We start from the raw sequence: 265,213 nt of genomic DNA on the forward strand, positions 1-265,213 counted from the left end.
GATCTTTGATCCTAACCCATGGATTCAGCAGTAGTGGAATGTTCCTAAACCAAAGAAAAGGGCTATGATCAGATATTTGTCATTATTTACTTAGTGGTACTGCATTTAAAGTATATGATCTGCAATAATATGTGCAATTCAACTTTTAAAGGTTTTAGACCATAATCAGTTAATTTGTATATGTAGTTGTGTGATTTCTATTTTTAAACCTTGTCATATTCTCTATTTGGAGTATTGCAAGCCTATCTATACTGTTTTAAAATACACTGATCAGTCATAAATTTATGACCATCCACCATAAACTTTCGAGGCATGGTCTCCATTAGACCTCTGAAGGTATACTGTGGTATCTGGCACCAAGCCATCAGCAGCAGATCTTTTTAAGTCCTGCAATTTATGAGGTGGGGCCTCCATAGTGCATAATTCTGGTGCCATTCTTTTCCCCATAAGGCTGCATTCACACCTCCGCGACAAGATACGCCGCGTAAGCGGCGTATTTTTCCCGCGAGTGTGTAACTTTTTTTTTTTTTTTTTTTCCCACAAAGCCTTTCCATTGCTTTGTATGGCCGAACGCCAATGCCGCCTGAAAAAAAGGGTCCGGGACTTTTTTTTTTCAGGCGTACAGCTGCACGAGCGTCGGGCGTTTTGTCGCGGAGGTGTGAATGGGCTCTAAGCAACACACGCACGTAGCCATTCACATGATGTGCAAGAAAAATTGATTCATCAGATCAGGTTACTTTCTTCCATTGCTCCTTGGTCCCGTTTTTAATTCTTACGTGCCCATTTTTCTGGGACATCCCACAGATGCTTGATATGGATTGAGATCTGGAGAATTTGTCAACGCCTAAAACTTCTTCTGTTTTCAAACCATTCTTGAATTCATCAGACCAGGCCTTCTTGCATTGTTCCTGTGGTCCATTTCTGATGGTGCTCATTGTAGGTTCTAATGCAAGGCTTTCTCCCTGGTGTGGAGTGTCGTGCTCGCCCCCTCCCTTGGACTACAGGAGAGTCAGGGCGCTCTCTACGTTACAGATAGAGAAATGAGCTGTGTGTTAGTGGGGGTCCTGACTCTCCTGTAGTCCAAGGGAGGGGGTGAGCACGACACTCCACACCAGGGAGAAAGCCTCGCATTACTGTGTGGAGATACAGACAGAAGAACAGGAAGTGAGGATTTCTCAGAAGAAATAAGGACATTTTAAAAGCAAAATGGAAGGATGAGATAAGTGAAGGAGGACTGCACTAAGGTAAAGGAAGCTATTTAGGATTTTTTTTATTTTTTTTTTTTTAACCTTTTACTATCCCTTTAAGTCAAACATTTTTACTAGTGATTTAAATCAAATCCACCCTGATGCAAACGGATTCTCTTTAGTAACCCAAGAAAATGCACTCTTCATACAAAGTGAATAAGCAATTCATATGACCACTGACAAGCTTGATGTGACCTAAGCAATGAGGAAGAAAATATTTCTGAAAATGAAGGCGTAGTTGTGTCGACTGTTAAACTATTTGGCCGTTCATCAGTAGTTCCTTACTGCTCCGGATTTCATAGAATAGGGCAGCTAGAAAAATGCTCTCTGTCTTTTAATGTTTCCAGCATTACATCCCCCTATTTTAACAAACGTTTGTTTTCTGCTGCAATTTGTTAGGCTTGATGCACATGGACATAAACTGGCAGCAAGAACCTGTATAAAACGTGGTCCATGGTGCATCTCGACTCATATGGAAAATGCATGCACTTATGTGTGTATGAGTTGAGATGCACAGTATGTACAAAGTAATTATTCAGAATGCCTGAAGGCATGATCATTCTGCACATGTGCCACTGCATTTTTGATGTTTACATCTGCCACTTGGTCCTGAATGAATCCTTCCCTTGAAGCAGTGACGGCAGTGCAGAATAACTTCATCTATGAATCCTGAATGAATGAATGAAGGCCAAGGTTTTTCTGTGCCACTGCTACCTAGTGTGGATGAGCCCATAGCATACAATACTTCTGCATTCAGATCAGTAAAAAAAAACTACAGCTTATGCTGTTAAAATCTGACTTTTTTTAATGCCTATGTGCATGTCTTACAAATGCAATAGTCTGTTTTGTTGTCATTGTTCTTAACAGCCTAAATATTCAGAGGAAAAATGTCACTTAACCTATATTAAATCCATTTCATTAACTTGTGAATGTGATACAGGTTTAATCCCAATCAAGAGTTTATATGTTTATGTTTTTAGAAGATTATTAGAATATCATTTTAATTAAGTTGGTATCGTGGATGGCGATCTTTGCTGCACACCACCAGCTGTATTTTTATGGCCTTTTCCTTCAGAGGTAGCTCAATGATAGCAATAGGTTATATAAATGTCAAATATCTCAGTTTCTGTACAGCTGTCAGTTATTTAGCATACTTTATTCTGATGGTTTTATTAGTAGATCTTTCACATAATGTTTAAAATCTAACTTTTGTTTTAGATATAGTGGTCCTTAACGCCTATATACTTTGATATAGCTGTATACCAGCATTTCCTTTTTGCTCTGTCATCACTATTTTAATGTACACCATTTTCCCATGTGCACTTTTTTTCTCCATCGCATGGTATGTGCTTCAAGCAAGCATGAATGTCCTACAGATTGCAGGGATGGGGCATCTTGAAAAGTCAAACACTGAAGTGAACAAGCACGTGATCCTTGAGTCTGTGTATTTATAGAAGCAACTGTTGGCTTCAATCCATGCTCTGCATATCTGTGGACGTTGCAAATGTACTCTTTAAAGCCTGCTTAGCAATGTGTTTGCTATGTGACTGCCCATGATTGCACTCAAAATCTATTATGTACTTTCAATGTAAAGTTCCTATCGAATGCAGATTTGAAGTGTGCACTTCATTTAGAATTTAATCTATATTTTCTTTATTTTTTAATGCATCACAAAGCAAATCTAGTTATTGTATAAACATTTCTGGTGGCCACAAAGAAATATCTTTTTATTTTTTGCATGATCACAGCCAATGCCTGTTGGTAACGTTTTAAAGAAATTGACTGTGTTGTTTTTTTCTTATTGAGAAGCAATGGTTTTATTTTTTTAATTAAAAGTATGGTATAGTAGCAATCATCTGTGAAGATGTTTTAATCTTTGGCTAATTTTTTTGAGACCATTTACTTAAAGCAGAGCTTGCACTAAAATGCATAGTCCACTTATTACATCAGGCCACCACCCCTATTCCTTACCGCATTATACATGTTGGAAGGAAAAGTTAAAAAATAAAATATACTTGCCTTACACTCGGCTGCCACACTGGAGAGGCTGACTTCACAATTGTTGCAGTAAAATTCTGTGAGCTCAGAGTATCCTGCTCTAGGCTCAAGTTCACGCCTGCGCAGGACCGCACCCGCAACCACCCACGAGCATAAATTCACTGAAGTTTAGCAAATGTGTGGGGTGCCATTAATCTTACTGGTACCCCCACGCACTGACTATTGCAGCACAGTTAAAGCGGTGGTTCCCCTAAAAATAAAATTTTAACATTGCTTTTCCCAAATAAATTACGATTAGAATCGGCCGGTTTTATTAAAAAAAAAAGGTCCGTACATACCGTTTGTTATATTCGTTCCCACCGCCACTTCCGGGTAAGATGCTGGCGGTGGGCGTTCTTAATTGATGGACAGGCATCCGACCGACGCATACATCGCGTCACGAGATGCCTAAAGAAGCCGAACGTCGGCGCGCATACGCCGTATAGAGCCGCACCGACGTTCGGCTTCTTTCGGCATCTCGTGACGCGATGTATGCGTCTGTCGGATGCCTGTCCATCAATTAGGAACGCCCACCGCCAGCATCGTACCCGGAAGTGGCGGTGGGAACGAATATAACAAACAGTATGTACGGACCTTTTTTTTAAATAAAACTGGCCGATTCTAATCGTAATTTATTTGGGAAAAGCAATGTTAAAATTTTATTTTTAGGGGAACCACCGCTTTAACCAGCACTGGGAACCGCACTGTACTTGTGGTTTCCGTGCAGGCTACATTTTCTGAAAAGGTGCACAAACCTTTTACCCCGCATGTTTCAGGAGTGTATTCTGACAGTGGAAAAATTCCCCCCACTGTCAGAATACACACTGATCATTGCTGCAGGGCTGATTGATAGACAGATTGCCTTCTCACAAACAGGATCGGCCATACATGGATCCAAATGTGTCTGGCTGGACCAACCAAATTTCAATCCATGTATGGCCAGCTTAATGCATCCCAAAACCGAGATGTTTTGTGCAGCCTTGCTCTGTAGGAGGCATTATGTTGCAGAAAAATCAGGTATAGTGGGAGCGTGTCCTACTGTCTCCATCAGGCTGCCTCCGAGGGGCAACAGTGGGGACGCGTTCCTACGGTGCTGGGTTATAGTTAACTTGGACGGTTTGGTTTTCAAAGAAATACTCTAAAATGCATCATGTATGCCTCTTGTATTGGAGAACAGAGGAAAATGTCTATAGGTACTATTTTCTCTAATGGAATACAAAGATCTTATGAAGGCTTCCAAAATGGAAACGGCAAGTTTTTAAGCGTCTGAGAATTTTACATGGGCGCTACTGTTTGTTTACTGATTGGGTCCGCCTGTCAGTTTTTTAGGCAAACCCTATTTGACCATCCATTGCCCTTTATGGAGCTGCAGGCGTCAATGGACATGTGTCTGTCAACACCTGCCAACATCCGACAGGCAAGTCTGTTTAAATCTAACCAGAAAAGGGGTGATTATACTGCGCTGCTTAAAACACACTAATTAATAAGACCAGCTGCTCACACTGCTAACAAAGACACATTAGCTGGAACAAACAGAAACAAAATTGTGTAGCGCTATGGCAAATTAATATCTATAGTGGTAGTTCCTCATGGGAACAAAGGGAACATAAATAAAGTAACAAATGCAATAAAGAAGTTCTCGTGAAAGATAAAGTCCAATGGTTGTAAACACAAAGTCCATATATCTGTAGACACCACGTGCAAAATGAGGGAACTTGATTAGAATCCCATCGAGACAAATAGTGTAGTGAGTGATCACCGCCACCAGTGGTAGTAAATGGAGGCTTACCGAAGATGGTGGACCTGAAATGACGTGCGTCAATCAAGTCATAACAAGCTTCAAGTACCAGACAGGGTACACAAAGTAGCAATCACCAAGAAACTTGCTAGAAGTAATCAATCAGTGTATGATCATAAATGGATAACCTTGGATCTTTGCAGCTCAGCAAGGGGTTAAATAGTTGAAAGAAAATGGAAAGAAAAGGGCCACATAGTGTAAACCGGTATAAAACTGGGTATTTATTGTAAAAAGATAGCAAGTGCACTCACATGTATCTGGATAAAAACTCGCATATTCTATAGTATGAGGCGGCAGTGGAGGCGACCCGACGGCGTTTCGTGTTATTCACACATCATCTGGGGTGTGTTGCATTTGTTACTTTATTTATGTTCCCTTTGTTCCCATGAGGAACTACCACTATATATATTAATTTGCCATAGCGCTACACAATTTTGTTTCTGTTTAAATCTAACCGCCCATAGATGGAAGCGGGCTGTGTCTGTCCTCTCTGCATCAGCAGAGCAGACACAGACCTGTTCAGCAGGGCTCAGTGGAGAGATTCCCTGCTGGGCAAGCGGATCTGCTGGTAGACTCTGCCAGTGTGAAAGAGGCCTAAGAGCAGATCCTCAGACAGAGGAGCGGCCTTCACAGAAGCCGCGGCCTCAATTACCGGCTGGCGCGTGCCGGCCGGTTATTGAGGCCGCGGTTTTGCGGCCTTCACAGAAGAAAGCTGAGGCCTGCAGAAGGAATCTAGGAGTGGCCATCTTGTGGTGGCCACTGGCATTACATGTTATATTACAAGTAGCAAAAAACAGCAGTTCTAATGTGTTTTTTTCACTGCCATCTCCTTCCCTCTAATTAGAACCTCCAAACATAGAATATATATATATATATATATATATATATATATATATATATATATATAATCTCCTAGAGAATAAAATGGCGGTCGTTGCAATACTTTCTGTCACACCGTATTTGCGCAGCGGTCTTGCAAGCGCACTTTTTTTGGGAAAAAACACACTCGTGCAATGGTAGCACTTTTACCCTTTAAAATCTCCATAGGCGACGTTTTAAAAAATCTACAGGTTGCATGTTTTGAGTTGCAGAGAAGGTCTAGGGCTAGAATTATTATTCTCGCTTTACCAATCGCGGCGATGCCTCACATGTGTGGTTTGAATACCCTTTACATATGCGGGCGCTAATCACGTATGCGTTCGCTTCTGCAAGCTTGGCGGGACGGGGTGCGTTTTTTTGGCTCCTAAATTTTTTTAGCTGGCTCCTAGATTCCAAGCAAATTTGTCAAACCCTCTTTTAAAGTGAAGCTTACATACATGTGAATTGATTGTAGACCCGTCAATAATGTTTTACTCACACATCCCTGTCTGAAAATATCTTTGTATTAAAAAAATTATATATTTTTGTGCACAGTGATGTTTCGAAGTAGCCAAGGTGAGTTAAATAATTAAAATGTCCAGTAGTCCTAGTAGAAAGAGAAAAAAATCCAATATTGGGAAAACCACTTCACTTCAAATAGAAAGTTTCCAACTCCACTTTTTTTTGTTCCTGCAAGATCGGCTTTCTTCTTTCTTTTTTTTCCCTGTTAGATCTCGGAGAGCATACTTGTTTGGAGCTGAAATTCATACTAGTTCTATCCATAGGCGGAGGGATTTTCTTTCCTACGACCACAGGTTGTGGGAAAGCAAACCGCTCGATTTCCCTATCAATATAAGTGAGTGCTGATGGGGGTAGCCATTGTATTTCCCTGGTGGGGGCCGTCCCTACCAGGAGAACACCGTGATTATTTTTGCTGGTTGTTATAACAATCTCTAGTCAACATTGCGTGTAAAATTCAATAGGCTGTTTGTACCCAAGTTGATTGTTTTTATAACCTTTGGTTCATTCAGCTTGCCCATACATGGTCTATGGCCAACTTAAGCTGCAGAAGGACTGTAATGTTGGATTCTCCATTAACCTGCTCTTAAGTCCTGGCTGCTGTAGGATACCAAGCGATGTTGACTAGGGTAGTGCACTTCTTTTTTTTTTTTTTTTTTTTTTTTTTTTTTACTGTTGGTGGTGCTTTGGTTTCCTGATGGCATCTGAATGTTGTTCTAGTTAAAAGTATTTATGCTATGCAGACTTACAGCTGATCACTGATTATTTACTTGTTAATACAATTATTTTGTCTTATGAAAGATCATCAAATTATGTAGTTAATGTCTTTTTTGAGTTCCCTTTTGTACACGGCCTAAGCCGCCCACCCCCAGTGCCTGAAATCTTGCTAGGTTGATAGTCTTTTACAATACAATATAACCTCATTGATTTTCCATATTTAACTTTCCACCCTATTTCCAGTGCATAGGACTGTGGGAAGACAATATAAAAGCACATTTCATGCAAGTGTGCTAGCTTGCTTTTTTTTTTTTTTTTTTTTTTTAACAGTTTTTGATGGCAGATATGATTCAATTAAAGGGTAATTTTGTGTATTTGCCTGGAGGTCAGCTTTATATAAAGCCCACTAAATGTTTACAGTTCATTTGTACAATATTGATTAGTAGAAGGTTTTTAACAGCTGATCTTTAAAACTTCTTTAGGTTTAAAAATCTTTTCATTTAAAAGTTTTTTATTGTGTACATGCCACACTAACCCTGCTTTACTAATACCATGAATGAGCTTTGTTTTTATGAAAGCTGTACTAATCCACATGCCTGTTTGAATGTTTGCTACAGGAAGCGAGCCGCTGCAAAGCATCTAATAGAACGCTACTACCACCAGTTAACTGAGGGTTGTGGAAATGATTCCTGCACGAATGAGTTTTGTGCTTCCTGTCCTACTTTTCTCCGTATGGATAACAATGCAGCAGCCATTAAGGCCCTCGACTTATATAAGGTTAATGCAAAACTCTGTGATCCTCATCCCTCTAAGAAAGGAACCAGCTCGTCTTATCTAGAGAACAACTCCAAAAGTGCCCATAACAACTCGTGCACGGAGAGAAAGATGAACAAGAAGGAAATGCAACCCAGGGAAGACTTTAAAGGTAATATTATAATCGTTTATCCTAATGCTTGACTTATAGATTCTCATATATTCATTCCTCCTCACTACCATTATGGCCTGCCACATCTGTAGCAACTTTTATACAGTGCAGGGGTGCCCAACCTTTTGAAGAGCGAGGGCCATTTAAGCGACTTGGTAACTAGTCGTGGGCCAAAATGAGCGGAGCGTGCAGATGACAGATCTGTGTCCACTCTGCATATTCATAAAGTTTTCAGCCCCCTTCACTTGTGTTCAATTTTGTTGCAGCCTGATACAGTTGTTTAAATTCATTTTTTTTTTTTTTCATTAATCTACACTCGGTACCCCATAATGACAGAGTGAAAACGGTATTTTCGAAATTTTTGCAAATGTATTAAAAAAGAAAAAACAAAATATCACATTGGCATAAGTATTCAGACTCTTTTCTGCAAAACTTGAAATTTAACAAGTGTGCCTCCCATGTGTCTTGATCATTGCTAAGATGTTTCTACACCATCCTTGGAGTCCATCTGTAGTAAATTACACTTGATTTGGAAAGGCACATACCTACCTGTTAAATGCCTCACAGCCGAAAATGCTTACTGTACCAGAGCAAAAGCCATGCGGTCAAAGGAACTGACTGCAGAGCCCAGACACAGGTTTATGGCAAGGCACAGATCTGGGGAAGGCTACAAAAAAAATTGGCTCCACTGAAGGTTCCCAAGAGCACAGTGGCCTCCATAATTCTTAAATGATAGTATTTTGGCACAATCAGGACTCTTCCAAGATCTGTTCGTCCCCGCAAAACAGCAATTTGGGGAGAATGGCCTTGGTAAGAGAGGTGACTGAGACTCAGATGATCTCTATCACTAGGCTCTAGAGATCCTGTGTGGAGATGGGACAACGTTTCAGGACAACCATCACTGCAGCCCTCCACCGATCTGGGCTTTATGACAGAGTGGCACAATGGAATCCTTTCCTCCAATGCAAAACACTTGGAAGCCTGCTTGGTGTTTACAAAAAAAACACCTGAAGGACACTAACTGTGAGGAACAAGATTTTCTGGTCTGGGGAAACCAATATTAAACCGTTTGGCCTCGATTCAAAACGTTCTGTCTGGAGGAAACCAGGCACTGCTCTTCATCTGCCCAATACCATCCCAAAAGTGAAACATGGTGGTGGCAGGATGCTGTGGGGAGTTTTTCATCAGCAGGGACTGGGAGACTGGTCAGGGTTGAGGGAAAGCTGAATGGAGCAAAATACAGAGATATCCTCAATGAAAACCTGTTCCACAGTGCACAAGACCTCAGACTGGGCCAAGGTTCACCTTCCAACATGACAATAATCCTAAGCACACAGCCAAGACAACACATGAGTGGCTTGGGGTCAACTCTTAATGTGCTAGAGCAGGGATATGCAATTAGCGGACCTCCAGCTGTTGCAAAACTACAAATCCCATCATGCCTCTGCCTCTGGGTGTCATGCTTGTAGCTGTCAGTCTTGCTATGCCTCATGGGACTTGTAGTTGTGCAACAGCTGGAGGTCCGCTAATTGCATATCCCTGTGCTAGAGTGACCCAGCCCTGACTTGAACGCTATTGAACATTTCTGGACAATTGTCATCCAACCTGACTGGGCTTGTGAAGTTTTGCCAAGAAGAATGGCAGAAAATCCCCCAATCCAGGTGTTCAAAGCTTGTCGTGTCATACCTAAAAAGACTTGGGTCTGTAAATGCTGCCAAAGGTGCTTCAACAAAGTACTGAGTAAAGGGTCTGAATACATAAGTACATGTGATATTTCAGTTTATTCTTTTTAATCAATGCACAGCCATTTCTAAATATTTCTTTAATTAAAGGACAAGTTTAACTTTTTGACAAAAAATAATAAACACTTTTTTTTTAAAGGTTAAAATGTGCATTTATTATTTTTTGTTCCAGGAGCCTGTAAAGCATTTCATCAGTCTCCTGCAGACCGGTCAGTGTGTCTGTTTGCTTTTGCCTCGTACGAAGAAGCTGATACATTGACAGGAAGAAATAATGAACTATCACAGCTCACATCGCTGTGGCAGTTAATTGAGGACTACAAGCCAACAGCCGCCGGGAAAATAATCCTCCGCTAGCTGTCGGAACGGAGGCCGGTCCTTTCATAACATGCTGCATATGGGTGTAACATGTTATGAAAGGTCAACTTATCCTTTAATCTTCGGACTTGCCAGACAGTGCTGTGCTATATGGCACAGCTATGTAAATCTCAAGACTGAAAGAACAGAAATGCAAATATGCATTTAATCTGTGTGTTTAGTGGTTTTCCTACAATTCAGGTTAAAGAACGCCTAGATGATCTGGAAGTCAAATATTGCCATAGGAAAAAAGTAGTTTTTATTGTGTATAGAGTACTTTAGAGTTCCAAATATTACCAATGACAGTTATTCGATTAGTAGATGAATCGTATACAGGGAATAGGCAGAATTATGTAGCTACCGGTATCTCAGGCTCGATTCTTGTGTAAACTACACTGCAAAAAAATGAAATGTTTTTTTTTTTTTGTTTCTCTTCTATGTCTATGCTCACCAGTGTATTAACACTTTGTGTTCATTAGCAGTTCATGCAAGCTGTCCTTAAAGTGGGTGACCTGTCAGACCTCCAATGAGCATGGATCATTGATGCCTGTTTAGCTGGAGCATCTATGACCATAAGAGCCAAATTGTTTGGGGTCTCAAGGGCAACATTCTCCACAGATAAGATTGCTTAACCATGTCATGGCCTTAGGGTTATACCTGTATGTCCTCCAGGTTGTAGTGATTATACCTGGATTTTCAGACAGTGATGGGCTTTCCTGTAGAAGTTATAAGTAGCTCTAAAGCTGTCCAGTTACTTCTAAAATGTGTGGCCGTTCCCTGGGCATGCGCAAATTTAAAGCTTGACATGTTTGGTATCTATTTACTTGGCGTGACATCTTTTATATTTTACAAAAAAAGGGGTAGTCTATTATATTTGTGTGAACTAAAATTCAAGTGTGTGTGTGTGTGTGTGTGTGTGTGTGTGTGTGTGTGTGTGTGTGTGTGTTTTTTTCCTGAAAATTTGCCTTCAAAAATGGTTCCATAACTATCGTGTGACATATACAAATTGCAGAAACCGCCATTTTATTCTTCAGAGTCTCTGGTTTGAAAAAATATATATTTAGGGGTTCTAAGTAGATTTTTTAGCAAAAAAAAAATGCCGATTTTTCACTCGTAAGTATGAAATGTCAGAATTGGACCTGTTTTTGAAGTGGTTACGCATGGTAAGACTTCAGTAGAAAACACAACTAGTAGTAAAAAAAAATACAAAATACAATTTTAGCATTTGCTTCACCTCCTCCATGGATGTTGGCTTTGTGAACCCTTTCTGTGAAAATCGGGTCTTCAAGGTAAATGTCGAGTTCTGCTACCACTTGTAATAGTTCTGTGTTGTTGAACCACAATCCTTAATGGTGTTTGATGGTCCCTGTCATTCAGGTTAGTCTTTAGGCCTTTATTCTTCATCGATTTTTAAGTCTTTCCATGATTTGTGTATACAATTATAACTCTAGAGGCTGTTTCTCTTGAAACCACAAATGATTTGGCTGTTATGGTTACAGGCACTCCAAATGGGCACTCAATGTTTTGGAAATCTAACTCATTTTACCAACTACTTGTACTAACCATTGCTTAAAGATGAACTAAACCAAGCAGTAGTTACGAGAAAAGGGGAAAACTGGGGGCAAGTTTTTTTATGGACTTTTCAGGTACAGTATGCTAGTAAGAATACAAAGAGGAATTCTCTAAAATTAAATTTAATTGAACATGGGAGTACAGTTCATATGTTAAGCAGTAGTTACATCTGTTCCACCGATTCAGTGTCTTTGCGCTCCCTCACCGGTGCCAGCATCTTTACCTGGGCTTTTTCTGGGTTCCGGTGTCTTCGGCCATCATAATGGAACACCTTTGCATGAGAGGCAATTCATCTTGGCTCCAAGGTATGCTGAGATTCTCCACTGAGCTGTGCACGAACGGTTCTAATCAAATGTGCCAGAAGGCGGGTAAGAAGCATTTATTGCAGAAGAGACTTGGGGGTTGATTTACTAAAGAGAAATAGACTGTGCCCTATGGAAAGTACAGTGGCAGCTGCTCCAGAGTTTAGTAAATGAGGTAACTCTTCACTTTGCAATAAAAATACCCAATCGCATGCAAGGAAATAAAAAAAATAAAAAAAATGCATTTTTGATTGGATGGTAGAAGTCAGCAGAGTTTCTGCTCGTTTACTAAGCTCTGAAGCAACTGCAAAGTGCAGAATCTTTTCCTCTTTTAGTAAATTAACCCCATAGTTTCACTCTTTGGCAATAAGAAGCCTCACTGCTACTACACTAAGGCTGCATTCACACATGATCGCGGGCAGAATCGCTGCGATTTCAAATGACTGCTAAAAAACGCGGGGCATTATTTTTGATGGCACCCCAATCGTGTTTCAATTTTGCCACCTTTTGTCGTGCGTTAAATCACGCTGCAATCACAACTTGCAAAAAGAAACATTGGCTTCTTTTGGAGCGACCACGTTGCGCGCTGTGATTTGCTGCTATTGCAGCACGATTATCCGTGCGCTGATCGTGTCACGATTGGGGTGCCATTAGAAGTAATGGCATCGCAAACGCATTTACTTTTTGCAGCCATTTGAAATTGCAGGGCGAAATGGTGGCAATTCCGCCCGTGATCTCGTGTGACTGCAGCCTAAGGCAAAGTGTAATTCAACTGAGCGAGCATAGATAAAAAAGACAGTTTGCTATTTAAAGTGTAGCCAATGCATATAAAACGTAACCCTTTTAATGCCAGTGATCACATGTGGGGGGATAGATTTACTAAAACTGGAGCACTCAGAATCTTGTGCAGCTATGCATGGTAGCCAATCGGCTTCTAACTTCAGGTTGTTCACTTACGCTTTGACAATAAAACCTGGAAGCTGATTGTTTCTATGCATAGCTGCACCAGGTTTTGCTCACTCCAGTTTTAGTAAATCTCCCCCACTATCCTACCCCTGTAGACCTGTTGTGCATCAACTGAAAGCTCCAACCTTTATTTTAAAGCATCATTTTGAATGCCCTTTTTCAGCTGTCGAATATGGAATGACATTATTGGGGGTGTTGATAAAATACTTATTTCTTTGTTCTCATTTTTAGATGTGAGTTTCTTGTCTGAAGAGAAGGTATATGAAATTCTTGAGTTATGTCGAGAAAGAGAAGATTACTCGCCTCTGATCCGAGTGATTGGCAGAGTGTTTTCCAGCGCCGAAGCCTTGGTTCAGAGTTTCCGAAAAGCAAAACAACATACTAAGGAGGAGCTTAAATCCTTGCAGGAAAAGGATGAAGACAAAGATGAGGATGAAAAGGAGAAAGCTTCTTCATCTGCTGCTATGGAAGATGACTCTGCAGCTTCTTCCTCCAGGTTAAGCGACAGTGCCCAGGGAGATAACAACATACCGAAATTAGGCCCAGAAGAAGTTTCTCTAGACATCGAAGCAGTAAGACGGGTCTATCACAGGTTACTTTCTAATGAGAAAATAGAATCTGCCTTTCTTAATGCACTTGTCTACTTGTCTCCCAATGTGGAATGTGACTTAACTTATCATAATGTATATTCTCGGGACCCAAATTATCTCAATTTGTTCATAATAGTAATGGAGAATTGTAATCTCCATAGCCCGGAATACCTGGAAATGGCTCTACCATTGTTCTGCAAAGCAATGAGCAAATTGCCTTTGGCAGCACAAGCAAAACTTATCCGACTTTGGTCAAAATACAGTGCTGAACAGATTCGCCGCATGATGGAAACGTTTCAGCAGCTCATAACGTACAAAGTTATAAGTAACGAGTTCAACAGCCGAAATTTAGTGAATGATGACGATGCCATTGTGGCTGCCACAAAATGCCTGAAAATGGTTTACTATGCAAATGTAGTAGGGGGTGAGATTGAGACAGATCACAATGAAGACGAAGATGAAGAGCCCATCCCAGAATCCAGTGAGTTGACCCTCCAAGAGCTACTTGGTGAGGAGCGAAGAAATAAGAAAGGGCCCCGGATAGACCCCATTGAAACAGAACTTGGTGTAAAAACGATCGATTGCAGAAAACCTCTCATCCCTTTTGAAGAATTTGTTAATGAACCACTAAATGATGTTCTTGAAATGGACAAAGACTATACTTTCTTTAAAGTAGAAACTGAAAATAAATTCTCATTTATGACATGTCCTTTTATCCTGAATGCTGTAACAAAGAATCTGGGCCTCTATTATGACAACAGAATCCGCATGTATAGTGAGCGACGAATCACAGTGCTTTACAGTCTAGTACAAGGACAGCAGCTCAATCCATACTTGAGACTCAAAGTCAGACGAGATCACATCATTGATGATGCTCTAGTTAGGGTATGTATGGAAAATTCCTTTTGCACTTCTACAAATTCTCTTTGCATTTGTTTTGTTTAAACATATTTGACATTTTGGTGCAGATAAAAGTGGGTTAAAGTGGTTGTAAACCTCTGACTTGAAATGTGAACAAAGCATATTCTTCTATAGCCTCAATACAGATCAGAGTGATTGTTTCTCTGCTGCCTTGTTCCTCCATCAGCATAAGGTACTTTTGACAAGTTTTCATAACACCATAGATGAAAAGGTGAGGGGAAGGAGCTCCAGCCCACAGCCTGTGATTGACAGCTTCAACTCTCTTCCTTTGTGAAGGAGGAGGGGATGTCTCTTTGCTCTTCTCACTGAGCATTGCAGAGTGTAACTTTAGCTCTTGCCTACTGCTTTCTGGAAGCTGAGGCTAGCCGCATAAATTGAGGACTTTGAACAGCTATAGAGAAGAGAGGGCTGCAGTTAAACAGGTACAATTTATGTAGGAGGATTTTCTTTCATCTCTGCATCACCTGAGGCCAGTGACTTCACTGGGTATATGTAAAGATTTACAGCCATTTTAGGTCACATGCTGGCTTCCTATATCCCTCAAATATTAATTTGATGTGATTTTTTCACCCTTGGGAGCCATTTTAAAGCCAAGTGAGGGGTCTTTTTTCCCCTACTGTAATTTTTGTACTGTCAGTGTAGCTGGACAAATCCTACCATATAGTCATGTAAGCAGAACACCCCAAAAATACTGTTTTGGTATCTTACATTTGTAGCCTTTTTTTTTTGTTGGTGTAAATGGAAACCATTATTTTTGCCTTCATTTGTCCACCTCTTGTTGATGGGTTTAGAAAGCTACTCCAGGCATGACATTAAGGCATAATGACTGTAAGACCCTCCCCCGCATTTATGTATTTATGCATCCACATGAGAATAACGGAACACGTCTTACCTTGTCTTAAAATGTCCTATACTACAATAGACTTCCCTGCTTAGGAATATATGAAGCCACCATTCGGCCCAATGGATGTTATTGGGGTTCTCAAGACCACATTTATAGGATGACAGACGGCAGATTAATGCAGTGTTAAACCCAAAAGCAAATAATTTATTATTTGCTGCTTACCAATACTTGGATGTGAATGCTGCATTTGTTAGGCTTTCTTCTATTTTCAGATAGTGATCCAACCAGTAAATTGCTGTTTTTCAAAAGAACAAGCTCTCTTCCAGAGACGAACCATTTGCCACGACAGAGTGGTTTACAATGATCAGCTTTTTATCATGTAAAATCTTTATCATAAAAATTTTAATGTAATGGGTTAAGTGTGAGCTGCAGTGTGGATTCTGTTTGTTAGTGTATCTAAATCTGCTAGTACAGTTAACACTCCTCACTCCTAGATTGACAGTGCTGCTGTCTGCTGTGTCCCCTGTGCTCATTTATCTAGAGTGGGGGCACTCTCTAATACAGGAGGTGTGTTAAAAAATGCAGCCACCACATCTAATGATTGGTAAGCTTCAATATATTACATATTTGGTTTTTGGGTGTAATACCAGCTTAACTCAATGAAGCTGTGCAAAGAGCTACACCTTTTGACATCTAATCAGAATTGTCTTGTACTGATCTGGCTTCAAAATATCGTACGTACGTTCTCTCGCAAAAGTGAGCAAACCCCACACATTTTTGTATATATTTTATTATATCTTTTCATGTGACAACACTGAAGAAATGACACTTTGCTACAATGTATAGTAGTGAGTGTACAGCTTGTCTAACAATGTAAATTTGCTGTCTCCTCAAAATAACTCAACACACAGCCATTAATGTCTAAACCACTGGCAACAAAAGTACACCGCTAAGATAAAATGTAAAAATTTAGCCCAATTAGCCATTTTCCCTCCCCAGAGTAATGTGGCTCGTTAGTGTTTTCAAGGTTGTGGGTGTGTTAAATTTGGTTTTATCACTGTCATACTGGTTACTGGAAGCTCAACATGGCACCTCATGGCAAAGAACTCTGAGGATCTGAAAAAAATAATTGTTGCTCTAAATCAATGGTTCTCAACTCCAGTCATCAGGACCCACTAATGGGCCAGAATTTTTAGTATTACCTTGGGGAGATGCAGACTAGAATACTGCAATCGCTGAGCAGCAAATTATATCATCTGTGATCCATTTGTTATCTTGCAAACCTGGCCTGTTAGTGGGTCCAGAGGACAGGAGTTGAGAATAACTGCTCTAAATAAAGATGGCCTAGGCCATAAGAGATTGCCAAGACCCAGAAACTGAGCTGCAGCACGGTGGCCAAGACCATACAGCAGTTTAACAGGAGAGGTTCCACTCAGGACAGGTCTCGCCATGGTGAACCAAAGAAGTTGAGTGCACGTGCTCAGTATCATGTCCAGAGGTTGTCTTTGGGAACTGGACGTATGAGTGCTGGCAGCATTGCTGCAGAGGTTGAAGGGTGGAGGGTCAGCCTGTCTGTGCTCAGACCATACGCCGCATGCTGCATCAAATTTGTCTGCATGGCTGTTGTCCCAGAAGGAAGCCTCTTCTAAAGATGATGCACAAGAAAGCCCGCAAACAGTTTGCTGAAGAAAAGCAGATTAAGGACACGGATCACTGGAACCATTTCCTGTGGTCTGATGAGACCCAAGATACACTGATTTGGTTCAGATGGTGCGGGAACCAGGTGAAGAGTAAAAGGACAAGTGTGTCTTGCCTACAGTCAAGCATGGTGGTGAGAGTGTCATGGTCCGGGGCTGCATAAGTGTTGCCGTCACCGGGGTACTACAGTTCATTGAGAGAACCATGAAAATCTGTGACATACTGAAGCAGAGCGCGATCTCCTCCCTTCAGAGACTGGGCTGCAGGGCAGTATTCCAACACACCAAGACGACCACTGCCTTGCTAAAGAAGCTGAGGGTAAAGGTGATGGTCTGCCAAGCATGTCTCCAGACCTAAACTCCATTGAGCACCTGTGGGGCATCTTCAAACGGAAGGTGGAGGAACGCAAGGTCTCTAACATCCACCAGCTCTGTGATGTCATCATGGAGGAGTGGAAGAGAACTCCAGTGGCAACCTGTGAAGCTCTGGTGAACTCCATGTCCAAGAGGGTTAAGGCAGTGCTGGAAAATGGTGGCCACACAAAATATTGACACTTTGGGCCCAATTTGGACTTTTTCACTTAGGGGTGTACTAACTTTTGTTGCCACCTGTTTAGACATTAATGGCTGTGTTTTGAGGGGACCGCAAATTTACACTGTTATACAAGCTGTACACTCACTACTTTACATTGTAGCAAAGTGTCATTTCTTCAGTGTTGTCACATGAAAAGTTATAATATATTTACAAAAGTGTGTGTGTGTGTGGAGAGAGATAGAGATCTGACTACTTTCACACTGAGATGTTCAGGCGCTAAAGGGCTAAAAAAAATTGCGCCTGAAAAACACCTCCCCGAGTGCTTTCACACTGGAACGAAGGAAAAACAGTCCTGCAAGCAGCATCTTGTGCCTCGTTTTCACTGAGCGGATCGCTTCGGGTTGGTTCGGTAAGGTGCGCTATTTTGAGTTTTCCATTATGAAAGCGGCCCATACAACGGAACCATACCCCCCCACCATTCTGGGTCCTGCTTCAGATGTGGGGCCATAGAAAATGGTACGGTTCGGTTGGGGCGGAGCTACAATACGTTCCACTGATTGTTGGACACGCTAGGCATTTTTTTTCTAAACCCCATATGGCCCCTGACGGTCTGACTTGCAGTGGAAATGCTCACCTGAATAGGCCAGACCATTCTAACCCTTCCAAACTGTACCGACCCAAACCGTTATGCTTAGTGAAAATCAGGCATTTGGGGCGTTGCGGGAGCGGTGTATACTAAAGATAGCGGCGCTTTACCGCCGACACCCCCCCAGCCCCAGTGTGAAAGTACTCTAATGTATATTTATGGTAGAGGCTAATGTCAGTTGAGATCCTGTTGCTGGCAACAACTTCGCAGCAACAAGATGACGATATGGGACAGGGCAGGACAGAGGAATAATCAACTATTTGCACAGGTCTCTCCCTTGCCACCTGGATTAATAAAGAACTTGGCTAGTGTTGATCTGTAGTCTAGTGACTCTACTGCCACATCCCGAATGACTTATTTACCAAGAAAAAAGGAACCCCCTATGGGACTTAAAGGACAATAGATGGAGCGTAAGAAAAAAGAGCCCCGCGCCATGGTTAAATTCTACTACTAATAGTAACTAATATATATAAGCTGAGCGTAACCAAAGTATATAAAAAGTATATGTTTTATTACAACTGATTAAAACAATTTTTAGTCCATCAATTCATAAGTATTGAATAAAAACAATGAACCATCATATAACAATCAATGTACAATAGTCTACAATACTCTGGAATAGAAGGTGGTTGGCGCCAGGGAGTAAGAGTTGTTTGGTGAACCCCTACGTATGGCTAAGTACATATTATTTATATAAGACTAACCTGGGGCCAACCAGCTTCTATTCCAGAGTATTGTATACTATCGTATATAGATTTATGATGATTCACTGTTTTTATTCAATACTTCTGAATTGATGGACAATTTTTTTTTTAATCATTTGCAATAAAATGTATACTTGGAGCGTAGCCAATCTACTGCCCTTGAAGTCCCATGGGGGGGTCCTCCTTCGTTGCCACCTGGATGAACAAGGCTGCTGCTCTCTTGTTGGCAAATCCTATTCTGCATCGTTTCCTTCAGCGATGAATCAATGCCTTGCTTGTCCAGACAGCAGCTAAGCAACCTGTGGAAGCAGGTAAAATGTTCACCATTTTTAACAATCTTGTTACACTCAATTTGTTGCAAGTGTGACATCCGCCTAAGGCAGGCTATAGACAATGTGAATTTATTTTCTGGAACCACGGGTTCCACCATCCACACACAGTGCTGACAGGGGATTCCCTTCTGCCATTACATTGTCTTCTCCTGGTAGGCAGGGGTAGCTGTCCTCACTGGGAGAAGACCGTGATTATTGCCAGCGGCTATAGCATTTCAAAAGTGGCAAATCAAGCACGAATGGATGACCTGAAACTGGAAGTGTCAAAATGCTTGTCCTCCGGCTTCATCGCAAGCAAATTCCCAGCAATCTGGTTGTACCCAAGTTGATTGATCAACTTGGTACATTCAGCCTGCCTATACATGGTTAGATTCGAGCCATCTATGGCCAATCTTTTAAAAGTAGCAGCATGAAGCAAAGTTTTATGGGCAGGGTAACATTAGTAAACTTTTGTACCTCAGTTATACGAAGAATGCTAGGTGCTGTATAGAGGATATTGGAGAAGAAAATCGGTTAATCCATTTCAAATTGTGTAGCCTTATTATTTCTAAGATATAATTTTGCACATTATGCTTTCCTTGACATAAGTTTTTCTTTTAACATCTCTCTAGCTGTCTGCCCAAATAAGGCTGGGTTCACACTACGATTTTCCCGTCAGTCAGCCGCATACGATTTCAGTATTGAAAACGTACGGGCCCGGACGGGATAACGTATAGATAGACGATGCATTGCAAATCGTATGCACTCAGATGCATCCGGGTGCGTACGATTTGCTGGCAAAACGTTTTTTAAACGTACGCAAAACCGTGTTCAACCACGGTTTTGCGGCCGTTTTTAAAACAGTATGGCAAACGCATACGTTTTTCTTTAACATTCACGTCAATGGAAAACGCACATATGTGCGGTTCCATACGTTCCCGTCCGTTTCAGCCGCATACGGTTTTTCATATAAATCGTATGCGGCTGACGGACGGGAAAATCGTAGTGTGAACCCAGCCTAACAGCTTAATTACCCTGTTTGATATGTGTAAAATTTTGCTCGGTGTTTTGTTTTGTTTTTTCTACAAAAATTGTGAAATGTTCCATGCCTCGCTTATTTTTATCAAACAAGATACAGTGAAAAGAGGAATTCAACCTAAAATGGCATCAGAGGATAGATAAGGCAAAATATATTTCACCAACAATAGAAGCCATTCAGCTGTAAAGAAAGTGGGCTAGAAATGCATGAAGACACAATGGTTGATCATTTAAAAAAGAAGCTGCAGCGTTGACTTTTTAAAATTCTTTTTTCCTCCTTTAGCTAGAAATGATTGCCATGGAAAACCCAGCAGACCTGAAAAAGCAGCTGTATGTGGAGTTTGAGGGGGAGCAGGGGGTAGATGAAGGAGGAGTATCCAAAGAGTTTTTCCAACTAGTTGTGGAAGAAATATTTAACCCTGATATAGGTAAGTGATTTAATGCATTTTCTTTTTTACTTGGGATTTGGGTACACCGAATACCAATCAAATAACCTTCAAATCAATTGATTGTGCACAAATACTGTATATACACACTATATTGCCAAAAGTATTGGGATTGTATTTATATGCACATGAACTTTAATGGCATCCCAGTCTTAGTCCGTTGGGTTTAATATTGAGTTGACCCAGCCTTTGCAGCTATAAACTCTTCAATTCTTCTGGGAATGCCGTCCACAAGGTTTAAGAGTGTCTATGGGAATGTTTGAACTTTGTTGATAAGACCGTGGCCCTTTATTCTCTACCGACTGCCAGATTCTGAGTAAATGGACTACCGAGACCACTTTACAATTCTAAATGAGTCAAGGCTGGCCTGTCCTCTATCACCCTATTTATTCCTTATGGAACATTTAGGGCAGGGTGCCCAACCTTTTGAAGAGCGAGGACCACTTAAGCGACTTGGTAACCGGTTGCAGGCCGTAATGAGCAGAGCGGGTGGATGGCAGACCACTCGGCTCTATAGAGCCCACTCTACGTTCAGCACACCAAACTTGCAGGTAAGAGAAGTCTATGGCTCAGTGCAGGTAACCCACAGGTGCACTTCTCTGCACTTGTGAATCAGTTTGCAAGAAGCACAGTAACCACTGCAGAACAGATATGCCCATATATACACAGATTATAGTAATAAACTTACCTTTTAATAACGGTATTCCATTTTATTCCATCCCAGAGCAGGAGGTCGCGGGCCACATCAGAGGGCTCCGCAGGCCACTGGTTGGGCACCCCTCATTTAGGGAATGCCAACTGTCGGAACTGTTCCTTCGAAAGTAGGGTTGCACCGATACTGGTATCTGTGCCAATACTAGGCATTTTACACAAGTATTGGTGCATTTTCACGAGTACTGAAACCTAAAACTAATACCTTCTGGCTCAGTTGTCAGCGTGATTCTCCTGCTGACAACTGAAATGTATGCAAAAGAATGCAGCAATTATAATTTAAGGAGCGGGGCCACCATGTCCTTGGATGAAGGAGTCATCCATTATCAGTGGGGTTCCTGCTTACAGATGGATGTGAACAGAACCGGGGGCAGCTGCTGCTAGCCATCAGTATCTGTGGAGGAGCAGACACGTCAACAGTTCTTTTTCTGTACTTTTTTGTAGTGTGCTTAAAGGGATAAAGCACAGAATCACTAGGGTCGAATCTTGACCTTTTGATGGTACACAATGCTAAATATTAATCCAGACCGCACTGGAGAAAAAATAGGATTCTTCCCACAGAAAATCTTCTTGCCTTGCGCCATAAGAAATATGCTTTCCAAGTACAATGATAGACTTTTCAAGAGTTTAGGTATGATGTGGGTAGACCCTGGTCCTCAAAGACCTGGACTTCAGCAGTCGGGTCTTTAAGCCAGAAACCAGGAAGCAGAGTGGTAAACCAGTAGGTGGAACCGAAGAAACCAGACAATCTTGAAGGGTCCACAGAGAGTCTGCCAGGAGTCTGACAAGGTCCACATTGGTCAGTACGGACCAATGAGAAACACAGTAGTGCCCTGAACCTGCACAGCAGACTAGGAATGCGTTTTCAGAGGCAGAATAGGTGTGGGTCAAGTTTAACTAATCCCATGGAGTCACCAAACCATCCGCTGTGAAGACTAGATTTTTTTTCCTGGACATGGAGACAAACTTGCTCAGCTTGTTGAACCTGTAAGCCAGTGGGCTTGTCCAGAGTTATGCTCCTGAGACGGAGGTCTTGAAACCACCCTGGGTGAAGAAGCCATGCTTCTGAGTTTAGATGTTGACTATGGAGACTGTCCACCTGCCTATTCCCAACATCTGGTATATGCACAGCGGAATGAAGATCCAACCAAGCTGGAATCTGATTGGCTTATCCTTGGAATGCAAGACTTCAGGTTGCTCCCTGATGGTTAATGTAAGCCACTGCTCTGGCGTTGTCTGACTAAATCCTGGTCAGATGACCTTGCAGTTAAGAGGTTTAGTGTTGAAGCAATAACTGAATCACTCTGAGTTCTAGAATGTTAATGGGGAGACCAGCTTCCTTTGGGCACCCAATTCCAGGACTTCCCTCCAGCCAACAGGCTGGAATATGTTGTGAGCACCTTCCGGGCCTATTGGAGGGATCCATATGCCCAACTTCAGGGCTGGACTTGTGAGCCACCAGGCCAAAGCGAGCCTGGTTTTGGGGGTCAGGTGCATTCAGTGGTCCGAAGCCTAACCTCAAATAAGTGCAGCGCTTCAATGAAAATAATTAACCACTTCAGCTATAAAATGCACTGATTACTGTGTAAATGTCACTGGCAGGGAAAAGAGGTTAACACTAGGGGGCAGTCAAGGGGTTAACTGTGTTCCCTAGTGTGTGTTCTAACTGTGGGGGGGGGGAGGACTGACTATAGGAGATGACGGGTCGTGATTCCTAGATCGTAGGAAGGAGCCGATGTACAGCTATGACGGCTTGCGGGACCATGCTGACCTGCCGCAGTATGACGGCAGATGGTCGGCAAGTGGGGCTAAAAGACGGTTTGTTTTTTGGCATGATCAGTCATAATTTCACAATTTCTGCCAGGGTATGCAAACCTTTGAGCTCAACTGTACAAAGGGTAAGTACTCAAGCCACCTCAGATGTAACAAGGGCTCAAAGAAACAAGAAAAACGTAATTTACCATATTGACAACATTGGAGGAGTGTACTTAAGAGTTGAGTCTGTATGATGAGAACTTGGTTGTGAAATGCACCATTAACCCGCAGTGCACTTGCAACATGGAGCAGCCATTGTTACTGGGCAAAGCTGTGCAGCAATTTATCACTGTTACTGTAGACCAGCTGAAATGACCCCTAGTCTGGCTGCACACTGCAGCCGAGTGCCATTCATAGAGCCTAAACACAGGAAGTAGGCTGAGGCACTAGATTGAGACAGCTTACATTGTCTGATGGTTATGGCCCCTAGAGTGAGGAGCTGCTCCAGAGCAGTGTAAAGTTATGCTAGTCCTTGTGGGGATGTTGGCAAATTATTTAACAACATAAGGTGGGGTGGAGGCAGAGTTTAAAGTTCTGGCTTTTAGCCTATGAATACCACATTCTGCACCCAAAAATCTGAAATGTCTTGGGACTAGGTGGCCTCACAGATGTTCCTCCATTTTGAGAATTGAAGGCACCTTATTGTGAGGAGGATTTGCTTGTGGATTTGGAGAATTTGGGAGTTCAGGATTTACTGTGGAAATGGAGAGTTCCAGGCTTACCTTAGTTGGACCTTGAGAGAAACTATTATTATTTTGAAGTTTAGAGTTCTCGAGGCTTAGCCTTTTCTTTTACTTGGGCAAACCATGTTCTCTTCTACCTCTTCTTAGCCTTTTATCCACAAGCTCTTTAAACGTGAGATGCCCGCTACAGGAATTGTCAATCTTGTCAACACATGATTTACAACACAGGATCCCCAAACCTCAATAGCATTGATGGGCAAGAGTTAAAGATTTTTTTATGGATCAGGCCAGTCACTGTATAAAACCAGGTTGCAGTAGTGCGTATAATGGAAAGTTTATACAGGCTGTGGACTTTTAAGATGAGGATCAAAATGGTGTCCTTGTATTTTTGAATTAAGTCTGGAGACGGGGACTCGTGTGTAAACCCAAAAGGGGTACGCCACAGAAGCAGGAAGGGTAATGCTGGCTGTGAACTTGCTGTAGGGCAGCAGGGAACACAAGTCAACATCCTGGAGGATTGTGGTGTGAGTGCGGCTTAGGGGATGATGGGAAGGCTGAGAAGGCCTGAGCATGCTCTGGAAAATAGCATGCACATGTGTAGTAAGACAACCCAAAGGGAGGCAGGACAGACTCCGTAGGGGTGCACAGGTAGTAATAGATACTGGGTGCAGCCTCCAAGGCTATGCCGAGGTTCAACCGATTTACAGAGCTGCAAAATGAGCCCCTATTTGCTCTGCAGAAACTGAAAAAGCTTTCTAGAAGAAAAAACAATGCTGAGAAAAAGTAAGAGTGTTTGCTTCCCCCTGCAGGAAAAAAAAAGATGTTCGTTCTTTTAGGACAATAGTGAAATACTGGCACGTGGGGTGGTTTTGGTTTATAATAGGCTATACAGCTTTGATTGCCGGTGTCCAATTTTCCAAATGCATCTGAATAACTTATCCCAGGGCTCGACAAATCCCGGGCGCCAGGTCGCCATGGCGACTAGAAATAGTGTCCTGGCGACTTGGCTTAAAAGGTGGGCAAAAAAAATCGTTGCTTTCTGTCACGCCGTATTTGCGCAGCGGTCTTACAAGCACACTTTTTTGGGAAAAAATTACACTTTTTTTAATTAAAAAATAAGACAACAGTAAAGGTATCCCCATTTTTTTTTATATTATGAAAGATAATGTTACGCCGAGTAAATTCATACCCAACATGTCACGCTTCAAAATTGCGTCCGCTCGTGGAATGCCGACAAACTTTTACCCTTTAACCACTTAAGCCCCGGACCAATATGCAGCCTAAAGACCCAAGGTGTTTTTACAGTTCGGGACTGCGTCGCTTTAACAGACAATTGCGCGGTCGTGCGACGTGGCTCCCAAACAAAATTGGCGTCCTTTTTTCCCCACAAATAGAGCTTTCTTTTGGTGGTATTTGATCACATCTGCGGTTTTTAGTTTTTGCGCTATAAACAAAAATAGAGCGACAATTTTGAAAAAAAAGCAATATTTTTTACTTTTTGCTGTAATAAATATCCCCCAAAAACATATATAAAAACATTTTTTTTCCTCAGTTTAGGCCGATACGTATTCTTCTACCTATTTTTAGTAAAAAAAAATCGCAATAAGCGTTTATCGATTGGTTTGCGCAAAATTTATAGTGTTTACAAAATAGGGGATAGTTTTATTGCATTTTTATTTTTTATTTTTTTTTTACTACTAATGGCGGCGATCAGCAATTTTTTTCGTGACTGCGACATTATGGCGGACACTTCGGACAATTTTGACACATTTTTGGGACCATTGTCATTTTCACAGCAAAAAATGCATTTAAATTGCATTCTTTATTGTGAAAATGACAGTTGCAGTTTGGGAGTTAACCACAGGTGGCGCTGTAGGAGTTAGGGTGCACCTAGTATGTGTTTACAACTGTTTGGGGGTGTGGCTGTAGGAATGACGTCATCGATCGTGTCTTCCCTATAAAGGGAATGACGCGATCGATGCGCCGCCATAGTGAAGGACGGGGAAGCCGTGTTTACACACGGCTCTCCTCGTTCTTCAGCTCCGGGGAGCGATCGCGACGGAGCGGCTATAAACAAATAGCCGCGCCGTGGTCCCGGATCGCTCCCCGAGCGGACCCGACCTCCGCATGTAGCGGGGGGGGTCCCGATCGGACCCCCCACCCGCTAATAGGGGAGGACGTACCTATACGCCCATGTGCCTGTACGTGCCATATTGTGGACGTATATGTACATGGGCTGGTCCTTAAGTGGTTAAAATCTTCATAGGCGACGTTTAAAAAAAAATCTACAGGTTGCATGTTTTGAGTTAGAGGAGGGCTCTACCAATCGCGGCGATACCTCACATGTGTGGTTTGAACACTGTTTACATATGTGTTCGCTTCTGCGCGCAAGCTCATCAGGACGGGGTGCGTTTTCTGGCTCCTAACCCTTTTAGCTGGCTCCTAGATTCCAAGCAAATTTGTCAACCCCTGACTTATCCTATGTATTTTAATGTATGATAAAGAAATGTATGCATTTTCATTTTGCCTTGACATACTTTAAAGGAATCCTGTAGAGAGGCTCTTATTCATGATCACTTGAAAATGCTACTTGCCTGGCTGTTGCAGGAATCTAATGGCTTTATTGGTTTGACGCTGACCTGCAAAAGGCATACGGATGGACCTATCCTTGTTGGGATTTAGTAGTTTAGCAGTTTACCTACCCTGGCCATGTATTTGTTTTCATGAACCAAAGGATTATTCTTAATTTTTTCAGATACTTATCCACTGGTATGCAAGGCAGATTTATTGGCATTGTCAGTAATATTGTCATGGGAGAACTGTAGGGACTGCCATTGCTGTTGTGTTGACTTGCTGGCTTTGGTACTTTTATAAATTACTAAACTAGAATAAGTATGCAGATCAGGGAGTTGGATAACCTTCCCTGCATACTTGTTCTGGTCTGATTCCACAATATTACGAGCTTAAACGTATAAATGTGTATTTTTAATTCCAATAATAAATGCCCTGTATTCTATGGTTTTCCTTCCTGCAGGCATGTTTACATATGATGAGTCCACAAAATTCTTTTGGTTCAACCCATCTTCGTATGAGACTGAAGGACAATTTACCCTCATTGGAATTGTTCTGGGCTTGGCAATATACAACAATTGCATCCTAGATGTGCATTTTCCAATGGTTGTTTATCGCAAATTGATGGGAAAAAAAGGAACATTTCGTGATCTGACAGACTCTCACCCTGTAAGTGTAATCTAAAAGCATTTTCACAACACTCCAATGAAATAACAATTTTAGAAATTGGGGCGGCCAATGACAGATTATATGATGCCAATTTTTGTGGCCGATATTTTAGGCCGATTAAAAAAAAAAATAAAAAGCATCAGCCACTTCTCCCTGCTTTCTCCTGTCACTCTATCACACACTTGATGTCCTCAGTACAGATGGCACTGGTTACATGTAGTGGCCCGCCCAGATCCAATCCCATTGGCTGGTGTTTGATAGCTGCTGGGTCCTGCCCACCTCCAACATCAAGCTCAATTTTGACCGCTCCTCTCTCTGAATTCAGTTACGCATCAGTTTCACACCCTCAGCGACTCGGCAAGCATCAAGCGCCCAGCTGAGTGTGGAGGAGGAACACTTGTGGGTGCGGTCAGTGTTAAATATCGGCCTAATTTGGATAATAATCGGCCGCTGCTGATTTATCAAAAATGGCCAAATAAGTTACCTGTAAGCCTGTGTGCCACCGTTTTAAGGACCTTTCTCACCAGTTGTACATGCTCTCATTTGATAAACCTTACTGAATGACGTAACTTTTTACAGGTCCTGTACCAAAGTTTAAAAGAACTGTTGGAGTATGAGGGCAGTGTTGAGGACGACATGATGATAACTTTTCAGATATCACAAAATGATCTTTTTGGAAATCCTTTAATGCATGACTTAAAGGAGAATGGAGATACAATTCCCATTACAAATGAAAACAGAAAGGTATGATTTTTTGGATTACTTTGCTATCTTAACAGGTCACTTAAAATGCGCACTGTCCTGATTTGTTGTATTAACTTTATTAAAGGAGTTGTAAAGGCAGAAGTTTTTTAAATGCAGCCCCTCGGTCGGCCGGCTAGGACTCTCCTGATTGGCTGAGACAAAGCAGCAGTGCCATTGGCTCCCACGGTTGTCAATCACAGTTAACCAATCAGGAGAGAGAGGGTGGTGGGGCCAAACGGCAGCTCCGTGTCTGTATGGGGACACGGAGCTGTAGCTCGACTTGAATGTCCCCACAGCAAGCAGCTTGCTGTGAGGGCACTTGACAGGAGGAAGGGGCCAGGAGTACAGAAGAGGGACTCGAAAGGGAGGATCCAGGCTGCCCTGTGCAAAACCATTACATAGGGCAGGTAAGTATAACATTTTTTTGTTTATTCTTTTTTTAAAACAAAACTTTACAATCACTTTAATGGATGTGAAAAATCTTGTTGCAGATTGTTCTCTGTATGTTTTCTTGTCGTTATATTCAGAAATGTTGGTGCTCTTAGTCTAGCTTCATAACTTGTGCATTATTTTAAAATTTAATTTCATGTTACTGTTAATGTTCAATCAGCTGCTGTGCCATTCATTTTCAAGCCTGTTTTGGCACAGTACAATGCTAAGAAGCAAACCATCTGTGTGTTATGGTATGGTGTGTTTAAAAAAAAGTGTCCTGTTGTGTCCACCAGGGCTTGGCAGCCCATTCAGAATAAATGGGTGACTTAACGCAACACATGATGTACCACATGCTTACATGAGTGCAGTAACATCCCAGACAGGCGTGAAAAGAGGGCTATGCTGTAAAGCCGCCGCACACTTGGAAATCCTTGCCAGAAGTTGGGCTGCCAGATCTTTATCGGGTATCTTCATACGTGTGTATTTCCAAATGTCAAAGATATGGCTCCTGAGCATATTGTGCAGGGGAGGGATCAACAAAGACAAACATAAAAACCGCACCACGCAGTGTCATATGGTGACCTTTTCCAACGTTGCTATTCAGTATGCAGTTGCTGCCTGTCAGACATGTTTACTTTTTCAATAGCCGATCTAGATTGGATTTCAGATTTACCCATATTGTTTCTGATTATACAGTTCACAAATATTACACAAGTATTTGGGTTTTTATTTTAAGTATTTTCATTTATTTTTTATTTATTTTTTTAGGAGTTCGTTAGTCTCTATACAGATCATATTTTGAATAAGTCTGTGGATAAACAGTTTAAAGCCTTCAGAAGGGGGTTTCACATGGTTACCAATGAGTCCCCATTAAAGTATTTGTTTAGACCGGAGGAAATAGAACTTCTAATCTGTGGAAGTAGGGTAAGGGATTTACTTTTTTTCCAGTGCCTTGTTTCCTATTGCTCCATTTTCTGGCCTGGGAAGTTTATTATTAACTGCATGTTTTCTTCACAGAACTTGGATTTTCAGGCGCTTAAAGAGACAACAGAGTATGATGGGGGCTACACAAGAGACTCTCAAATTATTCGGTGAGTGTATATGTATTTACCTGTGAGGCAGAATAAGGAAAGCTGTAGAAAAAGCAATCGGAGTGCTTGCATATGAATATAAACTTTGTTGTTGTGGATAGTATAGCCACACCTTGGCTCCCAGACTTGTGAAGTCTATGGGCTGGGGAAGGTTGTAGTTAAAGTATTTTTATTTTATTTTTTTGTGGGTAAATATCAAATATTGCAGATGAATATTTCATATTTACCCGTTTCTGACTGCTACCTGTATGTTGACAAGAATCATCTGAAAATAACCTGCTTTTATGTTCAAGTTACCCTAGATAAAGCAGAGGAGTGACTCTTCCTCCTTTCTTCTCCTATCTCCTTTATACGGCTCTAAATAGACTTTCCATTACAGACCGCAACTGAAAACTTTTTTAGTATTTGATAGATTAACCCCTTGGCGCCGGCTGCCGCCGGCTCTTTGAGGGATTTGCTAATTTGGGAGGCAGGACCGGGTTTATGGCCATGTGACTGCCGTGTTTAAAAGTCACGGAAAACTGAAGTTTTTAGCAGGGCTGTGGAGTCGGAGTCGGGGGAAATTTTGGGTACCTGGAATCTGAGTCGGCAAACAATGCTCCGACTCCGACTCCTACTAAATTTAGATTGGAATTAAAAAAAAAAAAAGCAAGTTTAAATGTCCCAATTCACAAAAAGTTATAATTAATAACTTCTCTACTGTAAGAATAAAGACCAATGCATGCAGTGCCTCACGTAACCGCAAAACGAACACGTTAAGTGACCGTGAAGAAGCATGCTTTTCATGTGCTTCACTATATGGCACGCAAAGCACAATTAGGAGCTGCAATACTTATACTTTCCATAGTGTTGTGTTCTGCTTTTACAGGGAACGCATGTTGGAGAACCAGTAAGGCCGGGTACACACGAGAGGATTTATCCGCGGAAACGGTCCGGGGGACCGTTTCCGCGGATAAATCCTCTGGCGGATTTTGATCTCATGGTTGTACTAACCATGAGATCAAAATCCCAGCGGAATTCTGTCCACGGTGACGTGTCGCGCCGTCGCCGCGATGATGACGCGGCGACGTGCGCGACGCTGTCATAAGGAATTCCACGCATGCGGCGAATCATTACGACGGGGGATGGATTCGGACGGATTGATCTGGTGAGTCTGTACAGACCAGCGGATCAATCCGTTGGAATGGATTCCAGCGGATCGATTTCTTGGCATGTCAAGAAATTTTGATCCGCTGGAAATCAATCCCCGGGGACAAAAATCAGCGGAAACAGATCCGCTGGATCGTACAGACCAGGGGATCTATCCGCTGGAGCCGGTCCGCAGATCAATTCCAGCGGATCGATCCTCTCGTGTGTACGGGGCCTAAGTGTCCAAATACAAAAATTCCAACAGGAGTTTTATAAAGCACTAAAAGAAGTTTGAAAGGTATGATCGCTCATCAAAACTTACTGTTGAAGAAGCCATCCTTGTTTATCCAGAGATCGTTGGTGATGTGGCCAGAATAGTTACTGCAATGCCACCCACCCAAGTCAGTGTCGAAAGATTATTTTCAGCCCTAAAAATAATAAAGTCTGACTTAAGAGCTTCTATGAAAGAGGATCTGGCAGAGGCAATTCTCTTCCTTAGAACTCTACATTGAATTGATTTGCATTTGCTAAGCCTATAACTACATTTCAAGATTAATATAAACCATTTCTAGGTTTTACAGATTTTGTTTTTGATTCATTATAGATAAGCTTTGTTTTTGTTCTAAAACAACCAAATAATGTGGTTTGTATTTTTTGAACTGGTAAAAATCCTGTTCCTGATGTTTATGCCTGCTGCTACTATCCAGCCACTTGATTGTGTTTACTGTATTGCACAGTTTAAGCAAAAGACAGACTGTTGGCTTCCCAGCCAGTAGTCCTGTGGTAGGTTGCGTTTCTTTCCCTCAAGGAATGTATAAAACACATTTGCATATTAATACGTCGGAGTCGGAAGTACATAAAACTGAGGAGTCGGAACATTTATCTACCGACTCCACAGCCCTGGTTTCTAGTGAGCCTCCGGGAGCACGCAAGGCGCGCGTTCTTGGCACAGAACTGTTGCCGCTATTGCAGGCAAATATAGGGCTGCTCTCTGTCTCATATGTGTGACAACAGTTCTACTTTAATGTCAAGGTTTATCCCTTATTTTGAAATTATGAGCCGCAGAAGGCCATATGCTATGGCAAATCTGTTCCTAGAAGGTGACATTGTGCAGATGCTAGAAGGGTCAATTGTTGGGTTGAACTGAATTTTAGCAAAGTTGATGCCCACAGCTGCCGAAGTAGGGTATTTGTCATAGCTTCAGGCTAAAAATGAAGCACAATCCCCCCCCCCCCCCCCCCCAACAGTTCATCTGAAAGACGGAAACGGTAACATTTTGGTAAATACTGCTTTTTATTTCCTTTCCTTTCTTTCCCCATATGATACGGTTTCATTTACAGAACCTGGGAGGAAATTATGTTTTCATCTTCTACTTTTTTTTTTTTTTCCTTCCTGTCCTTTAAGGGAATTCTGGGACATTGTATATTCCTTTACCGAAGAGCAGAAAAGATTGTTTTTGCAGTTTACAACTGGCACAGACAGAGCTCCTGTGGGAGGACTAGGTAAACTAAAGATGATCATAGCCAAAAATGGCCCAGACACTGACAGGTAAGCGAAATGAGAATAATTAAGAGTTTTTTTTTGTTTGTTTGTTTTTATGTTTTCTGTAACCAAGTTTGGGTATAATTGTTAAATTTTTTTTATTTATTTTTTGTCCTGGTGACCATTGTCACTGGGACAGAAAGGGAAATCCATTACAAGAGACGAGGATAAATGTTCAGTGACAATTGTCTTAAGGAGGTATAGGAAGTGACAGATCTCCCCAGTAGGACACAAAAACAGCAAAAAAATAAAAACAAGGTTTGATGTATGTGCGCTTTAACCACTTACGGGGACCGCCCACCATCAAAATCCCTTTGAAGAGGGATATCGTTCTTGTAGCAGCAGCTAGCTGTATCCCCTTCTTCATCTGGCAGTCTGCTTTCAGATAAAAGTGGACTCTGTGGCGCATTCACCGCAAGATCACGTTTATCGGTGGCGGGAGAGCGATCCTCTTCTGTGTTGACTATGGAACTGAGCGATGGGAAGATGGCCTCCATAACACTGCAGGGCGAAAGTGAGGTCAAAACGTCACTTGTGCCCATAGCTCTTAAAGAGACCTTCTCTTCTTTTTTTATTGCATTTAAGTGTAAATAGGAGGTCTTGTCATGCTTTTTTTTTTCTTTTTCTATTACATGGGATGTTTACATTCCTTGTACTGTAATAGGAATAAAAGTGACACATTCCCACTAAGCTCCCGTGCAGAAACAAACGTATACGTGAGTAGCGTCTACATATGAAAACGCAAGTATATTGCGACGGGTCAGCTCTCAAACTGACATACCTGTACAGCGAACCCATTTGCAGATTGTAAAAAAAAAAAGTCCCTAAATCTATGCCGTAGTTTGTAATTTTGTGCAAACCAAAAAATGAGCCGAATATATATCTGCCTAAACTGATAACTAAATTTCTTGTTTGTGTGTGTGTTTTTTTTTTTTATGTATAATTTTTTTGGGCTATGTATTATATCAGAAGGTAAAAATTGTGTGTGTGTGTGTGTGTGTGTTTGTTTTTTTTTTTTTTTTCCCCTAAAAATTTCCGGTCTTTTTTGTTAGCGGAGAATATAAAAATCACATAGGTGATCAAATGCCTCCAAAATGTTGCATGACGGCGCAATTGTCAGTTAAAGCGACGCAGTGCTGTATCACAAAAAATGCTCTGGTCATTAAGGGGGAAAATCCTTCTGGGCTGAATTGGAAAGTTGCTTTGCGCAGCCGCGCCATTCTGCTGACGTATATTGGCGTTAGCCGGTCGGCAAGTGGTTAAAGCACCCTTCATCTCTTGTTTGGACATGTTCTACACAGATGTTAATGGGAGTGCTGGTTGACACTGCAAAGAAGCTGCTAGCAAGCTTTTGCACTACACTACAATGTTGAAAGCCTGCTAGTTTCTTGTTCAAAGTGGCAATCGGCACTCCCATTGGGTCTCTTTTCAACATCTACAAAGTGGAGCTGAATGGTGCTTTAAAAGCTTCAACAAAGTTTGCCGAAAGTTCTGCAAATGCTTTGTAAAAGCTTGCTGTTCACACTGCTCTAACACAAGGTGAAACCTGTGCAAAACAGGCCTAATTGTGTCTTTAGAGAAAACTCTGAGGCAGTACGGCTCTGGACCTGGAAAGCACTTCACAGCCAACCTTTACCAGAACTGAGTCACTGGAAAATAATCATTGCAGAACCCAGTGCCAAAGATCCCTTCCAAGTTTTCCCCCACAACACCAGTCCATCGGTGTCTGGACGTGGTACTCAAAGCCAGACTGAGGATAACCATGCCAAGGAGTTGCAATGGAAGAGACAAAGCTCCAGTAGAGAAGAGTGCTGGTTAAAGGGGGGGAAAAATGTGATGGCAAAAAATTTAAGTTCATCTTTAACACAGAAGAGCTGCAGAATAATGCCCATCCTTCTAGGACACTTACAAATCTGAGGCATGCTGGCAGTGGGAGGGTTTATCCTGAGCTGGTCTACAGTTGTTGTTTTTTTTTTTTTTTGCCAGTGTCCATTAAGTACCTACTGTATAATACTTTTCTTGGAGTCCATTGAGGGACATAGGACCATCCCTCTGTGTTTATGGTCATGTTGCCAGTATGGCTTTGCTACAAAACTGAGGCATGCTGGTAGTAGGCTTTATCATGGACTGGCCTTCATGCATTGCTGATGCATGAAACATGGTAAAGGGTCCTACAAAAGATTTTTATTTGATTTTTTTTCCCATTTGAATGTACTGTATGTAAAGAGCTGCAAGTAGATTTATATCTTGCATGTGTGACAAAATAGTCTCTTATCCTGTATTTGATATGACATAGAACATGCTGCTATGGTTTGTAATGATTTTTATTTGAATGTCCTCTACAGGTTACCAACATCTCATACATGCTTTAATGTCCTATTACTTCCGGAGTACTTAAGCAAAGAAAAGCTGAAAGAGCGATTACTAAAGGCTATCACTTATGCCAAAGGATTTGGCATGCTGTAAAATGAAAAGGCAAAGAAAGCTTATTAAAAGGGATAACAGTTGATATGTTTTCCCTGTCCACAAAGGCCATAAGATAGTGAGCTACGTGTAGTCAACTGTATGTGTACCTTCCTTCTCTGCTGGGACAATGGGCTGGAACAGCAGATCTCTGCTGCTTATACGAACAAAGTTTTTCTTTTCCCTGCTCCTAGAGTGAAAGTGTTGTACAATCTTTCACAATTATGTACAGAGAGGTTTTCCTGAATATTTATTTTAAGGGTTAAATCACTTTTGCTCGTGTTTAATACTGCTAGAATTTGAGCCTATTTTGAGTCATTGACGACCGATACTCTTCATGATATATGCTATCATTTTGCAGACTAACTTTCAATTAAATGCTTCAGTTCATGTCCCTGCATCTACTCAAATCAGGAATTGTATTTTTCTTTCCTTTTTCTTTTTTTTTTTTTTTTTTTTCTTCTTTTACTTTTTTTTTTTTTTTTTTTTTTTAATACAGTTTGCTTTATAAAACTTGAATTCTTGGAAAACGGTGTGATGCGATTGCTGCTGTTCTAGCCCCTCGCAGTGTCTGTGACAATGTAGTCAATAAAGATGGAAGGGAGTACTTGGAATGTTATACTACAGCCTTGCAAACTCTTTCCTTTAGCCACAGCACAAAAAAAGTATACAAATTAAAGATAAAAAAGAAAAAAAAAAAAATTTCACAATTTTGTTGTCTTCACGTCTTGTAAGGTATACTGTGTTTCATTAGAATATCTTATATCTGGGTCTGTGAAAAGAGGGGGGGGTAGAATCTAGCTCTGTTTTAAACTTTTTATTTCAACATGTGTTTACTGAGAAGTGCATTTTTCAGCCAAACTGTTTGTGGTAGATGGTGGGTTGTCAGAAAAACTAGATCATTTGTTGTACCCTAAAGAAAATATAAGCTTGTGGAAGTGCACTTAAAATAAGAATAATAATTGCATATGAAGTAAACATTTTAAATAGACAATCCAAAGTCTTCCCTACGCATTTGTCAATACTCTTGTTTTATTTGAGTTCCTATACTCAAGGCACATGGGCAGAAGTGATACTGAAATAGCAGGGAGTGAACATTTCCCTGATCACAGAACACATAGTTTTATTCAGGCTGATCTCATAAGTATACAATTTACTGCTCAGTTTTTTTTTTTAATGAGAGAAATTTTAAGTCTACCATAAGACTTCCCTTGTTCTGCATCATTTTACATGTAGGGGAGAGTCACACCAGGCAGACTATACCCGAATGTATTTGTTTACCTTTCCTGAATTTCTGAGTGTGTATTGTTAATACTTCTCATGTTGCAATATGAAATAAAGGGATTATCCATTTTTAATCTATTACATACATGGTTAATTTTGTAGACAGTTGGGATTCCACATGGGCTAAACTCAGCGTGTGCCTTAAGAATTGCAGAACACTAGAGGGCCCTGTCGCTGCTGTTCTCTGAGAATTTGTAGACAAAATTAACTTTTTTTTTTTTTTTTTTTTTAACCTAAATTGCACACATTTACTGACCCACAAAAGTGACAAGGTTCTATTATGCATTAAATTAACTAGTTGTGTATATATATAAAAAAAAAAAAAAAAAGCTCATCTTCCGTTGAAGATTGTTACAGAAATTGGGAAGGGCTATTTTCCCTTTGAATCTGCCTGTATATTTGCTCTGTTTGGGTGGGTGGGAGTGGTGTTGGGCTATTATCTCTCCAGGGCAAATGTTGTTCATTTGCACGGAGGGAATGATGGCCTCCTAGGTTGAGCTGATTGATGATCCTAGTGAATACGTATTTCTTATGGTCACCCACTCCCATCTAGTGGCCACAGTGCAGCCTTTTTCTGATTCACTCTGTTCTGTATAATTTTCCTGTGATTAGAGAAAACCAATCACCACCAGAATTATTTTTTTCCTCCATGGTTTACCTTCTTTTATCTGGTTTTCTAGATATTTTCTCTGGTTTGAAGTGGTTCTTGGCAATGTGGAATGGACTGTGGCATACTAGTAGAGGGGTCCCTAATATAAACTGAGGGTGTATGGTATTTTCTGCCATTTACACACAGGCTAAATGTTGTATTAGTCATGCTTGCCTTTCACTTTAGCTCTATGGAAGACCAAAAGGGACCTAAACATAATATAGCATTATCCAATACCATATTACTGCTAATAACCTTTCTTAGTGCCGGTTTGGGCTGGCCACGTCTCACCCCACCCCCAGGTGCTTTGACTGGCCACAGTGTCTTGAGAGAATAAATTTGGCAGAACACAGTCACTCTTCCATTGGCTTAAAGAGTCCTGAAGGGCCCACTGATCACATCACTAGAGCGAAGGCGATTTCTCAGATTTTTGAAGGAGAGGTGTTGGGATATTGGGAAAATAGTCTGTGCCTTAACATGGACTTGGACTTAAACTATCTCTGTTCGAAACAGGGATGTTTAATAGGAAATTCGGATGTAAACCCGATTCATGAAATTTGAGCTGGGCACATATATCTGTGGTGTTTTATCTCTTCAAAGCACTAAGCCCCATAGCGGTCTCCTGCTTCATTCTTCTGTTATCTGCCTGATAACTCCTGGCAAGTTCTCCATCACATATGATGAAAGCCGCTGGAGTTTTTGTGTTGGGATGGGTGCTATAAATTAGCACTGAGCTGAACTATTCAACAAACAGAGCTGGAAGTCTCTACCTCTGAGGATGGGGGGGGTGTGCCTTTCCTCCGATCAGCTGTCTTGGCTGTATGCCCAGGTTTCACTGCAGTGGTAACCAGGAAGAAAAAAAAATCTAACACAATGTGCTCTTTCTTGACAGTATATAAAGTTTAAGACACCAGATATACATGTAAAACTTATGTAGGGAGATTTGTTTCCTCTGTATCATCTGAGGCTGTTCACTGGGTATACATCCACTTTAAGGCTGGGTTCACACTATTGCGGATATCTTGCATCCAATTTGCTTGACAGGAATGTGTGCCTGACTCTCAATGGAGCTGGTTCACACAGCTCTGTGGCGGCTGCAGAGCGGATTGCACAGGGATCCTGTGCATCTTTGGCTGGGTTTCAGGTCTGAATTCAGGCCTGATACGTCTCTGAAACGGAGGACAGGGATGCACTGGACCCATGCTGTGAGCTGCATCCAATTTAGGTGTGACGGAAAATGATGTACCATCCTGCAATGAGGGAAGCTTTTTTTTTTTGCAATTGTTTTTTGTTAGGGGTTAGTAAACTAAAAAAGAGGAAATATCAAATATATAATATATATTTGATGTCTCACTTTGCTACTTTACATTGTAGCAACGTGTAATTTCTTCAGTGTTGTCACATGAAAATATATATATAATAAAATATTTACAAAAATGTGAGGGGGTGTACTCACTTTTGTGAGATACTGTATATTATCCAACTGCACCCCCCCCCCCCCGTGGAATGCGGTGACTCCTGCAGGCACATCCATCTTCACCTGTTCTTCATTCACACACAGTTGTTTGAGTTGCCAGGCTGTGTTGATGTCTCACTTGTACATGCACACTGGAGTTGCCATAGTGGCACAGCACTTTGTGTTCTGCGCAGGCAGAGAGTACTGCTCATGTGCCAATTATGTTATTGGCTTGAGTCGATGCCAGTATTTATTAAATGATGCAAGTTTGAGATGTCTCAAAGGCACCTGCAGGTAAGACTTTTTATTTTTTTTCGCTTTATATATAGCTTTACTTTTAGGCTAAAGTCACATTTTTGACTTCACTAATACTATAAGAAAAAAAAAAATCAACCAGGAGTAATCCACACCAGCAAAATATTTGTTTTGACTGCTCTGTATGTTGATGGGTTATTGCATATCATTGGTGTTGATTTTTGTCATTCACACGGCCATTAAAAAAAAAAAGTACATACAAGAATTTTTAAATTACAGATATGATGAATGCAGCTACAGTGTTTTCATTGGAGCCATTAACACTGTTTTTGTAAGCGCATGCATGAAGCCCTAAAGAAACAGGAAAAACATAATGTAAGCATACACGTCTTTATGCGTTTAAACCCATATTTTACTGGGGCGGAAGGTGATATAGCTATGGCTATGTCATCAAGTAAAGAAAGTGTGAAAATAAATAAATTGTTTATCCTACAAAGATATTCAGAAATGGCTTCAACAGATTTCTTGCTACCCCTAGAAATGATTATAAGTAATTGGTCTGAAATTTCATTATACTCCATGAGTTTTCTGTAATTGGTAGACCAAGTTTGGTATCATGTGTATTGCACCAAGCATGAACCAGGGACAACAAAGAGAAAGAGTTGTTATGGGAGGTAAAAGAAAATGATATACTAGCATATACTAGCATGTCAAAAGTAGAGGCTAAAGACCTCAAAGCAGCTTGATATTTGTGCGATTACAGATGTAAATATTAATACATTTAAGGTCCATGGGAGTGTAGTGAACCTCCCTGGCTTTGGCCAGAAGAAATTTGCCCCCCCCCCCCCCTTTTCCCTTACCCAATTGAACAGAACAATATTTCAGATGGTAGACAAGGAATTTTTCAATACATGGTAATTCCCATGGTCAAGGTACAAGTGTCGTATTGCGCTAACCATCACTTTTTCAGGATCGGTGTGCTCAAAGGAAGGAGGACTCCAATGCTGAAAGAAAAACCTGAAACAAAATAGGCTAAAATTTGCTAAATCGCTTATTGACAAGTCACAATGTATCAAGCGAAAACTTGAGCTTTGTTGGCAAGACCTCTTATGTTCCCAGATGAAAAAAAATAAGCTTTCAAACTAAAGAACAGCATGCCTACTTTGAAACATAAAGGAGGTTCTGTTATGTTTTGTCTGACATGGGGTGCCTTGAAATGAAATCTTTCTGGAGCAAAACATGCTGTCCAGTGTCAGAAAGTTCTCTCTACCCCATAGTTCATGGGTCCTTCAACAGGATAATTGCCCAAATCACACAGCTACAGCACCTAAGAACAAAAGACTGGACTATTTTGAAATTGGCCTTCCATGAGCTCTAATAATAATTCTATTGAACATCTTGTAACAAAAGGTGACATGCAGTCTTCAAACCTGAGGCAGCTGTAACATTTTGCTCAGGTATAAGGTAAAGTTTGATCAGAAACCGTGGAAAACTGTCATATGACAACCGGCTTCTTGCCCAATCAGCTGTGGCATCCTCCCCACCAACAAGCTACACCTAAAGGGGGGATGCTGGTGATATTGACCTAACAGACAATGCATATGGCCATGTAGGCATATTATAATGTCATCAGCGTCACTGCCCCTTTCGTAAGAGCAGCTGTGGGGTGAGGATTTTCACAGCCACAGCTGATTGGGCTGGCAGCCTGCTATTATGTTAAAGTTTGCGTTGAACGCACAACATCTCTTCTTAAGAAAAGTGGACCAAACTACCCGTTGGCTGATGTCCATGACATTTTCATTTATTTAAAATATTTAGTTGAAAAGCAAAGTCTGAACTTTATCAGCGTGAAATAAGCAATGATGGATACAAATTTCAGTTTCAAACTATTTTAGAGAAAATTGAGGGTTCTTTTTTCGTGGAAGGATACCAACAAATCTGTCTCTGACTGCATGCAGCAGAGCGAACCTTTGTTCTCTATACCTGTTCCGCTCTGCATGACAAAAACCTCTCCCGTTTCCTGTCAATGTCTACTGTGACCAATGTCCTGTTCAGGGCTGGATTTCCCTCATTGGAATATGTACCTTGGTGCCCAAAACAAAACCCCTTGGCTAGAATTACTACTTACACAGATCACTTTCTTGATTTTACTGCTCCCAACCTGACTTAATATAACAATGTGTAAATACATTTTTATAAGAAATTACTTCCTTCCTACTGCTGGTAAAAAAAGCCTAAAGCCGCGTACACACAGTCAGAATTTCCAGCAGAAAAAGTCAGATGGGATCTGTGACGGTATTAGAATGATATCCCCGTCAACGTTCCCTTCTTCCCATAACGAAAATCACCCCAATATTCCACGAGGAGGGATATCCCTGGAATCGCCCAGAAAGCCACACATGAGACAAGCTTACTGCTAGAACAAGACACTTTATTGACACAAAAACTCAGCTTATATGTGGTTACAGCCTGTTAGGAACGCCCCCCTCACACAGTGGGGTTTCCCATACAGATTATAGGAGACAAGTCAGAGCCGACCATGCAGACACGTTTCTTTAGATAAAGACATCAGTGGAGTTAATTACTAGGTGTAACAGCCTGACCACAATGAAGCAATCAGAATAATTAACATGAGCCACTTCTAATCATTGTAAACAGTAAGGCCGGTCTCCTTCCCACACACAATAAATCAATTACCATTTGAACTAGGGAGCTGGCTGAGGAAGGGTCATTAACATGTCAATAGCTTGTAACACATGAATCCATCTAACCCACAATTTAACCAAGCAGGGAGATTTACACTGACATATCCTTCACAATGGCCCCCCTTTTTCTCCCTGCTCCGGCAAACCCGGTTGGACCTTCGCTGGTCCAGTAGGGTTGACGGGTTCAGAGCTTTTAGTCCGAGGTTAACTCCGTTTGGCATGACTGACCTCCATTGGTAACTGCTTCCGACTCGGGTATGCCACCGGGTCGTCAGATCACACGCCGGTCAGTCCCCAAGTCTTTGTGCGATCTGCAAAGTCACCAGAAGTCAGTGTGAAGACGGCGAATGGGTCTGTGCGCCGCCATCTAGGTGTCCCGCTATGGGAGGGGGCAGGTTATGGCTCTGAAGTGACAATCACAGGAGATTCATATAAAGAAAAAGTTATATTTGTTGAAATGCTGTAGCACTGGTGCTCAGAGTCCGGGGGGGGGAAGGGGACTCAGAGCCCCATAAGGTCAGCCACCCCCTGCTCCCTCCGCAGCCGCCGGTTCTCCTCTTGGAGCTTCTCCATCTCCAGTTCATGGAGCCTGGGGGGGTCAGCCTGCTGTGACCTCAGGTGGTTGTTCTCCTCCTCCATGCGGCTTATGTACTCCTCCAGCTCTATGTACTCACGGATCAGCTCCTGCTTGCTCATGTCCTGCAGGCTCTCCACGTGGTCCTTCATCATCAGGAACTGGGTGGTGGTGTAAGGGGCCACCGGTGGGCCCTTGGCGAACATCTCGGCCCGCATCTGGGACGCCCGCTGCGATTCCATCTCTTCCAGTCGCTTCTTCTCCTCCCAGGTCCGCTGGTTAAATGACTTCCAGGACCTCTTCTTCTTGGAGGGTAGCTGGCGGTGCCTCTTTCTGCCCAGCTCCCTCCAAGGCCCCTCCGGCTCAGGGCTGTCGCCCATGACCAGCTGACAATGGTGTTCCCTGTTGTCCGTAATAACAGATTGTACCATGAGGGCTTCGTAAGGGGTGCCCAATGGTTCTTCCTGACCCAGCTCCTGGGGATCCCAAGCCGAGTCTACACAATGGGCTGCTGCTGGTGGGCGGTACCCAGGTTGAGACCAATTTGACCTGGTGTTGTCATTCATGGGGCAATTCTGCTTGAAGTGACCCAACTGTTTGCACCGGAAGCAGCGTTGTTCGTTGTCCTCCTGGCGTGGGTAGCGAGGGTTATATGTCATCGGTCTGTTAGGCGGTTGGTATCTAGCGGCTGGTGGGTGTGAGGGCGCCGTTGGTTGTGGGGGTTGTACCCGTGGTGTGACCTGGTTTGTCTTGCGAGTATCCGCATATTCATCCGCCAACTTCGCGGCCTCTGGTAGAGTCATGGGCCTGCGATCTCTCACCCAATCCTTGACGTCCGTCTGGATGTGATTGTAAAATTGCTCCAGGAGCATTAGTTGCAAAATGTCCTCTGCGGTGGTGGCCTGGCTGCTGTTAACCCAGTTAGAGGCCGACAGGGACAGCTGGCATGCCCATTCTGCGTAAGAGTCTTTCGTGGTTTTGCGTGAGTCCCTGAACTTCTGTCGGTGGGACTCTGGGGTTACTGCATAACGAGCCAGGAGCGCTTCTTTAACCCGGGCGTAGCTATGGATATCCTGATCTGGCACGGTCCGGAAAGCATCAGAAGCTTTGCCTGACAGTTTGCCTGACAATATTGAAACCCACTCTCCTCTAGCTATTCGGTGCAGGTTACATTGTCGCTCAAAATCTGCCAGGTAGTTATCAATCTCAGTCCTTTTCATCAAAAGCTTTAAAAGCGCTAAACGGAATCTTCCTTGCGTCTGCTGTGCTGTACTCACTGTTCGTAGAAGGTGCGGCTGCTTGTTGGACTGCTGCCAGTTTTAACTGTAGCTCTGTGTCCCTTATTTGTTTATCCTTCTGTAGCTCTGCGTCTCTTATTTCTTTATCCTTCTGTAGCTCTGCGTTTACTAACATGTCCATCACTTTCAGCACCACATCCGGCGTTGGGTTCGGGCCGAACCACGCTAGCTTCTCTCTCATTAGCTTGTTGGCTGGCGATTCCTCCTCCTGAATCACTGGTGTCTCCATCTCTTGTACTGCTGGCGTTGCTGAAATCCCGTCCTCCTGGTCTCGCTCCATTGATTCTGCTATGATGACCCGCTTGGTTTTGTTGCTAGCAATCCTTCCACGAACTTCCAGTAGTTCTTCCAGTGTCTGCTTGGAATCCGGGTGTAAAGGGGAATAGAAGGGAAGATCCCGCTGCTACCAACCAATTGTGACGGTATTAGAATGATATCCCCGTCAACGTTCCCTTCTTCCCATAACGAAAATCACCCCAATATTCCACGAGGAGGGATATCCCTGGAATCGCCCAGAAAGCCACACATGAGACAAGCTTACTGCTAGAACAAGACACTTTATTGACACAAAAACTCAGCTTATATGTGGTTACAGCCTGTTAGGAACGCCCCCCTCACACAGTGGGGTTTCCCATACAGATTATAGGAGACAAGTCGGAGCCGACCATGCAGACACGTTTCTTTAGATAAAGACATCAGTGGAGTTAATTACTAGGTGTAACAGCCTGACCACAATGAAGCAATCAGAATAATTAACATGAGCCACTTCTAATCATTGTAAACAGTAAGGCCGGTCTCCTTCCCACACACAATAAATCAATTACCATTTGAACTAGGGAGCTGGCTGAGGAAGGGTCATTAACATGTCAATAGCTTGTAACACATGAATCCATCTAACCCACAATTTAACCAAGCAGGGAGATTTACACTGACATATCCTTCACAGGATCTTTTCATCAGATATTCTGTCCGTGTGTATGCCCCATTGGACTTTTTCTGCCGGAATTTCCATCGGACTTGGATAAAGAGCAGGTTCTCTATTTTTCCATCGGAAATTCCGTTTTTCCCCGTTGGAAAGTCCGGCCATGTGTGCACGACATCAGAGGTACTCGAAGGTATTAATTACTTCTCAAAGAAGTCACAGTACTATCCCTGCCAATGCTTTAATTTTCCTATCTCTCCAGAAAGTCAGATCCTTTTTTTGTTCAAGCACTATCCAGCATCATTCTATTTTTTGGCCCAGATATGATCATGTAAATCCTGTTGCCTGTGCGTTATCATTTTCGTTTTTTGGCTATATGTATACAGGGAGTGCAGAATTATTAGGCAAGTTGTATTTTTGAGGATTAATTTTATTATTGAACAACAACCATGTTCTCAATGAACCCAAAAAACTCATTAATATCAAAGCTGAATATTTTTGGAAGTAGTTTTTAGTTTGTTTTTAGTTTTAGCTATTTTAGGGGGATATCTGTGTGTGCAGGTGACTATTACTGTGCATAATTATTAGGCAACTTAACAAAAAACAAATATATACCCATTTCAATTTATTTATTTTTACCAGTGAAACCAATATAACATCTCAACATTCACAAATATACATTTCTGACATTCAAAAACAAAACAAAAACAAATCAGTGACCAATATAGCCACCTTTCTTTGCAAGGACACTCAAAAGCCTGCCATCCATGGATTCTGTCAGTGTTTTGATCTGTTCACCATCAACATTTCGTGCAGCAGCAACCACAGCCTCCCAGACACTGTTCAGAGAGGTGTACTGTTTTCCCTCCTTGTAAATCTCACATTTGATGATGGACCACAGGTTCTCAATGGGGTTCAGATCAGGTGAACAAGGAGGCCATGTCATTAGTTTTTCTTCTTTTATACCCTTTCTTGCCAGCCACGCTGTGGAGTACTTGGACGCGTGTGATGGAGCATTGTCCTGCATGAAAATCATGTTTTTCTTGAAGGATGCAGACTTCTTCCTGTACCACTGCTTGAAGAAGGTGTCTTCCAGAAACTGGCAGTAGGACTGGGAGTTGAGCTTGACTCCATCCTCAACCCGAAAAGGCCCCACAAGCTCATCTTTGATGATACCAGCCCAAACCAGTACTCCACCTCCACCTTGCTGGCCTCTGAGTCGGACTGGAGCTCTCTGCCCTTTACCAATCCAGCCACGGGCCCATCCATCTGGCCCATCAAACTCACTCTCATTTCATCAGTCCATAAAACCTTAGAAAAATCAGTCTTGAGATATTTCTTGGCCCAGTCTTGACGTTTCAGCTTGTGTGTCTTGTTCAGTGGTGGTCGTCTTTCAGCCTTTCTTACCTTGGCCATGTCTCTGAGTATTGCACACCTTGTGCTTTTGGGCACCCCAGTGATGTTGCAGCTCTGAAATATGGCCAAACTGGTGGCAAGTGGCATCTTGGCAGCTGCACGCTTGACTTTTCTCAGTTCATGGGCAGTTATTTTGCGCCTTGGTTTTTCCACACGCTTCTTGCGACCCTGTTGACTATTTTGAATGAAACGCTTGATTGTTCGATGATCACGCTTCAGAAGCTTTGCAATTTTAAGAGTGCTGCATCCCTCTGCAATATATCTCACTATTTTTGACTTTTCTGAGCCTGTCAAGTCCTTCTTTTGACCCATTTTGCCAAAGGAAAGGAAGTTTCCTAATAATTATGCACACCTGATATAGGGTGTTGATGTCATTAGACCACACCACTTCTCATTACAGAGATGCATATCACCTAATATGCTTAATTGGTAGTAGGCTTTCGAGCCTATACAGCTTGGAGTAAGACAACATGCATAAAGCGGATGATGTGGTCAAAATACTCATTTGCCTAATAATTCTGCACTCCCTGTATGTCACACAACTTGGCTGCTGCCTCACCAGGTGTGTATTAAAAAAAAAAACAACATGCATATGGCTCAGTGCCTTTCATTCTGAGACGAGTTGTATAAAGAATATCAGTTACAGTTTCATGTAGATTAGTGTCTGCTTACTGAAGGTGCTGGAGAAACACTTCCGACTGTCTGTAGCAGCTGATATTTTCCCCCAAAAAAACATCTAATGCTGATCTTTGAGAGCGGTGCCATAACTGTAAAAATAAAACTATACAGTACAGGATAAAAGACTGGTATTAATAAACCATGGGTAATATGCTGTTGCTTTCAAGTAAGTGGACACTGGCAACATCTTTTGCTAGGGACTCTTCTAGAGCTTACCCATATAACCCCCCCCCCCCCATCCATTTTTTTAGCTAGTGTCCTTAGTGACTACTTATTCTCTGGAGAAGTATTTTTTTAGGACTGTTACTGATTAAAAATGTTGTGTTCGATTAATCGTTTTTTTTTTTTAAATCGATTAATTGACTAATTTCGATTAATTATAACGCACATACAGATCCAACTACTTTTAGCTGATCTCCTTGCAGGCTGATTCCCAGTGCAGCTACCAACCACTGGAAAAATGGATAGCAGGATACAAAAAACACACAAAGGCAGCGCTCGATGGGAATAGCATTAAAACTTTTATAGTCTTCAAGTAGGTAACAAAATAAATATTGCACTGGAGATAAAATCGATGTAGCTACATAAACTGTAAAAATGGTGTGAGTAATACCAAACGGTAGCAAAAGCAGATATTAAAACATGTAGCTAAGCATGATACTGGTATAAAAATAGGTACAATGATGCCACTGCTGAATCCAGATGGGAAGGTGTTAACATCAGTCCGTCAGCATGTAGATGTCCCGGGAAGGGAACTATCACAACTCCCAGTGGATGGTTGTAGAATCCCAGGTTGACAGAGGGAAGTGATAAAGGGAAGCGTAACAGCCCTTGCGTGTGGCAGATAGTAAGGTCCCGTCAGCATGCAGATATGAAGGCAGAGGAAAGGAGCCCTTCAGATGGACATGGCAAGCCCTGCCGGTGTCCGTGACGTCAACGGAACTCCCTCAAGACCCGGGAGAGGTGAGTAAAAAATTTTGATAGATCAAAAAAATTAAAGATTAATCAATGAATTAATAGTTAATTTCCACAGTGATAATTTTATCTCTTTTAAAACAATTGAAGTTCTTTTATCTGAATCTTCTATCAACATCAGACTATTTTTGCCTTGTGCATTGTAGCCTTTTCCGGATTAGTTACCTTCAGTGTGTACCTCAGGGACTGTGCCTGGACCCAATGACATTGGGGCTGGCCTATAATGTTTGCTTTGGGCACTCAATCCTGTGTTAGGTGCTCATCTTGACACAAAGTGTGACATGTGAAGTTAGCTTCAGGGTGCTGTACAACTCCAAGGCTGTAGTTTCCAGACCCTGAAGACCCCTTAATGGATTTTCCCACAGTGACAGGCGAAGCCTGGGCCTTAATAGGCCCCAGTGCTGTGGATGAGATAAAACGGGGTTTCCCTGTACATGGAAGCTGATTCCTGGCTTTAAACAGCACTATCTGCATGGCACACTATGCAGTTTAGTGGACAGAGGATTTTGGTGTTGACTTTATCTGCCATTTTGTCTCTTAACACTTTTAGCAAGCAATTTTAAAATGGTGTTATTCCCTCCAGCCTAAAGTTAGTCTTAGAAGAATAGGGTAACCGTGTCACACCTCCCCAGATGACTTGTTTCCATTCTCCTCTTCTCCAAAGAACACATGCAGTGCGTTGTTGCATTTCTATGGCCATCTTCTCCAGAGAGACAGGCACAGGATCTCAGAACCTGGGTTATAGTGGCTCCTACGGTAAAGGCTAAAACCCATCCATTCCACACTCCTAAACCATGAGTACCCCCACTGGGAATCCCCTCACTAGCAATGGCAGATCATAGGCACAAGGGCCTGATAGTAGTAATTTTGCATACAGCTTGTAGGAAACACAGAACATCGCTTTGGGCGATAGCCATTCAGAACTTCAGTCAAGCGAAGATCTCCCTGCCAGGGATGCTTTCATCCTACAAGATAGTCTTGTCCTGGATGCCCGCATATGTAAACGGTGTTCAAACCACACATGTGAGGTATCGCCGCGATTGGTAGACCGAGAGCAATAATTCTAGCCCTAGACCTCCTCTGTAACTCAAAACATGCAACCTGTAGAATTTTTTAAACAACGCCTATGGAGATTTTAAAGGGTAAAAGTTTGTCGCCATTCCACGAGCGGACGTAATTTTGAAGCGTGACATGTTGGGTATCAATTTACTCGGCGTAACATTATCTTTCATAATATTAAAAAAAATGGGGATAACTTTACTGTTGTCTTATTTTTTAATTAAAAAAAGTGTAATTTTTTCCCAAAAAAAGTGCGCTTGTAAGACCGCTGCGCAAATACGGCGTGACAGAAAGTATTGCAACGATCGCCATTTTATTCTCTAGGGTGTTAGTATAAAATATATATATATATATATATATATATATATATATATATATATATATATATATATATATAATGTTTGGGGGTTCTAATTAGAGGGAAGAAGATGGCAGTGAAAATAGTGAAAAATTACATTAGAATTGCTGTTTAACTTGTAATGCTTAACTTGTAATACCAACGGCCACCACCAGATGGCGCCAGCTTACACATCTGGTGGTAATAACTTGTAATACCAATTGCTCACCACCAGATGGCGCCCCCAGATTGCCCCCCCTTCCAAGCCAAGTCGCCAGGACCCTATTTCTAGTCGCCATGGAGACCGGGATTTGTCGAGCCCTGCAAGAAGCTATATATATTAGAATATGGCCTGTTTTTACTGTAGAAGGGCAATATTATATGTCTTGCAATTCACATAATTGCTTGTTAACCACTTCAGCCCGGAAGGATTTACCCCCCTCCTGACCAGAGCACGGCACTGCGTTGCTTTAACTGACAATTGCACGGTCGTGTGACATTGTATACAAACGATATTTACATCCTTTTTTCCCACAAATAGAGCTTTCTTTTGGTGGTATTTGATCACCTCTGTGTTTTTTTGTTTGCGACAATGTAAAAAAAAGCAAATTTGTTTTACTTTTTGCTATTATTATCCTCCCCCCCAAAAAAAAAATATAAACATTTTTTTCCCTCAGTTTAGGCTGATAGGTATCTTCCACTGCGGAAAATTACACGAGGAAAGGATTTATTTAGAAATGCTATGCTGCGACACCCATTTTGGTACACCCTGCACTTGGTTGCAGTAAGCAGCAGCAGACATCTTGTTACACCCAGCCTGAACTATGGGCTGGGTGTAACAAGATGTCCGCTGCTGGCTTACTGCAGCAGGGAGCACCAAGATGGACGTAGGGATGTTCAGCCACTGATAGCGACTGAATGTGACAGCTTCGGTCACCGATCTGATGCGGCTGCGCCCTACACCCCTGCCAGCTTACCTAATAATACTGCAGGTGAGGACTCACTCTCCGCTGACTCCACCCGCCCTCTCCGTCCACCCACCTGTAGTGATATAAATGTCCAATAGTGGAGTCCGATTAGATAATTGATATCTTAGGTATTAGTATGATGACTATAAATTAGGTTGTTCCGCAGCAACACAGGCTCTCCAGAGAACGCATTTTAATTAACTTCCAATAACGAACAAAGTCCAAATTCCACAGATGATACAAAATCCAACAGAGTAATTCAAAGTCTGATCTTAGACCTGTGCCATATTTCTCAGAGAATATATATTCTGATCACTTCCAGACCAACATATATTCATACAGAGAATACATAGGGAGTATATTCTCTGAGTGACAAGGCTCACCTCCACCTCCAAGTTTATATTCTCTATCCACTGAATAGCTAAGCAATTTGATTGGCCGTCTTTGATCTACATCCTGTCTTTCAGAGTGGCAGGTAATGACCCCAGCCGGAGTCACTAATTAGTATTAGGGAGCTAATTAGTATACATCCTTGCATACCAATAAGCTCCCTCTAATAAATAATTAGATTACATGTGGCCTGAGTAATGGTTTGATGTGTAAAACAGATTCATCCTGTCTCTTTGCCTATTGACAATCAACAAGCGTCTTTTGATGTGTAACATGTAATTCCAGGTTTGATGTGTAAAATAGATTCATCCTGGACTGAAATCTGGCCTGGTAAATTTTGGATTTATAACACAATAATACGACATTATATATATATATATATATATCAGGGCTCAAAATTTCAAGCCCTGAGCTACTAGCCAGGCCTCAAGAGTTACTCGCCACCTAATTCATACACTGCTCCACGCCTAATTGCGCCCCTAAACACGCCCTCGTAGATTATCTCATGGAATGACACTGTTAATTGTTTTATGCAGAATCAAGTTACACAATTAAATATTACCAAAAACAACTTTAACAAAATGGGACAGGGCACTGGGGACAGACCAGAGGGACAGGGCACTGGGGGCAGACCAGAGGGACAGGGCACTAGAACTGGATCTCTTCCCCATTCTCTTGCTGTCTCCTCTGCAACTCCCATCCATCCTCTCTCTCTCTCCCATTCATCTCATCATCAGGAGCCTGTGTGTGCGGCTCCACGCTTGCATGTCCCCACTTCCCCCTTTTATTCAGGCTGGCAGTGAGGAGAGGAGCTGCAACACAGCGGGAGGGAGTACAATCCAGGTCCGAGATCCACACAACTGCACAGCCGTTGACACCATAGCACAGCGCACATTGAGACCAGTCTGCTCACAGTGCTCAGGCTGAACTGCTGGACGCCTACATAGAGCACAAGGAGAAGAAAACTGCACAAACTGGAAGGCTGCCACTCTCATGTCAGGAAAACGTTCAGTGAGCGCTGCATTGCCTACCTGGGACACCCCGAGTGGTAATTTTCGCAATCCTCCACCTGACTCATTACTTCCTGCATCCTGCTCTCTGCTCTCCAGCTACATTGGGAGGGGGGGAGGGGGCAGGCTCAGAGAGGTCATACTGTTAGGTCCCATGGCTTAATGAGAATTGTAAGGAGAGCACCTGTGTACTGCTCTGCCTGTGCGCAGCTCACCAGACTACTTTTCCAGAGCATGCACCTTTCCTCTTCGGCCGCCAATCGCATTGGGGCTCTAAGTGTAGGCACAGATTGAAGGGACATTGGTCATGCAGCCCTGTCATCACTCGCCCCCAGCTTAAATCCACTCGCCAAATGCTAGCAGGCGAGTGGAAATTTTGGGGGCTGTATATATATTCCACATAAATCCACATATATTACAACACCGCCTACTGACTGATCGCCGACCAGGTATCGGGTAAGGCATCGGGGCATTTGTGCAAGCACTCGCGCAAATGCTTGGTATCGGTCTCGATACTAGTATAAGTATTGGGACAACCCTAGTTTGCGCAAAAGTTATAGCGTCTACAAAATAGGGGATAGATTTATGGCATTTTTATTATAAATTTTCTTTATTAGTAATGGCGGCGATCTGCAATTTTTTTATCATGACTGCGACATTGCAGTGGACACGTTTGATACTATTTTGGGACCATTGTCATTCATACAGCGATCAATGCTATATAAATGCACTGATTACTGTGTAAATTACACTGGCAGAGAAGGGGTTAAACACTAGAGGGCAATCAAGGGGTTAAGTGTGTCCTAGGGAGTGATTCTAACTGTAGGGGGATGACCAGGAGTAGAAGATCCCTGTTATGTTGCTAGGCAGAACAGGGAAAGTCCTTGTTTACATAGACATCTCTCCATGCCATGATTGCGGGACATGGTGGACATCAAGTTCGCGGGCACGGTCACGCAGTATGCCACTAGCCTGTAAATTAATACGGACATGCAGGTATGCCCATTTGTCCACCACTGCCATTATGTCGACGTATATTGGCGGTCAGCAAGTGGTTAAACAAGTAGAAGAATAAAGAGTCTGACTAAGCATTACCCTTTAATTTTTCATCAACGCTCCTAAACATGATGCCCCCACCTAACAACATACACACCTGCACAAATGCAGTAGCATGTGACTCATGAAATTTATTGGTAAGATTGAATGTGTACAGAATTGATCACTCAAAGGGAAATGTTTTTTTTTTTTTCTCAAAAAAAGTGGTTATTTAAAATAGGTAAATATAATCTTCTACTCTACAGGGTAGTTAGTAAAGACTTTAGAAGTGGGGTGGGAGGTTTTAGGCATAGTTTTTTTTTTTTTATTAAAAAAAAATGGCATAGTTAGTAATAGCCTGGAATGCCATTTTATGTTCTATTGGCTGTGAAAAGTGAATGGATGCTAGAGGTATGCATACAAAAACTAATTAGATAGTGATCACAAACAAGCAATTTATCAATTATAATATTGGATGATGCAACATATACAGTATTGTTAAGCACTGGAATTGACTGAAAATGCAATACGTAAAAAACTATCATTTAAAGTCCAACATTCTGCAACTTCATTTTTAGGTCTTTCAACTCTTGCGTAATTTCAGCCTTCTCTGCTTTTATTTAGAAAGTGCATCATGAGTCACACTTTCAGCTCCCCTACTGTGACCTCACTCAACCCTAAAGAAAAAAAAAGTGCCCTGCGTGGGGTTTTAATTGATTAAAATTACGATCTATTCCCTGACACAGTTGCACATATTTACATAGTCAGGTTGAAAAAAGACACAAGTCCATCTAGTTCAACCAAAAAAAAATACAATCCCATATACACAATCCTGCACCTACAGTTGATACAGAGGGAGGCAAAAAAAAAACCCTCAGCAAAGCATGATCCAATTTGCTACAGCAGGGGAAAAAAAAATTCCTTCCTTATCCCCCGAGAGGCAATCGTATTCTCCTTGGATAAACTTTACCTATAAAATGTTAGTACTCAGTTATATTCTGTCCAGGTGTTTGCTTTAAAAAAAAAAAAAAAAATCTACTGAACTGGCCAGAACCACCTCTGGAGGGAGTCTAGTCCACATTTTCACAGCTCTTACTGTGAAGAAGCCTTTCCGTATTAGGAGATGAAATATTTTTTCCTCTAGATGTAAAGAGTGCCCCTTTTGTCCTCTGTGATGACCTTAAAGTGAATAACTCCACACCAAGTTCACTATATGGACCCCTTATATATTTGTACATGTTGATCATATCCCCCCTTATTCTCCTCTTCTCAAGAGTGAATAAATTCAGTTCCTCTAATCTTTCCTCATAGCTGAGCTCCTCCATGCCTCTTATCAGTTTGGTTGCCCTTCTCTGCACTTTCTCCAGTTCCCCCGATATCCTTTTTGAGAAAAACTGAACTGCATATTCCAGATGAGGTCTTACTAATGATTTGTACAGGGCAAAATGATATCTCTGTCTCTGGAGTCCATACCTCTCTTAATACAAGAAAGGACTTTGCTTGCTTTGGAAACCGCAGCTTGGCATTGCATGCCATTATTGAGATTATGATCTACCAAAACCCCCAGATCCTTCTCCACTACAGATCCCCCCAGTTGTACTCCCCCTAGTATGTATGATGCATGAATATTCTTAGCCCCCAAGTGCATAACTTTACATTTATCAACATTAAACCTCATCTGCCACATAGTCGCCCAATTAGACAGAGCATTGAGGTCGGCTTGTAAATTGGAGACATCCTGCAAGGACGTTATTCCACTGCATAGCTTGGTGTCATCTGCAAAGACAGAAATGTTACTTTTAATCTCAGACCCAATATCATTTATAAAGATATTAAAAAGTAAGGGTCCCAGCACTGAACCTTGGGGTACACCACTGATAACCTTAGACCATTCAGAGTAAGAATCATTAACCACGACTCTCTGAATTCTGTCTTTCAGACAGTTTTCTATCCATTTACAAACTGATATTTCCAATCCTGTAGACTTTACCTTACACATGAGCCGTGTGTGCAGAACTGTTTAGAACGCTTTTTCAAAAATCCAGGTATACCACATCCACTGCCACGCCTCTGTCCAAGGTTATACTTACCTCTTCATAAAAATAAATCAGGTTTGTCTGACAACTTCTGTCTTTCATGAATCCATGCTGTCTGTTGATTAAATAGTTTTTATTAAGCAAGAACTTATCTATGTGGTCTTTTATTTTATTTTTAAAGTTGTTTTTATTGTAATTTTCAAGGTGTAAAAAAAAAACAATACAATACAAAGCCTATTGGGCATACCCAGGCTCGGTCACACACAAACTAAAATAATAATAAACAACTAAACTACTGTACGCTCAACCACCTGCACAGATTATCTAGAGCATTCTTCTATTTCCAGATACTCCACATAGCTTATTGTAATTATTTACGAAATTAAATGAAGTACACGTTACATATACACATTCACATTCCCCCCTCTCCCCATAACTATTGGCCAAGCAACCCAAGGAAGCCTACAAGTTCAGAGATGCCACTTGAGCCACTACAGGTAATTAATATAGCATTACTAATCGTCCATCGAGTCTGCATTAGTAGACAGGGATTCCATCCAGATATCCCATATTTTATGGAATTTCTTATTACAGCCACGTGACAGGTAAGTAGCCTTGTATAGTGGCAGAGCCGAGTTCACTAACCTCTTCCAAAAATTTGTTGAGGGTGCGAACGAAGCCTTCCATCGGAGTACTACAGACTTACGAGCATAATAAAGTAATAATCCTAGTAGGGTTCTGCTTGCCCGGCGAGGGGCCAGCTTTTCTACAAGTCCCAACAGACATACCTCCACTGACAATTGCACAGGAATGGTGGTGACAGTCAAAATAAAAGTGGTGACCTCAGCCCAGAAGACCTTAATCTGAGGACAGTTCCAAAAAATATGAATGAAATCCGCTGAGATTGAGTCGCATCTCCAGCAAGAAGCTGGGATGGATGGATATATTTTGTGTAGGTGCATGGGCGTGTAATACACTTGATGTAGTATTTTGAATTGCACTAATCTATCTCTAGCCGATATTAGCTGTGAAAAGGGATACTCCCACATTTCCTCCATTTTTTATATATGGTGGATAAAGGTTTAGGTAGAGCTTCATCCCTGAGCAAAGTCTCTAGGTTTGAGGTGTAAAAGGCCACCTGTGCATTATCAAACTGAGTGTTAAAGACGTGTCTAAGCTGCAAAAACCTAAACAAATGTGAATTAGGTAGTTTATATTGTTGTTTCAAGCTATCAAATGTCTGTCGGCCCTCAGGACAGATCTGACTCACATATTTGATGCCTTTGCATGCCCACACACTGGGATCGGTTATGGACCCAAATTTTGACAGTTGCGGGTTAAACCAAAGAGGGTTATATGGAGAGATGTGTCCAGAAGACATGGGGCGCATAAAATTTGCCACGACCATGCCCTCAGGACCGCTCTTCATTGCCGTTGTAAGGGGGAAGGTAGCTCTAAGACCCCGATAAAGTAGGTTCCGTAGCGCCTCATAAGACCCCAGATTTGCTGCTTCCAGGACCACCGCTGCGTTGGAGTCATCTGAGACCACAGCTAGTTGTGGGCATGGGATAACAGGGCAGCAACAAAATAGAAATGGAGGTCAGGACAAGCCAGACCTCCCTCTCCCCAAGGTCTCTGTAGCACTGTCAGCCTAAATCTCAGGTGACCGGTGCATGTGGTCTTTTATTAAACGTGCCAGTATCTTCCCAACCGTAGAAGTTAAACTAACAGGTCTATAGTTACTTGGTAAAGACTTTGTTCCCTTTTTAAATATGGGCACCACATTGGCCCTGTGCCAATCCAGTGGTACTATTCCTGTCATTAACGAGTCCCTAAATATTAGAAACAATGGTCTTGAAATGACATCACTAAATTATTTTAGGATCCGTGGGTGTATGCCATCTCGTCCAGGTGATTTATCCACCTTTATTCTGTCTAAATATTTCTAGACCATATCACTTTTGAGCCATTGTGGATCATTTGGGGCTGTGTCACTACAACTCCCATTATGGACATGAGCGCTGACCTTTTTACTATTAATATATAGTACAGTAAAACCTTGGTTTGCGAGCATAGTTAGTTCCAGAAACATGCTTGTAATCCAAAGCACTTGTATATCAAAGCATTTTTTTTGCAGGGTATAAAAGAGAAGAGAGGCACCTCCAAGTGTGGCAATATGTTGCTAAATGTTGTACCTTCATTAAATGTAACCATATTGCTACACTTAGAGGCTCCTCTCTTCTTTTTTATACTCAGTTGTGACATGACGCTACTCTTTTATCAAGGCATCGCTTGTATATCAAGGCAAAATGTATTAAAACATTTTGCTTGTCTTGCAAAATGCTCTCAAACCAAGTTACTCTCAAACCAAGGTTTTACTGTATAAGATTTGATCAATTAGAAATGATAGACAAAATTCAGCTGCAGCCAATCAACTTGTCAGAGTTGAAATAAATTGAGAGTTTACTAAAGCAATTAAATGGAGTGTCATTAATTTACAAATTTTGATCCGTTCAGTTGCATTGAATGACCGTTTGTATTATCATTAACCCCTTGACGACCACTGCACGACTATATACGTCTGCAAAATGGCACACAGCTGGGCAGATCGACGTATATATACACACACGTCGCCTTTAAGGCCTGGGGTTGTGGGGGGCGGCGCGCCGCAAAGCTCAGTGAGTCTGATGTCCGCCAGGAGTCCCGCAATTGTCTAACGGAGAGGGAGAACGGGGAAATGATGATGTAAACAAGCATTTCCTCATTCTGCCTAGTGACAGGACACTGATCATAGCTCCCTGTAATCAGGAGCAGTAATCAGTGTCATGTCACATGTAGCCCACCCCCCCTACAGTTAGAACACATCCCTAGGCCACAATTAACCCCTTCCCTGCCTCCTACTGGTTAACCCCTTCACTGCCAGTCACATTTACACAGTAATCAGTGCATTTTTATAGCCCTCTTTTTGGTATTAATAAGACATTGAGTTATAATATATGTAGATCTAAATATTATCCGCCCTGTGTCCCTGTGTCCCTCTCCCTGCATCTCCCTCGCACCTATGAGTGTCTAATATTTACATGTGACCTCTTGCAGACAAAACGTTGACTCTCCTGTCTTTGTTTCCTGGCCGGCTGTTCTTCATGGAGAATTCAACCACTATGTTTTTAATTTATACTCTGGTCTAAAAAATATATGGTGTCCCACATAAGGTGTGATCTCATTTATTTGCTTTCAACTTTCATAGACAGATATTTATGAAATACAAATGGAATAAAATAATGAAAAATGTTAATGATATTTTGAATATACTATAGATATCTACATAATACCCCCTGAGGAAGATCATTACACTAATAAAGATTGAAACGCTTTGGAAATCCGTATGTGGCAGCCTATTGTGGTTAACTATATATGGTTATTGTGTTTTGACATATATGTGAATACCATACAAATGAATCTTGTACACCAGAGCTTTTATTGTTGTCCTTCATATGTATTGGATCCATTCCTGTAATTTCCCCCATTTTTATACTATCTTATGAATTTGTAAACTTGATACCTGTGTAATAAAATTTAATCAATACTTTATTCATAAGTTAATACAATTTTTTGAAGCTGCACATAAGCCCCTGGGAGTCCAATCCTGTTTTTTCTTATCATATATATTGGGCTAGCAGTTATAGTCTAGACACTAGGAGGTGGATACCTCTTTATTGATGCTGTATAAATGTGAATGGTCCCAAAAGTGTCAGACGCGATAAAAATTGCTGATCACTGCCATTACTAGTAAAAAAAAAAAATGCCGTTAAACTATCCCCTATTTTGTATAGCCTTTGCGCAAACCAATCAATAAACGCTTATTTAACAAAAATATGTAGAAGAATATGTATCCGACTAAACGGAGGGGAAAAAAAATTATATATTTTTTGGGGATATTATAGCAAAGAGTAAAAAATATTGATTTTTTTTCAAAATTGTCACTCTATTTTTGTTTGTAGTGCAAAAAATAAAAACCGCAGAGGTGATCAAATACCACCAAAATAAAGCTCTATTTGTGGGGGGGGGAAAGACATACATTTTGTTTGGTAGCCACGTCGCACGACCGCGCAAATGTCAGTTAAAGCGATGCAGTGCCGAATCGCAAAAAGTGCTCTGGTCTTTGGCCAGCCAAATGGTCCGGGACTGAAGTGGGTAATATGTGGGGGGAAAAAAAAGAAAGAAAAAAACAACATTTTGGCTTTGGATACAATTTAACAAACGTTGAGCATCATTTTTAAGGTTATGCTCATACAAGCAGAAACACAAACCCAACTCCAGGAATTTTCTTTTAAAAAGCCACCATTGCAGAGGGGCCTGCGCTGCATTGGTTAATTGTGCATAATGCAGAAGTAGCTGTTATTGGATTCATCACTTTGGCCGGCTCCAGTACTCTTCTTTTTTGCCCAAAGCACCAGTCTGTGGGTAGACCCTCAATGTCATTGTTTACCATGCATGGACATTAACCATGTGTTGTACAGTATTGTGCAGCTTACAGGGAACCTGCTGTAGTGAGGAATAAAGTACTTTAATCCACTGGCCTGAACAATTAATACTAGTAGCGGGTGGGTTGGAGGGGGACAATGCAACAGTTGAATTTGTACATTTTCCATGAGTTGGGCTTTAAAGCCCCACTCCAGGCTGCTGCTAAATGTACTACTACCCCCCCCCCCCCCCCCAGACTGTACCAACCAGTGTTCAGTATTTAAAGCGGAGGTTCACCCTCAAAATGAACTTTCCAGCATCCTTAAAGCGGAAGTAAACCCATCAATTTAACAGTTTGAAAAAGCAGTAACTTTCACATTGGTTGTGCTCTCAATCAAACTGTCAAACCATCCAATGGCTGGTGTCATAACTGATCACATGTGCAGCATCATGGCAGTTGAAGATTAAACAGAGGCCAAGACGCGCCTTAGCAGCCTTCAATCAACTCCTCTTCGCTTAGAAACGCCCATTCCCCGCAGGATTCCCCGCTCGGAGCCGAAAACACAAGGGCTCATATAACGATAAGTACAAGTAAAAAAAACAAAAAAAACAGCATACTGCAGATGTTAGCAGTATGCTACAGCTAATGTCAAAAAGTGGATTTTTGGGTGAACCTCCGCTTTAATGTCAATACTGGTGATCACTCACTAACCTTTTGTTCAATATTCTGACTTTTAGCAATACTGCAATTACTTTCTAATGAACCCAATTCTGTATAAGACACCTGCTTGACTGCTGCACTAAAGAACTTGCCAGAAAAAAATAAAACGGTCACGTGTCAAAGCTTTTTTAAATAGTTATATTTCCTACCTTTAGCAAATAAAGGAAATATAGGTGCGCACAGCACTGATTATTTAGAAGAATATGGGTTATTATTGAGCCAGTTCCTAACAAGATAATTTTCTTTGGTAAGGACTGCATTATACTGTTCCATGAAAAGCATATCCAAAGGCACATCCCTTTTGGTAAAGTTGGTGTCCAGTTTCTTTATGGTCACACTACGGTGTCGTGGCTCTTCACCCACTGGTAACCAGTGGTGCTGTTCTTCCTCATCTATGCTTCTTAGGGCAAACATTTCTCTTTTTCCTGGTCCATCCATCAATCTCTGAGAATAATAATCCCTTAAAGTAGAGTCAAGTTGCTGCATAGATTTAACTTTCTCAAGAAACACTTTGACTTTACTGTCGAAATGATCCTCTGAATAATCGGTCACTTTTTTTGGTGTTACTAAGGAGCCTGTAAGTTGGGTGTCAACTTTGTCCATTAAGAAGCTTGTAGATTTTGGTCTTTTTTTCATTAAATTTGTGTTACTTTCCGGCCATCCGTGTTCATTAGTATTGCTAGTTTCAGTTCTTGGGAAATGCTTGAATACTCTCTCCTGCTTCTGTGCCAGTGAACCTGGGTACGTAGATAAAGAAAGATTGCCGTTTTGTTTGTCTAAGAATTGCACTTGACGCCTTGCTGGTGCCGAATAAAACCTCTTTGGGGCACTGTACCCTCTTTTTTTAGTTGGAAAGTCCATTTCTTTAGACTGTTGCATGCTGCTCCTAAACATGGCATTGCTTTTGTGACTCCTCGCTCTATCAGACATACGAGAAGTAGGCCTACATGGTGCAGATGCTGCTCTTGGAAGTTTTCCACTTTGCACTATAGTTCGTACTGCTTCTTCAGCCCCATCGTTGAGTGTTGTGTTGAGATTGGAGAACATTGCACGAGTCAGGTGTTTAATTATTTCTGTATTGCCAATAAGCCTTGCATAGGACAGCTCAGATCTTCTAAGCTTCAGTGTAAACTGATTATATAGGATTTTCTGATCAAGTGTCAGGGAGTCAGCTGCCTGTCTCTGCATTGCATCCAAAGAGAGAATTTTCTTCTTTAGAAGACTTTCTTCTTTTGCATTGAATGATATAGTCAGTGGAGACTTCTCTGCTTCTCTCAGCTTTTTCTCTGTCATTTTCACAGGACAGCGTGTTGATTTCTCTTGTAGTTGCTGAGAACTTATGTGAGAGTTTGTTGTTTGAAGTGTGGTTGCATTCTATTAATTGTTGTCAGGGAAGGTAGCTGCTCTTTAACATGACGATTGGCTTGGAGCGAAACTCCTGTCAAGGCTTCCTTATAGACAGTGAAGTATGGTTGCTATTCACTTACTATTTTAGTAACAATGAAGAACAATGTTGAACTTGTGCTGCAAATACAAATATGTTGTGTTGTTGGCAACCAGACAACAGTGGCATTGTAAAAAGAAAAAAAACAGGTTACCACAAAATGTTAGGGAAATCAATAAAATGCATTAGGCCTTCTGGAGTGTTTACTTTAACAAATAATAAACTAAGTTGATTGAAAAAAGGAACAAACCTCGTACCATTAACTCATAGTAAAGTTTGAATTTGAAGGACATGCAATTAACAAGAAAAAGCCTTTGTTTTTGCATTAATGTGTGTGTGTGGAAGCATTGCTCACATTGATGCTACCTAATTTTCTCCTGTACACCCCATCTGTACGGGATATTTAAAATATATATAAATATGGTTTGCATTAATACCATTTTGAAAAAAGGTGTTTATTTTAATTATGCACGAGAACCAATGACAACAATGCTGGCTCAGGGTCCTGACCCATAGAACTCAGAGAAATCAGGACCATTCAGAAACCAATTTAGGACAATAAATGAAAACGCACACCATTCAACCTGCTGTCTCAGTAAAATATAGAACACAAAAATAACCCCTCAAAGAAAATTGTCTAGTACTATGGAAATATATTAAAGGGCAGCACATTAAGAGCCCTATGCTTCAGGGGAGTCCAACTGCAATTTACAGATCCCCTGAAATTTGTTGAGGCAAGTTCTGTTAGTTTAAATTATTTTGCAATTTTAAGACGTCTGCATAAAATTTTCAGGATACCTGTGATAGTGTCAGAAGATGCGAAGCCTCTTCCACAAACCCCATGTGATATGCCTCTAGGTGATACTACACCACAAATCTTGCACCTCTTACCAGAACTCTACAAGTTCTGGATGGACCGTCTGCGAACTGCTATACACCCTTTCCAGCAAACTATGCAATGAAAAACAGGGACGTTTAGTTCACACGTATTTCAATACATGTTTAAGCTTGCCAACTGCATAAAATTAATCCCTTTTAAGGCCAGTCTTACACTGCTCTGCCACTGCAAATGCTACCATGGACACAATGCCAACATGGGGTTTAAAGACACAGACCTGAACCTAGAAGCTTTCCCCCACGTTGTGTCCTTATACCCCATGTTGGCATGGTTTCCACCGTAGGATTTGCAGTGGCAGAGCAGTGTAGGACTGGTCATAAGTGAGATTAAAGGGGTTGTAAAGGTTCGTCTTTTATTTTTTAAATTGGTTCCTTTAAGCTAGTGCATTGTTGGTTCACTTACCTTTTCCTTCAATTTCCCTTCTAAATTTTTTTTTTTCTGTGTTAGAATTTCTCACTTCCTGTTTCTCCTCAGTAAGCTTGCCACCATCATCCGAGCGGTGGAAAGTCATTTAGAACGGCTTACTAAACACCTTACTGAGGAGGAACAGGAAGTGAGAAATTCAGACAAAGAAAACAAAGAAAAAAAACATTTAGAAGGGAAATCGAAGGAAAGGGTAAGTGAACCAACAATGCACTAGCTTAACACCCGGACCATATTGCTGGACAAAGACCAGAGCACTTTTTGTGATTCGGCACTGCGTCGATTTAACTGACAATTGCGCGGTCGTGCGACGTGGCTCCCAAACAAAATTGGCGTCGTTTTTTTCCCACAAATAAAGCTTTCTTTTGGTGGTATTTGATCACCTCTGCGGTTTTTAATTTTTGTGCTATAAACAAAAATAGAGCGACAATTTTGAAAAAAAAATATATTTACCATAATAAATATCCCCCAAAAATATATAAAAAAAAAAGTTTTCCTCAGTTTAGGCCGATACGTATTCTTCTACATATTTTTCGCAATAAGCGTTCATTGATTGGTTTGCGCAAAAGTTATAGCGTTTACAAAATAGGGGGTAGTTTTATGGCATTTTTATTAATATTTTTTTATTTTACTAGTAATGGCGGCGATCAGCGATTTTTATCGGTACTGCGACCTTATGGCGGACACTTCTGACACATTTTTGGGACCATTGGCATTTTTATAGCGATCAGTGCTATAAAAATGCATTGATTACTATAAAAATGCCATTGGCAGGGAAGGGGTTAACACTAGGGGGCGGAGAAGGGGTTAAGTATGTTCCCTTGGTGTGTTATAACTGTAGGGGTGGGTGGACTCACTAGGGGAAATGATTGATCACTGTTCATACATTGTATTAACAGACGGTCAGGCATTTCTCCCCTGACAGGCCCGGGAACTGTGCGTTTACACACACAGCTCCCGGTTCTCGCTCTGTAACGAGCAATCGCAGGTGCCAGGTGCCAGATGGTGATCGCGGGCCCCTATTGGCTGCTGTGTCTTATGTTTCTATACATGGGATCCACCAACCATTAAAGCGGTTGTAAACCGCATAAACTTTTTTTTTTTTTTTCCCCAAACCTGCAATGCAAAAGGCATAATAGGCTAGTATGCACCGCATACTAGCCTATTATGAAATACTTACCTCGGAACGAGGTGTGTACCACTTACCTGGTCCACGCCGAGCAGGATGTCATCTTGCTCCGGCGTGTCTTCCGGGTATCGCCGCTCCAGCGCTGTGATTCGCTGGAGCGGCGATGACGTCACTCCCGCGCGTGAGATTTAAAATCGGCAGGGTCCGGCAGATGCCGGTCCTTCAGCCGTGGATTCCCCCCTGCGCATGCGCCGCCCGCATTGCGGGGAGAATATCTCCTAAACCGTGCAGGTTTAGGAGATATTCTCCTTACCTACAGGTAAGCCTTATTATAGGCTTACCTGTAGGTAAAAGTCCAAATAGTGGGTTTACAACCACTTTAAGTATACTGCAGCAGCAGGAAGGAGACTACTACATCCTACCAGCATATATATCTGTGGCCCATCTATGCTGTTGGTCTAACAGCAGTGAGGTAAGCTGCTTATAGACACAGAGGTGGGCTCACTGAAGATTGTCACAGAAAGTTACTTTGGTTCTATTTGGTGGTGGGATTCGCAGCACATGAGACTCTTCTTTTTTATGACTTTCATCTCAGACTTTTTGGCTCTAGTGGACTCACTGTTTTAATTTTCACATTTGGTGCTATTTGTGCACTTGCTTTTTATTGTTTTTGTTTGTGGTTTGTTAGATCACGGTTCACTTTATCTTCACCTAGACTGTATATCACATTGTGTATGGTAGATTGTTATTTGCTGACTTTATTAGATCACGCTACAGCCATCACATTTTAGTATTTTTCTCACAGGACGAACACTTTCTTTACCAGTTATTGGTCAGTTCTCTTCACATACATTATCCAGGGGAGGGACCCCAGCTCTGTTTTTCCTCACTATTTTAGTCCCTTTGTGTCCCCTTCCACAGTGCAGTCACTATTATTTTTCACATTTTGACCCCGTCTTCTAGGATTAGACTTTCAAGTGTCTGCAGCAGTGCTCCTCAGATTAGTTAGTCCCTTAGATTAGGTCCACAGACAGCGCAGGAGTTCTCTCTATATTCATCTTTCCTCTTCAAAGTACCAACGTATATCGGAGTGAACCGGTCCGAAAGTGGTTAAAAATGTATTTTATTTATAAAACATCAATCTGGGTACTCACATCTTTCAGATGCTGAAGTGCACCACTCTATAGCAGATAAAAGAAAGAAAACGATGATAGCTTGTCCATTCGCAGCATTCAAACCTGCTGCCTACTGCACCATCCTGTCCCCTCCCCTACGCTTGTTCGACACAGGGATTAGTCACGCGTCTTCCTCAATGGTATGTAGTTTGCCAGTACCGAATGCTAAAAAAAGCGGTGCTCTTTGACCTCCAAACATGGGTGTATTAGGTCATTTAAACAGTTTAATTTTGGTTTCATATGGCCAGACTATATTCCCCCACCATTTCACAGGCTTGTCTAAATGTTGTGCAGCAAACTTAAAATGAGCTTTAACATGCTTTTTCATTAGCAATGGAGCCTTGCATGGTGAGCGTGCATACAGACGATGGCGGTTGAGTGCATTACTTATTGTTTTCTTTGAAACAATTGTACCTGCTAATTTCAGGTCTTTCTGAAGCTATCCACAAATGGTCCTTAGCTCTTGGACAACTCTTCTGATTTCTTTTCATAATTCTTTATTTTCTGTATATTTCCTTACATCACATGTATACAAAACATCCACCGGGGACAGAATACATAACATCTATAAATACAAACAAGACAGATACAAAAACGAAGAGAAAAACAAAAAAAAACAAAAAAGGGAAAGGGAGGGAGCAGTGCTTCTCCCCTCCTCCTCCCCCCTCCCTCCCCACATAGATTATAGCAAAATTACTCCTCATTAGGGTATTCCCCCTTTTATATTCTTGTGCAACTCTTCTGATAATTATTTTCACTCCTCTGTCAGAAATCTTGCGAGGAGCACCTGGCTGTGGCCGGTTTATAGTGAAATTATGTTCTTTCCACTTCCGGATTTTGGCCCCAACAGTGCTCACTGGAAAATGTAGACGTTTAGAAATCCTTCTGTAACTAATGCCATTAGAAGGTTTTGCAACAATATGGTTGAAAATGTCTTGCGAGAGCTCTTTGCTTTTACTCATCATGAGATGTTTCTTGCGTGACACGTTGCTAAAGAGATACCTTTTTATAGGCCATCAGTTGAGACCGGCTGATATTAATTTGCACTGACAAGGGGCAGTATTGCTTTCTAATTACCGATAGATTTCAGCTGGTGTCTTGGCTTTCCATGCCTATACTTTTTCCCCATGTCATTCCATTTTATAACACATAACTTAATTTCTAAATGCATCTGTTTTGGTTTCTTTGTATGTATGGATTGCATGGGTTGTTACTGACATGTGGTGAAAATGTCACGTCGATATATTAACTTAGAAAAATGGTGATGTGTTTAATACTTATTTTACCCACTGTGTATATATATATATATATATATATATATATATATATATATATATATTTGAAAGCATACTTTCTGTGGCCTTGGTTAGTTGAACATGGTCTCTGTTCTACGTATGTGTAAGGTTTCTGGTGCAGAGGCTTCACACTGCTAAACAAGTCACATATAAATAATTTGGCGAAGCCAGTAATTTCAACTCCGAGTGTGAATAAAACAAACAATATACTTTTTCATAAAAACCAAGAACTCTAAAACCAATAAAGGACATGTGACAGCCGTTTATTTCAATATTAGCACATTTACAGCAATTACACAGAGCAGAGATAAAATATTACTATGGTAACCATATACATAATACTGGCAAAATTAAATACATTAAAAAGTGAATAGTGCTTTGCAAGTATAAAAGCCTAAAAAAAAAATGAAAACGGTATCATACAATATCTTTACAAGTTTACAAAACATGACCAAGTTAACATTCCCACCTCTACAAGACCCTGTAGACCTTGGAATTTCTCCTGCTTTTCAGAGGGGCAAAGGATGGGAGGCTCCATGATCACTCCTGGACCTCAAACATTATCAGACTTTAAAGCAGGGACCTACAAGCAATTATTGTATTACCCCCCCCCCCCCTTTTCACTTTAAATGTGAACACTGACATCCCAGACTGTATGTAGGTGGTCTTACAGTAATAATTAAGATAAATTACAGCTGCCAAGCTGGTGCATACCTTGTACAAACCAGAGTCATTTTGGAGCAAAGGAGTTTGTACATCACAGATATACAGCCTGAATCCCAAACCTATTATAGAGATTGTCAGCCACCAATAAGCATCACATGATACTTCATTTATGTCAGAACCTCTTAACTGCCCCACTACCAAGCGCATCGGGTGACATTTAACAGATGTACTCATCACAAAACACACACCTATGTGTGATAACACGTGAGAAAAGTTTGGGATAATTGTACAAATTAGTAGACACCGACTACTGACAGAAGATAAGGACAATCCTAAATGGCTACCAATAGACTGGCTAGCTATATGGTTACCAAGTCCCTTTTTTTCATATAAGTCAGTAACAAACAAGGCGGTTTCATAAATTACTTGTCTGCACAATATAAACTGCTATAACAAAGAGACCCATGTATTCTGGCATTTCCAAAGTAAAAAATAAATACAAATTAAGGAAAACTAAATGTTGTCTGTGTGGTATTATGACTAGGCTATATTTAATGCACATTGGTTGTTTATATGAAAATAAGACATTTATTTTGCATTGGCATTTATAGAATGTACGAAGAAAGTTAGCTGCATAAATGTTCTTAGGAAAGAGAAATTGGTATATCTATACCACATTTAGAATCTAGACTATGACGGATATAGGAGGTGTCCAGTGGAGCTTGGCTCCAAAGATATTTAAGGATGCTTTCTAAAGAAACCCTGTGTTACGTATGACTTCACCTTTTCATTTTCCAACACTAATGGACAAAATGAAGGGGAAAAATTTGATTTGTGGTCACAGTTTTCCTTTCAGGTAGTTTGAAAGAGACCCGCAATTTCTTAGACTGGTGACTAGAAACAAATAATGCATGTTTTCAGTTATTGTATTTATTCCAATTTAATTTGTGATCATTTGTATATTTCCACTAAATTTGCACCTGGAAGTGTGGAAAACACGTACTATTATTAGTCCTTGGAGACTTTTTTTTAAGATAACTTTATATTATGTATACATATTTTATTAGTCTGTAGTTCTGGAATTTATGTTTTTGTCACGGTGAATTTAGTCTTTCCCAATGTTTTATCAAACGATATTTAAAGCCTATTTCAGGCCAATACTAACCCCTGTCCCTCAGTCATCAGACTCAAAAGAGGAGAATCATGAGGATTCTAAAGCATTGGCCACAGGTATATTTTTACTTACATATACATACACGGTTCCATATGACAATAAATAGATTTTTTCCCTCCAAAAGGCCTACTTTCCATAAATATAATCTTATTCAATATAGATTCCTTTCATTATTTGGTGGACATCATTTACAGATTTTATATAATTTTATGTTTCAAAAAAATACTCTACAAAAAACTTAATGGGAGTTTGCTAGCTATTGATGAATGACTTGAATGACACACACACACACACACACACACAACTGAACATGCGGTGTATGACTGTGAAAGGTCAATAGCCTTGTCTACATTCGAAAGACAGAAAAACACAGCAGTGCTATCAATTCTTCCACTTTGGGGTCTCCAACTGCTACAATATGCATATCCGAAATGAATACCCTAATAATACTCGATGACAAATTCCAAATTATATACATTTTGAATTGTTGCAAAATAAATATGCATGCTTTTAGCCTAATGTTTTTTTTTTATACTTAAAATGAAGTTCAAAAAACATAAACGGACAAAAATTGCTCTGTTAAGCCCAATATAGAAATGAGCATCATATACAATATTTTCCTAGAACTATTTTTTTTATGTTAAAACATTATGGGGGATATTTACTAAAACTGGTGCACACATAATCTGTTACTAACTAATCAGCTTCTACCATTAGCTTGTTCAATGAAGCTTTGCCAAAAAGATCTGGGAGCCGATTGGTTACTATGCACAGCTGCACCAGATTCCGCATGCGCCTGTTTTAGTAAACCCCCCCCCCCCCACCCTTGTTCCTCTGGTATGCATTCAAGTCTTATCTTAAAAATCCTAAACCTCTTATTTGTTTCATTATTATACTGCCATGTTCGGACACTACGTCCTATAAACCTGTTGGTAGCAGGCAAGAAAATCAGCCTAATTTCAAGGTTTTTGCTCTTGCACTTGGCTACTGAGAAGTGTCACAATTTCAAAATCCTTAGGGAATCTCTAAAGCACATTGTCTCATTTTATACTCATACCTTTTCTGGCAGCATTACTTGCTATTGTTTACAGAACATAAACTCGGACATGTTTTGGGCAGTATTAATATGGCAAACATTTTATATAGGCAATACAATAATCAGCTTGGAGAGACAAAATGCAATATTACCAAGATATAAAAAAAATAAAAAATTATGGGTGGGCATACACGGAAAGATTTTTCCTTATCTTAAACCCACTACAGTCTTATTTATGTCCTGATCAACAATAATTAGTGCTTCTAGTTGATAGAAATATTCCTCAAATCATAATCTGCATATATTTTGCTTTCCCTGTTTTTTCCAACCTCTCCATATCCAAGTCTATCAAGTTAATGATAATAAAGAAAACCTTCTATTTTATTGCATACCTTCTATTTCAGAGCCTGTGGTATCATCACCATGTCCATTTGCTTCTCTATACAATGCAAGATCAGCAGGGAGGTCTACATAACTTCCTGAAAACAGTAAGCTGTGGTAATGGCCAAATGTGATGCTGATCCTCTAGGATTGGAATAACCGAAACTCAATGAATGAAAAGGGTGGGCCTGGGACAGTCAGGGTGGGAGGGAAAGAGCTGGATCTCTTCCAGACAGGAAATTAAGTAGACTAACAGACTTGCTGCAATTTAGAACACACACCTATTAATTTACTATTCTAAAAAATACATTTTTCATGGCTACAATACATTTTACTACCTGAACAGATTTAAAATTCATACCTTTAAAGTTGTTAGACTTCATCATCATGACATTGAAGTATACCAACATATTTTTTAAATTTAGAATTTGAATTATCTAACAAATGTTATGTCAGCAATTTCACATTTATATAGTTTTATTAATGGCCAACAGCACAACATTTTACTGCTCCTATGTCTGTTATTTGTGGTTAAATATATTAAAAGAAAATGCATATTTTCTCTCTAAAAAAAATATGCTGTACTACATCTCATCTGTATTTTACTTATTTATATTCTCTTTTTTTAATTTATTTGCGGTTATTTTTTAAAGAGTTCTAACTTTATTTAGCTCCACCTGATTCAGCATACATTGGGTCCAAACGCTTAACTATTAGAGAACAATCCCCTCCATATGTCATCACCCTTCCTCTCCCATTAGTTCAATCCAGATCTAGGAAAATAGCACTGAGAATTCACTTCTCCGAATTGAATGTTTATGTTGGGTTGCTAACCAGAAGCACCATTTATGAAATGCAAAAAAAAGTGGGAACTGACATTGAATCAACATGGCAATTTCTTCCTCTTCGCCACAATTGACATCATCATACGTATCAGTGCCGTGTGGCTGGGGGGGGGGGGGGCATACTAACACACTAGCAAACAGTTCATCTGCTTGTTGCAAGACAATTTGGAGGGATCATGGGGGGCGTTTTCTACTTTATAATGAAGAGCCCCTTAAAGAATAGTCAGATTTTCAGTGTTATAAATTGCATTGCAATTGTGACTATCTGGCACCATTTCATTTGTAAAATTTTAAAGCTGAACTCCAGGTAGATACAATAAAGAAGCATTAATGCAGCTGTGTATTCATTAATAAATCATTAAAGCTTTTTTTAAATGCAACTACTATTAAATATATGAATTGGACTTTTTGCAATCTCCTATAGCGCACCATTCAGATTGGGAAAGGAAAGGCCTGCAAGCCTGTCAAGTTGTGCTGCATGCAAATATACAATAGCAATGAACATGCTGACAGGAGAGGAAAGCATACTGAACAAAAGGATAACCCAACTATAATAGAGAATATAGTGTCATCTGACTGTGCTGTATAGCAGGGCTGTTTGAATCTTAGAATTGGATGGACAGAAATACAAATTATAAGACAGGCGAAACAGATCTTTTATATGTGTTTCACGTGTGTATTTATCCATTTGCCTAGAGTTCAGCTTTAGGAAATCAACAATGCCACATGACTGTTGAAGGTGAGGCGTTAGAGCAGTAGTAATCTAGATTTAGATATGCTAGATATGCCATAATTACCAGTCTACCGTTTTTACTCACACACCCATTATTAGGCAATCATGTATATACGGAAATTTCACTTTACAGGCCAATCCAAAACCAAGGAAAAGGGGGGGTAATAGGATTATTTGCTAAATTTTAGTGCACAAAAAGGAAGTGCCCCCTAATGTCTGTATAGTTTACATAGATGACACTTGTGATAAGTATTTCATTCATAGTATTTATGAGTTATTCCATCCATCTTTTAAGTGGGAGCTTTAGAACACAGAAGTTAATGAGCTATAACTACTATTGAGCATGAATTAAAATGAACTACCTTTCAAAAAATTGTTTGTGTGAAACACAAGAAAAAACTTGTGTGGAAAAACTGAAGAAATCAATGTCTTCTTAATTACAGTATGTTTAATATAACCTTAAATAAGAACTACATTTCATCCAAGTTACTTAAAATACATAAAAACTATGGGCCTCATGTACAAAAAACAACCTTACTTTTCTTAGTCCGCTAAAAGCAAGTTCTATTACATACACACTTTCATACATGAGGCCATTTTAGTTTGATCCACTGTATTATACTGCTGCAGTCCAAACATGCTATGTGTTACGTGTCCCTTAACTGCAGGCATCTTCAATGGGGAGTTACTAAAACCATGTGCAAAGGCAGCCAATAGATTTCTCTCACTCCTTCAAACTCTTTAGGAAAGTCGGTAACAAGCTTGTATTCAAGTGTTCAAATCCTAAGCAGCCTTGGTGAGAAGTCACACTAATGTTGATCCTTTAGGGCATGCTCAGTGTATGCAGGCATCGTCTCCAAGAACATAAAAAGAAAATAAGTCATATATATGCATGAATTCATTCATATTTACAGAGAGGTTGTATGGAAAACCCCAGGAAACATTTGGGAGACCCTAAGTTTCCACTTTTCCATACGTTCCTTCAGGAGGCCTGTAATGCTTTGGGAAAGCCTTCAGCTGCAGACTGCTAAATGCATATTTGCGACATCCCACGTTCTTCATGGTGTTTTCTCGGCGACAGCCCTCACTGGGGAGAAAACAGGCAGAAAAAAATAAACTAAAACCTGGACAAACAGTAAAAACATGGGCAAAAGCAGACACTTAAAGCACACTATGGATGCTAAAGGATGCAGATGCATGTTAATAGTGCGGTATGTGCAGACCAGCTTTACAAGCAGGATTGTTTTTTTTGTGGAATAAAAAGCTTTACGTATTGCATTTTATGTTCACAAATAAAGCATGATAAGAGCAAGGTAAACTAGCTTTGCTATACTGTACCTGAGAAGTAAAGAATAAAAATGCTGACCCAAAAACAACCAATAAAGAGAGAGACAGGATGTGTCACATGGGCCATGGAAAAAACACATACTCTGACCCAGGCTTTTGTACTCTTTGGTATACCATTGGTGACCAAGTTGATAACTTATTAAGAACCATGGAATAGGTATACAAACAGAGTAGGACTTATTAAGGATAAATATATGGCCTCCTAACAGTACTTTCTTAGTAAACTCTAAACAATCATATTTAAAAGGAAAATAATACAGTTATTGCAATATAACTAACCTCTAAGATGCTTCCTGGCAGTGAAGAGCTGGCTGCATGTGGCCTGGAGCACACAGCTGTATGGCCCATGACACTGTGCTTAACGTAATGGGATTATGAGAAATAATACAGAAGTGGTAAACTATTGCCAATCACTGTTTGCCAAAAAAGTCTTATTGCAGTGGAAGCAACCTCAAAATTATTGCTCAGGAGGCGGTGGAAACAGCACTGACAGAAGGATTTGGTGCATGATGATGGGGCTTAATGTGCATGATACAATCAGTAGAATGTTTGTAGAAGTAGCAGACTCCAATATATGTAGCATGTTATATAGAACCAAGTTGCAGGCTTGGTTGGTATGCTAACATAATATTTAAATTTTATCTAAAACCAGGCGATTGCCAAAATATTACTAATGCTATTTAAGGAACAGTGGTATGACTAGATCGTTAAAAAATACTTACCACTGCTTCTGACCTTAGAATATTTCTAAAATATGGAAGCATATACAGTAAGAAACCAGTCATAATACATACAGTGAGACGAACCTGTGGGTGTCTTGCCCACAGTTAGGGGTTACAAGTTGTCTGGTATAGATTTCAGAGTAAGGGCAGTTAGTGGGATACACAGTACTAGTTAATTAAATTTAGAAACCACATTAATAAAGTGTGGATTCAGTTTTTCCTGTACCTTTTTATGTGCACAAGACCAGTTTGCAAAAGCAAAATACTACTGCCAAACAATTACTTTCCTGACTAGGGGTGTAACGGATCAAAAAACTCACGGATCGGATCGATCCTCGGATCAGGAGTCACGGATCGGATCATTTTCGGATCAGTGCAAAAAAAAAAAAAAATGTGTGTGTAATATATACATATATGTATGTATGTATGTATGTATGTATGTATGTATGTATGTATGTATATATATATATATATATATATACACACACACACACACACATACATTTCACGGGTGGATTAAAGAGGAAGCAGGTGAGGCTGTTTGGGACTTGTTAAAAGTACAATCTTGATGTTTTTACAGCTATATATATATATATATATATATATATATATATATATATATATATATATATATATATATATATATATATATATATTTATATATATAGAGCTGTAAAAACATCAAGATTGTACTTTTAACAAGTCCCAAACAGCCTCACCTGCTTCCTCTTTAATCCACCTGTGAAATGTGCTCTCCCCCCCCCCCTCCTCCTCTCACACTAGTGCTTCTCTGCTACTATTCCCTCTCCATGTCGGCTTGCCAGAGCCCAGTGCACAGCGTGACACGCCTCCCCGGGGAGGCGGGGAGGCGTGTCACGCTGGGCTCTGGCAAGCAGACTGGGTGGAGCAAGATCGCTCCGGAGCTAGGCCGAAGCCGGGGACTTTCCTAGGCCTAGGCTCCGGAGCGCTCCGCGGATCGCGGGGTGTGCCGATCCGAACGGGGTGGCCCGTTCGGATCACGGATCGGTGACGATCCGTTACACCCCTATTCCTGACAAATGGAGTTCCCTCCACTTTTCTTCCATCCAAGCCCTAGTTCATATTAATATGTTCAGTTTCCTCTGTCTACAGATGCAGAACTACAGCGCATAAAATTCTATGGTCTCTACAAGAACTGGCCAAGGAGGGAACTTCGATTCCACACCCAATTTTAAGGATTCAGCCTACTTGTGTGCTTTATTCATATACAATTACGTATCCATTGATTAGAACAAGCAAGCAGCAGGATGGCCACTTCTCCATTCTTCATGGATTAGAAAAAGCAGGCAACATGATGGCTATGTGGTTTGCACTCTCGTATAGTAACTTTAGTGTGATAGGTTTAATTATTTTTAGGGACATTAACTGCATGCAGTTTGCATTGGATTCCTCCTGTGCTCCGATTTCCACCCCAAAACTTACTGGCCTTTAATCAAGTTGGTCCTTGTGTTTATGTAGCTGATTGTACTGAGGACTGTAGTCAGTTATGCCTAGTACACACGTACGAGATTCCCGGTGGTAAAAAGTCCGCCGGGAATCCCGAGGGGAAAACAGAGAACCTGCCCGGTAAGTTTTTCACACCTACACACGAGAGGTTTTCACTACAGGAAAACTGCGATGGAGCTTTGATCAGGAATAGGCCGTGTGTATGCTCCATCGCAGTTTTCCCGACAGGAAAACTGCCGGAAAAAAAAGAGAACCAGCTCTCTGTTTTTCCCGCCAGTCTTTTTCCCCGGCAGTTTTCCTATGTGAAAAACTGCGATGGAGCATACACACGGCCGGTCTTCCTGGCCAAAAGCTGTCATGGCAGTTTTCCCGATGGGAAAACCAGTCGTGTGTACGAGGCTTAACTTCTCAGATTCTCCTTTTTAACAGGGAAAAATGTTAAATAATTTAGTAGGAAGCTACAAACAACTGATCATCCTTCGGAGAGTTTTAGGCATGAAACGTAGAGTTGCACAATAATACATTTACATTAAATTTCAGAGTTTTCAATAATAGATAACCCTTACCCTATGCATCTTTTAAGACATCATAAAAAACTCCTCTGACCAGCATATGTTCATGCTGTTTAGCACATGACAATTTAATTAACAGCAGACTTCAATATTTTAACGTGGGGGGTATGACGATTTCATCATATGGTGGCTGCAGTGATGGTATTTTATCACAACTTATCTATTGTTACATTTACTAGGGAGATATTAAAATACACGACTATTCTGCTGGATGGCAACAATACGTGTGATACACAAGGGGGTTTATTTACTAACGGCAAATCCACTTTGCACTACAAGTGCCCTACAAGGGCACTTTGAAGTGCAGTCACTGTAGATCTGAGGGTGACATGCAAAGAAGATAAAAAATTGCATTTTTGGCTTGCATGTGATTGGATGATAGAAATCAGCAGAGCTTCCCCCCATTTCAATCTTTGTCTCAGATCTACAGCGACTGCACTTCCAAGTGCACTAGTAGTGCAAAGTGTATTTGCCTTTGGTAAATCAACCCCATGGTTTACTATATTACAGACGTCAGTGAATATCATGCACATAAAACTCCAGTACAGCAAACTTTATTATTGGAGCTTTCAAAAGCTCAATTTAGTACAAAGCATCGGCTGCATACTGTACATATATAAACCCACCACAGCAGGGCTGGACTGGGACAGAAATTTGGCCCTGGACTTTATCCAGACTGGCCCACTTTGACAGGTCTCTCCTGTCAGACAACTCCCCCCCCCCCCCCCTGCCACCCAAGCCCCCTCTCCCCCTTCACTAGCCTCTAGCCGTTCTACTTTATTAGAGTAGAACGGCTGGTACTGGTACTCTTATAGGCAGTACCAGTGGGGAAGCTGGACATTATTTCACCCGGGGCAAAGAATCAGTTTGGTGCCCCCCTTATGGGACAAGATTAGGCAGAAGTGAGAAACTCCCAGGCCATAGCTGTTGAGTCAGCTGTCCCCTCCCCCCATGCTCCTCTGTCGTCCCCCCTGCCTCTTTGTTCCCCCCCAGGTGAGCACTGCGGGGAGGGAGAGACAGAGGAGCGGAGGGGGGCGGCAGTCCGCAGTCACTGAAGCCGGCCCACTGAGCCATCGGCCCACCGGGAAACTCCCTGTAGTCCCAATGGCCAGTCCATCCCTGCACCACAGCCACCAATCCCATAAAAGGTAAACTCGTGACAGATTTGTTATATTTTTGCCCCATTTATTGTACATAGAGTTGAAATAACGTATTTGAAATGTCTGAAAACATGACTAACTTTGGCATATTAAAGGACAACGGAAGCATAATACAACACAGGCTGTAATAATCATTCAGTTCTGTGCAGAAGGCACTTTTTTGGACCATACCACTGCCCCATCATCCATGTCAACACCAAAAGGTTTCACAATGGATTCCTCGTGAGGCTGTACTAAAACCTCAAAATAGCAAAGATGCCCCACGGCATGGTGCAATTCCAATGGTGTGCAGACTCTACTGCAAGACTAGTCTAGCAACTATCGTTGGAAAAAGAGTTGGGAAGATCAGTTTGACTTTTTGCTTTAAAAAACATTACATAAAAATACTTATTAAACAGCATGCATCTGAGGGAGATTCAATCACTGTAGAGTTCAGTTGATTTAAATGTATTCTAAAAGCAATTACACAGCCATTGAAGGCCCTAAAAAAATCGATAAGCTTCTTTGCTTTGGAAAGCAGACATGAGTCACTGTATTCCCCATGTCACATAAAATGTGCAATAGCAACAGCAGGTGCAATTCAAAACCCAACAGAATACTGTTATCTGTTGGTACGTAAGCTACATAGTGATAGTTGCATGTATTGCATTTGCATGATTTAAATACAGAGCAGCATCAAGACGTGAGGTATGTAGTCATGAGGAAGCTATATATACAAAAACGATGCTTCATTCCACTGAGCTGTTCCAGACTCCAAATGTGAAATAGTAAGGCATAGATATAGGACACAGCTCAATCATTTCTCTTGGGTGTCCCTTTCCCCCGTCCCCAGGAAGGTCACATTTCCAGGTATACACATCTCAGCCCAGTCTTCATTTGCAACGAAATCTGGCCACCAAGTATGCTACGCTGAGGAAGAGCCACACTATAAGTAAGTTAGGGCTGAGCGCTAGCAAAGGGACAGAGTAAAGGAGGCTGGGATCCAGCCTGAAATCTCGGATCGGAACCAAGCCACTCAAGTTCTTCTGGGTGACTATTTCTCGCGTTCCAATGCTGTAAAGAGGATAACGTTCGGGGGGGCAGCAAAATAAAAAGGATGATGGGAATTAAATTAAAATCAGAAACATACAGTGGAGAAAATAAAGAAGCAGGAGGGAGGACGCAACATAAAGAGAACAAGTTAGAAATGGACAGTATATTTGTAGGACACAGATAAAAGGTGAAGTAAAATAAGATTAGCAGATTAAAAAAGGAGAGAAAGGAGAGAACAGAAAGAGAAAAAAAAAAAAACATAAGAAAAAAGCATTGTAAACGAGTGAAGAGTAAAAGAAACAGACTTCTGGTAGGCTTTTATGTTTGATCTAGTTGTGACAGCCACTAGTCCATGCTACCATGCATCAACATGCTGCAAAGCAGTGGCAATCTGAAATGCAAGCGGACCACGAAAAACCTTTACAGGATTTGACCCTTTCAGCTTTGAAGATTACATTTTATACTACCATGTTAGTAATCAAGATCCAACTAAAAAAAATGGGAATACACACTAATCACCAATGACTAAATGACTCACTCCCTCACTTTTCTTGGCTGGATGTTTAATTTAGGCAGGGCTACACAATATTACAGGAGACTTGGTGAATTATGCTTAAAGGGGTTGTAAAGGTTTGTCTTTTATTTTCTAAATAGGTTCCTTTAAGCTAGTGCATTGTTGGTTCACTTACCTTTTCCTTCGATTTCCCTTATAAATGTTGTATTTCTTTGTTTGAATTTCTCACTTCCTGTTTGTCCTCAGTAAGCTTTCCACTATCATCCAAGCGGTGGAAAGTCAGTCATTCAGAACAGCTTACTGAACACCTTACTGAGGAGGAACAGGTAGTGAGAAATTCAGACAAAGAAAAAAAAACATTTAGAAGGGAAATGGAAGGAAAAGGTAAGTGAACCAACAATGCACTAGCTTAAAGGAACCTATTTAGAAAATAGAAAATGAACCTTTACAACCCCTTTAAACCAGAATTTCAGGCTCTTACTAAGCCCCCCCCCCTTATAACCACTATTCTAACTAACCTGTAGAAGGAAGATGCTTATATACCTATTCTCAGGGTGCTCCAGTCTGGTCACATGATCAGCTCCCAGCGGTGGCTTCAGAGAAGATGAGGGACAGCCGACAACAGATGCCCCATAGTAAGCCTATGGGTAATGGCATCCATTGCCAGCGCTCTCTGCCCTGAAGCCGGACGCTGGTGAGATCGTGTGACGGGACCAGAGTGCTCTGAGAGTAGCCAAGAATAAGCATTTCAATTTTACGGTGTAAAAAACAAAAAAGTAGCGCTAAGTGATATAGTAAGAAGACACTAATGGTCTATATGAAACACCAAGTGAACAGTGCAAATAATAAAAGTCCCAACGTGGTATTATGGTGAAACTTGATAGGTCAATGGAACTGGACGTAAACAAAGTTCTCAACCGAAATGGATACCCAATGGACTTATCGTGAATTGACACAAAACCCGCCACCATGATGGGAGGCTTACCAGAGGTATTGAACCCTAATGAGCCTACGCTAGTACACCCCTCCAAAACCTGGCGACAATACTCCTCATCCTCCTCTGCCAGCAGAGAAAAGATATAGTTTGATCATCTGTGAGTCATCTCCAAGCCATTGGAATCTTCCCTCGAGTGGCGGCTTCATTGCACCTACTGGTCGCATATCCTTATCCTTGCCATTTTACTTTCCATGTATATACACAGCTATATTGACCCCTTGAGCGTAGGCTCATTAGGGTTCAATACCTCTGGTAAGCCTCCCATCTTGGTGGCGGGTTTTGTGTCAATTCACGATAAGTCCATTGGGTATCCATTTCGGTTGAGAATTTTGTTTACGTCCAGTTCCATTGACCTATCAAGTTTCACCATAATACCACATTGGGACTTTTATTATTTGCACTGTTCACTTGGTGTTTCATATAGACCATCAGTGTCTTCTTACTATATCACTTAGCTCTACTTTTTTGTTTTTTATGTTTTATTGATTTTCCTTTGTTCACTGGATTGTTTGTAGCTGCTCACTGTTTAGATAGCGCAGATTTATTTTGTTTTTGCAATTTTACGGTGTAGTTAGTTTAGGAGTCAGAAAGGGGTGGGAGTAATTTTGAGCTTAGTATTAGCCTGGAATTCCTGGAAACTTTAAGCTGGATCTGACGTAAAGATCAAACACTTTCCTATCAGTTTTCAGTACTCTTGGCAAATGGGATGCTTTTAGGGTACACATATGTATACACTGGTTATACTATACAAGACAACAATAACCATTCTAAAACACACCTGCCTCTGGTGACTACATGCACAGGGTCTCATGTAAGTTATCTCTGCCAGTTCTGAATTGCACCTCACCAATAATTTCTAGGAGACTTACTGCCGCCTCAGTATCAGGCTTTCTGAATGTGAGGTACTGCAAGGAGCCTGCTATGGCTTGGTATGGGAATTCTTTTCTCGCATTGGAAGCAGGAGTTCTCATTTTATCTGAAAATAATTTAGATGGACTAGAGCACTACATCAAGGACTGGAAAAAAAAAAACATATGAAAAACCAAAGCAAGGAGCATGTAGGCAGTGTTCTTGTATGCATCTCAAAGTTCTATTTTCAGTTAGGGCAGGAGTCTACCTTTAATTAGGGATACGGCACAAGGCCAAATAACACAATGACCAACATATAGGGGGCATATTTAAAAAAAGCAGTTAATGCGACATTAAGTAAACACCGATTGCTGGTGAATCAATTACTGTATATAAAAATACATGTGCCGGTAAAATGTGAATATTTAAGGCACATTCACCGCTTTATAAATATGCTCTTTAGAATAATATAGTAAAACTACAATGCATGTGTGAGGCACACTGCTTGATATGCAAGTTGTAAAAGTGTGTACTCAAAATCTCTAATTTAATGGCCCCATGATGCCTGGTAGCATTAGAAATGTGAGTGTGTACCCTTCCCACCCCCAGATAACCGTTGTTGATGTCAGACTATCTCTGGCAATACCATTCATTTTTGGTGGGGTTGCCAACCCATCAGACACTTCTGGGACTGATCATTAGTCTATAGTAGTATCAAGAACACATTGTAAATTCCCCATGGTCCTCACAATGCTTCCACAATCACTTTCAGTGGCATAGAAATACATTCTAAGATTTTTCTTTGCGCTACTTACCAAGCAATGCCTTGATCAGGAGTGCCCAACCTTTTGAAGAGTGAGGGCCACTTAAGCAACTTGGTAACCAGTCGGGGGCCACAATGAGCGTAGCGGGTGGATGACAGGTCACGGCTACTCTATATGCCCTCCGATCCACCCAGATGAAAGGGGACAAACTCCCTTCTGTTCTTCGGATTGGAGGTAGGTGGGCGTAAATGGACATCTGTCGCTCTATAGAGGTGAATTGAGGGCCCCATTTGGTCAGGCTGATCGTGTGAAAAGGGCCTAAGACTGCTTGCACACTGATGTTCTGTGTTTTTTTCCCATACCCCGGGTGCAGCGTAGTGCACCTGTGTCTATCCTGCGGGTTAGCTGAACTTTGCCATAGATTCCGCCTGTGCAAAAGCCAGCGCTGTAGAGGAAGCATCGGCTTATGGGGCTCTGCTCTGCAGCCGCTTTCTTCCTCTACAACCAGATTCATTCACAACACTGATGCTGTGGTATGGCGGGTCGGTAACCTGTGATCTGGGCTTGCCAACCCACCATTCCAGAGCAGGGGGTCATGGGCCACATCAGAGGGCTCCGCGGGCCACATGTGGCCCCCGGGCCACTGGTTGGTCACCCCTGGCCTAGATACTGGAAATAGTCTTGAGTTCTTAAGTTACCTGAATGGTTAAATTATATAATGCATACGGAAAGGCTAGTGGCCGATGACCAAGTTACCAATGAAAAATGTTGTTTGATCAGCCTGGATGGTGTACAAAGGCTCAAAAAAACTGTACTTTCTTACTAACTAAAATGCAAAACAGACCAGCTCTGACATGGAGTACCTCTTTTCTTTGATGACACAAATGAAATTTTTTGTTTTTTGACCACACATAAGCTTTTGAAAGCTCAATTGTCTATACTAGATATATTCACATACTGCTACAGAGAGAGACTCCTTCCTACTATCTTCCTCTCTTATTTTAGTAACCTACTCTAACCTGTTTCCTTTATTCCTCGTCCCTCTCATTTCGGATTTCTCTCAACCCTCCCTGCTCTCTTTTTATCGATATAGAGCACTTTGTCTTAGCAATATACAATTCACTACGTCTTTTTCCTCTCAATTCAATTGTGACGGCCTTTTTTCATTGACTAAAATGGCCACCTCTGTTAAGCATATATTACCTTGTTGCCAATGTTGGATATTTATGACCTCAAAATCCAAGCTACCAATGCCAAAGATGCAACTTATCTGTGTTCCCTAAATTAAATTAAATTTGAAGTAAATGTGTGTACTAAAACTAGGAAAGGGTCAAATAAAAGAACGAAAATTAAAGGGTAAGATGAAACTGAAAATGAGGATGAAAACAGACACATAAAGACAAAGCAGAGGAGAACAAGCTAGGGGGGAGAGGGCATCTTTAAATTACAAAGGGGGGAAAGGCTGCAGACTGGTATCATATCCTTATATGTGGAAAGTATAGTGCAGGGTTAAATGCCAATGCTATGTTTACGCGAGCACATTAAAAAATAAATAAAATGCTACTTTTTTTAAATTTGATATTTTTATTCCACAGCTGCTTCTGCACATAGAACATTGATGCAGGAACATCATATCAACAAAGTGAGATGGTAGGGGAGGCAAAGTTGTGACAAACATTCAAACATTATAAGCGCTCTGACAAGGAGCTGGGATGTTTAGAAGCAGAAGTAGGCAAACTATGGCTCCTGAATTGTTTGACGACCTCTCCCAGCAACCTTGGCTGGCTGTCCGTCCCACACCACCTAGAAACAATAGGTTGCCTACCTATTCTCCAATATATAGCTGCAAGTGAACTAGCATAATCTGCAGATGCGTTCCCAATCATAATAATGGCTGCAGTCTTTGTAGGACATAAGGTATTGCATTTCATCAGTGCAGCCAGACTGTTCACAAGTGCATTTTGAAACTCACCTAGGGATCAGGATTTCTAAAAATGTTATCTAAAAAAAAGATCCAGATCAAAATGGCATTTTTATTACTTCTCTATGAGAATGTAAATAAGAGTTTTGCAGAAAAATGCCCTTGCCATCTAAAAATATTCATAAAAACCTAGTACACAATCTTTATTTTCTGGGAGTATTGCTTTCATTTTTTTTGTTGGGAAGCCCACATCTGTAGCTCATCCAGTTCTTGTACTTAAGCAATAAACAACAAGCACTTCTTACCTTCTCATACACTCCAAAGCTTGTGTAAAGACCTGCGGGGCCATCCCATGTTCATGTTGTAAAATTAGGCATTGCTCCAGTGTCACCGACATAGCAGTACGATCCTTGGCACTTTTACAGCTTGTAAACCGAACTCCATTGAGTCGTCGACATATCTGGTTAAGAATAATGAATATACAATTCAAAATACATAACAAATGGAACAAATGGAACACTAGTAAACTGAGAAAACAAGGGAGGGCCTCCAATTTTTACTATACTGTTTAAACCGAGTGTATCAAACATGTGGCCCTTTGCTGATAGTTGTGCAGCACTGGCAATTGGTGTCGGGAGCAATAATTGGTAAAGGGACTCTAATGGTATTGATCTCTTGCTGTCCCATGTAACACATCCCCAGCTTTTCTCTCCTGTAACACATCTCCAATATACCATCACATCTCCTATACTGAATATTATATATGTGTACCATTGATGATGTCAGGGGCTGCCATTGAGGCCCCAAATTCTAACGAAAAAAGAAATAGCCCAGTAGCATTTTAAATTGATCTGGTTTGACTGGAAACTAATGAAACGGACAACCCTTGATGTAAATAAAGGGTCTGACCATCTCAAATTACAACATGCAGTTGAAATTTTATTACATAGAAGGGAACTGGGGACCCCTGCTAGATTATGTCATTATGTGTTATGCAGCACCACAAACATTGTTGTATGATAGTGTGTATGGTAGTTACTAGGGGTGCACCGATACCACTTTTTTAAGACCGAGTACAAGCACTGATACTTTTTTTTAGAGGTCATATGACAGTGGCACCAATATGCAGCACTGACTTTATTTATTTATTTTAGTCCTGAAGGGGGGGGGGGGGGTTGGTGAGATATCAGGGGTATGAAAATCTCCCCTTTGAGACAGGGAAAATGACTAAGGACACAGATTCCTCTGTCCATTTTTCAGCAGCCTCAGCTGCACTAGACATGAATGGAGAGGAGATGGAGGCTCCTCTCCATTCATAAACTGAAGCATCGTAAACACAATTTACAATGATCAGTTATGAATGGCGTCAGTGACCACTGACAGATCGAGGACAAAAAGGGGAGCGCAGAGGGGTACCGGAGTGGAGCATGGAGGGGGAACAGAGCAGCACAGGAGGAGGACACAGAGGGGGACCAGAGGAGAATACAGGGACAGTCGGGGGTGATCGGTGCAGTGGTGGGGGGAGTTACAAGCACCGATCTCCCATATAGATTTCAATAAAGCAGCTGAAAGCTGTGGGAGGGAGAGGAGGGGAAATGGCTGTCAGCTGCTTTATTGAAATCTATACAGGGAGATTGGTGCTCGTTACTCCCCCACCGATCGCCCCTGACTGCCCAGGTATCAGATCAAGCATCGGAGCATTTGCCCGAGTACACGCACTGAGGCTTTGGGGATGTGCTTATGGCCTACTAGTAAGTTATTTAACAAAGCCAAATATTTCAAAGCTGCATAGTATTTTTTTTTTTTTTTAACATACTGGGGTCCCTTGAATAAACAGTGTATTTTATTGAAAAGGGAAACGTAGCTAGCCTTTAAAACTCAAAATCCAGGCAGACATAAAATTTCACTATTTAATTAACCACTTCAGCCACAGAAGGATTTAACCCCTTAATGACCAGACCATTAAAGTGACCCTGTGCGGATAGTAAAAATACTGAAAATGTTTAAAAACTTGTGCTCGCCTCTCCGGTGGCCTGTATCCCCTACCTCTGCTTCATTCTAGTCTGCAGCCTCCATCAGTGTCTTTGACATTCAACACTTCTGGGAGTGTCAGATGCCATGTCCCTCCACTCTGCACCATGGTTCCACCCTACTACTGCTGGGCCCTGTAGTGATGTAGGGGATTGTAAGATGGTACCACAGTGCATAGGAGGAAACACCAGCATCAAACCCCATAAGTGTTGAATGCAAAGGCACTGATAGAGGCTGAAGTGCATAGTGCTACTAGCAAGCATGCCCAGCTACAAAAAATGGCAGAACAAAATGGTTTACCAGACAGTTCACATACATATGTTTCAACTGTGAATCTGACTGCCCAGAAACCTAGAGTTCAGCTTTTAATAATTTCTGTAAAATTATTCACATACATCACTGTAGGCCACATTTGTAGATAATTAACTCATGTATGGGTACAGGAGACTCCAGCTTAATATGCTTTCTACAAATTTATTGAGATGTAAAAGTATATTGTTATGATCACAACTACGTTTTTTTTTTATATATATACCAACCCCTACACTTAGGCAGTGCTTTAAGTGGGCCAAAAGAGGTGCCGGTACTCTATTAGGCGCCGGTGCTCCCCCCCAGGCCCCCACTCCCCGTTCCAAGCAATCCGATGCCGCTCGGCTCCTTACCTGCGCAGGGCCACGGTCGGTCGGTGCAATGCTGGTAGGTCTGCTGGCGAGGTGAGGTGACTCTGGACCGGCGGTGGATGGTGGAGCGGAGCCCCTCCAGGGGCCGGGGAGATGTCGGCGGCTGTCGGCTGAGGTGAGGAGGTGAGCCAGACTGAGACTCACTCCCTCCTCGTGACACACATTGCTGCAGCCTCAGGGCGGGCGGGACTCGGAGACTCCAGGTCGCCGCACTGATCGCTCCTCACAGGCGCGCGGAAAGGAGTTGACGTCACCTAAACGTGAGGTCAACTCCCTGCCTGCACCTGCCTGAGCCGTACTCTGCACGCGACCCGCCCCCCTCCACTAGCTGCCCAGCCAATGACATTAGGGAGGAGAGACGGCCAGCTCTCCGCTGCGCTCCGGTACCGGAAACCCACGTACTGGGCGCACAGAGAGGTGCTGGTACTCTCCAGGGCAATTTTCGGAAGTGGCGGTACTGAGTACCGCCGCGTTCCGGCCCACTTAAAGCACTGCACTTAGGGAAATATTTACTAAAGCTGGTGCACACTGAATCTGGTGCAGCTGTGCATAATAACCAATCAGCTTCTACATGTTGACACATCAAATTGCATGTCAAATCGGCGCCTATTGCCGGCAAGGGCACCATCCGCAAAGTCGGCATCGCACCAATTCCCAAAAGTAGTTCCAGCACTACTTTTGGCAACTTAGGGGGCAATTTTAATAGACATCTGTGCAGGAACCCGCAGAGACGTCTCTGAAATTGCTCACTTAGTTGAACTGACATGCAGGTTTGAAATCGTGCGAGTTCAGCTGAACTTGCGCAATTTCAAACCCACATCAGTGTTAATCTAGGCTTATTGTCAAAGTTTATTGAAGCAATTGAAGAAGCTGAAGTTAGAGGCCGATTGGTTACTATGCACAGCCGCAGTAGATTTATTAACCCCCCCCCCCCCCCCGTCTATATACCAAACCTATAGACCTAAAATATAGCCAAAGCTCAAGCATTCTAGGCCCGGATGGCTTAATCTAAATGGGTTGAAAAGACGCAGTCACAGGTGATAAAACGCATACATACATATATATATGGTATACTGTATTTCTTGGAAACAAAATCTAATGGTCATCCACAGTACTCCTATGAATTGTAAAATGTTGTTCATTACCTCAGCAGCTTGCCAAAGGATGTCAACATTTTTGTTTTTTCGTGCATGAACATTCTGTCCTAGGAATCTGAGCAGCTCGGGAAGACATGTTTGACTCCGAGACCGAGGGAGACCTAAAAAGAATAGATGGGAAGAAGCCAAATTTAAAAATAGGACCAAATTTGGGAATCGTTAGATACAAAACATCAAAAATATATGTGAACAATGACTTGCAGTAACCAACAGAAACCAAATCTTATCTTTCATCAGTATAGAGTAGTCCAGACAATGAAAGTCAACTTCTGATTTGTTCCTATTGTCAACTGCAATTTGCATACAGCGACATGTAATCAATATCCCACAATTAAGGGTTGAAGCAAGTTAGTAGAACATTTACACAATTGAGATGTAAAACTTACAATCTTCTGGCAAGACTTCTTTGAACTGCTCATAATATGAATTAAGTCGCACCAAACTCTCATTGTTTATGACTTCCTGCAGGGATGTATCGCCGAACCTGCAAGCATCATAGAAAATATAGGTTCAGATGAGTGAAATGCAAGTGTACCACTTAGCCAAACTGATGTAAGCAACTTTTACTTAAGTGTACAGGGAAAATGGTTATGGCTCATAAACTGGAGCTCCAGGTGCAGAGAATGCCATAAGCACTCCCTTTCAAGGTTAGACCTTCTAGGTGTGGTAATGACAGCTAGGGCTACAACTTTACGTAAAACAACAATGCAATAGGCAGGTGGATTTGTAGGTTCAATGCCAACAAATTGCACCACAGTTTATTTTCAATGTAGCAAAACAAAATTCCTCTCTTGCAGTGAGGCTGCCCCACCACTGAAAGGTTTTAATGCTCATTTAGGTCTAGGGGATGAGAAAAGCAATTTTACTTACCCGGCCCCTCCACTCCCCCTGCTGCTGGCTCCAAGACCACCTGCACTGCCTCCTCAAACTTCCGGGTTGTATAGGAGGGTAATAAGGGTAGGGGAGCAACATGCTCTGTGAATCTGCTGTGGGGAGGGTGCAAGGAGCATGGCTTGCCAGATGCTATGTGTTTCAATGGATACACATAGCTTGGCTCATATAACTTACAGTTACATTTAATGAAAGAAGTGCACATCACTAACAGTTCAAATTATTACTACAATGTTCCAATAAAAAAATGAAATTAAAGGTGACAGAATGAACATTTCCTAATGTTTCAGCGGTTTATTATCCTGGGCTATCAAACTGTATTCTAAGGACTCTGGGCCATATTCTCAAACAAGTTACGCCGGTGTATCTACTGATTCACCGGCGTAAATCGAATTTCCCGCCGGCGTATCATTGTTTTGTATTCACAAAACAAGATACACCGGATTTAGGCTAGGATCCGACTAGTGTAAGTCACTTACACTGTCGGATCCTAAATGTAATTCGCCGCCGGCCGCTAGGTGGCGTTTACGTTCAGGTCTCATTTGTTTATGCAAATGAGCCCGATACGTCGATTCCCGAACGAAATCGTGTCGCGTAACCGTCGTTTGCGTAAGGTTAACCCTGCTATATGATGGGTAACCTTACGCCAGTCCCACGTATGCCATGTTAAGTATGGCGTCGGGTCCGCGTCGTCTTTTCCCGTCGGGTACGTCGTTTTACCAAGTCGTTCTTGAATACGACTTTACGTCAATGACGCACACGTCGGCATCATTGACGTTTTCCGTCGAGAACTGGAGCATGCGCACTGGGCTATTTTAAGCCCGGCGCATGCGCAGTTCGAACGGCACACAGGGGCGCGCTTAATTTAAATACAAGCCGCCCCCTTGGAATTACGTGGGGATACGCCGGGCCAATTACACTACGCCGCCCCAAACTACGGAGCAAGTGTTTGGGGAATACAGCACTTGCTCCTGTAAGTTGGGGCGGCGTAGTGTAAATGGCTTCCACTAAGCCGCCGCAGAAACTACAAGAATCTGGCCCGCTTTCATTTTCATTTTTTATAATAAAGTCTGTTTGAAGAATATCTGCTGTACACTCATTGCTTTGGTATATATCCTTACTTTTCTGCCAGTGTCTGCTGTTCATTAATCCCCACATTAAACAGGACTGGCTGAACCCTGAGCAGCATCCCACTCTGAATTTCACGAGGGAGAACATCAAACAAAGAGCCTGGTAGAGGAATCCGCACATTAAATCCATCCCTGCAGGAAAATAAATGAGATTAAGTCAGATTTTAAAATGTCTTGGGTTACTACAAAACCATCTTTTGGAAACAATGGAAGGGATTTTAAGTGCTCAGCCAATACTCATGAGAAAGAGTAACCAAACAGAGCTGCATCGGAGAACTACTTTTAGCTTCTCCCATACACAATTGTTACACAGGTATGTAAAAGGAAAGCAGATTACCGGTACTGCGTATTACAGCTGCATAGATTTTTATACACTTATCTTTTCAAATCTCCATGAAACCATTATTCCTTTGTATACACACACACACACACACACACACACAAGAGCTGACGTGAAGATAAATAGTCTGTATATTTGTAGAAGTGTTCACCATCATTCCTATATTTAGTAGTGCACCACAAAATTTTAAAGTAGGCTTAAAAGGAACAAACGTGTTATACTTACCTCCACTGTGCAGCTCGTTTTGCACAGAGTGGCCCCAAACCTGGTCTTCTGGGGTCCCTCGGCGGCTGTCTCCGCTCCTTCCCCGCAAGAATTCACCACCTTCATACGAACGAGCTCGCATGGTGGTGAGTTCTTGCGGGCACGCTCCAGTGATACAGCCGGTGGCTATAGCTGCTCACTGTATCACTCAGCCCCTCGGCATGCCGCGTCATTGGATGTAATTTACAGCAGAGCAAGCCAATGGCTGCGCTGCTTTCAATCAACCAATGAATGAGCTGAGAAGCCTGCGCGTTCACGGTGTGGGACTTTCGAATGGTCAGGTAAATAAACGGGGGGCTCGAGGGGCCGTTAATCCACAGATGTTTTTTCACCTTAATGCATAGAATGCATTAAGGTGACTAAACTTTTACCTTTACAACTTCTTTAAGGCCAAATTGAACTTTCAGTTTAAAACATCTAAATACATTTGAGGTGCATTAAATCAAAAGGCTTTCAAAGTCTTTTATTTTGTTTAATTTCTACAGCAGTTACAGCCTGAGTAGATAAAGCCTGTACCCTGCAAGAAACTTCACGGTACAGGATTTTGGAAGCAGTGGTCTCTCTCCAGGGGTCAGACACACCTACTACAGGGTTAGACCTATAAGCTATGCAATCAGCAAAGCTCATGCTCTGCGCGGATTGGTAAAACTCAAGTTCTGACTCAGCTGCGGGTATGCTGGACCTCTGAAGAGTAACCCATGCTTCCCTAAAGAGAGTAAGGCTCGTTCTCTACAGCATGCTGGCAATAGACAGCTTTTCTTCTCAGGCTGTTGCTTCTTTTTAGGCTGCATTCACACCTGAGAGTTTTCAGCTCATAAAACGCTCATAAAACACCCAAAACAAGCCCAACAAGCAAAATCCCATTCATTTCAATGGCACCTGTTCACATCTGAGCGTTTTGTCACCTAAAGCAAAACGCCTGAAAAATGCTTTAAAGGGGTTGTGTTTTTTTCACCTTAATGCATCCCATGCAGTAAGGTGAAAAAAACACCTGGCAGTGACCGGCCCCCTAGCCCCCCATTTTACTTAACTGAGCCTCTTATTTCCCTCGGCAGGGTCGCGCTGTCCCTCTCTCCACGGTGTCCTGGCTCTGCAACCACTGGCTCCCGCTGCCGTCAATCAAATGAAATGATGCGGGCGCCAGGCCGAGTCCGGCATTCGTGTCTATGGACGCAAATCCTGGACTCGAGAGCGTGCCCGCAATGTAACCCCCCTGGGAGAGCGCTTCTCCCAGGATGTTATCTGATGCGTGGGAGGAGCCGCCGGGGGACCCCAGAAGTCGAGGATCAGGGCCACTCTGTGCAAAACAAGCTGCACCGTGGAGGCAAGAATGATATGTTTGTCATTAAAAAAAAAAAAAAAAAGCCTTTACAACACCCTTTAAGCTGAAAAAAAGAACATGAGCTTCTTTGGGGCAGATTACAGGCAGTCAAAATAGCGCGACTTTGAAACGCTCAGGCACGAATGCAGTCTTAAAGAAAATCAACAGTAAGACTTTGTGCACATCTTGTTTTGATGCACATGGAGGTTATTTAGCCAATTTCAAGGCTAAGTTTACCTCTAAAAAAAAAATATATATATTTTTGCAGGTAAACACATGTGCATTTAATGCTTTTATATTAGGAGCCTGTAAAACATTGCACCTGCAAATATTGTCCCCTCAAGGCTAGACCTTGGCCCCTAATTATTCAACACAATATTCTTTACTGACTGCGACTGAGACTCTGCAATTGGATTGTAAAATAATGAGGGAGAAGTATTTACAAGTATAAAGAAAGGAGTGATGCCATATATAAAGGTCTAAACTGATCCCCAACAGACCTGAGCCTACAAGTTTTATTCATTGAACCAATGGAGAACCAACATAAAAAAATATAATAAAAGAGAAGAATTGTAAATCGGCTCACCGGTTTCCTGTTATTACTGGCAGCATATCACTTGATGCGTTCGATATGGCCTGAGTGACTTTGAACGTTACATTCCTCAAGTCCATAATACCCAAACTCATATCTTCCAACATGGCCAGCTCTTCTCCTAACAAACAGGCAGACAAATGTTGAATTAGAATATGGAGGTTAATAACGCATTAAAGAAGAGAGAAAGAGAATAAAGACCGGCCATACAACTGAGCACAAAGATTTGGGCACCCATGGTCAAATTAGAGGTTTAACTAGGTCTTATGTGTCTTTTACTATACTTACCTTTTAATTTATTTGTTAGTTTTTTTCTGACTGATAATAAATATACTGAAAGGGTCCTTTCACACAGGCGGTCCGTCCGGCGGACTGTGCATTGCTCAGCAGGGTATCGATCCACTGAGCAGGCGGATGGCGGGCCCGTCGATGCTCACTATGCAGGTATGGACCGGTCAGAGCCCCGCTATCCTCTATGGGGAGATCATATGAAAACGCACCGCCTGTCCAATTTCAGCCGATCAACCAGATGGATGAAAAATAGGATTTGGTGGACAGGATTGGATCGGATAGCAGCGGGCGTCAGCGGACATGTCACCGCTGACATCCGCCGCTCCATAGGGGTGAATGGAGGGTCCGATCGGGTCCGCCTAAAAAACTGTCAGGCAGACCTGATGGAAAGGCCGTGTGAAAGGGGCCAAAGAATGCTTGTTTAATGCCCAATTGGACTCCAAGTTTAAATCAGCTAAATGCATTCCAGGTGCATCAAACCAAATAGCGTATTTTTACCACCGACGCTATGGGCGGATTTGCTGCGCATTTCGGCCGCTAGCAGACGGTTTTACCCCCAGCTAGCGGCCGAGAAAGGGTTAAAACCGCCCGCAGTGCCAGCGGTATAGCTGCGCTGTCCCATCGATTTCAATGGGCAGGAGCGGTGGAGGATCGGTAAACACACCGCTCCAAAGATGCGGCTAGCAGGACCTTTTTTACCATCCTGCTAGGGCAACGCTCCAGTGTGAAAGCACTCTGGCTTTCACACTGGAATGAATGGTGCAGCTATTTAAGGGCGTTTTTCAGGCGTTATTTTTAACGCTATAGCGCCTGCCAAATGCTCCAGTGTGAAAGGGGTCTTACAGTTTGTTTTCTTTCTAGAGAATCTATTGCCCGAGTAGAAAAGGCTGTGTCCTGACAGCATGCTTCAGAAATTTTTGGTCTTTGTGGGGAAGCAGTGATTTCTCTGACCCCTGTGTAAAGTGGTTCTAAAGCCTTAGGTTTTTTTTTTCCTTAATGCATTCTATGAGGTGAAAAACCCCCTGTGCTACAGCTCCCCCCCTTTTCTTAGCTACTGAGCCTGGTCTGATGCGGCAATGTGCACAAGCGCAGTGGTTCCAGACACTGTTTCTCTCCTCATTGGGTTGAAGCAGTAGGGTTTAGGGGCAAGCATGCACGGGTGGGCCCCATGGAAAATCAGGTTTCTGTGGGGGCATCAGATGAAGAGAAGGGGTCTAGAGCACCGGCAGGGGACCCCAGGAGAAGAGGATTGGGGTTTCTCTGTGCAAAAGCATTGCACAGAGCAGGCAAGTATGACGTTTGTTACTTTAATACAAAATATTTTTTTTTTATTTAGAAAAATTTATTCTGAGCTAGACTCTCCAATCAGCAGGGAGTATGAGCTTTGCTGATTGCAGGGCTATAGGTCTGACCCAGTAAGAGGCATGTCAGACCTCTGCAGACAGACTACTGCTTTCCGATAGAAAACAGTCCCACTCTGGGGTTGGCAGGGGACAGGCTTTTCTAGTCAGGCTATAAGAAAGGAATTTAACTGTATCGAAGCACCATTTGTTTTGATGAAACCAGGAGGTTATTTAACCGATTTAAAGAGTTCAATTAGGCTTTAAGCATACAATCCATAGCAGGGTTATCTTGTAATTAAGGTTTGGCAAAGAAAAGGGTCTGCCTTTTTAACTGGAAGAAATAGCAGTAATGGTATGCTTAGTATTTATTACTACTAGTAAAGGCATCAGCCATTGTTGCTGAAGTCGCATTCAGTTGAATTCATGTTTAGCCATTTATGGAAGTATAAGCTAATATTTTTGACAAAAGGCTGTGCAATTTAGGAAATTATACCTTCCTGAATCGGGGACAGCTGAGAATAAGATGGAGCTGGGTCAAAACAAAGTAACTGCTCCAGGCGTGGATAGCTGAACTGCTGATAAATGAACACACATCAGATGGGGTCCACGCCCTGTCACTGCTGCAGACCAATGGATACACAAAAACAGGATGGCAGCACTCCCATATTAGATGCAAAAAATAAATACGTTTATTGAGGAGGTAAAATCATGAGACAAAAAAGCAATGATATGGTAATGGCAGGGGTAAAAAGTGATGCGTTTCACACGGCTGAGGTGCTTTGTCTAAAAAAAAAAATCAGAATGCAATTACCAACATAATAATATACAAAAGGGTAGGAAAAACAGACACGTCATCGCACGACATGACGCACGTTGTGAGATGAATTATGTGTATGTTTCTTTTCTCCTACAAAGGAGGTTGCTGTATCTATTTTTATTTGTTTTTCAGTTTTGTTATGATATTTGTATATTGCTTTTGATATGATGTTTTGTATTGTGGTAATTGTTTATCATTAATGTTTTTTCTACAACGGATATTTTAATAGCATTACCCAAGCCACGCATTTGGAAAAATGTTTTCCGTTTTGGGAGCAAAGAACAGAGGGATCCAATCGCTGAAAGAATTACATCTGTTTTTAATTTCTTTTGACTCAATTATTTTAAGTGATCATGTGATATGTCTTTTTGTATATTAATATGTTGGTGATTGCATTCTGAATGGTTTAGATGAAGTACGCCAGCCGTGTGAAACGCATCACCTTTTGCCCCTGCGATTGCCTATGTCATTTCTTTTTGTCTCATGATTTTATCTCCTCAATACACTTTTCTATTTTTGCATCCAATATGGGAGTGCTGCCATCCTATTTTTGTGTATCCACGGAGCCGGGTCAATTGGCCTGCTGCTGTACCAAAAACGCAGTTATACTTTATTCTAAAATTGAAACATAAGCTATGTGAAAAGAGGCAAACAACTGTAATACAGGCAGCTCAGGGCTACACTGCACAATGGTCATCTTTGGCTGGAAACACAGGAGGCTGCCACTTTGTATTTATTAAAGTACTTTAAGCCTGTTGAGATTTGACTGAAATAATGATTTGTTCTGGTCACTATTCAATTGGAAGGCTCTGCTGCAGCTGGGTGTCAGCTTTTCCATTTCTCTATATTCCACAAATCAGGATATGCCATGCATAAAAGCTAAACTAAAGGGGCTTATTTGTACTAGCCATGAAATCCTATTTTCTGGTTGTTCATTAGGAAAACCTGCAGTACAGTATAAGATTGGACACAAAGAAAAGCTGCTCCTGTTTAAATAGCTAATGAACAAGACAATGTGTAAATGTGATATAAAATAAAACATGCTGACTAGCCTAAAGCTGGATATACACATATAGTTACATACACAAGTTCATCCAGTTCAACCATTAAAAAAAAAATATATATATATATATATATATATATATATATATATACATACACACATATACATATATATATATATATATATAAACCACCTTCGATGAAAGTGAAGTTGGCACTATAATGCTGATGTTTGAATCAGGAACCAAAGCATACACGAGATGAAGTCTAATCAGTAGTACTGCGGAGGCTTGCACACACAATGTCAAAAAGCCACTTTTACAGGTTGTTTTTTTCCTTTTTTTAGCATCAGCCCTGCCTAAATAATAAAGCTATGAAGCAACAGAAACATTGGAGCAGTGGTTCTGCATTACCAGATTACAGCTTTCCTGTTCCCTACTTGTGTCAAATGCAAGTGCCACAAGCTAGAAATTATAGGACTGTAACTCAGTATACGAAACAAGAACGAGAAAGAACAAGAGAGAGATTGCTCGCCTTCAAAAATGTTTGAAAAGAATGTGTTTATTTTCTGTAAGCAAACAGAGAACGCTGCTGTCTGAAAAACCATGTCAAAGACTAAAAAATAAATAAATACTTGGAAGAACATCCAAGATGTAGGCAAGCCATATATACAGTGAGAATATAAGCAGAAGCAGGTTAATTAAATATGTCAACTAAAAAAAGAAAAAGTCTCTAATAAGTTCTTTTGGCAGCCCAAGAATCTATCTATACCCTCTCTCCTTCTTCAGACTACTTGACTTCGAAAAAGCTCTGCGATACTCAGGCCCTGTACACTCAGGCCCCCGTTTCCAGCGGACATTTCTGCTCCGGATTTTGATCTGATGGGCTGTACACACCATCAGATCAAAATCCCCGCGGAAAAAATTAGCGGTGACGTGGCTGTGCCGTCGCCGCAACGATGACACGGCGACGTGCGCGACCCTGGAAGGTAAATACTTCCACGCATGCGTCGAATCACTTCGACGCATGCGAGGGATGGGGATCGGTCGGACTTATCCGGTGAGTCTGTACAGACGACCAGATAAGTCCGACGGACAGGTTTCCAGCGGATAGATTTCTTAGCATGCTAAGAAATTTTTATCCCCTTGAAAACCGGTCGGCTGGACAAATGTCCGCCGAAAAATGTCCGCTAGGCCGTACACACGACCGGATTTGTCTGTTGGAACTGATCCGCGGATAAATCCCAACGGACAGATCCGGTCGTGTGTACGGGGCCTCAAGGAAAACTCATAGTTACCTTAATACCCACCTACCAATCTACCCACCCCATCTGTGTCTGCCCCCTTCATATCAAGGGAAATCGAAGAATACAAAGAGTAACTGGAGATGTGATGCTTGCAATCTTTGTAATAATTCATATAGCCTAGGTCAGGATGTATACAAAACTTGGGTCACCTTTGTTAGAAACCAGAAGTCCAAAAAAGATGTCTAACTGGTGATACAAATTGAGGATTTGTTTAGTCAACAGGCAACATATTAAGTAAGAATTGTCACATGAGATCTACAACAAGAACAAGCAATAGAAAGTAAGGGTAAGGGTACGGGTCTTGTTGGTATCCAACCTTTTAGGAGCAGGGCATACAACAACGCACCAGAAAATACCATATTGTCTAGATAGAATTGTGGTTTATTCTGCAAACAACTCACCATAGGTGCTGAGGAGGCTTTCAAACTGAGCAAGCAGGCCAATTGTGTACAGCTGTCGGAGAAAACCATCATCATGGAGGCAGTTTCTCAGTTTGATGATAAAGCCACAGATCAGAGCTGTTAACTGAAACACAGAAAATGCATATTACCTAGAATTATTTCTTTGCTTCACTGAAAGTGCAATATTGGAAAACATACTTATGGGCAAAGGCCCCCCAATGAGGTTCCAGAGCGTGATTTATTTCTCTAAGTTTTGTTAAACCACAAAAAAACTAAGTTGTTTTTTTAATCACAGCCCTTGCCTTTTTTCTACAAACATAACTATAGAAAAACCTGTAAGAAAAAAAGGAAAATCCTAAATCTTAATTTAGTCATTTAACAGGTTTTAAGCTTTTACATTGAGGCACTTTACAGGCGCTAAAGCACTAAAAATAGCACCTGTAAAGCGCATCTCCTGTCACTCCAATGTGGAAGCGCTTTTAACCCTTTTTTGTCTGCTAGCAGAGGTTAAAAGCATCCCGCTAGTGGCCGAAAATGCAGCTAAAACGAAGATAAAGCTCTGCTAAAAAATAGTGGCACTTTACCGCTGATGCCTCATTGTGAAAGTGCCCTTACAGTGGAACCCAATATTGATTGGCATACAGCTAGCTACATGTATGGCAGATTTAAAGCGTTTGTTAACCCAAAAAAATAATAATTATTATTCTGGTCCCTTAAAGCAGATTACACAGCACAGCGCTTGTGCTATGCAATCTGCCCCCCTCTAAACTGTAAAAAACGAACAAAAAAAAAACGAAACCTACCACTTCCTGTATCTCCTCTCTAAACAGACCACGATAACCAGGGCTGCTCCGCCCTAATCACCTTGGTAAAAGTGCCTCCCTCCGTGATAGGCTGCTTGCTCTCCTCCCCCCCCCCCCCTCAGGGCCCTCTGTCTGTCTCTGGCCCGGCGCACTACCCCCCCCCCCACCACTGTTATTGTAATATTCAAATATTAGATTTGTCACCGCCAGCCTCTCTATTAGAGGCTGGCATAGTAGACTGTGTAAGTTGTAATTAAAAATGAGCTCTGTAAATACTGAATTTCAGCAGTCTTTAGGCCGGTCACGTGACTCACGCCCACTTTCCAGGTCCGGTGGATGGCTTCTGCGGAGGAGACAAGCAGCCATGTGATTTTCCTCTGACGTCAGAGGGAGATCACGGCCCCTCCTTCAGAAGACATTCATCGGAGCTGGAAAGCGTACGCAAGTGATATGACAGAGCTGAAATTCAGTATTTACAGCATTCGTTTTTTTAACTACAACTTACACAGTGTGCTATGCCAGCCTCTAAAAGAGGGTCTGGCATATACTTATTTTATTGCCTTAGCAAACACTTTATAAAGAATCCTGGATTGAGAGGGCGGTCATTGCTGACCTCCTTTTAAAAGTGTTAAGCCTTGGCGGTTTAGTTCAAATACTTTATTAAAAAGAACATAATGAGGAGCAGAGAGTAAGAAAACCAATCTGTGCCATTTTGAATATTTGAAGTAATTACTGACATCTGTATAACAGAGCTGCTAAAAAATAAAGAACCATGTACGGCCCAGGAAGAAAAGGGAACCCTCAACTACAGATTACAGTTCATCTGAAAGCACCCAATTTAGAGCTGCCAACATTTTTAAAAGATGATGATCTGCAACTCCATACGTGCCCTTAAGAGACAAAAAAGGTACAGAAGATGTTAACAGGTTTCAGCCATGACGGCCTTCACGAATTACAGATCATCTTCTACTAATCATGTTGGCAGCTGTGCCACCTCTTATCCTGCAACCAACAGCTCTGGAGGATTTTTGGATAATTTGGGCTAGTAGCACATTCTTTTTTCGTATACCCCATTAATGACAGTATTCTGTGCTTGATCTCCTGCTTTTATGCTGTACTTAAAATAAGAGACACTGTAAAAGAAAACACTTGTGACATACTGTTTGACAGAAGACAACATCTCGGCGGTACTGGAGACTTAAGCACAGGGCAATGGTGGGAGCACTGTCCTGCATTAGGAGGAACACCATGGCTTTCTTTGCTTTATCACTCATCATAGCTACACAGTCTGTTAGTGTGCTCAGTAAAGGGTAAAGTGCCTCACTCCATTCTCCTGGTAGAAAAAATAAAAATAAAATATCAGAATAATGATCATGCAAGCCCAACTTACCTGTACCACAAGAGTCTAACCCTGGCAAGGCCCCAAGAATCAACACTAAACTATACTTCCAGTGATGGTTTTAGAAAATGGTAAATTGGTAAATTTATTCTATTGTAAGATTCAGCAAAACAAATAGGCTTTTTACTCTTCAAAATTTGAGGGAATTAAAAGCAGATTGATTTACATACTTTTTTTTTTGTAAATTCTTTATTTATAATGGGTTTGTTTTGCAATATAGAGTTATAGGCTCTGAGAAAGTGTGGGGACAGGAAATGACTAGATCTTGTAGTAGGTCAGTTAGAACATCGGTTCTGTAGCCCTGCTGCATACCTTTGAAGGCCACCTTGAATTCTTTATTATGGAGGATTCCATATATCTCTAACTTGTGGGGGAAGGGTGGTAATGCCTGATGCGTGCAGATATGCACCAATATCTTGTTCCGTGTGAACGGTGTTTTCCCCTGATGGCTTCGTGAGAGGTTAAAAAGGCATGATAGCACTCTTGGAGCTGTCCTGCTATATCCTAAAGCCAATAGAGCTTTGTTCCATTCTGTGCTGCTATTTAGGGTGTATATGATTTATTTCAGGATTCCCTAAGGGATCTAGCAGAAGCCTTTCCCAGTCTGTTGCCAGGTTCATAGTAAAGGTTGTATAATTTTTACTAGATTAATTTTTATTTTGTCTAACAGTAGGGAGTTTAACCGATCTCCATGAATCTTTCATTTCATAGCTGAAGCTTGTGCAAGTGTATATTTGTGGGATTTTCCTAGTTTTATATTTGGTCTAGCAAAGAGGAGATTTGTGCTGATTTTTGTTTCTTAAATGTGGGGCCTAGTTTATTGAAGCTACCTCTAAAGACACACTTATGTGCCTCCATGATAATTAATGGCTCTGTTTCTATGGTGAGATTATCCACAAAATATTTCTCAAGTCTGTCAGTTAGAGGTTTTGGTGTAGTTCTGCCTTCAGAAGTCTCTCATTGAGCTTCTAGGACCATGTTTTCTGGGTCTGTTGTCCCAGTTAAAGAGTCATGGTTATAGGGGTATGGTAATGTAAAACACAAGTCTAAATCTAGAAAACTGTATGGTAAATGCCGTCCAGCTTGAATAATGGTAGCTATTCGATTGGACATTTAAAAAAGATGACTGACCATTAACTTCACTAGAGGACAAGCAAAAACACTGATCTTTAAATATTCAATGCCTTCTGTTATGAAGAACCCAGAAGGGATACATTTAAAAACCTTAATCAAAAGTTTAGTGTATTATGCAGTCCGGTACTATGACATTATACTATTAACAACTTAATTAGAGCAGCGGAATCTGCAATAGCAAACTAAACGTTAGGAAAAAACAATTACCAAAATGAAAAAAAAAGCAATGAATGGAAAGTAGCACATACCTGGCCCGGCCTCTTCTGTAGTCAAGCTGCTATCTGCATAGAAATGGAGGTGCAACATGCATGATTAGGGGGCAGCAAACAAAAAGTTCCAAGAAAAAATAAATAAATAAACCTGCAAGCAAAGGTCTGAGCATCCTAGAAACATTAGTATTAAGCTTGCAGCTGTAAGTAGCAGAAAAGCAGGTTTGCAAACACCTAGATCTGGCTACATGCAAGCTGATCATTTTGATTTGCAGTTTTCTCTTATGCTTTTTTTCACCATATAATCAATTTATCTCTGCAACTGAGAAAGGTGTGCCTAGTTCATGCACTTTCACTTAAAAGCACAGATACCCTTTAAAGCCCAACTCCAGGCTATTTTACAAGTTTGCCAGCAGTAAATAAGAACATTTTGAAAAAGCAACTCTCACTGCAATAATTACTTCCTATTTGGTGCTGTCACACCACAGCAAATCCTTTTCAACATTAGGTGTCCTCGATCCTGTGAACTGAAGACATACTGTAAGTGCAGGTTACCACTGAGCCCAGCATTCACAGTGTAATTTTGCAGAGAGAGTCACAGACATATTGATATAGGACCCAATCGTTGCATCACTTTCATCAACACACTGAAGAGGATTTCCAGTTTATATACGTAACTGGCACCATTCACCACAGTTGTTAAATCACAATGCAACTTATGAGCTGGCAACGTAGAAACATATCTGGTGTTAAAAATAAATACAACAGAAACAATTTTTAAACATGTATATAGATTTGGATTATTTTTATATCTTAAAACTGCAGTCAAAGTACAGATGCTGTACAATAATTTAAATGCATGTCATATTTTTGACCTAGCCTTTAAAGCGTTAACAGTGCACTGACGCAAAGCCCCAGGGAAAAGCTGATAACATTGCAAACAGGATCCAGAAATAGAGGGAAGTCACATGTCCAGACTCCACAGACCAAATGCCTGCCAGTTTAATATACTGGCATACAGAAAAACATACCGTAACCCAGGAGGTAACACAGTATATTTAGAGCATTACTTTACTGCTAAGCTATAGAAGGCTTTCAAAAAGCAGGCCTAATTATTATTATTAGTGTTACTGTCCAGATATATGTATTGTTTTGTGTACTAGAACATAATATATCCCTTTGATACTACTTTCTGCATCTAGAGCAGGGGTCTCCAAACTGCGGCCCGAGGGCCAGATGTGGCCCTTTGCTAGCCTTTATCCGGCCCTTGGGGCTTTTTTTTCCTCCCACTGATATGAGGCACTATTCTTCCCACTGACGCCAACAAGGGGGCACAATTTCTTTCAATGATGGGATACAATTACTTCTACTAATAGGAGCAATACTCCTTATCCTACTGACTGCAAACTCTGAGGCCATATTTTCTATCCCCACTGGCCACAACCCGGCCCTCCTAAAGTCGGAAGGACAATAAACTGGCCCTTGGTTTGAAAAGTTTGGAGATCCCTGATCTAGAGGATACTGGCAGATTCACTTCTGTCTATATCTTCCACAACAATTACAAATGCAAAATTGGAGAATGCATTGGCACTGATAATGGAAACCAATGGAGAGGTCTCAGGAGGAGACATATACAGGGAAATATTATACCCTGTGTGCAGATATTAGGCTGGTGGGGTTGTTCTCAGAATTCCAGTTAAAAAAAATTCAGCATTTCTAACCTTCGAGCTATATCATACAGCTGCTCAGAACACCATTTCTTTACAGATCGTGGGAAAGATTACTCTTCCTAATACTACTACATTTTTTTAATATAGACCAAATATGAATTATTTTAAAGGGATTATACTGGACTAACATAAAAACAAACTATCAGAGGAATAGCTAGAACACGATATACAGTACTATTGACATTTTATGCATTGTACTCGTTTTGTTAAAAAGAGCCAATTTAAAACAAGAAGTATATAACCTTAAGGCAAAACTTTTTTTTCCCCCCCCATCAGTTATTTTTTGTGTTCTAACCCCTCTCCACGCCATCCAAAAAAGGTTTTGCCTTTGGTCATACTTTAATCCAAAATCGAATCACCAACCAATTAACAGAAATAGTTTTTAAAACATTTTTAAAGTGTCAAGTAAAACAATCTACAGTGTTGCATTTCTGTAACTACTAATCATCAACATTGTAATATAAATAGGTGAAAAGGACTATGGAACGTCTAGTACGGAAAACTCATAGCACATACATACATACATACACAGCAAGAGTTAAGTGGCAGAAAAGTGATTATTTAAAGGAAATAAACGACATAATAGATCAGATGTCAAAGAAAAAAAACGAGATAATAGATCAGATGTCAAAATACCAGATCTTGCCATGTTATTAAAAGGCACAAAATTATGGATATTGAATGGCTGCACTTCCTTTAAACCACAGAAAGCAAACATGCAGCCTATCCAAACTACATGGACACACTGTTAATCCTACCTGGAATTCATGTCATATTAGAACCACCATAACACACTATAGAAAATGTCAGTTATGATTTTATAATATGAAAGGTGAGCAACACATCAGTATATTTAAAGGAGAGTGAACATCCTCCTTTGCAGTAGGGCTGGCCCCACTCTGCAAGAGTTAAATGCTTGTTTATGGATAGGGGTTTGCAATAAGATCTTTTATGTACTTGATCCTCCTCTCCCACAGGTTTCTTTCACAATGCAAGATCATCCCCTGCAGCCTCTTCTGCCGTATGCTCCGATAGTTGCAGGTCTCGGACCTGATCAAGTCCAATGCAGAGCCCAAAGCGCTGCACTGGGCATGGGGATGCCAAGGGACAGTCCGCTGCTGAAGCGTAGGGGAGTAGAGGAAAGCACCAGCTGCTGAGTGAGTGAAGGATTGGGTAAGAAAAAACAGCTTTATCCAGTCCCCTAGACCCAAATGAGAATTTAACCCTTGCAGTGTGTAGGCTATGTTTGCCATACAAAATGAGTTTTCAGCCTAATGCTTTAAGACAAAAGCACAATGAGCTGGTAAGCATTTCTGCTATTTAAAGGTTAGTGCAGAAGAAGCAGAGATGCTGAGAAGTGATGTCACAGTCATACGCACTTGTAAACCGGGAGGGATGGCATGCAGGACATGGAGATGATGTGGATGACAACACAGCCCCATCATCAGAGGCCTCTGGGTTTATCCAATACGCTCTCCTTGGATTACCTTTCTTGCTAGTGCAGCTAATTTCACACTGAAAAACATCATCACAGCTGTCACTTTGTAGGCGCTCCTTCTGCAAAAGCTTGTCAACCCGCTGAATAATGCATTCAAGGCTTTTCTCCACATTCGACCAGACTTTATCCTGAAACAATCAATTGCAAAATCAGGAATCAGGAATGACGTTTAGAGCGTGCTTTCTTTATACTGAGCTCAGATAAAAGTGATGGCAAGAGTTATACCATTGGGGAGAGATACTGAAACATAGGCTGCATTCAGATGGTTCTACAGACAAATAAATATAACAGCTTAGTAATTTATCCTGTGTTTTATCATCTTTTGTGATCAATCAGCAATTTCAGGACAGAAAGAAGTCTGTCATTTTGCCTGTTTTGGATAGAGTAGGAAATGGATAAAATCCCTGCTTTCGTTTTTTGCTGTCACAGTTTAGAAAATTGTTGTTTACTTCCTGTTCCAGAGACACAACAGTAAGTGAGAGGAAATCTCTCCAATTTTTTTTCCCTTAGACAGTTTTCAAAGGGCAGCTTCTAGAGCACATTTTGTTAAAGCCGGTCATTGGTCTCCCTACCAACCTCTATGAGTTAATCCCTTCCTTCCCTAAAATGCTCCCTGACCCACAGGTCTGGGCCATATTTGGCATCCAGAAGTTGAGAGATGTCATACCTGCTGGAATACTTTTATCATTTAAAGAACTGTCAGCCAAATTTAGACTACCCCGCTGGATGTATTTCAGATATTTTCAACTACAGCACGCTGTACGTTCTCAATTTTTTGACCCTCCCATCCTTGAGACTGACCCGATTGAGGATCTTCTGGCACAGAAGTCCATGATTAAACCCCTATCTACACTTTATTTGTCTCTCCTTAGTACAGCATCACCCAAGATGGGTAGGTTTTGGGAACAACGGCATACTTATATACCTGCACTCTAGAAAGGGAAGTCTGGGAAGGAGGTTTCGAAGATAACTCTAAGCTGATGATAGCCTCCAGAGATAAACTAAACCAGGCAAAATTCCTACATGAAGTATATTTTACAACACAGAGGTTGCACAGAATCTATCCACAAAGGTCCCCTATTTGTTCAAGATGCCATATGGCAGAAGGTACTTATTTCCATATGTTCTGGACATGTCCTCGGATGGCACAGTTTTGGATAGGTTTTTGATCTTAGTAATACTCGTTTACAGCTGTCTTTCCCCTGTACCCCTGAACCCCTGAACTGGCACTGCTGGGCATCCATGACAATGAGCAAAGACCCAGATAAACCAAGCTGTAGCTATGATATGCGTTGTACTACGCAAAGAAGGAAATACTCTTTAAGTGTGCTTCTGCCTCTCCTCCCACAATATCCTCTTGGGAATCTATCGTAAATTGGGTATTGCCAATGTACAAATTGACTTATATTAATAGGAACTGCCCCCGGAAGTATGAAAAAATCTGTCAGCCATGGTTAAATGTTCTATCTCCAAGGAGGTGGATTTCCTCTTACTTTCCTTCACGTTGGCAATCATTGAATGTATACTCTCCTTGAATATTGGGCACTGCATTGACATGTTTTGTTGACAACAGCTCCTCCCTTTCTTTGGAAAGTATAATCCTGGATACCCGTTTATTTATTATGTTTTTTTTTTTAAAACAGAGCAATTCTGTTTGTTAACAAAAACTGTTTTCGGAGAACCAGTTGTCCCCATTGGAAAATTCCCCCCATCTCCCATTGGGATGACAACTTCAACATTTTTCATCTCCAATCCTTTTCTGTCCTAGTGTCAGTGGTTACCAGGACAATGGGGACACAGACATCAATAAAAACCCTAGTGTCTTCGTCCTAGCTAAGCCTGGCTGAGGCTCCACTTTATTTGTCCAAAAAGAGATGAATAATGGGCATCTATTTTTGCTGGTATCTTCAAGTCAGTGGTGTACACACTCGGAATATTATTCATTGCTGAATCTGTCAATCTTTGCTTCTTTTTTTTTTTTACAGCTACCAATACTAAATATAAGGCAATAGGGGGCATTCATACCCATTCTTCCTCGTGCCAGTCCACCTGGAGTGATGACCTGCTGCTCCGCCCCGTCCATCGCGCCACTAGAGTATCCTGGTCATTCCTCAGCATAACTTGATCTGCCTCAGCTGATGTAGGAGAAGCTTTGGAAGCAATGTAGTCAGGCCTAGCAGCATTGAGTCCTTGTATTGCACTGGATAATAGTTTGCAATCACACACTTTGACCAGCTGCCTTGTCTGAAAAGAAAAGATGGAGCTATAAGAACACAAAAAAAAAAATGTCAGTATATCCATTTCTACTGAAATATGATATCATTCTCATTAAAGTGGTTCTAAAGACAGAATTTTTTTTTTTTACCTTAATGCATTAAGGTAAAAAACCTTCTGTGTGCAGCTGTCCCTCTAATACTTACATGAGCCTCCAGCGAAGTGCACGAGGGGCTCGGCTCTCCAGGGATTCTCTCTCTCTCTCTCATTGACTGAGACAGCAGCGGGAGTCTTTGGTTCCGACTGTTGTCAATCAAAGCCAGTGAACCAATGAGCATAAGGGCTCTAAAGGCTCCAGGTAGTGAAAAAATATATATAAAATATGGGCCATTCCAATTCCAGCCGATCCAGAATACAGTATATTGCTCATTTTGAAAACAGACGATTCAACTTCATGGGCCCACACACCATTTCTAGCAATTGGTCCTATAAAGCCTCTTTTTTTTGCCATTCTCTGATTGGTCGTGTCGCTACCTCCATTGCTGACAATTGATTGTGTTTAAAAGGTTGGATATTTAGGAAATTGAAAAAAAAACAAAAAAACAACCATAATTCCATAATAACTAAAAGTCTGTATGTCCAACGAAGTGAACAAGGCCCAGACAGCAATAGCAAAGAGCTTCACCATGATGAAATGGATCCAGAAACGCAAATATTGCGCTCCACCCCTTTTTATAATTGCTTTGCTTACCTGTAAAAATGGACCCCATAACCAACAGGAAGTCATCAGCGCATGCTTGTAAAGAGGTACACACCTTATCTGCCAAAATCGTCAGCGTACGCTCAATGCCACTGGCTGATCTGTCTTTGGCTGACCTTGAAAGCCTTTCTGCATAATAACTGACTTGTGTCTTCAGAGTATTGATATGAGCAATGATCTCCTTGGCTCGGATAATGTCCTGTGGTATGTAAACAATAGACTGGGGGCCCGCTGAAGTACTGCAAGAAAAAAAAAAAAATCCTATATTAATCATGAACAGGTAACTAATGTATTCACACAGGTGAAACACTCATGAAAGGACAAAGTGGATGCATCAAGGCAGGCTTGGTATACACAGATCACATTGAGTGGATGAATATCATGCTCCCGTTAGATGGGCTTCACATAGCACAGACATCTTGGTTTTGATATCCACCAAGATCAGAAGATGTAATAATGAAAACACCAGCAGAATATTAAAAGTCAAACTTACCTTGGCTAAAATGTTGCTAGGCAGCAACAGTGCTGATGTCCTTAAAGTTCCTACAGGTACCCATGATCCACACCCCTTCCTGGCACCAAGCCTCACCCATGTCATTTAAACTTTTAAATTTGAGAGCCTATATTGCACACTAAAGTCCTAGCGTCTAAAAAGTTGGGGCATAACATTAGAAGGGGCAGGAATTGATCTAAACTTGGGAAGAAGTCAAGACCCCATTTACAGCTTAAGCCTAGGATCCAAGACTCTACAAGAACACAGGGATCAGTTTGAAAGCTAACACAGGTACTGTCAGGCACTGGTCATGTTCACTTTAAATGAACACCCAAGAAAATGCTTTGTCACTTCTAGGAAAATATAAAAGTAAATCTCTGGTGAAGTTTATTTTTTTATGCTAAATCTGTGTGCGAATTTGTTGTAGGAATAATTATACTGTACATATAAAGTAATGATGTACAGATTTTCATCTGCAATAAGAATGCAGATTTTCAGTATTGAACATAATTATGGCACAACCTCTTTAATCCCTACCTTTGCATCTTTTTATCATAGACTCGGCTTACTTTCAATGAAAGCCAAAATGTACAGCTGATCCAGAAATATTGGCAGCTGTAATTCAAGCCACTCTTGTAAACTCCTGGTCAGTGTAGTTACCCCCATTACTAAACCTGGATCCAATGGTAATTTGGGCATGTGTCATTATATAAAATGAGTAGTGGGGGGTGTTGGGGCGCTTACCAATATAAAAATATTACTAATAAAGTGCAATGTGCTAACTAACAACATATCCAACACTATATTATATAAATGTTTTCATCATGGGTTCAGATTTGAGACAGGCAAACTTTGAAGAGGATCAGTCACTTTTCCCATTCTTGGCAGCGACGGGTTCCTTCAATAGGACCTCCCTCCCACCCACCTTCCCCACACTCTATTCAGTTCTTCTGTTGGAGCCCTTTAAAATATCTGGTATATTGGTATATAGCCTAAATTGACCCCCTTCCCCACCACTGCCAGCTGCAACATGCTTAGAAGGTGGGTTGACACCTGTCTGATATTGTCTATGTGTGTGTAACCATTAGAGACACGCAGACCCAAATAACTCATTGTGTTTTCTTTTTTTTTTTTCTTTTTTTTTTTCACTTCAGACTCAACCTCATAGAGTGTGCGTTATATGCTCATGTTCTGCGTACCAGCCCATTGCATCTCTATATTGGTTTTGCATCATAAGTGTCACTTCTTTTGTGTGAAAAATTTACTTTTTTTTTTTTTTTTTTTTAAAGTATATATTATAATTATTATTTAATATCTTTCCTCGTGCTTAGAGGCGCAAAGTAATTGTGATTTCAATTATCCCCCCCCCCTAATCCATCCCTCCCCTCCCCCCCCTATCTCACCTTAAACAATCTCTTATATCTCTAGTTCTCTCTAATTTTCTTCTGGTATATCTTTTTAAGTATCTACCCTTAATTTTTCTGCGTAACTCCACGATTTCTTAAAAGTCCTCCATTTATCCCATTTCGTGATTTGTAGGATGTTGTTACCCTCTATGGCCTCTTTTAGTTCTTCCATTTTGTATGTTTCTTCAACCGCATCTATCCACTCCCAGATTAAGGGGCACTCCACCTCTTGCCACTTCCTTGGAATAAGTCTCTTAGCGGCATTGAGTAGATGCGGTACAAGCGTTTTCCTGTAACTCCTTATACCTTCGTCCCCCCCATGGAATAGGATGACCCATGGGTCCATCTTGATCTTTTTCCCCGTGATCTCTTCCACACAGGCCAAAATTTGTTCCCAATACCTCTTAATCTTAGGGCATCCCCACCAGAGGTGTGCCATATTTCCTGATGTTTTACATCCCCTCCAGCACTCTCCTGTCTGCTCTTCTTTATACTTTTTTAGTTTATCCGGAGTCATGTACCATCCGGATATACATTTAAAACACATCTCCGCAGTACGGCTATCTACCGCTGAAGAGTGCGTTAGAGCCAACATTTTATCTATTGTGCCCCCATCCTGCTGTGTTCCCAGTTCCCTTTCCCATTTTCTAATGAATGGGGGTATGTTCTGCTCATCCATCTTCAATAGAATCCTATATAACTTTGAGGTAGTTCCTTTTGATCTTTCCGTGGAACATATTTTTTCTAATTCTGTTAACTGGTCTCCCATTCTCAGTGGTCCTGGGAGATCCTGAATAAAATGTTTAAGCTGCTGGTACCTCCATTCATTGATTTCCATTAAATTATTTTTAAATTTTAACTCTTGTAGTGTTATTATGTGACCATCCTTCATTATATCCCTTAGTTGTACAGTGTCTTGTTTAATCCAATTACCCCCTACTTGTGTTTTACCTGGTGCAAAATAATCGTTATTTTTTAGTGCTATTAAAGGTGAATTATATTCTTTTTGAGTTTTTTTATATACCTTATCCCATATTTTAAGTGCATTTTTTGTTATTTCGTGTGCGTTTTTATCTAGTGTCCTAAATTGAGGAGGGTTCCAAATTATCTTGTCCAACCTCGCCTGTGCTAATTCATTTTCTAAACTTACCCACCTTTTTTCTTTGTTGGCTCTGGCCCACTCCACCACCCTTGTTATTACCACTGCGTCATAGTATCCTTTAATATCCGGTACCGCTAATCCCCCCTTATTTTTTGGTTGTTTTAGGGTCTGGAGTGATATCCTATGTTTCTTATTTTTCCATATATAATTCATAATTAATTTTTTTAGTGCAGAAAATAATGTTCTCGGGAGGGCTATGGGGATCATCTGAAATTTATATAAGATTTTAGGTATAATAACCATTTTGCAATAATTGATTCGTCCAATCCATGATATTGCTCTATTTTCCACTCTTTTTGTTTCTATCTTAATTTCATTTAATAGGGGGATAAAGTTTATTTTATACATTTTTTTAGTAGATTTTGCTAACAATATCCCTAGGTATTTAAGTTCTTTGACCCAGGCGAAATGGTACTTCACTTTCAAGAATTGCTCTTCTAATTTACTTATATTTATACTCATAATCTCCGTTTTAGTGAGGTTTATTTTGAAATTCGTAATTTCCCCGTACTCTCTGCATAGGTTTAATAGGCTTGGGATTGATGTTTTGGGTTCATCCAAATAGAAGAGGACGTCGTCTGCAAAGGCGGAGAGTTTGTATTCCTCCTCTCCTATTTTAACCCCTTTTATTTCTTGGCAGAACTCATTGTGTTTTCAATGAATAATTTGTTGCTTTTCTAAAATACCACTGGACTCTTGATGTGACCAGTCTAGATACAGTGGCGTCTTAAATTTCTTCTGTAACCTGGTAATACATATATATTATCACACAACAAGGGGGATGGAGCAACAATAGGTCTGGATGGTATGGATAGACTGCAGAATTCTTTAATGCATCCATCAAACAAAAGTGATATTCCAGCACTCCCACAACTGATTTATAAGTAAATGAATAAAGTTCAGCAGTATTTAGCAATTTATTTACATGGACATTTCAGGTATATTCACACCAGATGCGTTGGGACTGCACTGGGCGGTTTTTCCAGTGCAGTCGCATCGCACGGACAGGGCAAAATGCCTCGTTTCCTATGTGACCGGTTGCGTTGCGGTGGTGTGCTGAGAAAAAGAAAAGAAGTAAAATAATACTTCTGCCAAAATTTGAGATAAATTGCACAAATCAATAACCTTTAATAGAACAGGATAATTAGAACAACTAAATATTGGCATGACAGAAACATGCGTTAAAGTAAAAACAAGGCTTCTAGAAGAACACAATAAAAGCACACACACAATGTTGCTTCTACATGTAGCTGTGAAGTGAAGCAGTGCCAAAATTTTGAGCTCCGTCCATGCTAAAATAGGCAACAGACCTACAAAATCGGTGGTCTAAATGAAAGATGCAAAAAAAGTGATGGCGACCCATACTCCACCAAATCAAATCACAAGAAACTAATATTACAAAAAGCATGAACACATATGATTTTATGGATACTGCAAAACCAACTCACCAACTTTCCTCAAAACTGCTATAAGGAACCAAGAAACAAAATGCAAAATTAGATAACTAATTTAAAATGTTAATTAGCAAAATATTGTCACCAAGTCCTTGCTTATTTTTTCTAAAGCATGTAAAGATATGCATAATTTAAAAGAAAAGAAAATTGAAAATGTGTATTAGATTTCTTTAAGAGTGATTTAAAAGAAACATGTATTTATTGTAACATGGAGGGGTACCCATCTCCCAGTACCCATTTAAAAAAAAAAAAAAAAGAAGAAGTTACAGGACCTCTGTGCCAATGTTAGTTACACTACCGGAGGGACTGTAGCTTCAGAAATACACTATACAGTAGTGGTCTCTCAGTAAAACTGTGTTCATACTGCAGTACTAGATTTCACCACTGGCAGGACAAATCTGTGTTCACTGCTTTTATTTTCAATAAAATCCATAAGTTGGCGGGAGGTGGTAACCCCCTTCAAGTTACTATATCAAGATATACTAAAGACATTTCCAATATTCCAGAAAATCCCCTTAAAGGGTGTCAATGCCAAGCATAGGCAGCAACTGAGAGGGTTAGTATAATAGCAAAAAATGGATTTTCAAGCAATAATTAACAGCATGTAATGTCAGTTAAGCTGTAGTCTCTGGTAGCTGGGCAGTGTGATTATAGGAAGCAAAATAATATGTATTCAACTTTGTGGTATATGACATTGAAACTGAGCAGTATCAGTATTTGTTGGCCTTCTGAACTCATAACTGGATTTCATAAAAGGAATTCTAATCTGCAACTTTGCCATCAGAAGCATGGGTAAAAATACCTAGTTTTTATGTCTTGCGTACTGGATATACATTTGTTACCTTTGTTAACTCCTAACTGGTTCTTTGATAAGGACTTCCAAACTGCATGTTTCTTAGAAGCAATAAAGTCTCCACTGAGTGCCTAGTTTTTATGCTTACATACTGAACTGAAAATGTCCCCAACCATGTTGTCCAAACTGTTTCATGCTGAACGATTAACTTGAAATCTACTGTGTACTACTTAATGAGAAAACCCTTAAGTCACCAAATATAAAATCTAAGGGCATGTGTCAAAGGGCTTTAGTTTAACACACGAGGTGTGTTAATGGCAAATGGCAGAAGAATAAAGGAAAATGGCCTAATGAAAATGCAGCCACAATATTCAAGAACTTGTAAACTGCAATAAAATACTTTTTTGTTCTTGAGTTTGGCTACACGTTAGCAAGCTCTAAATCTAAAAGTCTTTGCTAAAAAAAAAAAAAAAAACATGATATAAAGTATACGTACAACAACACGAATAGTGTTTCTAATAATAAAAGTAGCAAAGATGATACAAGATTCAACTTACTTTTTTTTTGCTTCTTCAAACTTGTGCAAAATCTTCCGTAACCCCCCAGATTTGAATCCTTGACAATGGGCAGCTGGTGCTCCTATTGTCACTATATCGTAGTTTTGATCTGCAGATTATATGATAAAGGATCTTTCTTATTAATATAGGTTTACTACAAATATGAAAACAGTAAAAAGCTAAAGAGGCTTTTGTGTTACCAAATACCTTATGGGGAAATCTCCACTGCCAGCGCCTATCTTCAATCAGCCACAACAATTGTGGATGCTTGAATAACTGAACAGTGCCTGCATATGAAAGGATGCAGCCACTGTTAGTTTTCATAAGCTAATCTTTTTGTAGATCTGTTGCAAAGTTTCCTACCTGAAGCTCATGCTAATAGCAGCTCTTCCTGCTGCAAGCTGGCAATACTAAGCAGCTGCCTCTTAACTGGAATCAGAGTTGTCCATCCTTCAGCTGGCACTGGGCTGCCTATCAGGTCTGCCAACACACACACATTATATATATATATATATATATATATATATATTAGGGGTGCAACGCATCGTCATTGATCCGTGATCCGAACCGAAAAAGATTGATCCGAACCGCACACACGTGATCCAAAGGATTGTTTTCTAAAAAAAAAAAAAAAAAAAATGTGCGCATGTTCAGTCCACACACAGCGTGGTCATGGCGAACGGAGGAGCTTGAATGCCCGCGTCATTTAAATCCCCTGTATGGGAGCATTTTGGCTTCCCTGTCAAATATAATGAATGAAGTGGATAAAACCGTGATGGTGTGTAGGCACTGTGGCACAAGAATGCCATATGACAGTGGGAACACATCAAGTATTGTCACTAGGGGTGCAACTGATCTGTACAGATCAGCACCTTCGGGACGGGACACACGGCGATCCACGGGCCTCCCGGTCCATAGGAAAGGCCGTGGCTTCGGCCTAGCTATCGAAGCGGTGGCCATCGAGGTCCACCCGGCGCGGGGGATGCAGGCTGCTCCTCGGAAGTTTGTGGGCACTTGAGCTCAATATGTCATTGACTCCTAACAGCCCAGCGATGAGCTCCATGCTGCACCTTGAGGAATCCACACGGGGAGCCGCTGCCGCCGCCGCACCGGGCGTCCTGCTGCTTGCCAGAGAGGAGGCGATCGGGGGGATCTGTATGGACTGAGCACGTAGGGGGGATTTTCACTAGACACTCAGCCCGCCGATCAATGACACTAAAGGGATCTGATGATTGGGATAGTTCAGGTCACAGTAGGGAACTGATGACACCACTTTCGTACATGGGGCTGCGACTTCCACTTGGCTGCACATATAAGTATTGCGAGATGCAGTTATTTCAACACAAAACCGAGCTTATACGCTTAAATACAGTATTTGTAAATCTGACGGACTGTTTAAATGTGAAAATCAGAGGTGTTCTGTCACATTAGCAATAAACAGTCCGTCGGATTTCCAAACACTGTATTTAAGCACATAAGCTCCGTTTTGTGTTGAGAAGAACTGTGAAATCTAAAACTCTGGTGGGTGTAACAAGATTTGTCTTTTTTTTTTTTTTGCTGATCCGAAAATGATCCGATCCGTGACTCCTGATCCGAGGATCGATCCGATCCGTGAGTTTTTTGATCCGTTGCACCCCTAATATATATATATATATATATATATTGGTTAACTCTATTTTTAGTGTGTGTGTGTGTGTTTAATATATATATATATATATATATATATATATATATATATATATACACACGCACACACACACTAAAAATAGGGTTAACCAATTTTGATGGAATCAAAAAGTCCCACCCAGAGGTCTGGATGCACTGCTGCCCCATAAATCCTTTTTTATGGCTCAACTCACTTTCCTAAAATGAGCATTAGACCCCTTGTTTTTTGATTGTGATGGAAGTAATGACAGGTAAATACCCTCTGCTTCAAAGACTCCAGATCAAATATTTAAAAGAGGGAACTTTCAATCTTGTACTTGCAGATAGATGAAGGAAAACTTCAAACACATGCAATAGCTCTGGCGAGGTAACTCCCGCACGGCAATGCTTCCCTCACTTGACAGTAGCTCAAACCATAGAAAAACAGAAAGGAGTGCCAGACCAAAAATGGATGAAAGAGTCCAAGATCATTTTAATTGTTGGTAGAGAATAAAAAAAAATAACCAACTTTAGTTGTCTTTTAGTGAGTCAGTAATACTCCAATTATTTTTAACATATGTCATACCTGATGTAGAATCATCTTGAACCCTCATTCTTTGAATGTGTAAATTGGTAGGAACAAATTCTAATTTCTTATCTGCCTTTAAGCTGCTTGCTTTAAAAGAAACACCTAAAAAAAAAAAAACACAAACAAGATGGGCTAATAAATCTAAAAGTACTGAGGTCCTTAATACATACCGTATTTTCCGGCGTATAAGACGACCTTTTGCATCTAAAATAATGCCCCAAAAGTCAAGGGTCGTCTTATACGCCGGGTACCTGTGTGTCAGACGGCGGCCATCCATTATTCAAAAGCCGTGTCTCCTCCACAGACTGTTCCGTGATAGGCGGAACACAAATTTTCCCAGCAGAGCCTCTGTTCAGTGTTCTGCCTATCACGGATGCCTTCTCATCCTCGGCCTCGGACGAGAGGACATGCGTTATAGGCGGAACACTGAACAGAGGCTCTGCTGGGAAAATTAGTATTCCGCCTATCACAGAACAGCCTGAGGAGGAGGCGTGGCTTTTGAATAATGGATGGCCACCGTCTGTACTCTGCAAACAGGAGAAGGTAGGAAGATTGTCGAGGTAGGGAATGGAATGGTACAGTGAGGCATGTAATAATTGCACAGTGAGGCATGTAATAATGGCACAGTGAGGCATGTAATAATGGCACAGTGAGGCATGTATAATGGCACAGTGAGGCATGTAATAATGGCACAGTGAGGGGTCATCTTATTTGGCGAGTATATCCCAAAACCAACATTTTAGCTGGAAAATTAGGGGGTCGTCCTATACGCCCAGTCGTCTTATACGCCGGCAAATACGCAAACTACATACAAGTTGTGAAAGTTTCAGGATATTGAACTCCCATTTAATGTGACTTCCAGAATTCTAGAGTCCTTCCTTTTGTGGACAATAGTAAGCATACATTGTATCCACGGTGTGCCATTAGTGAAAACAGTACTTCAAACATTTTCAGGTGGTATGTAAATTACTTGCAGGCAAGGTATATGTTCATCAGCCCATGTTTACACAGAGTAAATCTGATCATTTACATTCATGGGTGGCTCCACCAGTCTTGCGCTTAAAACCCAGCTGGGGCCTTTCTCTTTATCTCAGCAAGTTTGATAGTAGTTAGGCACCAAAAAGAGATCAAAAGGCTCCACATAGTATAAAATCCTTCTGCTTCCCACATCTTGCCGTGTGCCTGTAGGTTGGGAACAGGGAAGGTAGGACTTAGGTGCCAAGTGTGGAGCCTTTCATCTCTTTTTGGTGCCTAACTACTATCCAACTTGCTGAGTGATATCGGAAGTGTGGAGAAGCCCTGAGATGAGGAGAAAGGCCCCGGTTGGGTTTTAAGCCGCAGGCGTACACTGACCCCCTATATTAAGGGGTCTACAGGAGCTGTAAAGCAGTTTCTACAGCTGGTAGTGGATTCACTGAGGTTTTTGGTGATGGACATTGTCATTTAGAGATTGATTCATTATCATATGGCTTGTGGACAACTTTACACAGATGAGTTTAATCCATATCAATTAATTTATGAACTTTACATTTATTATTTAGCGCGATTCATATTTTTCTTTTATACATCAATAATAGCCGTACAACCTGCAGGCTGAACAGTCCAGAGCACCTGCCGTCATTTTTCTGCACCCAAATTCCAATGTTTTTGTACATATTTGAGTCACTTAGATTTGTTTCTATGTCCTATGCTCTAAAACATGCTCTAAAACATATAAACTGGGGTGCAGTAAAATGTCAGCAGGTGCTCTAGACTGAGGAGTCAAAATGTAAAATATTTGGCTGTCGCAATAGACAGTTTGTTCGTGAAGAACTGGACAATGGTACAATAATAAGTGTCTGCAGGCAACAATGAAGCATGGCGAAGGTTCCTTGCAGGTTTGGGGCTGCATTTCTGCAAATGGAGTTGTAGAGTTGGTCAGGATGAATTGTGTCTTAAATGCTAAGAAATACAGGCAGATACTTATCCATCATGCCATACCATCAAGGAGGCGAGTGATTGGCCCCAAATTTATTCTGCAGCAGCACAATGACTTCAAACATGCAGCCAATGTCATTAAGAACAATCTTCAGCATAAAGAACAAGGAGTCCTGGAAGTGATGGTTTGGTCCCCACAGAGCCCTGATCTCTAATCTGTCCAGTATTATATGAAGAGACAGAAGAATTTGAGGCAGCCTACATCCACAGGAGATATGTGGTTAGTTCTCCAAGATGTTTGGAATAACCTACCTGCTGAGTTCTTTCAAAAACTGTGTGCAAGTGTATATAGAAGAATTTATGCCATTTTCAAAGCAAAGGGTGGTCACACCAAATATTGATTTGATTCTCTCATCTGTCCTATTATCTTCCATTTTGTTAATTGATAAAAAATAAACGTATTTCCATTTCTGAAAGCTTCTTAATTTACAGCATTTTTTCACACCTGCCTAAAACTTTTGCACAGTACTGTAAATAAAGTGTTTGTGCACTAAGCTCCAGTAATTTTATGTTGTACGAGTATATCTCTCTCTATAGCCTTTCTGCTATAAATCAATTTCTCAAAATCCTCCACCATTCCCGGAACATCAAGCAAACATTTCTCTAGATCATGTTGCAAGAAAGCAGAGGGACTCTATAGTAGGGTAATTCGAGAAGGCCTGCCAAAAATGTTTTTTTTCCCCAGCGTTTTGCATACAGTGTGGTAGTAGTATGAATGCACAAAATACCAGAAATTTACAGAATGTAAAACATTTTTTTTTTAGAAACTATAAAATCAAAAAACAAGGAGTGTGTCAAGCTTCACCTTTGCACATAGCTCTTCCAGGTGATAGAAGCGGTTGGGTTGATTTAACGCAGTGTTTCTCAATTCCAGTCCTCAGGCCCCCCCAACAGGTCAGGTTTTCAGGATTTCCCTCAGATGAAAAGGCTGTGGTGATTACTAAGGCAGTGAAACTGATCAAATCACCTGTGCAAAATAATGGAAATCCTGAAAACCTGACCTGTTGGGGGGGGCCTGAGGACTGGAATTGAGAAACACTGATTTAAAGGAATATTCCCAGAGACCAGTAATGTTTGTATCACCAAGTAGACACTACTATATTGTTTGCAAGTACACACTTGTGGGAGGCCTACAACTAGTCAGCATAGGCACAGATAATGACTCGGTTAAGCTCCAAATATGACAACATACTACTAGTTCTGAAACTACAATGACCAGTGTACATAGGCGTTCATAAAAACATTTAGATGTGTGAGCAAACTCATCCTGGAGCAAAAGGAAAAAAAGATTATTGTGGCTCTTAGACCAAAGATAAATGCTCAAAGTACACAATACATAAATGAAAATTAAACATTAAAGGGGTTGTAAAGGTAAAAAATGTTTTGCCTAAATACTAGCTTCCTTTACCTTAGTGCAGTCCTCCTTCACTTACCTCATCCTTCCATTTTTCTTTTAAATGTCCTTATTTCTTCTGAGAAATCCTCACTTCCTGTTCTTCTGTCTGTAAATCCACACAATAACGCAAGGCTTTTTCCCTGGTGTGTAGGGTCGTGCTCGCCCCTTCCCCTGAGGGGGGAGGGGGCGAGCAGGAAAGTCAGGACGCCCACTAACACACAGCTCCTTTCTCTATCTGCAACGTAGAGAGCGTCCCGACTCTCCTGCTCGCCCCTCCCCCCTCAAGGGAGGGGGCGAGCACGAAACTCTACACCAGGGAGAAAGCCTTGCATTACTGTGTGGAGTTACAGGCAGATGAACAGGAAGTGAGGATTTCTCAGAAGAAATAAGGACATTTAAAAGCAAAAAAGAAGGATGGAGGTAAGTGAAGGAGGACTGCACTAAGGTAAAGGAATCTATTTAGGATTTTTTTTTTCCTTTACAACCCCTTTAAAAGTCCATAAAAACTGAAAGTCTATAAAAAAGTCCATGTAATCAACCAGGACAAAAAGATCACACTTTGATAGTGTATGCTATCTCTCCTCTAAATGGGATGTGGGATGGCTTCACCACATAATAAAAAACACAAAAAAACAAAGGGGAGTGAAAAGTATTACATTCAAAATTAAAAGAAGCATGACTACAGAGCCTTCAGTAGGTGGCAGCCTTCCAGGTTGATCATGATGGGGCATCAAGCTCCTCTTTTTTGGATGCAATGTCAGATGCTTAAACCATGAAGCTAGCCAAAAGGAACCAACAGGAAGTCTCACAAGGAATAGCAGGAACTGTATGTAATCCAGGTAGCAGCTGCCTTGGACCAAAAAGGAAGGGACTTCGGCTCGCTCAGTGGACATGGTGAAACCATCAGGTGTCGTACAGTGGGCGCGGCATTGGGGTTTTAGGGTGATGGCCCCTTTTGCAAGCTTTCCCAACTGTGGGAAGGAGCCTGTTTTGTATGGGAGCAGAGGACTGGTCATACTCCCTGTGATACTTCAAGCCCCAGCAGAGATCAAAGAGAAAATGGTAGCTGTAGTATCCCTGAAGAGACATGCCACAAAAAACACAAAATGTGCCACTAAAAATATATAAATAAACCAAAATATAAATGACTGCATTGATCTCCAATTCTTCATTAAAGCCTGAAGGAGACAATGAATTGAGTTTATAAATCTGATATATCTCCTTTTCATAGAGTTTCATAGAGTTTCTTTTAGCACTCAGCCTTGGGCAGGCCATACATTTTCTTTTGTTCAACCAATGATTTGAAAAAAAATTGATTGTCCTAGCCACACATTCAAGGTGGAAGGGGGAATCCCTCCTGCCATGCTATTGTTTTTTGACAGAGGGAGGCTTCCCTGCCATCAGAATACATTCATCATCACTGACGGCTATAGTCGGTGTCACCGATCATGTAAACATTTTTCAACAGGCTGGTGGTACAGAAGTTGATTGAGATTGACTTCTGTACCACCAGCCTTCCCATAGATGGATCAGAATTTGGCCGATCCCTGCTGAACCAGCCAAGTTTTAATCCATCTATAGCCAGCTTTAGTAATAGTGTTCAGGATATACTCCTTCTACACTTTGGGCATTTTTCTCTTTGAAATGGCAAGGTACAATATGCTCCACATCCTTGTAGCTCTGTAGAAGAGATTTTATCTTCTTTATATGCACGTGCAATACTTTTAACCATTATTGGTTTTAATAAATACTACACTCAGACAGTGCTCTCTCTTTCCCTTCTTTTTTTTATTTTGTCTAAACAAAACAAAAAGGTGTCTGTGTGAAAAGCCATTTCAAGTCCTTTTTATTTTAGCCAATATATTTGATGAAAAAGAAAAAGGAGTAAACATTTTATGTGACATAATGTAATGACCACTCCTACTAAATCCAAAAGAAGATCAACCAGTATTCTGTATAGAAAACAAACTGATTGTGAATACATCCAAAAGGTCTGCCCAGTGAATTTCTCTTGATACCGATCTTTCAGTGGAAAGTTAAAACAACCCTTCAAGTGTTTTATGTATATAATTAAAATGAGGTCAAAGTTGAGCCAGCTTACCTTTGTACTGATGGAGATTTGTCATATTCTCTTGGTAGGTCAATATGATGGTCTGATATTGCGTTACAATTTGTCTGCGAAGATTCTCCCAGCATGGAGACAGCTCCCCCAGCTCTTCAAGCTCACAAACTCTATACAGTACAAGAAATGGCAAATTCTCAATTGTTTAAGCTTACTCCACACAAGGGATGGTACTTATACTAAACAGGCAATGTTCACGGAGTTGGTGGCTGATCTTTGTTAACATTTTTAGTCCTCTGCCACCCATGGCCCTTCATCCCTGCAGTGGTAATCTTCTAGTACCGTGGAGATTAATATGAGCCAATGGACCGGTCATAAGCACTCATCAAGAGTGCCAACTATGCCCATCTTTTCCGTCTACCTCCTTCATTCATAGTAGCTGTACTTTAGCTTCCATGAATCAGAAGCGATTTATGAATGGGTGGATGAATAAAAGGTCTGCCTCCTCCATGCATAGGGCGTTTTTTAATTGTGGGAAGCTAGAATACAGCTTTTATGAATGGAAGGGCCAAAAGGGCAGGCATAAGTCGGCACTCTTAACGAGTGCCTATGACATGACCAGCAGCTTGTATTAAACTCCACAACACCAAAAGATTAACACTTTTGGGGTATGCAGGGAAGTGGGGCAAGATGACAGATGATTTCGAATTTAGATGAAGAGAGCAGCTACCAGCACAAGAGACATGTCTAATTCAATGCAAGCACTGTCCGTTGTACGGATTAGAAAAAATACTAAACTTACAGTGCATTTTCACTTTTGCAGCCAAATTGGGTCAACATGCACTTTAAATTAGTTACATGTCCCATTCACATAGCATAACTGTCAGCTCACCTTTCTTAGATGCTCTGTTCTGGACCTTCCAATAAGGAAAATCCTACATAGTTCTCTTTGTTTATGAGGGGCAGCTGTGTTTGTACTGTGCAGTCAGATATTCACTATCAATTTTAACTAGGTTTGAACACGGTCTGTCCTAACAAAAAGGGTATTGTCTCGCCATACATTATACAATTTTCTTGTATAATTTTTCTCTACCAAAACCATATGAGGTCAAAACGATACAATTTGCATGCAATCAGACAGGCCCTTGCACTACATAGTTGAAGGTAAATCTAAAATAAATTGAATACGAAAATTGTACAATATATGTTCAGCCTTCTTCTGGAATTGGGGCTGACCCACGATTGTTGGTTAATCATCAATCACCTTAAAATACCAGTTTCTAGGCTGTTCCTGTAAAGAACAAGTAACCCCAAACTCCTACCGCTGCTTTTCTGAAATAAATGTGCCCATCAAAGCACCACCCCATTCTCACTGAACCTTTTAAAAAAAAAAAAAAAAAAAAAAAAAAAATCTGACCTACTCCACTGCAGCATTTTTAAAGCACAGATTTTGCACAGCACAAAATGACTGGCAATAGGCCGCAATCCCACCAATAGGATCTATAAAAGATATCTTTAGACAGGGAATCATAAGTAACATATATAAATTAAAATTTAAGTGGAGTGAATGGACTTTCTAACATAGTACTGTAACAGGTAACTTTTACTCACTTAAAGCGGAGTTCCGGCCACAATTTCACTTTTTAAATATAAATACCCCTGTAATACACAAGCTTAATGTATTCTAGTAAAGTTAGTCTGTAAACTAAGGTCCGTTTTGTTAGGTCGTTACAGTATTTAGACACTTTATAAAATAGAAATTGACTGGGGCCATCTTAAGTGTGGGCATCATGAAGCCAGACTGTATGACTTCCTGGATTTCAGCCTTGAAGATCTCGCACATGCTCAGTGCTGCACAAGCAGTGTAATAGGTTTCAGCACCTGTACTGTCCAAGTCACATGATTCTTCGAGACTGGGGAGTGCACAGACTCCTGGAAAGTTACACCCACTACATTCTCAGGAGTCTGTGCGGTGTAGGTTAGGAAGCTTAAGCACCTAGGTGCAGGAAGAGGGAAGATTAACTATTCTGCCGAGCAACAACACTTTGAAGGCATCGAAAAAAAGAAAAAAAAAATTCTTAAAGGACTAATGACATTTTTTTAAAACTACTGATGTAATGTTATATTTATGGGTGGAACTCCACTTTAAAATTGCCACACAAATAACTTGTTGAAATCATTAAAAAAATGTTCACTACGAGAAACCTTCTTTAAGTATATTTAAATTTAAGCAAGTAACAGAGGGTTTCCTAAATCAGAGCAATAATTTGTGGAAATTCTCATTCTGTAGGAAAAATATGTCATCTAAACAGAAGAAAGTTGAAAGCTAGTGGGTGGTCAGGGAATGTTCAGTGCTACTCAGTATCAGTAACGACTGCTAAAATGACTTCTAGCTGCTAAAATATATTTAAAGTGTATTAGTTATTCAAGTTTAGGCTTTATAGATGGGATAAATAACTGTGTTAATAGACTTTACACGATAAACAGGATGTAACCAACCACAGACCGTTTCTGAATATGTGGTAATCATACATATACCATTTTCTCAATCCTCCCCCTTGCAACACACGCTTCATTACTTAATAAGCATCAAAAGCAGTGGCCATTTTTTGCTTAATAGGATATTTCAAAGTAGACTTTGCAGTTTTTTTTAAACATGTTGTCCCAATACTATGGTTTTGCAATGTATAAGTTATTAACCAAAGATGTTAGAATATATATATATGATTTACAAACCAGGGAACTATTGTTATTTGCTCTTACAGAAGCCTTTCTATGAATAAAGAGGGGAAACGCTGCTTGAGGTATGCACTTATTGACCTGAAAAAATGTAAATAGTATAAGCCAGGTAACCCTTATATTAAAAAATAAATGTGCATGTTTTTTCATGAAAAAAAAAAAAAGTGCATTTATCATTATTTCTTTTTTTACAAGCGCCTGTAATGCATTTTACCCATGATCAGTGTATCAGAAGTACAACGTCGGGCTCCTGCAATCTCTTTATTTAGCTCTCTGTACAAACTGTCAGTTCGAGGAAGATTCAGTGGACTAAGAGTACACCAATTACCACACTTCTAGTCCATTGAGAACTACAAGTTCGACTTCCATTTTGGCAGGCAAGACTTGCAGTTCACTAATTCACAGATCCCCGGGAATGACCGACATGGCTGTGTGTGGGCAGAGGACAGCTTGAGGGTGGGGGCATCTTCACCATGTTACACCCTACATACAGGTGAAGTGCCAGCCATACACTAATCAAAATTCAGCAGTTCGGCAGGGATCAGCAGAATTTTGATTAATGTGTGGCCATCCCCTTCTGTTGAAGAAACATATTGAAACATTTTCCTTGATCAGCATCTGCTGCCAATCAGTGAGTCTCACTGTCAGAATACAATGTTTCAGCCTGGGTTCACATTATTGCAATGTCAGACATCGAATGTGATTCGCACCGCATTGCTGTGCACATCACATGCGATGCCTGTGCAATGCAAATTCAGCCATACAGCTGTATGGCTAAACTCGCACCAAAATGGTGCAGGAACCGTTTTTTTCCCTGCACTGGAATCGGATTGCATGGGTATTTACACCCTTGCAATCCTATTCCTGTCTAAATTCTAAGTTCGCACTGCGATCTGTGAACCAATCTGGTGTCATTAACTTTGTATAGACACCCACAGTGGTTCGCAGAGGGCATTGTGAACTGCCTGCGAGGGAGATGCGATGCGGGAACTGGCACTGGAATCGCGCTGGTTCCCACATTGCATTTGTGTGAACTGGCGCTCATGGCTGAAAGGAAAAAAAATAACCATGTATGACCAGCTTTAGACTGTAAACAGTAGAGAAATCAGTACATTGATTTACGTGTAAATGTTATCTTTAAAAAAAAACAGCAGCAGTTTGAATACTAAATTGACATTTTTAGCTTTTTTTGGCCAAAGTGGACAGGACAAGGAAGGACGCTGCTGCCCAGTATGAAACAAAATTGCTGGTGTTATATATAGGTAACGGTGTTATTATTTGTATTTCTGGGACTCCATATAAAGAAGGGTGCCCATATCAATCTCACCTGGCAGCATCCTCTTCCAGCAGGAGTTTTACAAACTGTCTGGGTATATTTAACGAAAGGACACTCTCGGCCATTTGCTCCAGTATCCGCAGATGGTTACCATCTGTTGTAGGAAATCGGTACATGCGGCAGATTGCACCTCCAAACACTGTGAATTAACAAGATAAAAAATAAACTTATGGCTTTACTACATACATAACACTACTGATGTCTAGCAGAACCAATGTCTACTTTGTCCACAACTATACAAATTATTTTTAAGTTTATATGCTATATATGCGACAAAGGGGTTTGTACCTGACCTGTAACTTGGAGTGTGTAACAATTCATCCACAGAAGACCCAGTCTAGGCTACTTACAGATAACTGTGCATAGAAGCAAGCAACATTGCCTAAATAAAATTACTATAAATCAGCTTACCCGATTTCAGAAGTGTATCTTTCCGTAAAGATGCATATTTTGAACGTATTCCTAAACATTCTGTTAAGCTTTCATCAACTGGAATTACAGTCTAAAAACAAAAACATATGTGTTCACAGATAAAATATGTCAAAAACAGTTCACAACATTCACACTATAAAATAAACCACCATCCATGTTTTAAGTGTGTATGGATAAAATAATTCTATGGGGTACTGAATATTTTAACTAATGTAATATACAACATTAGTCTTTGCTGGGTTCACACTGGTACCACACTTTTCCCTGCAACTTGAAGTCCGATATCCATCTGAACAGGCATCTGACTTTGATTCCCGACAATACCAAGCGCTGTGTCTGGTTCGAATCTTTAGGGGGAACTCCACGTCAAAAAAAAAAACAAAAACGCATAGGTTCCTCCACCAAGACCATACCAGGCCCTTCGGTCCCACCCAAAATCCATAGCAGAACCTTATCCGAGAAGGCAGTCCGTCAGGCCAGGAAAGGGGGTGGGGACGAGCAAGCGCCCCCCGAACCATACCAGACCGAATGTACTCAACATAGGCGGGTGCATGCTTTGGGGCAGGGTGAGCCCTGCGCCCCCCCACCCCAAAGCACCTTGACCCCAGGTTGATGAGGACAAGGGCCTCTTCCCAGCAACCCTTGCCAATGGTTGTCGGGGTCTGCAGGTGGGGGGGGGCTTATTGGAATCAGGAAGCCCCTTTTAAAAAAAGAGGCCTCTCCAGATTCCGCCCCCACCCCACCTTATGTGAATGAGTATGAGGGTGCATCGTACCCCTACCCATTCACCAAAAAAAAAAAAAGTGTCAAAAATAAAACAGTACACAGGTTTTTTTAAGAATTTTATTAAGGCAGCTCCGGCGTCTCTTCCGACTTCTTCTCCCCTCTCCCGGCAATGTCATCTCCCTCTGTCGGTTCCCCTCCCTTTCCGGGTCTTCTCCTCTTTGCGCTGTTTTCTCCCTCTACTGTCGGGTCTCCTTCTTCTCTGCTGCCTTCTCGCTCTGTTCTTCTCCCGGTGTAATGACCACACGCCATTTTTTTCTGGTGTGAGGGTTCTCCTCAAAATCTATACCAGACCGAAGGGCCTGCTATGGTCTTGGAGGGGGAACCTATGCCTACTTTTTTTTTATTTGGCCTGGAGTTCCCTCTAAAGATTCATACCAGACACAGTGCCTGGTTTTGCCGGGGATCAAAGTGACTTTTTTTTTTAATGACTGAGTAGGGGTATGACGTACCCTATACTCATTCACAAAGGGCAACCCCCCCTCCCCATGTTGAGGGCATGCGACCTGGTATGGTTCAGGAAGGGGGGCGCTCGCTTGTCCCCTCCCCCTTTCCTGGCCTGCCTGGCTGCGTGCTTGGATAAGGGTCTGGTATGGACTTTGTTGGCGTTTTTTGGCATGGGGGTTCCCCTTAAAAGCCATGCCAGACCAAAGGGTCTGGTATGGTCTTGGAGGGGGAACCCATCCTGTTTTTGTTTTAATTTTTGCGTGGGATTTCCCTTCAAGATCTTCAGAGAACAAGTTGCATGCCAAAGTCGCATCAATTAAGACGGCGATCCGACTTTAGTGATATTCAATTGGCTGAAGAAGGATCAAAGTCGGACCCAAAGTAGTGCAGGGAGCATTTTCAAAGTCAGGCCGACTTGACTGCTCTCTAAGGCCCCGTACACACAACCGAACATGTCTGCTGAAACTGGTCCGCGGACCAGTTTCAGCAGACATGTTTGGACGTGTGTACAGCCGATCGGACAGGATTCCAGCGTACATTTGCCCGCCAGACCGTTTGAGCGGACAAATGTTTCTAAACTTGCTTAGAAACATGCCCGCTGGAATCCTGTCCGTCGGACATGTTTGGTCGTCTGTACAGACTTACCGTACATGTCCGAGCGGCCGCCATCCCTCGCATGCGAATGACTTCGACGCATGCGTGGAAGCATTGACCTTTCAGCGTCGCGCACGTCGCCGGGTCATCGTCGCGGCGACGGCGCGAACACGTCACCGGGTCATCGCCGCGGCGACGGCGCAAACACGTCACCGCGCTGTCTGTCCGCGCGGATTGTCTCTCATTTCTGTATGATGGTGTGTACAGCCATCATACAGAAATCTCCGGGCGGGCATGTCCGCTGAAAACGGTACGGAGCGGAGCCTTAGGGAAACATTGATTGTCACACGTCATGCGACATGAGCTCCCAATGTCGGAGCGTTTGTCATATAAGTGTGAACCCGGCCTAAAACTGGAGAGTGCAGAATCTGGTGCAGCTGTGCATTGTAGCCAATCAGCATCTAACTTCAGCTTGTTCAGTTAAGCTTTGACAATAAAACTTAGAAGCTGACTGGTTTCGATGCAGAGCTGCACCAGATTTTGCACAGTCAAGTGTTAGTAAATCTCCCAAACTGTTCTTGGTTCTACCAAAGACAGATGTGATTGTAAATGAAGAATCATGTTGAAGGCCAAGTTTCACTCTACGTGATTGCATACCGTTTGGCAATGCACAAAGGCATGGAGTTAGTGAAAATGCTATCTTTGACATGCTCAACTGTCACTCATAATTTATATCTTTCACAACCTAACATCTTGACATATGCAAAAATGATCAGAGCTTGCCAACACTCAGATCCATCAAATCTATCAATCTGTCCAATGAGGACAGAGACAGCAGCTGGAGCTGCTGGGCTTCTGCACATCACTGGATCACGTGCATTAAAGGTGAATAATAATTGCTAAGATGGCAATAGAAATGAAACCTCTTAATTTTCTTAAAAATATATCTCATATTTGTAATACGGTATGCACCATTTGCTAATATTCCACACACAGAAAAGTTAATTTTAGAAACCTGTACAGATTGGTAATATTTTCAATAACATAAATTATTTAGTAAGCCCTTTTTAGTTTGAATTATTCAGTTAATGAAAATATGAACTGTGTTGTGACTAGATTATACTTACTCTTCCGTTAACAGTATCCAGTGATCTATTAACAGGAGGACGCTGATCAACTTTCTCTTCCATTTGCCAACCTATAACAGTGATGTTACCTACACGTTCTTGTTCAGCAGACCTGCACAGAGGAAGGATTTGATTTGACAGGATATCTATAACAGCCAAACTCAGGGAAATCAGACTTTGGAACAAGCTTTCCTCTACCTAACATGCATGTTTACTAGTCAACGCATATGAAGAACTATGCTTATTTCTGCCTAGATTCACAGTGGTTCTCAACCTTTCTAGTGTCGTAACCCCTTGATAAAATTTCCCAAGTTGTGGGGACTTCTAACAGTAAAATAATTTTCGTAGCGTGGGTTGTCAGCATGACAAGCAATTTGCACCCCTAACCCACAGACATTTAGCGCTCCCTGAGAGCCTTCCACTCGTACGGTATTAAAAATCCTTATGGTACATTTTAGGATGTTTCACTCTCTTTGTTCTTCTTTCTTTCCCTTGTACCTCTCATTATGCTTCTTTCCCCCACCTCCCATCCCTCCTCTCTAGCCTTCTTTCTTGTTATTACTCTCCCTTTTTCTTTGTTCCTCCCCCTCTGACTGTCTCCGGTTTCACGGTGTCTCCGACTTGGTGGTGTCTCGCAGCAGTGACACCTATGCCGAAATTAGGAGATAGGGTCTCCTCAAGCCCCTCCCACTTCAAATTCCTCAACAGTCAGCTGACCTCTAATCTCTGCCCCCCAGCCATGCTGTGAACTGAATGGGCTTCTGCGGAGAGGCTGAGTGGGCGGCCGTGGGCTCCAGGGACAGCCCTGCTGGGCGGCCACAAAAAGACTGGGAGAGCAATGCAGGCTTCAGGAACAGCCCAGGATTCGGTGACCCCTGGCAAACCATCATTCGACCCACAAGGGGGTCCCGACCCCCAGGTTAAGAACCACTGGCCTAGAATGTTGCAAATATGACAGGTCATTTATTCCTGCACTACATACATGTGATAAATTGTATACCATACACAGGGAGCCTGGTGCATAAAAGCTCTGAAAATGCTTATACTGTGCAATAAATGTTTACCCTAGTTTGGCATGCATGCCAATTTTCTCTTTACCTTTATATTAGGCTATGCATACTATTGTCTGCATTCAATAAAGAAACACAGTTTTTAAAATATAATATTTACGTTTTTGATAAAAAAAAAATTGAAATACGGCATCGTGCAAGGATTACTTTCTTTTTGAACCTAAAGCCTGTTTACAGAACTGAAATGCTAAAGCTGAAATTTACAGACACAATTGATTTATTGCAGCGATTCATCCCTTATCTGAATAAATTTCCTGAGGTTTCAATCAGACAAAGCATGACTCAAAGCATCCTGTGTCTGCTGTGCTGTCTGGGTAACCCTTGGTGCTTTGAGAATCTTTTGTGATGTATTAAAGGCAAAGTTCATTTTAGAGAGCTTGTTATAAGTTACAACCATATTTAGGTTGCAACATGTAACACCTTCCTAAGCACCAGCTTCCCACCCCCAGAGCCCCCTCATGGTGACAGCATGCAGGGTTTCCTCTCCCCTGCAGCTGCTGTCACATTTAAAATTGGTGTGGCTTTGTGGGAGCAGACCAGTGAATGAATGCCACCACGGCAGACAGACTTGGTCCCCATGCAAACGGGGTGTTAGAATTATTATTATTTTTTTTAAATTGAAAACAATAATAGTCTGTTTGGAGCAGCCAGCACAATATTGATGAGCAACAATGGTAAACAGTAAAGAGTAGGTGCAGCGCTCATATATATTTGTCCATAAGCATTAATTCACGGATATTGTGGATAACAGCACACTAGATACGGTATACACTGTGTGTGGAGAGAAAAGGAAAACCACCACCGGCACCCAATCACACTGCCGCTTACCCTCCACTTTAGACCCTCATTACAAAACTCAGATAGGCTTGTGGTCGTAATGGAAGGATCCCTCAATCTCAGCACATCACGACCGACCAGGCAAAGGGAAATGGATACAGGCACCCTGGATTCCGCATTCCAATCCCGGTGTTTCAACTGTTAAATCCACACAAGATATGACGCTCTACTTGCTACAAAATGTTTGGTGTCTGCCACTTCACACCTGCCTCCAAATCTATAGGCATTCACATACAGTATATACTGTTCACATAGGGGAACATTCAGTCCTGGTTCACACTTCTGCGCTCTGCAAGACTGTATGTGATTCGCACCGCACTACAGTGCAAATCACATGCGATGTCTGTGTGATGCGATTTCAGCCATACAGATAGTATGGCTGATATTACATCGCATTTGGACCAAACTCGCACAGGATCCTTTTTTTGGTCCGCACCAGATTCTGATTGCATGGGCGTTCACACCCATGCAATCCAATTTATGTCCGAGCTGTCAGTTCACAGTGCAATATGCAAGCTGAAATGAGGGTGTCATTAACATTGTATTGACACTCCCAGCAGTTCACATATGGCAGTGTAAACTGCCGTGCGAGTCAGGTGCAATGTTGCAACCCGCAGTGGATTTGCAGGGTTCCTGTATCGCACAAGTGTGAACCGAGCCTAAATGCTCCTGTCGCTGTATATCTACCTTCAGATCTATATCCATTTACATATGTATTTTGTGCATGCAGACAAGCACAGCCACTCAATGCTTCTGTCACTTCATATCTGCCTCCAGATCCTTTGTACAATCGCATATATAAAATAAATAAAGTGCAGCGCTAATACAAACAGAAAATGTAAAAAAAAAAATGAATAGTTATTTCATAAATAAGCAAAAGCATGAATTACTTAAAATGCTAATGTGCAAGAATATTCGAATAGGTCCATGAATCGTAAATTAAGTTTTCCAACAAAGTGAGTCCCCTCCAGAACTCCTGTGTTGAGGTCTTCACACTAAACAGTTTCCTCCAGTATTCCTCCGAGGTAATATAAGCAACACCAGGGGTACCGTATATACTCAAGTATAAGCCGAAAATGGGAAAACGTATTGACTTGAGTATAGGCCTAGGGTGTCCTTCTGCATGCCTCACTGTGTCCATGTGCATGCCTCACTGTGTCCATGCCTCACTGTGCCCATGACTAGACTGACGTTGGGAGTCTATGGAAGGGGTGCCCGGCTTTAAAAAAAAAAAATCTGTGCTCCACGGCCGTAGGTTCCCCAGACAACAATCTTTGCACACTTGTAGAGGATCAGTGGGGTTATATGTGTGCCAAGTTCCGGGTCCAGGGGACCTACGGCCAGCCGGTACCAGGTCCTCAAAATCCGGGAGATCAGGCGCAAAAAAGTTGACTCGAGTATAAGCCAAGCGGGGGTATTTTCAGCACAAAAAAAAAATGTTCTGAAAAATTTTGTTTATACTCGAGTATATACGGTAATCTGTTGGATTGAAAGACTCAGCTTCCAAATCTCTAATTAAACCCTCAAGCAAGTTGGGTGTGTTCACCGATCTCACTCTTCTTTGCTCACCTCAGTCCAATTTCTATGATTGAGATAGAATTGCACCCAGGTTGAGGAATTCCATGAACAGGCTGGTTTGCTCAAAACTAGATTTTCGAAAAAGGGCTATAATCAGCCAGCACTAGATAAAACCATAGCAAAGTCCGAAACTGTAATTGGGAGGATTTGTTGTGGAGTGTTGTAAGGAGAACATCTGATATGGAGAGATTGAATTTGTCTTTGAGCACCACATATTCAACTAAACCAGGGCTTGACAAATTTGCTTGGAATCTAGGAGCCAGGAACGCATCCCATCCTGCCGAGCTTGCGTGCAGAAGCGAACGCATACGTGAGTAGCGCCCGCATATGAAAGCGGTGTTCAAACCACACATGTGAGGCATCGCCATGATTGGTAGAGCGAGAGCAATAGACCTCCTCTGTAACTCAAAACATGCCACCTGTAGAATTTTTTAAACGTCGCCTATGGAAATTTTAAAGGATAAAAGTCTGTCGCCATTCCACGAGTGGATGCAATTTTGAAGCGTGACATGTTGGGTATCAATTTATTCGGCGTAACATTATATTTCACAATAAAAAAAATTGGGCTAACTTTACTGTTGTCTTATTTTTTTAATTAAAAAAGTGTATTTTTTCCCAAAAAAGTGTGCTTGTAAGACCGCTGCGCAAATACGGTGTGAGAGAAAGTATTGCAAAAACCGCCATTTTATTCTCTAGGGTGTTGGAATAAAGAATATATATAATGTTTGGGGGTTGTAAGGGAAGGAGATGGGCGGGCAATGAAAAACTGGCAGGGAAGCTCCATTAGGATTGCTGCTTGTCTTGTCATACCAACGGCCACCACAAGAGGGCACCAGAATCCAGAAAAAAAGCATAGGACCGAAGAAGGCCGCAAAGCCGCGGCCTTAATTACTGTTCGGCGTGGCCCGACGCGATCGTGGGGGGGTTCAAACCCAGGTGCTAGATCGCCAATTCTAGTCGCAATTGCGACCTGGCGCCCGGGGTTTGAAGAACCCTAAACTAAAAACACTATAATGGTGAAAAATATCATCAAGAAGTCATAAAATATTCAAACACGTCAGTGAATCGTAAATAAAGTGCGCCAACAAAGTGCGAGTCCCCTCCAGAACTCCGGTGCTGAGGTCTTCACACCACATCACTGTGAACATCAAGCCTTTTACTAGAAGAACATGGCCTTCTTTCCCAGACAGGTCATTATGAGCATATCATCCAGTTTGTTTTTTTAAACCCTCTCTTACTTTTGCCAACATGCTCACCAAGTTGAACATGTAAGGCATGTGTGGTCCTCTCCACATATTGCAAACCACATGGGCATTGCAATAAAGAAACAACCACCTTAGAGTTGCATGAAATACATTTTGCTTGAGGATTTACTTGGGGTTTAGGAAGCTGAGTCTTTTTATCCAGATTACCTCTCATTTTGGCTGGACGCCCCCTGGTGTTGCTTATATTACCTCAGAGAAATGCTGGAGGAAAAAACGTTTGGTGTGAAGACCTCAACACAGGAGTTCTGGCGGGAAGTCACACTTTGTTGGAACACTTAATTTACGATTCATGGACCCGTTTAAATATTTTAAGACTGTTTATAGCACTTCAGCACTTTGACTTTTATTTTTGCACAATTGTGGAGCGCTCGTTCATATTCTTGTACATTAGCATTTTAAGTCATTTATGTTTTTGCTTATTTATGAAATAACATTTATTTATTTTTTACATTTTCTGTTGGTATTAGCACTGCACTTTATTCTATTTGTGTTATATTCTGTATCAGGGTATGGTGGTGACAGCTGGTTAGGGTGTTTTTTCCCTTTTACCAGAACTGCAGAATTTCTTTACATGTTTGTTTGGACAGCGATATATACACTGTTCACATTTAGTTTAGCAACACAAGGAATGCATCCGTCATTTCATAGCAGCCTCAAGGTCCACTGTATGCACAGTCATATATATACTGTACACGTAGATAAGCAACACAAGGAATGCTTGACATTTCATATCTACATTCACATATACAGTATACTGTACAGATAAACACATCAAATGATTCTGTTACTTCAAATCCACCTCCAGACCAGTGTACAGTTACACAAATACAGACACCAAATGCTTCTGTAACTTCATATCTATTAATATTCTTATATATACTGTACACATAGACCAGAAAGGCACTGAATGCCTCGGTCACTTTATATCTATTTCCAAATCTTTACACGGTTACACATAGATAAGCAAGACACTGAATACTTCTGTCACTTTATATCCGCTTCCATATCTATGCACGTTCACACATATATACCACACACAGATAAGTGAGACGCCGAATGCTTCTGTCACTTTATATCAGCCTCCTGATCAGAAAGACACCAAAACCTTTTATGACTTCATACCCTCCTTAATATCTATGAACATTTACATCTACATAGCAAGCAGACAAGCAAGAATCCATATGCTTACCATAGTGGCAGGTGTAATCTGTGGCTCTTCTCATGTAATAAATCCTTTACTATAAACTTTCCAGAGCCTAGCATATACATCTATGGAGAAATAATAAAGAAGGAGGAAAGTACAAAGTTAACATGTTTCAAATCTTCAGACTGATCTACTTCCTGCTGTGTTAGCAGGTCTGCGAATAACAGCAAAACTTATCAACTTTTTTTTTTTTTTTTTTAAAGGAAACCTTTCCTTGGAGAAACAAAGACCGTCATTGCCAATGTTTCTTTTTGCAATTGCCAGTTGCCTGGCTGTCATGTTGGCTCTATTGCTCAAAACTTTGAAAAAAAAAGGACTTTTCGGATATGCACACTTGCTTCACATAATTTACTTAGAAAGTAAGGATCCCAGAGGGTCAGCATTACAGCCATGCAACCAGCATTGTCATAAGGTCTGCAAAAACTTCACTCTGTAGCAGAGCTCCTTGCATTAATCCACTTAGACTCTCCTGGCTGGACTCTCCGCTGGCTGCTGTGGTTCTTCCTGGTCACTGTGGGACACAATAGTGATCTATGGGTCTGCAGAAGGCACCACAGCATCCAGAAGGAGACATGCTGGTCTACATACCCAGAAGCTGTGATAGAGCCTGAAGCTTTAGCAAATGGGCCAAGGGACAGGTCATTTTGCTAACCCCCTTAGGCGGGGTCACTTTAACCACTTGCTTACTGGGCACACATACCCCCCTCCTGCGCAGGTGAAATTTCAGCTTCCGGCACTGCGTCGCTTTAACTGACAATTGCGCGGTTGTGCGACGTGGCTCCCAAACAAAATTGACGTCCTTTTTTCCCCACAAGTAGAGCTTTCTTTTGGTGGTATTTGATCGCCTGTGCGGTTTTTATTTTTTGCGCTTTAAACAAAAAAGAGCGACAATTTTGAAAAAAATACAATATTTTTTACTTGTTGCTATAATAAATATGCCAATTTAAAAAAAAAAAACACATATTTTTTTCTCAGTTTAGGCCGATACGTATTCTTCTACATATTTTTGGTAAAAAAAAAAAAATCGCAATAAGCGCAAAAGTTATAGCGCCTACAAAATAGGGGACAGAATTAATATTTTTTTTTTTTTTTTACTAGAAATGGCGGCAATCTGCGATTCTGGAGCGCGCGCGGGGAACGCCCAAAGGGGCAGACGTCAATTGACGTCCAGTTGGATATTCAGATCCGCGTTGTAGCCGTCATTCGGCTATAGCGCGGGTCTCAAGAAGTTAAAATTTCCCCTCCTTTGATCAATCATTGTAAAAAGCAGCAATGATAGCACACATCTATTTTAGAACCCATGGGTTTCTGTGTAGTGTCTCCGTTTAACAAGAAAACGTTTCTTTAAGCTGAAATAATTCAAATTTTATAATGATTTTATCAACAAAGAACAAGTGTGATATAGCTTAAAACATCACATACTTACATGTGCGATTTCATTATTTGCTAAAGACACAGTGAATAAGTACATTAAGGAAATTTAAAATGTGTCAATATGAACTTATTGGAGTTACTGTAATATCTTATGTTGTTATTAATTTAGGGTAAGACAACCCAAAAGGGATATTTCCGATTTCGGTACATGCCGATGCATAGAACTGCCGATCAGCTTCTCTACACCCAGCTCAGTCCAATATAAGGTGTTTTATTCTACCAGCAGAATATTTTGTATTTTTCTTACAGTACAAAGAATGAAGAAGAGGAACTTGGCCATTGGCTAAGGTAGGAAGTGTGACAATCAAGCGATTTGATGGGAAATAACCAGGAGTTCTAAAGAATTTGAGAAGAAAAAAATATATATCGTCTGGAAAGATTCTTTAGCTTAGACTCACATTGGAGCGATTTGGCATACAATTTGACATGTTAAATCGCATGCCAAAACAGCGGCAATTGCACCGTCCGAAAAGTTGCGACGCCGCATTTGCAGTGCCGCACCGATTCCCAAAAGTTTTTGTACTATTTTGCCGACTTTGGGTACGATTTCCATAGACACCTGTGCAGCAACCCGCACAGATGACTCTGAAATCTCCCTCTGAAGTCGGAACTGACATGCGGGAATGAATGAGTTCAGCTGAACTCACACAATTTAATTTCCGCTGTCAGTGTGAACCTGTGCTCAAAGTGTTACTAAACCCACAATGGTAAAATCAGTCTATATGCTTACTATACCCACTGTGGAACCTAAGGGCTTAATCCTGCACACTGTGTAAAAAGGATGTTTGATCCTATCTTCTCTGATCCTTCCCTTCTTTTAATGTCCCCAATTTATCTCCTGATAGTACAGAGCCTTTGGAGTCACTTTGCACATGCTCAGTTTGATGTAGAGTTCTTATTTTCTTGAGAGGGTGCATGTGATCAGCACAGGGCCAATCAGCACTGTCCAGAGGGTCAGGGGTCCTGTAGCCTCATAGGTCAGAGAAGACGGAAAACTCCTTCTACAAGCTTTAACCAGACACGGACAGAAGTCACATGACTTCTATATACTGCTGATGAAAAAAAGGTATTTAGCAGTTTATATTTACTAAAATAATTGCATTTCCATATTCTGTGTACTATGGGAGACCAGATATAGTGAATGTGGGATCCTGGGTTTATTAACACTTTAAAGCATGTGCATTGGGTAATCAATAAAACTATTCTTCATATTAAAAAAAATAATACATCTGACTACAGAAAGCTGAAGAAGGCTCACAATGATCGGCCGAGGAAGGAGGCATGACGAGCCTCTGAAATGCGTTCCGATTGGAAAGTTCCTCTCCAGACCTTGTCAGCTGTCAACAGGCTCCGTATGCCCCTATGTGTTTAACATTTGAAACTCAAGACAAGGGAAAAATGTAAAACTTAAAGCCCCAATCCAGTACAGTTTTCAACCCCCGGCCTCTAGATCCACGATCCCAGCTCCTAGAATAGGCGGCAGCAAGTGATGTAGGGAAGGCTTAAGGTAAGTATACCTGGCTTCACAAAGTACAGGAAAATATTGCCTAGCAGGATGGGTTAGAGGCGGGTGGGAGAACAGGGTGAGGGGTAAAAAATATGCTTAAAGCCCCATTCCAGGCTAAAACTATTTGAAGTGGAAGGATCACAGCTTATCACAACATTAGTGATTTGTTTTTCTATGAAAGAGGAAAGTGAGCATGTAAACAACTTACAGTTCCCTGAGATCGGTCTTTGACATCATACACAGACAACTTAATCTGGGTCATTTGATTTATGAGAGAGTCCTGGAAGAAGGCAATGCTGCTAAGAAAAATAGGATTGCTTGTTCCCTAAAATACAAAAGAGAAAGAAAACAATACAAATAAAAAGAATCTCAATTCTCAGAGATCAAAGTATATAGTACACATATCCGTGATCAACATAACATTATGACCACTGACAAAGTGAATAACATTGATTATCTTACTATCTTACAATAGCACCTGGAAGTGGGTGGGATATATTAGGCAGCAAGTGTTATCGAGCATGCACGGTTTTTCTACCCTGCAGGCAAGCATACAGACGACCAGTTTTCTTGGCAGGAAACACTCTGCTGGGAATCCCGGCGGGAAAATAGAGAGCATTTTCCAGACATCCATCCACCTCGGAGCCTTATATTATAACCTGCTGAGACTTGTAGTTCTCCATCATCTCCTGGGGCTCAGGAGCATGCAATCCATCATCTATGGGACTACAAGTCCCAGCAGTGAGAGAAAAACTGGACAAAGATGGTGGATTGCATGCACCTGAGCCCCAGGAGAAGATGGGGAACTACAAGTCCCAGCAGGTTATACATACAATAAGGCTCTGAGGTGGATGGGTGTGGATTGCATGCACCTGAGCCCCAGGAGAAGATGGGGAACTACAAGTCCCAGCAGGTTATAATACAAGGCTCCGAGGTGGATGGGTGTCCAGACATATATCCACCTCGGAGCCTTATATTATAACCTGCTGGGGCTCAGGTGCAATCCACCATCTTTGTCCAGTTTTTCTCTCACTGCTGGGACTTGTAGTTCATCTTCTCCTGGGGCTCAGGTACATGCAATCCACCATCTATGGGACTACAAGTCCCAGCAATGAGAGAAAAACTGGACAAAGATGGTGGATTGCATGCACCTGAGCCCCAGGAGAAGATGGAGTACTACAAGTCCCAGCAGGTTATAATATAAGGCTCCGAGGTGGATGGGTGTCCAGACATTCATCCACCTCGGAGCCTTATATTATAACCTGCTGGGACTTGTAGTTCCCCATCTTCTCCTGGGGCTCAGGTGCATGCAATCCACCATCTATGGGACTACAAGTCCCAGCAGTGAGAGAAAAACTGGACATGGTGGATTGCATGCACCTGAGCCCCAGGAGACGATGGAGAACTATAAGTCCCAGCAGCTGTGTAACTACAATAAGGCTCCGAGGTGGATGGGTGGGGATCATGTTAATGCACTGCCACTCCAGTGTACTGCTGACTGAGTCTGACAAGTAATTGGGGACGGGGTCGATCAGGGTGGGATCAGGAGTCAGACAGGATGATTGTGAATCGATCCATATCTGTATACACGAGGTATGGCCGGCATCATGGCATGGCCAGCTCTTCTTACCTTCTTAGCAGCTCCGCTCGGGCCGTGCAAAGAAGGGAGCTGCCGACATGACGTCACTTTAAGTTTACATCTGCAAGACGAAACCCGGAATAACAGCTAAAACAATGCTCCCGGCGCCCATAGTGGATCCAGGGACGGGAAGCTAATCGTCGCTTTGCAATGCGCCACAAGGGCACTGGTGTCCGGCGCCTAGGTTGACTTTGTTAAATTACATTTTTTTTGTGACTACAGGAGGGGGGGGGGGGCGGCGACCGGGCACCCCCTATGGATGGGCTGCCACTCTCTACTGATGGCATGGTGCCAGATACCACAGTATACCTCCAGAGGTCTAGTGGAGTCCATGCCTCGATAGATTGTGGTGGGTGGTCATAATCTTATGGCCAATTGGGGTAATCCCCTGGTACATCCACATAGAGAATATTAGTATAGACTAAAGCCGCCTTAAACATTTAGGCCGGGTTCACACTGTCGCCGCATGCGGCGCACAGCAGGGGTCCGGTGCGTGCTGGTTTACCAGTTCAGGTCCGATTTCAGCCCGAATGTTCGGCTGAAATCGAACCTGAAACACACCACTGAACCCGCTGCGGAGATATGTGAACTGTCTCCATAGAGAGCCGGTCACATTCTCCTGCTATGCAAATTGAATGCGGGAAACGCGCATTCAATTTGCATAGGTGTGAACCCGGCCTTACAAGAAAATATAATGAGCCCTTATAGTATGAATGAGTGCACAAAGCAACTGTTTCATCCAAACCACCTTATCTTACCTCTTTTTATGGATGCGAGTATGAACTGTTATGAATATGACCGCCTAAAATTACCAGGGGACTTTAAAATGAAAGTCTAAATACATAGAATGTAATGTTTGTACAATTATTGTGCGCCTGACTACATTGATTATTTAAGAACTATAAGAAAAATGTCCCACCAGAACAATGTAGCAATGACTTATAACACAAGAAAAGGTATAATTAGAATCAAGTGGACATTCTTCTCTGAAATTACAGCACTCAATAATTACATGAAGAATTGAGCCAACAAAGGCACCGTGCCAGCAAAGTGACCTTTAGCTGGAGGATGCATGTTCTTGTTTTATTATGATTATGCTTTCCTGATCTTTATTCCTAAAGTACAACTAAACCAGGGGTCTCCAAACTGTGGCCCTTTGCTTGCCTTTATCAGGACCTTGGGGCACCAATTTTTCCACTGATATAAGGCCCTATTCTTTCTATTAACACCAAACACGGACCACTATTCCTCCCACGTGTGTCAATTGGTACTATTCCTCATACTGACACCAATGATAGGGCATTCATTTTCCCACTGACACCAATGATGGGGAACTATTCCTCCAATTGACACCAATTATGGGAAATTCCTTTTCCCACTGACAGCAATGATGGGGCACTATTCCTCCCACTGACACCAATGATGGGATATTAATTTTCCCACTGACACCAATGATGGGGCACTATTCGTCCCACTGACACCAATGATGGGATATTAATTGTCCCACTGACACCAATGATGGGGCACTATTCCTCCCACTGACACCAATGATTGGATATTAATTGTCCCACTGACACCAATGATGGGGCACTATTTCTTCCCACTGACACCAGAGATGGGGAACCAATTCTCCATATGACACCAATGATGCAATTTTTTTACTCCCACTGACCACCAAGCCTATTCTACAGGCCTTTACAAAATCTACAGAATGCTCTAGTGATCCACATTTGGAATAAGAATGCATTTCCTTTATACTTTCCTTTAGAGACAAAAAAATGGGATCTATACCAACAAAATTGAGACACAAGTAAATACAATTTTTCTTTTTACTCTGAATTGTACAAGTTATGGTGCAGAATAATGTAGTTACTTGCAAAGTTAGCATTATTCGGTCATGGCACAGGCCTTTAGAAATGGCACTATCAAGGCGTTTCTTTAGTGCGAATACGCCCATGACGTCGGCGAAAGTGTATATGGTTAATATCTCCTAAACTGCGTAGGTTTAGGAGATATAAACAGTACCTACAGACAAGCCCTATTATATGCTTACCTTTAGCTACAAGTGGTGTAACAGGGCCGGATTCAGGTAGGGGCGCGCATTGTTACGGCGGCGCAGCGTATCGTATTTACGCTACACCGCCGTAAGTCAGAGAGGCAAGTGCTGTATTCACAAAGCACTTGCCTCCTAAGTTACGGCGGCGTAGCGTAATTCAAATAAGGATGAGGGGGCGTGTTTTATGTTAATTTTTGGTGACCCGACGTGATTGACGGTTTTCCCAAACGGCGCATGCGCCGTCCGTGGAATTTCCCAGTGTGCATTGCTCCAAAGTACGCCGCAAGGACGTCATTGGTTTCGACGTGAACGTAAATTACGTCCAGCCCCATTCACAGACGAGTTACAAATTTTCAAATTTCGACGCGGGAACGACGGCCATACTTAACATTGGCTACGCCACCTAGGGGGCATATTTATCTTTACGCGGCGTATCTTTTACGAAAACGGCGTATCTTTACTGCGACAGGCAAGCGTACGTTCGTGAATCGGCGTATCTATTAATTTACATATTCTACGCCGAAATCAACGGAAGCACCACCTAGCGGCCAGCGGAAAAATTGCACCCTAAGATACGACGGCGCAGGCCGTCGTATCTTAGCTAGGTTTAAGTGTATCTTAGTTTGAGAATACACTTAAACTTACGACGGGCTTAGATTCCGAGTTACGCGGGCGTAACTCTTTGTGAATCCGGCCCACAGAGTTTACAACCACTTTAAGGTGGCAATCAACCCTCCCATTAGGATCTGTGCTCAACATTTACATACTATGGTAACTTAACGGCTTCACCAGCGCTTGCTGAAGCTCTGCAAATGCTTTGTCAAAGTACAAAGTCATCTATGGAAAGTTCTGTGCTCTGGACCACAAGTAAACCGTGCCCAGGACCTTCAAGTGGTCCCTGGTACAGTATGCTTAAAGGGGAAGTCCACTCTAACACTAAAATCGCTACATCTACAGGCATCCTTGATCTAACACTAACCTACCTAGCCCTGTCAAAAAGAAATCGTTATACTTAGGTTTTCTGAAGCCGCTCTGGTCCAGTCCCATGCTGAGCCATCAGCCGTGGCTTCTCTGTGTAGGCGGGTGCAGAGGAGGCAGCCGACAACGGAAGTTCCATAATAACACTATGGGGGACGTCACTTCCCATTCCTTTCACAGCCGTTGTCGGCTGTCTCCTCTGCAGAGCTTCCGCTGCTGGAGACTGGACCAGAGCGGCTTCAAAAAAGGTACAGTTTGTATATCGAGTTCTTCTTTACAGGGCTAGATAGATTAGTCTTTGATCGTGGATGCCTGCAGATGACCCCAACATTCAAACTTGGAGTGAATGAACTTACTCAAAATCACACTCACTGTTGTAAAGATTTTCCATCTTGCTCTTTTGAACTTTGTCACTGTGGTTGAAATCAAACATCCATCTGAACCCACTAAGGATTAGAAAAATGAATGCACGTTCTTAAAATTAGAATTTCCGAATTCAATTCTACTAGTGTATTGGGCCAGCCTTAGTGGAGATAATAGGTAAATAATGGGTCGTAGAAGCAGCTGACCCCATGGCTGAAGTATACACAGCACAGGACCTGGAAGCGGCATCATGAATTTGTGAATCATATCATTACGTTTAGTACATAGACAGAAAATCAACTGAGAAAATGAAGATGTCCTTAGCAAATGTAACATATTTAGAAACAGATTTTTTTCAATGTCTTTATTTAAACAATCCAATTGCATGTCAATTCAAGCTGTTCTTGTGTTGCACCATATGTTCCACTTTGTACAACATAAAAGATGATTGCATACTTTTTTTTTTTAAATAATGTGTTATTCACGTTTGCCAGTGTCTTTTCAATTCAGCAGCTCAATGTAATGTGAACAACAGACCTAATTCACAAATGGCATTGTATGAAAATAACATTTCTCAGCCTAGGAAAGCAAGGCTCACCTCTATGATTTCTGTTTGGGCATGCTTTGTCCAAAAAGCCTGAGGTGGGGTTGTGACACTAACAGCAACAAAGCTATTTGGCTTCCGATCCAATGATGGGGTAGTAAGCTCACTACAAGCTGTGAAGGGAGAGAGAACACAATATTTTATGGAACGTCATTTGTAAACCACCTTGCAAAAAGCTAGATCTTTTCTCTGTAGCCTACAAATATACTGGATGGCCCGGATTCACGTAGGAGAGTGCATCTTTGTGCGGGCGTAACGTATCCCATTTACGTTACGCCTCCGCAACTTTGACAGGCAAGTGCAGTATTCACAAAGCAAAGTTGCGGCGGTGTAGCGTAAATAGGCCGGCGTAAGCCCGCCTAATTCAAATGTGGAAGATGTGGGTGCGTGTTATGTAAATTTATTGTGACCCCACGTAAATGACGCTTTTTACGAAAAGGCGCATGCGCCGTCCATGAAAGTATCCCAGTGCGCATGCTCCAAATTAACCCGCAAAAAGCCAATGCTTTCGACGTGAACGTAAATGACGCCCAGCCCTATTCGCAAACGACGTAAAATGTGAAAAATTCTACGCTGTTCCGACCTCCATACCTAACATTGGTACGCCTCATCTACGTCTCATAGAGCAGGGGTAACTTTACGCCGGAAAAAGCCTAATGTAAACGGCGTATCTGTACTGCGTCGGCCGGGCGTACGTTCGTGAATAGGCGTATCTATCTGATTTACATATTTCTAGGCGTAAATCAGCGTACACGCCCCTAGCGGCCAGCGTAAATATGCAGTTAAGATACGACGGCGTAGGAGACTTACGCAGGTCGTATCTTAGAGAAATTTTGGCGTATCTGATTCTTTGAATCAGGCGCCAAGATACGACGCCTCAGACTCAGAGATACAACGGCATATCTGGAGATATGCCGTCGTATCTCCTACGTGAATCTGGGCCTATATCTATATCTCAGCTATTCATTTACTGCAGCATACTTGGTAAGAAAATGGCCATCTTCCTGATCCTTACTAAATTATTTCAAAATGTATGAAATATTCATCAATATAAGTACCAATGCGCAAACCACAAAACAAATAAGCTAGTCAGTAGCTGCCAACATGCAATGGTGTTGACAATGATATATATTCATTGCCACCAGTATGCAGTAACGGGTCTGGTTGAGATCAGTATTTGATCAACATTTGTAATGTAATAGTAAATGTTTCTGCACAGTGGAACATGGCAAAACATAATTATATACACCAAGCCAGATGCCAAGATAATACATGCTGAAAAGGTCAGAGTCTTCATTATTATTTCAGGGATTTGCTTAGTGCTGTATTTGCAATCCAAGGTGCTTCCAAGGTATAGCCTTTAGGATATATTACCAGACCTAGAGAAAAGGCTTATAGGGGTCAATCAGGTGCAATGAACTACACGCTCTCCTGGTGTTGGCAAGTACAAGTAACCTAATCTTGTAAAATTTGTATGGCCAAATAATAATCTTGGTTTGCAGATCGATGTGCAGTAATTGTAACCATACTGCATACAGTAAGTGAAAGAACTTAAAAGCATAATTTGTAACTGTTGTGCCGTTTTCTTGTTCAGTGGACCAGATGATAACTTTTTTTTTCCTTTGGGGAGAGAATCATGTCTCAGTATTTATGATGAGGATACATAGTATGCAGAATTCTATGGTTACAGGTACAAACTGACAATCCACTACCATTGGACAAACATTCCACAATCATTTTATTTTAAAGCGGCCCGTTTAATGCCCAACTGAACCTTCCTTTTAAGTTTTCTAAATACATTCATTCAGTGAGCAACAAAACAGAAAGGTTATCCAAGACTTGGGCCCCATGCACAGTGGACGTTTAGCCCCAATGCATGGGGCTTTAGCATTTAGGTACTAGTGGAGGGCAAACGTGCCCCATCGAGCCCCACTGCTGACAGCCTGCGAGAGGCTGCCAGCTTCTGCATTGGACAGTCAGGGTTGCCAACTTTCAGTAAATTTACGAACAGTTTGTAAAATCCGTACATTTTGCATCGGTCTTTGAATGTCCATTACAGACATGTAAGCTGAATGTCCGTAACTGACATTCATGGACAGATACGACATTTATGGATTTTACAAACTGTTTGTAAATTTACTGAAAGTTGGCAACCCTGCAGACAGCGCACCCAGCAGTATGAACCTTTAGAGCAATATACGCCCAAGGACAATTGCTCAGCGCACAAGAAGTGTCCTCCTCCTCCAGCTAAACACCAGAGCCCCAAGCACCGGGGCTAAACACTTGGTGTAGGCAAAGCACGTATCAAGGCACAGCATAATTCTCCGAAGCTTTCCTTTATTGCAACAGCATTAAAGCAAACCGGCGAATGTATTTCTGCCTTAAAAGGCCCTAATGATAGCCAAGTTGCAAAAGTCATAGACCTCAATATAAAAGAAACCATGCCTGCTATGGGTGGGAACAATGTTGATTGCTCCCAGTGTGCATGGGACTTTACAGTAGTTTGTTTGGAAAGCAGCCACTGCCCAAGTAGAAAAGCCTGTCCCCCACCAGCAGTCTGCAAAGAAGGGCAGCTGCTATGTGTAGAAGTTGAAGTCCCTCTGCAACAGGCTGACAAGCCCCCCTTTTGAGTCAAACATACATTTCTACAATCAGCAGGAAGCCTGAGCATTGATGCACACTGAATGTATTTAGGCAATTTAAAAAGGAAAGTGAATTGGGCTTTAACCCCATATTTCAGACTACAACTTCTGCCTAAAAATCAGAACCCATAAGGATAAATCAGAAGAGCGCACTGTATTATCAAGGTAAAAAAAAAAAAAACACACTAGTTTTTTCCCCTAAGGGCGTGTTCAAATAATATGCGTGGGAGCTAAGCTTGTAGCTATTTCCAGTACTGTCCCAATGCAAAGACAGGGCATAATTCCTTGTTTCCTATGCCGTCAGTTGAAACCACAGCGTACTGCGACACACGCCACATGATCGTAATGCTGCTGCGATAAATAGTACTGCGCCTTGGCAGTGTACACCAGCAGCCATGTGTTCAGAGCAGTTCACTAGGGTGAAGGAGCACTTAATCAAAACCACTGCTCAGTTTCAACTCTGTCTTTCTGTGTCTTTGTGCAATAAATAATTTACCGTAGGTTATCTGTAAGGTGAAAAGCACTGTAAGAATGAATGCAGCTTACCCAAACTAAACTCCAAAATTGGCTCATCTGGGTCTTGGAAGTTTCCTGAAAATAAAATACAGGCACAGTAATCAGTAATTCAAGAAAGGGTTACATTTTGAAAAAAAAAATTGTAAAAGCGATCTATATGTACAGAGAGGCCCTCTTGGTGAAATTTTAGAGTTCAGAATTGCAAATTGGCATAGAGTCACAATTTAAAGTGGAAGTAAACCCACCTATAATTTTCAGGCAAGGAAGCTGACATCTTGGCCTATGTTTAATCTTCAACTGCCATGATGCTGCACATGTGATCAGTTATGACACCAGCCATTGGATGGTTTGACAGTTTGGTTGAGAGCACAACCAATGTGACAGTTAGCAATCCCGGCATGCCGGAAAAGTAACTGCTTTTTGAAACTGTTAAATCGATGGGTTTACTTCCGCTTTAAGCTTGCCAAAAACAGAGAACGGTTGGGCATTTAGGAACAATTCACACTCTCTCAGGCATTTGAAGCAGCCAACATATGTACACCCATGGTCACAGCAGACGAATTCTAGTGTTTTGGTGTATGGGTTAGGGCTGGGAAAGTTTGCTGGAGACATTGTTTTCTGACCTATCCAAGCTCCCTCTACGACCACTGTTAGTAAGCCTCCATGAGCAGTGTCATTTGACTCACCAAAAATAAGTAGATCGGTAGATTGCCATCTAATGCCTATGGGCACTGTTGGCTACAAAATGAGCCATAGGGTGGATAAGATAATGTAGAATTCAGTGTTAAGTCAATCCAGTTATTAAAATCAATGAGCACTTTTTAAGAATGACATGTGATTACACAGACAATACACACTTCCACGATGGAAAAAAACATCTAAACACTGCAGAAATTGCAGTTACTTGCACGGCTGCATTCCTTTAAAAGTAGTTTGTGAAAAAAAAAACATTACAAACACAATGTCTCAGTACCAGAGACACCATTTTTCACGAACTGTGACGAATAGGTTATTCAGCATCGTAGATACTATGCAGAAGCACAAAAGACAGGATTTAGGATTCTGCAGAAAAACAAGCTTCTGAGACCCAAAACCCAAACACGTCTCATTAGTGGTGATAAAACTTAAATTTTTTGGATGTTCCGTCTGACTAAGGCAGACCTATGCTATTACATACAGAGCCCTGCACAATATAACTCTAGAAAAAGAAGTATAGTAGGGAACTGAGAATAAAAGGACAATGCAAGGGTGACAGAGGTAGGGGCTTCTGGAGAGGACTTGGAGCTAGCCTCTCTCCCTGGGTCATAGTCAGTGGGTGAGAGGCTTTTAGAGGGGACTAAACGCTAGCTTCTTGCCTGGGTGAGCCTATCACAGTAAGGGCATGTGATGACGGGCTTTGGGCTTGGGTCAATGGCATAAATGTTTAAATCCGTTGCATTTGAACTGCACTTGCGCTCCTGGCCTGCTTCAAGCAGATTTTGCATTCTTGTTGACACAAGCACTAAGGCAGGCCATACAAGGGTCGAACTTCGAAATAATTTTCTATCAAAAACCTTATCTAAGAATTTTCATTAGAAATTTCTCACCATTAGTGGGTTGCAGCAACAGCCGATTTCCATGCGGCCATTGAATTTGAGCAAATCGGTCGGCTGGAAATTTTTTGAAAAACAAACTATTTTCTAATTAATGCTGGGAGAATGGTGCGAGAAAAGTAATTGCGCATGTGCAACAAAAGAGAATTCCCAAGAAGAAAAGAAGATTTCCAGCCACAAAAAATATTTTCTCAAGCAACATGAGGTAAAATTGAAAGCTTGGTTGGCCAAATGTTGAAACCAATGGTAGCACCATTGGATCACAAAACGCACAAAATTTCTGATTTTCAAAACAAAATTCTTTCGAAATTCGACCATGTATGGCCAGCCTAATGGGTACAGTCTATTCCCTAAAGAGGCACAATATAAAAAACACCATCACAAGCAACTTTTCTAAAACGCATGCTTTCAGATACAATATTAAGTCATAGCTAGTCAACATATACACAATGAGGGAGATTTACTAAAACTGGTGCAGCTGTTCATAGTAACCAATCATCTTCCAGCTTTTATTGTCAAAGCGTAATTGAACAAGCTGAAGTTGGAAGTGGATTGGTGTACACAGAATCTGGTGCAGCTGTGCATAATAACCAGTTTTTGTATATCTCCCCCAATGTGTCACTCACCTGTTTCACATTCCAGCGCCGGGTCCTGCCCTCTGTATCTCCACCAGCTTCCTGCTGCCGTTAGCGCTGCAACCGATCACAGAGTAAGCTCCGTCTTAAAAGGCTAGCAGCTCGGACCCCCTCTGCCACCTAGGATTGCTAGTTATTCCCCGTGTTCCTTACCACTCTCCCCCTTCCATTGTTCATCCTGCTCATGTGATCCCAAGTGCCCCTCTCTCGTCTATCCTCCATTACTCCCAGTGGGTTCCTGCCTGTAACCTGAATCACAGCACCTATATTATCTATTGAGCACCCAAGTGTACCTGTGACTTCCTTGTGTACCTCAGCCAGTACTCCGTCTCCTTTAACCTAGGTGTCTCTTTGTGTATTTCGGCCACCAATGTGCACCCGTGCCATTTCCTGTGCTTTCCAGCCGGCAATGTGTTACCAGAATCTGTGTACTCCCAGTCTGCAACCAACTTCAGTGTTCCCCTGTAAACACCTAGCCATCTTCCTGAACTGTGTCCTTGTGCATTCCAGGCTGCTTCCAGTGATCCTGGGAATACTTACCAGCTCCCACTATATGTGCGATTCCGTACACCCATGCCAGCTTGTACTGTATTCCCTACTGATCTATGATCCCAGCATCTCATTGCTTCAAGAAACTCTTCCTCCATACCTAATCCTGTCCGAGGTAGTTGGCTGGGCGAGTCAGAGGGCCACCACACGGGAGCCCTCAGCAGTGAAACTCATTTCCTCCATCAGGATCTCTGAAGAATACAGGCAGCTCCTTAGACTCTATACCTCAGCCCTTCTGACAATATAATGTGGAATCCAGGACTCAGCCAATCTGGTTATTCAAGAAAAAGACCCAGGAAGCACATACAAGAATGACAGGTGCTTATACTGACATAAATACACAATTCTTAAGAAAAACTCAGTGAAAAATGACAAGTATGTGCAAGAATATTTGTCAAGCAATGTGTTTGCTTATATTAACATAGTTCGTAGACATAATTCTTGGTGGATTTCAGCTGGTACAGTATTTTTACTGTAGTAGTGTTATGTAATTGGTTACCCAAGGGGCCATGATGGTGTCCACATTCCAGAGTCCCATCAGTGAACTGGGTTTTGCTATACTCTGATAATTTTCATATTTATATTCCTGGTAAATAAATAAATAAAAAATTGCTATACATTTTTGTAAAATAGAGCAACATATTGTGGCTCACTATAGCGCATGTTCATGAAGTGTATGAAGCTAAAAGGTTGAAGATAATATTGTATAATAGACGGTCTGGTTGTAAAAAAAAAAAATCACTGTGGATTAACGTCTGTACTCCATCTCAACATACACAACATATTGAGCCCTTTTACATTCAAAACATACTGTAAATGCTTCCATTACTTCATCAGGACATTTTACAAATGATTGCTCACAACACTGAAGAGATTCAACCAATGATATGTTCACAGTGTCATTTACAAAAGGTCATCAAAGTAATTCTATACAGCACTCTCTTCAGATCCCCAACCCATTTCAGTCTGCCCCGAAAAACAAACATTCTGATGTCTTAGCATTAGTCAAAAAAATGGAATTGGAACGGCAAAAAAAATTGGAACAGTGTGCGTCTGTGTATACATTATATACATTATATATATATATAGCCTTGCGAAAGTACTTGGCCCCCTTGAACTTTGCGACCTTTTGCCACATTTTAGGCTTCAAACATAAAGATATAAAACTAATTTTTTTTTTTAAAAATCAACAAGTGGGACACAATCATGAAGTGGAACGAAATTTATTGGATATTTCAAACTTTAACAAATAAAAAACTGAAAAATTGGGCGTGCAAAATTATTCAGCCCCCTTAAGTGAATACTTTGTAGCGCCACCTTTTGCTGCGATTACAGCTGTAAGTCGCTTGGGGTATGTCTCTATCAGTTTTGCACATCGAGAGACTGACATTTTTGCCCATTCCTCCTTGCAAAACAACTCAAGCTCAGTGAGCGTTTGTGAACAGCAGTTTTCAGTTCTTTCCACAGATTCTCGATTGGATTCAGGTCTGGACTTTGACTTGGCCATTCTAACACCTGGATATGTTTATTTGTGAACCATTCCATTGTAGATTTATGTTTTGGATCATTGTCTTGTTGGAAGACAAATCTCCGTCCCAGTCTTAGGTCTTTTGCAGACTCCATCAGGTTTTCTTCCAGAATGGTCCTGTATTTGGCTCCATCCATCTTCCCATCAATTTTAACCATCTTCCCTGTCCCTGCTGAAGAAAAGCAGGCCCAAACCATGATGCTGCCACCACCATGTTTGACAGTGGGGATGGTGTGTTCAGGGTGATGAGCTGTGTTGCTTTTACGCCAAACATAACGTTTTGCATTGTTGCCAAAAAGTTCGATTTTGGTTTCATCTGACCAGAGCACCTTCTTCCACATGTTTGGTGTGTCTCCCAGGTGGCTTGTGGCAAACTTTAAACAACACTTTTTATAGATATCTTTAAGAAATGGCTTTCTTCTTGCCACTCTTCCATAAAGGCCAGATTTGTGCAGTATACGACTGATTGTTGTCCTATGGACAGAGTCTCCCACCTCAGCTGTAGATCTCTGCAGTTCATCCAGAGTGATCATGGGCCTCTTGGCTGCATCTCTGATCAGTCTTCTCCTTGTATGAGCTGAAAGTTTAGAGGGACGGCCAGGTCTTCGTAGATTTGCAGTCTGATACTCCTTCCATTTCAATAATAATCGCTTGCACAGTGCTCCTTGGGATGTTTAAAGTTTGGGAAATCTTTTTGTATCCAAATCCGGCTTTAAACTTCTCCACAACAGTATCTCGGACCTGCCTGGTGTGTTCCTTGTTCTTCATGATGCTCTCTGCGCTTTAAACGGACCTCTGAGACTATCACAGTGCAGGTGCATTTATACGGAGACTTGATTACACACAGGTGGATTCTACTTATCATCATTAGTCATTTAGGTCAACATTGGATCATTCAGAGATCCGCACTGAACTTCTGGAGAGAGTTTGCTGCACTGAAAGTAAAGGGGCTGAATAATTTTGCACGCCCAATTTTTCAGTTTTTTATTTGTTAAAAAAGTTTGAAATATCCAATAAATTTCGTTCCACTTTATGATTGTGTCCCACTTGTTGATTCTTCAAAAAAAATTAAATTTTTATATCTTTATGTTTGAAGCCTGAAATGTGGCAAAAGGTCGCAAAGTTCAAGGGGGCCGAATACTTTCGCCAGGCACTGTATATATACTAGTAGCCAGGCCTAGCAGAATTAAAGTGGAATTCCACGAATTTTTGTGTTCATTAAAAGTCAGCAGCTACAAGAAGTGTAGCTTCTGACACTCACCTGTCCCACGGGCCAGTGATGCGGCCACCCGAACCCTTGGTTCTCTTCCATGCCTCTTCGCGCAGCGCCAGCATTGCAAGTGTGGGCACCCGGCTGTCACGACTTGTGACTTCATAGCCACTGCGCATACGCGAGTCGCAGAGTGCCTCCCCAATGATTGGGCAAACTTTTGGGACCTGTGACGTGTCCCAAAAGATTGCAAGGAGGGAGGGGGAGAGGAGAACTTCCGCTCAAGCCATCTAGATGGCTTGAGCGGAAATGGGAGCAGGTACCTGTCAAAATTTGGTACCTATTCCACCCTATAAAAAATGACATGCCAAATGTGGCATATTTGGGGGGTGGAGTGCTTAAAACTGAACTTCACCTTTTGGGTGGAGCTCCTCTTACTCCAGGAAAAAGAAAAATCCTATCTTGCAGTAGGGCTCCCCCACACTGCAAGGATGAAATGCTTGTTTAGGTCTAGGAGGACACTAAAAATATATTCATTCACCTTATCCTCCACTGCCCTGGTAGCCGGAACGCTCCTCTATTTTCTATAGGGGAAACAAAGCTGCAGGCATCTGTCTTACAGTGTGGAGAGAGCCTGCTACGGATTAAGTAAGTAAAACTGCTTTTCACGATACCCTAGACCAGTGGTGGTGAACCTTGGCACCCCAGATGTTTTGGAACTACATTTTCCATGATGCTCAACTACACTGCAGCATCATGGGAAATGTTGTTCCAAAACATCTGGGGTACCAAGGTTCACCATCACTGCCCTAGACTGAAATGAGCATGTAACCTTTGCAGTGCGGGGGGGGCAGCTCTATTAAACATTTTTACTTTCCCCCTCACAGAGTTCAGCTGTAAAGTAGAACTAAAGGCACAATGGAGTAAGGGAGGAATATAACACAGTGCATTTTTTTGCCATCTTTGCCCCATTAAGTATATTCCCTTTCAGTTTTCGGCCCATAGCCAAACAGGGAGTTAGAGGAAATGCCACCCAGTTGAGGGAATCACCAGAACCATTGGAAGATTTCACCTCTGTTTCTGCTCTGGTGGCAGCCCAAAATCTGTGATTTTCACACTCAGTGATAATAGTAAACAGGACAGAGAGGGTGAATCTCCCCAACGGGGGGCAACGACAGCCATAAAAAAACTGACAGATTTGTAAATATAAAGTTCACCAGTCCTTGTAACTAGAAGTTTTTCAAAATTCATGATGAAATGGTCCACCGGGTATCATCCTATGTGAAGAATCCCCTGGACGAAGTCATCTCTGATGAAGCAGAGCGACGCGCCGACGTCACCTCATGCTTACCTTCGTGTCCCAGAGTATGGGTTGGTTTGTTTGTGCGCCGGCCGGCACATAAGACTTAAAGGCTTTTAATGTAAATCTACATGTAAGTGCAATACTTTTTTTTTTATATAAATGTAAAAAAAGGATGTAGGCTATATGGAGCCCTTTTTATCTTTCATATAAATCCACTCATCCTTCCGATTTAGCGCGATTCTATTTTCTTTGTTTATGTTATACTGTGTTTTATGTCATACAGGAAAATTGCTGATTGTGCTCATTTGATCTGATTTGTATTCCTTTTAGTGCAGTTTTTTTTCATACTCTTTCCATAAAAACTGACAGGTGTTCTAATCACTCTGCACTCTATTTAAAATGTAAACCCCACTTTGTTACCATTAGGAACACTCCATTGCATCCAAAACTAGCAAAAACACTTACCAGCCAGTGACAAGCCCAGCATTTCAGAGGTGACTTCATAAGTGGAGTGAGGCCTGGCGCCATGGCGAGGACTGCGTTGTCTTGTTGACATTTCGACATGAGGAGGGCAGAGAAGTGACTTGATTTAAATGTATAGGACCTAAAAGAGAGACACCCAGATAAAGCAATAGCTAATTACAACAACTGGCAAAGCAAACTTGAACTGCAGTATAAAATAATACACAAGCTCATCTTTTTTTTTATGATCCTTTACTTATATAAGGACATTCCGCAGTGCTGTACAGCAGAGGAATATACGCAGACTAGGAACACAAGATGTAATGGTTTAATTACACTGGACTTCTCTAAATGGCTTCTTACTCATAAGCGTACATGTTAATGAGAATGCAGCACATCAGTTTCCCATAAAAGCTTTATTCAAGTTTTCCACTAAAAAGGAACACTTGATTTTCTGTGAAAGTACTATAGATTAGAACCTAAAACTAGACATTCAGCCACACCCGTCTTATCTTTCTATTATGGAACCCAGACACAGAGCTCCAGATGATTTCTTACTGATAACATATGGAGATGAGGAAAAATGAGGTCAGCGGGCAGAGGAATAACTTTCATCTATAAACAACATACATATCCCCAGTGTTTCTGCTTTTGCAGCCAAACTGGGATAAGCGCCTACTCTAAATTTGTTAGGTATTCCCCCATTAAGATAGCTGGTTACCTTTTTAGGTGCTTTTTACTTGCCTAAAATCCTACCAAGCTTGCCCTACTTTGTAATGTTTAGATGGAGGCTGTGGAGTACTGTTTAACCTCCTTGTGCCGACCGCCTCCCGGCCCTTCAAGAGTTCTGAAAGCTGGGAGGCGAGCATTTGGGGTCATGTGACTGCTGCGATTGACTGTCGCATGATTGGAAAGCTCCCGATTGCAAGCATGCATCAGTAACTTGCTAAAAGCGTGCTGGGAGTGGAAGCGCACTCCCAGCACGGCAGGTTGCTTTAACAGGGCCGAATAGGCCCGCCCACCGAGCGGCCGCCTATATCTCCCTCCTAGATTGTAAGCGCTAAGGAACTGGGTCCTCTGGTTCGTATTGAATTGTATTGTAACTGTACTGTGTGCCCTCATGTTGTAAAGCGCCGCACAAACTGTTGGCACTATATAAAATACTTAACCAAGGACCGAGCCTCTTTCTGAGATTTGGTGTTTACAAGTTAAAAACTGTTTTATTGCTAGAAAATTACTTAGAACCCCCAAACATTATATATATTTTTTCTAACACACTAGAGAATAAAATGGCAGTTGTTGCAATACTTTTTGTCACACCGTATTTGCGCAGCGGTCTTACAAGCGCACTTTTTTTGGGAAAAAAAATATCACTTTTTTTAATTAAAAAATAAGACAACAGTAAATCGTCGTACACACGGTCAGTCCATCCGATGAGAACGGTCTGAAGGTCCATCGCGCCCACACACCATCGGTTAAATAACCGATCGTGTCAGAACGCGGTGACGTAAAACGTTCAATGTTTCCAAGCATGCGTCGACTTGATTCTGAGAATGCGTGGATTTTTAACCGATGCTTGTGCCTACTAACAATCGGTTTTGACCTATCGGTTTAGAATCCATCAGTTAAATTTACCAATGGTTAAATAACCTATGGGGCCCACACACGATCGGTTTGGACCGATGAAAACGGTCCATCAGACCGTTGTCCTCTGGTTAACCTATCGTGTGTACGAGGCCTAAAGTTAGCCCATTTTATATTTTATATTGCAAAAGATAATGTTAAGACGAGTAAATTGATACCTAACATGTCATGCTTCAAAGTTGCGCCCTCTTGTGGAATGGCAACAAACTTTTACCCTTAAAAATCTCCATAGGCATGGTTTAAAAAATTCTACAAGTTGCATGTTTTAAATTACAGAGGAGTTCTAGGGCTAGAATTATTGCTCTCGCTCTAACAATCGCGGCGATACCTCACATGTGTGGTTTGAACCACGTTTTCATATGCGGGCGCTGCTCACGTATGCGTTTGCTTCTGCGCACAAACTTTGGGTCACTTTTATGCCTATTACAAGGAATGTAAACATCCCTTTTAATAGAAAAAAGCATGACAGGTCCTTCTTAAATATGAGATCTGGGGTCAAAAAGACCTCAGATCTCATATTTAGACTAAATTGCAAAAAAACAAAAAAATTCCCCTTAAGAGCATTGGGCGGAAGTGACGTTCTGCCGATGGCTCTAGTAAGCGGAGGAGGACACCGGAGAGCGGCAGGAGGGGGCCCCTCTCCCGCCGCCAATAAAAGTGATCTCGTGGAGTATCTGCCACAGAGACCACTATTATCTGAAAGCGGACCACCCACTCTTGAAGAGGGTACCGGAGTTATGGTAGCTAGGGGCTACCATAACAACGGTATTCCCCTTCTAAGTAGCGACTTATAACGATGGCGGGCGGTCCGTAAGTGGTTAATAATAATATTATATGCATATGGCCGGCATCAAGGAGTTAATTAGCTCTGTCTGTACTGTGCTGGCAGCTTTTCATTCTCAGTTGTAAGTAAGGCGAGATGAAGGAATCCTTCTTTCTGTGATATTTGTATGGACATCTATGCAGTCAGAATACACAACAGGAACATTTGACAGAACCCAATCTAACAATTTACTTCTTTGCAACCAGGAGGGCTACACACAGATCAGAATTCGGTCGGGCCCTGCTGAATTGGCCGATTTTCAATACATGTGTACCCGGCTTCAAAGTTTCGAAGTTGGCCTCCTGCACCGCCTGTTAATTATTGATAGCTCACTAATGGCACACAATCTGAAAATCGGAGAGCCGATCATGACAGTTCATCCGATATTATCCGATCGGACAAAAGCAAAAAACATTCTCGTATGATACAAGATCGTACGATTTTCATTTAATCGGTAACGAAAATGGATGATCTGTCGTCCGATGTTCGCGAGATTCCAGTCTGTGTGGGGACAGAGACACTTTAAGACTGTTCAGAAAAGCTTACAAACTGCAATGAGACCTCCTCGGAAACATCTAAATCAGGGGTCCTCAAACTACAGCCCGCGGGCCACATGCGGCCAGCTGAGGACATTTATCTGGCCCACCCAGGGCCGGATTCCCGACAGGCCAGGCCTCTGGGTGGGCCGGTTGTAACACAGCGGGAGTCTGCTGTGTCACGGAGCTCACTATTAAAAGTTTGGGCGCACTGTGATAAAAGTCCCGCCCTCCTCCTAGACCAGCTCGTGTGATAGAGGAAGTGTTCTGTCTATCACACGAGCTGGTCTAGGAGGAACGCGGGACTTTTGTCACAGCACCCCCAAGCTTTTCACAGTGAGCCGTGACACAGCAGGTGCAGGAGATGCCCGATGTGCACACACACTGACTGGTGAGACATTGTTTGGCACAGTAAGGCTGTGAGGGGGGCTTGCAATGATGGCAAGGGGGGAGGCTTGCAATGATGGCGAGGGGGAGGCTTGCAATGATGGCGAGGGGGGAGGCTTGCAATGATGGCGAGGGGGGAGGCTTGCAATGATGGCGAGGGGGGAGGCTTGCAATGATGGCGAGGGGGGGCTTGCAATGATGGCAAGGAGGGGGGCTTGCAATGATGGCAAGGAGGGGGGCTTGCAATGATGGCGAGGGGGGGGCTTGCAATGATGGCGAGGGGGGGGCTTGCAATGATGGCGAGGGGGGGGCTTGCAATGATGGCGAGGGGGGGGGGGGCTTTGTTTTTTCAATTCAAAATAAGATATGTGCAGTGTGCATAGGAATTTGTTCATAGTTTTTTTTTTTTTTTTTTAACTATAGTCCGGTCTGAGGGACAGTGAACTGACACCTGTTTAAAAAGTTTGAGGACCCCTGATCTAAATGGTAGGTGAGATAAAAAAAAGAAAAAAAAAAGAACACATAAATATATAGCGGGGTTTGCAAAAGTGTAACCATACTTTCAGACATATTACGACATACATTTTTATTGGATGATTACAGTGCTATTAATAATATTTAAGTCAGTTACTACTGTGTATGTTAATTGGAGCACACTAAAAAAAATGACGTATGGGAGGCAATGAAGGTCACTTGCAAAATTCTCTGATGATTCACCACCAGTAAGGAAGCTTCTTGTAATTGCCTTCTAGTAGTTTCTTAGGTTCCTACCTCATGTAAGGGTGGCTACAGACAACCAATTATACCAATTACAAGTGATGCTTCTGCTTTTACATGCGATAACTGGGTCACTTCTCATCTCCCTACCTAGAAAAAGGAACGCTCCTGGTGTTTAAATGGGTTCATTATTGCACAGGGAGATTTTCCATCCTACAATTAGTCCCGATCTTCTCCTCCATTATGCCTCATAAGAAAGGATCACGGTACTGCCTGTGCAACTTCCAAAATGGTCAGACTGCCCTCCCCTCTATTATTCACCAGGATACAACTTCATATCTCTAATAACTCAAAGCCTGAGTTCGCACTTGTGCGAACACAGACATCGCATGTGACTCGCACCCCCCTAGACTACGGAGTTCCTCAAAACAAACAAAAGAATAAATAGGCAGCAAAAAAAAAAAAAAGCGTGGGTCTGGTATGGCTATTGGGGAGGGTGGACCCATGCCTTTTTTCTTTGGCATGGGGTTCCCCTTAAAATTCATACCAGACCCGAAGGATCTCACATTAGTTTCACTTTCCACATGGACACAGACCAACAAACAGCTATATCTTCAGAATAACAAAGTTTGTTAAAACTCTTGAAATGTACATAGATCACCCAGAGGGGAATATTTTCTTCTTAACAAAAGTGGAGTTACTCTTTAATAAGTATGAGCCGCCCAGTTCGGTTCGCACCAGGTAAAAAATTTGTTCGAACACGAGAACACCATTAAAGTCTAAAGTCTATGGGACACGAACATGAAAAACCAAAAGTGCCAATTTTAAAGGCTTATATGCAAGTTATTGTCATGAAAAGTGTTTGGAGACCCGGGTCCTGCCCCAGGGGACATGCATCAATGCCAAAAAAAGCGAATTTAATAATGCTTAAAGTGAAATAATAAAAGTGAAATATACCTTTAAATTTCGTGCCTGGGATTGTCTATAGTATGCCTGTAAAGTGGCGCATTTTTACTGTGTTTAGAACAGTCCCGCAGCAAAATGGCATTTCTAAAAAGGAAAAAAATAGGATTTTTTGTACTCACCGTAAAATCCTTTTCTCTGAAGTCCATGGACGGACACAGCTCCTTAAATCTTGACAAGTGGGTTATGTTCCCTGTTTACAGGAGAGGACTAGGCAGAAACATGTTAAATAGTTAAATACATGTTACATTAACAGAGTTGAACAGCCCCGCCCAGGGGGCGGTCCCTCCAGACATAACCCTCCTCACTGCAGCTTGCAGCCTCAGTTCGTAACAAGCAGTACAAACCTAAAAAGGAGGGGTGGGAGCTGTGTCCGTCCATGGACTTCAGAGAAAAGGATTTTACGGTGAGTACAAAAAATCCTATTTTCTCTTATCGTCCATGGACGGACACAGCTCCTTAAATCTTGACAAGTGGGACGTCCCCAAGCAGTGTCAAAAAACGAGGGGTGGGAAATATATCAGTAAAAACAATTTTAACTTCACCCCAAAACAAGCAGAGCTCCTCAACGGAGGAGGTGCAACTTTAAACAGCCGCCGGCAAAAACTAGCGGCTGAAAAAAACATCATAAGATGCACTCACAGCAACCATGTAAATTCTGGAAAAAGCGTGAACGGACGAGCAAATCGCCGCCTCGCACACCTGTGAGACCGACGCATGATGTCGGGAAGAAAAAAAAAAAAAAAAAAAAAAAAAAAAAAACCCAGGAAGCACCAATTGCCCTGGTCGAAAGTGCCGTGACCGGAAAGGGGGGCCCGCCCTTAGGAGCATAGGCCTGTATGACGGCCTGCCCGATCCACCGAGAAATGGTGGTCGACGAGACCGCCAGGCCCTTTTGTGGACCAGACACCGACACAAAAGAGAGTCAGAAGCTCCGAAATGGAGCCGTAGTAGGCTGGTATACCCGCAAAGCGCGTACCACGCCTAAAGTATGAAAGGCCGAAACCTCCTTCGGAAGAAGGGAAGGTCGCGGGCGCACCATCACCTAATCCTTATGGGGGATCAAGCATGGCGGCTTGCAAGACAAGACCGCCAACTCAGAAACCCCTCTAACAGAGGTAAAGGCCACTAAAGGGGCCACCTTCTGAGATAGTGTCAAGAGAAAATCTCTCTGATGTTTCCAAAAGGAAGGTTCCTGAAGAACCGAGAGCACCAGAGTCAAAACTCATGGGGGAAGAGATGGGCCAAGAGGGGAAAGTATATGACAAACCCCTTGCACACAAAAAAAAGGGGACCCACCAGGGAACGGGCCGCAAAAAGGCCACTAAAAGAACACAGCCAAGGCTGAAATCTGCCCCCAAACGGTGCTTTAAGCAATTTTTAGATCCAATCCAAGCTTTAAAAACAGCAGGACCCTGGACATTGAAAGTACGCCCGTGGACGTCACTCCATCCCTTCGCACCAAGAGAGGTGCGACGGTAGATCCTCCGGAAGAAGACTACGGTGCCCTGTTGAGATGACCGAGTCAGACAGACCCTGGTCACCTAAAGTCTGGCTTCCAATAACCATGTTAAGCAAGTCAGTGACTGTACAACAGGAGGAAGTATGGGACCTTGAGACAGGAACCTCCTGCCCTGGCAATCGCCAGGGTGCCTCCGCTACCAGGCGCCCGATATCAGCGTACCAAGGACGCCGAGAGTAATCTGGAGCGATTAGAATCATCGGGATCTCCTCAGCATCCACTCTGTGGAGCGGCCGAGGAAGCAACTACCATGGAGGAATGGCAAAAAATCACCGATACAGACAACACAGGGCCACCAGCGCGACTGACGCGTCTGTACAAGATCACTAGACCTGGCCACTAACTGACACCCTTGCGGCGGAGACAAGCTGCCAGGAGATCCATGCCATGTGAGGCTCACCTCCTGCAAGGGAGCCGAAACACCCCAAGCACAAAGACCAGTCGCCCTGGTCCAGCATCTGGCGACTCCAGTAGTCTGCCTGCCGGCATACCTGATGGTAGACTGAAGCCACGGCCGTGGCGTTGTCCGGCTGAAACCAGATTGGTCGACCACAAGGAGAAGCATAGCCTGATCGCCTAAAATAGTAGGACAATGAACAGTAGACAGCACCTGGTATTCCCAGGCGGTCTTCCACCAGGCACTAGCCAGGCCCGACCCTGGGTAGCTACCGAGACCAGACACATTCAAGGAGGTGTGGTCATAGGTCCACGCAAGTCCAGCGACTCAGGGCCGACTGGACCCCCCAGTTTTGTGAACCTCCAGGTTCACAACCCGTGAGCTGGCATTCGTCGTAAACACCGACCACTGGAAGGAAGGAACAACTTCCCGGACCGAAGAGTCGGGAATCTCTGTCACCAACTCAGAGAGACTCTGACTAGGTGGCGCACAGGAATCTAATGATTTCAGAGACAAGAGATTTTTACCACCTGGACAGTAGTTCCACTGGAAAACCAGGGTGTGGAACTGGGCATACAGTACCACCTTGAAGGAGGCTACCCACAGACCCTGAACCAGCAGGCGCCCGGAGAGAAGACCGATTGCGTGATGCCAATACCTTCTCCGCAGACTGAAGAGTCTGCAATTTCTCCAGGGGAAGAAGGACCTTTGCCACTGAGGAGTCTGGATCAACACTAGATACTCCAACGCTGAGTCGGAACCTAGCATGCCCATAATTTGAACCCTGGGTCGCACACATGTAGGGCAGGCTTGCTGCCACTGAGCTACACTTTCTGGCCTAAACGTTTAACATCCACCCGAATCTTCGGAGGGTCTGAATGGGAATAACCTATCCACTAGGTCGGAGACAGAAGCTGCTCTCAGAAGAAAGTCGTCAAAGTAGCCAATGAGGCAAAGCCTCGCTGTCCCAACAAAATTCAAATAAGTGCGAGCTCCTAGCTGAAAACCCATGGTGCTGACGCCAGATCAAAAGGGAGGGCCACAGGCTGACAGAGACCCTTCTCTCATCACGAAGCACAGAAAAAAACACTGACATGTGCAAAACGGGACATGCATGTATGCGTCCCTGATGTCCGAGGACGTCAGGACATCCCCCGGATGAAGCGCAGCTACCACCGAACAAATGGATTCCATGCGGAACTACCCGACGTTCACAAAGGTATTTAGGGCCTGAGGCCCATAGAAAACCCCAAAACTCTCGTCCTGCAGGAAAGGTAAAATTACCTTGCAGCTTAGCAAATCCCACACTGCCCAAGGCAGACCGACGTGCCGGGAGGGGAAGACACAAGGACAGAACTTTGTTCTGTGGATAGGAGGAAACCCTATCTAGTACTCCGAAGAGACCACCTCGCAGACCCACTAGTCGGAGAGCAGGGAGGTTTCACTGAATTGTGAACCTGCAAGCCGCCCCTCCCACCTAGAGACAGGGAGGGAAGGCTATATACATTGGCAGGATTTGGGTGCCGGCGTGATCGGCTTATGCACCCAGGGACAGATTAGTCCCCCAGCTGGGCCTTTGACGGCCTGGGAGGGTTGCCCCTAAATAATACACACACATAGTGTGTATGTATATTATGTAGGTGTATGCACACATGTCTTTGGAGGAAACCGGAGTACCCGGAGGAAACCCACACAGACACAGGGAGCGACAATGCAAGCTCCAGGCAGATTGGCGTCAGTGTGCAGATTTGAACCAATGACTCTTTTGCTGCCAAGTAATGGAGTTAAGCACTACACCACCGTGTGCATAAAACCATTCTGAAACAGACGCCCTGGATAACAAGGGCGCAGCATTCAATGAAGCATCACAGACCTATATGAGGCCCTGGACCAGCTGGTCCGCTAGGCTAATAACCTCAGGAGAGAGTCGGTGCTCCTCCACTGTCTGGTGCAAAATGCTCACTCTGTGAGTTGTATACAGCACTAGGGGTCAGGACTACTCCAAGATGGCCGCCGAGCGTTCAGAACGCGGCCACAGGAAAAAGGCCAGCACAATGTAAGCTGCGCCATAGCGTGGCTACGACAAAATGGGCGCCAATGGGAGTTTTCAATGTAATTGAAAAATCTCCCAAAAAAATAGCGCCAGCGACCACCGAGACCCCAGTGTAGTGGCCACAATAGGCCGCAAGCCAGACCCCAGCATGGTAAACATGGAACGGGTCAGTACTTCGGATCTTCTATCATTCAGATCCATACAAGTAGGGGTTCCCGCCCGGCGGTGAGGGACTACAAAAGCCCTCAGTGGCTTTTCTCATTCCGCATCTCAGAAGTTATCAAAGAAGGGCACAGAAGGAAAAAACCTACACAGCGGTCTGATTTGTGTGATCCAAAAAAGACCGAGCCCTCAGCGGAAACCCAGCTGCACTATGCAGCTTAGGAGAGTCCCTTGCAGCAGTAAAAAGCGCACCCATAAATGCCTTATTCTGCCTTTTTTTTTTTTTTTTTTTTTTAACTAGGTACCTAGTCCATGGCTCCATAACAGAGCATTCCCCAGGGGATAACGGGGGAAGGGGGCACTCTTTTACCGCCCGCCCGCAGTCCACCCCCACCCTGGCACAAACTGTGTCCAGGACTAACAATAAAAACTCTGTGGGAATCACAGGTGCTAACACCTGCTGCCACCACCAGCATGTGGGGAAGGACCCAGATACTGACTCCAATATTTACATATAGTGTGTATTATAATATGCACACCTGTCCATACAAATAGACAAAGGCTCCTAGAGCCCTATTCAGGGCCTCTCACCCACTTGCTGCGCTGACCAGGGGTAACCAGGGGACTCCCTCAGGAGGAGACTGCACAGCGCTGCCTGTGAGGAAAAGAACCGTGAGGTAACTTTTGCAGGGACCTGTGTTTAAACAGGAAAAGCCTCATAGGGCTGTTTTATTTAAGGACAAGTCACAGATACAGCATAAAAAGCAAAACCATTACAGGTGTCACCAATCAGTCAGCGTCTGCTGAAGTATAATCATAAACATCTGTGCTCATCACAGGGCTTTTTACCTCACAGGAAAGCCCAATACAAAAAAGAAAAAACACAGGCCAGATAACAGTCCCCTCAGGAAGGCCCCCTCCCCCCTGACAGCGGCAATGTTAGCAATGCAGCAAGGGAAAGGAGCAGGGAAGTAAGGGGAAGGGACCCCCGAACCCCAGGAATGCCCAGCTGTACCAACCCACCGAAGCAGGAGGGACTGTACTTACCCGTCCGAGCGAGGACTCGCTGACGCATTCCTGACAGACCTACAACCGCAATGGAGGTAGCTGTCGGCCCGGTCCACTGTGATTGAGACAACACCACAGCTCAGTCATATGTGGACCTCGGAGCAAAGCTCACCGGCCCCCCCAGGAGTCATGGGGTATGGCGTGGCAGACCAAGCCTCTTTGCAAAGGTGTGCCCACGCTTGCTGGTCGGACTGAGTAGACTACAAGGATCTATAATATCCAGCCTGTCTCTCAGCCAACAGTTGAAAGAAGATTCTTCAAGAAAAAGTAAAATAAAATAAAATTTCTCCTCAGGGCGCTGGGCCCAAAGGGAGCCATACGTCCTTCTCCTTTGCTAGGCAGAACGAAACTGAGGCTGCAAGCTGCAGTGAGGAGGGTTATGTCTGGAGGGACCGCCCCCTGGGCGGGGCTGTTCAACTCTGTTAATGTAACATGTATTTAACTATTTAACATGTTTCTGCCTAGTCCTCTCCTGTAAACAGGGAACATAACCCACTTGTCAAGATTTAAGGAGCTGTGTCCGTCCATGGACGATAAGAGAAAAGTCATTTAAAACTGATCGCAGCTGTAATAGTTGTTGAATCTCGGCAATACAAATAAAACTCATTTAAAAAAACAAAAAACGACATGGGTCCCCCCCACCCACCTCCAGTCCATTACCAGGCCCTTTGGGTCTGGTATGAATATTAAGGAAACCCCAAACCAAAATGAAAAAAGAAAATTGTGTGGGGGTCCCCCCAAATTCCATACCTCAGCTGTGTTATGGATATTAAGGGGGACCCTGTGCCAAATAAAAAAAGGCGAAGGGGTCCCCCCTCAAAATCCATACCAGACACATATCTAAGCATGCAACCTGGCAGGCCGCAGGAAAGGGGGGGCTCGAGTGAGCGACACCCCCCCCCGAACCGTACCAACACATGCCCCATGTTGATGGGGACAAGGGCCTCATCCCCACAACCCTTTCCCGGTGGTTGTGGGGGTCTGCGGGGGGCTTATCAGAATCTGGAAGCCCCTTTTAACAAGGGGACCTTTTTTTTTTCGGTCGTCACTGGACAAATAAAAGACTTGTCCCAAGCTGTCTCTTTTACCATTTTTTAGGTGAAATGATAGGGGTACGATGTACCCATTAATAATTCACATTGGGGGCGGGATTTGGGGGTAAACACAGGGCTTCCAGATTCCAATAAGCCCCCCGACCGCAGACCCCCACAACCACCGGGCAAGGGTTGTGGGCATGAGGCCCTTGTCCCCATCAACATGGGGACAAGGTGCTTTGGGGTCAGACCCCAAAGCATCCTCCCCATGTTGAGGGCATGTGAACTGGTACGGTTCAGGAGGGGGGGCTCTCTCATCCCCCCTCTTTTCCTGCGGCCTGCCAGGTTGTGTGCTCGGATAAGGGTCTGGTATGGATTTTTGGGGGGACCCCTGCGCAATTTTTTTTTTTAATTTTGGTTCGGGGTTCCCCTTAATATTCATACCAGACCCAAAGGTCCTGGTAATGGATGGGGGTGGGGGTGGGGGAACCCATGTCGTTTTTTCCAATGAGATTTATCTGTATTGCCGAGACCCGAAAATTCATTACAGCCGTAATCAGTTTTACTGTAAATGACTTTTTCCCTTTAAAATGTCATTTTGCTGCGGGACAGTTTTGCTACGGGAAAAATTAGCAAATTTACAGGCATACTATAGACACCCCCCAGACATGAAATTTAAAAGGAATATATCACTTTTATTATTTCACTTTAAGCATTTTTTTTGCATTGATACGTGTTCCCTGGGGCAGTACCCAGGTCCCCAAACACTTTATGACAATACCATACATATAAGCCTTTAAAATTAGTACTTTTGATTTCTCATGTTAATCCCCTATAGACTTTAAAACGGTGTTCCGCGGCTTTCGCATTTGCTGCGAACAACGCATAATGTTCGCTATTTAGCGAACACCCGATGTTCAAGTCAAACCCACCAAAAGAAAGCTCTCTCTATTTGTGTGAACGACGCAATTGTCATTCAAAGTGTGACAGCGCTGAAAACTGAAAATTGTCCTGGGCAGGAAAAGTGTAAAAGTGCCCAGTATTGAAGTGGTTAAAACGCACCCTCATTGATTAGAGTAAGACCTCATCTGGAATATGCAGTTTAGTTTTGGGCACCAGTTCTCAAAAAGGATATCAGTGAACTAGAGAAAGTGCAGAGAAGGGCAACCAAACGTATGAGAGGCACGGAGGCGCTCAGCTATGAGGAAAGATTAGAGGAAAGGAGATCTAGGGGGGATATAATCAGCATGTACAAATATATAAGGGGTCCATATAGTGAACTTGGTGTTGAGTTATTCCCTTTAAAAGAGGCTGTAAACCTTATCTGTGGCTAAGTTGTACCTATAGGCAAGCCTATAATAAGGTTTACCTATGAGTTATTGTAAATAACTGTTTGCTGCGCCAATGTCACCATTGGTGCATGCGCACCGAAGGAACGGCTGCCCGTGACGTTTGTTCAGGCAGTTGTGCCGTGACCGCACGGCTCTCGTATGCATGCTCGGGAGTGATGTCACAGAGCCGGAAGGAAGATGGACGAAAGGGAAGACGCGGGCTTTGTTTGTAGGTGAATGTCACATAATGTGCTAGTTTGTGATGCATACTAGCACATTCTGCATTTACTTTGCAGGGAAGAAGAACCCACCAGGGTTTACTTCCTCTTTAACCACTTCCGGACCGCCTCCTGCACATATACGTCGGCAGAATGGCACGGCTGGGCACAAGCACGTATATATACGTCCTGTACTTGTACCCAGCCGTGGGTCGCGGGCGCGCTCCCGCGACCCGGTCCGAAGCTCCGGGACCGCGGGTCCCGATCGCCGCTCGAGTGCGGCGATCGGCCCCCGGAGCTGAAGAACGGGGAGAGCCGTGTGTAAACACGGCTTCCCCGTGCTTCACTGTGGCGGCGTATCGATCGCGTCATCCCCTTTATAGGGGAGACACGATCGATGACGTCACACCTACAGCCACACCCCCCTACAGTTGTAAACACTCACAAAGTGAACCCCAACTCCTACAGCGCCCCCTGTGGTTAACTCCCAAACTGCAACTGTCATTTTCACAATAAAGAATGCAATTTAAATGCATTTTTTGCTGTGAAAATGACAATGGTCCCAAAAATGTGTCAAAATTGTCCGAAGTGTCCGCCATAATGTCGCAGTCACGAAAAAAATCGCTGATCGCCGCCATTAGTAGTAAAAAAATTAAATAAAAATAAAAATGCAATAAAACTATCCCCTATTTTGTAAACGCTATACATTTTGCGCAAACCAACCGATAAACGATTATTGTGATTTTTTTTACCAAAAATAGGTAGAAGAATACGTATCGGCCTAAACTGAGGAAAAAAATAAAAATTATATATGTTTTTGGGGGATATTTATTATAGCAAAAAGTAAAAAATATTGCATTTTTTTCAAAATTGTCGCTCTATTTTTGTTTATAGCTCAAAAACTAAAAACCGCAGATGTGATCAAATACCACCAAAAGAAAGCTCTATTTGTGGGGAAAAAAGGACGCCAATTTTGTTTGGAAGCCACGTCGCACGACCGCGCAATTGTCTGTTAAAGCGACGCAGTCGCAAACTGTAAAAACACCTTGGGTCTTTAGCCAGCATATTGGTCCGGGGCTTAAGTGGTTAAGGAAATCACAGAGGACAAGGGGGCACTCTTTACATCTAGGAGGTAAACATATTTCATCTCCAAATACGGAAAGGTTTCTTCACAGTAAGAGCTGTGAAAATGTGGAATAGATTCCCTCCAGAGGTGGTTCTGGCCAGTTCAGTAGATTGCTTTAAAAAAAAAAAAACACCTGGACAGAATATAACTGGGTACTAACATTTTATAGGTAAAGTTGATCCAGGGTAAATCTGATTGCCTCTCGGGGAATCAGGAAGGATTTTTTTTCCCTGCTGTAGCAAATTCGATGATGCTTTGCTGGGGTTTTTCACCTTTCTCTGGATCAACGCTGGGTGAAGGATTGTGTATGTATATGGAATTGTATGATTTTTTTTTATTGGTTGCACTAGATTGACTTTTTTGTGTATGCAACTAATCTCTGCAAAAGCAGACAGCATGCAAGAAATAATCTTCAATGCTCAAAGCAAAATCACTGAAATTGGTCAGTGATAATTTGCTTAGCAAATCAGCTTTCCTTGCTCCTTCTCCCACACATGCATCGTGTTTACATTAGAGCAGCCTTTCTCAACCCATTTACCCCAGAGGTGTGCAAACATTTTTGGGTCTAGGGGAACCGTGCCAAACAAAAAAATAAAAATGATCAAACCCTACCGAGAAAAATGCACCTTACATTGATGGGCAGTGGTAAGCATGCCCATCCTACAGTGATGGTTGCAATGTCACCCTAACAGACAGCTAAAAAGAATATTGGTACATGCCACTGGTTCTTCCAAGTGGCAATAAAAGAACTATCCTGGGGCCATCAAATAGGAGCTCAATTAGCCACAGCTCAGGGAACCTCTAACAACCTCTGGAGCAAAGCAGGAACAAAAATGGTCTCTGGACAGCCGCACTCTGAACAAATTGTAGCCTTTATTAAAAGAATGACAGCACTACAAGTCACAGCAAAGAAAAATAAAACCCAACTCTGACGCGTTTCGCACTGAAACTAGTGCTTAGTCATAGCTAAGCACTAGTTTCAGTGTGAAACACGTCAGCAGTTGGGTTTTATTTTACTTTGCTGTGACTTGTAGTGCTGTCCTTTTAATAAAGGCTACAATTTGTTCAGAGTGCGGCTGTCCAGAGACAATTTTTGTTCCTGCTTTGCCAAGTGCATTGCCTGCACCTGAGTTGTCTGCAGCGGTGGATGTTCGCTTGGGTTCCCACCTGGAGCGGCTATTCCCTCAACCTCTGGAGCAACCCTGGCTGAGAATGGCTGCATTCTGGTTAGAAGGCTTCCAAGTTACTGCTGGGAGGGAGAGCTAAGCTGCTAAGAGAACAGATCGAAAGACATCAGTGCTTCTGCTGCAAACTTTGAGAATAAACATCACCATAGTGCCTGGAGTACCAAAGGTTAGTATTGTCTTGCTTCAAAACCATTTTACCGTCTATTAAAAATATGTTAAAAACCCAAATGTTTATAGCATGGGCACAGTTCTACTTTGAATAGAAAATTAACAATACTACTTAGGCATTAAATATTCTATAACAGAGACGGGCATCAGAAAGCTCATGCGCCAGTAGCTTTATTCACAGCACAGCCCGAGCCCCGCTGACAGCCACCATAGGTACTCACTGTGCTCATCTTTCACACGCTTCAGAAAAGCGCTACTTTTCCTTCTTGCAGCCGATCATTTAGAATAACTGAAAAACATGAAGAAAAGCATTGATGAATATAACGAAAACCCATATTCCACTAACAGTCAAAATATTACAGAACATTGTATCATTTTCTTTTTTGTAGGCCATGTTCTGTACATGTGAACTAGAGCTGCACAATTAATCGTTAAAAAAAATTGTGATCTCGATTCAACCGCCCTGACCATGCAGAGTTTGACGATTCTTTCATATAAGTGGAGAGAATTTATCTGCTCACTCAGCTGTCATAAGAAAAAGTCAGGGCAGTCTGCCAAGTTTAGATCAAAGGGATAAACTTCTGTGTGTAAAGAAATTCTCGGCAGTCTGCCAAGTTTTTTTAACAACATGAAACATTGTAACTCATATAGGTAGATGGCGCATAACCAGAAGAGCACAGTCAATAATCAAAAAGTAAACATATCATAAAGTCCATGTCAAAAAAATGTCAAAGAAATGAATGAATCAATAAAAAGTCCAATAAAAGTCCAATAGCACTTTAGCGGCAGCAAAATCCTGAAGCAGAAGCAGACTCTGAAAGATATGTACAAACAAAAACGAAAAATGCGCCAAACTAAGTGCAGTAAGTGGGTATTTAATTTGAATAATTTGTACACAATAAAAATGGCTACTCACAAAACCAGTGATAACACAGGCATGTATAGGGAAAAACGGCTGGTCCGGTGTCACAACATGTCATCAACAGCTACACAGCAGGCTGGTCTCATATCCTGGTCCCCTGGGCGATGGAAATGGAGGTCCAAGGTGTTCAGGAGCCTTTAGGGAACCCCAGAGATTACAGGACCCGTGGATGCTGTATCAAAAGCGGCGTGCGTTCCAGCGTGGAACGCAGCATATCGCCGTACGACCGGAAGTGACGTAGGGACTCTGGGCAGCCAATGGGATGACGCGTTTCTCAGCCTCCGCTGGTTCATCAGATCATGGATCTGATGAACCAGCGGAGGCTGAGAAACGCGGGAACGCACGCCGCTTTTGATACAGCATCCACGGGTCCTGTATTTTCTGGGGTTCCCTAAAGGCTCCTGAACACCTTGGACCTCCATTTCCATCGCCCAGGGGACCAGGATATGAGACCAGCCTGCTGTGTAGCTGTTGATGACATGTTGTGACACCGGACCTGCCGTTTTTCCCTATACATGCCTGTGTTATCACTGGTTTTGTGAGTAGCCATTTTTATTGTGTACAAATTATTCGAATTAAATACCCACTTACTGCACTTAGTTTGGCGCATTTTTCTTTTTTGTTTGTAAACATTGTAACCAACTTCCTTCTTAGAGCAAAGTCTGTGTGTAAATACAGGAAGTTTAACCACTTAAAAGTCCAAATATTTTTCTGATACTTGTTTCTTAGGCCCCTTTCACACTGAGGAGTTTTTCAGATGGTATAGCGCTAAAAATAGCGCCTAAATACCACCTGAAAAACTCCTGCCCAGCATTCTCAATGTGAAAAAAAAATCTCCTGCAAGCAGCATCTTTGGAGCGGTGAGAGGAGTGGTGTGTATACCGCTCCTTCCCATTTAAAACAATGGAAAACCACAGTAATACAGTAATATATATATATATACACACACACACACACACACACACACACACAGTATTCGACAAATTCCGGGCGCCAGGTCGCCGTTGCGCCTAGAATTATCGACCTGGCTCCCATGGCAGCAGAGCTGGGGTATCCTGAGAGCGTCGCCGCGCGATCCCCACGATCGGGTCGAGCCGCTAATTGAGGCAGCGGCTTTGCGGCCTATGCATTGGGCGGTATGGATAACGGTCATGTAGCCGATGATATGAGTAGAGGCTGCGGGCACTCTGCCTCTGGCCGCCTCCCGCCCTGGGGATAGGGGAATTTCTCTGAGGGGGCGGTGCCACGGGGAGTCACAGGAAAGGAGCTGGCCGGAGGCTGCACATGCTGTTCGCGCTCTGTGAGATCAAGGTTAAAAGGTAAGAAGCAAAAAAGACAATACTTTTAAAACCATAACTATATAGGATTTTTGCACTTATGGTTCACACTAGCAACACTGAGTTAGGGCACAGCACAGGCATATTGATAATTTTTCACTTTGCAGCCACTGTGCCCATCAATTGTCACAACTGTGCCATGACAAACGAAGCCACTGTGCCATCAATTGTCACCACTGTGCCATGCCAAACGCATATATATTATAATTTTTTATTTTTTTTTGCAGAGACCCTAGGGAATAAAATTGCAATCGCTGCAATATTTTATGTCACACTATATTTGCCCAGCGCTCTCTCAAATGCATTTTTTTGGGAAATGCACTTCAATTAATAAAAAAAAAAAAAAACAGTAAAGCCCAACTTTTTTTTTTTTTGTTTTAATGTGAAAGATGTTACACCCCGATAATCATGATCCATCTTCTAAGCAAAAAAAATAAAAAATCATGATTCTCATTTTGGCCAGAATCGTGCAGCTCTAATGTAAACCACTCTTTGAAAGAAAGAAAGAAATATACCGTATATAATGGTTTGCAAAACCCTGTAAAGCTAGAGCCACAGCCAACTATGCCAATCACTTCAATGTTTTTACAGGCAGATTACACATCTAGAAGGTTTAGAACTCACATTCTAGCAGCTATCTGGGCTATATTTAGTTGTTCTACTTTTTCATAGCAGTGGATAGAAAGTTCCTACATAACATAACAAATTAATTATACTGGAAATGACAAAAGCTATCTATTTGCTGAAGGGAGCATGTTAGACACACATTTATAACAAAAGCTGCTTGTTTCAATGATCGGACCATCAATTCCAAATCAAGTGTACATCTGAGAATGTAGAGGTAGAAACGTGTGCTGAGTAGGGATGAGCGCCGGCGTGTTTGCACCGTCCACGTGCAGAGCCCGCCAGGAAGTCGGCACCGCGCTGCGCTAATCGCAGGCAGGGAGACATTTCCTGATCTCTGTAGCCGCACATCGGGACAATGTCTCCCTGCCTGTGATTAGTGCAGCACCGTGCCAACTTCCTGGCGGGCTCTGCACGTGGACGGTGCAAACACGCCGGAGCTCATCCCTAGTGCTGAGAAATAGCAGCTGAGCTCCCTGGGGTTTGCTTCCTCCACGAGTCATGGAAAAAGGTAATCAAGGACCACTCAAAAAACACATGAGAATCCAACAAAAGTGATGAAAGAATATTGAAATAATGTCAATAGAAACATTAGCTGAAAAATATCATACATGATCCCCATGGGATTTTTAAGTCAGATAAGACAATTGTTTATTTCAATAAATGGCTGGTATGCCAAATGTATTACTACAAATCCACAAAAATATGTATAGTTACATAACATACAAAAAAATACCATATCATAATACTACATAAAAAATACTGACATGAAGGTGACCGCACTTTTTTTATTTTTTTTACACATGGTGGCCCCAATGAATGTGCCCTTGGGTCCTATCCCCACCCAGGTCTGGGGTGGAAAGGCAGTGTTGGCAGCCCTATTCCTGTAACCATCTGTAATCAACATATCATTTATTGTAAATGTTGTTGTTGTTAATCCAGTATATGTGACATATCCCTGCTCTATCCCCTTAAGAAAGAATCTCTGAAACGCGTTGGATTCGTCCTGATGTCTTTATTCAAATTCAAGCCACAATAGACATACTACTACAATTTTTTTTCCTCTACCATTTTATCCACTTCCAACCCAAGGATGTCATATGATGTCCTGGACTTTGAGTGGTGATATCGGAATGATGCCTGCAGGCATTAAATTAGATATCATCTTTTTCAAACAGCAATTCTGTGCACCTTAAGAGAAAACATAATGGCAGTTCAGCCGTTTGGTCATTTTCACGGGCGGTGGAAGGGGACACCCCCCCCCCCCCATTCCTACCGCCCTCTGATGTTTCTATCGGCTCGCCCGTGCCATTGGCAAGCCGGAGAACAAATCTGCCACCCCCGGACGTTGTTCATAGAGATTTCCAGTGACCAGATCAGGTCTCCAGTCATCTCTATGACCTTTGGAGGCCCGGGTGCGAGGTTATGACCTCGCACCCGGACTCGGCTGGAAAGAAAGATTCGGACTCGGCTGGAAAGAAAGATTGTTCTTTTTTTTCCTGTCTTTCCAGCCTGAAGGAGAGATTTAGGGTTCAATAGACCACACATCTCTCCATGAGGACCTGTCACGCACTATTCCTATTACAAGGGATGTTTACATTCCTTGTAATAGGAGTAAAAGTGATCAAAAATAAAATACATTTAAAGAGAACGCACAGAAGCAAATGCATACGTAAACGGCGTTTAAATCACACATGTGAGGTATTGCCGCGAGCGTTAGATCCAGAGCAACAATTCTGGCAACCTTGGCCCAGATTCAGGTAGGAGATACGATGGCGTATCTCCAGATACGCCGTCGTATCTCTGAGTGTGAGGCGTCGTTCCTTGGCGCCTGATTCAAAGAATCAGATACGCCAGAATTTGTCTAAGATACGACCAGCGTAAGTCTCCTACGCTGTCGTATCTTAACTGCATATTTACGCTGGCCGCTAGGGGCGTGTACGCTGATTTACGCCTAGAATATGTAAATCAGCTAGATACGCCTATTCATGAACGTACGCCTGGCCGTCGCAGTACAGATACGCTATTTACGTTAGGCTTTTTCCGGCGTAAAGTTACCCCTGCTATATGAGGCGCAGCCAATGTTAAGTATGGACGTCGGGCCAGCGTCGAATTTTCCGTTGATTACGTTGTTTGCGTAAGTCGTTCGCGAATAGGGCTGTGCGTCATTTACGTTCACGTCGAAAGCATTGGCTTTTTGCGGGTTAATTTGGAGCATGCAAACTGGGATACTTTCACGGATGGCGCATTTACGTGGGGTCACAATAAATTAACATAAAACACGCCCACATGTTCCACATTTGTATTAGGCGGGCTTATGCCGACCTATTTACGCTACGCGCCGCAACTTTGCTTTGTGAATACTGCACTTGCCTGTCAAAGTTGCAGAGGATAGTGTTCAGTGACATGGCGTGACGACACGCGTAGGGACAGGAAGTACTAGACCTCACACACTCTGATGGCAGGGACACGAGCTCGCTGCTCGTTTTTGTTTGGAACGTCTTGTTCACTGGAAATGTGAGTTTTATATGTCTTTTTTACATTAAACATTTTATATGCGGAGCTGTACTATGTGCTTTCTTCTCCCTCTATCCATCCATATCCCTTGAGCATTTTATGTGCCAGTATCCAGCGGATGTCAAGGTGGAAGTTAATGGGAGAGGACAATTAAACATCAAGATTACTGACTGGACCTTGCAAACTCTCTGTTCGTGGAGATAGGCCCACTGTTCACGGCCTCCATGTGAGTACATGTGCATGTGATCCATTATTTCCTAGATTACCCCCACAGTATTATGCCCTTTTGCCTTTTTCTTTCATTTTTTCTCAACATGGCCACCTGACGCGGAGCCTACACCCAGCCACAAGCCCTGCTGGGCTCTTGAATATATTTAAAATGTTTCTTTCAGGCTGTCCGTGCTATGGCCTTGAGGCGAGTATTTTAGCCACTAGAGGTGTCTGCACCGAAGTTCGTCCTTTTCCAAACACTGGAGTGTGGCTCTTCACTACATCACCGTCTACAGTTCACCAAAGACTGTACCTTCTCTTGCATGTTAGACTTTCACTTGTATTTTGTTTTTTTCTGGATTCTGCACTTTACATTTTTTTTGGTACCAAAAGTTAGGTTTTGTGGTACAAATCTTGGACTTATATGCACATATAATGTATTTATAGTACTGTGTTATTATATTTGCGTTTGTATTTTGATAATTTTGCACTTTGTCATTTTTGGGTTATTACACTCAACTCCACTGCCCAGATTGGATATTGCTTTCAGTGACCACCCTGGTGGGACTTTTTTCTTTGTTTCCACCCTTCCCCAGTCACACAGCGCAATCACTATTACTTATTTCATTCACCTTTTTTTTCTGGCTAGGACAGATTTCAGATTTCAGGTGACCGCAGCAGTGCCCCCTAGGTTTATAGCACCGATAGCCCTTCCATTTCATACATATACTAGGGCCAGATTACGCTGGAGACATTAAACCTACCAGCACGTCTTTGGTGTGTTAGAGGAAACCAGAGTACCTGGAGGAAAATGCTTGCAGACACAAGGAGAACATGCAAACTCCATGCAGATAGTGTCCTGGCTGGGATATGACCTGAGGACCCCAGTGCTGTAAAGCAGAAGTGCTCACCACTAAACGACTTACTCAATACTGCATATGGATGAACAAGTCAATGCCACCAAGTGACAGTGCTCAGGCCTAGCAAATCTTTGCTGAGACACCAAACACTGTATTTCGGGAGTCAAGTGGTACATCAAAATAATAAAAGCTTTAGGCGGTTTAAAAATCCTAAATTGGAACTGTCAACACTTTTCACACAGATGTTTAATGCGTGCTGGTAGAATTGTTAGTAAATTTGAGTCATGAACATTCACTATGCCTAGGACAACTAAGACTTTATTTGGCACATATCTTTCACACTACTGAATCAGACCTATTTATAAACCCGAATGTCTTCTTTCTTCCACAAGTGTTACTTCATTTATATTTAACAGTACTGTAGAAGAAATGAGTAGTGTTGCCTTGCTGCCTCTACACTGCTTGTGCTGAATAAAAGTGTGAAAAGAGCAGAAATATTCACACAAACCACATTTTACAAATGGAAATGCAAAGTAATATGGGTAGAACTAGGCAGCTTTAAAAAAGGAGGCCTGCAAAAAATAAAAATAAAAATAAAGCAGACGGTAATCTCAAATGGACAGGCACCCTATACAGTTTTATAGGCAGTGTATAGCATATGTAAAGCCCATCCAGCTGTATTGTAGATATTTAGGTGGGGAGCAGGCAGATGGTAAAACTGTGGCCTGTTTTTATTGCTCCAACAGCCACCCATCTTAAAGGGTTCTTAGTATTTATTATGGCCTGGTTCACACTTGTGCAGCGCTGCAAGCCGTGTTTTTTGCGCATGCACGGCAGCTCATTCATTTGATTTGATGTGCCTCCTGAAAATGCAGGGAAAGGGTCCCTGTGCCATTTTTTAAATCATAGCCTGCAGGGAAAACCCCAAGTGCAGTGCGTTTCCCAGTGAAGGGAACAGTTGCTGCCATTTCAAGTGCGTGCACAGGTGGCATTAGGATTAATGGTACTCGCACGCATGTCTTGCGTTTTATGCAAGGGTGGTTGCGGCTGCGGGAACGGGTGATGAACCACAGCGGGAACCACCTGCACAAGTGTGATCCATACCTATAGGTATATTATGCAAATTAAATATTAGAAAAACTACAATCCTATTTAGTGAATGGGTTGTCCTACACCAGGGGTGGCCAACCAGTGGCCCGGGGGCCACATGTGACCCGCGGAGCCCTCTGATGTGGCCCGTGACCTCCTGCTCTGGAATGAGGGGTTGGCGAGCCCAGATCGCAGGTTGCCGACCCTCCATACCACAGCATTAGTGTTGTGAATGAAGCTTGTGGTAGAGTAAGAAAGCAGCTGCAGAGCAGAGCCCTATATGCCAATGCTTCCTGTATAGCGCTGGCTTTTGCCACAGGCGGAGTCTATGGCAAAGTTCAGCTAACTTGCAGGATAAACACAGGTGCAGTACGCTGCAGGCATAGGCAAACCGTAGCACATCAGTGTGAAAACAGTCTTAGGCCCTTTTCACACGATCGGCCCGACCCAAATCGGATCCTCAATTCACCTCTATAGAAGGGCAGATGTAAACACACTTTTGTCCGCTTACACCGACCTACCTCCAATTTGCAAAAAAAAAAAACAGAAGGGAATTTGTCCCCTTCTATCTGGGTGGATCGGACGGAAGGGCCTAAAGAATAGCAGTGACCTGTCATCCGCCCGCTTCGCTCATTGTGGCCCGTGACTGGTTACCAAGTTGCTTAAGTGGCCCTCGCTCTTCAAAAGGTTGGGCACCCCTGTCCTACACTGTTGTGTGTAAAATGTGCAAAATAATGTGTAACAAAGAGGCTCTATGTGCGTTGTGCACATGTGAATAAGCCCTAATATTCCAGATAGTCCAGATGTTACTTATTTTTCTAGTGCATTGGCTAGGTACTGTCGCGTGGTAGGAGGACCTACCTAGGAGGTTGGATAAAGGAGGCTTTGGTTTTCTAGGCCTTGTGAATTGCTAAAGGACATTTGTTATCTGTGTTGTTGGTCTGTTCAAACATTTTTTGGGTTCTATCTTTACAATTGTAAGTGCTACTGGTAGGAGTTTCTGAATGGGCATCTCTAAGTAGCGGATTTACATATACTTTCTCGCTTTATTCATCCTCTGTTTATACACCGAATCCTACTGGGCCTTACAAGCCATACTATCTGGGGTTTTTTGGATCTTTGCTGTCTATGCATCTAGGCATAAACCCATACTGCAGACCATCCTATATATCTCCTTGACCAGATATGAAACTTTATCATTATTTTGTTGTCGACAGGTCTCCTTTTACTGTGAAGGTTTACATAGTGATTTTTTCATCTTTGTCTTTTATATTTAGATCTTTAGCCTGGAATATATACATTTAACAAGGACGTTCCTTTCTGTGGATAGGCCATTACCTTTTGGTGACTGCGAATACTATCCTTAGGCCTTTTTTGGACATTTTACAGTCTTGGCTAAATACACAGACCCTCATACATATGCAGCTACTCCGATTGATGTTTCATTATTTAATGTTTATTATGTATATATTAAAAGTTTGGCAGGTTCTCATTGGCGTCTCTTGTGCACACCTAATAATAATCCATATTCCCAATGCACATGTTCCCGAAGAAAGCTCTAGGGTACTGGGTGCTGTAGCAACCACCAGCTGGAGACTGGATCATGAAAGCCACAATGAAGATATTTGCCAGTACACCACGGATCCTCAAGTTGAGTTCAAAGTTTTTGTTTTTGTTTTTGGAAGCATGATCTCATCACAAACAAAAGAGTGCAACGTTTCGGAATCATGCAGGACCCCTTCGCCAGGCATGTTCACACCTGGCTTTCTCCTGGCCCTTTGTTCATTAGCATCTTCCTGTTGAGAAACTTTTTGTGTTTTCTATATTTGGGGTTTTAACCAACAGGTAATAAGAATCAACAGATGGGCAATGATTCTATTAGATGTGTAGAGCTGCACGATTCTTACTAAAACAAGAATCAAAATTTTTTTGCTTAGAAGATAGATTACGATTCTCTCACAATTTTTGCGGCGTAAAATCATCTTTCACATTAAAACAAAAAAAAATAAAAAAATTGAGCTAACCTTACTGTTTCTTTTTTTTATTAATTAAAGTGTATTTTTTCCCAAAAAATTGCATTTGAAAGACTGCTGGGCAAGCTTATAAAATACACACAATCCCCTCTTTTAGGAAAAAATGGAAAACATGGCTAACACATCATAGAGCCTCCGCCTATTTAAAAGATTGCAATATTTAATTTCTACATGAGTTTTTGAAAACATTTATGCTTAGTATTAAGCAGTATGCAGGTGTAGAGCAATGAATATTTTATTAGTTTATAGTGGATATTTTGTTTGTATTTATTTTACTTTTATTTTTATCTTTATTTATTTTTACTCTTTCTATAGTACAGGCTGTACCATTACTTATCGTGATGTCCTTCCAGTCCTACAGTTAGAACCCAGTTGGGGTAGACTGGTCTAGGTCATCAAGGCCCGTACCATGTTTACAAGCACAGCCTTTACAGATCTGATTATATCTCTGCTGTTTTGTTTGTACTGCAACTCTGTCATTTATGCTTTTGCTGTATGTATGTACTATTTTATTGATATAATAAAAAAATTATAGTTGAAAAAAAAGAAGAAAGACTGCTGGGCAAATACAGTGTGACATAAAATATTGCAGCAATTGCCATTTAATTCCTTCTGCTAAAATATATATAATGTTTGGGGGTTCCAAGTAATTTTCTAGCAAAAATTATTGATTAACTTAAAAAAAAAAAAAAAAAGTGTCAGAAAAAGATTTGGACTTTAAGGGCCAGATTCAGGTACAATAGCGCCGGTGTAACGTAAGCCGTTTACGTTACACCGCCGCAAGTTTTCAGTTTTAGTGCCCGATCCACAAAGCACTTACCTAGAAACTTGCGGCGGTGTATCGTAAATACGTCCGGCACAAGGCAGTCCAAATCGAATGGGCAGGTAACATTTAAATCAGGCGCGCTCCCGCGCCGGACCGACTGCGCATGCTCCGTTTCGTAACTCCCGCCGTGCTTTGCACGAAGTGACGTAATTTTTTCAAACGGCGACGCGCGTAGCGTACTTCCGTTTTCCCAGACGTGTTACGCAAACGACGTGAAATTTTAAATTTCGACGCAGGAACGACGGCCATACTTTAGACAGCAATACGTTTGCTGACTAAAGTTAAGGCACCCAAAACGACGACTAACTTTGCGACGGGAAACTAGACTAGCGACGTAGCGAACGCGAAAAACCGTTGTGGATCGCCGTAACTCCTAATTTGCATACCCGATGCTGGTTTACGTCGCAAACTCCCCCCAGCGGCGGCCACGGTACTGCATCCTAAGATCCGACAGTGTAAAACAATTACACCTGTCAGATCTTAGGGATATCTATGCGTAACTGATTCTATGAATCAGTCGCATAGATACTCTGAGAGATACGACGGAGTATCTGAGATACTCCGTCGTATCTCCGCTGTGAATCTGGGCCAGTGTGGTTAAACTTCCTGCATTTTACACACAGAAGTTTGCTCGAAGGAGGAAGTTAGTTACAATGTTTCATGTTGTTACAAACTTGGCAGACTGCACAATTTTGTTCTTTACACACACACACACACACACACACACACACACACAGGTTTATCCCTTTGATCTAAGAAGGAAGCATTAGTTACAATGTTTCCTGTTAAAAACTTGGCAGACTGCCCAGATATTTTCCTTTGACAGCTGATTGAGCAGCTAAGTCTCTCCACTTAGACCCCATTCACATCTAGGCGTTTTTACGCCTGTAGCGCTACGCCTCTGCCGCCAGAGGGCTGGAAATACATGTCCCTCTATGGAGATGGTTCACATCTCCACGCCGAACGCCGGACGCCTGTCGCCTGCGGCGTGAAAAAAGGTCCCGGACCTTTTTTTCAGGCGTCTTCGAGCGTTCGGCTAGGAGATGGCAATCATCTCCATAGAGGGGGTCATCTTGGGGCACATCTAGGCGGACAATACCCGCGTTTTGTCGCCGCAAATCGCGGTACAAAACGCCGCTATTTTTACCGCGATTTGCGGTGACAAAACGCCGCGATTACGTCCGTCTAGATGTGAATGCAGCCTAATTGTATGAAAGAATCTGCAAACACTGCATTGGAGATCGTCAGGGGGCTTGAATCGAGATCACAATTTTTAACGATTATTTGTGCAGCTCTATAGATGTGTATATTATTTGGTACACATTGCGTTATATATTCTCTAGTACTGATCCACTAATCATCCTGATGAAGATATGCCAATTCTCAAAATGCATTGAGCTACAGTGTGACAAGATTCTCTGTATGATGGATGTATGGAAACAACCTCGTTAACTCATATTGCATGGCATTAATTTGTTTTTAAATTCAAAAGTAGACACTCCTCCACTCTGCCTTGGCAAGTACACAAAAATAATTTGTACAAAGAAAGATTTTGGACCAGTGTCAATATGCTTTTTTTCCTGTCAAGCAGGTTGCATTCCTATGTGAATTCAAAAATCGCTTGAAGCAGGTCAAATGCACCTGCCAATGAAAAGTGACTTAAAACGGATGCCATGGACTCAAGCCCAATTTATATCTAACCAAACTAAATAAAGCTGATTACAGAAGATAAAATACCCTCCTCCTCTTCCTGGCCATTTACAAAATGGAGCCTGGGGCTGTGTGTTTGTAAATGGCCAGGAGGAGAAGACATGACTATAGAGCTGGGGTCTATAAGGCCCTGCGGTACTTACTGTACATCCAAGTGGGCCAGAAGTACAGAGGTAACTGTACTTTCCCCAGCATGAAGGTTTGCCTAATGGAGAAGAAAAGTATACAGGGGTGGGGTGGCTTTTTCAGGAAGGGAATACAGAGCTACTTGAACGCTTGTAAGTGTTTTGTGCCTAGGAGTTGGGCACTTATATTACCTATACATTCAAATATCCCCTTAGGAAAAGTAATGTTGTACAACAGGTCTGACCGGTGTCTGAGAGCAAGTGTTTGTACTTCAAAAATTCTCAAATATGTCCCTTTACTCTGTACAGCACATTTTATACTTACCGTAATAACCAAGTTCCTTTTAGCGTAGCGCATGGCCCTTGCATGTATTCTGAGAGACAATGGGGTAGATTCAGTAACATTTGAGCATTTTTTACGTAGGCGCAGGGCACCGTTTTTGCCCTGCGCCCCCGCAAATTTTCTGCGCTACCCGCGATTCATGGAGCAGTAGCTCCGTAAATTGTGTGGGCGCTCCGGCAAAATGCCTGGCGTAAGCGCGCGCAATTTAAATGATCCCGTAGGGGGCGGGAATCATTTAAATTAGGCGCGTTCCCGCGCCGAGTGTATGGCGCATGCTCCGTCGGGAAACTTTCCCGACGTGCATTGCGGCAAATGACGTCGCAAGGACGTAATTTGCTTCAAAGTGAACGTGAATGGCGTCCAGCGCCATTCACGATTCACTTACGCAAACGACGTAAAATTTAAACCTTGCGACGCGGAAACGACGGGTATCCTTAGCATTGGCTGCCCCTGCTTTTAGAATGTGCAGCCTTACGCGAAACCCGACGCACGCAAACTACGTAAGCAGGGCTCGCGTAACGTTGTGAATCGGCGTTAGTATGCAATTTGCATACTATACGCTGACCACAACGGGAACGCCACCTAGCGGCCTGCGTAAGAATGCAGCCTAAGATATGAGGGCATAAGAGCCTTATGCCACGCATATCTTAGGCTGCAGTCGGCGTAACGAGCTCTCTGAATCAGGAGAAGTCGTTACGCCTGCGCAAGTAAGCAAATGCGCTGCGTAACTATGGTTACGCAGACGCAATTGCTTCTTGAATCTGTAAACAGTGAAATGATGAAAAAGACATGTTTGCATGCAGATCCACTGACAGATTTGCATTTAGCTGACCTTAAAGTGATACTAAAAACACACTGTTTAATTTACATTGACCCTTCTATTTTTAGATGTGGATGATGGTACTGTAATTTAATTGAAAAAAAACACACACACACACATCCACATAGCTTTTTTCTAATCCATATACAGCTGTCACATGACCCAGCTCTTTCCCAGGCTGTCTGCAGGGAAACATAAGCAGGAGGAGCTTCTAGTCTTCTACTGCTGGTCACATGTTCAAAATAAAATACAGCCTTTGGATTACAGATTAAAAATTATTAATATCAATAAATGCTATTAAATTGTCATACAAATATAGATTTGAAATTGTATCTTTATTACTTATTGGCAAAAACATGGCATGGATGAACGCCCCTCCAGCCCATGGCTACTTTCACACTGATCCGCTGCATATGCGTTTTTTTTTTTAAAGGACATGCGATTTAACCACTTCAATACTGGGCACTTATGCGGTCCTGAATCACTGTACCCAAACTAAATGTTAATCATTTTTACTGATGGGCACTAACAGGCATTACTGATTCACATCTCTAATGGGCACCCCTGGTGGGTCCGCGCTGATAACCAATGCGCCGATTATCGGCCCAGACCCCCCTCCCCTTCAGGAGAGCCGATGATCGTCTCTCCTCTAACCACACCTTATTAGTGCAAATAGAGAAAAAGTCGATTAACTGCACTTCCTGGTTGCGATGTAACTGCTGTGATTGGACACATCTTTACCAAGATCAGAGATGTGATATGTCAGAGGAATACATCACACCACACCACTGATGGGCATGCCTGAGAGGCATAACCTGCTGGATGTCATATGACACCCAGTCAGGATAACTTAACCACTTTTTGTTTTTTCTTAAAATTCATTAAAGTGCATTTTTTTTCACCAAAAATTGTGTTTGAAAGACCGCTGTGCAAATACAGTGAGACATAAAATATTGCAACAACCTCTGTTTTATTCTCTAGGGTCTATGCTAAAAAAATATATATAATGTTTGGTGGTTCCAAGTCATTTTCTAGCAAAAAATACAGGCCTAGATTCACGTACAGCCGCTCTACGTGGGCGCGGGCGTAGCGGATCGTATTTACGCTACGCCGCCGCAACTTAGAGAAGCAAGTGCTGTATTCACAAAGCACTTGCGTCCTAAGTTACGGCGGCGTAGTGTAAATAGGCCGGCGTAAGCGCGCGTAATTCAAAGTAGGCTGTTAGGGGGCGTGTTGTATTACAATGAGGCTTGACCCCATGTAGATGCATGGCCGAACGAACGGCGCATGCCCAGTATCACGTCGTATTTACGCCCAAAGATACGCCGGCTCAATGCCTGTGACGTGAACGTAATTTACGCACAGCCCTATTCGCGTACGACTTACGCAAGCGACGTAAAAAGATACGCTTGTTCCGACGTCCATACTTTGCATGGGCTGCGCCACCTAGAGACATGCTTTATCTTTACGCCGGCGTATGTCTTACGTAAACGGCGTAACTAATTGCGACGGGCGTACGTACGTTCGTGAATCGGTGTATCTTGCTCATTTACATATTCAACGCAGAAATCAAGGAAGCGCCACCTAGCGGCCAGCGTAATTATTGCAACCCAAGATACGACGGCGTAGGCGACTTACGCCGCTCGTATCTTGGCCAAATCTATGCGTAACCGATTCTATGAATCAGGTGTATAGATACGATGGCGGCCATTCGGACTTACGACGGTGTATCTGGATATACGCCGTCGTAAGTCTTTGTGAATCTGGGCCACAGAATTTAACTTGTAAGCAACAAACGTTAGAAAAAGGTTTAGTCTTCAAGTGGTTAAACTGACCTCATCTACAAACAGAAGTTCATTCCTTTGACCCAAGAAGGAAATGTTTGCAATGTTTCTGTTTATCTCGATGTTAAGATAAAAAAAAAAAAAAAAAATCCAGGCAGCCTGCAAGTTTATCAGCTATCTAAAGTGAGCAGAGAACTATCTGCCCTTATTACATAGAATCGGGAAATGTGGTTTTAAGATCGGGAGGGGGGTAGAATTGTGATTGACAAGCGTGCTTGTCGCATTTTCAATTGATTTCAATAGGGGGGGGGGGGGGTGCGTTTATTTTTATTTTTTTAACTCCACAAACATGCTACAAAAATGCTGCAAGCAGTATTTTATTCGCCGCAACGGAAGTGCACTGCCCCAGTGTGAACACATCCAAGGGATGCATTTTTCTGGAGCTTTTATTTAACTCAAAAGCGCTTGAAACACTTCTCAGTGTGAAAGCAGTCTAAGCCCAGATTCACACTGAGCTGCAGGAATGAAGCCGTGCGAGTTCAGCTGAACTCGCACGATTTCACTCCTGCATGCAAGTCCCGATTTTGGTGGCAATTTTACAGACATCTGTGCGGGTTTCTGCTTTAAAGCTGTATGGTGGCAAAATCCTTGTTGCCAATCACAGAGGTCAGGCGTTTTTTGTAGTTGGCCACCAGGTTTGCACACATCTCATTAGTCATTAGGGTTGTGAGGCTGACATTTGGCAACTCGAACCTTCAGCTCCCTCCACATATTTTCTATGGGATGAAGGTCTGCAGACTGGTTAGGCCACTCCAGGACCTTTATCTTCTTCTTCTTAAGCCACTCCTTTGTTGCCTTGGCCTTGTGTTTTGAGTCACTGTCATGCTGGAAGACCATTTTCAATGCCCTGGTTGAGGGAAGGTGGTTCTCACCCCAGATTTGACAGTACATGGCCACGTCCATCGTCTCTTTGATGTGGTAAAGTTGTCCTGTCCCCTTAGCAGAAAAAAAACACCCGCAAAGCATAATGTTTCCACCTCCGTATGTGACGTTGGGGATGATGTTCTTGGGGTAATCAGCAGCATTCCTCCTCCTCCTAACACGGCATGTTGAGTTGATTCCAAAGAGCTTGATTTTGGTCTCATCTGATCACAACACTTTCATCATGAATCATTCAGATGTTCATTAGCAAACTTCAGACTGGATTGTACATGCGCTTTCTTAAACAGGGGGACCTTGCGGGCACTGCAGGATTTCAGTTCTTCACGGTGTAGTGCATTACCAATTGTTTTCTTGGTGACTTGAGATCATTGACAAGATACTCCTGTGTAGTTCTGGGCTGATTCCTCACCATTCTCAAGATCATTGAAACTCCAGGAGTCGAGATCTTGCATGGAGCCCCGGACCGAGGGAGATTGACAGTTATTTTGTGTTTCTTCCATTTGCGAATAATCCCAACTGTTGCCACCCTCTCACCAAGCTGCTTGGCATTGGTCTTGTAGCCCATTTCAGCCTCCTGTAGGTCTAGAATCTTGTCCCTGCCATCCTTGGACAGCTCTTTTGTCTTGGCCATTGTGGGAAGATTGGAATCCGATTGATTGCTTCTGTGGACAGGTGTCTTTTATACAGGTAACAAGCTGAGATTAGGAGCACTCCCTTTAAGAGAGTGCTCCTAATCGCAGCTCGTTACCTGTATAGAAGCTACCTGGGAGCCAGACATCTTGCTGATTGATAGAGGATCAAATAGTTGTTTCACTCATTAAAATGCGAATCAATTTATGCCCTTTGTGAGGGGTTAGCTCGGTAGCGGGGTGTGTGACCCCTTGGTTGGGTTCACCACACACTGAATTTATACAGACTGGCAGTCGAAGACGGTTGAAAACAACGTTTCTGGTTTATTTTTCCATCTTGCTGGAAAACAATTGCAAGCATCCAAACAGCATAAACAAAATCAAACATAAAATAAATCCTAGCCACTCTGGGCGTCTACCTTCCACACAGGAACCTATCTATGAAGTCTAACACAGCCTACTGCTGGGTAGACAGTGCTGGTCATACAGCACAAAACAATAGTCTTTTGATTTTTATCACACAGAAAAATCAATCCTCTCCTCACCTCCACCGAAAACCTTCTGGCACTGCTCTCCTACTCACACAGCCTTAGGAGTAACGCAGCCATTTGTGGTAACCCTCTGGACTTCTTATAGACGGCTTAATTGCCTCACTCTGAACAGCTGGAGTCTTTCAACGCCCTTAGACCTTGTCTGGCTATTTTTGCAGCCGACGCCCAATAATGATTGGTGTATTGTCTAAGCAAGGCAGAAATGTATGTCCCGTTTGTGACAACACCCACAGATTTACCTGACTTCCTGTCACACCTTGTTCACACTGGTGCAATTTGCCAGCCATGGCACCGTCCTAAATCGGTGTGACACTGCATCTATTGCGCCGCACCGATTTCAAAAATAGTTTCTGTACTACCTTTTTGTGATTTCAGCCCATGATTTACATTGACATCTGTAATCGCGGCCGCAATCGGGACTGACAAGCGGGAGTGAAATCAGGAATTCACACGGCTTCATTCCCGCAGCCCAGTGTGAACCTGGGCTATAACTCTTTTTGAAACGCGTTTTCCTGGATTTTTTCTGTTATTCTGTCTTTCACTGTTAAAATAAACCTACCATTAATATTATTGGGCAAATGTACAAAATCAGCAGGGGATGAAATACTCAGAGCACTGAAAGCTGTGAAATTTCCTGGAAAGAAAGGGAGAGATTATATATATATATATATATATATATATATATATATATATATATATATATATATATATATATATATATATATATATATATACATATACATATACATATACATACATACATACATATATATATATATATATATATATATATATATATATATATATATATATATATATATATATATATATATATATATATATATATATATATATATATATATATATATATATATATATATATATATATATATATATATATATATATATATATACACATACATACATACATACATACACACACACACGCACACACACACACACACACACACACGCTGGTATACAGGTGGTTAAGCAGGAAAGGAATTTATTTTCATGATTTACAGAACTATGACATACCTTATATACAGCATGTGTTGCAAACTACACCAATGTCAGAATGAAGAAGTCACACTGTTGCTTGGTATGTTCATGTCTGCATTGATATTTATCATTTACACATCTTTAAAAAGAGCATCGGAAATCTTTTCTACACGCAGGAAGTGATGTGGGTGGAGGTGGATGCACACATCTTACTCAGCACATACAAAATCCAGCATTGCAGATATTTTAACCCACTTTATACATTGGGTTGTCAACTATATTGTATACAACATGCCGCTTAGCACTGAATATTACCGGTATCTATGCCACATCTTTATGCTGTATACACTGTAAGGTCACTTGGCTATCAAATAAGAGACGGTAAACTCTCTGAGGGCCAGGACTAATGTAAATGTACAGTTTGTAAAAAAGTGTGCGGCGTAAGTTGAAAATGCCATATAAAATATCTGTAATAAATATATAATAATTTACAATTGAAAGCAGTTGTATAGCTTGCCATTTACCTAAAATAACATGTTATACTTACCTGCTCTGTGCAATGGTATTGCACAGAGTGGCCCTGAAACTCCTCTTCTGGAGTCCCCTCTTCTGAGTGTGCCACCATAGCAAGCCATTTGCTATAGGGGTGCACAAACAGGTTTGCTCCCAAGCCAATGGCTCCTGCTGGCGCCTCTGTGGAGGGAGAGAGAAAACAGCAATGCTGCTCTCGGGCAAATCTCTGGATTGAAATAGGAGCCGGGTAAGTATTTGGGGGCTTGGAAGATATTTTACCTCAATGCAGATAGTACATTAAAAAGGTAAAAAAAAAAAAAACAACGTATACCTTTACAACGACTTTAAACAGATACAGTAATGATTTAATTTAATAAAAATACACAATCTCTGCATTTAATAGGCAAGTCAAAGGGTGCTTGATGGCAATTGTCTTATGCCAGGCAGCAATCACAAAACACTGTGTCATCTTATTGGCAACTCGTATGCATATTATTCACCACGACCTTAGAACCTTATAGTGCTGCTCCAAGCCCGGAGGTGTAATTTCTCTGCTGGAACTTAGGAAAAGGGGTGTTGACGTCAGGTTTCACTCATCCAGAAATGCCAGTATAAAAAGGTGTAGGGTGGCCTCAGCTGATGCTGCTTTACCCCCCCATGCCCACCCCTCCCGACATGTTTCACCCTGCCTCTGGGGCTTAATTATAGTCTATTAGGTGGATTCAGAAAGACTTAGGCTGGCGTATCAGTAGATACGCCAGCCTAAGTCTGAATTTCCACCGGCGCTAATTTAAGCGTATTCTGGTAACCAGATACGCCTAAATTAGGCTCAGATACGAGCAGCGTAAGTGTCTTACACCGTCGTATCCTAAAGTGTAATTTTTAGGCTGACCGCTAGGTGGCGCTTCCATTGCGGTCGGCGTAGAATATGTAAATCACTAGATACGCCTATTCACGAACGTACGCCCGGCCGACGCAGTACAGATACGCCGTTTACGTAATGCATTATCAGGCCTAAAGTTATTCCATCAAATAGCTGGAATAGTAATGTTAAGTATGGCTGCCGTTCCCGCGTCGAAATTCGAAAAATTATGTCGTTTGCGTAAGTCGTCCGTGAATAGGGATTCACGTCATTTACGTCCACGTCTAAATCAATAGGACCGTGCAGCGTACTTTGCCGCAATGCACACTGGGATATGTACACGGACGGCGCATGCGCTGATCGTAAAATACGTCAATCACGTCAGGTCAAGCTCCATTAACATAAAACACGCCCCCTTAGCCGAATTTGAATTAGCCGCCCTTACGCCCGCCCGATTTATGCTACGCCGCCGTAACTTAGCAGGCAAGTACTTTGTGAATCATGTACTTGCCTCGCTAACTTACGGCGGCGTAGTGTAAATGCCATACGCTACGCCGCAAGTATGCACTTGCCATCCTGAATCTAGCTATATGAATATTATTTTCTACAAAATCTTGTACCTCTTGCATGTATTCCCTTGCAAAAATTCCATTCCACTTCTGAAATTTCCCATAACCATGTACTATTTAGTCCTTAGAACCAAAAATTTGAGACTCGCATCACATCACATCATCAATAAATACAAGAGAACCAGTTCCATTGACAGCCATACATGCCCACGCCATGACACTACCACGCTTCACTGATGAGGTGGTATGCTTTGAATCACGTGGATCACAGGAGTGCAGTTTGTTCTACACTCCCGTGTGGCCTGTTTTCAGCAGACAGCGGGCTAAAGCTCACTGTCTGTTGACATCACAGAACCGCTCCAGGCTGAGGAAAGATTGCGACCAAATGGTCAGGATCTGCCCAGAACCCAAACTTCTCTTTCAAACCACAAAATGAGGTTTTAACTGAAAGAATAATGCATGGGAGAGAGATCAAAAGTTTTACCAGTCAATGTCAGAGACTAGTGGGCAGTTATGAAAAAATTATACAAAAAGTGATTTCTGTTAAAGAGGGCAATACCAACCTTTGAGGCCAATGGTGAACTTTTCCACAATAAATTATAACATCCACTTGTGTTTTTATTAAATGCTTGATTGAAAAGGAACAATGCCCCTGTGTCCCCCCCCCCCCCCTTCAAGTACATTATCTCTGGGCATTGTCTAAGTAAAGGTTTAAAGCGGAGTTCCACCTGTTTTTTAGTTTATTAAAAGTCAGCAGCTACAACGGACACTTACCTGCCCCACAGTCCAGCGATGTGGCCGTCCGGAGGCTCGCTCCCCCTTCTCTTCTCTGCACTGTCATAACAACTGTGGGCACCCGTCCATGACAGCTTACGGCCGGGCATGCACTGTGCATGTTCGAATCACGCTGCGCTCTGCTATTGGCCAGCCAATATTCTGGGACCTGTGTTGTGTCCCAGAAGATCGCTGAAAGGGAGGGGCCGCCTAGGGTGAGAGGATTTGCCGCCTAGGTGGCCAAAAAAAGGAAGCAGGAAGTGGGACAGGAAGTCCCACTAAAAATAATGTACACCCCCCGCCCCCAAAAAAAATTACATGCCAAATGTGGCATGTCAGGGGGTGAGGCGTGCTTAACGCGGAAGTTCCACTTTTGGGTGGAACTCCACTTTAATGTTTGCCTGTTCAAGTATGTTTAAAAAAAAGTCAACAATTTCCATGGGGTATTTTTTCATTTTCACATGACTGAATGATGTAAAACAAAAATCTTGGGGTAGATTCAGAGAGAATTTACGCCGGCGTATCCATATTCAGAAAGCTAGATACGCCGACATTAGCCTAAGATACGACTGGCATAAATCTCTTACGCCGTCCTATCTTAGGGTGCATTCTCACGCTGGCCGCTAGGTGGCGCTCCCGTCGTTTTCAGCGTAGAGTATGCAAATTACCTAAAAGGGGGGGAACCAATGCGCGAAACCACAACTAACCTAGGGTAACCTAACTAATAAACAAAGTGTAAAATAAATAAACAAATATATGCAGCAGCCACTACATGAAAGTGCTCACGCACCAATCAGCATATAAGAAAGAGGGGGTGTAGTGGCGCTTGCAGTAAATAAATAAAAAAATATGACAAGAAACGCACAGCAACGTGTGATAATGTCCAAAAAAATGTGTTCCACTCCAAATTCCTCTTTATAATCCTCTCGCATCAATGACTTAAGATGTGAAGGAGGGGATGTGTGAAGATAATGAGATCCAAACAATATTTATGACTCAATGTCTAGAGTTCATACACAATCATATAAGATGAAGCAAAATGTGGATAATTGCATTTGTATGAGTGAATCCATGTAACCACAAATAAACGTAGTAAAAGGGTGAACCCAAATGACAGTACGTGCACTATAATACTATAATAATAGGCAAAAAAAAAAAAAAAAAAAGGTCCCAGCCTTAATCGTAGGTGATCGTCACCTACGATTAAGTGGCGTAGTTCAGCCACGCAACGCGTCAGGTGTTTGGAGAAGTGCCGTCGGTGACGTTATTTCCGCTCGCGGCCGAGAGCGGAGATTAGCTGTCTGTCATTTCGTTTGTCTGTGAACCGTTTGCTGTTGCTGCTGGTGTTCAAAGATTTTAACTGTAAGTGATACTATGTGTTATTAAATGTTATTCCTACCTACTACACTATGGAGTTTTGCCTTATGCTTTATTGAGAGCGGCTGGGACCTTATGTGATGAAAATTACCTGGGACCTTATGTGATGAAAATTACCTGGGACCTTATGTGATGAAAATTACCTGGGCTGCCCTGGATCCAGAGCTATCCCCTGCTGACCTTCATATTACCTAAAGGCTCTAATTAGCCTTTCATGAGGTGAGAGGCTAGTATTTACCTTCTGATTCTGCACTACTACACGGAATGGATCGTGCATTGGATTGCAGCATCATCCTCTAACCTAGCACTATTGCACTTTTTGGGAATTTTTGCATCAAGCACTTTATTATTTATTCCACGTTCACTGTGATACAATTATCCTGTTTTTTGCATGGGAATTTTTTCGGGACACTTTGATTATTGGAACATTATTTATTTATTTGGCACATTTAATTAGTGCACCTAACTGGAACATTATTTATTTATTATATATTTATATATTTTTAGGCACAGACTTTATAGTGCACGTACTGTCATTTGGGTTCACCCTTTTACTACGTTTATTTGTGGTTACATGGATTCACTCATACAAATGCAATTATCCACATTTTGCTTCATCTTATATGATTGTGTATGAACTCTAGACATTGAGTCATAAATATTGTTTGGATCTCATTATCTTCACACATCCCCTCCTTCACATCTTAAGTCATTGATGCGAGAGGATTATAAAGAGGAATTTGGAGTGGAACACATTTTTTTGGACATTATCACACGTTGCTGTGCGTTTCTTGTCATATTTTTTTATTTATTTACTGCAAGCGCCACTACACCCCCTCTTTCTTATATGCAAATTACCTACTCACGCCGATTCACAAACGTACATGCGCCCGGCGGTAGTTTACGTCGTTTGCGTAAGTCGTTTTCATCGCAACGTTGCTCCTGCTATTAGGAGGCGCGGCCAATGTTAAGTATGGACGTCGTTCCCGCTTCGAAATTTGAATTTTTCACGTCGTTTGCGTAAGTCGTTCGTGAATAGGGCTGGACGTAATTTACGTTCACGTCGAAACCAATACGTCGTTGCGCCGTACTTGGGAGCAATGCACACTGGGATATGTACACGGACGGTGCATGCGCCGTTCGTACAAAACGTCAATCACGTCAGGTCATCGTATATTTACATAAAACACGCCCCCCTTCCACATTTGAATTACGCGCGCTTACGCCGGCCCCATTTACGCTACGCCGCCGCAACTTACGGAGCAAGTGCTTTGTGAATACAGCACTTGCTCCTGTAAGTTACGGCGGCGTAACGTAAATGCGATACGCTGCGCCGCCGTATCATTGCGCGCCCCTACCTGAATCTACCCCATCGTGTTGTGAGAAGAGTTAAAATCCATGTCAGTTTTTGCTGTCTATGTCCTGTTACAAAGGGAAGAGAAAGCACATCTCTATACAAAGTGAGAAAATTCCTCTACAGTGGTCAGCTGAACACTTACCGCATACCACATGGAAGATTTACCCTCAACTACCTTCAGTTTGGGTGATAATGGTTACCAAGACAAATAGAAAGATTGAAACCCCCTACTAGGACCACAGACTGCAATAAATAAAAAAACTTCAGCTATGATCCTATTCTACCCAAAATTTAAAAAAAAAAAAAAAAATTCTAACTTGGGCTGCAGAGTTTTATAAGTGGCACAGCCAAGCTCGCTCATTGAAGTTCAACAGGGCAATGCACGCGATTGCAGCACAATAGTACGGCATTATATAGTTAAATCAGGTGGTGAGGAGGTGATAGAACATCTCCTCACTGCCTGTTAGATTTCTTCTGAAAAGCGGGCATTTCTGCACATCCTGACCTGCAGTGAAGGGTGGGTGCCCAGCTCCCGAGGTTTGCAGCACGCAGGCGTGGCACAGGAAGAACTTGGCCAGGAAGAGAGTGGTGGGCCGTCTCCTACGCAATGCTCTGCCACTAGAATCAAAAAAGAAAACCCCCCCGGGGGAGAAAAAGGAGAGAACCCTCCCCGTATAAAGAAGCCACGGGCCACTAGAATCAAGCCTTCCTGCTCTACCCATCAGCTCCTCAGACTCTCTCCTTCCAGTTCTTGTAGCTCTCCACATAGACCTATGTCAGCGCACCTCTCTGAGCAGCGACCGGAGAGGTGAAAATGGAGCATAAAAAAAAAATTAAAAAAAATGTATGGAGCTGAAAAAGGTAAAACCTTTTCTATATTGGAGCGAGTGTGTGAATGTCTGTTCTATTTATTTGGTAAAGGAAATCATTCCTTTAGGTTAAAGAGGGAAAAAATTAATTTTCAGGAAGCGATTTCAATTTTCTACTAAGAGCTACAGATCTTCTGGGAGTATAACATGTTACATTCAGAGATTATATGAAAATCACTTGAGATGCTCAAAATGAGGGCAAATAATTCAACAAGAAAAAAAAGATATCACGTTTTCTGGATCTGGCTGAGCTGCTGTGACTACAGAAAGACATCCACAGTGCCTGCGAGAGCATGGCAAGCTGGCACATAAAGATGTTCATGGCAGACACAGTACATCAATTAAAGTAATACTAAAAGGTGGTTTGTTTGTTTTTTACCAAAAAAAAGGAGGTAATACTTACCTGCTCTGTGAAACAATATTGCACAGAAAGGTCACTTACCTCCTCTTCTGGCAGTCCCCTTCTGGCGCTTTCACCTACTCCCTCCTCTAGGTGCCCCATCAGCAAGCTGGGTGTTAAGGAGGAACCCATGCACCTGCAGCTTCGGCATGCACTTAGAACACAAATGGAACAGGTTGCGGTGGATTTGAATAGGCCGCGGGTGCTGGATGTTATCTTTGGGGCCGAATCAACAAAACTCACATCTAATTTATACTACACAATCCGATTGGAAAAGGTAGGCAAGGTGTCACAGACAGCAAAGACGAAATGGGAACAGGACCTGGGACAGATAGATGACACTGACTGGGGTGAGATATTGGAGGGAGTAAAGACGTCGTCCCCCAAACTATCGGACAGGCTAACTCAGCTATATATAGTTCATCGTGCTTACCTGACGCCCAAGAGATTAGCAAAATTCCAACCCACACGGAGCACTGCCTGCCCCATGTGTGCTGCTGCGGAGGCCTCATTCTGCCACTTACTGTGGCAGTGCCCAGACATACAGGCCTACTGGTTGCAGGTAACAAAGTTCCTACACGACAATATGGGATCACCGGTGGGGATGGACCCGAAGTTATGTCTGTTAGGACTGGTCCCAGACGTGGACATAGATAAGTACCAGAACATCTTCATATGTGAATCGCTATTTATGGCTAGAAAGGTAGTGGCCAAGGCATGGATGAGGGATAGGGCCCCAACGTTGGAGGACTGGAAAAGGGAGGTGAACACCACCCTTCCCTATAGGAGGATGATCTACATTCAGAGGGGGCGCCCACAGAAGTTCTCCAATGTTTGGGACAGGTGGCTGGCGGATGGGGAAACATGTACGGTGTAAATCTCTGGCAAAGGAAGAGGGTATATGGAATTGGGGGGGTATGGTTATCTGGTGATTGCTTTGGGTTTATGGAACGTATGGGGTATCTTCTCCTACGCGTAATAAGGTTGAACCCTTGTGTAAAGGGACGGATGTGAAACGGGGTATGAACCTACACTGTAAATTGTATATCTGCAGATCCGTATCAGGCATCGCTTAATGTTAATCAAATGTCTAACATGTATGTGCCTTTTATTTGTAACATCTCAATAAACTTGGTTTTGAAGTAAAAAAAAAAAAAAAGGAGGAACCCATGCACATGCTCTGCCAAGCTGGGCTGTGCATCCATAGACACATACAGAGCTGGTAATCTATGCCCTCACTACCTCCTCAGAGTAGTCTGAATGACAGCAGCAGAAGCGGTACAATTTTAACCTTTATGCAGTAAATTCTTAAAAAGGCAAAAAACTGTTAAACATGCGCCGTTTAAAAGATATTTACCTTGTAGTGCGCCAATGATGTCATCGGCGCATGCACTGTGAAGAAACAGCCCTCCGCGACGTTTCTTCACTAGTAAGTACCGTAACTGACGGCTCCCCCGCGCATGCACGGGAGTGACGTCACGTGATCCCCCGCCAGTCACAGAGCCGAGTCCGCGGCCCCCGGAGGGAAGAGGGGCGAAGATGGATGTGGCCACCACCGGGGACAGCGCAGGCTTCGATTACAGGTAAGTTACACATAATGGGCTAGTATACTAGCCCATTATGCTTTTACTTTGCAGGTGAAAAAAAGAGGAAGTAAAACCCATTGGTTCCCACTGCAGTCAATCACAGCCAACGAGGAAGAAGCAGGAGTGGGGCTGAGCCGTGCAAGGTGCGTCAATGGACACACAGTGGCGTGGCGAACTAAGCTGGAAGTTCAGCGTCCCCCCCTCCTTCCCCCGCAGCCTTCTGGGACACTTCACAGGTCCCAGAAGACTGCAGCCTATCATTCACAGAGCGCAGCGTGCTTCCTGCAAAAGTGGAACTTCCGCTTTTCGGAACCCTCCCCTCCTCCGGTGTCACATTTGACACCTTTCAGGGGGGAGGGGGTGCAGATACCTGTATAAAACAGGTATTTGCACCACTTCAGCTCCTTCGCGTCACAGCCCCCCCCCCCTGCTGTCTTCTGGGAAACACAGAAAACTTCATGACTCCCCCCACCGATGCATGGCGGCGGCAGCATCGGAGGACCGAGCGATTGCTCGTCCTCGTCTGCCAACTTTGCGGGCACGCTGGACAGGCAAGTGTTAATTTTTTAAAAGTCAGCAGCTGCCGTATTTCGGGGGGTCCTCCGCTTTAACAGACAAGGTAATTATATTTTGAAAGTAAAGGAGCATTATATTTAATACAAAATGCTTGAATTTCTTGTTAAAAAAATATACAAGAAGCGTGTCTGTCTATGTCTGTGATGACACCGTGGTCCATGCCAATGGAAAATTTGAATTGCAAACCTTCATAGCCGTGTCTAGTTCAGTGGTTCCTGTGAAATGATTAACCTCTGTCTCACTGCAAGGTGAACACTTGTTGCCCTTTTTATTCAAGCAAGAAGGCGCTGTCATGACATGATTAGCAATTGTAGATCAAATATGAACTACATAACCCATTCTACCAAATACATACTTTTATTTTTTTAGCCAAGGTACAAAATAATAGCTTAAAGCTGAAGTCTGCCAAATTAAAAAACAAAAAATAAAGAAAAAATTCAGGGCCATTTGCTGCATAAGAAAAAAAAAAATAAAAATTATATATACACACACACACACACACACACACATTATTATTTTATATATATATATAAGGCTTCCGACAGGCTTCAGACGGTCGCATACATCGCGTCACGAGTAGCCGAAAGAAGCCGAACGTCGGTGTGGCTCTATACGGCGCCTGGGCACCAACGTTCGGCTACTTTCGGAAAATCGTGACGCGATAGATGCGACCGTCGGAAGCCTGTCAATCAAATAGGAACGCCCAGACCCGAAGACCATACCCGGAAGCGGCGGAGAACATCGCTCTCTAAAACGGTAAGTACTGCTTCGTTTTTAAAAAAACTACCCGATTCCCCATGACAAAATGAGCATGAATCTAATCTTAAATTTTTTTTGCGGGTGAACCTCCACTTTAAAGTGATTGTAAAGGCTCTTTTTTTTTTTTAAATAACAAACCTGCTATACTTCCTGCCTCTGTGCAGTTGGTTTTGCAGAGCCGCCCTGATCCTCCTCTTTTCAGGTCCCTCCTTGCTGTTCCCAGCCCCTCACCTCCTATCAAGTGCCCCTCCGCCAGCAGCTTGCTACAGGGGGCACACAAGCCAAGTCAGAGCTCCGTGTATCCATTCAGACATGGAGCCCCGACCTAGCCCCACCCCCTCTCTCCCCTAAATGACAGCCGCGAGAGCCAATGGCGCTGCTGCTCTGTCTGAGCCTATCAGGAGAAGTGTATTGGATGGCTGAGGGGGTCGAGGACATCGCTGGAGAGAGAAGGGGCCCAGGTATGTAATTGAGGGCTGCTACACACAAAAGGTTTTTAATCTTAATGCATTAAGACAAAAAACCTTCTGCCTTTACAATTCTTTTAACCACTTGCCAACCAGCGCACACGTCAGCAGAATGGTGCGTACAGGTACGTCCCTTTAAATTTGCCGCCAGCGGCGCACATGCACCCACTGCCGCAAGCTCTGTGACCGCCCCCTTTGGGAACCACGGACTCTATGTCCGCGGGTGTCCCGCGATCGTGTCACAGAGATATTTAATATAGCAAAAAGTAAAAAATATAGCTTTTTTTTTTCAAAATTGTCGCTCTATTTTTGTTTATAGAGCAACAAATAAAAGCTGCAGAGGTGATCAGATACCACCAAAAGAAAGCTCTATTTGTGGGGGAAAAAAGGATGTCAATTTTGTTTGGGAGCCACGTCGCACAATTGTCAGTTAAAGCGACGCAGTACCGAATTGCAAAAAGTGGCCTGGTCATTTGGCAGCCAAATCCTCAGGGCTGAAGTGTTTAAGGAAATAAGGCAGGGGTCTCAAACTGGCAGCCCTCCAACTGTTGCCAAACTACAAGTCCCATGAGGCATTGCAAGGCTGACAGTTACAAGCATGACTCTCTATGGCAGAGGCATGGTGGGACTTGTAGTTTCGCAACAGCTGGAGGGCCGCCAGTTTGAGACCCCTGGAATAAGGGAATGGTGGCAGGGAAAGAAGGGATGCCTGATGGAGGGAGGAATATTATTATTATTATACACGATTTATATAGCGCCAACAGTTTACAATGTAGAGGGGGGACAGCACAATTACAGTACAGTTCAATACAGAAGGTACAGGAGGGCCCTGCTCATAGAGCTTACATTCTAAAGGGAGGGTGGCATAAAGCACATATTTAACGGATGCAGTGCGGGGTGGTGGGGGTTTGGTCACTGCATGGGCATGGATTTGGGCTTTAAGCGAGTCCTAGTGATCTTTATTTATTTTTGACTTTCATTGAAACTTTTCTGTTGTTGAAAGACTTTTGTATTAATGAAACTCAAAAGATTATATGGACTGGAATTTTAATCCCCATTTAAATCTGCTTTATTATAGCAGAGGATTTTTCTTCAGGTCTAGAAAAGGAAAAATGAGAATTACATGTCCCCTATATTGTTAACTTTTCCTTTTAAAAATGATTGTTGTGTTCTAAATACCTTGACACATCATGTTCATTTCATTGGATATACAGTATTGTATAAGAACCAGTACTTACCTGCAGAGGTACGGCTTGTACATTCAATACCAACAATCACGCTTCTATGGGGGCTGCAGAAAACAGTCCTCTGTGTTAGGAGATTGGGAGAACTTCTAACTAGGGGTTAAAGAAGGATCAGCCCTTTTTATTTTATTTTTTTCTCATTATTGAGCTCCTGATGGAACAAAGTACCCAAGGCTCTCTTCCCTCTGCATTCCTCTTGCTGATGCTTACCCTTCCAGCCATACATGGATCAGAATACGGCCGGTTCCTGGCTCAATTTCAATCCATGTATGGGCAGGGAGAATATACAGAATTTCATCTATCAATCGACTCATCTGGGAAAATTCCTTCAGTCACATCGAGTATGTCAATGGGGGAATCGAGTCAGCTTTTTTCATTCAACACGCTACTGCTATTATGGCATACAAAGCATAACGCCTCACAACAAACAGATTTCCATTTTATCAGTTCAGACCATACAAGAATGATACAATAACGACTGTATTTATTGGCGTAGAACACTTACTTTTTTACCCTGAAAATATCGGGTAAACTGCCTGCGTGTTATACACAGGGGGTTGTGGAAAGTTTTTTCCCTGAAACGTCCCTCTTAAAGTTAGGGTGCGTGTTATACACCGATAAATACGGTACTTTTTCAGCTGTTCAAGGATACAGATATTTTGTCTCAATAATTATAGGTAGGCAAACCAGGAACATATGAAACAAGCCCAGAGCATTAAAGATACAATTTTAAACACTAAATTTTGCCATGCATATTACAATACGAAACTAAATTGTGCAAAAGGACTACATCAAGCAAACACAATTCATATCACCCGACGCCCCGGACATGCAGTTTCAGGCTCTGGGCAAGTTTATTATTTTTATTTAGCCCTGCAGTAGAGCTGCACGATTAATCGTAAGAAAATCGTAATCTCGATTCACCTCCGCCCCGCGATCTCCAGGCCAGGTAACCCGCGATTTTCAGGTGCGGCCATAGAAAAGTCCCTGGCTTCAGCCTAGCTCCGGAGCGGCAGCCATCTTGGTACACCCGGCGGCGGCTGTCTCATCAGGAAGTGACGTTTCGTCGCCGCTGTAGTGTCACATTCCGCTCCCTATAACAGAATGCTCCGGAAGTGACGTTTTGTCGCCGCTGTAGTGTCACATTCCGCTCCCTATAACAGAATGCTCCGGAAGTGACGTTTTGTCGCCGCTGTAGTGTCACATTCCGCTCCCTATACCAGAATGCTCCGGAAGTGACGTTTTTTCGTCGCTGTAGTGCCACATTCCGCTCCCTATCACAGAATGCTCCGGAAGTGACGTTTTGTCGCCGCTGTAGTGTCACATTCCGCTCCCTATACCAGAATGCTCCGGAAGTGACGTTTTGTCGCCGCTGTAGTGTCACATTCCGCTCCCTATACCAGAATGCTCCGGAAGTGACGTTTTGTCGCCGCTGTAGTGCCACATTCCGCTCCCTATCACAGAATGCTCCGGAAGTGACGTTTTGTCGCAGCTATCTTGCTACACCCCACACTCCTGCACAGTAATGATAGAGTGAGAAGGGGCAAGCGGACATCTTGTTACACCCACCGAGTTTTATATTTCAATTTTTTTCAAACACAAAACTGAGCTTATATGCTTAAATACAGGATTTGGAAATCAGTCGGACTGTTTAAATGTTAAATTTTAAAAGCAGCCGCAAACCTGCTGACCTTATATGGTTGCTAATGGGACAGAACACCTCTGATTTTCACATTTAACGTGTAAACAGTCCGTCAGATTTCAAAATACTGTATTTAAGCATATAAGCTTCGTTTTGTGTTGAAAATAACTGTGAAATCCAAAACTCAGATGGGTGTAACAAGATTGTTTTTTTATTCTGCATTCCTACCTTTAAACGCCTATGGACACATAGGCCAACATAAAGGGGCGTTTAAAGGCAGGCAGGCAGGCAGGCAAAAAAAAAAAAAAAAACACACACATCACTGACAATAGAATGCATTAACAAACACTTGTGGAAATGTAACTTTTTACTGCATTTATTAAAGGGGTTGTAAAGGTTTGTGTTTTTTCACCTTAATGTATCATATGCATTAAAAGGTGAAAAAACACCTGCTGTGCGCATCCCCCAGCATCCTTTTCACAGAGTCTCGGCGTTGATTGGATAGATCGATAGCAGCGCAGCCATTGGCTCACGCTGCTGTCAATCAAATCCAATGACGTGGCCGCTGGGGGGGCGGGACTGAGACATACACTCTGTGTCTATGGACGCAGAGTGTATCAGACGGGCGCACGCCCGCAAGGTAACCCCTCTTTTTACACTTCCTTTTTTTACCTCATAACATGGCAAATGCATGCATATACAGTACATGAGATGATTGCTTTTTAAAAGAGAAGTATGTTTGTTTGTTTTTTACCTAGGTGGATGCAGCATCTGTCCCATGGCGCCTCACTGCGCGATCGAACACTGCAGATCGCTTGGTTCTCACAGCCCCGTGAGCAGAGATCTGGCGACTGGCAGTCGCAGGTCTCTGCTCTGCCTCGCTCATTGGAGAGTTGAGCTGTGGAGGCTGGGGATCTCAGAGGCTCGCTGAGGAGGCTGAACCAGGTGTCGGTCCAGGGATCTGGGCGGATCCTGACTTCATGGCCAATGACGCAGTGTTTGGACCGGCTCTGTGATGTCAGCAGAGAACAGACTTCAGCCCGCTGTCTGCTGAAAACAGCGCAAAAGGAACTGCACTCCTGTGATCCACAGAAGTACAACCAAACGAGCTTTGGCTGTACTTCTACCTTAATTTAAAATATATTGCTTTTTAGAAGAACTAAGCATTGTTTCAATGAGCTGAAGGAGTACCAACAAATTTGTCCAAGTCTGTACAGGAAAATTCCAAGCATGCTCCCAAAACAAAGGTCAAAGCCAATTAGGGGCGGGTGCGGGAAAACCACGTTCTGCAAGTTTGACAAAGTGTCAAAAATAGGCTTGGTCCTGAAGTGGTTAAATGAAAAATCGTACAATCTGGTATCGTACAAGAAATTTTTTCGTGCCTGTTCCATGGTGATCGGCTCTCGAAAGCTGTGTACGAACAATCAGATTATCGCACGATTTCTTTGAAAGCGGTATTTTTCGTACAATTTTTGGATCATGTGTATATTCCATTAGAGCATAGCTAAAAGAAAAAAAAATGCATTGCTGCATGCCTCGTGTATGTTTTTCCACTATCAGGAATAACAAAATGTCGACACTGCATTGACCTCACATGACCGGAGATCACCAAGGTTCAGTGACCTTGGGAGAAATCACACTGCTTGCGTCTCTAGCTCGGCAGTCACAAACCACAAAGTATCACTTGTCCTGAGGCTTCACTGCAACATATACAATAGCTACATTTGGAACATGGAGCTTGATTGAGGTTTACCCACCAGGGTCCACGAGAAATAGAACAACCTTGCTTTAGGTCAGTATTAGGCTTCATTTACAAGGGGAATTGCACGCGCTGCGATTTCCAGTGGCAGGAATCTGTGGATTGTTGCGGCCTGAATTCGCAAATAGCATGGCTGCTGAGCCTGTACAACGCAATGACAGGCCGTCAGAGGCCGCAGCTTTGTGCAACTGTCCACACAAAGAGTCCTACTTCTGGTAGCGGTGCAACGGATCATCATTGATCCGTGATCCAAACAGGGTCAACGTGTTCGGATCGGCACACCACGCGATCCGCGAATTGAACTCCGCTGCCTCGGCCATACGAAAGGCCTGGGCTTCGGCCTAGCTCTGGAGCGGCAGCCATCTTGGTACACCCAGCGGCGGTCTAGGTGATCTCGGCAGAGCAGTGGGGCTAAATACAGTGGGGGAGATGTGGACATTACAGTGGGGGGAGATGTGGACATTACAGTGGGGGTGGGGGAAGATGTGGACATTACAGTGGGGGTGGGGGAAGATGTGGACATTACAGTGGGGGTGGGGGAAGATGTGGACATTACAGTGGGGGAGATGTGGACATTACAGTGGGGGAGATGTGGACATTACAATGGGGGAGATGTGGACATTACAATGGGGGAGATGTGGACATTACAGTGGGGGAGATGTGGACATTACAGTGGGGGAGATGTGGACATTACAGTGGGGGTGATGTGGACATTACAATGGGGGTGATGTGGATATTATAGTGGGGGAGATGTGGATATTATAGTGGGGGAGATGTGGATATTATAGTGGGGGAGATGTGGACATTACAGTGGGGGTGATGTGGACATTACAGTGGGGGTGATGTGGACATTACAGTGGGGGTGATGTGGACATTACAGTGGGGGTGATGTGGACATTACAGTGGGGGTGATGTGGACATTACAGTGAGGGTGGGGGAGATGTGGACATTATAGTGAGGATTATATATGGTGGCGATCCGAAAAATTATCCGATTCATGACTCTGATCTGAGAAAAGATCCGAAACTGAAGTTTTTTGATCCGTTGCACCCCTAACTGCTGGAAATAGAGTGTATAAATCACCTGCGTGAACAAAGAACTAAAGTACTACTAAAGGCTTAACATTTTAAAAACTGCATTAAGGTAAAAATGTATAGTACATTTCCTACCCCAAATGTCCCCATCAATGACGCAGCTCCAGGATGAATCAGTGCTGTCCCCCGAATTTCGTTATTCTAAAGGAGACACACTAAGGACAGAGAAGTAACAGGCCCCTGCCGCTGTCATTCAAATTGCTGGGGGGGAAGAATAGTTTGCTAGGCGCCGAGTGTGTCTATGGAGGCACACAGCCCGGCTCAGGTTCAGGATGGGAGTGCGCATGCACAAGTCTCTCCTTAGCACCCGAACAACAAAAGGAGACACCTGAAATCAAGGACAATAGGACAGTAAGGCAGCCTCAACAGAATTTAATAAAAAAATATATATTTTTAAAATTAAATTTTTTTTTTTTTTAGCCGAGTGGATCAGCATACAGCAACCCAGCTAAGCTATTAGCATTTTTAAAAAAGGACAGCAATGACCACCCCTATATTTCTCCCATTAAAGGGTTACAGTGAGATATAATCATTGACAGTGTGCTTCCAACCGCAAATGAAAGCACAAGTGGTCGGAAAGGAAGCCAGCATTACACAGCAGCAAACAGGAACTATTTGCTCATGGCATCCCGTAATATATTCTACACCAGTTTCTAAACCTGTGGGATGTTTAAATATGGGCAAAAGTTGACATGTTAAAGAGGTATTTCTGCTTTTTAAGATAAAATTTAAAGTTTAGAAAGCCTTGATAAATAATTTAAATTTAAAGCAGATGTTATTAAAGCCCCACTTAGGGCTGCCATTAAAGTGATACTAAGCACATAATTGTCCCTTCTGTATGTGGATGATGGCACTGGGGGGCACCATTCCTTCCACTGATACCAGAGATGGGGAACTAATTCTCCCACTGGCACCAATGATGGGGCACGATTTCTTCCACTGATACCAGAGATGGGGAACTAATTCTCCCACTGGCACCAATGAAGGGGCACGATTTCTTCCACTAATACCAGAGATGGGGGGGAACCAATTCCCCCACTGGCACCAATCATGTGGCACGATTTCTTCCACTAATACCAGAGATGGGGGGGAACCAATTCCCCCACTGGCACCAATCATGTGGCACGATTTCTTCCACCGATACCAGAGATGGTGGGGGGGGGGGGGGTAATTCTCCCACTGACACTAATGTTGTACATTTTTACTCCCACCAACCACCAAACCTATGGCATGGTTTATTCCCAACGATGCCAGGGAATTTTAACCACTTCAGCCCCGGAAGAACTGGCTGCTCAATGACCGGGCCATTTTTTTGCGATACGGCACTGCATCGCTTTAACTGACAATTGCGTGGTCGTGCGACGTTGTACCCAAACTAAATTTACGTCCATTTTTTCCCACAAATAGAGCTTTCTTTTGGTGGCATTTGATCACCTCTGCAATTTTTATTTTTGCGCTATAAAACTAAAGAAAAGCGTCAATTTTTTTAAAAAAAAAAAATCTTTTTAATTTTTTCTATAGAAAACCGTTGTAAACCGCGCAAACTTTTTTTTTTTTTTTAAACCTGTAAAGGCAAAAGGCATAATCAGCTAGTATGCATTGCATACTGGCTGATTATGAAATACTTACCTCAGATCGAGGTGAAGAACACTTACCTGGTCCACGCCGAGCGAGATGTCATCTTGCTCCGGCGTGTCTTCCGGGTATCGCCGCTCCAGCGCTGTGATTGGCTGGAGCGGCGATGACATCACTCCCGCGCGTGCGCGCAGGAGATTTAAATTCGGCAAGGTCCGGCGGCTGCCGGTCCTTTCGCCGTGGATCCCCCCTGCACATGCGCCGCTGCAATCAGTGGCGCATTGCGAGGGGAATATCTCCTAAACCGTACAGGTTTAGGAGATATTCTTTATACCTACAGGTAAGCCTTATTATAGGCTTACCTGTAGGTAAAAGTGAAAAAAGTGGGTTTACAACCACTTTAAGAAAAAAAAACAAAAACAAAAAAAAACACTTTTTTTTCCCTCAGTTTAGACCCATATATATTCTTCTACATATCTTTGGTAAAAATAAAAAAATAGTAAAAATAAAATTGCAATAAGAGTATATTGATTGGTTTGAGCAAAAGTTATAGCATCTACAAACTATGGGAAAGATTTATGGCATTTATATGGCGCTTTTATTTTTTTACTAGTAATGGTGGTGAACTGCGATTTTTTGCGGTATTGCGACAGACAGGTCAGACACTTGACACATTTTTGGGACCATTGACATTTACAGAGCGATCAGTGCTATAAATATGCACTGATTACTATGTAAATGTCACTGGCAGGGAAGGGGTAAACACTAGGGGGTGATCAATGGGTGAATTGTGTTCCCTATGGTGTACACAAACCCCCATGCTCCCGCTCGTGCACACGATTGCGCGTTGCTGGCGGCGATCGCGACCGCCGGCCATGTGCATCGGGTTCCCCGCCCTCTGGTGGCTCTTCTGGGCGAAGCCGTATATGTACAGGATTTCACCCATGAGAGCCATTCTGCCACGGTATATCTGCGTGAGCCGGTCTGGAACCGGTTAAACTCCCACTGGCCACAGTATAGCCCCCAGTGTTGCCAACCTACCAAATTGAAATTTACTGGCACGACACCTGAAATTTACTGGCGCAGCCACGTTTTTACTGGCATTTCACAAAAGTTGCAAAATGTAATTTTTTAGGTGCAAATTTCGGTATTTAGGCTACAAACAAGTACGCTGGGCAAATAGCAATGTGATTTAGGGTAGATATTAAGGTAAAAAAAACATATTTTATTATTTTCGATATAATAAGGGCAAATTATTTAGTCACATTACCCCCTGCCTCCATCCTCCTCTGACACCAACACCCCCTGCCTTCACCCCCCTCTGCGGTGCCACAATCTCCCTCTGCCTCCAATTTCCCCCAGGCCCCCTGCCTCCATCGTCCCCTGCCTCCATCCCCCTCTGTGGTGCCACCAACAACCCCTGTCTCCATCCCACACCCTCTGCAGTGCCACCATCCACCTCTGCGGTGCCACCATCACCCCCTGCCACTAACACCCCCTGCCTCCATGCCCCTCTGTGGTGCCACCGCAGCCCCCATCATCCCCTGCCTCCAATCTCCATGCGCAGTTCCAAGCCGAACCGATCTTGGCTATTTTTACTGGCACATTTCCGCAACCACGGACATTAACGGACGGGGGGGGGCAAAAGTGAACGTTTTTTACGATCTGTCCGTAAAAATACGGACAGTGGGCAACACTGACAGCCCCCCCTAAAGTTTGAAGGGCAGTAAACTGGCCCTTTGTTTTAAATGTTTGGAAATCCCTGCCCAAGACTGACAAAGCTGCTGTCCCCTGTGCCATGTCACCCAGAGTGGGGCCATCTAATACAGAAGGAGTGTTATTGGCCAAATCACCAGGAAAAAAAAAAAAATGTAAAACAAAAAAAATAAATAAAATGTAATAAAAAATAAAATGCAGCCACCACATGATTGGTAAGCTACATTTTGTATTTTTGGTTTGTGTTGAGTACAGCTGTAAGCCAACCATGCCATATTTTCTCAAATTTGTGGGGAACTACCTCCGTAAGTGTAGGTTGAACTTTCTAAATGTAAGACAGAATTAAAAAGTCGAGTTGTTGAAGGTTAGGGAGATAGCACAGCTTTGGCTAGCAAAGTACAGAGTTGTAGTAGCCGCAAGTTGTACATGGAGATAATCAAGAGTAGCCAGCCTTGAGGCTGGGTTCACACGATTGTGAATTTGCATGTCAGGAGATTGTGACTGGCTCTCTATGGAGCGCTCCGGAGCGTCTTCTGGTCAGATTCAGGTCTGAATTCAGATTTCATGTGCCCTGTTCACACCAATGTTGGTGTCATGTCAGTCTTTTCCAGTGCAGAAAACTGCATACACATACAAAAATCCACACGTGATACCAGTGTTGTGGTGTAGACAGGGCACACAGTGACTAATTTTTTTTGTGCCCTTGCAGAAAAAACAATGTTTCTGCACCATGGTGTGAGCAACCACTGTGGGGGGAAACCAAGATCGTAGACGAGAAGCGTATTTGTGGCACCAGCACTGCGCCAACACATCTGGTGTGGAGAAGCCTTAAAGTGGTAGTGAACTCAGTTCTACCACTTGTACCTACAGGCAAGCCTATAGTAAGGCTTACCTGTAGGTACTGCGAATATCTGACAGGAGATATTCAAAGTGCATGCAGACGGTGACGTTGCCTGCGCCCTGAAGGGCTGGTGTTCTGTCGAGAAGTGCCCCCCCATTGAATAGTGCCTGTGCATGCGTAGGACGGAGCCGCACTCCAGCTGAAGTGATTTAAGTGCACATCGTAGGAGGTGTCTCTCAATGGAAGATACTATTTCACGGGCACAATTGAATTCTATACAAACAGTGGGGGGAGACCGTAGTCCTCATATTGTGCCTCGCTGTTGGCCACCCTCCAGCAGCAGCGAGGCACAAATGTGAGAACTACGGTCTCCCCCCCCGCTGTTGGTATAGGTTTCAATTGTGCCTGTGAAATGGTATCTCCCATTGAGAGATACCTCCTGTCGAGATACCTCTTACGATGTGTGCATGCGCCATAATTACATCAGCCCAGCTGATCGGCAAATCAGCGGTTGTGCTATGACGTACAGCGCATGCGCCATTCGTCCCAGGCACTATTTGATAAGGGGAGCACTTCTTGACAGAACAGGGGAATACAATACCAGTCCTTCAGAATACGTGCCGTAAACGGCAGCTCCTGCACACATGCGTGGGAATGACATCATGCCCCTCACCACTCATGTAGCCAGAAGACGCAAACCCAGAAGGAAGACCAGGTGAAGAGGTCAGCCCTCTCAGCAGTAACAGGGCTTTGTTCTAAAGGTAAATCTCTCATATGTGATTCATACTAGAACATTATGACATTGCCTTGCAGGGGATTTCTTTATTTTATCCCCCCCCCCCCCAACAAATTCAGAGTACAACCGCTTTAAGCCCTTGTTCACATCAGAGTGATTTGTCATGCGATTTGACTGGTCGAATCACATTACAGGTCGCACCCTATTGTCAGCAATGGCACTGTTCAAATCAGGGCAACGCTGACTTTGCGGTACCTCACCGATTTGAAATAAATAGTTAATGCACTACTTTTGGCAACTTTGGGTGCATGAAGCCGCACAGATGTCTTCAAAGTCGCACCAAACTTGCAGCTTTGAAATCGTGTGATTTTAGATGAAGTTGCACCATTTGGAAGTCACATTCAATGTGAACAAGGGCTTAAAACACCTAACCCATGTATCGTACTACACGAAAATATATGAATAATAAAATTCAACTTGCAAAAATTATCAATAAGTACGGAGCTGTGCCAAGCAGATTTTTACTACATATTGACCGATGAATGAATTCAGCCTGGATGTACAGTATCTCAGAAATGTGTCCATATTTTTACAATCTGACATGGGTGCAGGTGCGTGGATTCATGTGCACCGCAAGAATGAGGCCTAAATTTACACATTTAAAACTAACAAACGTTTTATAAAGAGAAAATAATAATTTCTGAATTGAAAGCAGAATAGAAATCACCAACCACTTCCGTCTGCAAGACCAAAGTGGCCTCTTAGGACTGGTGCAGCCTTCCCTGAACACTACCGTTTACCTGACAACCCCCCACATCCATTGCCAGGCCTAGGTTAGTGCAATTCCATTTTGGAGGGAAGAAGGCCTTACAGGAACACATCTCTCTGTACAGTGAGGGGGAGGATAGGGCTAAAGGAGATTGTACAGTGTTTGGTCAGCTTTAGGCCCCTTTCATATTGAGGTGTTTTTCATGAGGTACAGCGCTAAAAATAGTGCTGCTATACCGCATGAAAAATCATGCCCTGTAGTGTTCAATGTGAAAGCCCAAAGGCTTTCACATTGAAGCGGTGCGCTAGCAGGAGCGCAACAAAAGTCCTGCTAGCCGCATCTTTACCGCGGTATAGGAGCGGTGTGTCCACCGCTCCTTCCCATTGAAATCAATGGGAAAGCGCGGTAATACCGCCCACGACGCGGGCGGTATTAACCCTTTTTCGGCCGCTAGCGGGGGTTAAAACCTCACCGCTAGCGCCCGAATATCGCGGTAAATACGACGGTATAGCCACGCTACAAATAGCGCGGCTATACCGTCACCGCGGCTGCACACCTCAATGTGAAAGCAGCCTTAGGGTTGCGTTACAATTTGATTGTACAATCGTCTTTTTAATTTACCAAAATGATGTAATATGAGAACATAAACAATTCATACAGTTTGCAATCAATGCACAGGCCTTTAGGCCGGGTTCACACCTATGCAAATTGAATGTGCCGTTTATCCGCATTCAATTCGCATAGCAGGAGAATGTGACTGGCTCTCTAAGGAGCCGGTTCACATATCTCCGCAGCAGGTCCGGTGCGGTGTGCCGGAAATACACGTGCCTTTTTTGGTGTATTTCAGGTTCGATTTCAGCCCAAAATGCGGGCTGAAATCAGACCTGACCCGGTGAACCAGCACGCACTAGACTCCTGCTGTGCGCCGCATACGGCGACAGTGTGAACTCGGCCGCAAAGTACATAGTTGATGGGAAATCTAAAGGAGATTGTAACATGTGTGGTGGTCTTTCTATGCATTCATTACCACTAAACTCCATATAATGTGCATTTCCATTAAATCACATCAAAAGATGATGGAAATTGGATTTCTTTAATATAAAATTATATATAAATCTATATATCTATATCTATATATATATATATATATATATATATATATATACACATACACACACACACACACACACACAGTACAGACCAAAAGTTTGGACACACCTTCTCATTCAAAGAGTTTTCTTTATTTTCATGACTATGAAAAATTGTAGATTCACACTGAAGGCATGAAAACTATGAAGTAACACATGTGGAATTATACATGACAAAAAAGTGTGAAACAACTGAAAATAGATTTCATATTCTAGGTTCTTCCACCTTTTGCAGCAGACACATCTCTAGAACTGTTAAGAGGAGACTGTGTGAATCAGGCCTTCATGGTAGAATATCTGCTAGGAAACCACTGCTAAAGAAAGGCAACAAGCAGACGAGACTTGTTTGGGTAAAGAACACAAGGAATGGACATTAGACCAGTGGAAATCTGTGCTTTGGTCTGATGAGTCCAAACTTGAGATCTTTGGTTCCAACCCCCGTGTCTTTGTGCGACGCAGAAAAGGTGAACGGATGGACTCTACATGCCTGGTTCCCACTGTGAAGCATGGAGGAGGAGGTGTGATGGTGTGGGGGTGCTTTGCTGGTGACACTGTTGGGGATTTAATCAAAATGGAAGGCATACTGAACCAGCATGGCTACCACAGCATCTTGCAGCGGCATGCTATTCCATCCGGTTTGCGTTTAGTTGGACCATCATTTATTTTTCAACAGGACAATGACCCCAAACACACCTCCAGGCTGTGTAAGGGCTATTTGACCAAGAAGGAGAGTGATGGGGTGCTGCGCCAGGTGACTACCTCTTGAAGCTCATCAAGAGAATGCCAAGAGTGTGCCAAGCAGTAATCAAAGCAAAAGGTGGCTACTTTGAAGAACATAGAATATGAAATATATTTTCAGTTGTTTCACACTTTTTTGTTATGTATAATTCCACATGTGTTAATTCATAGTTTTGATGCATTCAGTGTGAATCCACAATTTTCATAATCATGAAAATAAAGAAAACTCTTTGAATGAGAAGGTGTGTCCAAACTTTTGGTCTGTACTGTAAATATATATATAAAAAATGCACTGCACCTAAATCATCCAGATGTGATTGTGGCCTTAGTAAGGATTAGTTCATATATGTTATTTTGCATTAATATTCATTAAAGTGTGTTTTCCAAAAAATAAATAAAAATGCAAATATCCTGTAACATAAAAAATTGCAATGAACACCATTTTATTCTCTAGGGCCTCTGCTAAAAAATAAAACATATATATATATATTTTAACAGTGGCCCTAGAAAATAAAAAAATTGTTGTGGGCTCTAAGTAAATTTCTAGCAAAAAATAAATAAAAAATGCCTCTTTAATAGGTGTTTTTTGGCCAAAAGAATCCATTAACGCTCAACCGCTTAATGCGCTTAAACGTGTCTGCAAAATGCTTGTTTTTTTAGGCAGCTTTTCTCCTGCCAGGAGTTGTGGCATTCAGGGAGGGGGGGGGGGGGGTGAACTGATGCCCTGTGTGCATGAGACCTTAGGTTGGTGTTCAGTGCATGACCACTGAACACCAAATAATGTGCGTTTTCACCAGGCCTTAGCTCGGCGTTGGTTACATTACCAAAGAACACTTCATAACGCACGGTTTCACAAGGCCTTAGCGTGGCGTTGGTTACGCCAGTGTTTCTCAACTCCAGTCCTCAGGGCGCACCAACGGGTCATGTTTTCAGGATTTCCCTCAGATGAAACTGCTGTGGTAATTACTAAGGCAGTGAAACTGATAAAATCACCTGTGCAAAATAATGGAAAGCCTGAAAACAAGACCTGTTGGTGCGCCTTGAGGACTGGAGTTGAGAAACACTGGGTTACGCTACCACGAAACACTTTGTGACGCACGTTTTCACAAGGCCTTAGCGTAGCGTTGGTTACGTTATCATAACGCACGTTTTCACAAGGCCTTAGCGTGGCGTTGGTTACGCTACCACTAAATACTTCATAACGCACGTTTTCACAAGGCCTTAGCGTGGCGTTGGTTACGTTATCATAACGCACGTTTTCACAAGGCCTTAGCGTGGCGTTGGTTACGCTACCACTAAATACTTCATAACGCACGTTTTCACAAGGCCTTAGCGTGGCGTTGGTTACGCTACCACGAAACACTTCGTGACGCACGTTTTCACAAGGCCTTAGCGTAGCGTTGGTTACGTTACCATAATGCACGGTTTCACAAGGCCTTCATAACGCATGTTTTCACAAGTTATGGTTACGTTACCATAAAGCACGGTTTCACAAGGCCTTAGCGTGGCGTTGGTTACGCTACCACGAAACACTTCGTGACGCACGTTTTCACAAGGCCTTAGCGTAGCGTTGGTTACGTTACCATAATGCACGGTTTCACAAGGCCTTCATAACGCACGTTTTCACAAGGCCTTAGCGTGGCGTTGGTTACGCTACCACTATACACTTCATGACGCACGTTTTCACAAGGCCTTAGCGTGACGCACGTTGATGCCTTCCGTGTGAATCTACAATTTTCATAGTCATGAAAATAAAGAAAACTCTTTGAATGAGAAGGTGTGTCCAAACTTTTGGTCTGTACTGTATATATATATATATAAATAATGCACTGCACCTAAAACATCCAGATGTGATTGTGGCCTTAGTAAGGATTAGTTCATATATGTTATTTTGCATTAATATTCATTAAAGTGTGTTTTCCAAAAAATAAATAAAAATGCAAATATCCTGTAATAAAAAATTGCAATGAACACCATTTTATTCTCTAGGGCCTCTGCTAAAAAATAAAACATATATATATTTATTTATTTTTTTAACAGTGGCCCTAGAAAATAAAAAAAATTGTTGGGGGCTCTAAGTAAATTTCTAGCAAAAAATAAATAAAAAATGCCTCTTTAATAGGTGTTTTTTGGCCAAAAGAATCCATTAACGCTCAACCGCTTAATGCGCTTAAACGTGTCTGCAGCTTTTCTCCTGCCAGGAGTTGTGGCATTCGGGGGGGGGGGGGGGTGAACTGATGCCCTGTGTGCATGAGGCCTTAGGTTGGTGTTCAGTGTATGACCACTGAACACCAAATAATTTGCGTTTTCACCAGGCCTTAGCTCGGCGCTGGTTACGTTACCAAAGAACACTTCATAATGCACGTTTTTATAGGGCATTAGCGTGGCATTGGTTAAGTAACCATAATGCACGGTTTCACAAGGCCTTAGCGTGGCGTTGGTTACGCTACCACTAAACACTTCATGACGCACGTTTTTCACAAGGCCTTAGCGTGGCGTTGGTTACACTACCACTAAACACTTCATGACGCACGTTTTTCACAAGGCCTTAGCGTGGCGTTGGTTACACTACCACGAAACACTTCATGACGCACGTTTTCACAAGGCCTTAGCGTGGCGTTGGTTACGCTACCACTAAACACTTCATGACGCACGTTTTTCACAAGGCCTTAGCGTGGCGTTGGTTACACTACCACTAAACACTTCATGACGCACGTTTTTCACAAGGCCTTAGCATAGCGTTGGTTACACTACCACGAAACACTTCATGACGCACGTTTTCACAAGGCCTTAGTGTGGCGTTGGTTACACTACCACTAAACACTTCATGACGCACGTTTTTCACAAGGCCTTAGCGTAGCGTTGGTTACACTACCACGAAACACTTCATGACGCACGTTTTCACAAGGCCTTATCGTGGCGTTGGTTACGCTACCACTAAATACTTCATAACGCACGTTTTCACAAGGCCTTAGCGTGGCGTTGGTTACGCTACCACTAAATACTTCATAACACACGTTTTCACAAGGCCTTAGCGTGGCGTTGGTTACGCTACCACTAAATACTTCATAACACACGTTTTCTCAAGGCCTTATCGTGGCGTTGGTTACGCTACCACTAAATACTTCATAACGCACGTTTTCACAAGGCCTTATCGTGGCGTTGGTTACGCTACCACTAAATACTTCATAACGCACGTTTTCACAAGGCCTTAGCGTGGCGTTGGTTACGCTACCACTAAATACTTCATAACACACGTTTTCACAAGGCCTTAGCGTGGCGTTGGTTACGCTACCACTAAATACTTCATAACACACGTTTTCTCAAGGCCTTATCGTGGCGTTGGTTACGCTACCACTAAATACTTCATAACGCACGTTTTCACAAGGCCTTAGCGTGGCGTTGGTTACGCTACCACTAAATACTTCATAACACACGTTTTCACAAGGCCTTAGCGTGGCGTTGGTTACGCTACCACTAAATACTTCATAACACACGTTTTCTCAAGGCCTTATCGTGGCGTTGGTTACGCTACCACTAAATACTTCATAACGCACGTTTTCACAAGGCCTTATCGTGGCGTTGGTTACGCTACCACTAAATACTTCATAACGCACGTTTTCACAAGGCCTTAGCGTGGCGTTGGTTACGCTACCACTATACACTTCAAGATGCACCATTTCATGAAAACGCATGAAAAAGGCAGCAGGCAGGACTTTGTTTGCAGCAACACACAGGTGTGAATGAGGCCTCACTGCTGCAAAGTGCCAAATAATAACAGATCAGGATGTACAGACAATATAAACTGAAGAACATGAGGAATAACAATATTGTACCAATAATAAACAGAATAAAGGATCAGAGCAGCCTCCAGCAGAGGTGACAGAGATGCTCTATGGACAGATCCTGACCATAGAGATCCGAGTGATTACAATGCGTGCACCTACCGTGCATGAGCCCCATCCATCCATCCATCCCTCGGGGGAGATCTGCTTGTTGCAGGGGAGATCAGGATGTCTTGCAGCAGGGAAGAAACTGCCACTCCTTGCAGGTTGATGATGCGTTCCTCTCAGCAACATACAGCCCCAGCACAGATTCCTGCTCCGCCCCCTCCCGTGACATCACAGTCCCCGCCTCCTCCTTGCTCAATGTCGGTGTGAGCTGGGAGTGTGGTGTGTATGTAGTGAGCAATGAGGTCACTGGCGAGGACTGACAGCTGTGATCTCTGTCATCTATGCACAGCACGGGCATCTTATGTAAACAGATCAGCCATCACTGACACTCACACGTCACAAACATCAGCCATCAGGATCCTTATCTGTCACAAAATGACAACCACATGGTCATCTGAGCCTAAATACACAATCCATGGTGCATACATATATGATATATCATACTGTATATTTGTACACTCACAGGCTCCTGTTTGAAATCAGTTATATTACAATCTAAAACGTCATTGTTAGGGGGTCGTTCACACTGGCTGTTGGGGGGCAGAAAACCCCTGTAGTTGAGCCGCACATTTATTAAGCAAGAAAAGGTGGCAGCCAGAGGTGTACACATACCACAGCTGTAATGCTTTGACCCACGATCGCTTTCAGCAGGTGTTGATATTCTGCCAAGTTGCCTATTTTGTCAGAACACAGGCATAAAACATGACCCACTCGGGTGAATGGGGCCACTCTGAGAGCACCCCACAACCACGTGCAATGCATGGTGATTGGGGACACTGTGAATGGCTGCACTATTAGGGCTTATTTATACGTTAGGTAGTTGGGCAGTAAAACCTTGCGGAAATGCACTTCCCCCTTTAGATGCAATGGCCAGGGGTGTACACATGCCATGGCTGCAATGCTTTGCTTTGTAGCTGTGTTGGGAAATATACCGCCAGTCGCTTTTGGCAGGCGCCCTCCAATCATGACTCACATTCAGGTGAAAGTGGGCGCTTGTGCAGGGTTCAAGGGTTAAAGCATGCAATACAACACTTCCTCACTACTATATATATATAATTTACATACTGTTAGATAAGCTGCACTCATCGAAGTATCCTCATGCACCAGAGTACCTCCATAGATCAGTTTTCGCATGAGAGTACACCAATAGATCAGTTGACTCCACCAGCGTACCCCCATAGATCAGTTGACCCCACCACCAGCGTACCCCCATAGAACAGTTGACCCCACCAGCGTACCCCCATAGATCAGTTGACCCCACCAGCGTACCCCCATAGATCAGTTGACCCCACCAGCGTACCCCCATAGATCAGTTGACCCCACCAGCGTACCCCCATAGATCAGTTGACTCCACCAGCGTACCCCCATAGATCAGTTGACCCTAGCAGCGTACCCCCATAGATCAGATGACTCCACCAGCGTACCCCCATAGATCATTTGACCCCACCAGCGTACCCCCATAGATCAGTTGACCCCACCAGCGTACCCCCATAGATCAGTTGACCCCACCAGCGTACCCTAATAGATCAGTTGACCCCACCAGCGTACCCCCATAGATCAGTTGACCCCACCAGCGTACCCCCATAGATCAGTTTTTTTTTTTGACCGCTAGGTGGCGTCGAATTCCGCACCGAGTATGCAAATTAGCTAGATACGCAAATTCCCCAACGTACGCATGGCCGACGCAGTAAAGTTACGACGTTTACGTTAGGCTTTTCCCGGCGTAAAGTTGCCCCTGCTATATGAGGCGCAGCCAATGTTAAGTATAGCAGTCATTCCCGCGTCGAAATTTGAAAAAGTTACGTTGTTTGCGTAAGTCGTCCGTGAATGGGGCTGGACGTCATTTACGTTCACGTCGAAACCAATGACGTCCTTGCGGCGTACTTTGGAGCAATGCACACTGGGAAATTCCACGGACGGCGCACTTACGCCGGCCGATTTACGCTACGCCGCCGCAACTTACGGAGCAAGTGCTTTGAGAATACAGCACTTGGCCGTGTAAGTTGCAGAGGCGTAACGTAAATCAGATACATTACGCCCGCACAATTTTACGCGGCTCTACGTGAATCCGAGCCATTGTGTCTCAAACTCCTAAGTTTTGATGAAAGATTGTGGAAACAACCACTTTGATACATGTCATACAAAGGCCAAAAGAGTTCTGTAGAGTCCTCATATGAGAAGCAACCAGTGGCTAAGATAATGCAGGTTGTTTTTTAGCAAGGGAATTGAATATCACATCAGATATTACCAGTGGCGGCTGGTGCTCAATAAAATGAAAAATTCACAAAAATACTGGGAAAAAAAACATAAATTTCAGCCTCACTGTGCCCATAAAATGCAGCCACTGTGCCCCATTAAATGCAGCTGCTGTGCCCATCAAATGCAGCCACTGTGCCCCATCAAATGCAGCCACTGTGCACATCAAATGCAGCCACTGTGCCCCATCAAATGCAGCCACTGTGCCCCATCAAATGCAGCCACTGTGCCCATCAAATGCAGCCACTGTGCCCATCAAATGCAGCCACTGTGCCCCATCAAATGCAGCCACTGTGCCCCATCAAATGCAGCAACTGTGCCCATCAAATGCAGCCACTGTGCCCCATCAAATGCAGCCACTGTGCACATCAAATGCAGCCACTGTGCCCCATCAAATGCAGCCACTGTGCCCCATCAAATGCAGCCACTGTGCCCATCAAATGCAGCCACTGTGCCCATCAAATGCAGCCACTGTGCACATCAAATGCAGCCATTGTGCCCCATCAAATGCAGCCATTGTGCCCCATCAAATGCAACCACTGTGCTCATCAAATGCAGCCACTGTGCCCATCAAATGCAGCCACTGTGTCCCATCAAATGCAGCCACTGTGCCCATCAAATGCTCCCACCCACTCGCTGGCTGACTGCCAGGCACTTACTCCATCTTGGTAGGGGGTCAAGTAGTGGGTGACGACGGCAAGCTGTGGGATGGTGGGATGAGCAGCGGGTGATGACGGCAAGCTGTGGAATGGTGGGATGAGCAGCGGGTGATGACGGCAAGCTGTTGGATGGTGGGATGAGCAACGGGTGATGGCGGCGAGCTGTGGGATGGGATGAGCAGCGGGTCAGGCGACAGCTCCTGTGTTCTCCATTTGTCTCTTCTTCCTTTCTGCTAGGCATCCAATCGGAGTGCCTGTGCCTTCAGCCAATCAGGTGATGGGTATTAGACCCGCACCTCCCGATTGGCTAAGAGGTGGTTCAGTGTTAGAAAAGCAAATATTCATTCGCTTTTCTAACACACCCGGGTGGACTCAGAGGGCAATGCTCTGCGCTCCACTTTTTTTGAAGCCTATTAGTGCATATGGCTCTAATTAGGGGCTTCAAAAAAACACTCCGCTGCCGTAATTCAGGCCCCTGGCGTCCAAAAAGGGTCCGGACGCCAGAATAGGGGGTGGCTACAGCGGCCATTGATAGAGTCATGCTATGCTTGAATCTATCCATTCTACATATAGGGGGTGATGTGACAGAGGGGGCAGCGCCCAGGCGCCCCCAATGGATGCACCGCCACTGGATATTACTGCAAGCAAAAAACTGGTGTTAAGAACATTGTAGGCCTTTGCTCACTGCTGGGGTAAACGGTGTCCTGAAACACTAGAAACAAGGCAAACAAAGCATCTGTGAAAACGCTGGTAAAGCTCCGCTAAGACCCCTTTCACACTGGGGCGTTTTTCAGGCACTTTGGCGTTAAAAAAAGCGCCTCAATGGGAAGGGGCTCTTTAGGAGAGATGTATTTAATGCTACTTAAGCGCTGCAAAGAAGCTGCTTGCAGGATTTATTTGACGCCCTTCAAGCGCAGCGTCTTAGGCCTTGTACTCACGAGCAGACATGTCCGATGAAACCGGTCCGCGGACCGTTTTCATCGGACATGTCTGCCCGGGGACTTCTGTTCGATGGCTGTACACACCATCGAACAGAACTCCGTGCGTAAACAATACGCGGGGCGTGTCCGCGGTGTCGCCGCATCAATGACGCGGTGTCGCCGCGACAATGACGCGGCGACGTGGGCGGGCCTGCCTTTTAAATGCTTCCACGCATGCGTCGAAGTCATTCGACGCATGCGAGGGATGGCGGGCGGCCGGACATGTACGGTAGGTCTGTACAGACGACCGTACATGTCGGGGGGACAGGTTTCCAGCGGACTGTTTTAAAGCAAGTCCAGGAAACAGTTGTCCGCTGGAAACCTGTCCGATCCGCCCGAAAATGGTCCGCTCGTGCCTACACACGGCCAAACATGTCTGCTGAAACTGGTCCGCGGACCAGTTTCAGCAGACATGTTTGGTCGTGAGTACGGGGCCTTAGTGTGAAAGCACTCGGCTTTCACATTGGGATTGCAGATGAGGCTTCTTTCAGGCACTTTATAAGCGCTTTTTTTTAACTCCTTAGGCTTAGACCCCTTTCACACTGGGGCGTTTTTAAGGCGCTTTAGTTTGAAAGCACTAGGGTTTGCACATTGGGATTGCAGATGCAGCTTCTTTCAAGCGCTTTTTTTTAACGCTATAGTGCTTGAAAAACGCCGCAGTGTGAAAGAGGTCTTAGTGCAGACCCTCGTAGTTTAGACACCCCCTTAGCGCAGACCCCCATTAGTATAGAATCCCCCCTTAGTGCAGACCCCCACCGTATAGACACCCCCCTTAGTGCAGACCTCCATCAATATAAAATCATCCCCTTAGTACAGACTCCCCTTCAGTATAGAATCCCCCCTTGGTGCAGACTCCCCATCAGTATAGAATCCCACCTTAGTGCAGACCCCCCCATCAGTATAGAATTCTTTCCCCTTACTGCAGACCCCTCCCCATCTGTATAGACACCCCTCCCTTAGTGGAGACCCCCCATCAGTATAGAATCCTCCTTAGTGCAGAGCCTCCATCAGTATAGAATCCCCCTTAGTGCAGACCCCCGCAGTATAGACACCCCCCTTAGTGCAGACCCCCCATCAGTATAGACACCCCCTTAGTGCAGACCCCCGCAGTTTAGGCACCCCCCCTTAGTGCAGACCCCCATCAGTATAGAATCCCCCCTTAGTGCAGACCCCCGCAGTATAGACCCCCCCCCCTTAGTGCAGACTCCCCCATGAGTATAGTCCCCCCTTAGTGCAGACCCCCGCAGTATAGACACCCCCCTTAGTGCGGACCCCCATCAGTATAGACACCCCACCTTAGTGCAGACCCCCATCAGTATAGACACCCCCCTTGGTGGAACTGTCATGGTTCTATACGTGTATATAGGAATACAAAGAGGACCGGTCATGGCTTTATACATGTATAGCTTGCAATCCAATGTTTTACTGTATATACAGAACTTACAAATTTCCTTTACAAAAACTAAAATGGGATTTAAGTCAAAAGACTAAACTACGACCAAAATTTAAATGGCATATTAGTCAAAAGACTATGACTAAAACTAAATCGAAATTTGATGTCAAAATTAACACTGTTGCACAATTCAGGTCAGTGACAAGACCTGCAGTGGTAGCTCTTCTAAAACTTGTGCCTATCTACCCCATATTGGCCAACTGAAGCATTTGCAGTTTACAGAGCAGAGGAGGGACTGGCCAGAGAGGGATTACTTTGATGCAGTTGGCCAGCTTAAACATGTATTGCATAGCATGTGATCTAAAAATCCCTGTTTTTGTGCAACGTTTGATAGAAAGGTGGCAAAGCAATGTGCAGGTGGTTCAGAATTTGGAAACCAAGGAGCCAGAGTATAGAGGAAGAATACAGAGACACACACTGCAAGATGCTTGAAGTCCAGTGTGGAGTTTCCAGCCTGTGTTGATTTGGGGAGCCACGTCATCTGCTGGTGTTGGTCCACTGTGCTTCATTGAGGCCTCGTACACACGACAGAGTTTCTCGGCAGAATTCACCGAGAAACTCGGTCAAAACCCGGATTCTGCCGAGAAACTCTGTCGTCTGTACACTTTTGGCTCGATGGAGCCGCCGAGGAGCTCGTCGAGAAAATAGAGAACATGTTCTCTATTTTCTCGTTGTTCTATGGGAGAAGGCGGCCCGCCGAGCTCCTCGGCGGCTTCATCCCAGAACTCGACGAGGAACTCGACGTGCTTGGCACGTCGAGTTCCTCGGCCGTGTGTACGGGGCCTAAGTCCAGGGTCACCGCAGCCGTCTACCAGGAGATTTTGGAGCACTTCATGCTTCCTTCCGCAGACAAGCTCTATGGGGATGCTGACTTCATTTTCCAGCTGGACTTGGCACCTGCCCACACTGCCAAAAGCACCAAAACCTGGTTCAATGACCGTGGGATTACTGTGCTTGATTGGCCAGCAAACTCGCCTGACCTGATCCCCATTGAGAATCTATGGGACATTGCCAAGAGAAAGATGAGAGACATGAGACCGAACAATGCAGAAGAGCTGAAGGCCGCTATTGAAGCATCCTGGTCTTCCATAACACCTCAGCAATGCCACAGGCTGATCGCTTCCATGCCATGCCGCATTGAGGCAGTAATTGCTGCAAAAGTGGCCCCAAACTGAGTACATATGCATGCTTATACTTTTTAGAGGTCCGATCAGTGGCGGCTGGTGCTCAAAATTTTTGGGGGGGCGCAAACGAAAAAAATTAAAAAACAATTGCAGCCTCACTGTGCCCATCAAATGCAGCCACTGTGCCCGTCAAATGCAGTCACTAGGCCCATTAAATGCAGCCACTGTGTCATCAATTGTCACCGCTGTGCCATGCCATCAAACGCAGTCACTGTGCCATGCCATCAAACGCAGCCACTGTGCCATCAATTGTCAACACTGTGCCATGCCATCAAACACAGCCACTGTGCCACCAATTGTCACCACTGTGCCATGCCATTAAACGCAGCCACTGTGCCATGCCATCAAACACAGCCACTGTGCCCATAAATTGTCGCCCTCCTTCACTTACCTCATCCTTCCATTTTGCTTTTAAATGTCCTTATTTCATCTGAGAAATCCTCACTTCCTGTTCTTCTGTCTGTAACTCCACACAGTAATGGAAGGCTTTCTTCCTGGTGTGGAGTGTCGTGCTTGCCCCCTCCCAGGAGAGTCAGGACACCCACTAACACACAGCTCCTTTCTCTATCTGCAATGTAGCGAGCGACCTGACTCTCCTGTAGTCCAAGGGAGGGGGAAAGCACGACACTCCACACCAGGGAGAAAGCCTCGCATTGCTGTGTGGAGTTACAGACAGAAGAACAGGAAGTGAGGATTTCTCAGAAGAAATAAGGACATTTAAAAGCAAAATGGAAGGATGAGGTAAGTGAAGGAGGACTGCACTAAGGTAAAGGAAGCTATTTAGGAAAAAAAAAGTTATACCTTTACAACCCCTTTAAGGCTTACCTGTAGCTAGCCTGGATATCTCCTAAACCTGCATGGTTTAGGAGATATCCCCCTGTGTCTGCATGTGCCAAAGTAATGGCACATGCTCACTAAAGCAATGGCACGTCGTGGCGCTGCTTCAGTTAGCTGTGCCGTTAACGACGGCTCCCGTGCGCATGCCGCACGTCATCACAGCTCCGGCCAATCACAGCGCCGGATCCGCGATACCCGGAAGCAAGCTCCGGGAGAGATGTCCACGGCCGGAGGGGGTCGAGGACCGCTGCGAGGGCTTCGATCTAAGGTAAGTAATACATAATGAGCTAGTATGCTATGCATACTAGCTCATTATGCCTTTGTCTTGGAGGTTTTTATTTATTTAAAAAAAAAATTAAGGGTTTAAAACCACTTTAAGGACCTTAGATTGTAAGCTCCTTGAGGGTAGGGACTGATGTGAATGTATAATGTATATGTAAAGCGATGCGTAAATTGACAGTGCTATATACCGGTAAGTACCTGAAATAATAAATAAGACGCTTACGTTTTTTTATCCAACTTTATTATTGTTATAAATAAAATATGTGAACTTTTTAAAATAATATCTTAGGGTCCACATATTTTATTGGTAACAATAATAAAGTTGGATAAAACTCGGGTATAGTCGGGCAGGCTCGGCTCCTCTCGCGGTCACGTCGTGTGCGTCCTGTACGTCGTTTACGCGAGAGGAGCCTAGCCCGCCTGACTATACACGAGTGTACTCTGCTCGGTATATGTCGGCGCAGTGGTTCGAACAGAGCGCAGGAAGCGGGAATCGAGCGGGGATGGCCGCAGAAGGACGTCGGACCGTACGAGGCCACCGATGGACGCACTGGACGCGATGGACGACGGGCAAGACACCGACGAGGGGCATCCAAACCAAGTATTTTTTTTTTTTTTGCAGGAATCTTCCTTCAAATTCGGGGGTGCGCGCTATACGCCGGGGCGTGTTATAGCCCGATAAATACGGTTACCATCATCCCTATAATAATGTGAACAGAAATAAAAAGAATGCATCATAGGGATGATGGTAACCTATAAATAGTTATTGAACACCTCTTTCCCTCAAGAAACTCTTGTGGCCATAGGGGCAGTAAAATAGGCAGTTGAGCTGTGATTTTAGCCACGACTGCCCAACTTTGGCCTCTTTTACATATGGGGTGCCCTCTGAAGAGCAGTCCACATCGTCATCCGGCAGCCGCCGATTCTTTCTCTGGGTCCCCGATGGCACGGAAGAGCCCGGAGAAACACCAGATGGCGGCGGGTCCCCTTCTGTCGCCTGTAAGAACGATCAAGCGATGGAACTGCTGCAATGTTTGTTCTTATCGTGCACAGAATTGCCGGCAGAAAATAATGATATCTGAATGATGCCTGTAGCTGCAAGCATCATTCAAATATCCCCCCTGAAAGTCAAGGACGTCATATGATGTACTGTGGGCGGGAAGTGGTTAAAGATGTCCTAATAGCTATTCTCCATAGATTATGTCTGTAATCTTCATCCCCCTGTCAGCTTCCTACTACCCCCATCCCATTCTCTTCATCCACACCTGCCAGCTCCCTAACACCCCACCTCTGTCCTCTTCATCCTGTCAGATTTCTACCACCCCACCCCTGTCATCTTCATCCCCTTGTCAGCGTCTTACCACCCCACCCATGTCATCTTCATCCCCCCTGTCAGCTTGCTTCCTACCACCCCACCCCCTTAAATTTACTGGTGCACGTCACATATGATGAATGCAGGGACAATTTTATTTCTTCCAGTAATGACTGGACATTTATCCTTCCAGTGAAACCACTAATGCAGGGAGTTTTTTTTCTTTCAGTGACACCACAGATACCCAAGTACCTGCTCACCCATAGTGCAGTGACCTGTGTTTTTTTTTTTTTTTTTTTTTACTTACAGTGGAATGTTTTTACCTATTATTTTTTGTGTAATTGCGCACAGTTTATATGTTTTTGTGCGTGTTTGCAAAATAGAAGTGGGCAGTCGGGATGAAGTCCAGTCCTGTGCACCTGGCATCATTTCCCCATCTCTGTGCACCTGGCTCTATCCTACCCTCCACCAGGCTGCATCTCCTCCTCTCATCTGTGCACCTGGCTCCATCCTCCTCTCCATCTGGCTACATCTCCCCCTCTACCCTGTGCAACTGGCTCCATCCTCCCCTTTGCCTGGCTGAAGCTCCCTCTCCTCTGTGTACCTGGCTCCACCTTCTGCTCCAAAGGATAAAAAAATAACTTAATTTCCCATCCATAAAAATGCAGCATGACACACACACACGATACACAATAGTCAGAAAATGTGTTTCATACTCCTGTGCACAATCACAGGACACGTTTGCAGCGTATTGTGTGTGTCATGCTGCATTTTTCATGGATGTGAAAATAAAGAAGTTGCTTTTATCCTAGAAAGTGTCGCCATTCCTTTCTATGCATTCATCTGGCTGTGGACCAGGCTGGCACCCGGGTTTATACAGAAGCCAGGAATCCTTGCAGGCTTCCTTGGAGAGGGGTCACCCAGTACAGTTGCATCCATCCTCCTCTCTTTCTTTCTTTGTACCTGCCTCTGTCCTCCCCTCTCTCCTCCTGGCTGCAAATCAAGTAATTTTCTAGCAAAAAAAAAAAAGTTAACATATAAACCCCAAATCTCAAAACGAGGCTCGGGGCTTAAGTGGGTAATGAAGGTCATTAGTGGGATATGGTTTGCAGTGTTATCATTGTATGTATTCTGCACAGACTCGATATTAAACGTTACCGTGTACAGTACCTATATCTATACTGAGGTATATAAAATAGAACATAAGGCGCAACCAACAAATTAAAATAAATTTAATATATTCGTCACTTAAACATCTCAAAAATACAAATTATATGTCTACTACAAACAAAAAAAATCAATACATATAGTTTGTTTTTATCAAACACTGCAACATTTTCATTTTTTCACCACTGTGAGAATTTTTAATGAGAACAGAAGCAAGAAAAAAATGCAAATCACTGTACTGTGCACCCTACTAGACACAACAGTTCATGATCTCAGCATGAAGTAGAGTGCGGCTGTTAATCGGACAAATGCATCTTCCACATCTCAGTAACCTTTTCTCCCTCGAAAGCGTGCTCGGTTGTCCAGCTGAGAATAAACATAAAATTATTTCAGGACTGTACACGAGATTAGTACCTGCATCCAATTCACAATAGTGTGAACCCAGCCTAATACATAACTATGCAGTTGTTCCAGTAGTAATAAAAGTATAAAAAAAGTGCAGTAAACAAACTAAATTGCTGAAGGAAATAAAACGATCAGTGAGGCTTGAAAAATATGGCTTAAAAAGGATTCACCCCTAGGTGTTTTTCCTGTTTTGTTGCATTTCAGTCTGGAATTAAAATAGATTTTTTTGGAACTTTGTACCATGTGATGTGCACAACATGCCTATGACTTTAAAGGTGCAACATGTTTTTATTGTTTTATGACACAAACAATAAATTAACCTCTTCCCATGCAGACTAGAGCAGATTGATGGCTGGCCATGCCTTTTGTCCTTCCAGATGGACTTCATACGAACATCTTCATCATTTTGCCGTTTGTGTGTGCGCAGCAAACGGTGGTGAGCCTTCTCCCTCGGACACAGCGCATCACCAATCGGGGTAAAGAGCCAAAGACACTGGTTCTTTACCACATGATCGCTGTGTCCAATCACAGCCGGGCACAATTGTCAAAGACCAACAAAGTGTACCTGTTAGTGCCCCCTATGGGTGTGTATTTGTCACAGCACCCATCAGTGCAGGCTATCAGTGCACCCAGGGCTGCGGTTAGAAACCACCAGGCCCCATACAATCAACCTGACAGGCCTCTCCCCCCCAAAAAAACTAAAAATAGTTTTCCACACTTCAATTATGAATGAACACAGCGAGTGATCGATACCAAAACAATCATTGTGTTCATTCAGGAAAGAAAGGTGCTACTGTCAGGTGTTCTAATCTCCCTCCCCTCTATCCAAAACAAGTTTTGCCTTTAGTTATACTTTAAAAGATGAAATCCCCATTCGTAACAGTTACAGTTGCACATTACAAACAGACTGGCCCCCACTCCCACAGCTAGTGGGGATCTTCTCCACCTGCTAGCTGTCACAATAAAAAATTAAAAAGTCCTCACCTGACAGCTTTGCGGCTGTTGGCTTGTAGTTTTCAATGAATTAGTGCGGTGCTGTGGTAGTTCATTGAGTTTTCCTGTCAGGGAGTATCTGCTTGGACATATGATGTACGGGCACACAGATACACTGTCTGCAGGAGACCTGCATGGCACCAGTGATCTGATTGCTGGTGCAATGCTTTAGAGACTTCAGAAACAAAAAATTATAAGGTAAACTTATCCTTTAAGAGGGTAGCACTGGCTGAACATTCCTGTCCTGGTTGAGAGTTGTCAGCAGGACCCTTTTAAGCTGTAAACTCAACAGCGTAGGGCTTTTAGAAGAGTGGCCAGAAAAAAGTAATTGCTTAACCACTTCCCGACCTCCTCATGTACATATACGTCAGCAGAATGGCACATGTACGTACCTGTACGTCCTCTGCTAGACGTGGGTGGGGGGTCCGATCGGAACCCCCCCCCCCGGTACATGCGGAGGTCGGGTCCGCTCGCTATTTGTTTTTAGCCGCTCCCTCGCGATCGCTCCCCGGAGCTGAAGAACGGGGAGAGCCGTATGTAAACACGGCTTCCCCGTGCTTCACTGTGGCGGCGCATCGATCGGGTGATCCCCTTTATAGGGGAGATCCGATCGATGATGTCATTCCTACAGCCACACCCCCCTACACTAGTAAACACACACACAGTGATCCCTAAATGTTACAGCGCCCCCTGTGGTTAACTCCCAAACTGCAACTGTCATTTTCACAATAAACAATGCAATTTAAATGCATTTTTTGCTGTGAAAATTACAATGGTCCCAAAAATGTGTCAAAACTGTCCGAAGTGTCCGCCATAATGTCGCAGTCACGAAAAAAAATCGCTGATCGGCGCCATTAGTAGTAAAAAAAAATAAAAAAAATAAAAATGCAAAAAAACTATCCCCTATTTTGTAAACGCTATAAATTTTGCGCAAACCAACCGATAAACGATTATTGCGTTTTTTTTTTACCAAAAATAGGTAGAAGAATACGTATCGGCCTAAACTGAGGAAAAAAAAATGTATATATGTTTTTGGGGGATATTTATTACAGCAAAAAGTAAAAAATATTGAATTTTTTTTCAAAATTGTCGCTCTATTTTTGTTTATAGCGCAAAAAATTAAAACCGCAGAGGTGATCAAATACCACCAAAAGAAAGCTCTATTTGTGGGGAAAAAAGGACGCCAATTTTGTTTGGGAGCCACGTCGCACGACCGCGCAATTGTCTGTTAAAGCGACGCAGTCCCGAACTGTAAAAACCCCTTGGGTCTTTAGGCAGCAATATGGTCCGGGGCTTAAGTGGTTAAAGTGGGCGTAAACTCCCATCTCTGACTTATACCTGTGGCAAGTAAATGGTGTAGTGGGGGGCCCCAAGCTGTACATAACTAACTCTTCATACCCACATATAGGGGTGCAACGGATCAAAAAACTCACGGTTCGGATCGTTCCTCGGATCAGAGTCATGGATCGGATCATTTTTCGGATCAGCAAAAAAAAATTTGCAGCATCACTGTGCCCCAAATTGTAGCCTCCTTGTGTCCCAAATTGGAGCCTCACCAAGGCGGAAGAAGTGAGAGGGCGGCCAGCAGGGCCAGATTTCCTTTCCCAGCCGCCCCAAGGCCAGGTTCTGCAATGCAACCCCTCCCCACCAACCGAACCACCCCCCCCAAATCAATGGAGAATGGCAATTGGATGGCAGGGGCAGCACGGTTAGTTAAAAAAAAAAAAAATCCCCTTTTTTTCCCTTTATCACTTTTTTTTTGGAGCTTGTAGTTTATTTTTTTTTTGTTTAATTTTCTTATTTTTTATATTTTTCTTTATTTTAATTACTATTTTATTAATTTAATTATTTCTTATAATTTTATCTTTTTTTTTTTGTTCACTTAACTTTATTGCTATCACACAGGAGAAAACAATTCACTGTGTGATAGCATTGGAATTGGAGGTGACAGGTTCTCTTCATTGACCCTCTCACCTCCAAAAACAGGAGTCCTAGCACTGTGCTAGAACGCCTGTGACAGCTGAGAAGGGAAGAGCACAGCTTACTCCTCTCACTGTGTACATAGGCAGCAGGGACAGGAGACAGACTCAGCAGCCGGGGGGAGGAGGAGGGGGGGATGACGGTGTCTCGAAGACAGAGCCAGCCAGCCGAGAGAGTTATGTGGGGGGGAGGGGGAGAGAGGGGAGGACGGACGGCAGCACACATTCTCTGCTAGAAAGCAAATCACCGCCTGTATGTTGAAATTGTCTCCACTCTGCTCGCAGAACTTTTAAGAGGAGCGTTTTACGAGCTGAAAACGCTCAGGTGTTAATGAAACCTAAAACCATGGCTTAACCTTGGTATAAATGAGCCCTAATTCCCTAAGGGTCCATTCATACCAATGTGCTGCATTAGCACTCAGTAAAATGGGCATTTTACCAAAATGAATATTTTGCAGCGAAGTTCATGGCGCTGACATTTATTCTGAAGGCCACTACAACGCAGTAATACATTGCACCTGCACTGCTACATTGTGGGGGAGATTTACTAAAACTGGCGCACATCTGGTGCAGCTGTGCGTAGCAACCTATCAGCTTCTAACTTCAGCTTATTCAATTAGGCATTGACAACAAGGCTCTGTTCACATCTAGGCATCCCGAAACACGAGTAGAATCATACCGTGTTTCTGCTTGTGCGATTTTACTGCGATTCGTTGGGTGACAATCATGGCAAAAATTGCACTGCCTATAAGGCTTACATGTAGGTAAAATGAATACCTGTACGGTTTAGGGGATATTCACCTTGCATGCAGCCGCTGACATCATTATGGTTCTGGCCATTCACAGCGATGTATCCGCGAACCCGGAGGAAACGCAGAGGGAACATGTCAGCTCCCTCGGCGGTGACCGGGAGGCGGTGCCTGCACTTCGTTCTAAGGCAAGTATTTTATAATGAGCTAGTAGAACTGCACGATTCTGGGAAAAATGAGGATAAGGATTTTTTTATGCTTAGAATAAATATCACGATTCTCGCAGCGTAACACCATCTTTCACAGTATACAAATAATTGGGCTAACTTTACGTTTTTTTTTTGTTTTGTTTTTTTTCATTAAAGTGCATTTTGTTTCCCAAAAAATTGCATTTGAAAGACTGCTGCGCAAATACAGTGTGACATAAAATATTGCAACAATCACCATTTTATTCTGTAGGGTCTCTGCTAAAAATATATATATATATATATATATATATATATATATATATATATATATATATATATATATATATATATATATATATATATATATATATATATATATATATATATAATGTTTGGTGGTTCCAAGTAATTCTCTAGCAAAATAAATAAATAATGATTTAAACTTAAAACCAACAACTGTCAGAAAAAGGTTTAGTCTTCAACTTCTTGAGATCCGGGCCATTGTAAAAAGATGTCCACAAGGTGGCTCTACAATGCCGGGAGGTCGTCTTTTTACTGCCTCGGCTCCTCCGGCCACTGGGGGGCACGCGAGTGCCGCCGGCGGCGCATGTGCCCGGCATGTCACTGAGATGCTGATGTGCGTGCCTGGAAGCTGCGATGTCCGCCAGGTACCCAAGATCGGCCGTTACCACTACAATATCGCAGTCTTGACAAAAATCTCAGATAACCGCCATTACTAGTAAAAAAAAAAATCTCAGAATTCTATCCCCTATTTTGTAGCCGCTATGACTTTTGCGCAAACCAATCACTATACGCTTATTGCGATTTTTTTTTTACCAAAAATATTCAGAAGAATACGTATCGGCCTAAGCTGAGATTTTTATTTTATTTTTTAAATTGGGATATTTATTATAGCAAAAAGTTAAAAATATTGTGTTGTTTTTTTTCAAAATTGTCGCTCTTTTTTTGTTTAAAGCGCAAAAAATAAAAAGCGCAGAGGTGATCAAATACCACCAAAAGAAAGCTCTATTTGTGGGGAAAAAAGGACGTCAATTTTGTTTGGGATCCACGTCGCACGACCGCACAATTGTCATTCAAATCACGACAGTGCCGAAAGCTGAAATTTCGCCTGGGCAGGAAGGGGGTATATATGCCCAGTAAGCAAGTGGTTAAAGGGGTTGAAAACCCCCCTGGGTTTTTCACCTTAATGCATTCTATATGAATTAAGGTGAAAAACCTCCTGTGCTGCAGCTGCCCCGAGAGCTCCCCCTTTACTTACCTGCACACGACCTTTGCAGCGACGGAGATGAACACAGGAGCTACAGCCAGTGTCTCGGGTCCACATTGGATAGATTGATAGCAGTGGGAGCCATTGGTTCCCGCTGCTGTGAATGAAATTAACCACTTCCGGACCGCCGCATGTACATATACGTCGGCAGAATGTCACGGACAGGCACATGTACGTACCTGTACGTGCTCTGCTTGACGTGGGTCGGGGGTTCGATGTGGGGAAAAAAGGACGCCAATTTTGTTTGTGAGCCACGTCGCACGACCGCGCAATTGTCTGTTAAAGTGACGCAGTGCCGAATTGTAAAAACCCCTTGGGTCATTTAGCAGCATATTGGTCTGGTCCTTAAGTGGTTAAATGACATGGGAGACGGGCCAGGTCCTGCTGTCTGTGTCAATGGATGCAGCAGCAGGACACAAAAGCACGCTCACAGGAGTGCCCCCCAGGGAAAGCGCTTCTCCGTCTGGGGACTCTAAAAAAGGAGCAGCCAGGAGCGACCACAGAGGGACCCCAGAAGAGGAGGATCGGGGCCACTCTGTGCAAAACCCTTGCACAAAACGAGGCAAGTATGACATGTTTGTTATTTAAAATAAATCAAACTTTACAACCCCTTTAAGTGGTTAAACTTCCCTCAAGTTCATTCCTTTGATCTAAAGAACAAGATGTTACAATGTTTATAGTTAGCTCCGTGGCTGGGGAATGTTGTGAAATTTGACAGACTGCCTGTTTTTTTTTTTTACAGCTGTCTCTATGCAGAGTTCTCTGCTCAAGAAATCAGGGAAAATGCTTTAAGATCGCAAGGGGGGAAAGAATCGCGATCTCCATTCTTTTTTCCATTCTTAACGATTAATCGTGCAGCTCTATGAGCTAGTATGTGGTGCATACTAGTTCTGTATGCCTTTGTCTTACAGTTTTTTTAAGGGGTTTCAGGGCATACAATCTCGTTAATTAAGTAGTCACAGTTGGCTAAGTATTACTGCAGTATTTACATATATAAGTGGACTTACAACTGATCTTTTACACTCAAAAAAGCTGATTTGCAGAGGTCTGCAGTGGCCTTCTCTTAAACACTCCTTGGGTGTCTTTCCTTCCTGCACAAGAAGACAACAATGGTCACGTTAATAACATATACCTTACAATACATGAATAAAATAAAAAGTCCAACTCCAAGCACAATCATATTTTTTTTTTTTTTTTTTAATCATTTTCAGTTTTACAGCTACCGCTCCTGCTGTACTTGTGCTCCCCATTGACATTAGAGCTTCGTGTACAACAAACAACATCACTGGTTATGTCTCTGCCCCTATCCATTCACAAAACTAGGGCTAAAACAACTAATCAACATAATCGATAAGAAAAATAGTTGGCAACAAATTCTATTATTGATTAGTTGGCCTGCATACAAAATGCATTATTTGTTTACATGTCAGTATGAACATTTTACTGAGCTGTATGTGTGTATATTGCGCCGAGCAAAAAGATGCCTAACATGTCACGCTTCAAAATTGCACACGCTCGTGGAATGGCGTCAAACTTTGGTACTTAAAAATCCCCATAGGCGACGCTTACATTTTTTTTACTGGTTACATGTTTTGAGTTACAGAGGAGGTCTAGGGCAAGAATTATTGCTCTCGCTCACGTTCGCGGTGACACCTCACATGTGTGGTTTTAACACTGTTTTCATATGTGGGCGGGACTTATGTATGTGTTTTCTTCGGCGTGCGGGCACACAGGGTCAGGGGCACTTTAAAATTATTATTTTTTGGGTTAATTTTACTTACATTTTTCTAGTTTGACACTTTAAAAAAATAAAATAAAAAATATGATCACTTTTCTTCCTATTACAAGGAATGTAAACATTCCTTGTAATAGGAATATGGAATGACAGCACCTCTTTACAGTGAGATATGGGATCAATATTATACCTCTAGGCTGGGAAGCCCCAAAAAAAAGAAAAAAACATTACGGCTTCCCAGCTGAGGCTTCGCCTTTTTTTTTTTAATGCAGAGGCCAGGCGTGATGTCATAACATGGCCCCCGGCCTCCGACGATCATAGAGACTGCGGCGACCATCAGGTATGACACACAGTTAAAATACTCTGTATATCCTAAAAAAATAAAAAAATCCATAATCAATACTTGCAGCCCTAGTCTTAACAGTTCGATCTGTTTTTAGATCCTAGTCTCAAATATTTATTATATTCTTAGATTCTTGTCTCAACTGTTCGATCAATTTTTAGATGCTAGATCCATTGTTAGTTCAGGTCTCAACTGTTCAGTCCATTTATTTTATTAACAGACATGTTCAATATATTTTTAGATCCTGGTCTCAACTGTTCATTTATATTTTTAGATCTACAATCTATTTTTAGAGCCTGATCTAAACTGTTCGATCTATTTTTAGATCTTGGTCTCAACTGTTCTTTCTATTTTTAGATCCCAGATCTATTTTTAGACTCTGATCTAAACAGTTTAATCTATTTTTAGATTCTGAATCTATTTTTAGAACTTGGTGTCAACTGTTTTTTTCTATTTTTAGATCCAAGATCTATTTTTAGATCCTGATTAAGGATGAGCTCCAGCGTGTTCGGATGGTACACGTGCAGAGCCCGCACGGCGCTGCGCTAATCACAGCCAGGGAGACATTGTCCCGATGCTCAGCTGCAGAGATCGGGAAATGTCTCCCTGGCTGTGATTAGCGCAGCGCCGTGCAGACTTCCTGGCGGGCTCTGCACGTGTACCATGCGAACGCGCTGGAGCTCATCCTTAATCCTGATCTAAACTGTTCGATCTATTTTTAGATCTTGGTCTCAACTGTTCAATCCATTTTTAGATCCATGATCGATTTTTAGATTAGATACCTGTCAGTAAGTGTCTGAGGACTTTTGAATGTGTGGAGAGAAATGTCTCATGGGACATGTAGTTCTAGGCAGGAGAAGAAAGTGATTCTAAAGGCAGAAGGTATTTTTTACCCTGACGGTACCCTGTACCTTTGTATCTCCCCAGTGTGGGCATCTGATAAAGACAAGAGATGAGCTCAGGCGTCCTCTGAACTTTTGCTTGACACTGCAATGGGCTGCAGGCTGGGTGTTTCCCTGCAGTACAGATCACGTTTTACTCAGGAACTAACTCTCTGCCATCAGACCACCATGGCTGTGTACATAGGGCCCTATTGTGACTTGTAGAAATACAATATTGGAGATATATACTACATATATAGAAACACAGAAGGTGGTCAGGTGATAAGGAGAGAGGCCCACCTGCAGCACACATTCACTCTTCAGCAGGCAGCTCTTAAGATCCTCCTTCGCCCCTGCACAGGGGTGACTATCCTCCTCCTTATCCTCATAGTACTTCGGCATCGCTGTTCCTCTGTCCTACCTTTACTGACAACTATACATGGGCGGCGCCATCTTTCACCCACAATGCACAGCGCGACTTTCCGTCGCAAAATCACTACAACTTACGCCTCCTCAGGCAGGTGTTTCGCCCCTTCTCGGTGTATCATTACAATTGACGAGTGCAGGGTGTAGCAAGATGGCGGCGACGCAACGTCAAGTCCGTTACACATTCTGACGGGTCGCCTAATCTGACGAAACACAGGACGAGGAACTGTTCGGTCTACACTTCCCAGGATTACCCGCGGCATGTGGAAGCTTCCGGGTCGGTGACGTCGGCAGGCAGTACGTGTTCTGGGTTGTGTTACCGGAAGCTGCTGAGGATTCGGGGTACATAGGTGAGCAGGGATGTGAGGGGCTGCTGCTATTCAGTCATACACAGTATGGAGGGGATGGTGGAGCTCCCTTCCTCTGTACATGGCTCACGTAGATTGCTGGGAGACATTTTCTTAGGTCAGGCGTTGGTTGCTATCTATAAACACCACAGACATGTTGTTTGTTGTGTTGTAGAGGGATGGGCTCTTGTGTCATTAGGATACAAGCTACTGTAGTAATCAGGGCAATAGGGTGGGTTGGTGAGTGTTGCCCAAAGATGTGACAATTAGCCAATGTTCAGTTTCAGTTCATACCAGCATTCTGCTATTTTGTGCACTGAAGAAAAAGGACAGGTTGTAGTTTTATATATTTTTTTTTATTTTACGTTTTGTATAAATTATCTTTTAAGCTGCAAAAGGGCTTTGTGCTGCCCTGGGCATTCAGGTTTTGCAGCATATCTACACACACCTTCCCCACGCATGCGTAAAGACGGCTATTACGAAGCTCCAGTACTTTGCACTCTGTGCGCATGTATGGGGTGTAGATGTGCCCAAGGGTGCTGCCAGCCAGAGCCCTGTGGCACATCTGCGCATGCTCCCTAATGGCAGCGCCCTGTGGTGGAACCACACAAAAGGGGATTACATTTTTTCCTAAGGCCTTATGCACTCTGGGCTTAAAAATTACACTTTTACAGACATTTGACGTTTTTATGTACTCGCCAATACCGATAACCGATACTTTTTTTTTTTAAATGTGTCCCCAAATTCAGCCATGTGTAGGTCCCCAGTGGCCTACCTGTGTAGGCAAAGAGAGAGCCCCCCGCCACCGCCTAGTTGATCAGCGCGCGGGGAACATAACAGCTTTCATTTCAATAGCTGTGTGTTCCCCGCCGTGCGTCGTCATATATAGCCCCTCCCCCTTGTCCGGGCACTTTGATAAACAGATCACCTGTCCAATCCTGGGACGGGTGACCTGTCTTTCAAAGTGCCCGGACAAGGGGGAGGGGCTATATGACGAGGCGCATCGGGGAACACAGCTATTGAAATGAAAGCTGTCCTGCTCTCAGCCTGCTCTCTGCCCCCTCTCAGCCTGCTCTCTGCCCCCTCTCAGCCTGCTCTCTGCCCCCTCTCAGCCTGCTCTCTGCCCCCTCTCAGCCTGCTCTCTGCCCCCTCTCAGCCTGCTCTCTGCCCCCTCTCGTCCCCGCTCTCCGCCCCCTATCAGCCCGCTCTCCGCCCCCCTCTCACTCCCCGAAAAAGTATCGGGTGAAGCATCAGGAGCATTTACGCGAGTACAAGTACTCGCGCAAATGCTCAGTATCGGTACTGATACAACCCTACTTTTAACCCTTTATTTGATTTGGCCTTTTTACCCTTTATTTGGCCGCTAGTAGGGGTTAAAAGCGCCCCACTAGCGGTCGAAATGCACTGCTATAACAGCGTTAAAGCACCGCTAAAACTAGCAGCACTTTACCGCTCTCGCCCCAGTGTGAAAGTAGCCTTAAAGGGGACACCTAAAACTAAAATCATTGTCATTCTCTTCCTCAGTCTTTAACAAAATCACAGCTTTCCCCATTTTTCACCCACTTCCTCATTCCTCGCCGTCCTCCCACTTTCCTGGACATTGCCACAAAGGCTGCCGGGACTTGTCGTTTTCTCAGTTACAGAATACTGTGAATGAATGACCCGGCTAGGCGGGTGCTGGAGTATAAACTTATTTAGGTTTGGGTAGAGTATGGAATGCTTAAAACCCCTTTCAGTTTGTTTTTTGCTGTCTTTGTCCATATCGGGGGAACGCCCTTCACTTCCTGTCCTGGAGCCATAACAAGAAGTGAACACCCTTATACAGATGTCAAGGGAATGTGTTGCCATTGGAAGTTTCCTGCCTTTTCTTGTTCTGCTGGCAACTGTATAATTTAGATTTTTCTTTTTCTTTCCCTATCACTTTCTGTCTCGGTGACAGTGGTCACCAGGTCAAACAAACGGGTTACATCTTCCTGCAGGAATACATACAGCAGCAGGAACTTTAGAAAGGGGTGCCAGAGCAACAACAGTTGTAAGAGCCCCAGATTGTTTTGGTTGTTGATAAATAGATCATGAAAAGCAGATATTGTTTTTTTTAGAGGAAAAAACACTTTCCCATTCATCAGGGCTCAATACAGGATACAGCTTGGATAGACTCGGAGAAAGCAGTAACCACAGAGTTGCCACTCAGTGTCTCTCTATGAGGAGAATTAAATACTGGTTCTAATATAGATTTGTGTGCTCACTGTTTTCTCTGGCATCCTTTCTATATTTCTGTGGTACGAGCTACTGCTGCGTGTTTATTGGAGGAAGCTTTGCTGTGAGAGGAGCTGCATCAGAGCATTTGAACTTGTTTGAAGTTTGTCATTCATTTGACTGCACAAGTTTGAAAATTCCCAGACCCTTACATTTGTTCCGCAGCAATAAGGGATATAGCCATTCTGCACTCTATCCAAAAAAAATAACAATGCATACATTAAAAAAAAGGCTTATGCCTTGTGCACACGATCGGATTTTCTGTCAGGTTAAACGGATTTTTCAGACGGAATTCCATTCAAGCTGTCTTGCATACACACTGTCACACCAAATTCCGACCGTCAAGAACGCGGAGACGTACAACACTACGACGAGCCGAGAAAAATAAAGTTCAATGCTTCCGAGTATGCGTTGACTTGATTCTGAGCATGCGTGTTTTTTTCCTCCATCGGTGTTCCCTACAGACGAACAACATTTCCACTAGAAAAAAGTCTGATGGGGCCCACACACGGTCAGAATATCCGATGAAAGAATTCCGTCTGACTTTTTCCATCGGAAATTCTGATCGTGTGTACAAGGCATTACACTTATTTACATCACGCTTGTTCCAGGTCTGTGACTCAAAATAAGTAAAATCGGATACAGCTCAATAACTAGCATTTTTAAAAGTAGGTCAGAAATGGTCACCGCCACCCCTGCCTTTTGTTATGACGGCTATGCTTTAACTACCCCAAAGCTGTCAGTTGGGAGTTAAGTGGAACCTATATACATCCTTGTCAGAAAAGGACAAGTTACAGCAATCTGACCTCTAATAATAGATTTAAAGAAAAAACTGCAAGAGAATAAAACATTTTATTGTGATATATCCATCAATGTTGCATGCTTTACATTGCAGTTCTTTGTACCTGTGTGCATTGTTCTGTGCTGTTTGCATAATTTGTTGTTCCCGTTACTATAGTTTATACATACAAAAGAAACCGAGGCTTTAAGCAGTCTACACATATTTGTTTCTAAGCTCTGTAATTGGATGTTTTTTTTTTGTCTATTTACCTATAAAACAGTTTTCAGGTTTCTTGCCTATTGTTTTTAGTTTGTCTTTTTACGCTTAGTAGTGCTCAATGGGATGTTATTTTAGTAATGCCTTTATTCATGTTCAATCTGTATTATTATTTAAAATAGACAATGGGGGTTATTTACAAAGGGAAAATCCACTTTACACTACTAGTGTAGATCCGAGGGGGACATGCAAGGAGAATAAAAAAACAGCATTTTAGCTTGCACATGATTAGATGATAAAATCAGCAGAGCTTCCCCTCATTTCAGATCTACCCCTCAGATTTACAGCGACTGCACTTCCAAGTGCACTTGTAGTGCAAAGTGGATTTGCCTTTTGTAAATAACCCCCACTGTGTGCTAATCTGACCATTGTATTAAGGGGCCAACTACTAAATAGTGGTATTCCAGTTATAGGTTGTGTCTGAAGGGTTGAGTCACCCTGAGGTTTCTAATGTTGCTCTTCAACAAAAATTTCCCTCTGCCATAGTATTATCTATAAGATAAAAGGGAGAGTTGGATCCGTGCATAATGACTAAATCAGGTTTGCAGATACAGGAGATCCCACCAGGAAAGTTCCCCAGAATGATGAGAAACTTTAACTTTCCAGCATTTATCAAAGAGAGCAATATACATTTTTAGTGGACTTCTCATTTAATGTGACTCATTCACTAAGTGGCATGGGGTGCTAACTTCCTGTAATGACAGATATTGTGTTATGACAAGTGACGCTGTCTGCGTTCTGGCAATTTGATATTAAGGGCTCATTCACACTATCTGCAGTGACCTGCATTTTTCTGGATAAACGCAGGTCAGAACTATGGCACATAGGATATTTTTTTATTTTATTTTTCATTCTGAATTTATTGAATATTATATAATACCAAAAAGATGTTGCGCTACCAAATGTCGTAAAGTGCACTTAAAATAAATAAATACAAAATTAGTGTCAATAGAAACTATACTTGTGATGATAATATTCAAACATTAAATTCAGTAATAATTCCAATCATGTGTCAATTCAAAAAGCAAACTGCAAATCAACATAGTGAAAAAAAGTCTTCTGTGTGATCAATCTTCAATTTAAATTCACCATGAAAAAAACACCATGTTTATAAAAGGATTCTACCACTGACAGGTAAAGGATGGCCACTCACCTTATGCTGTGGACCTTTGAATAATAAAAGGTCTCGCTGCGTGTGTTTGTCTTTAACAGCTGGGATCCGCATTTTAAAAAATTGTCTCCTTATATATGTTAACCTCCTCTATGTCCAGCCCCCAGGAAAGGTAAATGCAGCTCATGAAAAGATAAATAAAAATGTCCAATAGGGCTCTTTGTATAGCCCTTTTTAGTCCTTTTTATTAATGAGCTTAAAACCGCACTCGCACAGTAAATTCTAAGTGACACAGAGTGAGATACCACTTGCGACTCACCGCTCACTGCATTCTCCGGCTGGCAGCTCCGGTATCAACACAGGACAGGCTGTGGCTGGTGGGAAGGGATCATCCATTCTCTGCACTACTCTGGGATACAAGTGAAATCCTACGTGTTACTACTTTTAAAAAATCATTCCTGACGGAACGCGTTGGGTGGAGCTTGTGCATAGAACAACAATATGCTGATATCTTGCAGAGATTTTCTAACTGCTTTTTGTAATGTACTGTATAAATCTCCCCCTACAGTGGCAGCCTGACCTTCTACTAGGAAGCACAACACTTGGGTGATACATTTAGCCATCTTTTTGTGATATATATATATATATATATATATATATATATATATATATATATATATGTGTGTGTGATATAACTGCACATCAAGGCACATTGGAAGTTTAGTACTAAATAATACAAATGTAAATCTTCACTTTTTTCCTTGCAGGCTTTATGTAAGACCATCAATTCACAGCACGAAATGCTGCCCACCACGTCTGTGAATTCCCGGGCACAGAGCAATGGCACCCTAGGTCCTCGGGATGCAGCAAGACACACTGCTGGGGCCAAGAGGTATAAGTATCTCCGGAGAATCTTTCACTTCAGGCATATGGACTTTGAATTTGCCATCTGGCAGATGCTCTATCTTTTTACCTCACCTCAGAAAGTCTACAGAAATTTCCAGTACAGGAAACAAACCAAAGATCAGTGGGCAAGAGATGATCCAGCGTTCTTGGTCCTGTTAAGCATATGGCTGTGTGGTAGGTTGTTTGTACACATTGATTACGTACTACAGTCTTTTTAAAAAGCATGTATGGGCTGGAGTAGCTGTGTGATGATGCTAAATGGTGTCTATGTGTCTTCACAGAAACATAGTACTAGATAAGACTTTTAAGCTACCTTCTCAAATACTGCATATTACAGACAGTTCTAAAAGGGATCATTGTTAAAATGTTTTAGCAACATCACAGCATTTTCATATTAATATGCTGTTATTTTACAAGATGTTGTTTAGAAATGATCGATTTTAGAATTGTCTGTATTATGCTGTAATTGGTGTGGTACCTTTTAAAATTTCTATCTTGTAGTATGTTTTTTATATGTAATATGTTTATCTAGGGTGTCTTAGCTTTTTAAGGTTTTTATATGTATTTTATATGGGCAGGACTTCAATCAGAGGGTAAATCATTTCCTAGGCTTTACCTCTTGGTTTATGTTAAAGGGGTTTTCCACCCATTTTGTAAGTTTATTAAAAGTCAGCAGCTACAAAAAGTGTAGCTGCTGGCTTTTAATAAACCGACACTTACCTGTTCCACGGCTCCAGCGACGCGCCGGACGAGGCTCCGCTCCTCGCCCCCCTCGCCGGCCGGCGTCTTCATGCTCAGTGTGGGCACCCGGCCGTGACAGCTTTCGGCTGCGCGAGCGGCACTGCGCATGATCGAGCGGGGCGGCCGGGCGAGGCGCCGTCTGATTGGACAGGCGATCGCCGAGGACCTGTGACGTGTCCTGGGCGATCGCCTACAGCAGCCCCTTCCTGTAGGTGATTAAGCTTAATCGCCTAGGCGATTAGGCTTAATCGTCTACCCGGAAGGAGGAAGTGGGACAGGAAGTCCCACTCCTCCTGAAGCCCCCACTCCCTCCCAAAAAAATTACATGCCAAATGTGGCATGTAAGGGGGAGAGGAGTGGGTTAAGAGGAAGTTCCAAATTTGGGTGGAACTCCTCTTTAAGGGTGAACAACAGGCAGATCACTAAATATATACCTGGACAGATGTAATATACAGATGTGTGCAATTTTACCTGCCAAAGCATTTGTATTTCTGCCCATCTAGTTCTGAGATCTGGCAGAGGGAACCGGTTTTCTTTCTGCTGCAGTTAAGGCAGAACTTCATCCAAAATGGGAAGTTTCACTTTTCTGCCTTCTCCCCACCTCCATTCCCACTTTTGAACATTGTTTTGGGGAGCAGGTACCTAGTTTTTTTAGGTACCTGCTCCCACTTCCGCACTGATTACCTAGGCGATCCGAGCAGAAATCTGTTGTTAGAAAAACAAATGATTTACATTAATCCCCATGACTAAGCTTTGGGGGCGGAGTTAAATGTGTTGGGGGCGTGGCCTGGTGGGAGACCAGGCTGAGTTTGTCTCTCTTACACCACTATAGGACTCTGTGGATGTGTGGCACCTCTCTGCCTTACATTAATTCAGGCTTGGTAAGGTGGCAATAAATTCTATGAGGACTTGTCTGCATTTAACATGCAAATTCTGACATTCCCAAAATCGGTACTTATCCAGAGACCCTGCCCTGTGTCCTCCTGATGCCTATTTTAGCACATATGGTATGTTCTTTCACTTTATTATTACTGCACTCATATGATACAGTTTTTTGTTTATCTCCACACAGGTTTGCGTTAAAACAAATGCTGCTCTTGTCTGTGATTTGTGTAATGTCAGTGTGCAGGTGACGGCTGCATAATAAAACTTAGTACAGCTGTCACATCCTGCTTTTGCACTAGCCAATGCATGGTATATTGTGGAGTGCAGATATAGGTAATATAAATGTTTTTTGCCTGGTCTGCTAAAAGTGAGATACTGTATGTGTCTTGAATAAAAGTTGTTGTTCTGCCTCTAAGCAACATTTCATCTCAGTGTACCTAGAGCCCCACATGTGCAGCTTAATGTACAATCACAACATGCCTTGGTGCCAAGATGAATTAACTCCTGCACCCATACATGGAAGTTAAGCCATTGGAGTCTGGTCTATCAAGATGGCCAAAGACTTCAAACCCATAAAAAGATGTCAGCAGTGGCGATAGACAAATATGTGTCTGACAAGTTTATTTACACTTTAAGTTTGAGGTTGATGAGATGAGTTTAGGCTTTCATAAGATAAAGTGTTTTTAAGTCAGGATGGGGAATTCACTAGTGTAAGAGATTTTAAAGGACATGGTTTTGTATATAGCATGTTCACAATTTGTAACCTTTTGTATGTTTTCCTCTTCCTCTAGTCTCCACTATTATGTTTGGAGTTGTTCTACACATGGGATTTTTCGAGATGCTCAAGCTTCTTCTTTGGATTGTCTTTATAGACTGTGTCGGTGTTGGCTTACTTTTTGCAACCCTTATGTGGTATGTTATTCACTGCTGCACTAGGACATTGTACGAATGTATGTAACATAGAATACCAGAAAATGTGTTCAATTTGTTTATTGAGTTTACAAAAAGAAGATAACTAGACAATCCAGAAGTAGACCAAAATAATGGTACGTGTGTGTGTGTGTGTGTGTGTGTGTGTATAAGTTGCATAGAAGAACACCTTTTGTGGGGTGTCACATGGAACTCTGTGCAGAAAGGTTAGATCAAGAAACGATGTACACAGTAGGCTTCATATAATTCAACATCATCAAACAAAACTGATAATATAGATATCCAGTGAAATGGACCACCTCATCAGTAGTGTTTGTTAGAAACCTGCTTCATTAAAAGCTCATGATATGTTGGAGAGCAAAAAAAAAAAAAATCAAGTACCAAAGATGGTCTACCATTATAAACAGCAATATAGAAAAGCAACATAGAAACAAGAGGAAGAGGAGGAAAAAGACAAATAGTGCGGTATAAAAACTACAGAGTAAGGGCAGAAAAGGACCAGCTGAGAATTCTCCAAAGATAGCGTGGTTACCAGCAGCCGGGTACATATAGCTAGAATATAAGGATAAGTTACCAGGGCATAAACACTGTTTTATTTAAGTCTGGGGGCACATTTTAGATGACATTTCAAAGTTGCTGCGATAAGTTTTATGATAATCGCGCCTTTTACATGCAACTCTTGGCAGTATATTTTCATCTTTGGAGCTTTCTGTTGTGTAAACATATTGCAGTACATCCCCTTACAAGTAGTGAGCCACCTTAAAGTAGCATTGTGTTCATTTTACTGACCGTAGCTAAGTAAGCCATGGCAGCAAAAGCAAAATGTAGAATATTTGCCTTATTTGTGATAAATACCTATGTTTCTGTGTGTTATTTTGCAGGTTCATTTCTAACAAATACATGATAAAACATCAAGGAAGAGACTGTGATGTGGAATGGGGCTATGCAATGGATGTGCACTTGAATGCATTTTACCCGCTTCTGGTTATCCTGCATTTTATTCAGTTGTTTTTTATTAAAGGTAAGGAAAATCCCTAAAATGTGTTGCGCAAACGTGTAAATCAATTTGATGTTTCTGCTATGCAAAGTTGGGTAAAAAACATCTGTAGGGTAAAACCAAGTTTAGCTAAAATCCTTTTTTTAGAATAAGAAGTATTTTACTTTAAAGCGGTTGTATACCCGCTGGCACTTTTTTTATTTTTTTGTACACCTATAAGGCAAAAGGCATAATGAGCCAGTATGACATTTTTGCCTCGGCGTGTCTTTCGGGTATCACGGCTCCAGCTCTGTGAGTGGCTGGAGCCGCGATGTCACTCCCATGCGCGTGGGAGACTTCTTTCCGGCAAGGTCCGGCGTCCGCCGGGCTTTCAGCCGAGAATCCCTGATGCGCATGCGCTGCTGAAGTCAACGGCGCATTGCAAGGGGAATATCTCCTAAACTGTACATATTCTTTTTACCTACAGGTAAGCCTTATTATAGGCTTACCTGTCGGTAAAAGTAAAAAAATTAACTATACAACAACTTTAAGGAATGATTTAAAGTAAACCTGGGATATAGGAATATGGAGGCCATCATTGCTGCACACCACTACTGCTGATCTCTCTGATACATACCCTGAGCTAGGTATGGGCCAAACCTTGGGTATTCACACTGGGTGAGTATTGGGCTGTAAAACAGTGGGTAGCCTGTACAGGAAAGACCTCTATACAGTATGTCTACATCTAAGGTCTGGCATGCCATGTATATTGTGTGTCAGAAGGGCTAGGGAATTTGAGTTACTTTCAACTTCACTCCTGATTGAAAACAATACTGCAGCAATGATTAACATCCAGTGATCATGTGTAAAAGCAGTTTGTTATTCATAGCAAGAAAGAAATATTGTTTTTCTCACAATAATTACCTTATTTCATAATGCAGACCCAATTGAGGAAAGGTCAGAAGTGGAAGATGGCATATGTCTGTAAGCACAGGTTTCCAAGATAAACGTACTAGTTCCTGCAGGATTTTACGTGCACTCTGAATGAATTCCCCTTTCCTGATGGTATTTTTCCATGCATGTTGGTTGATGGATAGCTTGAGCCATTGGTGAACCATGGTTACTTACTTTCATAAAGCTTGGACAGCTGTCAGGACCCAGAAAAAATGTACTATAGCTGCGATATACCATCTCAGTTGGTAGCTTCAGGGCATCTAATACTGCTGAACAATAGAAAGCATGTTGGCAAAGCTGTACAAATCAAAAGGGACCCTGATGGATTGATTGTGAGCACCACTTTGGAAAACTTGAAGACGATCTGTTATGTTTCTATATTAAAATGTAAATAAAATAATACATGAAACCCTTTTATATCACTTTTCAGTGAAGTAGTACCTAATGTGTTTTCCAAGGATTAAGATTACATTTATAATTAGTTTGCCTTTTTTCTTTTTTGCAGTTGTCATTTCAGATTATTTCATTGGATACCTTGTGGGGAACACATTTTGGCTGATTGCGATTGGGTACTACATCTATATTACATTCCTTGGATATAGTGGTAAGCTCTAGCATTTTGTATAAGTGCTCAGATGTACTCCTTATTAAAAAAAAAAAAAAAAGTGTATGTGTGAAGACTGCTCTCCTCCAATGATCGGACTTGTGCTGACACGTCCCCTGCACAGCCAATCACTAGGAAGACCAACGCTTATGCAGCTGAGAACATGTTTTATAAATAATGTTTTGCCTTTCATTTCTATATTAAACTGAATGGGTTGTTTTTACAAGGTGAGGGTTGAAATATACTTTAAACGTTCCACTTTAAAGTGGTTGTTAAGTTGGTTATTACAATTACTGGCAGCCCCTCTGTCACGTGACCACCTGCCACTAGGGTTGCCACCTCATCCCTTTAAAACAGAACACATATGAATTACACAGGTTCTGAGGCTAATTTAATGCAGGTAAGGCACCAAATGAGTCTAATTACCACCTTAATTAGCCTCAGAACCTGTGTAATTCATATGTGTTCTGTTTTAAAGGGATGAGGTGGCAACCCTACCTGCCACTCTCCTTTACCGATCTGGGGACTACAGTGGGAGGGGCTGAGATTCCCCTCTGACATCACGTGACTGCACACCGGCGATGTAAGAGAAGGTATTTAGCGCTGTATATCTGTTATTATAGAGGGTCTGCCAGTAATTGTAATAGCTAACTTTAATGACACATGTAATAGTGGCTGAGGGGGGGGGGAGATGGCCCACAGACTAGGAACTGACAGGCAAGGAGTGAGGGGGAGAGACTCTGAACACAGCAGGATGACAGAGGCACATAAACTGACTATGGTATCATGGATCAGCAGCCACACATGATGGATCCAAAGTAGTACGACAGTCATGTTGTACCAATGTGAATCAGGCCTTATTGTCAAAGCTTAATTGAACAAGCTGAAGTTAGAAACTGATTGGTTACTATGTACAGCTTTGTGATCCGAAAATTCGGCCAACCAAGCCTTCAATTTCACTTCAATTTCCGTGGACGGTAATCATTTTTTCTTTCCGGGAGTTTTCTTTTCTTGCCTATGTGCATTCCTTTTTCTATTACATTTATCGCACGATTCTCCCATCAATAATTAGAAAATAGTTTGTTTTTCAAAAAATTTCCAACATGTCCAACAACTCAAACTTCATTGCTGCAGCCCACTAATGGTGCAAAATTTGAATGAAAATTCTTAGATACGATTTTTGAAAGAAAATTCTTTCGAAATTTGACCTGTGTATGGCCAGCATAAGTAAATCTCTCCCCTTTATGCAACTGTTATTTAGCAAGCGTTAAAGCTGGATTCTGGCCACAAAAGCATTTATTTAAATTATTTCCTCATTTGCCACAAACTATATAGATCAATTTTGTGTGCACTGAATGATTTTGCAAACCCAGTTATTAACGTAGCAGAGACTTAATCGATGTGCTGTACATATCCTGAGCAGAGGATATGACACTATGCAGAAAGCTCCTGTATAGAGGCAAAGTTTCATATTACTTCACAAATCGGGGGAAATATACAACGTGCTCCCAAGATACAACTAATAATATGCTTGCCTCTTGTGTTTAGATGGTCTTTCTTATTCCAGAGTCCAGTACATACTTAAATGTATTTTATTTAATGTAAGTATCTGATTTGACCTGGAATCGGCCTCCTACTGACCCCTTGTGCAGAAGCACTCGGACTCTTTGGAGGGAGAAGAAGCACAGGAAGCCAGGAGGAGAGAGCAGAGTGTTAGAAAGATGAGCTTGTCAGTCTGCTGCTACTCCTTTTGCTGTCTAGTTGCAAAGTGGGGGTGGGGAGGAGACCTATTAATGTTATTGAACTGAAAACGAAACCATGTCTTCTGCCATGCCAGACAGGACTGTGTTGAAAAGTTGTTTACATCTCAGAACTAAATTCTTTTTCAGATAAAATAGTTCCCTTTATATTTTTTTCATCTGTGTATTTAGCTGTTTGCCTGAGGTTCTGCTTTAATGTGTGTAAAGTATGTACAGTACATATTGGTTATTATCTGGTGGAGCAATCAGTGATGTTGCTTGTCATGTGACTTGCTCTCTAACGCTCCGTCCACACCTGTGCAGCTGTATTTTGTTTGTAGGGCAGCCCATTCATTTCAGTGGGCTTCTCTACCCACAGAAATTACCCTTTAAAAAAATAAAAAAAATTGTGTCACACCAAACTGCATGGTGCTGCGGCATCATGTGGTTTGGCGCATGAAATGGTGCTGCAGTTGCCAATGTAAGATGCCAACCTCTTGTGTCTGCTAAAGTGCAGCATCTTTCTCTGCACTTCTGAATCGCACAATTCCCAGCTGCAGAGATGTGACCCGAGTGCTAGTTCCAAGTTGATACAAATAGTTGCCCTGTAAGTAATACACGTTTGCATTTTAGCTGCTATACCATCATGCAACTCCTTTTTGCAAAACAAAAGAAATAACTATTATTTCCCTAATCATCATCTTCTTTTTTTTTTTTTCTCCAGCGCTGCCATTTTTGAAAAACACAGTGATTCTTCTTTACCCCTTTGCAGCCCTGATACTGCTCTATGTCTTGTCATTGTCCTTGGGATGGAACTTCACGCGAATGCTTTCTGACTTCTACAAATTCAGAGTAAACTAAATCCATTTGGAGGTCTGCATTGTTTAAATATGTTAATTTGTATAAATTGTAAATATCCTTTTTCTTGTAGAATACGGTATGGGTAAAGACTGATTTAACAAAACCCTCATGTGTCTGTCATTTTTTGTTTAAAGTCATTTATTTATGAGGAATTTGTATGATGTGTGGGTGCTACCAACGCTAGTGTTTTTTTTTTTTTCTCTTATGGTACATGCTTTACCTGCCTGCCGCCCGCCGTATAGACAAATGACAGTGGGCGGAAGGCTCTCTTGTTCTGGGAAGATGTCATATGACGTTGCCCCAGTCTCAGCCCTCACGGTGGTGGCACAGTGTCCCTGGGACACGGCTCGATCTCTGTAAAGGGCCGATGATGTGGCTTTTTACCCGTGTGATCACCTATGTCCAATCACAGCTGATCACATGTAAACAGGCAAATGGCAGTTATTGGCTCTCCTCGCCTCACACTGACAGTGGCATTTCCTTACAAGGGAGACCTGTACAGATAATGAGTGCATCCCCAACAGTGCCCAGTAATGCCAATCTGTGCTGCCTATCATTACCCATAAGTGCATATTAGTGCCTCAGTGCACATCATTGAAGGAGAAAAATTACTTATTTACAACATTTTCTGACAGACTAAAAAAAAACTGGTCTTCGGTTTCGGTGATTACATACCACCAAAAGAAAGTTCTATTTGTGTGAAAAACATAAAAATGTCATTTGGGTACAGTGTTGCATGACCGTGCAATTGTCATTCAAAGCGTGACCGCACTGAAACCTGAACATATTGGTCTGGGCAGGAAGGGGGTAAAATTGTCTAATACTGAAGTGGTTAAAGAGACCCAGTCACCTATTTAAAAATTTGGAGCTAAATATTTCAGGCAATTATAGGCCTACAAACAAAGGGCCAACTATTGCATTACTTGTCTTTTATTTTTTAAATTGTTGTAAAAGGTGCTAGGGAAGTCGACTCTCCCGCCTAGTTTTTCTTTATACTGTATGCCAACATCTTCCCTCTTCCTTCTCTGATGTCATTATAATGCCATACTCCCAACACAGCCTTGTGGGAGCGTACATTGATGCTGCTTTTCAGGGAAGAGCAATAATAACCAGTATATCAGCAGATGCCCACCTAAATGAACACAATATTATATTTGGCAGCCGGTGGCTACCTCTCCCAATTAATATGCCAGCCTACTCTTTCAAAGTAAGCAGCCAAATGTGCTTTTCTTCTCTTTTTTTTTTATTACAGTAAAGGATCATGTGATTGTATTCCCATCGTAACCAATGTAGCTGTGCCGAGAGCTTGCATAAGTCCCAAAGTTTGGCACTTGCTTTGGGCAATATCAAGATCCTGCATTGAGAGTATCTTAGTGAAATGTATCCCAACTATACTTACCTGCAAAACTTTGCTATTGCCTGAAAGAGTCAAAAATCTTTAGGATATTATTGAGTACAAATGTGTTCCATTTGCCTTTAATGTATTGGATAATTCATGGACTATGGAATTGAATGTGATGTTTTTTACCAACAGTTAGGGTTAGTTTACACTTGCTTCAAAACATGGCTTCAGACACGTTTTGTTAAAGCGCTCTGAACGCCAGTCAAAGCTCCTGTCACTAAAAAAATGGTTCGCTTACAGCGCTTTTTACACCTGCTTTTGCTTGGTGCTTTGGTGAGTCTTTGGTGGAGCTTCGATGGGGCCTTAAGCAAGATTTGCCATAGACTTCTATGGAGGCTTTTAAGCATCACTAAAACTACATGGGGTATAATTTTTGAAGCAAAGGTGAAGCATTTTATTTAGTGACAGGAGCTTTGACTAGAGTTCAGAAAGCATTACCAAAGCCTGTCCGACGCCTTGTTTTGAAGCAAGTGTAAACTAGCCATTAATGTATGTTGAAGCCAAAGCAAGTGTAAAAGGAGCCCTTAACCTCCCTGGCGGTATGATTCTTTCAGAAAAAAACATGCTGAAAGCGGTACCATTATTTGCAAGGAAATTTGGCGTTTTATACTGTAGGCCTGTAATTTTTAGAAATAACTCACTTAAATCTGACCAAACAAGATTCTAATAGGCATCCCGTGTATTACATTTTTTTAAAAACAAAATTATAAATTATAATATAATAAATAATTATAAATAATTATAACAAATAATAATATAATTATAATAAAAATTATTCAATAATGTAATCAAATCAAAATCACTGAAATTTGCTCAGTTGCAGAATTGTCGCTGTCATTATTTTTTTTTTTTATGACGAATTTCCCCACAAATCGCTATCGCACAATTGTGCAAGTGATTATAATTTATTATCGCTGTTTTTTAGCTGATCTAAAACCATTTTTGACATAAAGGGACACTTTTGGTTGCTATGGACAATCTACAGTTTGCAGGGAGAAAGAAACGTTTTTATTATATAAAATGACATGCATGACACAGGACAGACCACTAGGGACAGGGGGGGTGTGTTTTTTTTACATACAGTATACTGTAATCTTATAGATTACAGTACTGTATGTAAGGTGTTTGTTTACGTTTTTGAATTCGGCGCCGTTCTCCGTCCCCGTGCGTCGTAACGTCGCAGGGAACGGAGATCGGCGTCACACGGAGGCACTATGTGAATCGAGCGAGGTCCCGCTCGCTCACACAGCGAGGTGGCATCGCTGGATCCAGGGACAAGGTAAGTAACTTGTGCCTGTGGATCTAGCGAGGCAAGCCCGAGACTGACTCGGGGTTACCGATAGTAGCAAGAAAATCTAACCCCGAGTCAGTCTCGGGAACACCGCCAGGAAGGTTAAAGTGCTTGTAAAGGCTCAAGGTTTTTTTTTTTTTTTTTTACCTTTATGCACTAAAACTAAACCTAAACTACAGCCAAAACTGATTCACTTAGCTTTTTAATGATGTGCCTTACTCAGTAATGCAAAGAAAGAACTAGTGATAGAAAGCGGGACCTAAACAGTTGCTTACTAGTATATTTGAATAGCATCAAGACAAACTATGCTCTATACATGGGCAGTTAAACTGGTTAGATTTCAACACCACTGTGAAATTCATATAACTACAACAAAGAAAAAGTATGCTGTATTAGGGCTCATTCAGATGGATGAAATGGATATGAAAAAGAGGCTCTGCGCGTTTGGATCCACACACCTGTTTGTCAAACTTTGACATGTGATTGTGTCTGTGCCGGCACTGCATGTGCATCCGCTTTTACAGGCTGCCTGCACGCAGCTCTGAGGTGGATGCACAAGCATCTGCCAGGTCTTCTACACAGACAATGGGCCTATTTGTCTGTCTAAATGAGCCCTTAGAGTGCAAGTAAGAAAATCACCATGGGTGTAACAAAGTAATCATTTTCAAATAAACTCTTTATTAATCAAAGCACAATCGCCTTCATGAAAACTAGAGGTAAGATTAGATAAACGGCTTTCTTCATGTCTGAATGAATCATTTGAACCAAAAGGGAGTCTTGACACATTAAAGAGTGTAAAGCCAAAACTTGTTTTTATATTTCAATAGAGGTTTTAAGCCTTCGCTACTCTCAAGTAATTTGTTGCTTGCTGTGTCCAACTGGGATGATTTATTTTTTTATTTTTATTTTTTCCCCCCCTTCACTTTCTTTCCTGGAGAAGGAAAATTTCTTCAAAGTGAACAAAATTCCCATCTTGAAGAATTGTTAGAAGAACAGTGATCCACATTGGAGGATTTTCTCTTACCTGCCTGGAAACCCCCACTCCTCCACTCTGACACATTGGTTAGTGTACACTCATTAAAGCGGAGGTCCGGCTTAGAAAAAAAAAAAAGTCAGCAGCTACAAACACTGTAGCTGCTGACTTTTAATAAGGACACTTACCTGTCCAGGGTGCCCGCGATGTCGGCAGCCGAACCCGAGAAATCGCTCAGGTCTCCACTGCCCCGCCGCCATCCTCGGTGAGGGAATCGGTAAGCGTTGCAGCTTCACTGCCCGATTCCCTACTGCGCATTTGTGAGCAGCGCGGCGCTATGTGAATGGGCGGATTTCTCCTGGGACACGCACAAGGTCCCAGAAGACACCGCTCCACATTTCCCAGGAAGCAGCGCGATGAGGAGAAGAAAGAAGACCCACCGCGGACAAGGAACTGGCAGATTAGGAGATCTGCATAGTAACAGCCACTTCTGGTAGGTATAAAAAAAAAATATATATATTTTTTTTTGTAGCCTTTTTGGCTATTTTTTTTTTTTTAGGATGGACCTCTGCTTTAACACACATTATACTGCATTTTATCTTCTGTTGCATTCAGGCAGTTTAAGGCAAGCTCTATTTTTGTAATGCGGTAGGGCATTACAATGTATTGTGGAGCACTGCGCCGCACATCTGTCAACAAGATTCACTGGGGTGTTGTTTAGAATGAATGAAACTGCAGAGCACTTTTTCACAAACTATAGTAAGGTGTTTACTAATGCACATGTTACCACAGCACAGGAGTTTTAACCCAGCCTTAAAGGATAAGGAAAGTTCACCTTTTCTCACATGTCACATGCATATTTAGGGTGTAACATGTAACCTGTTCAGCATCTAACCCCAATTCCCCCCCCCCCCCTCCTTGTGACAGTGAGCTTGCGGACCTTCTCCTTGCACTCGCTGTCACAATTCAAAGAGAGCGTGGCTGTGTGGGGCTCCACCCACACGGCCGCCTCATTGATTCACAGATCCCTGTGAATCAATGAACTACAAGTACAGACAGCTTTTGCAACTTGTCAGCTTGTAGTTCTCAATGAACTACCAGGGCGCTGTTGAGTGCTCTAGTAGGTCATTGAGCTTTCTGTCACTCAGTAACTGCCTGCCCATAGCAGAGGTATGGGCAGACAGTCTGCAGGACCGTGGCATTACATCCATGATCTGCTGATCGTGGGTGCAATGCTTTAGAGGCGCCTAACAAAAAAATGAATGCACATTTTTTTTACTTTTTTTACAAAAAAAAATGTGCATTTATTTTTGTAAAGGTGACCTTGTCTTTTAAAGGTAAACGGCTAACTACAAATATTAAAAACATCTACCAGAGCTGTTTTATCTAACAGATCATTAGTATTTTTGTCCATTCAGTCCAAAGATTTACACACATGCAGCACTTCCCAGTCTAAAGGCCCCTACACACATCGGATTTTCCGACAGGAATTGTGGCACGGCAGGATGTTTTCGGAAAATCTGACCGTTTTGTATGGTCCATCGGACAATTGCTGTCCGATTTTCTGCCAACAAATGTTGGATAGCATGCTTTAACATTTTCCGACAACAAACATATTTTGGTGGATTATCCGATCGTGTGTACAGAAGTCCATTGGACAAAACTCCAAAGTACAAACACGCATGCTCGATAGCAATGCTAAACATAACGCAACATTAGCAGAAGTTGCCCAAAGGGTGGCTCCAAATAGCTGGAAAAAAACGTTGTTTTGTGTTTGTTGGCCGACAATTCTTTGCAAGACAAGTTTGTGGCCAAAGCCCTTAGGACAAAAGTCCTACGCTTTGTCCGCAAAAAATCTGATCGTGTGTACGAGGCTTTACAAGGGAAAGGACCTGATCTTCGCTTCTACAGTTCAATAACATTTACAGGTCCTGTCCCTCCCCCAGCCTGTGACTGGACATTAAAAGGAGTAGCAGCAGACTAATGAGCTTATCGCTTTGTCTCCCGGCTCTCTCCTGCTAATATGCATTTTCTTTGTTGGCACATGAGCACTGCAGCACATGTGATTGGCTTCTTATGCTACTTCTTCCTTTCCCAGTCTAAACTCTGCTGTACAGGAGAGTGCAATACATCAATAACAAGTCAAATTCAGGTATTTACACTGCTTTTGAAAATGTGTTTAATGATGTATTATTAATAGATACAGAGATACTTTTTATATCTCTTATTGAGTTCTGCTTTTGAGTTCAACTGAACCTTCAGTGTGGATCCTTTAAATACAGTCCAGGTGCATCAAAACAAAAGGTGTCGATGCCATTTAGTTGGTCTCCTTTCAGAATCAGACACAGCCTCGGTATTAAAGCCTGTCTGCTGCCAGAATGCTGCAGAGTGGGCCATTTACTCTCTGTGGGGAAGCAGTGGTTGTACTACAGAGATCAAACTCATCCCCTACTTAGTCAGACCTATAGCTGTGCAATCAGCAAAGTCAATGCTTCCCACTGCTTGTACCATTATCACTGCTGACCCGCTCGGCAGCGTGCTGGCAGCAGACAGGCTTTTCTACTCAGGGGAAAAAAATGCATGGAAGATTGATCAATTTTTATTATTATACGGGTTTTATAGCGCCAACAGTTTGCGCAGCGCTTTACAACATGGGGAAAACAGTACAGTTACATTGATAATAACAAAAACAGAAAAGCCGTGCCACAATTATTACAAATTTCTTGACAAGCTCCTAGAGGATTGGTGCATTAGTCAATATGCATGTATATTACACCATAAATCTCTCTTTTTGGAGAAAAGTCCGCAGAAGGGCAAGGTGTAGCACTTAGTCATAGGGTTCTCCTTGATAAGATCCTGTAGATAGTGTCCTAAACCCACACCACCAAGTGACATATATGGCAAATAGGTGACCCTCCACCGGAAATAAGAGGCCGCTTACCAGAGGGCAAGCAAATCAGACGTTTGGCTATAGCCCAGCCGCGGCCTTTAACTCCTGGGTGAATCACTGCTAAGCCCTACTCCCATTGAGAACGTCTTGTGATGACGAAGCGCGTCTGAGAGGCCACGCAGTGACGTCACCACGCAGAGGAGGAGGGCTCCTTGTATGCCAGCCGGCATTTGTTTGGATTTATACGCTGTTTTTAAACCTGTGTTTGTGAGTATATCTCTCATTTTTATATAATAAATCTTTTGTGAAACGGAGTCACGCTATGGTACACCTCTCTTTCTTGTCCTAAAAACGATCGAATCGGAGCGGTCTTCTATTGAGTGTCTGCTGTTAACCTCTTCCATCCCGGGTCCCAGGGAAGTTAAAGCCAAATGTCTGATTTGCTTGCCCTCTGGTAAGTGGCCTCTTATTTCCGGTGGAGGGTCACCTATTTGCCATATATGTCACTTGGTGGTGTGGGTTTAGGACACTATCTACAGGATCTTATCAAGGAGAACCCTATGACTAAGTGCTACACCTTGTCCTTCTACGGATTTTCTCCAAAAAGAGGGATTTATGGTGTAATATACATGCATATTGACTTTAATGCACCAATCCTCTAGGAGTTTGTCAAGAAATTTGTAATAATTGTGGCGCGGCTTTTCTGTTTTTGTTATTATCTGTGTATCGCACGCCAGCTGCTGCCTTAGTGGGTCTGTTTTGGGTATTATTAGTGCAGTTTTTTGTTTTCCATTAGTACAGTTACATTAAAATTCAGTATACGAAGGATCAGAGGGCTCTGCTCATTAGATCTTACAGTCTGGAAGAGAGGGTCAAGTGAAACAAAGGGTAACAGCTGTGGGGGTGATCAGATGGAGAAAATTAAAATACACTTGTTAGGTGTGGGTAGGCTAGGCTTCTCTGAGGAGGAGGGTTTTCAGGGATCATTTAAAATCTAATAGAGTAGGAGATAATTGGGCAGATTGGTATAAGGATTTCCATAGGATTGGAGAGGCTCTGGAAAAGTCCTGGAGGGGAACATGGGAGGAGGTGATGAAGGAGCTATAGAGCAGGAGGTCTTGAGAAGATTGAAGAGAATGATTAGGTTGGTATTTTGAGACTAGGTCAGTGATGTAGCTGGGGGAAGAGTTGTGGATTGCTTTGTAAGTAGTTGTTAGTATTTTGAATTTAATTAGTTGGGTGAGCGGAAGCCAGTGGAGGAATTGACAGAGAGGAGTAGCAGACACAGAGCGATTAGTAAGGTGGATGAGTCTGGCAGCAGCATTCATGATGGATTGAAGGGGGGGGGGGGGGGGGGTTAGACTATGTAGAGGTAAGCCATTGAGGAAGGAGTTGCAGTAGTTGAGGCGAGAGATGACCAGGGAGTAAATTAAGAGCTTTATTGTGTCATTTGTTAGAAAGGGGCGTATTTTGGAGATGTCGAGGTGGCAAGATTTGGACATGGGGCTTAAAGGAGCGTTCGGATTCCGCCTAGGACCTTGGCATGCGGGGATGGGCTTATAGTTGTGCCATTGATTTTGACAGAGCAATCGGGAAGAGGAACGTGGGGGGAGGAAAAATAAGTTTGGTTTTGGATGGATTAAGTTTGAGGAAGTGGTGTGACATCCAGACTGATATATCTGATAGTAAATTAGTGATACATGAGGAGACTGAAGGAGTGAGCTGAGGGGTAGAGAATTAGGCCCGAGTGTCGTCGGCGTAGAGATGTTTTGATGTATTTGGTTAATTTTAAACTGAACATGAATGCCTTTAAAGCTGGGCATTGTCAGGACAGGATCTGCCAATTCTGAGTGAAGTTGTATGCTTTAGGACTTTCATACTTACCTATAATTCAATTATTTGTGTCACTGACCTGAGACAAGCATCTGTAATCTAGGTATCCTGACATATGCTTATTTCTGTGAAATCAACAATGGAGGCTCCTGCTGTTGTCGTGACAGGTTCCTTTCAATAGAAGAATAGAGTGCAGCTACAAGCAAGCCCTGGGTTACAAACGCCCAACTTACAAACAGAGGGAGACAACAGGAAGTGAGAGGAAATCTACCCCCAGGAAAGGAAATTCACTCCTGTAAGAGTGCTCATGGGAAAAAGGTGTTTCCACTGAAGCTTAATCACCAATCCTCGTTCCACAACAACCCACATTTTTTAAAATCCAATTGTCATTGGGATAGAAAGTGAGGTTATATCTTCTAAATAGGGACATAGACCGCAAAACAAATATTACAGGGTGCCTATGCTATCCAAAAAGCTTAAGATTTGATTTTTTTTTTGGCTAGAGCTACACTTTTAAAAAAAATGTACCTGTTCTGACTTGCATACAAATTTAACTTAAAGGGTCACTAAAGGACCTGGTTGTCTGTTTCCTTTGGACCACAGTACTGGGATCTTCTAGTTTCGTTTTCAAAACCCTCACTTCTCTATGGCTCTATACAGCACAGAGGCAGGATAACATGCAAAAACGAAACTGAAACTACAGGTACATTATATGATTGTTTTTTATCTATTTTTAATTGTTTTTAAAAAGGAATCAGTTAACTATTATGGGGTAGATTCACGTAGAATGGCGTATGTTTGTGCGGGCGTAACGTATCCTATTTATGAAAAAATTGTATGGAAACCTGCGCTAGGATATATGAGGTTATAGGCTGCTGCCTTCCTAAAAAACTGTCCCCTAAGGGGCAGGGATAAAATATAGATATAGGGTAGGATAAGTGGCGCTGCCTAAGAGTACACCTGCTGTGATGTGGCCCTGGAGGTGTAGTATCTAACCAGGGATAGGTGTCAAAAATAGCCCCAAGGGGGGTACCTGGGTCTCCAATAGACCAACAAAGCCTAAGGAGTATGATCCGGTGTCCCACAGGGGCCAATGAGTCTGGGCTTGGAGAGGCCGTCAGCTACACTTAAGTGCTCTGCTAATGAGGCGCATAAGCTAAAGAAAATGTGCTGCTAGACAGTAATTATACATGTATCGATGTGTCCCTAATAGAAAAAAGGGACCTCACCCTAACAGTAAATGTATTCACGGTACAAAAATATCAGCAGTAATATGACAAAGGTCAGTGTCAAATGCAATAAAGACCGGCATCAGTGTTGCGACTGCAGTCTAACCACATATGATATAGAGACTGCTCCGTGCTGCTAAAATGTTAAGGAAATTAAATGAAAATAAATGCAGAAAATCCTGGAAACAGTAAGTATAAATAACAACTAAAGTCCATCCATGTCCACTAGTCCTTACACATAGGTAAAAACATATATAATAAATGGAAGAGTCTTGGTGAAGCGGAGTGTGGCAGATGAGGTGCTCCTACAACAGAATTCGGCGTGATCCCGGTGCTCCCCTCAAGTTTCCCCACTCACCAGAACGAAGCCCCCTCTTGGGGTAGCATGCATATATCGGGGAATCCTGTGGCTGCTGATCCGCTCCGCTGCTTCCTCTCTTTTCCAAATGGATGTGTGGGCTGTAAACGTTCCCAGTTTTCTATTTTCTTAGTTCCTCAAAAAGAAAAATCGGGGGCTCCAATAGTGTGATATAGCATGAGACCTTGGTTGCTTAGATAAAATCTCTGTTTATTAAAATAATGCCATGCAATAGCCTGCTGGAGGGCAAGCCGCTGCACATAATACAGACAGTAACAATGTCCCCGAATCACACCTAGCGAGAGGTGCACAACTATTGCATAAGTAAAAAATAGTGGTAAACTAAAAAATGAATAAACAAATGAGGACCGTAGTCTACTGAGAGCCGTACTCGTGGCCAATGGAAGCCGGCGTGTGAACAGCGCTAGTTGGCTTGTCTCAGAGACCAGCGTGTGCTTGCTTGGTGGTGGCGTGCGTTCCAGCCGAACCACCTGACGTACACCCGGAAGTGACGTAGCACGTGACGTAGCCTGACGTACGTTTCGAAAATATTGATCGTCTTCTGAGGCATGTCAGTGTTGCGTCTGCTGGTATAATTTATGGGAATCGCCAAGCCGCATCGGACCACCCACCCAGGGACTCGTCCAATCATTATACCCTAATCTCGATCCTCGATTTCTAATAGGGTGGGAAACATACATGTAAATGTGAACCCCTGGAGTTAGATAATCGCGGCACGGCGTGACCCATAGATATAACCTAAATAACAAAACTTGAAGGGACTGTAAATTAACTGTATATACAGCGGAACGCTGTATAGTGGAATATATTATGTATAGATGGGAATGAGTGTTCACAACATCCCACTAGGGATGGGGCCAATTGCATACCATGGGAATCATAGATGTATTGTTACCATGAGAACGAAGGTGACAGCTAGCGTTATGCTTGAAAGTCAGTACAAGGGTGCCCTTACATAGGGGATGCAATATATCTGAAATCTCTGCCCTCTGGTTGGTCATAAATAAGGAGTGGGCGTGGTACTAAAAAAAAAAAAAAATGATGAATGACTCAGGAGCCACAAACGTGCCAGGGAAGCCATTGCATATATAAAGGCTTAAATGCCTCTTATATAAAATCATGTAGTGTAAATGACTAATAGATGTGTCCATATATATTAAAAATCCACTGGACTAGTGATAGGGTGTACAACATAAATAATACATATTAGTGTACGTGAATCAGTCAAATATGATGTTTAGAAAAATCAATGTAGTAACCCTGCATCTCCAGCATAGGTATAGTGTATGATAAGTGCTAGGCTAATGGGCCCTATTCAGCATAAGTGTATGCGTATTATCATGTACATAGGTGAATGTGAGAGCCAGAATATGAACATTCCTATTGAAAATAATACAAAGAAAAGTGAAAAAATGTGAAATAAATAAAAATTCCCATCTATACATAATATATGCCACTATACAGCGTTCCGCTGTATATACAGTTAATTTACAGTCCCTTCAAGTTTTGTTATTTAGGTTATATCTATGGGTCACGCCGTGCCGCGATTATCTAACTCCAGGGGTTCACATTTACATGTATGTATCCCACCCTATTAGAAATCGAGGATCGAGATTAGGGTATAATGATTGGACGAGTCCCTGGGTGGGTGGTCCGATGCGGCTTGGCGATTCCCATAAATTATACCAGCAGACGCAACACTGACATGCCTCAGAAGACGATCAATATTTTCGAAACGTACGTCAGGCTACGTCATGTGCTACGTCACTTCCGGGTGTACGTCAGGTGGTTCGGCTGGAACGCACGCCACCACCAAGCAAGCACACGCTGGTCTCTGAGACAAGCCAACTAGCGCTGTTCACACGCCGGCTTCCATTGGCCACGAGTACGGCTCTCAGTAGACTACGGTCCTCATTTGTTTATTCATTTTTTAGTTTACCACTATTTTTTACTTATGCAATAGTTGTGCACCTCTCGCTAGGTGTGATTCGGGGACATTGTTACTGTCTGTATTATGTGCAGCGGCTTGCCCTCCAGCAGGCTATTGCATGGCATTATTTTAATAAACAGAGATTTTATCTAAGCAACCAAGGTCTCATGCTATATCACACTATTGGAGCCCCCGATTTTTCTTTTTGAGGAACTAAGAAAATAGAAAACTGGGAACGTTTACAGCCCACACATCCATTTGGAAAAGAGAGGAAGCAGCGGAGCGGATCAGCAGCCACAGGATTCCCCGATATATGCATGCTACCCCAAGAGGGGGCTTCGTTCTGGTGAGTGGGGAAACTTGAGGGGAGCACCGGGATCACGCCGAATTCTGTTGTAGGAGCACCTCATCTGCCACACTCCGCTTCACCAAGACTCTTCCATTTATTATATATGTTTTTACCTATGTGTAAGGACTAGTGGACATGGATGGACTTTAGTTGTTATTTATACTTACTGTTTCCAGGATTTTCTGCATTTATTTTCATTTAATTTCCTTAACATTTTAGCAGCACGGAGCAGTCTCTATATCATATGTGGTTAGACTGCAGTCGCAACATTGATGCCGGTCTTTATTGCATTTGACACTGACCTTTGTCATATTACTGCTGATATTTTTGTACCGTGAATACATTTACTGTTAGGGTGAGGTCCCTTTTTTCTATTAGGGACACATCGATACATGTATAATTACTGTCTAGCAGCACATTTTCTTTAGCTTATGCGCCTCATTAGCAGAGCACTTAAGTGTAGCTGACGGCCTCTCCAAGCCCAGACTCATTGGCCCCTGTGGGACACCGGATCATACTCCTTAGGCATTGTTGGTCTATTGGAGACCCAGGTACCCCCCTTGGGGCTATTTTTGACACCTATCCCTGGTTAGATACTACACCTCCAGGGCCACATCACAGCAGGTGTACACTTAGGCAGCGCCACTTATCGTATCCTATTTATGGTACGCCTCCGCAACTTTTACAGGCATGTGCCGTATTCGTAGCCCTGACCCGACCCGACATGATTGATGTTTTTTCACGAACGGCGCATGCGCCGTCCGTGGAATTTCCCAGTGTGCATTGCTCCAAAGTACGCCGCAAGGACGTATTGGTTTCGACATGAACGTAAATGACGTCCAGCCCCATTCACGGACGACTTACGCAAACAACGTAAATTTTTCTAATTTCGACGCGGGAACGACGGCCATACTTAACATTGGTACGCCGCATATACGCCTCATATAGCAGGGGTAACTTTACGCCGGGAAAAGCCTAACGTAAACGGCGTAACTGTACTGCGTCGGCCGGGCGTACGTTCGTGAATTCGCGTATCTAGCTGATTTACATATTCTAGGCGTAAATCAGCGTACACGCCCCTAGTGGCCAGCGTAAATATGCAGTTAAGATCCGACAGCGTAAGAGACGTACGCCGGTCGGATCTAATAGAAATCTATGCGTAACTGATTCTATGAATCAGGCGCATAGATACGACCGGCCAGACTCAGATACGACGGCGTATCTCCTTTGTGAATCTACCCCTATGTCTCTATACCCTGTAAACAGTAATTTGAGCAAAAAAAAAACATTTCCTTTACAACTCCTTTAAGAACTAACCTACAGAGCCTATCTTGTTTGTAGCCCAAGGACTGCCTGTATTGGGTATACATGCTTTACAAATATGTAAGATAAAAACAAAAAAAGCCATACAAAAATACTTTCCGAGTAGCTATTCCTTTTTATAGTGCTCTGTTGGCATACACATGTACAAATAGATTCCTAATTTACTTATTGTCAAGAGCTTGTATTTATAAGAGGCATAGTTAATTTAATTTACCATGAAATATACAATATTAGCTGACACAGATAAAACTGCATGTAAATACAATGAAATTATTGATACAGGAAAAGTGCTTATAAAAGTGAAACGACATGAAATCATATTTGATCTGCATAGCTAAAATTGATGACTCCAGTCATAACAAAAAACAAAACAATCAATCACTACTGAGTTAAAGTGGAACTAAACCCATCCATTTAACCGTTTAACCACTTGCTTACTGGGCACATATACCCCCCCCCCTGCCCAGGTGAAATTTCAGCTTCCGGCACTGCGTCGCTTTAACTAACAATTGTGCGACGTGGCTCCCAAACAAAATTGACGTCCTTTTTTCCCCACAAATAGAGCTTTCTTTTGGTGGTATTTGATTGCCTGTGCGGTTTTTATTTTTTGCCCTTTAAACAAAAAAGAGCGACAATTTTGAAAAAAATACAATATTTTTTACTTGTTGCTATAATAAATATCCCAATTTAAAAAAAAAAAAAAACACATTTTTTTTTCTCAGTTTAGGCCGATACGTATTCTTCTACATATTTTTGGTAAAAAAAAAAAAAAAAATCGCAATAAGCGACTGGTTTGTGCAAAAGTTATAGCGCCTACAAAATAGGGGACAGAATTATTATTTTTTACTAGAAATGGCGGCGATCTGCGATTTTTATTGGGACTGCGACGTTATGGCGGACACATCGGACACTTTTGACACATTTTTGGCGCCATTCACATTTATACTGCGATCAGTGCTATAAATATGCACTAATTACAGTATAAATGTGACTGGCATTGAAGGGGTTAACACTAGGGGGTGAGGAAGGGGTTAAATGTATCCCTGCATTGTGTTCTAACTGTAGGTGGAGGGGGGGTGACCGATCTGTGTCTCTATGTACAAGAGACACAGATCGGTCTCTCCAGAGACAGCACCGCTGTCTCTGTGTAAAACGGCAATGAGAGATGATCTCATATGTTTACATATGAGATCATCTCTCATTGGCCGCACAGATCGCATCGCAAACGGCCACTCTGATTGGCCGTTCGCGGCGATCTGTAATTGGCTGTGTCCAAGGGACACGGCCAACACAGAGTTTCCCCGCTGCGCGCTCTGGAGCGCGCGCGGGGAACGCCCAAAGGGGCGGACGTCAATTGACGTCCTGTTGGATTTTGGGATCCGCGCTGTAGCCGTCATTTGACTATAGTGCGGATCCCAGGAGGTTAACAAAAAAAATTAAATTTCCGTCACGTTCCAGGAATGTAACCCTCCCATTACCAAAGAAAACGGCCCACTGGATTACAGGTGGTCAAACAAGCATATGTCCGCAGCGCCACAAAACCAATTTATTGGATCATAGATGGCTGGGTCTTGTAGACTCACCAAATAGAAGATCATAGGTGCATACATAAAATACAAGAAAAGCAAAATGTATTCCTACAAAACAGCCAGGGTGCTCACATTTTGTCAGATAAAAACAGGCATATCAAAGGCTGCAGTCTGTCTGACGACATTCCATTGGACGAAACACTGCGTAGGGTGGAGCTCTGACATCAATACACTGTCATGTGTCGACTGCGGCCATCTTTGTGGTTGGAAACAAAAGCTATTCATGACAGACTGCAGTCTTTGATATGCCCGTTTTTATCTCACAAAATGTGAGTACCCTGCCTGGCTGGTTTTTAGAAATAAATTTTGCCTGGTTTTAATACTACACCACGAGGAGTTGCCTTTCTTGTATTTTATGTATGCACCTATGATCTTCCATTTGGTGAGACTACAAGACCCAGCCATCTATGATCCAATTGAAGTGGTTTTGTGGCACTGTGGACAAATGCTTGTTTGACCACCTGTAATCCAGTGGTCAGTTTTCTTTGGTAAGAGGCCCGGTGTGTTGATGTCTGGTGGAGGATAATTTAATGCTCATCTGATTGTGTCTTTGTTTACACCATGGGTGATTCCAGCTTCCTTTCCTGAACAAGGACTTTACTTTAAACACTATGGACTCTTACCTTTAATTTTATGCTACTAGCGCGGCATACATCCATTTTTTATGCTTTTTGTCACCATACAATTTATGCCAACTGCTTCTGGAGTTAAAGAAGCCATTTTAGGCACTAATATTTTGTTTCTTAACTCCTTAAATAACGAAATAAAAAAAAAAAGAACACTTTTGCCGATAATGCAAATTCAATTATCAGCATAGTTTCGTCTGAAGAAATGCATGAGAAATAGAAATGCTTGCGCATCAAGAATCAGAAAGTACAACCTGTGCACACAGATGTCTTCATGTTGGGCTGGGATAAGGCTGCTGCAGACACAAAGGCCCGGATTCAGAAAGGACTTACGCCGGCGTATCTTTTGATACGCCGCGTAAGTCCACGGATGCACCGTCGTATCTATGCGCCTAATTCTCAATACAAGATACGCCTGAATTTTGGCTTGATCCACCGTCGTATCTTGGGCGCATATTTACGCTGGCCGCAAGGGGCGCTTCCATTGATTTACGCGTTGAATATACAAATGACCGAGATACGCCGATTCACGAATGTACTTGCGCCCGTTGCTGTAATCAACGCCGTTTACGTAAGGCGTAAAGTTATTCCACCTAAAGCAGGGGTAAGTCATGTTAGGGTATGGGCGACGGAACAGCCGTCGTATTTTACGTTGTTTACGTAAGTCGTACGTAAATGGGGCTGGGCGTAGGTTACGTTCACGTCGTAGGCATTGAGCCGGCGTATCCTAGGGAGTATATGCAATGTGATTCTGAGCATGCGCCAATTCATTTGCATGGAGTCACGGTTCATTTACATGTATCACGCCCTCCTTCAACCTACTTTGAATTATGCGGGCTTACGCCGGCCAATTTACGTTACGCCGGCGCAAGTTTGGGAGCGAGTGCTTTGTGAATACTGCTCTTGCCTCTCAAAGTTACATCAGTGTAGCGCATATGAGATGCACTACGCCGGCACAAAGATGCACCGATCTATGTGAATCTGGGCCCTAAAGTCTAAAACTGGTCATTACTTTTTATTCAACGCCCTTCCTCTCTTCATTGACTTTAATTAACGCTCTACATATACTAACCTGCCTGACCCACTGCACTTCTTTTAGATCTTTAATAGTGAGAACAGATTGAAAGGCCAATCCGTAACAGCAGCTAGGCATAGTTTCAAAATCTTTCATATGTTTAAAATAAAGCATAAGGGAGGCGCAATCTAGATGCATCATATTCTATGTCCCATGTCAAGCACAGAGCCCACGAGCCAAATCTGGCCTGCCAAGCTTTGCCATGTGGCCATCACAACCAGAAAGTGGCAGAACTCCATTCCACCACCTCTGGCTCTCACCCTCCGCTCCCCACTGTCACTTGTAAACACAAAAGGGACAGCTTTGCTCTCAGCGGCTCCTAGAACTAACGGATTCCTTAATGCACACAGGGGCATGGCAAGGGCAGATCTCCAGAATCTGAGAGAGAAAATTATCTCCCTGCCAGGCGAGGCAGAGCTGCCTACACAGGAAGGGGTTGGGGTTGCACACTATGCATAGTGCACCTCTAAACCCTGTACTCTGTACATAATGCACTCCTGAACCCTTCACTCTGTATGTAGCACACCCCAGATACAACTGCCCTTTGAGGGCAACCATAATGCTGATGTGGCCCGCAATGAAAGTTTGACACCCCTGCTCTAGGTCATATAGGCAATAACTAGGTGTAAATTACAAGCCATGGTAAGTCACAGAGCACATTTGTACACGGATATCCTTTACTGTAGTTTGAACTGTTTTTTAAAGTTTAATAAATATAAAATGAGGACGAAATCTACAAATTGAATTTTCTTTTTATCCTCATTCCTGCTTTTTATCAATAAATAAAATTATCGTTTGACTTGAGGACCAGTTTTATTAACAGTAATGTTAGGGCCTTTTTTAGACCTTTGCAGTGTATTAATTTGTGGCATGTAGCATATTAATGTGCATTACATTAAAGTGGTTGTAAACCTTAGACATGAAACATTAACAAAGAATATTCCTCTATAGTGTGTATGTAAGTAGAGGGATATGCTTTGTCTCAATTAAAAGCACCAAGTGCCATTTCAGTCTGCTTCTTCATTCATGAATCACTTGTGACAAGTTTTCCTAAAACCAAGAGAAAAATGGTGATGGGAAGGAGATCTAGAAGATTGACAGCCTCGGCTCTGTTCCTGTGTGAAGGAGGGCATGTCACTTTCCATCAATCAGCTCTCAGACCTCTCCTCATGGAGCGTAACTTCAGCTTTCAGCCCTCTAATTTTTCAAACACTCAGACAATCTTATAACTTCTGGACTTTAAAAGGATGTAGAGAAGAGAATACTGCAGATAGCCATGTACAACTTATGTAGGAAGATTTGTTTAATCTCTGTGTATCACCTGATGTGAGTCCCTTCACTGGGTATATGTAAGGGTTTACCATCCACATTAAGGCAGCCCGTGTTTTGAATGGGCTGCCAAGGCATGGCAATAGACCAAGGGAGCCAAGTCCATATGTAAAACTGGAGACACTGGTTGGGGAACATGGGTCCAGCTTGCTGTTACACCTACAGTAGGCCACAAGGACTGAATATATGGTTAGGGCGAAGATTTAAAAATAAATGTACTAAAGCGGAGTTCCTACTAAAATAAAAAAAAATAAAAGTCAGCAGCTACAAATACTGCAGCTGCTGACTTTTAATAATCGGACACTTACCTGTCCCAGGGTCCAGCGATGCAGGGTAACGAAGCCCAGCTCGTCTCCCCCTCCCCTCCGCAGTGCTAGCATCACTACTGTTGGTGCCCGGCTGTGGCTTCACAGCCGGGCACGCACTGCGCCTGTGCGAGCCGCGCTGCACACCGTGATTTGCCAACGCAATCATCTGGAATCTGTGACACGTGTCCCAGATGATTGCTGAGAGGGAGGGGGAAAGTTGAACTTCCTTCTGGGGCCACGGTTCCCAGGGAGGAAGTGGAAGTTCAATTTTTTGGGTGGAACTCCGCTTTAATACTAAAATAAGACACTCTGTCAGACAATTATCATGATCCTCTGCCTGGTCTTCATCTACTGGCTTTTTAAATGATGTCTTTAACTATACTGCAATATATAGAGAGAGCTTTTTAGAGATTAGATTGGACTTCATACCTCTTGTTAAATGCTTAGCAATGGCTCCTGTACAGAGTTTACTTACATACACACAAAATAGATCTATACAATCCAAGACGATAGAAACTGTCATTAACTGAACTTACCTTGACTTTGAATTATTTTTCATCTATTTTTAAATGTATAATGGACATATTTAATATATTTATAGTAGTATGTATACATGGATATATTATAAAAGGGATAGAGGGGCTACATGCTGAGGGACATTTTTTAGTTTAAATTGTCTTTTCGTTGTCATTCAGAGAATCTTCCGACTCTGAACTCACTAAACTCGTTTCCATCCAATGAGATGATGATCCTTCCAGAAGAATGGATCTGGCCACCATTTCCCTACATAATTTTACTGGGTGATCTAGAATTGGCCTATAACTTTAGGGATTAGGCATTGTGAAAACTGTAACTGGTTTTGATTCATATTTGCACACATCAGTGTGTTTATTCTGCATACAGATGAAAAAAATGTTTCACAGAGCTTTGCAGTCCATAGCTGAACATGTAATTGATTAAGTAAAATTACAGCTTGCTATAAGGGCCACATGTCCATCAGTAAATTACATGCAGTCTGCATTGGGGGACTGTTTTATCTATAGGTGATCATATAGTGCTTGAGTCAGGCCAATAATTTTCCTCTCTCTCATCAAAGTTGTAAAGTACCCTAATGCCGCGTACACACGGTCGGAATTTCCGACAAGAAAAGTTTGATGTGAGACTCTGGTGGGAAATGCCGACCGTGTGTAGGCTCCATCTGACTTTTTCTGTCGGAATTTCCGACAGCAAAAATGTGAAAGCTGGTTCTCAAATTTTCCGACTGGAAAAGTTCTCGTCAGAAATTCCGATCGTCTGTATGCAATTTCGACTCGCGAAAAAACATGCATGATCGGAATCAAGTCGACGCATGCTTGGAAGCATTGAACTTAACTTTTCTCGGCTCGTCGTAGTGTTGTACGTCACCGTGTTCTTGACGGTCAGAATTTGGTGTGACCGTGTGTATGCAAGGCAAGTTTGAGCCGAAATTCCATCGGAAAAAAATCCACGGTTTTCTTGTTGGAATTTCCGATCGTGTGTACGTGGCATTAAGGTTCAAACAACCTCTATAGCTTTATTTTGCTTGAAGAAACACAGGTTAGCCATCATAGAGGTACATACAACATTGATGGAAAGCGACCATTCCACATGCAAAACTAGAGGCTTTATGAATTGTCTTGGCTCCAACTTTCCCACAATCCAATTTTTGTCTTAATTCCATACTCACTAGTATAATGTATCTCTGTAGCGACCAGCACTACTGGAGCTTGATATATGTACACTGATAAAAAAGCATCTCTATAGAAATCAGCAGCCTTGGAGCTTGCTACATGGATGGCCTTGATGTTTGCTACATGTGCACTGGCAGAAAATATCTCTATATGGACCAGCATCCTTAAGCTTGGTATACAAATAGAGGCAGAAAGCAGTCTTGGAGCTAGGTACATGTACACTTGCAGAAAGCATCTCTATAGAGACCAGCAGCCGTGGAGCTTAGCATATGTACACTTGCAGAAAGCATCTCCAAAGACACCAGCAGCACTAGAGCTTGGTATATTTGTACTGGCAGAAAAGATCTCCATAGAGACTAGCAGCCTTGGTGCCTGGTAAATGGAAAAAATAATCTCAATAGAGAAAAGCAGCCTTGGTGCCTGGTATATGTACACTGGAAAAATAAGAGAATACAGCCTTGGTGCCTGGTATATGTACACTGGAAAAATAAGAGAATACAGCCTTGGTGCCTGGTATATGTACACTGGAAAAAATTATCTCAATAGAGACCAGCAGACTTGGTGCTTGCTATATGTATACTGACAGAATTCATCTTCATAGAGACCAGTAGCCTTGAAGCTTGCTTCATATACATTGACAGAGAGCATCTTTAAATATACCAGCAACCTTGAAGCTTGCTATATGTACCTAAACAGAAAGCATCTTTATACAGACCAGAAACCTTGGAGATTGCTACATGTACACTGACAGAAAGCATCTTCATACAGACCAGAAACCTTGAAGGTTGCTACATGTGCATTGACAGAAAGCATCTTTATACA

General features: G+C 42.6%; 4 protein-coding genes across 8 annotated transcripts in view; 2 read left to right on the top strand and 2 right to left on the bottom strand.

Annotated features, from left to right (window-relative positions):
* Positions 1-35,983, top strand: part of UBE3A (ubiquitin protein ligase E3A) — a 54,554-nt gene extending 18,571 nt beyond the window's left edge. The window contains exons 3-11 of the mRNA XM_040336330.1: positions 7,794-8,101; positions 13,269-14,512; positions 20,607-20,751; positions 27,013-27,218; positions 27,798-27,962; positions 29,163-29,318; positions 29,412-29,485; positions 32,018-32,161; positions 34,501-35,983. Coding sequence (XP_040192264.1) covers positions 7,794-8,101; positions 13,269-14,512; positions 20,607-20,751; positions 27,013-27,218; positions 27,798-27,962; positions 29,163-29,318; positions 29,412-29,485; positions 32,018-32,161; positions 34,501-34,621 — 2,563 coding nt within the window. The 3' untranslated portion in view covers positions 34,622-35,983. The remainder of the gene's footprint in view (positions 1-7,793; positions 8,102-13,268; positions 14,513-20,606; positions 20,752-27,012; positions 27,219-27,797; positions 27,963-29,162; positions 29,319-29,411; positions 29,486-32,017; positions 32,162-34,500) is intronic.
* Positions 35,984-65,456: 29,473 nt separating this feature from the next.
* Positions 65,457-211,840, bottom strand: INPP4A (inositol polyphosphate-4-phosphatase type I A). Of its 5 annotated transcripts, none has more exons than XM_040336331.1 (26): positions 211,667-211,839; positions 166,246-166,313; positions 150,692-150,830; positions 143,440-143,484; positions 140,246-140,364; positions 134,820-134,936; positions 131,656-131,735; positions 125,717-125,828; positions 122,745-122,835; positions 122,325-122,472; positions 118,298-118,428; positions 112,821-112,925; positions 110,591-110,699; positions 109,235-109,252; positions 104,781-104,964; positions 103,777-103,995; positions 101,633-101,879; positions 98,563-98,595; positions 96,942-97,114; positions 94,979-95,102; positions 89,813-89,939; positions 87,293-87,433; positions 85,667-85,764; positions 85,269-85,381; positions 81,718-81,872; positions 65,457-71,136 (listed from the first exon to the last, which is right to left on the bottom strand). In XM_040336331.1, exons 3-26 carry the CDS (start codon positions 150,780-150,782, stop codon positions 71,004-71,006), a joined length of 2,913 nt encoding a protein of 970 aa, XP_040192265.1. In that variant the 5' UTR covers positions 150,783-150,830; positions 166,246-166,313; positions 211,667-211,839; the 3' UTR covers positions 65,457-71,003. The 5 variants fall into 5 exon arrangements, with proteins under 5 accessions (XP_040192265.1, XP_040192266.1, XP_040192269.1 ...); XM_040336333.1 differs by lacking the exon at positions 65,457-71,136 and adding an exon at positions 75,319-76,388 and having other exon boundaries at positions 101,741-101,879; positions 211,667-211,840; XM_040336332.1 differs by lacking the exon at positions 109,235-109,252.
* A 10,130-nt stretch (positions 211,841-221,970) lies between these two features.
* On the bottom strand, positions 221,971-230,855 carry LOC120926430 (cytochrome c oxidase assembly factor 5). The gene is made up of 3 exons (XM_040336337.1): positions 230,664-230,855; positions 228,412-228,495; positions 221,971-222,168 (listed from the first exon to the last, which is right to left on the bottom strand). Exons 1-3 carry the CDS (start codon positions 230,763-230,765, stop codon positions 222,127-222,129), a joined length of 228 nt encoding a protein of 75 aa, XP_040192271.1. The 5' UTR covers positions 230,766-230,855; the 3' UTR covers positions 221,971-222,126.
* A 124-nt stretch (positions 230,856-230,979) lies between these two features.
* UNC50 (unc-50 inner nuclear membrane RNA binding protein) lies at positions 230,980-244,259 on the top strand. The gene is made up of 6 exons (XM_040336336.1): positions 230,980-231,139; positions 236,328-236,640; positions 238,884-239,004; positions 239,904-240,043; positions 241,458-241,556; positions 244,020-244,259. Exons 2-6 carry the CDS (start codon positions 236,361-236,363, stop codon positions 244,154-244,156), a joined length of 777 nt encoding a protein of 258 aa, XP_040192270.1. The 5' UTR covers positions 230,980-231,139; positions 236,328-236,360; the 3' UTR covers positions 244,157-244,259.
* The last annotated feature ends 20,954 nt before the right edge of the window (positions 244,260-265,213 follow it).

Source organism: Rana temporaria, chromosome 2 (assembly GCF_905171775.1).
Source record: "Rana temporaria chromosome 2, aRanTem1.1, whole genome shotgun sequence".
In the NCBI taxonomy this organism is placed as follows: Eukaryota; Metazoa; Chordata; class Amphibia; order Anura; family Ranidae; genus Rana; species Rana temporaria.

Coding starts and splice junctions, on each gene's coding strand:
- INPP4A (XM_040336331.1), bottom strand. CDS start 150,782: ATGTCAACAAGACAACGCAGTCCTCGCCATGGCGCCAGGCCTCACTCC. Junction 122,836..125,716: donor TGGATACTGTTAACGGAAGA/GTAAGTATAATC, acceptor TTTTGTTTTTAG/ACTGTAATTCCAGTTGATGA. Junction 71,137..81,717: donor GCTTTGGAGTGTATGAGAAG/GTAAGAAGTGCT, acceptor TTTTCTCCCCAG/TGAGGGCTGTCGCCGAGAAA.
- LOC120926430 (XM_040336337.1), bottom strand. CDS start 230,765: ATGCCGAAGTACTATGAGGATAAGGAGGAGGATAGTCACCCCTGTGCA. Junction 228,496..230,663: donor AGAGTGAATGTGTGCTGCAG/GTGGGCCTCTCT, acceptor CTTCTTGTGCAG/GAAGGAAAGACACCCAAGGA. Junction 222,169..228,411: donor TTGAGTGTAAAAGATCAGTT/GTAAGTCCACTT, acceptor GTTTATTCTCAG/CTGGACAACCGAGCACGCTT.
- UNC50 (XM_040336336.1), top strand. CDS start 236,361: ATGCTGCCCACCACGTCTGTGAATTCCCGGGCACAGAGCAATGGCACC. Junction 236,641..238,883: donor GTTAAGCATATGGCTGTGTG/GTAGGTTGTTTG, acceptor CTCTTCCTCTAG/TCTCCACTATTATGTTTGGA. Junction 239,005..239,903: donor CTTTTTGCAACCCTTATGTG/GTATGTTATTCA, acceptor GTTATTTTGCAG/GTTCATTTCTAACAAATACA.